Source organism: Crocodylus siamensis, chromosome 1, assembly GCF_052110815.1.
Source record: "Crocodylus siamensis isolate JL-2025a chromosome 1, ASM5211081v1, whole genome shotgun sequence".
Taxonomy (NCBI): Eukaryota; Metazoa; Chordata; order Crocodylia; family Crocodylidae; genus Crocodylus; species Crocodylus siamensis.
In genome coordinates, this window is record NC_143395.1 from 121,959,382 (window position 1) to 122,211,737 (window position 252,356).

General features: G+C 42.5%; 1 protein-coding gene across 6 annotated transcripts; it reads left to right on the forward strand.

Moving 5' to 3' along the window:
* The first annotated feature begins 47,095 nt into the window (after nucleotides 1–47,095).
* SCAF8 (SR-related CTD associated factor 8) lies at nucleotides 47,096–216,041 on the forward strand. Of its 6 annotated transcripts, none has more exons than XM_090041692.1 (22): nucleotides 47,096–47,408; nucleotides 76,257–76,340; nucleotides 81,304–81,348; nucleotides 89,818–89,979; nucleotides 91,551–91,707; nucleotides 96,260–96,390; nucleotides 100,386–100,562; nucleotides 110,361–110,440; nucleotides 112,098–112,215; nucleotides 115,840–115,971; nucleotides 116,126–116,238; nucleotides 117,291–117,484; nucleotides 123,182–123,282; nucleotides 127,414–127,527; nucleotides 129,443–129,599; nucleotides 134,006–134,136; nucleotides 134,722–134,859; nucleotides 138,432–138,576; nucleotides 139,171–139,251; nucleotides 139,725–139,946; nucleotides 142,563–144,267; nucleotides 188,901–189,651. In XM_090041692.1, the coding sequence occupies exons 1-21, from the start codon at nucleotides 47,379–47,381 to the stop codon at nucleotides 144,251–144,253; spliced, it is 4,203 nt and encodes a 1,400-aa protein (XP_089897818.1). In that variant the 5' UTR covers nucleotides 47,096–47,378; the 3' UTR covers nucleotides 144,254–144,267; nucleotides 188,901–189,651. The 6 variants fall into 6 exon arrangements, with proteins under 6 accessions (XP_089897818.1, XP_089897813.1, XP_089897807.1 ...); XM_090041687.1 differs by lacking the exon at nucleotides 188,901–189,651 and adding an exon at nucleotides 214,922–216,041 and having other exon boundaries at nucleotides 47,097–47,408; XM_090041681.1 differs by lacking the exon at nucleotides 188,901–189,651 and having other exon boundaries at nucleotides 47,097–47,408; nucleotides 142,563–144,923.
* Nucleotides 216,042–252,356: the final 36,315 nt, after the last annotated feature.

The window sequence follows — 252,356 nt, forward strand, 5'->3', positions numbered from 1 at the left end:
GAAGGCACCTGTGCCTTTCCTGAATCTATGCATTGGGTTAGACCAGATTGTCCTTGAATCGAGCAGTGCATTCTGTAAATAGGTAGGCTAAGTAGGAAGGAAGATTTCCTTTGATTTAATTAGGGGGAAAAAAGTCCATTAGAGTAATCCACATTTCAGTGGGCACATCTACCTGTGCACTTTAATGTGTATTAGCCTATTTTTAATGCAAATTAAAGCATCATAAAAAACTGCACTTTTGCTAATTCACATTAAAATAGTCTAACATACCTTTTTCTAGTACAGGGGTGGGCAATTATTTCGGGCAGAGGGCCGCCTACTGAGTTTTGTCAAGCCTTCGAGGGCCACATGACAGGCAGCCAGGGGCAGATAAATATTAATGTTCTAATTTTTTTAGGTGCCCCACGGGCAAGATAGAATGGCCAGGTGGGCCGCATTTTGCCCACCCCTATTCTAGTACCACTCCATGGCAGTACTAAATTTCACGTGCATTAGCAAAAGTGCATTAATGAACATGTAGACGTGAGCAGTGTGGAGCTTTTCATTTTAATAGTGAACAGTAACTGGATAGCGAATCCTGTGGATGAGCAAGTACAGGAAGATATGGGTCTCTGGCAGGCACAAGATGCCAAATCTAGTGGATAGCTGCTGTCATATAGTATAGAGCCCCAGCCGCCTGCGGAGGGTTTAGATTGAGAGTGTGGTCAGGGGTAGAAAGATAAGAAAGGTTTATTGACTTAAAAAAAACACAACTACACATAATAACAAGACAAACAATGACAGACAGAAGTAATTCGTGTCGTCAACTTATCAGCAGTCCCTCTGATGCCTGATACACAGCAAGCTTCTCTTTCCACAAAGTTCAGCGAGGTCAGGCGTCCTCAAGCAATGCTGTCTGAGGGGTGCCGGGAAGGATCCTGGAATGCAGTTCTTGGGCTCCTCAAGGTCCATGGGCCCACTGATCCAGACAACAGCTAACTAATCCTTTTCACAGAGCTACATCTTCCTTCTGAATGGTTTCCAGATATTTCAGTTAATTTATAGCTTCTGAAGGACACTGATAACGTACAACCACTTAGATTCCTTTTTCTTCAACTGTCCATAGACTGACTAATAGCAATACAAGCCTTGCATTCCTTTGATAAGGTAATTTTAACTGCGCCACAGGGCCTTACTACTTCTAGGCTTTGCTAAATTTACTAGGCCTTACTTTATACAAGGCCTCACTACATCTTAAACTATAATTAGGCTTTTAGCAACAACTTACAGCTTAATATCTAAACAAATACAAAAAAACACTTGGTCTAATCTTCATAGAGCCTTCAGCAAGCACTTTTATCACACAGACATACTTTTTAGCTGCCACACTCCACCACCTGCTTGCTGAAGCACTATGATAGCTACAACTGAGATGCCAAAGCCACATGTGCTACATTGGGAAATGGGGAGGGATCTATAAATTTAACATGCATAGCATGAACAGATTTACGACAACAACAGTTGAAACACCATTTAGTGGTTGCCACTAGGGCAATGCAGAATACTATGATGCTCAAGATGGTTAACCACATAGTTGAGGTGACACTTGGTGACACACGAATAGCACAGATTACGTCATACCATTTACATGGCTCAGGCACGTTGACAGCCAGACTGATGATTCACCCATCCTTTCAAGCAAGGAGAGCTAACTGAGTGCCTCGCTGTGCCTTTGCTTCAAGGCTTTGCAGCTTATTTTTTACATTATTTCAGTTTTCTAACCGTGGCATGTTTACATTTGATACCCATGAAGTGGGTATCGTGAAGTTGAGAGATATAGTTTCAGAGGAAATTGCTGGCCATTTTAGGGCAATAGTGCAGTTACTTAATTGCAGTAAAGCAACAACTCCACTTTTAGCTCCTAAGCAACACAAATTACACAGAGTCCAGGTGGTACCATTTTTATGCAGCAAACCACCTGGTCCCTCCCAACAAACACGTTGCCCTGTTGTTACATATAACACATTAGGTAACTCATATACATAGGTCATGTTAGGTGGGCTGAGAGGCCAGCCTCTCCAAAGGGTCTCTAATCCAATCAAGGTGCTACTAATTTGAACCAAGGGGGACTGTGCCATATACCATGGGTTATTGGGGGTGACTATTTTCTATATGGGGTGATGCAAATTCCAGTCCCAAAGGCATCCTCCTCCTAGCTCCATGTTTAGCAAATAAGCAGTGGTCCAGTTTCTCTCTTTTACCCCCTGCACCAGGAATGACCTTTTTTTTTTATCACAGCCTTCCCAAGTAGTAACCCAGGTACTTTGATAGGGGTATTTCTTTTTAACTGTTGCAGGCATCCCATGATGCTTTAAGCCAGGGGGCCATTCTTTATTTTTAACGTTGTTTATTTCTTGGGAAAAATGCATTTTCAATGATAACTGGACTTGTGCACAAGCAGTACTTCAAATTTGATTTTTGTTTACTTTAAAAGCAGTGTTCATCATGACCTGGGCAAGATGGGCTGTCTTTAATTCTACATCAGTTAGCAATTCGTCAGTGTGCTTTAACATTTTTTCTTTGAGCATGACTTTTCTAGTGAGTAGCCCTACCGCCTGTCGGAGATTGGCTACTCCTTCAGTGTTTTTCTGGGATTTATTCAAGTTTCATATATTCATAGCTGAGTTAAATCCGTCCCAAAGATAACCTGGAGAATCTCTTTGTCTGCGGGACTTAAGTGCACTAATGGAACGGAACATGACTGGCCATTCCCATCTGAGCAACCCTTCAGCTACTCGGGCTTCTGCTGAGCAGTTTGGAAAAGTTATTTGGACATACCATTGTTCTGGTTTGAACAACACTCGGGCAGTGAACAATGAAGCATTTAGGAAGGTTGCAATTTTAACTTGTGACCTCCACTAGGGTGTGGAGTTATACACGGGCGGTGTCGGGGCCTCTCGTGGGGGAACGGCCAGAGATAGTAGTGAACAACCTGTTTTTTTACAAGTTACATTTATCCTTCCCTCTCGCAGAGCTTGTAGCCATGCTTCACCTTCCAGAGAGCGAAAGAGCTCCTATTGTCGCTCATGGGGATGATGCTGTATTGGGTTGATGAAACAACATTGTCCTGGCAGAATCATAGCACTGATTTGCTTTAATAATCCCACTGGTATGAAAGGATGAGGATAAGTGGTAGAGAATTGCAGATACAGCCTTTTGCTGGTTGTATTAAAGTGGGTACTATTCCACCATGCCTCTGTGTAGGTATGAGTCACAAACCATGTAATAACTGTTTTGACTTGTAATGCACTCTTCCACACGGTGGGCTTCACACCACCGCTGGAGAGTGCGATCAACCATAGGAATGGGAGGGGGCAGATTCTCCTATAAACGCAGTGGCTTGAGAGGCTGAACAGATGCAGAATGCACTATTGGGGAAACAAACTCAGGGGCGTTGAGCTTAACAGGGTTCCCTTCAGGAAGTATGTAATAATGAATTCCCAAATGAGCAGAGCTACAACAATCACCTCCCCTTCCACAGTCAGCCATTCCAGCCTTCGGGTAAGAAATGAACCCAAGATAATAACTGGTGCCACAGGTGCACTGACAGTTACCACCTTGCCAGTCAACTATCCTGTTTGTTTTACTCAGAGACCAGGACTTCACTTGCTCCAGGGTGGCAGGTTTCTTCCAGTATGGATACTGCAGCTGGACCATGTGAAGGCTATCTGAGCACATTTCTGGGGGATGCTCTTCAGGGTCAGGCCACTCCTTGAGGTCTTCAGGAGCAAGTTCATTAATATCTGGGTAATAAGGAGGGTAGTAGACACACCCTACCCAGGAAACACAATAAGGCATTAATAAAAAGAGTACATTCATAACAGTCCACCACTTCATGGTGCCAGTCGATTCAGACCACTGACAGAGCAGGACTCGTCTTCAGTGGCAGGCTCAATTAGGAATGGTTATGGCTGCACTTGTGGACAAATCCAATCTGTAGGAACAAGACAACAAGGAGCTTGGCTCTCATTAGGTGAAGCTGACTTAAATACCCACCATGTATTATGCTTACCTCTGGCTAATAATGTTCCCTCTCATTTATCTCCCTGAGGATGCTTCTACTGCCTGATCTCCTGCCTGGAGCTTTCCCAGGTCACCACCTCTAGGTCGCTCTACTGCCGGCTCGTGTGGACCCGGGGGAGGGGGAAGATGAGGGCGGAGGAGACGATGACATACCAGGCCCAGCAACAGCCAGCGAGCCCAGACCAATGGTCAAAACGGAGAAACAGGTAAGCGATAGGGGACGGGGCATTGCTGAGACTAGGGGGTCAGTGGGCACAACCGCTGAAGGCCTCAAATGCCTCTACACGAATGCTCGAAGTATGGGGAAGAAGCAGGAGGAACTCGCCCTCCTCCTAGCTGTCACCAGCCCTGACATAGTAGGGATCACAGAAACGTGGTGGGACTCATCGCATGACTGGGCGGTGAGTGTCAAGGGCTATAGGCTATACAGGAAGGACAGGATAGGAAGGAAAGGTGGAGGAGTAGCACTCTACATCAAGGAGGAATATACTTCCTCGTTAATTAGCATGGGGGTAGAGGGGGGGCACTCTGAGGTGCTCTGGGTTAGAGTAAAAGGCAGTCCAGGGGAGAGAGACTTAACGGTGGGAGTCTACTATAGACCTCCCAACCAGGGAGAAGAGCTCGACCTGGAATTCTTAGGTCAGCTTACAGAGGCAGTGAGGGCTAAGGATGTGGTCATCATGGGGGACCTAAACTTCCCAGACATCTGCTGGGAGGAGCAGTCAGCCAAGTCTGATCGCTCACGTCGGTTCTTAGCCAGACTGCAGGACCTCCATCTAACCCAGGAGGTGCACAGCCCCACCAGGGGAGACGCCTTGTTGGACCTAGTGCTGGCCACGGGTGATGACCTGGTGAGGGGGCTGCGGGTGATGGGCCACCTGGGAGACAGTGATCATCGCTTGCTGGAATTCACCATCCAGCGTAAGGTGGCAAAGGGCTGCAGCAAGGCAACAGCCCTAGACTTTAGGAGGGCTGACTTCAACAAGCTAAGGAGGATAGTTGGGGAAGCGCTGAGGACCCAGAGGGGAAGGGAATCAGATGTCGAAGGTGAGTGGTTGCTCCTTAAGGAGACGATCCTCCATGCCCAAAGGGAGGTAATCCCAACAAGGGTCAAAGGGAGCAGGAGGGCACATAAACCCCCATGGCTCACTAAGAGCATCCGGGAATGTCTCCTTGCTAAAAGGGAGGCATATACCCAATGGAGAGATGGGGTCATCGCCAAGAAGGACTATGTTATAGTCGCCCGAGGATGTAGGGGGGCAGTCAGGAGGGCCAAGGCAGAGTTGGAGATAGGACTAGCTTCCCGGATTAAGGACAATAAGAAGTCCTTCTTCAAATACATAGGGGGTAAAAAGAGGGTCCCGGGTAATGTGGGGCCCCTGCAGGACACGATGGGCAACTTAGTCATCACGCCAGATGACAAAGCTAACATATTTAACGATTTCTTTGCCTCTGTCTTCCTAAGTAGGGACCAGTTCAGCCACCTCCCTGCTGGGCCCCCCTCGGGCCCCGAGAGAGACACGCCTGGGCCAAGGGTTAGCGAGGAGTTAGTTAGGGTACTTCTGGAGAAGCTGGACGTGTTCAAGTCCGCTGGTCCGGACGATCTTCACCCTAGGGTTCTACAGGAACTGGCTGAGGTCATTGCGGGACCCCTGGCACGGCTCTATGAGCACTCGTGGTGCTCTGGCGAGGTGCCGGAGGACTGGAAGAGGGCCAATGTGGTCCCTATCTTCAAAAAGGGAAAAAAAGAGGACCCGGGAAATTACAGGCCAGTTAGTCTGACCTCAATCCCGGGTAAGCTCTTTGAAAAAATTATCCTGGCACACATCCAGGAGGGCCTTGCGGGGGAATGCATGCTCAGGGGCAACCAACATGGGTTTATCAGTGGCAGGTCTTGTCAGACCAACCTGGTGGCCTTTTACGATCAGGTCACCAAATCATTAGACGCAGGGGTTGCTGTGGATGTAGTCTTTTTGGACTTCCGGAAGGCTTTCGACACTGTCTCTCACCCTGTCCTCATCAAAAAGCTGAGAGACTGTGGTGTCGATGCCCACACGGTCAAATGGGTCGCCAACTGGTTGGAGGGCCGCACCCAGAGGGTGGTAGTGGATGGGTTCTTCTCGACCTGGAAGGATGTGGGCAGTGGGGTTCCGCAGGGCTCGGTCCTCGGGCCTGCACTGTTCAACATCTTCATCAGTGACTTGGATGAGGGGGTAGAAAGCACCCTGTTCAAGTTTGCTGATGACACTAAGATGTGGGGGGATGTGGGTGCACTAGAAGGGTGCAATAGGCTACAAGCTGACCTTGACAGGTTGCAACGGTGGGCGGATGAGAATAGGATGGGGTTTAACACTGATAAGTGCAAGGTGTTGCACATGGGGAGGAAGAACCGGCACCACACTTACAGGTTGGGGAACTCTCCTCTTGCCAGCACGGAGACGGAAAAGGATCTTGGAGTCGTCATTGACTCCACGATGAACATGGGCCGGCAGTGTGGGGAGGCAGTCAAGAAGGCCAATCGTACCCTATCATGCATCCACAGATGCATCTCGAGCAGGTCCAGGGAGGTGATCCTCCCCCTCTATGCGGCACTGGTCAGGCCGCAGCTGGAGTACTGCGTCCAGTTCTGGGCGCCACACTTCAAGAGGGACGTGGACAATATGGAAAGAGTTCAGAGGAGGGCCACTCGTATGATCAGGGGTCAGCAGGGCAGGCCTTATGAGGATAGGCTACGGGACCTGAACCTGTTTAGCCTCCACAAGAGAAGGCTAAGGGGGGACCTTGTGGCCTGCTACAAACTGGTCAGGGGGGATCAGCAGGTATTGGGGGAGTCCCTGTTCCCCCGTGCTCTGCCAGGAGTGACCAGGAATAACGGTCACAAACTGGCGGAGGGTAAGTTTAGATTAGATATTAGGAGGCGCTACTTCACAGTCAGGGTGGCTAGGGCCTGGAACCAGCTTCCAGGGGAAGTGGTGCAGGCTCCGAGCCTGGGGATTTTTAAAAGGAAGTTAGATGAGCACCTTGCCGGGGTCATCTGACCCCGGTGCTCTTTCCTGCTAAGGCAGGGGGTCGGACTAGATGATCTACCTAGGTCCCTTCCGACTCTAGCTACTATGAAACTATGAAACTATGAAACTATGAAACTATAACTATGAAACCCAATCCAAAGGCTTGCTGCATGGGGCTACCTCGCAGACGGGGTCGGTTATTGGTTCAATTGATAGCTCAATCTAGGTGCAAGTCCCAGTCTTTAAGAGCTGGGCCAGTGGCTAACCACAAATTGCATTTGAGGATGCCATTGGCTTGCTCTCCCAATCTGTTATACTGCGGATGGTATGGGATGTGATAGGTCCATAACATGCTATGTTTGGCAGTCCAGTCATACACAAGATGGTTGCAGAAGTGAGTGCCATTATCACTCTGTATTTCTATAGGTGGTGGATACACAGCTAGCAAAGTTTCCATTGCTGCACAAGTGTCCTGGGCTGTAGCTCTCACTGAGGTGCGGGCGAATGCTATCTTTGTGATAACTTCTATGGCTACAAACATGTACTGTCGCAATATGTTTTTGATATTAATGGATTCTATCCATGCAGGTTTATAACATTGGATGCTTTCTGTCAAGGCTGATAATGATGGGACAGCAGCTGTTAAGGGGCCAGTATTAGCATTCAAAGCTCGAAAGTCAATAGTCAGCTGTCACCCTCCATTTGGCTTGTGCACTGGCCACACTGGATTGTTATACGGAGAGTGGGTTCTGATAATAGTTCCATCTTCCAGCTGCTGACTTATGATACATTGGATAGGTTGGGTGGCCTTGAGGGGAGTTCAGTACTGGGGTCTGTGTACTCCTTTCATGGGAGGCAGGGTTAGTGGGATCATGCTACATTGAATTACAGCTGTTATAGTGGTTTCTTCTGTTGCTTGGACCAGATGTCCTAGTCATCTGGTGTCTCTGACTCCAATTACTTGATAAGGGGTTCCTTTCTTCCCCTTTTAATTTGCAGAATCTAAAATGCAAATCTGGGCACCAGTGTCTAATAGCATATCAATTGACTTTTTACTTTTACCTAATTGAATCTGTAGGTATCCGAATTAAGGGGCCAATATTCACTTTAGATACTGGTCCCCGGCTGGCTACTGCCCCCACTGGGGGTTGGGGCGGCTGGACTCCCTACTGCCCCCATTGGGGGTTGGGCCGGCCAGACTCCCTAGGCCATGTGATCAGGCAGGGTAGAGTCTGGTGGCCCTGCAGGTACCTGGGACAATGTCGACAGTTCTGCCCTTAGGGCAGAGAATCTCTTTGGTGACACAGTTGGTGGAACAGAAGGCTTTGCTTTTGGTCTTGCTCCTTTGATACAACGTTTAGCCCTCAGCCCTCTCAAGACATTGGAGGGCAGTCTATTGCTTTGCACTTTATTGAAACAGGCAGCTAACAAGACTTTCCACAGTTTTGTTTGCGGAGTCTTTGGCCGGCCTTTTCCAGCTTTTCTCAACAATTTGGTGGGGTCAGGGGTTTATCTTTCAGTGAGGCTACTGCCATGGTCTTGGCAATTTTCATCAGCTTGGTAAGCCTTGGCTTCTGCATTTGAACTAGCTAGTTTATTACTGGCTCTTCTAGCTTGGACTTTTGCTGCTTTTGAATATTTTTAATCTTCGCATAGGTAAAGGATTGCAGCTATGCTCAGGGATTTTCTCCTTGTGGCCTTGAATAAGTTATTACCATGGGAAAAACTTGTCTGAGTTTCTCCCTTGAGGTGGGGAAAGCCTGGCTAGGTTCCTCCCTCTGGGCAGGAACATACAGAGGTGTTTCAGCACCAAGCTCATCATTAATTTTCTCTTCTCCATTAATCTTATTCCTTTGATCTTCTCAAAGTTCAACTTCTGGTTTATCTCTATACAGACACTTATGGGAGGATGGCTTCACAGCCTGTGCTAATTGCATTTCTTCTAGGGGGAAGCGGCTATGCATGCAATTATAATTTTTCCTTTCCTCCATTCTAATGTTTACAAACAGCTCTGCGCCGCTTGCACTGCCTCTCACACTGCATTGTTGGAATCTCTCACGTCTTCTAACTCCTTACTCAGCCGGGTGACCTCTTCCTGGAGCTGGGCACTCTCTTTGGCCCCTAACTGCAGGCATGTGGCCAGCAGCCATGACAGGCACCCCTTCCTGGGTTTACCCTGGGCAGCAGCAGCAAACCTAGCCCAATGAATGGGTAGAGCTCCTGGGTCATTTCAGGCAGGTCTCAATCTATCCTTATCTCACCCAGGATTCTTCATCCCCATCACCTCCTTAAGCAAAGCCACCAATAGAGTCCATGCAATTCCCTCCATTCTGACCTTTCTCTTCGGACCAGAGCCTCTCAATCCTGTTCGTGACATCAGTTTATGTCCCAGCCACCTGTGGAGGGTTTAGATTGAGAGTGTGGTCAGGGGTAGAAAGGTAAGAAAGATTTATTGACTTAAAAAAAACACAACTACACGTAATAACAAGACAAACGATGACAGACAAAAACAATTCGCGTCGGCAACTTATCGTCAGTCCCTCTGATGCCTGATACACAGCAAGCTTCTCTTTCCACAAAGTTCAGTGAGGTCAGGCGTCCTCAAGCAATGCTGTCTGAGGGGTGCCTGGAAGGATCCTGGAATGCAGTTCTTGGGCTCCTCAAGGTCCATGGGCCCACTGATCCGGGCAACAGCTAACTAATCCTTTTCACGGAGCTGCATCTTCCTTCTGAATGGTTTCCAGATATTGAAGCTAATTTATAGCTTCTGAAGGACACTGATAACATACAACCACTTAGATTCCTTTTTCTTCAACTGTCCATAGACTGACTAATAGCAATACAAGCCTTGCATTCCTTTGATAAGGTAATTTTAACTGCGCCACAGGGCCTTACTACTTCTAGGCTTTGCTAAATTTACTAGGCCTTACTTTATACAAGGCCTCACTACATCTTAAACTATAATTAGGCTTTTAGCAACAACTTATAGCTTAATATCTAAACAAATACAAAAAAACACTTGGTCTAATCTTCATAGAGCCTTCAGCAAGCACTTTTATCACACAGACATACTTTTCAGCTGCCACATATAGAAATTCATATATTACTATACCATAACTATTTTATAACATGCTTGGACCTGACTGTCACTGGGGTTTGATAGCAGTCACACATTTCTTACAATAATCATTTTTAATCCTAGCTCTGGCTTACAGGATTTATACCATTGCTGGCAAAGATGCACAGTTTGTCTTATAATAATGTAGAAGAGCCTATTGCATAGCATACATCTTAATTTTGGATGGATTCCAAAGTCAGGACAAGAACATTCAATTAATTTCCTCTTAAGTCAGATAAGTATAAAAAATTGGCTAATTGTATGTTGCCCAAATAAAGCAAAACTATGGTCATAGCAATGTTAAACCTGTTACAATATGTTGCGCTAATTAAAAAATGTATTAGCAAATAGATTGAAATCTCTTTATAACACTATTTCTTAGTGCTTTGCTATCTGTCGCTTTTTGATAATTTATAGCAGGAGCTGATAATAGGTACTTGTTTAGACAAATGAAAAAAGATTTTTTTAAAGCAATGTTTTAAAAATGATATATAAATTTATATATATATATGTATCTCAGTACTGTCTTTAATTCTCCCTAGAGGCTATGACAATTCTACAACAAATCAATAGGAGGGTAACCCAACCCTACAGACTTTCTAAGAGTAATTATGTAAATTGTCTTGACATTCATAAAAAGGGCTTAGTCCTGAGCTATTTATTTGCTATCACACCAGAGTAACAGTTAATTTTTTGGACGTCCCAATGTGTGATTTGTTGTCTTCTGCTTCTTTTTTCTTTAGTACTGAATGTGGAAAATCTGTGACATTTGAAGGTGCACACACAAATAAAGAAAGAATTAAAGGCAAAAAAATACTGGACTTTCCCCAAATATGAAGGTCACTTTATCTTCATGGAATTGGATGGATGTGGAATCAAGGGAAGCTTTCCTGTGATGGCTGAATCATTTGTTTCTTTGTTATTGCAACAGGGCTTCCTGTCAGTAAGTCAGTAGCACATTCAGGGTAGGGCTGAAAGGGCAGATCCTATTTAGCAGGGAGCCATGATTAGCCATGTAATGTCACAAGACCTTTTCCAATATAACACAGCAACAGTGTGGCAGAATAAAGCTTATCCCATTTTGAAGATGGACGGGGTGAGGTTAAAAAGCAAACCAGTGCACACCCACAAACTAGTCTCTATTTCTGCTATGAAATTTATGGTATATATGTCGAGGTTCATTCCTGCTCTTCCCCTTTTCTATCAGATAAGGAATGTTATTCAACAAACATTATTATTATTATTATTATTATTGTTAACTTTTTAAAGGCAGAGAGGGTGCAATTCACCATTTACTCAAAAAGGTTTGAGTAGTTGAACTCCATCCCAAACAAGCTGGATCTGTGGACAGGTTAAAGTTGCCCCTTCTATGGACTTACTAGTTTACTAATTTCATGTCATTAATGTCCAGCAGCTCCTTTCATGACAATCTATTCTGTGATGGTTATATAGGCTTCCTCTCTGTGGTTATGTTTTGCCTACAGAGCTAAAGGGACAACTAAGTGGCCCTTACAGGGCACATCCACATGAGATGTTTACTGCGCAGTAGGCTAATTAGCTGCACAATAAATGTCTCGGTGTCTATGTGTGCGTTCCTATTAGGTTGGAATAAAACTAATTTACTCCATAGCAGGATAGTACTTGTATTTACAAGGACTGTCCTGCTGCAGAGTAAAAAACTGCACAGCAGCACACATGTAGACATTGCTCTACCTGGCTGGGACATAAGGGTGCTTCAGTGTGGGGGTTGTTTACCAGCTAACCCTGTGCTGAAGCACCTTCATGCCCCAGCCAGCACCTCTATAGTATGTTGAGCTGGGTGGGGAGCAACAGTCCTGGGCTGGCAGGCTGACCCCCAGGGACCCCTGCCAGCCAGGGCTGCTCCAACCCAGCTCAATGTGCTCCAGAGTTTATTGCTCCTGGGCACATGTTTAAACAGCATGGCTGGGAGCAATAAACTCCAGAGTTTACTGCTTTGTATTAATTGCACATGTAGACACACCCACACTGAAGTAACCCTTTCATCAACAGTTAGTATTGACAGAAGCTTCAGTTATGAATGTTGACTACAATAGTGAAGAAGTCCTGTAGGTCCCACTTTAGAGTTAAATGGCGTTACAGAGTTAGCGTGCTAGCTGGGCATGTGCTTGCAGCTCAGATACTTCCTTAAGATTGTAGCTCTTTCCAGAGAAGGGCTCCACTCCCAGGAAGTTAATTGAGAGGCTGTATACTTTTTTTCGAGGGAAAGCAACAATGGTTTCTGGATCCAGCTATACCACCCACAAGGGGGAATCTGCTTGTATACTAGTGGTTCTCAAGCTTTTTAAAAGCACCCCTTGTTAAACTTAAGGTACCCCTTGGAAAATGTCAGTTCTTAGCTTTCAATCATTTCTTAACTAAGGAAAAATAAAAGGGCAATTATTCTGTTGCAAAGAACTTATAAAGACTACAACAGGTCAGAACGTTTTTGAAACTATGGGCACATCCAGACATGCAGGCACGTGTGGTTTGTAGCTGCTCAAACTTCTTTGTGCAACACAGGGCCAAAATTTGCTACCAGGATTTCCCAGTCGCAAAAAAAACCCCCAAAACCCTGCGCAAAAAGTGGTGCAACAAGTGTACACTGACCAGCACACACAGAGGCCAGACCATCCAGCGCAACACTCTGGCTGCCAACCAGGCCTCTGTGCTACCCGACCTATGTTCCTGCTGCTCCAGGCAGGGGCAGTCCAAGGGTAATTGGTGCCCTAGGCAAACTGGGTGCCTCGGCGCCCCCACCACTGGCAATATAGAGGAAAATAAGAAGTCTAGAATGAATTTTTACATGTACTTATTTGATATTCAAAATGAACAATAAATAATAAAAACAATTTTTTTTATTGATTTCTTCACACTTTTCATTAAAAGTTTTTCTCCCCTTACCAAACCAAAGGTCTTAGACCAAGGTGGAGCCATAGCCGGCCAGGGCTGTTATCTAGAATGATGTTCCTGTTATTTTGTTCTGCATATAATGTTGGCAACCGCCTAGTTAGCCTAATGGTTGGACCAACCCTGGCTCCAGGCCACCAAGTATGACTGCTGGGGCTAGCACTGATGTTGTGCACAGCCTCCAACTCTCCCTGACTGAAGAGCCAGGAGGAGCTGGGAAAAGGGAGTTTGCCTGTTATGGGACAATTTGTCCCACAATTAAGTGCACATGCAGGGCCATGCACTGCGGCAATTTGTGCCACTGCAAGCACATGGCCCTGAACGTCTGGACACAGTCCGCAGACTTTTATTTGAAATCTCTGGTGCAAGGAAGTGCATGCTTAACAGAGTTAATATTGCATGGCACATTCAAAAGGGTTGTGTGGCACTCTGTTTGAGAATTGCTGTTCTACATCATTTGTAAATACATGTTCTGTTGTATACTGAGCTTGTGTCCAGGGACAATGCTTTATTATGTGAAATTCTGCAACAGAAATAAGAAAAATAAGACTAGAAGGAACCTCCAGGAGGTCATTTAGTCCAACCCCCTGCATGAGGCAGGATCATCTTGTCTAAATCAGACCAGACAAATATTTGTCCAACCTGCACTTAAAAACTTCCATTGACAGAGATTCTGTAACTTCCCTAGGTAATCTGTTTCAACATTTAACCACCTTCATAGTTAGAAAGTTATTCTCCTTTGTTAATGTTTAATCCCATTACTACTTGTCCTGTCCCTCGTGAGCAGAATGCCCTGTCAATTCAAACAGCCATACATACTGTTGATCAGAAAAAACGTGAACAAAAATTCTACAAACATTCTCATTCCCACTTTATTGCAAAATTTGGGTCTCTCCCTTTTTTTAAAATCAACTAAAACACTTTGTTTCACATTTTTTCACCCATCCTGAGTGGGTCCCAATCTCCACTTGGCAGGCAGGCAGTGTCCCACCAAGTTCAGACAGCAATCCCCACCCCCTGTGATCCCCTACTGCCTACGCTGACCAGGAGCAATTTGCTTCCAGTCAATGTCTTTACATGTGGGCTTCAGCACATTAGTTTAATGAGGCAATTTCTAGTACCTGTATTTACAGGTACTAGAAAATGATGCATTAGACTAATGTACTGTGCAATAATTGCTATTCATGTGTAGACAGTGATGCTTTACTGTGCATTATATTAATCTAATGTGCAGTAACGCATCTCATGTAGACACACCCAGTGTTTCCAGGAGGTACAGTTTGTAGTTCTTTGATGAGCCTTTTTTGTGTATATAATATAGTTAAGTGTTTGTTTCATGAGGTCACAGTTCTATAGCAGACAAAAATATATATACAGACTTCTAACTATGTAATTACCAGGGTGAATGTGTCAGGTATTTTAATTCCAACTCATTTCTTCTCAGAAAGGCTGCTGGTGGCAGTCCAGTTACATTTCCCAAATGGCAAATCAAAACTATCAACAGTGAAGCTTAAAGTTCCCCTGCTGAACACAATAATTATGCTGAAGATTGAAGTCTGCAGGAGGTAAGCCTATCTTTTAAAACAGTTATTTCATGAAAGAAAGATATCTACACTCAAATTCATGTGGTGCAAAAAAGGCTTGGGAAGTAAAAGAGGTGTTTTTAAATGAGGAATAATTGAGAGGGAAATGAAAGCATAACTGGATTCCCTATGGAGAACTGTTCAGTTTAAATGCATAAACCCATAAAAAAATGCTGAACAGCTTCAGGTTTGCCTCTCCATTAGATACTGACATGATGACCTAGCATATTATTTATATGGTATATTTACAGACATAGTGAAAAAGTATCCAAAAATTCCTTTATGCCTTACTGTGTGTTCAGCTGCACACCCACTAAATGTAAGAGTTTTAGAATCAAGGGTTATGCTACATAAATTCATCCAGAGAATTAATTTACAGAGTTTTTAAATATATCAATATTAGTCTTACCTCAAGTACAATATAAAGCCAACACAGGAGCGATTTTGTAATACAAGGAGATGAGAAGTAGACTTTAAGTGTTTGGGTATGCATGTGGATAAGATGAATTGTTACCCTTTTTCACTGATCCTCTGCTTTCTGCTCTCTGCCCTACCTGCCACTGTGCTGTCTGTCCCCTCCCCAATCTATTGAATGCCACACACAAAGGCTGCCCATGCCACTTGTGGTACCCATGCCACAGGTTGACCATCCCTAAGCTAGACTGTTATCTAGCTAGCTGGGATTCCAAACTGTAAAAATGTTTTTTGAAAATCTCAGAAAGAACCCACCTGCATCTTAGAAAATCCTCCCTCTAGTTATTAATGTCCTCTGGCATTAAATGCTACCTTGTTGTCTAATCATCCAAATTTCTGAGGGTGTATACAGACATTCAAGGAGCTTAGGGGGAGGTTAGACTGAGTTAAAAATGGCTTCCCAATCTAAGGTAAATCAAGATGGCAGTGACTAGCAGAGAGGCTTGTTGGGATTGGAGGGGCAAGTGGAGTCTGTGGATGGGGGCGCTTAGAGGGATTGGGGGAGCAAACAGGGTCTACAGGACAGACTGGGGGGATCAGAAGAGCTAGCAGGGTCCACTGGAGGGATTGGATGGCTAGTGGGGTCTGTGAGGGTTGCAGGGACCAGGAGGATTTGGCGGGATCAGGTGGGAAAACAGTGTTTATAGGAGGCTTGGGTAGATTGGAGGGAGGGGGAAAACAGGGTCTGTGGGGGTATTGGTGGGGTCTGGAAGGGTTTGACAGGATCGGGGGGCTAGCTGGGTCTGTGGGGGGGGGCTTGAGGGGATAGGGAGGCTCTCTCTACTTCTCCTCCCCACCAGGAGCTTTTTTTAACCCCACAAATGATTCTGTGATTTCTATGAAATCCCCTACCCCCAAATGAACAACCCCCTGGCAAACCAAGCCCTGGGGCTATGCTGGGAACTGTACAGAAGTTCAGTTAGATCACGTTTGCCACACCCCATCTAAATGAAGCTACCTCCAAGGTACAGTTAACTTAGGGCAGGTCACTCAGTTTCAGAGAGATCTAACTTCCTGAACTTCTGTACAGTTTGCACTTAGATTGACCTAACTAGGGATCTAAGTATAAAGTAAGGTCTCCCCCTGGGTGAACTAAGTTAGATTAGGTGACCATTTTTAATATGATCTAACCTCCCCCTAATCTCCCTGAACCTGTTACTTACATAAACAACTGAACCTTGAACCTATTGAAAGACCCTTGAAAGCCATAAGCATTTTAAAATATCCTATATATAATGATTTTAGGCCATAAAGAATCATTAAAATAATCTAGTTAGATTCTCAGCATGAGAGGTCATCAGACTTCAACCAATGATATCTATATACAAACTAATAATTTGTAGTGGAACAAAAGCATATCTTTTAGGTAGCTATACAGTCTGTAAATTCTCTAGTTGATGGTGAACTGACTGCAGTCCTTGGTAAATTGATGCAGCAGTTAATTATCCTCACTGCTTAAAATGTTTTTTTTATTTTCAGGGTTGTGTCCTAGACTTGTTAGGTCAGACCAGGCCAAGTCTGCTACTGTTATGACAGTAGAAGGTACTACCTGCAGCTATTAATGCCAAGAGCTGGGTGTGGGAAATAAGGTAGCAATATCTATGATGCCAATGTCTTTGGGCAGAGGAGCACTCTAAAGCAGGTACTAGTCCTTACCCCTGGTGGAGGAAATGCCACCAAAAGGCAGTCGCCATGGCAGGGTGGACTGGGCTCTCCAGCCTTGGTTGGCAATCAGTCTAGGAGTGGAGCCCCAAAAGGCAGATGCATTGAAAATCTTCATACCTGCAGCCAAGCTGGCTCCAAATATACTGGCTTCTGCCTTTCCTTTGGAGTCAACCAGTTAGGCCAAGAGGGAGACATTGATATATGGGCAACTCAAGCATCTCCATATCAACTGCCCAGGCCATTACAGCCAAAGCTGAATGGAGAGAATAATCCATCTTTACTACTTGCATAGGCACACCGTGGGTTATAAGCTCAATGGAAATGCTGTACAGTAAATCACCATGGATCACCTTCATCAGTGGGAGGAATCAATTGTGCTTCACTGGTCAGCTACCGCCTGCCTTTCTCTGGGCAGCCCCCAGACAGTAAGGTGCTGATCTGCCATGGTCTGTCTACCTCATTTGGTGCATGGGGCTGACCAAAAGTAAAAAAGCAGATGGCAGATGAAGTATCAGGCAACAAGAAAAGAAATTTTAAAACCTTCTAGTTGGGAAGATGAAATGTAAGGACCATGTGTCCTGGCATGAATGACAATTTACAGACAATGGACAATGTACAGAAAACCACACTGATTGATCAAGAGCTTTAAAAACTTAAGAGTAACATTGCAGCCTCACAGGAGACAAGATTGGCCAACTCAAGCTCCATTCATGAGGCCTGCTACACCTTTTTCTGGCAAGGCAGGAGTGTAGAAGATACTCACTTACGCAGAGTCAGATTCTCTGTGTGCAACAGGCTGGTTAAAACCATCAAGACCCCCACTGGAACATCAGATAGCATAATCTCACTTTGACTACAGTCAACTGATGGTTTTGTTAACATCATTAGTCTATGCACCAACTTTACAGGCAAGTTCAGATGATCAAGATAACTTCTGTAAAGTTTTGCACCAAGTCTTTGAACACTTGCCATCAAATGAGAGGTTTCTCCTCCTAAGGGACTTAAATGCTTAAGAGGTGTAGATCACAACTCTTGGCCAACCTGCCTGGAACATCATGGCATCAGGAAAATTAATGAAAATGGCCAACATCTTCTCAAACTCTGCACCTTAAACCACCTGTATATCACTAGTTTGCAAGCGAAGAGTCTCAAAAAGTATCGTGGAGATACCTGCAATCTGGCCATTGGCATCAATTGGGCCTCACGATCACCAGGAGAAAAGACCTGCCCAATGTCCTACACACACACACACTTTTCACAGAGCAGATTGTGACACAAACCACTCCCTTATTGTCAGCAAACTGATACTAAAGAAGCTACATAGGGCCAAGCACAAAAGTCAAACAAGAATTAATGTACACAGCACAATAGAATAAAGCTAGTGCCTCAGCTTTCAAAGGACTTTCGAGCTAGCTATGTCTATGAAAGTAACAATTGCAAATGTTTAAGGAACTTGGAGTGGACTAAGAGCAGTCATCCAGGGAACAGCCACAGATGTATTTGGGAAAAAGAAATTGTCAAATAAGGATTGATTTGAGGCACACTTGGAAGAGTTGTTACTGCTTGTTGAGGCCAAGAATGCAGCCTACCTGAAACACAGTCAAAATCCAAAAGAAACTTCCAAAGCTAAGCTGAAGCAGGCCAGGGCAATGGTACAGAAAAAAGCCAGATGCTGTGCAAACCAGTACTGGAATGCCCTATGTCAAGAGCTACGGTTTGCTTCAGACACAGGAAACCTGCAAGTTATGTATGATGGCCTGAAGAAAGCCCTTGGCCCAACTGTCACTAAAGTCACCCCCCTCAAGTCTCAAGATGGCCAAGTAAAAATCACTGATAAGAACAAGCAGATGTCACTCTGGGTCTAATGCTACTTAGAACTTTACTCTCATGAAACAGACATTCCAGAAGAGGCACTGGATCAACTCGAAGTGTACCAGCACAGCTGAACAAAGAACCCATGGTCAAAGAACTTAGCAAGGTTCTCTAGCAAGTGGAAAAGCGCCAGGGGAGGATGGCATCACAGCTGAGGTTCTCAAGTGCGGGAAGGCTAGCCTGCTACCACATCTTCATTGATTCCTAGTGTGCTGCTGGAAGGAAGGATGTGCATGATGCTAACATCATCACTGTCTACAAGAACAAGGGAGACAAGGGTGACTGCAACAACTATAGGGGCATCTCTCTCCTTAGCATCACAGGCAAGGCCTTTCCCAGAGTCATCCTGAAACACTTGCAACCATGGGCGACTGGTGCCTCCCGAGTTTGGGGTGGCACACCAGCGAGGCACAACCGGGAGGGGGTCCCCCAGCAGCCAGCCAGTGGAGCCAATTTTAAGGGGGGGGTGGGAACAAGCACTCTCTGTGCCTCCCTACCAGCCAGAGCACTCACTGTCAGGTGGGGCACCAGTGCTCTCAGGGGGGCATGTTCCCTCCTCCCACCCCCACCCCCACCCCGTGCCCTCCCTACCTGATGCCTATGCTTGCAACAACTTGCTCACTGCATTTCCCCAGAATCAGAGTGTGGACTCAGAGGAGGGAGATCAACAGTGGACACAATATTCTCGTCACACCAAGTGCAAGAAAAATGCAGAGTGCAAAATAAACCACTGAACGTAACATTTGTTGACCTGATAAAAGCCTTTGACACTGTCAGCAGAGCAGGTTTGTCCAAGATCCTGATAAAGATTGGATGCCCCCCCAACATTACTTAGTATGATACACTCCTTCCATGAAAACATGCAAGCAGCAGTTCAGTTTGATGGATCAGCCTCTGACAGGTTGGAGATGGAGTGAAGTAAAGCAGGGTCATGTTCTAGCATCCACACTCTTTACGATCTTCTCTATGCTGCTGCATTACATTTCTGATGCCTTGGAGGAAGGAATATACCTTCACACAAAATCAGATGGCAAACTCAACAATCTATCATGTTTAAAGGCCAAGACAAAAGTGAGGCATGTGCTCATTAGAGAGCTCCTATTTGCTGATGATGCCCATGAAGAAAGCCAACTTCAAACACTTGTGAATTGCCTCTCCCATGCTTGCAGGATGCTTGCCCTTAGCATCAGCATTAGGAAGACTATGGTCCTAGGACAGCATGTGCACCAGTCACCAGCTATCAGCCTTGACAACACACGTCTTGAGGCAGTAAACCAGTTCTGCTACCTTGGATCCACAGTGAGCGACAACCCATGACTGGATGAAGAGCTAAATGTGCTGCCTCCATGCTTCATAGAAAACAGGGCTGCATTTCCAATGGTAGACAACTGCAAGGGGACAAAATAGTAGCATGATCAAAAATGGAGTTTAACAGCTGCTATGAAGTGTGATTGGTTCCCTCACCAGCCACACATATATACCTTACATGTAGGAAAAACTATTATTTAAAGGTAGCAAGTCCAGGTTATACTTTTTATTGGACAAGCCTGGAAGAAGGATGAGGAGGAGAGAAAACAGTTGTATAATACGCATGTTATAGGTGTGCTTTTTTCCCATTTGGGATCTTATATACAGCTTTCAATTAGGGGTTTTGGTAACACTAGAAAGCTTTATTTTTAAAAACCTTCAATAATTGGTTCTTTCTGGCTTTCTTATGTAAATTGAAGCTTATTCCATAGTAGGAAGAACTCTTTATTATGTGTGTGTATGGAGGAAAGGATTTATATTCTATATGTGTTATGGGATCAAACCCTTTTGTTATCTTTCCTTATATAATTGCTACATGTATCCTGCAAACCTCCACAGAAACCCTGATATTCCTTTTTTCTTCTCTTCAAATAATAGAGTGGCTCCAGGATCCTATTGCTCCCACCATTGCTCTCATGGGCCTCCAACTCCGCTCCCTCTAGGCCTGCCATGCCAGCCAGCACTGGTGGCAGCACCTCATCTAGCAGACCTGGGACAACAAGCAGTGGCTTGACAGTTTCTGAATGACCCAGGCCACCTTCTGGGACCTGCTTGACTAGCTCTGGCCTCACCTGGAGTGCCAGGACACCAGCATGCACCTGGTCCTCCCTGTCAACACCCTCCTTGCCCTGGCACAGCTAAAGCTGCACATGCCTCCCAGCCTCTGGTATTTGGACCACCTATCTGGCAGGGGCAAGGCCAACGCTGGGGAGGATGTTCTGGAGGTGTGCAGCACCCTCCAAGGCATGCTGGCAGACACCGTCCTCTGTGTCCATGACCCCCAGGCAGTGGTAGTAAGGGGGTTCCCCCAGTGTATAGGAGCCCTGGACGGGACCTGCATACTGGTCACTTGCCCACCCCACGGAGACTGCCCCTACTACAGCCACAGGGGATTCCACTCTGTGGTCCTGCAGGCCGTGGTGGACCACCAGGACACACTGGGTGCTGGACGCAGGCACCCTGCCTCCCCCACCTCATTCCCAGGGCAGGAGTGGCCAGGCTTCTGGAAGCACCTGGTGCCACAGCTCCAGGCCCCACTGCCTCTCCATCCCCCTGCAGGCCAACTGCTCTGCTGTGCTGGTACCCAGCTCACAGTGCCTGGGCTTGAAGTGTGTGGGGCTCCCTGACAACAGGGCTGAGGAGCTGACCATGCCCCTCCCAGCTGGGGGCCTCTCCAAAGAGGCACCTCAGGGCCAGCCCCCTGCCCCAGGCCATCACTGCACCCCAAGAGTTCCCCTGCTGCACATGCCCCAGGCTGTGCACATTGAGCTGTTTGTACAGGCTGAGGGATGCCTGACCCACTACGCCCTGCTGATGATGATCTTCATAGTACCCCGGGTGCACCTGCACACTTAATATGGGACCAAGAGCTACAAAGGAGCGGGGCCTAAGTCCGAGCTACCCCGCAACCTTGACCGCCACTTGAAGGGCTACCTGTGGCAGCACTACATGTACCTGCACCCTGCTACCAAGAGGACATCACCAGTGTCATCGGCACCTTCCTCAGGTGTCCTCAGGAGGCCTATGCCTACTTAGCTGTGGGGGTACAGGCTGCTCAGTAAAGTTTTGCACTGTGTCTCACCTCTCTGTGTGCTCTGGGGGGAACCCAGGGCCAAGGGAGAGCATGCAGGCCAGGCAAGGGGGGGGGGCCTGGGCAGGGGCAGGGGCCAGAGGTGGGGCTGGGGTGGAGGCTAACTCCTCATGTGGGGTTTACCATGTGGCTGGGGTTGGCAAGGCTGGCAGCTCAGCACGGTCCCCCACATTGGTGATGGCATATAGCTGCACCCAGTAGCCTGGTCCCACAGTGACAGGCATACAGGTGCCTAGCCAGGGGTCCCCCCAGGGAGAAGCTGGTGTTGCTGACAACCACTGGTGACATGGCTGGTCATTCGTTCCTCATGGTGGGGCCTGAGGTATGCGGCTGCCAAGGCAGGCACTGGCTAGTGCTTTATGAGCTGCTGGTGGACTGTGCAGCCAGGGAGCTGGGCAGGACAGGACACTGAACACCAGAGGGAGTGTCCATCCTCTGATGATGTATCACTGGAGGGGTCAGGGTGGGATAGAGGTTCAAGCAGGCCACCTATGCTGGTAAAAACTGCACAGTTGTGGCCTGGGCCCCAGGGCATCAAAATTCAGGTGAGCTGCTGCAGAAAGGGCATGGTCTTATGGGCACAGCCAGACCAATGATTGTGGTTGGTCATGGCCATCTGCTGTGACCTTGACCTTTACATGGCACTGCCATGCTGACCGGGAGTTCCTGCTCTCCTACATCCTGCTTGACAGGGCCTCATAAATGTGGATGTTCAGGTGCCTTCCCTGCTGAAATTGTTGCTGGACCTCTGCATTGCCCCAGAGCGCCATGAGGTCATCAACCTCATCCTGCTTCCAGTTGGGGCCCTGGGTGGAGAGCATAGGCATGTGCACATAGGCATGCCAGACCTGGATGGGGAGGAGGAGGCCATCGTGGGTCCTGTGCCAGCTCTCTGTGCCACCCATGCCTCTGTCATGCTGTTGCTGGCACTGGGCAACTGCCAGCAGCACCCAGCACAGGTGCACAGCACGGGACTAGCAGCTGCGTGGCAGAGACTATGCCCTGCAGCAGCTGTAGGCACAGGGCAGGCAGCTGGGAGTCTGCAGCAGGCAGGTGGCCCTGCCCCTGCTGCTAGAACCTGCCCACAGGCAGCCCTGGGGTGCTGACAGGCTGGCCAGGGGCTACAGCAGCCTGCAGCAACTGTCCTGAATCCACCTGGCCTGGAAGTAGTGCCTTGGTAGCTGCAAACTGTGCAGCACAGGACCAAGCAGCAGCACAGGTCTCCAGAAAGGCAGGCACAGCTCAGCTGTGGCCAGCCTGAGGGACACACCCTCATGCTGCCTGTGATATGTGCCCCAGGGCCTATTATCCCCAAGACCTGCCCAAGACCTATTATCCCCCCATTGAGACAGTATCCAAAGACCAGATCAAGTGCTTCAATGATTGTACCTTCTGCCAGAAAGCAACAGTAAGAACTGCTGCTGGTTGCCTAATGCCTCAGTGAGAGTGGCTAAGTATAAACAGTCAAAAAGCCTGAGGCTGAATCAATTCAGTCATTACAGGTTAGGCTAAACTGCACAGATTAAATTGAAACAGAAGTGAACAGACACCTTTGACTCAGGAAATGCAGCTATATGCCTGCAGTGGCTCAGGCCAGAAGGTGAAGGGCACTAGAGCACAGCTCTCTGGCTCTGCATTCACTTCTTCTTCCTGCTGCCCCCAAGGTCTCTGGGATTTTCGGTCCAGAATTGCAGCGGCTGGACTTTGCAGGGTTGCTCATTGCTACTTTTTCTTGCTTCCAGGTGCCTCTAGAATTTGTTGTCCACAGTTGGAGTGAGCAGTAAGTGTGAGCAGGGGAAGGGGTGTTTAACCTCCCACCCCGGCCCCAGACCCCAGCTGGGATTTGCCTGGGGGAGCGGGGAGTCCCCCCATCCTTGCAGACTGGGCTTGCCTCTGCCCCCGCATTGTCAGCCATTCCTCATTGCTCCCACTAGGGAGCAGAGGATTTGGGCTAGCCCTGCTCTCTGAAGCAGACTTCCCAGCCCAGGGCTCCAAAATGCTGGGAGACTCTGATTTAACTTGAACAAAGAAGGAGTCTGGGGCAGAAGTTCCATAAACCATTTTGACGTAAATCAGTTAAGACTGATACTACATTTAACCAGGTTAATCCTAAATCAGTTTCAACCATTTTGAAACTGGTTTATGTGCACTGATAACTTCTGATCATTTAAACCGGTTTATGTTTAACTTCTGTTCCTAGCTGGCATGTTTCTGTCAGGGTGATGTCCCTTAGCCTTTTTTCAATCAAGGGGCAACCACAAAGGCAGTGGGGGCTAGGGTTTTGAGGAGCCCTATATTCACCGTACTCTGAAGGTTGCAACATTGTAGTATTTTATAGGCGTTGTCCTGCCATGAGTAGCCCCAGCACTTTGCCACCAGACCTTCCAGTCACATACAGTTTACAGTCATAATCAGGACTTCATGTTACTTGCTAAATAAATTGAAGCAGGTGCCTAAATATTGAAAAAAATTGGGCCCTTTGACACTACAGTGATTAAATGCAATATAAATCCTCAGTATGTAGCTTTGATACTTCTTTTTCCTTTGGATGATCATGATTATCTATGTAAAGAATTTAACGAAAGTCCTGATATTGTATGGGATATAGGGAAAAGGATCTTTTTGAATCTTGAACGCACCAGGTAATTTAGCATTGCAGCCTGAAAACTGTAAAATAGCAAGCCTCAAGACTGCTGAGTTACTTGCATTTGGAAAACAAACAAAAGCATCAAATTTAACTAAAAGGTAGAGTGACTTTTCCAAGGGAAAAAGGTTTATTTCAAACTTTTGAGTTATTCAGGCTGTTTCTGCCTGTCGCCACCCCTGTCCATCTCTCCCACTAAAGTTTAAGTCGACTGGAAAGAAGCTTCTGAAATATACTTCTTACTAACTCTTTCAAAGCATCTCACTTTACCCAGGATTGAGCTCTCTTTTATTGCCTTCTTTACTAGTACAGAAACATGCAACTGTACGCTGTACAGATGTTTCACCATTTTTTATAGTGGCATTTGTCATTTTACTATTTATTACTCACCCGCCTATTCTCTACATTAAAACAAATAGTTTTCTAGCTTTTTATCCGAGTCTTGGCTGTGTGGGCTTGTGTTTTTGTTCCTATTTTGTCATTAAATATCCAGCAATTGCCTTTTTTTTTCCCTTTCCCTCTGGTTGGCCAATTTATCCTTCACTGAGATAGTATCAGGAGTAATGATTTGTTTCTGGTTTCCTTTCTTCAAAGCTAGTACCTTAATTAAAGGACTTTCAGATGAAAGACTTGCTTTAAAGCAGGACTTACTGGCAAATACAGCTGCTAGAACTGACTGATCTTATACTTAACTACCATGTACTTTTTCTACGTAGAACTTAATCATTTTGCATAATGTAACTGTATAAAGTAGGGACAAGCACACCTCAAAATGTTAACTAATGAGTTCGTTATTAATATACAAGCCCTCAGTTGTGATTTGAATACGCTCCTCATCAGAAGCAATCCCTGTCCACAACAGACTGCAAAAATAAAGAATGGAGAAAGAGTTGTCCCATTTTTAAGATGAAGGGTGGGGAACAGGAGAGAGCCAAAGCACAGAGAGACGAGGCGAAGAGCTTTCAAAGGTACAAATGGTAGGTTCAGCACCCTATTTACTTGAACCTAAATGTTCTCTGAGCCCATAAACATCTCCCCTTTTACCACATTCACAAGGTAGTGCAAGAAGTCTGAGGCAGGGCTGGGTATTGAGCTCTTCTAAATGGACAGGCCTGTTTGCTGCAGTAGGCGTCTATGCACACCCAGGATTCACCGTCTCAATTGCTTTTGTAGGACTAGAATTTAAGGCTGCAGAGGGTTAAACCTACCAAACAGCATCTCCAAACCCCATGGTCTCTCCATTCACTTCATTGGATGTAATAGTAAAATGAGACAAAATACAAGGGGAAACTCACTTAAAATGGAACTTCTCACAAATCTAATGATATTCGTCTATTTTGGAGGGGTATTTTAGCAAGAAAAATAAAATGCATGATGAAGGACACATATTAATTGATAAAATCAGTATTTTACTGGTTGAACAATTCTTTCTTTGGATATGAGGGAAGCACAAAATAAAACTGGCTTCAAAGTCTGGCTGACTAGTATTGAATACATTACTCATACATTGCACTGCAGTTCCTGGTTATTAACAATGGGCAACATTGTAGGGACCTTCTGCACAAAGGAGATAGAAGAACGTGTTTCCTACAGGTGTAACCCCCAGTTTAATATAAAGGATTGTGTGAAGGTCTACTAATTAGTAAATGTAGGGGAAAAGAAGGTGGTAGCCTGCAATCCTCTCCCTCAGGCTAGAGAAGGAAGCTAATATAGTCAGCTGTAACAAATTAATCATAGCACATGGCTGTTCTTAGGTACAGGTGCTTGTTGAGAACTTTCTAATGTGATTTCAGTTTAGTAGAGCTACGAAGGATCCTCAGAGCTTGCTCTTTTGTGCAGTATTCTGCCAACTTTCAATAGCTATCTCCCTGTAAATGTATACAGATGTTGCAGGATTTATAGGTAGTGTATTTACTTTTTCTTGTGTTTGAGTATTGTGGTACAACCTTCTCTCTTGGGAAGAAAAAAAATCTAAAGAAACTCCAAGGGGAAAAACTTATCATAAGTTTCTGATTCCCCTGTGTGCCTACTGCTTATAGGACCATGATCTGTGCCTTGCTGTTGTAAGTAAATCTAGTTAACAACTTCCCCCGTTTTTTTGTTTATAGGTCCTGGAAACTGCCCATGTATTTATCTTACATGGTAAAGATTTCTGATGTTAAAAATTTTGTTTTGTGTTGCACACACACGCAAGATGGGAAAATAACAAACTTAAGTAAAAAAAGAAAGAAATTTTAAGATTCAGACAAAGATCGTTGAGATACTAAGAGATTATGATAGAATTCCTGTTACCTGTGTATGGGCAGCTCTCCTTGTAGTGTTTTGGAATGTCATACAGCTACCACAAGGCAACAGTTGGCCTGTAATAAATCTAGTAAAACCCTAAAGCCTGTTTCAGTGCATCACAAATGTAACCTAGCATAAAAAACATAAATCATATCATTAATACATTATTTTGCCCAAAAAGGGAACTTTAAGTTTTGTTAGCACGGGAACAGTCTTTCTTTCTGTCTGGTCATAGTCAGTATTGACTTAGCATTCAGGGTTTTATGAATTCAAACTATATGTAAGAATTCTGTTTTCACTATGGAATAAATCACTAGATGTCACTGTTGTGCTTCCCATGATAAATAGCACAGTCTTTAATATGCATCTTTAGAAGCTGTTCTTCTCTTAGTACCACCTACGCAGGAGTCGCATAACATCTGGACTACTCAGAGTAAATTCTGTAAGATCCCGTTGTCCATAATATCTTTTATCTGGGCCAAATAAGCTCCTGTTTTGTTCAACAGCTCATTCATTCAGAGATTTTTATTATATTAAGTGCCTAGCTTGCAAGCCCAACTATCTCTCTGCTTGTCTTAGAGACTGGGCATCTCCCAAGGAGTGTCTTTAATTTGCAGACCATCACAAACCTCATTGAAGCTGGTGGGCATGCTTAGCTGACTGAAAGGCAGCTATCAAGGGAGCGGTTACTAAAGACATTACCAAAGAAATGTAATCTTTGTTTAGTTAGAGCTGACATAGAAAGTGACTGTGTAAATCAGGTGCAAAAAGCGAGAAGAAGCTGAGCTAAGTGGTCTGGGGGGTTTTACCCTTTGAGTGAAGGTGAATGCATGGGGGAGTTGGAATTCCAGGAGTGTTTGTTCATGAACCAAAAATAAGCAAAAAAGGCACTGGGATGGCCAGGAAAAGTATCCAGAGCAGCACTGGTAATATAGTCCTCTTCTTTAGGGTTTGGGGGTTTTATTGCTGAGCAAAGAAACTACATCTTGTTTTCTGTTGTGTTCTAATAGAGAGTGCTTTGTGTACAGCTACCTATTGGTTCATTATTAGTTTTTTCTTCATAATGGAAAGAAACAACAGAGTCCCACATTGCCTGGCCCCTTGGGCTAAAAAGTGATCGCACTTATGGGCACTTCCTAGTTTACTGATCGATTATTTGGTCTGTGGCTAGATGTCTCGGTCTAGCTTCTGACTACACTTGTTTAGGGCAGTGATTCTTAGCCAGGATGTTGTGACAATAGTATTGTTCAGCATACAAACCCCTCTACCTGATCCACAAGATAAGTTTAGAGACTTCAAATAAGAATCCATGGCCAGAATGTTTGTTTTTTACACTAATTGTTGCATTTCTAAGTTCTTAGCAATACAAGAATTGTTCTATTGATTTCTTCCCCCCGCCCCCATAAGAAATAATTGACAGCTAAGAGCTTTTAGTTAGGTGCCTTTATTTTAAAAGATTGAGAATCGTTGGCCTAGAACTTTTTTTAATATACCTCTCTTCTGCTAGTACATATGCTTTTGTACTTTTTCTGTGTGGGTGACTGAGTTCAGAGCAGGCTTTTCCCTAGCGGAGGTTATGATGAGAGCTATTTTCACCAAGAAGGTGACTTACCATTTGCTGTGTATACTCTTACTAGGGAAAAGGGGTGTTCAGGAAAACTTGAGTCATAAATAAATGCACTTCTGTGTGTCTCAGCACTCAAAAGCTAGATACAAACATTAGGGGAGGTTAGATTGCCTTAAAAATGGCCACCCAATCTAACTTAGTTTGCTCAGGTGTGGGCCTTGCACCACTTAGGTGGATCTAAGTGCAAGCTATATAGAAATTCAGGGCAGTTAGAGCAGTTTTAAAATGGCTGACCCAATCTGTTAACTCTACTTCCGAGATGCACCTAACTTAGATTGGGTTGACCATCTTTAGACCAATCTAACTGTCCCAAATTTGTGTACAGATCCGGGGCTGGGAAGTCCAGTTGCTAGCCCCAGTCTTTGGGCTGTGCTTTCTACCCCCTTCCTGGCACAGGGCTATTTTTAGGCCTCCCCCATTCTTAGGTGGACAATGCCCTCTCCTAAACTAGCCAGCACCCCCTGAGCCTGCCAAACCCCCATCATGCAAGCTGCTTCCAGTGTCACTTGCTGACATTCACTGGTACCAGGAGCCAAGGAAGTAAGTCAGGGGGGGTTCATCTGGGGGGGGAGGGGAGCTAAAAATAGCCCTTGGTCCTGGGGGACAGAGCCCACAAGCTGCCCTCCTCCCCACAGACCCTGTGAGCCCTCCTGATCCTACAAAATACTCCTGGACCTCAGTACCTCCCCTGTGGCTCCCATCTGGTCCCCCACCTGCTGCTAGCCTCCCTGATCCCTCTTGCAGGCACTACCTGCCCCCCCCCCCGACACACTTTCCCCCTCAACTTCCCCCCCCCCCCCGCAACAGATCACACCTGCCCCCCATCCCAGCTTACCTTAGATAGGGTTGCTTTTAACTTGATTTAACCTCCCCAAATGTTTGTGTGCACTCAAAGAGAAAGCTTTCATATGTACATTTCCTTTATAGAAAGTACAAACCAGTCTTAAAAATAACATAGCAATTTTGTTAGTAACTTAGATTTATGTATTTCTGAGTTGAAAGAATCTAGCTTTCTCCCATTTATGTTCATTTACTCTTTGTATGTCATTTGCCTTTGTCATATAACCATAGTATGAATACTCAGAGGAAGCACATACATATAAAATTAGTATTTTTCAGACACTGGAAAGTAAACATAAATTAATTTCTTGTCAACTTAATTACTTTTTTCATACAGTAGGAGAAAGTTCTGATACTTGGCCTCGTCTTAAAAGTGAATATATACAGTTCCTGGAATGTATGTTTGGGGGGTTTTTTAAAGCAAAACAAAAGCTATGAAACTAATCTAACTTTTTAATTTTTTTGACATGAAAGGCAACGTTTTATTTTTAAAAGTTAACAGGACATCGCTTTCAAAAAGAGGTAGTGTACACAGTACTACAGGGTAAAAAAATAGTACTGTAGCAGAATTGATTTACCCAAAGGATAAAGTATGTTGCAAGCTATTCTACATGGCAGTTTTACTGAAAGTCTACAAACAAGGTATTGGATTATGTAATAACGTGGATATCGGCATTTAATAACAATGGAATTGACCACTATTGCTCTCTAATCCCCAGCAATGTGCCTAGTTACTACTTCCTGTACAAGCAGCCAACTTGTTATTCCAGCTCTAATTTTACACAATGAATGTCAGAATCGGTTCTACCCAAGTCAGCGAACACTCCGTGCAAACCAGAAGCTTACTTGCATAAAGCTTAAAGCAGTACAAAAGCTGTATTGGTTTCAGACTTGTATAAGCTGAGTGGTGCAAACCAGTAGTATGCATGCAGCTAAATATGAAATAGCTATTTGCTGCCTCCATTGTAGGGAAGGAGTGGGGAAGCTGTACAAATACAGAGTGTTTTTTATATCTGTGAGAGACTATATCCATACTAGGAGTTGTTTGTCTGGTATGACATGGAGAGGATCCCCAACTGAAATAGGGTGGTGGTGGTTGTTGCTGTGTTCTTTCCTTATTGAATTGTATTGTATGTTCACCTGCTTTACACACAAGTTTAGATAAACTTATACTACTGCTGAGTTGAACTGTTCATGAAATACCTTGCTAAAAGGAAAGCAGGCTTTTTGTTCATGTTTCCTTCTCCATGATTGCCACTTCCTGAACCTTTTGAAAGAGAAAGCCGTGTTTGGTGTGAGAAGCATTGTGGAAGGAGTTTGGGGGAAGAGCGCATAGTGGTGGTTCAGTGGGGTGGTGTTGGCATTACCATCCTGCTACTATCAACCATCCAAGTGTTGTAAACTGGGGAAAGTTCATTAGGAACCAGTGGTGATGCATAGGACATACACGTGCACCCCTCTGAGAGCACTGGTGTACCTACTGACAGCCAGCACTCCCAGCTTAGGTGATGGGCAGGCAGGAGCGCTGGTGGGGCCCCCCCTGCAAGCACTGTCCGGGGAGTGGGGGTGTCAGGTGAAGCGCCACTGGCATGGCACTTCATAGCGCCCCCCCCCCCCCCCCCCGTCGGCAAGATCTCCCGGTTGCTGAGTGGCTGCTGGGGCACGACTCGGGTGGCACCAGTTGCCCATGTTAGGAACACTGTTGATATTGTATCCCCTCCTGTAATGCCTTTTTGAGTTTTGATTACAGATTTGAGAAGAGAGATTCTCAGAACTCTTGCATGGGCTGCTAATAAAACATGACACTTGATGAAGCAGTGTTAAAGTTAGAGCAGTCTCAATATATTTGAATCATTCTCAGCTCTTTTACACACACAACTACTGGAAAATAACAGCAGTTGCCTTTTAAAATGTTCCCCTTTTGAAAGGGTTCCCAGTGTTTGTGTGTCCGTACCCTTAGAAAGTATCAGAATCTGATAAAGCTCTTTCCAGGGAGAAAATACTAGGGCTGTGAATAGTTCTATCAGTTTAGAGATAGATTAATTATAAATGGTTTGCTAACATTGCAAAGATACTGCTACTTTAGATTTGTTATGTGCAACCACTCTGAAGACTTCTGGGGCCTAATTTAGATAACCAGAACTTTAATGTGTATACAGTTAGAATATCTTCTTATACTGATCTAACCAGGGCTAAGCAGATTGTTTTGACTGATTGATTAACTATCTCTCTTAATGATTTTCTGTAAGGAAACTGGAACTTACCTGCCTCTTCAGGCAAATGCATACACATCTGATTGTACTTGAGTACATCAGTGAAAGGATATTCTCTAAGCTATAAACTTCTGTATACTGTACTTTTTAAAATAGAAATGATATCAACATCAAAATGAATAGTCTAGAATAGAATAATAGTATATTCTGCTGTAGCTTTAAATCCATTTAAAAAATGGGTTAAATTTAAACTATATATTTATTGATGTTATCACAAGCAAAATGTAAGTTTTAAAGATTCCACTCAATACATATGCTAAACCTAGGAGAGAGTTCAACTTTCTCTTCTCCACCTCCACTTCTATGATCAAGAAGTCAACAGCAGGTGTTTTCCCTCAAAGCACAGAGGCTGCTGAAGAATGGCATAACTGGATATGCTTTAAACTAATTTCGTCAGTAGAAAGGTTTGCTACCATAGAATATATATAAAAAGAAACCAGCCTAAAATAGTACTTCTCTTTAAGTTCAAACAGATTAGTTTTATTCTTGGACTAAGAAGAAGGGAGATTCCTTTGATTTGGATCTGATTTATCAGTGTTCTTTGTAGGTGGTCTAACTAATGGGTGAACTAATAATACGCTTATGCTATGTCCATAGCATTGTAACCATATGGTCTGATGATAAAATCCAGAAATGAAAGCTTTCTTCTTGTGTGGACTTAATTAACATTGTACATAATATCCCTGGATCTTTGTCTGGCTGTTGCGATCAATCTCACGGATCAGGACAAACATGAGTTGCCTGCTACAGCCAAGCCAGGCTCTGGGGAGCTGCAGCAGGTGGCAGGTAGGCTGCAAACAGCTGTATCAGGCTTCAGAGCCCCAGCTCTGGCTCTGTACTGGTGCAACTCAGAGTGCAGGGTAAGGAAGGGGCTGGGGCAGCACAGTCCCAGCCCCTCTCCCACTTTCCACCCAGAGGTGTATAGGTATTGGCCACAGGCAACAAGGATCAGGAGCCTTAAGGCTCCCCCACAGTCTGCCCTGGGCCACCAAGTTAAGGTGTGTGTAGAGTTGTGGTGGTTTTGGCACTTTTTGCCAAAAATGTTGCCGATCCCTGTTCTAGAAGTATGCTGGCCAGGAAGGAAAGACCAAGGAAGTTGTGAGTCCACTGTTAACAAGCCGAGGGAACTCTTATCAGAAGATGCAAAGAGGGTTGAGCTACTCAACAGTTACTTTGCCTCAGTCTTCACAGAAAAAATAAGCAACAGGTAAGTAATAGGGATCAACTAGATAAGGAAGGGGGCAAGCTAAGGAGGAGAAATAAAAGAGACCATCAGAGAGTTTATGCTGGGTCTGAATGAATTCAAGTCAGTAGGGCCAAATTAACTTCATCCTAAGGTACTGAAAGAATCGGCAGAGGTGATCTTGGAGCCCTTGGCAAAGATCTTCACAAAGTTGTGGGAGATGGGTCAGGTACTAGAGAGCTGGGAAAGGGCCAATGTAGTTCTCCTCTTTAAAAAAGGCAAAAAGGAGGACCCAGGGAATTGTAGACCAGCTAGCCCACGGGTAGCCAAATATGGCCCACAAGCTGAATCCAGCCTGCCATGGGGTTTTGATCTGGCCCACAGCAGGTTCCTTGGCCCTGCCCAGCCCAGGCACCCTAACTTCTCCACATACTTTTAAAACTGTGGAGCCAAGAACTGCGCACACTACTCCAGATGAGGCTTAATCAGGGCCGAGTAGAGAGGCTCTATCACCTCCTGTGTCTTGCACCTAATGCTTCTATTGATGCACCTCAAAACTGCATTGGCTTTTGTGCAGCTGCATCACTGCAAACTGATTATTGACTATCTGGACTACAAAGCCTCCCAAGTCCTTTTCCATAGAGCTGCCATTCACTGGGGCATCCGTACCTCCTGAAGTGTAGCATCTTGCATTTGTCCACATTGAACTTCATCCTGTTAGCTCTAGCCCAACTTTTCAATCTGTCACAATCCTTTTGAATTATGCTTACATCCTCCAAAGTTTTCACAGTCTTTCCTTGTTTCATGTTGTCTGCGAAGAAGTAGCAGTCACATGCTGCTACTGTTTTCCTCCTTGCCTTTTGGACCCTCCAGTACCAACCTCTCTAACTCTCTTGTCCAAATAATCTTCCTGGTCCCAGATGCAGTGCAGCATGGATAACTGTGCATCTTCTCTTCCATGGCAGATACCAGCTTACAGTTGGTGCAAATAAAGTGTTTCTGACCCTTTGGGAGGAACATGACCATGGCACATCCCATGCAGGTCACCAATAGCTCAGTCAGACTGATCACTGTATTTAGGGTCAGGAAGGAATTTTACCCCATGGTCAGATTGGTATGGACTGTGGGGGCTTTTTGCTTTCCTTTCTAGTGGGAGATGTGACCTTCTATCTTGGGACCTCTTGAGCATATATTGACAACCCCTTATAGAAACAGGACATTTGGCTACCATGGTTCCCCTGCTTTACCGGTGGCAAGTTAGAGTGTTAGGTCTGTTTGTGTCAGGGTTGAGGGTAGTCTTATGTAGAGTTTAGATTGTGGATTGTGTAGGTTGATTTGGATAGGGATGATCCTGCCTTTGGCCTCTGAAAGTCTCTTCCAGCTGTACTTTTCTATAAAACCAATGAAATGGCATCATAGACCAGTAAGGCAAGCTATAGATCAGAAGTATACTTGACATAGCTGGTATACGTGCCTAGCACATCTACCAATCACTGCCAATTTTGCATGGACTCTTGTGAGAATCAGTCAAACACCAAATGTTCTTGCTTTGCATTTCCCCTGACTTTCTTCTTCGTCGTCTTTGTCAAAAGCATAACTAATCTAAACAACCAGCAGATTAAAAATTACCAGTCTGTGGGCAAGGAAAAAAAAATCATTTAAGGACCTCCAATACCTACACTCTTCAAAAGAACATCAACTTTTAAATAAGTCAGTTTTGTATAAACAGCTCTTCAGTTGTTAGTTCTTCACTTTTAGCTCTTCACTTCTCATCGTATATTTCCTACCAGATTCTGCCAGAGAACAAAGTGGCTGTGAACTGAGGTGTTAGACCCCAGTGACTTTCAGATTATTTTATTTTTATTATGACTATTTTATCAAGCTTGTTTGCTATGAGGACTTCCCCATGTTTACGTAAATATGTGGGTTATCCTGGTCACTACTGTTTTAGACAACCATGATATGAATAATGGACCAATGTGGTCTAATGGCTAGAAAAGGCATCACCTGCAGACCTGCTGATATCAGCAAGATAAGATAACTAGATAATGAAAGGCAAGAAGACTTCTTAGTTCAGTGGTTCTCAACCTTTTTAGAGTCCAGGCACCCCATGAAAAATGCCAGCCCTAGTAACAAAAAACAACAACAACAGATTACTAGGACTGTTCTGGATTAATTAAGATGTTCACCACCAATTATTGATGAAACAAATGGAACAGCAGGCCATGCCAGAAGTACTAAATTTGCATATACCAAAATACATGGCATCCATTCTGTATGTGAAGATATTATAGGAAAATGTATTCTGCAGTTAATAAGCTCTCTTGATTTGTGTTGTGTTAACAGTGAGAAGTATTGAAGATGGCTGAAGTAGATTCCACATGGTTCAAAAACTTGAATGTTAATTACCATGATGAAGCAGCACAGTTCTGTATTAGTGATGCAAGGGATTTTGTCCATTTATTATTTGCCTGAGGTAAGGTTTGTTGTAGTTGTATCAAATGGGTTTTATTCTGTTAATTGTATATCTTGCACTCTGAGACTTGACTTTGGCCTCCAACTAATATTTTTTTAAACCATCCTAATCTAGGGTTCTTTTAACATGAGTTCAGCATGCTTCCATTATACAGTGGGAAACTATTTAATTTAGTACTTTTCTTAATTATATAATTGAGATTTTTTTAAATGAGGAGGTATATGTAAATGAGACCATAATAAGATGACAAACTTCTCCATACTCAGGAGTGTCATACCACTTTCTTAGGCTGTTGATATTCTCCATACCTGAGAGACATTCATGTAGCTTATCTGAAGCCGTACAATTGTAGGTCAGGAGCAGTTTGTGCTGGAGGCTGTGCCAGGAATTTGGTCTAAGTAAGTTTGGGAGGGTAGGTATCAAGGTAGGCTGGCAGGTCTGCTAGGGGGGTGGGTTGGAAGGGGGTTGTCTATCTGGGGGTTAGGGAGCTAAAAATAGTCCAGTCAAAGTAGCCTACCCATACATCTCTACAGATCAGCACTTAGATGGACCTAACTCTAGCTAAGTCAATCTAAGTGACAGAACCTTCGCATAGCTTAAGAGACTAGCAACAGAAGTTCTTTTATTGCCACCAATAGTACCAATCTTGATCTTAAGTTGCAAGAAGGTGTACACAGAAGCTTATGTGAAAGTTGCACCATTATGAATGAGAGATTTGTAGAAAAGAACAGCAGATTCAGATAATTTATGGTAAAGAACTGACTGGCCTGTTTAGCAACCTGCCAGACCAGTGTAATTGAATAATCTACCAAAGTACCCTTTTCTTGCAAGAGATTCAAGTGTTTTAACAAGACTTTTTAAACAAGACCTTTTTTTTATCATCTGAATTGGGTGATTACTGTCTTTAATCAAATATATGACCCTGAGTGTAAGATGACCCCTCAATAAGTAGATTCTGTATATGAAAAATTGTATACATTTGTTATAGTTTTCCAGGTACAGAATCTAAGTATTGAAGGGTTGTCTTAAATTCCCCCCCACAGTTACAGCGGGAACCAGTGGCTGAGGGGGTCAAGTGCCTCCTTTCCCCTCTGCCCTTCCCATGTTTTATCGTCTTGTATTCAAGTAAATACGGTAATCCATCTAAGAAAATATTTTTTTAAATGTTATATAGGCACTAAATTAGCTTAAGTTTTTAGTTTGGTATGGCTGCTTCTCGGGGGGTGGGGGGGGGAAATAAATCTCCATACCTGAATATTTGGAATCCTGAGAAGGCTGACACATGTTGATAGGGTGATGATAATTTGGATTTTAGGGAGCGCTGGATTTGCAGCTGAATACCAGGCTTTAATCTGTGTCCCGGCAAAAGCTGCTGGTCACAAGGCAAGATGATATATTAAGAATAACCTTGCAAATGCTTAGGCAAGCAGTTTTCTAAATGAAGTCATAGTATTAGAACCCATTATGTAAGAAGAACAAGATGCAGCCCACCAGCTGTTGTCAGGAGATGGAACAGAAGCAAGGCCTTGGAGATGGTGCTGAAGTCGGCAATTAACCAGCAAGTGACCAAAAGAAGCTTGCACAGTTAGCAGAGGCATGTAAATGAAGGAAATGCATAGGCAATGTCATGTTAATGAACTAAACAGTAACAAAGGTGGAGCTTGAGTTAGGAGGAGAAATGGGTGGAACAGGAAAAGGGACATAAGTGGAGTGAATGTTAATGAGAATGTTAAGGTGTATAAAATGTGAAAAGAACTAATGTTCGCTACTGCTTCCTGTGTTTGCAGGCTGCGTGTCTGTGAGGGAGCTTGCCTGAAGCAGTCTCCATTTTTAATAAAGCCATTGCGAGTAATGTGTGCAAGTAGCATTTGCTCCCTGCTTGTTCTGGCTAATGAGTAACAGGATCCATAAGCAATTGGGTCATTGTCTCTTGGGTGCTGCCGGGGTCTAACACACGTGACCAAGTTTCTTGGAATAATGTGTGTGATTCTTTTGGCCCTTATTTACATGCTGAGATCAGGAGGATGTTCTCAGTTGTAACTTTTTAGTGAATGATTGTTTAGTTAAAATAGGATAGTTATGCTAGGATTGTTATAGCAAGACTGCCATCTGACCTGTGTTAAGAGTAGTCTTATTGCAGACTAACAAGTAAATGTTGTACACGAAACAGTGGTTCCTTACTTGGCTGCTGCACACCAAGTTTTCAAAACCTTTGAGACTTGCCTATAATAGGAGCATACTTACAGATTCTTTCCTGCTTTACCAATATTAGCCTGTGTAGGTGTGGCTTAGGCTGCTGACATAGTTACCAGTGCAATGTTATCTAAACCTATTGAGAGCAGTCTCAGTGACATGGTGTTACTCACATTCTAAACTAACTTTTTTCATTTAATGCTCATGTTTCAAAGTGTGTACCTCTGAGGACAGTTTCAGCCCATAAGTTGAAAGATGTTTAAATGTATTTTTTTGGTCACTTAGCAATGTGACCTCTGCAAGGTCACATTGGAAAGAGCATTTCATTGCTGCAAAATCAGGCTGTTGCATTTGGAAGAGAGTTTTCCGGTCCTAGCCTGTCAATTATCTTTTATATGGGGGAGTTATAAAATCAGCCAGCCAGGCTAGTGTTTAAAAAAAAAAAAAAAAGTGTGGTTGTAAAGTAGTTCAATTGTTTAAATATATGATTCCTTTTCCTGTATGGAGAAATGAAGCAGCATGGAAAATGTGTCAAGTGAAGTTCTGTTACTGAACAGTCTGTATAAATATTACCAGTTCTTGAGGAAAATGTTTTTGACTATGAGAAGCTAAGATGTACTGAAAAATGGAAGGTTTCCTATACATTTTTGGAATTATAAATATGGGATCTCTAAACAGTTATGTCAATGAGGCTTATGGCAGGGGGTAGAATACAGGTAGAGTGAAAATGGAGCCTGCCATCTCAACTTCCCTCAGTAGTTCAGTATGTATTGTAAAAAAATTTTTTCTTTTTTTCTTTTTTCTTTTTTTTAGTGGCTTCCTAGAAGCTGTATCATGGTTTGATTCAATACAACCTTGTGGACAAACTCTTTTTTATTTCGTTGAATGGAGGGCAGATTCCAGATACCTCAATGGTATTGCATGGCCTAAGGCTTCTTATTGCTTAACAACAGAGTTAAGATATGGCAGAAGTTAAACACATTTGGATTGGAATATGTACCACCTTCTACATGTGTTTTATATGTTAGAATGCTTTGACATTCTTTACTATTGTTGTTTGTTCTAGCAGTGCCTAAGGGCCTGTTAAAGGGGGCACTATTAGTATCATATTAAACTCCATACTAATATATAGCTCAAGGCGTTCCCTGGATGAAATGGTCTACAGTCTAAATGGATAATATGCCCATAGTATGATGGGGAAAGGTATAGAACAATCAAGGGTCATGGACAATATAGTGGTAAAAAATGTCATTGTTTCTACAGTTCAGCTTTTGGGGGGTTTAGTGGGGAGAACAAAAAAGGGAGAAAATAGTGGGGGTGGAATGTGCGGAGTTGAAAGCAAGGGAGATGGCCTAGAACTTGAACTATGTAATTAATTGTTTGGGGGCAGAGAAAGGTCACCTGAAACTGGGTAGTTCTTTGTAATTATAGAATGATGTAATCTGAGTACATTTTTTATAATGTCCATAAAAGGATGTAAAGGCCTCTTTGCATAGGCACCAACTCCATGGGTGTTCCTGCGCTCAAGCACCTACCCAAAAAAATAGTGGGCACTTAACACCCATGAGCCACAGCTGCAGGCTGCTTGCAGATGTTGGGGGGAAAACCCAAACAAACAAACAAAAACCCTCACTTTACCAGAAGAAGCAGCATGTGTGGCATCATTGAAGATCGGGCACTTTGGACAGGCTTTTGGAGCTTTTAGCTAAAGCTGATTCAATCAGCTATTAAATAAAAGTGCTAAAAAAGCCCCACTAAAGCACCCAAACTTTACAGTGCTGGTGTCAGAGCCAGGCTGAAGTAACGTGCGGTCTCTTCTGCGCATGCACAGGGCTCAGCATGAGAACGCACCAAGTTTAAATTAAAGCACCATTGTTTGTTTGGGGGGGGGGGGTTGGTTGGAGGATATTCTGTCTGCAAGCACCCACCAAGCAAAACACAAAGTTGTTTTTTATGCCTCTTTGTGCAGAAAGGATGTCCTTCCTGGGCTAGTAGCATTCTATTTTGTGAAAATGACACTTGCAACAAAGGAAGTTACCAGATAGGTTTCGCTAGGCCCATTTATGTTGATCTCTGCTCTGTTTTAGGGAAGAATGAGAACAGATGTTTTTGAATTAAAGGTGCTGCCCAGAGAAAGTAACTAGGTAAAGGCTTTCTTGAATGGAGAACTTCTTCAGCCATTGATGAACATGACTTTTTGCTGCCCTCTGCTTTCCCCCACCCCTTATTTTATTGTATTTTTGGTTTATTGTTTCTAAGTATAATCTGCAAATCTTGGACATCTCTGGCACTCTTCTAACTAAAGGATTCTTTTTTGTTTTACTTTAGATTATTTTGAAGCAATCCCTTCCCAAGATTAAAGATTATAACAAAGTGGAAAAGTGTTGCACCTGGGATGTTTGGGTATGATGTGAGGCCTCTTGCAGTGCTACAGGTAATCTATGAAGAGGCAGGAAGAGTAGCTGGCAGCTTGACCTCCTATTTTCAGACTTCCTACATGTTTAAAAACAGAATATCTATATAGTGGCTCAGCTGTGGATAGCAGTAGAGCTAAATAAATTTGCTCTCATTGCTGAGGGTAGCTTCCCACCTTTTTCTTCCCCCTCCCCCCAGGAAAAAATATGGAGGAACAGCTGGCATTGGTATGTCAAAAATAAAAGGGTAGCGGATGGACAGGCTACTGTTTTTAACTCAAGTTTGAGTAAGGTGACCTGGCTTAAGAACTGGCCACTAGACTTGCATTGATAACATCTCACCACCCCCTCTGCCCAGCGCCTTTTTAAAAATATCTTTGTCAAGCCTTAAATAATTGGTCACAGGATTTATTTTTTTGCGTGTTGCTTTTGGGTGAGGTCTCACTTTATTTTCAGATTGGGAAGGTACAAGTCCCATTCTAGCACCAAACCTACTAAGGCTGTCATGTTACATAAACTGTTCTGAAAACTGTAAAATACATAAAGCTTAAAATTATACTTTTAAATTATACTAGGATTAGTACCAAATATGAAATGAATTCGTGTAAAACCAAACATATTTTGGTTCAAATATGGGCGGTCTCCAGGCATATGAGGATGGGACAAGACATTGTCAAACAAGAAGGGGTGCAGTCAGTGTGTCTCAGTGTAGTTCTTTCCCTTTTCCTCTACATTCACTGAGCATTCATTGCTGCTGGAACTATTTTGTGCTGCTGGAATAAAGACTCTACAAAAGCAGCTGCATGGGAGTTTTGTGGCCACTTCAACAGCAGCTTTAGTACAGCTGCAAAACTAAGCTGCTTCTTCAGTGTCTTGTATTCCACCCATTTTGTGGGCAAAGGCAAATAGATGGAGGGGCGTTCTATTATCTTGTTCTTTAAACAAAACTATCCCACAAGAGGCAATACAATATTTCACTTACTTTATTATGAATTCTAGATAGTTTTCCAAATCGATATACTAGTAATGAAATAAATAATTTTCCAGCTATGATTACATTGGATTCATGTATCAAGGTCTCTAAAGTATTTTCATTTGATCTGTAATTATAATAGATTTTTCATAGGTAGAGAGGGAACAAAGCACAGGCAGATATCTTGTTCTGAAAAGCACTAAGTTACCTCCAGCAAATGTGATCACGAGGGAACCTGGTTTTCCCCAATATTTAAAAAAATAAATAAATCACAATTTCTCTGGTTTAAAAAAAAACAAACCCAAAAACCTCAACTCCGTGTTTAAAATTAACCCCCTGCAGTCCTCCCAGCCCTCCTGGAGGGGGGCCCTCAGATGCCAGGGCTATGGACCGGACTGCAGCCCCCTGCCCCTGCTCCTTCCCTGCTGTGGGCTCAGGTGGGACAGCTCCCTGCTGTCACATGCACTCCCAGCAGGCAGGGGGGACCCGCACCCCCCAGATCTGTACCTGGGGTAGGTGCAGGCTGAGGCTGCTGTCCAGGGTGGGGCTTGGGGCCACAATGAATGGCTGCAGGGCCCCAGCCAGGAACAGGACAGGACATGGGTGGCTCATTTCTGGGAGGGCTGGCTCCCTGTTGCCATGTGTGCTCTCAGGGTGCAGGGAGGACCTGCACCTCCCAGATTTGTACCCAGGGCAGGTGCAGGCTGCAGGCTTGCTCCTGACCTGCTTCCCTGCCCTGGGGCTTCCAGAGTCCGGCGGTTGTGACCCATTGCAGCTGGGGACAGCAGGGCTATGCAGATTTTCCTTGTCGGTTCTCGCCCCCTCCCTCCCCCCCGGTGACCTGTCCCCTGCTTATGCTGGTGCTTTGAGAGGTGCAGCCCCACATGCAGAAGGCGGGTCACCAGGGCAGCAGGGGGGAGGGCGAGAAGCAGTGAGGAGGTTTTTCATGCAGCCCTGCTGTTCCCAGCTGCATCAGGTCATGGGGGAGGGAAGCAGGGCAGGTTTGAACAGTGGGACCATGCACAAAACCTCCTCGCTGCCAGTCACCACTCCCCCCGCCCCTGCTGCACCAGCAATGCGCCTCCTGTGCGTAGGGCTGCAGTGAGGGCAGTAGTGCAGGGCTGTGCCCATCAAAGCACTGGCATGAGCAGGGAGTGCATCGCCATGGGGGTGGGGGGTGAGAAGTGGCAAGGGGGTTCTTTATGTGGATCCACCGCTCCCTACAGTGCCGGGGCAGAGGGGAAAGCAGGGCAGCAGGGAACAGTGGCAAGCAGCTGTGGGGCCACTGTGCCCTGCTTCTTTCTCCCGCAGCCTGGCACAGCTGGGAACAACAGGGCTGTGAAGGGATCTCCCTGTGCTGCCCCGACGATGTGCCTCCTGTGCATAGGGCTGCACTGGGGGAAGTGGCAGCAGGCACAGGAGGTGCATCGCTGGGGGGGGTTGGGGGAGAGGGCACAACGAGGAGATCCCCGTGCAGCCCCGCTTCTTCCAGTCATGCCTGTGGGGCTGCAGAGACCCTGCGGGAGGGAAGCAGAGAGGGAGCTTGAGCCTGAAGCCTGCCCCATCACAGATCTGGGGGGCATGGGAGAATGAAAGATATGGAGTGCCCAGCCAGTTGCACATGGACCTCCAGCAGCACTGTGGGCCCTTTAAGGGGCACTGAGCCTGGTCAGGCCATTTTTTAAAAATTGTTTTTAGCTCTGCTGGCAGACCACTTGCTGTCAGCCAGACACTCCACGTGGTTCACCAGCACCTCCCCGCTTCCCCGCCCCCAGCCAGCTCAGCCCCCTGCAAGCCCTATTTGCCTAACCTTATAAGGTCCAGAAGGAACGTGAGGCAAAAGTAAGCCTTGGGACTAAAAGCCTCATGCCCTACCTTTCCCCTTTTCTTCCCCTCCAGGCAGGGTTGGGAGTTTCCAGCCCCCTTTGCAATTGGCTTGTGTAGGCTGGAACTCGACCAGCCTGCAGAGCTCTTTGCAAAAGGAGAGAATCTGTGGTTTGCTCTGCTAGAAAGAAAAAATCTGCATTTTCTCCGATAAAAATGGGAAATCCATGGTTTTCTCCACTTTTTTTTTTTTCCATGCAAAACGGAAACCCAGATCCCTGGTGATCGCTGTGAAAAGAGGCCAAACAGTGACCTTTGCTTTACCATTACATGACTAAGAATTATTTGGCATGTAGATACTACAATATCAGGCACTACTTAAGTCTACCTGTCTTGATTTGGACTTGATGATCTGCTCAGGTCCCTTCCGATGCTAGAAACTATGAATACTTACACAGATACTTGTAATAAGACTCTTTGTATGCTCATTCTAAGAACTGGATTTTGTTTAAAAAATGGCATTTTTCTGCTTACCTTCAAAATCTTAGGGAGTACTCAAGCCCCATTTACAAGGAAAACACACTTCCCGCTCTCCACCTCCCCTTTCAGCTTTCATGCTGAAATATGAAAATCAAGCTGAGATCTGCCTGTCTCATCAGTATTAAACATTCTCTGGGCTGAACTGTTACATAGGTGTGAAGATAATATTTTCAAGTTCAAATAGGAATAATTGCAGGGCTCACTAAAACCTTACTGAAAAATTCTAATAAGGTGCAGGCCAGAGCTTGCCTAAGGGAAAATGGTATCCTGGGTAAATTTGTATTTCCCTGCCCTTCCCCCTTCCACAAGTTGCTGGTGCTGCTGCCCTGCCACAGAAGAGATCCATCTGATGGGCCAGGAAGCTGAGCAGGTCATCTTCCCATGACTGGGACTGCCAGCTGCAGCCCCATGGAGGCAGCAAGAACCTGCAGTGAGCAGCCAGCAAGTACTGCCAGGAAGGATCCATTGCCCTGCATCCACCACAGGACTCCTCCAGGTCCTGACTTGCAACCAACTACATGCAGGCGAGAGTCAGTCTGAGCCCTCTGCTACCCTCTGTGGGCCACAAGACCCAGCCCAGGGCTCCTTGTACGTGCTACCTCACCCTACCCTACCACACCCTGCTCCACCCAGGAGAAGTGGGTGCTATCCCACTGCTGCCCCCATGCATGGAGTCTGGGGCAGCCCCTGCCTGCCAAGCAATGCCCCAGGCCAGCACCGCTACCTTCTACTTGCGGTGCCCGTTTTTGTGTACATGTGCAGGTGACACCCACCCCCAAGGCCAGTTCTTAGTCTAATTCACTCTTCATTTTATCAGCGCTACTTCTAGTAACAGGAGCAAGTTGTGAAAACTGAGTAAACCAGCTGAGTCTAAGAATGAACATCTCTGTTGGCACAGAATGGTACTCTGAATTCAAAGAGCTGAAAAAGCTCAAGACTTCATCTTGAGTAGTGTAAGTCTCAGAATGACCTTTGATTTAAAAGAAGTCATCTCACTTGGCTCAAGGAAAAAGAATCTGGACTTCAATGAGGTGAGACGGGGCTTGTGCATGGCAAAGTACCCTTAACTGTATTGTAATTTGCTATGAAAAGATTTCTCCTGGAAGTTCTGCTTGGGCAAATAAGAACAAGCCAGAAAAAAGGATTTTTATAAAGGTTGTGTTTAACTGTTGTGACTTTAACTTGCAGCAGATGAAGTCAGATGAGGCCATACTTAATGGACTTGCGAACATCCTGAGGGACAGCCGGCAGGGGTTGGTTGTGGGTAGGTCTTGCTTCCTTTTATGATCAGGTGACCTATCACCTGGACAAGGGAGAAGAAATTGATGTCAGATCTTGACTTCAAAAAAGCCCTCAATCTGGTATCCCCGATCACCTCTTGGTGAAACTGGCCAACTGTGGCCTTGGGTCTACCATGATCCTCTGGCTTGAAAATTGGCTCTGTGGTCGGATCCTATGACCCCAGCTGAATTCCTGCCCTTTGGAAGTGGTGCTGGACTCGATCTCCCGAGGTCCCTACCAGCTGTAATGCCTATGAAATCTATGAAGTATTTTGGACAAGGAGAAGTTAGCACTTCTGTGTTGAAACACTGAATTGTGAGTGCGGGGAGTGAACCTGAAAGAGGCATCTTGAAGCATAGTATTCTCTGTGATTTAAAAAACAAACACGTAATGGTCTCTAAATATCAAATACTCACTTGCATGGAAAAGTCAATGCCTTGTGGTTCCTTAATGCTGGACTGCTCAGAGTTATAGTGTGTGTGTGTAAAACACCTTCTGTCCAATTTATTTCTAAATTTAGAATTTTACTTGTTTGATTCTTTTCCTCTTAGTTCTACAAAAAACACTTGATCCCGGTTTGTTTGGTTTTTTAATATAGCCAATTCCACCCCCTAACCCGTGCGCACACCTGTTTGACACTTCACCATTGTGTTCCACTTCTTGATTTTTTTTCAAAGTGTTTTAAAAATAGATGCTGTCAAATACCAAACGCTTTCTGTTCTCATTGCTTTTTCTTTGTGTCTGGTTAGCAAGAAGTAAGAAGGAAGGCAAGAGGAAACTGCCTAGAATTCCAGCCAGTTTTGTTTCTTGAGTTCAACCAAACTTCTGTAAGGGTTATCTACTAGGGCAAGGAAGAAACTAGCAGAGAACTAAGATTAGTCACTGTTGTCCTTCTGCCTTGCTTTCTACTGGTACTTTGGAAGCTGGCTTCCAATTTAAAATACTAACTGGGCAAAAAATTGGTTGTCACTTCTTTTCAGCAATCTGACACCCACCTCCTGCATATGAAATAAGTACCAGTTACTTTCAGCTAATGCTGAGAAACTTTTTTCCCTTCAGAAAAAGTAAAGGAAAAAAAAAAGTCAACCCTTCATCAGGTATTTCCTCTATTTTTAAAGAACTTTCACTAATTGTATGGCCTCAAGATAAAAATATTGCTCTTTGGAGGTTCAGAATAGGGAGGGGAAGGAATTCGGGGGGGGGGGGGGTGCGCGCACGTGCATGCACACAAACACCTGCTCAGCCTAAGCAACTAGTGTGAAATGCATGCTTTCCTTTTTGCTGTGCTTGATATAGCCACTAAAAACGACTCATCAGCATAGAGGAGGTAGCTCTTGGTCAAAATTCCCCTTGTCTTACAACAGTGGTATTTTGTTGTTTTCCTTCAACTGGGGTGCTTTGATCTTGTCAAGGGTGTTGCAGGTTGCCATGCAATGTTAGCACTTGGATGCAAACATAATTTGCAAGCTTAAAAAACAAAAAAAACCCCAAAAAACCGCTGGCTTTCTCTCCAAATTGCAGACAGCAGCGTTGAAAACATCCTGCCCTGTTGTGGCCTTTCGGAGCTTTTTGCAAAAAAGAATATTGCTCTTGTATCTCTTTCTTTTCCCCCTTGCAATGGCAAAACTGGGCAAAAATTAAGAGCTTTGATTTCTCTGATGAGGCGCTTAAAGTGTAACAAGGAGCACCTTGAGTTTAAAAAAAAAAAAAAAAAAAAACAACAAAAACCTGAGAGCCACTGTCCTGCGGAGTAGAGCACTCCTTCCCTTGGAAGGGGGTGGGGTAGAGAGGTAACAAGGAAATCCTGATTACTGCTACTTATTACTTTATGATGTGTTTGCTATTTAATAATATAACAATATAAATGATATTGTAAGTGATTGATTAATGTTATTACTCCATTGTTTTATTCATAATATTAACATTAAGTGATGGAAGAGTATTGATTTTATTCATAATGAATAATTAAGCCTGACTATAACCATAAATAATATTGTGTGTAATTAATCCTAAATAATAGTCATACAATTGATTTTTATTATCTATCAGTGTATTAATACTTAATTATTCATCATGAATATGATCAATAGTATTCAATTGCTTAAATAATATTCATGCTAGTAATAATATAATTAATAACCCATTAATAGTAATTAAATATATCAATAATATTCAGTTGCTTATTATTATTATTGTTATTATTATTATTGGTAGTAGTAGTATGAGTATTAATACTTAGTATCATTAATATTATTAATAGTATTCCATCGTTTAATTATTAATTTTACTAACTGATTGATCATTTAATACATTGTTTAGTTATTGATTATTTTATTAGTACTTTATTTGGTATTGTTTTAGTATTTTTATTATGTTTCATTTATTTTATCACCGTCTTGTTGCTGTTTTATTGTTTTCTTCCTTAACCAGCAGAGGGCGCTGTGGTTGGCCGCCCCGCCTCTTCAGCTCGGGCACCGAGGCGCTGTGGCCGCCGCAGCCTGAGGGAGGAGGCGGGAGCCGCGGAGCCTGCCCTGGCCGACCCGTGCAGTACTCGGCCTCCGCCGCCAGGGGAGCGCTGCCCCGCAAGCGAGTGGCCGGAAGGGAGGCAGAACGACCCTCTAGCCCGCCGCCTTAGTGCTCTCTAGGGCTGGCGCCGGCGTGCGCCACCCTCCGGCAGGGGGCGCTCTGGCCGCCGCCTCCGCTGCTCTCGGCGGCTCCTCTCCGCGCTGCGCTGCCTCGGTGTTCCGTGGCCGCCATATTGGGTCCGTGCCGCCGCCGCCGCCGCTGCGTGTTTGTTTCCCTCCATCTTCTCCTGCGGGCCGAGCGGGGGGCGGGGCAGGCGGCGGCGGCCGCAGCAGCAGCAGCAACCGGGGGGGCGCGGCCCGCGTCCGCCCGCCGCCATGGGCAGCAGGCCGGGCGGCCGCTGAGCGCACCCGCCCCGCCCGCCGGGCCCAGCGCCGCCGCCATCAGTGCACGAGAGACGCCCCTGCCGCAACATGGAGGCCGTGAAAGCCTTCAACAGCGAGGTGGGCGCTGGGGCACGGGACGGGGGGGCGCCCCGTCACCTTGAGGGTGGGGGAGGTTTCCTGCCCCACATCCTCGTCCTGCTCCTGTAGGGCTGGGGTGATGAATGGAGGAGTCGGCCTGGCCTGGCTGGGGAGGGGGTGTGTTAGGGATGTTTCTTCTCTCTCTTGGATAGGCCTTGTCTTCTGTGGGAGAGGGGGACGCGTCCTGCACTTTGGCGGAGGATGGGTGTCTGAGTGGAGCAAGGCTGGGGGGGAAGTGGTGGGTTTTCCAGTCCTGTGTTGTGGTCCCCCCCCCCTTTCCTGCTGCCACTGGTGCCTTGGCCTCTCCTCCCAAAGCACGTCCGCATGCATGCAGCACACATGTGAGCATTGCTTTATTTTTTGAGTGGGGAAAGTGTGTAAAGGTCTGGAGGGCCATCCTGCTGTGGGAAGGGACCGTTCCTGGTGTCTCCAAACCAAAAGGCCTGTTTTCTGCCAACCTTGGAGGTGGTAGGAAGGCCAGTCAAGATATTGAAGCTGCTCTTTTTCTTTTTTTTTTTTTTTTTGTCAGGATGGCATTGAACAGTGCTGGTTAAAGCATGATTTCCTGGTGTGGGTTTTTTTAAATTTACTCTTCTCCATGGCAGGAGTAAACAGTTCGGTTAAGAAGTTACATTGCCAGTGAGAAAGGAAACTTGATTTTCCTGCCATGAGGCCAACTGGGGAATGTGATTCTTTTCATATTTAAAAGGTAACCTACATGGAAAGGCAGGAAAGGTAGTTTAGTTTTTGGATATCACTATTTCTCTTACCTGTATTTGCATATGCAGATATACAGCACTAGATTTAAGTTTCATACAAGCAAATGCCTACTCTGGATACTTTAAGAAAACACTTGGATGCCTGTCTCTTGCTGGGATCATTTGACCTCTGCTGATTTCCTGTCTCTTGGGCAGGGGCTGGACCTGATGATCTTGTGAGGCCCCTTTCAGCCCTGATGTCTATGAAATATAAACTGGCTTCTCCAGTTCAGAAAAATGGATGAGGGGGGTGCCATGTCCCTTATTTCCCCCACTCCCCTCCTGCACATGAGTAAGACATCGCTTTATTTACTCCAAAGAGTATCCAGTTACCTCACTAAATAACCCTTAGGTTTGGCTTTGAGTAAAATGCCTAACATTATTAATGATACCAACCAGGACTAGAAGATAAACTATACTGTACCTTTTAAATATAGTAAATGAATAGATCTTTTGGTAGATGTGATTTTTTTATTAGACCAGCTATCATAGAAGCATTTGAATAGCTGCATCTGATTTCTATGTTTCTCTTTAAGTAATTTGAACTCTAAATGGTGGTTTTCCCCTCAGTTCAACCATTGGAGGGAAATCTCACTAGAAGTTGGCTCTCAAATTTGATTTTTTTTTTCTTTTTTTGTCAGACTGCTTATGTTTTGAGAAGTGAAGAAGAGAGTTGTCACAAGAACAGAGCAACATCCAAACATTGGTTTAGAGTCTCAAATGCAACTTGGCATGTAGAAGTAAAATCCTTTATTTTCTTATGGAAAAACACAAGCTCTTAGTTTTGCCAGCTTAATAAATACTCAAATGTGGAGGTTTTGTGCCTCCATTGGTTCTCCCTGTAGTAACAAAAATTAAATTGAGAACTCTACTGGCAAAGTAGATTGGGGAGGCTTTTTTTCCCCTCTGTTTCATCCTAGAAAAAAAATAAACTGATTTCCTTTTTATGAGTAAACTTTGTTATTGTGAGAACTCAGACTTTTTTTCTGTTCTGCATTAATCTGTGCTTTTATAGTTGAATATTGTGCAGCAGTGATAGAAAGGGTATTTAAAAAACTATTAAAGATCTGATTTTAGAATACTATATAACTGGTATCAGGTTTTGGCACCTTCAACATTAGGCAGTGACAGGCCAAACTTTCATAGCATTTTTTTCCTTCTTTCTTTCCTGTCCAGTGCCCATTCTCTCTTCCCCCCCCCCCCCCCCCCCCCCCAAAAAAAAAAAAACACCCCAAGCAAACAAAAGTGCAGGATTTGCCCTAGCTTACTGTCCTGTGGCTAAAAGTAATCTTTATAATTGCTTTTGTAGACCTATTTATGAAGACTAATAAACTCTTAAATTCTGCAACTCGGGCAGCACTCTACCCTGTAATCTAAATATTTGTGACTATTTATGAGTCGGTTGTAAACAAAAGCATAATTTTTTATGATTGTAGTAAGTTTCTAGTAATTATGATATCTTTTGGGCAAATTAATTCAAGAGATGAATTTTAACTTTGGCAGCAAATAGAGTAGGTTGAGTTTTGTAGAAAATATCAAATATTTCTCACATGTGCATTTTGAGTTCAATTCATAATTTCACAGCAGCTTACATAGCTTTGCTGGCTAAGTCCAGATGCCAGCTTTCCAAATAAATTAAAAAACTTGGGGCTACTGTTCTAATACTTCCTATTTGTATAAATCATCTCCTTCAAAGGAGAAGTCAAGTCCTAAATTGAAGCCAAAATTTAAAAGCAGCTTTTTGGCGAGTTAATTAAACAATTTTAAATTAATAGAAGGTAAGTATTTGTACCACACAAGGTCATGTATCTAGTATTGGGTAACACTGGAGTTGCTTGCGGGGAAAATTTTCATTTCAAGGCCAGTGGCTTTCGCTATGTAAATATTTACTAGAGAAGTAATGTCTACTATTGTAAAATATGGTGGTGTGGTTGGTGGTACTGATCCCATTGGTAAGTACTACAGATGGATGATAAATAGGTTGAGATTTTTTTTTAAAGCCCAAGTATTTAACTCTACATGTTTAGTCTTAATATAACAAAATGTATGTATATTTAAAATCCTGAAAATTTACCAAACTGTCTACAAAATGTTGTTTTATCATCCTATGATAAAACAATTCATTTTACTTGACAGACGAGAATTAACTTGTGTAAATGGAAAAAATAATTTGCACGGCTGCTTAATTAAGTGTTTCCACCCTACTTGCGGAATTTATATTTCCCTAGTTGACTTTATTAATGCTAATTGTGACAACTTAAAGCAAGAGTGAGCAAAACATAGCCTGTGGGCCAGATTTGGCCTGCCAGCTGATTTGGCTATGGCCCCTGGGCAGGCACCCACCAATTTGATTGGAACCAGCTTATGGCACTGCATATGGGGCTGAGCTCTGCCTGCTGCTGCCCAGAGCAGCCCATGCTGTGCTCTTGTCAGCCTCAGCACAACCAACTCAAGCACCTGCAGCTGTCTAGGTATTGCTTGGCTCTTTCTCTCCTAGGGGCTCCTCCTCTGGCATCTGCTATGCTGCCACAGGTGGGGTGGGGAGGGGGCAGGGAACTGACCGGCTTTTGCCCCAGTTCATGGGAGTGGCACAGCAAGGGCCAGAGGAGAAGGAGCCCCTGGAGGTATGGGGAGCTACAGCTGCACTAGGAGCAACCCTGTGAAAATGGTGTGCACTCCTGCCCACACCCCTGAAAAGTGCTGTACAGGTTGCCCTGAGTAAGAACAGGCAGCTTTTGGTCCATTGTGGAGTGCTGCAGGAGGGGAGGCGGGGGGGCAGGATTGCATATGTACTGCTTGGGTGAGCTCTGTTTGTGCCACTGATTCCCAGGACCTAGCATATAGGTAGGTAGCACCCCGCCTCACACGCATGCACCCCCACTGCACACGGTATACAAGACTTTATTTTGAGCTGTTATGCAATCACCTCTATACACACTACTCAAAAAGAATCCCATACATTGGGACAATTTTTTAAAATAAATTTAATATAACAGATGTTTGATTCTTTTTTTTTTAGTATACAATTTTATCTATAATTTGCTAAAAGTTACCTTCTTAAAGAATTTTGTGTTTGCAGCCCTTGACAACAACTCAAATTCATGAAGTGGTGGCCCTCCAGCCAAAATAATTGCCCACCCCTGACTTAAAGAAATGCTCTTTTGCAGGCCTCAGTTCATGAAATTTTCCTAGTACATGCAAACCTTAAAGCCAGACAAGCATTGGTTGGGGAAAAACATTTTTTTTTTTTTTTTTTGGAAGTATGCATGAAATTTTAAGTTTGCAAAGAGCAAGGCTTTTTTTTCTAGATTGCTTTTGGTTTTCATGTTCTATTGGACCAGCTGTATAGTTGGCAAACTTTTAGGCACAAAGTGACCTTCAGGTCTTTGTGCCCATAAGTTTGTCTAATGTTTCTTCCAACTGTATGTTTATATCGCCGAGAACCTCCTCAGTTGGTTTTTTTTTAATGTTTTCTGGACCGTTATGGTTACAACAACACTCAAACCCAGCTACAAGCCTGCAAAAGTATCTTGTTAGTCAAGACCTGAGATGTAGAAATGCAGTCCCAACAGCAAAGGGGGGGGCAGTTTAGGGAGAAGCTGACTTTATTATTTAAATACAAATTTGTTGAGCTTTAAAGTAGATTGATTAATTTGTAATACAGTTTCATCTCTGGCCCTATTTGTGTAGTAATATGCCCTTGGGTTTTTGTTTCCTTATTTGTTTATATATGTCTCTTTGTTGTATGCAACATAAAACAAACAAGGAGAGAGAGATAATCTGTCTTAATTTACAATTTATTCATTTAGTTTTTTCAAATTATTAGTACCATTAAGTTAATACTAAGGTGAATACATTTCTGCAGAATTGGAGTCTAACTTTTTGTACATGGGGAAAACTATGAAAATGTATAGGGCAAATTACTGCCAAATTCATAACCAATGAAAAATAGCCATTTTTTCCAGCTTATTTATATTATGTTAAACATCAAAGTTAATTTTTTGTGGAGATATTTGTGAACCTTTCATGACAATTATAAGCTATTCATTTCTTTAACTTTTATTCATTTAGACTTCCTGCCTATATCTGCAAAGTCCTGAAGAATGTGAGACCCCACTGTGTTCTATAACTAAATGTGCTCACAAACATCTCCTTACTTAAGTTGTACATGTAGAGATGTTGCTGTCGGACCTCTTTCCACAGCTTTTTAAAAAACTTTACTGGCTTTGAGTACAGCCCCGCTTCTTAACTGGGGGACAACCCAAAAGCTTGAGTGTTCATTTTGGGGAAAATCATTAAAAGTAACTGGACTCTGCCAGTCCATAAAAATTGTGCTTAATTTTAACCTACAGCCCCTCAGCCTTTGCTGTTTAGCAAGCCATAGTCTGAAATTGCCTAATGGCTAGCAGTGACAAAAACTATGGGTGGGGTGTTTCTTGTAGAGGGAATGGGATGGGACATAAAAAGAACAAAACCTGAAAATTTATAACTGATCTTGTTGGTAGTGTAACTTGTATTATGAAGGTTAACTATCAGTGATGAAATACAGGTTTAATTTTAACTGAAGACCAATTTAGAGAGGCATTATTATGGAGTGCTGTATTGTGCAGCTCAGTCTTATGGTTGCATTTGTACTGTTTTGAGGAGCCATTGTGAAAGGAACAAAGTCCATTAACTTCTGATTTAAAACTTTTTTTATTATCATTAATCTTGTGCTTGTAATAGCCTACAAGAGAGATGGTGCTCAACTTTTTGCCCTGCAGACTGGCTAAGTGGAGCAGGGCTGAATTGGTCCCCATGCTGCTTCCACGGGTCCTGCCTGCTCAATCTAGTGCACAAGGCCACACCATCTAGCACATGGGGCCAGAAATTTGGCAGTGTGGGTATAGCCACAGCTCCCACACTGCCACATTTGTGGACCCATAGGGAGCCTTGTGGACCAGATGACAGCTAGGTGGGTTTGTTTGGTTTTTTTGGGATGGGGGAGTAGTTTTTGCTTTTTATGGGTTAGACCTAGCCTACTAGCCTGGGGTGGAGTACCCCTGTATAAGAAGGAAGAAAAGAAAATCCTTAGTTTCTTTAAAATTAGTCAAGATTTCACTTTGGGCATGTCAAATGTTAAGTCAAAACCATACAAGATTACCTGGGAATGAGTGCCTGTTGTTTTATCTGTCTCAGTGTTTTTTTAGAAGGTGCTTTTTTCCAATCTTTTATGTCTTTTTGGGCTGGAATGTTTCCTGTGCTTAAACTGACTACTTCCAAAGATGAAGCTCAGAACTAATGAATTTATTTTTGCTTTTCATTGATTTTTAATAAGTGAAAAAGTAAACCTAGACCTGCATTTCAGTATATATTTAGTGGTATAGCTTAAATCACTCAAGGAGCTTTTTCACAAATGGAAGCCAAGTGATTGTAAATTAAATATTAGGACTTGTATTATTGTCTAATTAGTGCATTTTTGCAAAATATGGAAGGAAGGCGAGGCAGTAGTGTCCTGGAACAGTGAGAAACGCTATAGCTTTTGTAGGTTCCTGAGAAGGTAGTTTTTATGAAATGGTAGAATACAGAGAGCAGTTATTTGTTAAGATGTTGGCAGTAAGCCTTACTGGAGACCTCCGTCTTAGACTGCCATGGCTAGATTTGCTTACGTTTTAAGCGCATGTTGGACAGACACTTGTCTAGCATGGTTTAGATGGGGGTGATCGTCAGGAAACCTAGCTTTCCATTATAAATCTCAAATTCTCCGATTTAAAAATCCCAAAATCCATGGTTAAAATGAAATGCCCTTTGTAGCCCTCCAGTCCTGCTTGTGCCCCTGCACCCCAGCCCTGCTGGAGGGGGGCCTCCAGCTGCCAAGGCTGTGGGGCCAAGGACCCAGGTCCACAGCCCCTTGCCCCCAACAGAAAGCAGCGACTCCTACAGCATGACCTGGCTCCCCCCCCCCCCCCCCCCCCCCCCCCCCCCCCCCCCTGCTGCAGGCTCAGGTGGGGCCAGGTCCCAGTGGCAGCATGCACTCTAGGGGGACAGGAGGGACCTGTGGCCCACAGGCCTGTGGGGGAAGGGGGGGTATACACTGTGGGCTTGTGCTCCTCACCCTACTCCCCTCACCCAGGAGGCCAGGCAGTGCAGAGCTTGCAGTGACAGGCAGCTTTCATGCATGGCCCCACTGTGCCCTGCTGCACCAGTCACACGTGCTGTGTTCCAGAGGGCTGGGGGGGAGTGCAGCGTTTACGACCCTGGGTTTGCAGCGAGCCAGGCACTCTGGTCGGGAGAGGGTGGGATTGCAGTCTCCCCACTCCTGGCCCGAGTGCCTGGCCAGGTGAAAATCCCCCCCTCCTGGCCAGTGCGCCCAAGCTGGCTGGGGACTGAGGGAGTGCAGACCACCCCCCCCCCCACCAGCCGGAGTGCCTGACCAGCTATAAACCGCTGCTCCCTCAGTTAGCTTGGGCATTTCCTGGCCAGGAGTGGTGGGGTTTGCAGCTGGCAGGAGTGGTGGTGGTTTGCAGCTGGCCGAGCACTGCGGCTGGGAGTTGGGACACTGCAAATCCCCTACCAGCTGGAGTGCTCGGCCGGCTGCATACCTCCTCACAACCCCCATGCCCCACTTACCTCCAGCAAGGAGAGTGAGCCAGAAGCAGCCTCCGGTAAGTGTCAGGCCCCCACCCTTCCCCCTTTTGATTTCCCTCCTGGCAGGGTTTCCCCACTCCTTTTGCAAAAAGCTCTTGCAGGCTAGAACTCAGCCAGCTTGCAGAGATCTTTGCAACAGGGGGAAATCTGCGGGTTTCTCTGATTTTTTTAAGTGGGAAATCAGTGGTTTTCTCTGTTGGTTTCCCCCCCATGGAAAATGGAAAACCCAGATCCCTGGTGATCAACCTTGAACAGGAGGTTGGACTAAGTGACTAAGGGATCCGAATCCCTTCTAGCCCTACATTTCTATGATTCTGGCTGCATACACAGGTTCACATAATCTGGGAGAATTCTACCAAGAAAACAAACTTGTGGGAGAATTTTACCTAGAGCTTCATATGTAGACATTCAAATGCTAAATCTGAGGAGTAGAGAGCTTGCAATGCTGAGACTGTGGCTTGAGGCACGTGGAGAAGTTGTGCAAACATCTCCATGTCCTCTGGAAGTTCGTTTAGTTTGCCTGGCAACAGATGACAACAGTGCATAAGGCAGAGGTGGCAGGCTGACATGGACAGTCTGGGTCAGACAGTGTTTTCTTGCGGCATGATGTGGGAATTGTGAAGTGGATGTTTTCTGCTCTCTGCTAGAGCAGCAGAGTCTATCAAGTGACATGTTATTTCCCTTTTGAAGGGGCAGGCAGAGGGGTTCTGGAGGGTTATGACTGCTTCTCAGAAAAGTCCCCACAGCATGTACAGACATTTGTTCTCTTAAGAGAGATTCTCCTGGGAGTGGTTTTAACGCTGGTTGTTCCCATGTTGTTCTATCAGAGTGACCATTTTAATTCTGGGAGAAAAAGCCTGCATATCTGTACACTCATTGTTTTTCTCATGAGAGAGTTGTTGAATGCCTCTACCCAGAGAATGCTTCCCTGGCCATGGAAAGTAAGGAATCTCACTTTTTTTCTTCTCTTCCAATCTGCCTTGACTGAAAAGGGTGATTCTATCATTTCTGTATGTTCTCCCCCTTAGAACTCCATGGCTTCCTGTATTTCTGCCCCTTCTTGCCTTTGTATGAAGCTATACTTATAGGCCGTTTGCAGATGTGTTTAAAAAAACAATCCCCCCACGAAACCAGAAAAAATGGCACTTCTTCTTTTAAATTCTGCGCGTCCCATGCTGAGCCCATCACATGCCCAGAAGAGGCAGTGCGTTAGCTAGACCTGGCTCACCTGGTATCTGTATAGATCACGTGCTTTAGTGGGGATTTTTTGGGTGCTTTTATCTAATAGCTGATTGAATCAGCTTTAGCTAAAAGTGCCAAAAATCCCTGCTGGAGTGCTCTATCTATACAGACACTGTAGAGCTGGCTCTACAGTAATGCGTTGCTGCTTCTCATCAAGTGCACTTTTTGTTTTGTTTCTGTTGTTCTTTAACATCTGCAAGCAGCCCTGATGTCCATAGCTTTTTACCTCCTTTTTAGTAACGAGAGAGGCCTCTTTTAGGCTACTGTCCATAATGCTGTGATCTGGAAGAATGAACTGCTTATGCATTTCACTGAGACACTTGTCAGATTTAATCTCCTGGGGGTGACGGGTATGGAAGTAGCAAAATATCTCTGTTTTGCTTGTGTACTCCCAGGTGCCTCTAGAAGGAAAGGCATGATGTCCGTAGCTTCCTCTGAGGTATGTTGAAATGCATGAGAATTGGGTCAGTTTCACTCTTGCTGCCCAAAGGTTGAATACAGGCAGTCAAAAAGCCCAAGGTGGAATTGCTCCAATCTTAGCAGGTTTCTCTAAACTGTGTAGATTGAACCAATAATGATCTGAATTCAGGGTCAGTTTTTACTTGGGAAAGGCAGGGGGAGGCCTGCAATGACCCAGACTGGAAGGTGGGCTGGGGGGGAGAGCATCCCTCCCAGTCTGTCATTGTTGAGCCCAGCCAAAGTGTCCAGCACATGCCCCAACCCTCTGTCCCTCTGCAGGGGTGGGAAGGGGCCCCCACCCTGGTGCGTGCCCCTTACAGGGGAGGGGGGCTTTCCCTGGCCTATGGTCCCCCAGCCTGGGGTTGCCATGCCTTGTGGAGCTGAAGGGAATACCACCCCCTCTCCTTCTGTGGCAGCAGTGCCAGCTGTGCAGGAAGTGGGGGAGGATTCTCCTGGGCCAGTCCCACACCTGCACAACTGGGTTGTGGGGTGCTTCTCTGGGCCCGGGATCCCCTAGCCCAGGGCTGTCCTGCCTTGGGGAGTGGTGCAACCAGCACCTTGTTGCTACCACAGATTGGGGGGGGGAGGGCATTCCCCCAGGCTGGGTGTCTGCCCATCTGAACATGGAGGTGTGGTACTGGGGGGGAGTGCTGTGCCTCTGGTGTCTTCCCGTAGCCTGGGCCAGGGTCCCCAAGCTTGGGATCTAAGGAGAATATTACTCCTCCCCTGCACAGCTAGGCAGCTTGGCACCAGCACCACTGCAGGTGGGGGTGGGGAGCATTCCCCTTGGTTCCCTGGGGCAGGGCAGCCCTTGGCTTGGGGGATCCTGGGGCAGGTCATGTGCCCTCTAAGGCTAAGGTCCTCCCCTGTACTTCTATGCCTAGCTACATGGATAGGCACCTGGCCCTGGGAATGCTCTCTCCCTCCCACCTGTGGCAGTGGTGATGGGGGGAATGTTCTCATTGACTCCCTGGGTAGAGCAGACTGAGGACCAGAGGCATTGCTGTCTCGGCTCTGACCCCCTGAGTGTGGGGCCAGCTAGTCCCTTGGCTGGAGCTGTGAGATGTGAGAGGTGTTCTAGCATGCAGCTTGCCACCTTGGGTGGGGATGGGGCTTTCAGTGTGGCAGGGGGCCACAAAGCATCCTGGAATTCAGTCATTTGCCACCACTGAGAACAGTCTAGCTCCATCCTTTTTTGAACCACCTTCAGGTAGTTGAAGGTTGTTATTAAGTCCCCTCTCACTCTCTCAAGACCTAAATAAGCCCAGTTTCCTCAGTCTTTCCTCATAAGCCATGTGCCCCAGCCCGCCTAACCATTTCTGTTACCCTCTGCTGGACTCTCCAATTTGTCCATATCCTTTCTGTAGTGGGAGGCCTAAAACTGGTCACAGCCCCCAGATGTGGTCTCACCAGTGATAAACAGAGGGGAATAATCACTTCCCTTGATTGGCTGGCAATGCTTCTAATGCAGCCCAGTGTGCAGTTAGCCTTCTCTGCAACAAGGGCACACTGTTGGCTCCTATTTAGCTTATTGTCCACTATAGCCCTTGGGTCCTGTTCTGCAGAGGTTTTGCTTAACCAGTCAGTCTCCAACCTGTACTGGTGCATGGGCCTTGCATCCTTTGTACTTGTCCTTATTGAACCTCATGAGATTCCTTTTGGCCCAATTCTCCAATGTGTCTAGGTCACTCTAAATCCTAACTCTACCCTTCATCATATCTACTACTCCCCCCAGCTTGGTGTCATTTACAAACTTGCTGATGGTGCACTTTATACCATTTTCCAAATCACTAATGAAGGTATTAAACAAAACCAGCCCCAGGACTGACCCCTGGTGCACTCCACTTGATACTGGCTGCCAACTAGACAGCGAGTCATTGACTACTATTCTCTGAGCCCACTGGTCCAACTAGTTTTCTGTCTACCTTACAGTGCATTTGTCCAGCCTGTACTTTCTGTACTAGATGCAAGTTGCCATCTTGCCATACTAAGCTTTGACCTTTGGAAGTGTCCAGTTTTTCCAGTGGAGTACTACTTGCACCCTATTAATCTGTAATGACACCCTTGTCCAGACTTCTGTAATGGTTCACTATACCTACTAACTCGTACAGTATTCGCAAAAACTGTCTCAGTAATTTGCATCTTGCCAGACTTGGCTTTGAAAAAAGTGGCTTGTTGTTGTGACATCACCTTTTATGCCTTGTTTGTGTTCCTTTCTTCAGCATTATTTTTTTCCTGTATGTTTCTGCATGCTGTGGTTTGACTCTTTTGCTATTATAGGTCCTCCTGTAATCTGACATGTTTTTACAATTTCACTTCAGTGCTGAAAATGTTTAGGTACAAGATTAATATAGTCCTTAGCTGCTTGCTGTTGAATTAGTTCTTGTGTTCAGGAGGAAACACTGAATTGTTCCTTGCTGGTACTACTGACTGAAGATGAAAATGCTTTTCAAGAAGAACTAATTAAACATGGAAGAGAAGGAACAAGTAGAGAATTGCGGTATCCTTGTATTGCATCAGAATTTGTCTGTCTGCAGAAGTCTGTTCTTTGTCAATTATCCACCTTTTCTTGCTTTCATGAGGAGGTACACTTGCTAGTTTTTAAGTGTTGCCACTGTTAAAAATGTATACTCCGTGTGCATTTTCAGTTGATGTCTCCATTTTTACTTATAAAATACTTATAAAATAAGATACAGGATTTATCTTAAATTTCTTTAATGAAATAATGGGCTGTTTCTTTGTATGAATGTACTTAAAGATTAAACAAGTTTATTTTTTTTAATGAAAGATTGAATGCAGTTAAAACTACTGCAGTTGAACAGGAATTTCTAATGAAGCAATGTATTTTACTTAGTATTTCCCAAGTAAGTTTTTCCAGCTTCAGATATTTTCAGTCCATGTCATTGTGAAAAAGTTAAGATTATTGTTGGGGAGGAGTTTCCTCTTTAGGTACCACCTCTTGGCTGTTTTGCCACAAAAACAAAACAAAACCCCCAAGTAAAAAAAATTCTATTCATTTCTATCTTGCACTCCTCTTCTGTATTTGACTTCACATTTCTCTGCCTCCTTTTTTTAAGTGTTAAACACGTTAGCATAAATTGAAGAACTGTGCATTCAAAAAGCTTTGGTTTGAAATATCTTGGTTGTATTGTTATGTATTTATGTAGTTCTCATAAGACAGTTAAACTGACAGAAAATGAAATTCCCATCTCTTGACTGCATTCTTTTGTTTACAACTTTGAAGTGAAGTAAAGCAGACATACAGATCTTTTGACTTGTTGAAGTAAAGAGGAAGGAATCTGTGGTCAGTGAAAAGACATAGAGTAGTTTGATTGGGCAGACAATTTTGAAAATGATAAAGCTTATATAACATGCTAACAAAACAGTGCTGATCTTGTGTAAAGGAAATTAATTATTCTTTTTCTCCAGAACTTTAGCGGCCTAATTATATTATCTTAGTTTGATTGCCGGGTATGTAACAGAGCTGCTACTTAATGAGTAGAAATATGAGGAACAAGAAATAAAGATTGAAACTTTTAAATCTAGTTGACAAATCTGATAACTAAATAAATTCAGCTTTATTATTGGTACTTGCACCCACTAGACATCATTTTGAACTATTAGTTGATATTTTCATCTTTTTCCTAACTAGCCCCAGAAATATTCATACCCATTTATCCTGCTCTATAAAATTTTAAACTTCTAGCAGGCAACAGATGTTAGCCAAGAGACTTAAGTCAGGTACAATGTGCACATTAGAAACCAGAATCCTTGTTAGTCAGATCTTAAATGCGATATTCCTGTCTAATCAAGGGTACTTGAAGCTCCTCAACCAGTATTATCTTCTTCCAAGTAGGTGTCCACTTTTTATGTGGTGGTATTCTTCTATTTTCTTTGATTCTTGCACTTGGGTGGGGGTGGGCCTGTGTTCCTTTTCATTTTAGGACTCCTGGGTCTTGTATGGAGGTACACGTGGAATGTTGCTGCATTTTCCTGGATCGCAGTGTGTAATTGAGATAGTTGGGGTATGCCAGGACCTCTCTGAACCATGATGGAGAGTGCCACAGTGAATCATGGTATGTCTGTTGCACCTAAAACATCTCTTTACTAACTTCACACTATTAGCACCCCTGAGACATTATGGGGGCCTACCACCACTTCAAGCAATCTATGGTGCACCTGTTTTGGGGTTCACTGTAGATTAGGTGTGCCCCGCTGAGTGCATGCTTCTTCCTTATTGAGCTGTGAATGTAGGCATTACCCCAGGTTTCTTTTTTCACTTGTGTTCCAACAAATTGCACCAGTGGCTGGCCCAACCCCATTCCTCTGGATCCGCCCACACATTGGCCTGACCCCATGTGCTGTATGTATTCAGAAACTTGGCAGTGGGGGAAGGGTCGCAGTATTAAATTGTCATTCCCCCACTGCTGGATTTCTGAATGTTATGGGAGCTACACAGGCCAAATGACAAGCCTTTTTGTGTTGGCTGGGGGCTAAGCACTCCAGATTAGACTCTTTTGCCCTTGGTTTCTGGGGTGTATAGATGCCTCACCTGCTCTTGATGCCTGATCTCCTTAAGAGCTGAGGAAAGAGAACTTCCCTAATTTTGAGATCATTCCTCTTGGTTTTTCAGAATATGATAGATTACACTTTCCACTGCTAATGAAATACCTGCAATTGTCAGTAGTCCTAAAATAGTTGTCACCAAAGGCAATGAGTAAGGAATTTAAAACATCAATAAGCTTTAGCTTTCTTCTATAACAGGTTATATGACAGAAGAGTAATTGTTGAGTTTGAAAGAAGCAATGTAAAAGAAATAGAAAAAAATCTTCCTCCCTGTCCCTCTGTCTTGAAATTAGCTTTTGAGGAGAGGTGTAACTAGCTATTTTGGTGCCTAGGGCTGGGAACAGGATGTTCAGAGTAAGTCTCATTTCTCCCTGAGATGCAAGGACCTTGGCAGCTGCTGCCTGTCCCTGGAGGAGGAGGGGAGAGGGTTGCCATACTCTGGTTGCAGTATCTGCCCCTGTATGGTTTTACCAGAGGCTCTCCATACAGTGGCTTTAGCAGCCCCTGCAGTGCAAGCTCCTGGAAGTTAGCACTCTGGCACCCCTTGACAGGTTGCAACGGTGGGCGGATGAGAATAGGATGGGGTTTAACACTGATAAGTGCAAGGTGTTGCACATGGGGAGGAAGAACCGGCACCACACTTACAGGTTGGGGAACTCCCCTCTTGCCAGCACGGAGACGGAAAAGGATCTTGGAGTCGTCATTGACTCCACGATGAACATGGGCCGGCAGTGTGGGGAGGCAGTCAAGAAGGCCAACCGTACCCTGTCATGCATCCACAGATGCATCTCGAGCAGGTCCAGGGAGGTGATCCTCCCCCTCTATGCAGCACTGGTCAGGCCGCAGCTGGAGTACTGCGTCCAGTTCTGGGCGCCACACTTCAAGAGGGACGTGGACGATATGGAAAGAGTTCAGAGGAGGGCCACTCGTATGATCAGGGGTCAGCAGGGCAGGCCTTATGAGGAGAGGCTACGGGACCTGAACCTGTTTAGCCTCCACAAGAGAAGGTTAAGGGGGGACCTTGTGGCCTGCTACAAACTGGTCAGGGGGGATCAGCAGGTATTGGGGGAGTCCCTGTTCCCCCGTGCACTGCCAGGAGTGACCAGGAATAACGGTCACAAGCTGGCGGAGGGTAAGTTTAGATTAGATATTAGGAGGCGCTACTTCACAGTCAGGGCGGCTAGGGCCTGGAACCAGCTTCCAGGGGAAGTGGTGCAGGCTCCTAGCCTGGGGATTTTTAAAAGGAAGTTAGATGAGCACCTTGCCGGGGTCATCTGACCCCGGTGCTCTTTCCTGCCAAGGCAGGGGGTCGGACTAGATGATCTTCCTAGGTCCCTTCCGACTCTAGCTACTATGAAACTATGAAACCCCCTCTCAATCTGTGTCAGGTGTGGGTGTCCTCTTTGACCACTCCTAGTTGTACCGCTATCCCGTTTACTTCAAACACCAGAAGTCCTGGGTGTAGAGGTTTCCTAAGTGACCTCCCCAGTAGACATCTCTTAAATATCTTAATGCCATGTTCTCCTCCCCCTCCCCTGCCATCTTTATTTCTCTATGCAGTCCTTTGGGAAGAAGTATACTGTAGTTCATTCTTTCTACTTGGAGTTCTGGGCTTTTTCTGACCATGGTCCTTCCCTTTGGAATGCACTTACCTGTGTTTGAGGCGTCTTGTCCCTGGCTGATTGATATCAATACCAGTTTTAGGTGCACATTCCAGATATCCATTGCCTCCCTGTTCTAATAAGTATACAAGTGTCCTTTCCCAAATGCTTTCACCATGTGGGGTGTTTTTAATATCTAACCTAAGAAAAAGGAGCTCACTGCCACTCTTTTGCTTAAGATTGCAGAATACATTCAGACCAAAACCTGGAGTTCATATAGACCAGGGGTAGGCAATGTTTTTTGGCTAGAGTGCTGAAAAAACCACAATGTCTACCTTGGAAGGTGGTGAAGTGCTGACATGCTGGAACCTGGAGCAGTTGTTTGCAGCCTCCCAGCCGCCTGCTGGGACCAGCAGGGGCCCTGTGGCTAGCAGCAGCTGCTTAGAGCCTGGGCTGGCGGTGGTGTGCTGAGTAACGTGGCGTTGCATGCCATGTTTGGCACGTGTGCTGGGGGTTGCTGACCCCTGATATAGACATTAAAATGGTAAACAGTGGACCTAGCTTAATTTTAGCTAAGAAATAGATTTATTGTCATGTTTAGTATTTAAGACATGGTAACATGTCTGCATGTGGTATATGGCAGGAGTGTCAGTCATTTGGCCCTGAGGTCTTGATTGGGTCTAGGGGGACTCCTTATGGGTGGGATCAGGATGACAGGGCTTCTGACTGTGGCTACTGGACCTGCCGTTAGCAGTAGTTAGGAGTTAATGATGCTGCCACTCAATCCCCAGAGCCATGGTTGGTGGAGCTGCAGTGTCAGTGTGGCCAGCAGCCAGGGGGTGAATGTCACTGACTTTTTAGTCACCAGTTGTGACTGCAAACATTAAATTCTGTGGCAGCATTCACCTACTGGCTGTGCTGACTCTGTCGCTCTGGCAATTACAGTGATGGGTTTGAGCAGTGGCACTGTTATTGGCTCATTGCCTACTTGCACTCGCAGCAAAAAGCCGCACCCGTTGGATTCCCTTTCTTTACAGGTCATATCTGGCCTGTGGGCTGTATGTTGATGCCCCCTGATATATTATGCACCCCCAGATCACCCTGCGTGAATAGGTGTATCCATGGCATAGGTTAACAGAGTTGCCCTGATTCCATACTCAAGGAAAGAAAGCAGTGAGTAATTACAATTTTTATCTACTGGAAAAAAGATGCAAAAAAAAGCCAGTGGCTGGAAGTTTAAGCCAGGCAACCTTCAAACTGGGAGTTGGGTACAGACTCTTGACAGCAAGGGTGATTGACTGAAATTTTAAAAACCACAACTGAGAGGAAATGGTAGATTCTTCACTTCTTAATGTCTTCAAGTAAGGCTGTATATCTTTCTGGAAGATACGATTTAATGAAATACAAGTTATTAGTCTCAGTACTGGGTACTGAGTACTTTCCAAATAAAAATAAATGCCCCAGACTACATACTGTGAGATGCGTGTAAGTGGTTTTTATATGTCTATAGAATAGTGTAATATGAAATAAAAATTAAAGCATTTGAAATTAAAGGGCAAGAAAACTAAAGAGCCAAGCTGGCAGACCTGCTTGACCTCTCTTTCCCAACTGTCTTAAAGGTTGGGGAGTGGCTCACAGGCTTATTTTCTGGTCCTTTTTTATTCTACTGCCACTTCACACACCTTCATATTAATTAAAATATAACTTTTTTACATCTTGAAAAATAAAAATGGAATGTCTGATGTAAAGGTAGAATGTATACAGAAACTAGTTTCTCAGTGATTTTTTCACTCTGGGACTCTGAATTAAAATAAATGCACATCTGAAAAGGTGAAGCTGTCTAGGCTGCTCCACTTATGGTTTGTAAATGGATATGAAAGTGTTTCTGTGTTGTACCAAGGTGTGCCTTCTTCATTTAAGTCTGTATACCTGTAAGGTTTGAAACCAAGTTTTGGAAGGTGGTACTGATGTTTTACATGCTTCACCTTCCTATTGTGCCAGGTTTAAAGTAGTGTGCAACAACTAAAGAGGATCAAACTCCTTTCTCTTCACTCCAAGCTTAATAGAGGACGATCATAAAGGAAGGGGCAACTTTGGTCTTTTGTAGGCAGATCTTGACCATTCTAATAGGATGGGGTTTAACACTGATAAGTGCAAGGTGTTGCACATGGGGAGGAAGAACCGGCACCACACTTACAGGTTGGGGAACTCCCCTCTTGCCAGCACGGAGACGGAAAAGGATCTTGGAGTCATCATTGACTCCACGATGAACATGGGCCGGCAGTGTGGGGAGGCAGTCAAGAAGGCCAACCGTACCCTGTCATGCATCCACAGATGCATCTCGAGCAGGTCCAGGGAGGTGATCCTCCCCCTCTATGCAGCACTGGTCAGGCCGCAGCTGGAGTACTGCGTCCAGTTCTGGGCGCCACACTTCAAGAGGGACGTGGACAATATGGAAAGAGTTCAGAGGAGGGCCACTCGTATGATCAGGGGTCAGCAGGGCAGGCCTTATGAGGAGAGGCTACGGGACCTGAACCTGTTTAGCCTCCACAAGAGAAGGTTAAGGGGGGACCTTGTGGCCTGCTACAAACTGGTCAGGGGGGATCAGCAGGTATTGGGGGAGTCCCTGTTCCCCCGTGCGCTGCCAGGAGTGACCAGGAATAACGGTCACAAGCTGGCGGAGGGTAAGTTTAGATTAGATATTAGGAGGCGCTACTTCACAGTCAGGGCGGCTAGGGCCTGGAACCAGCTTCCAGGGGAAGTGGTGCAGGCTCCTAGCCTGGGGATTTTTAAAAGGAAGTTAGATGAGCACCTTGCCGGGGTCATCTGACCCCGGTGCTCTTTCCTGCTAAGGCAGGGGGTCGGACTAGATGATCTACCTAGGTCCCTTCCGACTCTAGCTACTATGAAACTATAATATTATGTAAGTCAGTCTGTCTGTCTATCTGTCTGTCATGTTTTATTCGCACTGTGACTGGCTGACGGAAACAACCAGTCAGAGTGCGAATACGGTGTTCGGACAGGAGGTGGTGGTGCGGCAGAGCGCCGCCATGGTAGTGGGGATGCTGCATGCCTCGCCGTCCTGCCCTTTCCCCCCTGGAGACAGTGGCAATGGAGCAGATGGAACGGGGGGTGGGCAGCCTTGGCCACCTCCCCTTGTTCCTTGGAGGTGGCAGCTGGGGGAGTGGAGTCAGGACACTGTGGGGAGGCACTGAATATGGAAGGGGAGGGCTCTACTGTAGTAGGATCTGCACCATCCTTCTTGCTGCTGGCCTTGCCCTTTTCCCCCACTACTCCCTCCTGGTGTGGGTGTTGGAGTGCAGCAGACCCAGGCCAGTGGGGTGGGCAGGTCCAGCCCCAAAGGGTGGTGGGAAGGTCAGAGGAGGGAGGAGAAGCACACAAGTCTTGGCCTGGCCCCAAAATGGAGGATATAGGTGGGACACTCCGGGCCCCGCAAGGGCAGTGAAGAGGGTGGGGAGCCAGGCCCAGCCCTTTGGCAGTATGGGGAATAGGGGGAATGACCCGCCCCCTGCTCCATGGAAGAGGCAGCAATGGCAGTGTGAGGAGGTCTGGGGTTGGGACTGCTGCAGTGAGGGGGGAACAGGGGAGTGGCCCCAGACTGCTGGGATTGGACCCAAAGCAACAGGGGGTGGTGCAGGAGAATAGGGTCAGGGCTGAATTGGGGGCTGGGGTGGATGTTGGGCTCTGTCCCTACTGGCCCCCCAGGTGTGGGTAGGGGAAGTGGCCCTGGAGTGTCAGGGGCAAGGGTGGGGCCAGTGAGCCTAATTGGGGTGGGGGCAAGGCCGATGCTTCTGGCCACAATCCCCCCAGTATTGCAGGTGGAGTGGATGTGGGAGGATGGCCTGGCCCTGGTGACAGAGCGGCCAGAGAGGAGACAGAGAGCGGGCCCAGATCTGAAGGTTGGGGGGAAGTGGGGCCCGATACAGGCTGCTGTCCCCAGCCACCCTCACCACCCTTCTCTTGTTGTTTTTGATGGGCTGTTGGCTAGTATAGTATAAAAGCACAGGTTCCATAGAATCTGAGGAGCCTGCTCCATGACTCATAAAACAAACAAAAAAATTCATTAACCTTTATCTGGGGCGGGGGTTTGGAGAAAGGGTGAATCTGGAGTTAGGGTGACTTAAAGCACACCTCCCCAGACATGGGAGTCCACAGAAATGTGGTCAACACAGCTTACTGTTGTAGAGCCTTGGGATCTCTGGGTTTTTTTGCTAGATTATAATGAAACTACAGTTTTAGTTTCTCAGATGGTTGGCCATTGCAGCAGCTTTACTCTAGAATGTCAGACAAATGAAGATACATGCACCAGAACCTCTTTTTGTTCCACGTCTTCTTGGATAAAAAGTCTAGATAAGGATTATTGCCCATTTTGTTGTCAGAGGAAACTACCATTATGCACCTGAGCTCAGTCCAGAGAAAAAAGATCAACCAGTTGTTCCTTCCTTAGGATAAGAGGAAGTTAAGCCAGAAGCGTGAGCTACAGGCAGCCTTGGAAAGGCAGCAGTAATCAGCGACCTTCTTTGTGCTAGACTGCAAATACATGACCATCCCTGGACATTTAAGGCAGCGTTTCACAACATTTGTGTGTTTATGGCCCACTGTGGCAAAGCTGGCTACTCTCACTCTTCCCCTACTTCACTGCTACTTTTTCTGATTGCTGCCACTTGTACTCTATGCTGCCATCCAGCTTTTGTATTCCCCCTAGGATTACACACCTTGTACTTCAAGAATTGTTGATTGAAATCATATTCTGAGACTTGAGAGAAAGTGATTCTAAGGAAAACGTATTTTCCATCTCTAGACTAAAACTCATCAAAAGAGACTGGAGAGTCAGCACAAAAACAGTTTTAGCATGCTGCCGGAATCTATTTTGTGTCCGTTTGGGTGACTTAGGATAATTCGGGGCATGTCTGAAATTCGGATTACATTCAGTTTTAATAGGAGTTTAGCCAGTATCTTCAGTGGAAGCAGAATCCTTCAGCTGTCGGACTTTAGGACATATTTTCTCACAACTCGGCAAGAAGAATGAAGAGCTGGACAAGGATTAAGCAGACTGTAGGCAAGTTAAGGTCAGGATGGAGTGATTTTAAAATCTATATGGATAATCTTAGATACTGATTTAAATCTGGCAGTTTGCAAATGTATTTAATTAAACTTTTATATTAACTTGTTCTATTATTTAAATATTAAGTATATTTAATGCCACCCTGAATAGTCAAACAGATGAGATTCAACAAGGGCAAGTGTAAAGTCCTGTATTTGAGATGGCATGATTTCATATGCAACTATAAAGTGGGGAATGGCTAGCTAAGGTGCAGTACTTCATACAGGGATCTCAGGGTTACAGTAGACTGGAGAATCTAACTCATCTGGTGCCATGGATCAGGTGAGGGTTTCTGGGCTAGATTGGGCTGTGCTGGAGCCAGCACACAGCCCATCTGGTGGGTGCCATATGCAGCACACTCCCTGTGCCAGGCTCTGATGTTGTGTGCATTATGAGCCCTGAAGTGTGGCCAGTGTGTGCTGCTTCCAGCATGTATGCTGGACCTAGTGCTGCCCATGACACAGGAGCCCAACACAGTGCATGCAGAATGCGGTACCCTGCTGGACTGGCCTGTCTTCTGGGCTTGGTACACCCCAATCTGGACTGGCCATAGTGCCAGCATGCAGAGCTAGCACAGGCCCCCCCACCCTGGGGGTGGCATCAGTGGTCTAGCCTGTGTGCCAGAACTGCTCTGCATACAGGGTTGGTCCAAGACGCATGGGCTAGGTCAGGGGTGGGCAAAATGTGGCCCCCGGGCTGGATGTGGCCCACCAGGCCATTCTATCTGGCCCATAGAGCCCCTACAAAATTTAGAAAGTTTATATTTATTGGCCCCTGGATGCCTGTCATGCAGCCCTTGATGCCTTGCCAAAACTCAGTAAGCGGCCCTCTGCCCTAAATAATTGCCCGCCCCTGGGCTAGGTCATATGCCTCCATGGACTGAATTTAGCTCACAGGCTGTGTTTGACATCCCTGCAGTAGACCATAAGGTGACTATGAGCCAGCAGTGCTCTTTTTGCAAAAAAGGCCAACTGTATCCTGGGCTGTATTAACAGGAGTGTCACTTGCAAATCAAGGGAAATGTTTCTTTTAGTGAGTATTGGTGAGGTCACACCTGAAGTACTGTGTCCTTTTTTGACTTCAAAAAAGTTGTGGACAGACTGGAAAGAGTCCAGTGGGGAGCAACAAAAATGATTAGAAGCCTGGGAAACATGACTTGCGAGGAAAGGCTGAAAGAACTAGGGTTATTTAGTTTGATGAAGAGATGACTGGGGTGGGGGGGTGTTGATAATGGTTTTTAAATACCTGAAGAGTGATTTAGAGAGAGGATAGGATGATGGGACAGTAACTTCAAGCTGCAGCAGAGGAAATTTAGATACTGAATGCGGTGGTTTTAAGCATTGAAATAGTCTGTACAGAGAAGTTGTGGACTCTCCATCCCTGGCAATTTTCAAGAGCAGGTTAGACAGACTTGTGGCTGGGATTGTTTAGAAAAAATAGGCTTCTGAATTGAAGATGTTCTTCACTTACGCTGTTTAAGTAAAATACAAGCTGGAATGGTACAATGATATTTTCAGTCACGGTCAAAATAGGAAATGTCCTTGGGAGAAAAAGCTATTACATTTCAAATAGAACCAAAAAACTTGCAACTTTTCCCCTCGATTTAAAATAATTTCCCCCAAATAATTCAGAAGACTCTAATTACTGTTTTCAGCCAAATATCTGGCATAAATGTGTGCACTCTAGAAAATGGGATTAGAATTTCTCTAGTCTTTGATTGAGGAAGATGTCACGCTGAGAACTTTCCAAGAACCTTTGGGCAAGAAGCTTTTTCCAAGCAGGGCGGTCTGAGCAAGATGGCAGATAACTTCTGCTGTTTAAATACTGCAGTTAAAAGATCATTGCTGGTTAGTAGCATGACAAGAATTTAGTATAAATGCAGTCAAGTACACTCATGGCTGGTTGTCACATAGTAAGAGTGCCTACATGAAGATGCTTGTAATTCAGATTGAAGGTGGCCACAGGCTATGCAGTTAGCTATCTCTTGTTTGATTTATGCTAGGCTTGTGACTTAAGTTCCTTTTTCATGGAAATTAGCACTTAAAGTTGTAATTAATTTATAAAGAATGTAAGAGAACATGTTTAAAAACAAATAAGTTTACCATATTCAACTAATCTTTGTAAAGTTGCAGTTAGTTATCATTGGGCTAGCTTCAGGTTCTGCGTAGCGTTCTCTGTAGAAGAAATTTTTTTTCCTGATCCTAAAGGTTTAGTTTGTTACTACATAGCAGTTAGTACATCAGTAAGCTACATGACTTCTTCCTTTAGAATAAAATGTGTTTGTCTTCTATAAAAGTCAGTACTCTAAGGGAAGAAGGTACTGCAAAATAATTTTTATTTGCTTAAGTGTCAAGGGCTAAGTTCAAGATCTGTATTTTCCATAAAACAGCTACAGCAAAAGCTTTGTTATCTGGCACCCATGGGGAATGTGGGGTGCCAGATAACCAAATATGCTGGTTACCTGAGAGGTGTGAACAGGTGTGTTTGCCTGTTCGGGCCACTGCCCCTCCCACCACATCCGGTGCACCGCTGCCCCTCCCTGGTGTCAGTGTGCCTGAAGGATGGAGAGGGTCCCCGCGCAGGCTGCTTTGCCCTGGGCCATGGTCCAAAGTTGGCCAAAGTGGGACGTCCGGTTTTGCCGCATAGATTGGCATGCTGGTTAATAAAGTGCCGGATAACACGGCTTTTACTGTAGATGTTAACAATAACAGTTCAGTGAAAGATGCTCTATGTGTATTTATTTGTAATGAGGCCAACTATTATAAGAAATATGTTTATTGAACTTGTTCATTGGCATAGGACAGGTTTCTTTCCTTTTGGTTCACATTGACATATTTTTAATAGCACATTATCAAAGCAAAAAAACTGTAGTATACTGAACTTCGAGTATAATTGTATGGAAAAGATAGTAGATTCAGTCTCTTGTTAGTCTGGTACCAGTTAAAAGCAGAGATTGCATGAGAGGTTCTGAAACACACAGGAAGACTTAAACACTTCCTAAATTTTGAATCACAGCAATTACTATCTACTGCTTCATAGGATATAACAGTCTATAAAAAATGGAGGTTTTGTTTTTAACTCTTTATGATTTTACTCGTAATGAACATTTGTCAAAATAACTGTTTGGACAAACCAAATTACAGTAAAAGCTGTGTTATCTGGCATCCATGGGGAATGGGGAGTGCTGGTTAATCAAATATGCCAGTTACCTGAGAAGCATCTTTGCCTGTTTGTACACTTACTAAAAAGGGGGCTGCTGGGGGTACACTTATTTAAAAAAAAGGTTGAAAACCCTTGGTTTAGGAAAATATTTTCTGTCTGCCACTAAAACAGTGCAAAGCCTTGTGCAAGGCCTATTCTAGTCTCTCTGTTGCACGCCTGCAAATTTGTCTCTAACCATATTGGTATGACTATGTAATAATTGAAATAAAACATACTTGAATATTTAATTCAGTGTGCAGTTATGCAAAGTGTCTGCACAGCATGTGTAACCACTGTCTTGAATTCCTTCCTTCTTTTCTGCACTCCACTAAACCTGCTCTCTCTAGAAGCTCAGATACTACACTTACTCAAATCTGAGTTGATGCTGAATTTAAGAAATGTCTAATAATTTAGATTCTGTGTGCACAAAATTTAGAATTTTTTATAATTTTCCGGAAATAGAACCTATGCATCAAAGGGTTGTCTTAAATTTGTGTTGCCCTCCCAACCGCTACAACAGGAAAAGCAGAGGCTGCTGTGGGTCTGACTCTGGCCTCAACCTGGGTTTTAAAGCCAGAGCTGCAGCAGTTGCCTGTCCCTCTCTGCTTTGTATGCAAATCTTGGATGAGGGGCTTTTTCCTGCCCCATGCAGATTATGGGGGAAAAAACTTTGTCTTGAATTCAAATAAATACAGTGCTTTTTGTGACCAAATTACAGGGCTTGTATTATATGCACGTTTGATCTCCTGACAACCCTGAACAGTGACTGTTTTTAAAATTAAAAAAAAAATAATACAAATTGTTCTTTATAAATGAGGTATACCTATCAAACATCTTTTCATATGTTAAAGTTAAAATTGAAATACCTGTGAGTGTGGTAAATTGATAAAATAACCTCTCAAAGTTTAATTGAGGCAAGAAATGCCACTGCACTTCTAACATTCTGGAAGTCAAACAGCTGAAGAACAAATTTATGAGAAAAAGCATCTTGGGTATTGTTACCTCTGCTATCCCTTTAGTTATTGTGTAATGCTTCCCTCTAGAAGATCACATTTTCAGTAGTCAGTTCCTTTGCCAAACTTCAGTCATTCTGACTATTTGTTTCTTGTTGGGGTTCTGTTTAGGATTGGGTGGGTTTTTTTGTGGATGGAAGTGGGGTTTCAATTGGAGTAGCTCATCTGTTTCAAAGATCCAGTTTAGGCTTAGATAAATGATTTTGTTTATGTTAAATATTTTTACAACCTCTTGGTTGAGATGCTGTAAGGTCATGTTTTAGAACAGGGACTTGAATTTTACAGCTGAGGGTGCCTTGGTTTCAAGAATCTATTACCTGTCTTGCCCATGAGCATTTTCCAAATTTTAAACTTTTAGAACAGTGGTGCTCAGCCTTTTTTTTTTTCCCAGTGAGCCAGATGTGCAGCGCTTTGTCTGTCTGCGGGCCAGATCCAGTCAGTGGCTCTAATCTGGCATTTGTGGTGGGCATGGGTGGGGGCAGCGGGCAGTCCAGCCCCACTGAGAAGGAAGGAGCATGGCCAAGCCCCAATCCAGTGGAGGGATTGGGAGTGTGGCCTGGCCCCACGGGGAAGAGAGGTGGTATTAATGGCCCCTGCTCCCATGCTGCCACATTGTGGGGCCAGGTGCCATGGCCCACAGGCCACATTTGACCCATGGGCTAGAGGTTGAGTACCCCTGCTTTAAGATATTACACATAACATAGTAAAGGTTTGTTAGAATTTGGGAGCTAAATTAGTTGAAGATTTTCTTCACTGACCACACTGGATCCCCTTTCAGCTCTTACGTGCTGGTAGGACTGCATATGTACTATCCTCACTGAGCAACGAAGAATCTAACTTGAGGTGTGAGAAGAATTTTTCATACAATTGCCCCTTTCTGCTGCTGAGGAAGGCCATCTCTTTTTGAGACTTCAGTAATTGCTGCTGATGCTGTACTTGCATGGAAGAAGGAGATGAAGCAGTTTGACTGAAATAGAGGGTGAGCAATAGGAGTAGGAAAGGGGTACGAACCTGAATAGTTGAAGGAGGTGCAGTAGCCAGGAGGTGAAGATGAGGGCGAAGGAGAAGCAGGAGGCATGGAGAGCAGAGGGAACAGAATGGGCAGGAATAGGGGCTTTGCTTGTGAAGGCAGGGGCTTGATAGGGCCACAGAAGGTGGACCAGCTAAATGGGTAGGACATCCAAGAGGCAAAGAGGGACATTGGCATGAAGATTAGGAATAGGAACTAAGAAATAATGGGTAGGAACAGAAGGGAATGGAGCAGCGTTTCCCAACTGGTGTGCTGTCAGGAATGTCCAGGTGTGCCACGGCATTTTGGGCTGGAGCCACGCCCCCGCCTGATGCTGCTGCAGACATGGGGAACGTGGGTCTGGCCCAAAATGCCGTCCAGCTGGCTATCCCCCCAGCTCTGCGTCCAGTGTGCTGCAGTGCTTTTTTATTTAGGTAAGTGTGCTGTAGGACGAAAACGGTTGGGAAACGCTGGAATAGAGACAAGCTTGGAGGGGGAGGGCAACAGAATTTGTAACTGTTAGTGGTGCCTCTCTTTTGACCGTTTAATTTAAATTTGAAATATGAGTTTGCACATTTCTTTTTGTTGTCTAGCCAAGTGCCTTTAATCTTCCAGTGAAGAATCTTTATCAGGGTTTGTACACTCATTCAGATAACCTGGGAGAACTCAGATTTGCTCTCTGGTTATTACCCAGAACCACATGTACAGACATTTGAAAGTTGAGTCCCTGAAAAGTAAACAGCTTGCGGTACTGACACTGTGCCACCAGGGGGGCACACATCCCTGTGCCCACATCTTGGTGTGCTCTGCAGTTGCCCTGGTGACAGATTGCAGCAGTGCACAGAGTAGCCCTGATTGGATTACCCAGCCTGGCCAAGTCAGCCTGCGATTTCCTGCAGTATAATGTGGGGATTGCAAAGTGGGAATGTTCAGGAGCAGTGGAGTCCAGGGACTGATACAGTCTGCTTGGGGGAGGGGAAAACCTGGGAAACTAATCTGTTCCAATAGCATGTATAGATGTTTGCTGTCCAAAGGGATGGGAGAAACTCTTCTGAGAGGGATTTAACCTTGATTGTTCCCAGGTTATTTTTCTCTTGAAATGGCCACTTTTTACCACAGGAGAAAAAGCCTGAACAGCTGTACACTCATGGTTTCTCCTGAGAGAGCAGTGACTCTGTGTAGTCTTACTACTGGGGGAGCCCAATGCTTGTATGAAGCATCAGGCTCCCCTAGTAGTAAGACTACACAGAGAAGTTTATTCCAGTACTTCAGGTGAAAGAGCACTGTGTTGTGGATATGAAGATGCAAATTTTCTTGTTTATACATGGTGAATTTTTTAAAACAAATTAGGAAATCTTTTAACATATCCAAAAATAATAGGAAATGATAAATTATTATAGTGTGATTTTTATGTTGTCATAATGATGAAGATTATTGATTCTGTGTGACTATTATATCATTAAAGACTATTATTATGTATGCATATGACAATATTGCCTGTGCAACCGTAATTGATCATCAGCATGTTATTTCCTATTCTGAGTCTTGGATTCTGTAATATTAACCACTTTTCTTCAACAGTCTGTAAGGTGCCACCCTGCCTAGCATTCCGCCATATAGCTGCTTTTTAATGTAGTAAATATTAAGGTACAGTGGCTAATTATGTAAGGAGATGGGTAATTTAAAGAGTTGGCATACATATCAGGTGACTTCCAGGTTATTATTTAAGGCAGTTGTGAAACATTTTAGTTTGGGATTCTGTATCTGGCTGTTCCACTGATGTGTTGTCATGTATGTAAAAACAGCAGACTGACTGCCTACATCTGATAGCAGTGACAGTATGGAGAAAAAAGAGGAAAGGAAATGAATTTTATAACAGTATGCTGCAAACAGCCTGAGGCTTTCTCAGCAAATAAACTGCTTTAGAGTACAGATGTCAGGCTCATTCAGTGGGGAGGGATAAATTGTATTTTTAGCTATAGACTGCCAGTCAGCTGCAAAGTTAGGATTGTATACTACTGTAGTCTCTGCAGCAAGTAGCTAATGAAATTTGTCATATTGGATCACTTCTAATAATGGCATGTACGTACAAATACAGAGGATGGAGGAATACAATCGCTATTTAGGTAGTAAATGAATTGCTGTATATGACATCATTCAAGGAAACATGATGCAGAGAATACAAGGTGGATAAAGCACCACCTGTATATTTTTTGCTCGTTGTATATGCAGTTGCTTGACTTAAATTACATGACCACATGCTTATATTAAGAACACGGCTACGTACGTAGATAACTTTTAAGTTTGATATTTTGCGGGGGGGCAAAATTTCTTAATCTTAGTCTACATCACAACATTTTACCAGCATAATTCCACTTCTGCCTACAAACATTGAGCTAATTCGTTCTCAGAATTCTTCTGTGGCAACAGAACCTTTCTTTCTCCTGCCAGAGTTACTCTTTCTGCTGAGTAGAGTTAAGGCCTCAACTGGTTGCTGTGGTCCCTTCAGCAGGGTGTTCTTTGTACACTGGTGGCACGGCTGCTTATAGGAGTTGCGCAAAACTGCCACAAGGGCCAGGGTTGACATGCTGTCTGGTGACTGAGTACAGATGCAACTTTTGGTGACCGTGGCAGGGACTAAGCATAGAAAAGAGTTAATTTTCTATCGAGATAAATGAAGACTTGTTTACATTTGAGAGCTGTGGTTTCACCTGGAGGCTTCACTGCATATTTAGAAAGTTCTAACTTGTGTTAGAAACTAAATTTTAAAGAATGTTCTCTGCAGTCAGAATTTATCCTTGGAACAAATATGTACCCTAGGAAAAGGGGTCAAGAGTTTTCCAGTCTTGTATGAAAGTACCATAATGTCTGTTAAGATTAGTATTCTGTTACCCCCCTCCCTTTCACCCAATGATTGTTGCCACTGTGTTCAGAGATATAAATATGTCCTGTGCGGTGGTGTTTGCCGGAGTCTTCTGTTTTTAACTTGACTGCCTGTAACTTTATTCAATAGACTATTGCACGGAAACTCTCTTCTTCCATTTTAGAGGCAAAATGGTGCTAAAATTTCCACGTTTATCCATGGGCTTTTAATTCAGAAGACATTTTTTTTTCTGTTTTAGTAAAGTACTTCAAATCAGATGAAAATGATAGTTCTGTCATTTATATATTATTACTACAAAAAATGTTGTTTTTCTCTCTTTACCAATTCTTCTTTTTTTTCCAGTTATACTCGCTAAATGATTACAAACCACCCATTTCCAAGGCTAAAATGACACAGATCACCAAGGCAGCAATCAAGGCTATAAAGGTAAAACTGGGCTACTATTTTTGCCCATCTCCTCTTCAACTTTTATTGCTTTTACTTGCTCATACACCTTTTCTCGCTATATATAATCTGATAACTTGCAAAATTTACAAATCACCTTTTCAATTTGTATATATTCTCACATTTATAGTTACATATAATAGTAATAAGTTTATGTAGATGTAATGGGGGTTTGCTTTAGTTGTATTACTGTGTGGGAAATAATTAGCCCTGTCTGAATGTTGGTGATTAAGATGCATTTGCAAGTGTGGCAGTTAAGATTTTTTTTTTATACTTTTTAAACAGCAAACATTTTCTTAGAGTAAGTGAAATTTGAGAAATGAGTTAAACATTTCCACATTTGAGTAAGTGTGAAAATCTGCAGTCACTTTTATATTTTTGCAGTGGAACTGAGAGTTTAAGATTGTTCAGTTGCTGCTTTTCATGGTCACAAATTTATGAAATATGTGGGGTTTTTTCTTTGGCACAATATTATTCAGTATTTCTGGGCTTTTATTTTTTATTGTAATTAAATATAAATGACATTCTAATTAAAAATGAACAGTATTGAAAAATGATGGATCAAAAGATATATCAGATTAAGCAGTTAAAGGTCTGGAAAATGAGTAAAAATAGGAAGAGGAAAGAAAGGAGGCGATACAAAAGCAAAACTGGCCCCCATGGACATGAATTTTTTTTTGACTATTTGGCAGCGAGGAAATTAGTGGTTCTTAGACTTGAAAGTAAGATAGTTTAAAAACTTTGTAGCAAATAAAGGGTTGCAGTACACTAGAAATTCTGCAGGATTTTGATGAAACGTTACCTTAATTACATGGTTAAGAATGATACCTCAGTACCATCAAATATTTAGTCCACATATCTTAAAACCTCGTACAAACCTTTTCTTCTCTTTGTATGAGCAGGAAAACCAAACAACAAAGGTGACACAATGTATTGGTAGCAGACCAAAGATTAGGGATTAGCTCAAGGGTGGGCAAAATAGGCTTGTGGGCTGGTTCTGGCCTGTCAGGCAACTTTTCATCCAGCCTGCAGGTGGGCACACACCAATTAATTTTATGCAGCCCAGCCCATGGCTGCCTATGCATTCCACATGAAGCCAAGTCTTGCTTACTCCTGCATGGGGAGCATGCTACGCTTCAGCCCTGGCTTGTGGGAGAGCCCTGGCTCCAGCCCCAGCCCTATCCGCAGCCAGTGTGCATGGTTTCCAGGTGGAGCTACTGCTGCAGCTGCTCAGGGAACTGCTAGGCTCCCCCAGCCTTCAGCGGCTACTCTTGTCCCTGCTGCAGCACTCTTTTGACAGGAGGTAAGGAAGCAGCTGCAGGTGGGGAATGTGGGAGGGAAGCTGCAGCTTGGTGGGAGCATGGGATCAATGCCAGGGCAGGTGGACAGGAGCACAGGCTGGGTTCCCCATAGCTCACAGCACTCAGCTGGGAGCTCCATGCAATGGAGCCAGCAGGTTGGCCCTGCTCCCTGCCACCATGTACAGCTCCCAGGATGTGGCTGGGAGCAGTGGTGGAGCTGGGCTGGTTCAGTCCTGCTTCCTTCTGCCCCGGTCGAGTCCTGGGAGCTGCACGTAAATTGCGGGGAGCCCTGCATGATGGAGCCAGCAGCCTGGCCCTACTACCTGCCACCACATGCAGATTCTGGGACTTGGCTAGAGCCATGCACTGCCCAGGGGGTCCACCTATCACAGGCGTGGGCAATTTAAGGCAGAGGATCACTTACCAAGTTTTGGCAAGCTGTTGAGGGCTGCGTGAGTAGCCCTACCTATTGACAGGTGCTCCACCCCCTGGTTGCCGTCTTGGGGCCAGAAGTCCTGCCCCCTAACTCCTGACCTTTGCCACCAGAAGTCCCTCCCCTTGCCCCACTGGAATTACTCCTGTCAGCAAGGGGGTCTGTAATCTCAGAACCAGAAAAATACCAAATTATATTCTAAAAATCAAACATGTAGTACAACATTCATTAATCTCATTTCAAAAAATATTTTTGTCTAGATTTACATGCATTTGTGTAATATACATGGAGGTCATAGTATAATAGCTTAAAATGAAGAGTTACTTTTGTATATTATGGGATAGGGTCAGTGGGTATAGGTTTGTGCAGTGTGGGGGAGTGTGTGTGGAATTGTTGGGAGGGGGATAGGTGCGGGGGGAGGGTGGCTGGGGAGGCTTGTGGCTTGTGTGAAGGGGGAGAGTTTGCCCACCCCCACCCCCGAACTGCAGCAGACAGAGCACCCACCAGCACTTCTGCAAGCCCAGGCTCAGCCCTTCTGGCCCCAGGGCACTGGTGTGTGCCATGTGCTCCCCCATCTGCCACTGCTGCACTTCTGCCACTTTCTCCTTCTCCCCTCCTCCCCCACTGGCCACTCCAGCATCATGTCCCAGCTGCAGCTGGGAACCACATGGTACTGGAGTGTTTGACCTGCTGGCCAGCAGGAAGACAGGGTGGGGAGTGGGGAAATAGTTCTGGCAGGTTGTGGGAAAGGGCAGCAAGCTGGTGCACAGAGTGCAGCAACAGCCAGGCAGGAGTGCGGAGCCCTCACTGGAGCTAGCACCGGAGGGGCCCAGAGCGTGGCAGCAGGAGGGTGGGGTCTGGGCTGCTAGGGGCTCTATGGAGTCGGGCTGTGCTGCTCAAGCAGGGAGAGGAGGGAGCCAGCCCAGCTCCATAGAGCCTCTGCCAGCTCAGCCCTACATTTCTGCTGCCCCGCTTTGGGCCCTGTCGGTGTTGGCCCTGATGCACCAGTGTGGACCCCACACTCCCGCCCAGCTGTCACTGCACTCTGCGCGCCTGCTTGCTGCCCCTTCCCCCACACCTGCCTGTGGGCCAGCCAGCCACTCCAGCATTGTGTGGTTCCTAGCCCCAGCACCGGGACTGCAGGTGGCAGCTCGGCTGGCTCTGAGGACTGGGACGATTTCCTGCAGTCCTTCCCTGCCTCTGTCCCTTACCTCCTTTTTAGCTGTATTTTCCCTGGTGCAGGGAGGCAGGAACAGTCCCAAGCCAGAAGCCCCTGCTAGGCAGAGCTTCCAGCTGGGGCTCAGGGTGGGTGGGGCTGGAGTGGGGTGCAGACCAGACTTGCTGCTGCAGCTGCTTAGCTCTGCCACCAGGTTCCCCTGGGTCCTACTGCCCCCGTCTCCTGTTATTTCTAACAGGCAGCCAGGGGCAGATCAGTATTAATTTTCTAAACTTTTTAGGGCCCCCGCAGGCCGGATAGAGTGGCCTCACGGGCCGGATGTGGCTCACAGGCTGTATTTTGCCCACCCCAGGCCTATTGCATGCCATGAGCACCCTGAGGCCCTACTGCTGCTGTTACTAGTGGGGGCTGTGCACTATTGGGGGAGGTGTGGGGGGGACCCAACACTTTCCCCTTGCCCCCATATACCCTTTGCTCATACTCAGCCCCCCACCCCAGCCTTGGATAGACTCCAAGAGGCTCTGAGGTCTACTAGTGAATCAAGATCCACTGATTGGTGACCAGTGGGTTAGGGTGTTAGGTCCATGTTGAGTCGGGGCTGATGGTACTCTTATGTAGTATTTAGATTATAGTTGTATAGGATGGTTTAGATAGGGATGATCCTCTCTCAGGCAGGAGGATGGACTTGATGACCCCTGGAATTCCCTTCTGGCCCTATGCCTCTGACTCTGAGACATAATACAGGGCTCACCCAAGTTTCCACACTTTCACACTTATTTTAATATGTGGCTGAGCAGGGTTGGACTCCAGGGGTGGGCAAAATACAGCCCGTGGGCTGGATATGGCCCACTAAGGGATTTTCTCTGGTCTGTGGCCAGTCCTTCATGTGGGGCAGCCTGGGCTTTGGTGCATATGGCTAGTCCCACCGCTCCTGGGTGCACAGTGGGGCTGGGATGGTGTGGCAGCTGGATTCAGCTTCCCAGCAGGTGTGGTGGCAGCAGTTCCTTTTGGCTGCTGCTGCTGGATCTGGCCTCACTGCCCAGGTATCCCGCTCTGCCTCTCACTCAGGGCTGGGGTTGCTGGCCAGAGTGAATGGGCAGGGTCTCCATGGAGACTGGCCCAGGACCCCAGGGTGCACTTGGCTGGGCAGATGAGATGGGACCACAGGCATGGGGTGAGCAGCATCTGGGATTAGGCCAAGGGGTGGTGACAGCATGGTGCTGAGGCCCAGGGTACAGCTGCAATCCCCAAATGTCTCTGCCTGTGGAAACACAGCCCCATCCCATCTACCTGGTCAAGCATGACATGCCCATGGAAGTTCTGGCCAGTCTCTGTGGAGACCCTGCCCACATGTCTGCTCCATCTGGTGCCCCCAGTTATGGGTGTGGGACAGATGGGCCCAGGCTATGTAGTAGAAATTTCTTATGCCCCCTAGCCTTTCCAGCACTAGGCCTGGCCAGCACCTTCCCCAACTCCTCTCACCCCCTTTCACACCATTAGCATCACCCTTCCCCCCCCCCCCACAACATCTCGCCAAAACTCACCAAGTGGCCCTCCATCCCAAGTAATTACCTGTTCCTGACATAAATCTATCCAGTGGCATAATGCATTCTAATTGGTGCCATGAATCTGTGGTAGCTTTTCAACGAAAATGTTTTCTGTCTATTTTTCATAAGCTTTTTCATTACTTACCTTCCCGTTCCAACTTCTGAACACAGGTTTTAAACTTAATAAAATACGGACTATTAGTAACATATTACTCTTAAATCTAACTTCCCCATTAGTGCCTTACAAAAAGTATAGTAGTTTTGGAGAAAAATTGCCGCTCTTCCATTTTTGTAAACATGACCATCTTTGACAGGTCATGTGAAGAAGAATGTTGCATTCAAGAGCTTAAATCTATCCCAGCCATGCAGTTGGTCTAATGAAAGACATCAGCATAAAAATCCTTGCCCTTCATAGTGGAGTTATACAGGTGTATAAGAACTTACATTTATTCTTCACTATAATAATGTTTCTTGTATTTTTTTTCAGTTCTACAAACATGTTGTACAGAGTGTTGAGAAATTCATTCAAAAGGTAAGTACCCTGTAGGTATTATATTACTGCATTAGTTCAATCTCTGAAGTCATATTAGACAATTTTAAGTACAGGGCAGATGCATATTTTGTACATGTTGCCTGGATTACTTGTTTTTAGTAATAAACAATTAACTACATTAATCACATAGACATTGCTGAAAAGTAAGCTCATTTTTTTTTTGCTAATGAGACGTGCGTATAAAAAATATATATTTATATCTACATCTTAAGAACTATGAAAAAAACTGGCAAGAGATGCAGATGGACTTATCATTCCTGAAAGTACTTTTACCTCTCTTATTGTTGTTTGTTGGTAAACTAACAAATTCAGACTCGTATGTTCGTTCTCATATATTTTTATATATATTAAAAAAAATTGTTTGGTCTGAATGAGAATGAAAAAATAATATTACCACTGATGTTTGAATTCGTTTCTTTGCATGTGTGTATATGAAGGTAAGTGGATGTTGTCAGCTTGAAATCCTGTTTGTTTAAACAAACAACGATAAAAAAGGTAAAAGTAGTTTCAGGTATGGTACTTCCGTCTGCATCTCTTGCCAGTTTTTTTCATAGTTCTTAAGATTAAAGGGGAGCCATTGTAATCAGATAGTTTGGTTTCATGAGTAGTCTGTTCACTCAACCATTCTTGCCTGATACCTAATTCAGTCTCAGGCCCTTGACGGACATGTGAATCACTTCACACAGCGACTGTATGGATGGATGAGCTTTATGAAATGCTGTAAAGATAGCCAAAGCTCCAAAAATATTCCTGAAAAAAAGCCTTTTTCAAGTGCTTCATTTTGAAGTACTCTGTTACAGTTGCATTATTTACAGAGCGTCATGGGGAGGTATGGGGGGAGGTGGTTCTTGGTCCTCTGGTATCCCACATTGCTCCATTCTCTCCAGCCCAGTGAGCGCTTTTTCCTGCATCCTGGTGTTACTAGGACAGGACAGCAGAAATCCCTGTGTGTCCCTCCACCTCTGGACTCCTGGTTCTGAGGTGCAGGGCCTCCAGTCTCCTGCTTGCAGGCATCTTGGGACACCCAAAGTGAGTGCCCAAGATGGCATTCATTGGGTATCTACTGCTCCTCTTGGCCTGGCACATGGAGAACAAATCCACAACCGAGCAACCGCATGTCATGACCTTGGGATGAAGAGGGTGCTGCTGTGTTCAGCAGTGGCCATTTTAAAGTGTTTTTTATGGTGGAGGAGAGCAGGAGGCTCTACAGATGTCATGCCAGTCCAGGGCCTTAATTCCATATGGTGGGTTGGGAAACTGACATGTCTGGTGGTCGCTTAACCCTGCAAGTTCATTATCTGGTTGCTGGCAGAAGTCTTACAGGTTCGACAGAGGTGAAATATGCCTTTTGAGAAGGAATAGGATTGTGCTATTGTTGGGGAACTGTGAAGATGGAGGTTTCCAAGGTATTGGGAGAACTTTGTAATGTGCAGCAGTTTTGCTTAGTAAACAGTAGACAGAAAGTTAAGCACTTGCTAGACGAATTTTTAATATAAAAATTGATTTTTTTTAAATGCCTGTCCCAGGCATTAAAATGAGGGTATTAACCAAGGTAGATATTTAAAACATGACACAAGGTCACTTAGGTTGAATTGCAGTGAGAATTTACTATATCCATTTCTCATGTCTAACTAGACTTCCTGTTTAAAAAATAAAATGCATCACCAATTTTTTCTGACTTCCACTTGTAGCCATTTTGTTTTAAAGTTTGTAGTGTAAGAACCCTGCCACACATTCAAATTAAAACTGAAATGAAACCAGCCATAAAGTTTTTAGATGTATTCAAGCACTGACTTCATAGCTGACTAGCTATTTTTATAGATGGATGGGCATTTTTGTGGTGTGCTATTTTCTTTGCATGTGTGGCCATTCTAAATTTTGTGGGATTAGCCAGTTAATCGCATGATAATTACCGTATTTACTCTAATACAAGATCAGGTTCCCCCCCCCAAGTTGAATGGGGCAAAAGCCCCCTCATCTAATAATCGCATATGAGGAAATCTCACTAAATACATTGTCTGCTATTAAACTGCTGCCGAAAGCAAGATGTGCTCAGCAGTGCCTGCTGTGAAGTTGATTGAATACACCCAACACTGAGCATGACCATAAAATGCATGGCCCATATTGGACAAACATGCTGATGGGAACATACCACAAGAATAGGTTTGTGTAGTCTAATTCATCTGAATAAAACGTATGGTAATAGCCATTAAGTACAGTCCCCCTCACTGCTGACTTTTTTTTTCAAGTGACCCACGACATGGCATACATTTTGACTTCCTCTTCACGCCTGCAGCTGAGCCATGCCTTTCTTTCGCATTTCCAATGATTTCTGTTTCTTCACCAGCCTTAAATGCCTGGCCAATGTCATGAAACAGTTTACCCAGAATCCCTCTGTCTCCCCCTCTGTCAGCCTGGTGCATATGATAAGTGTGGATCTACCCTCGCTACAGTTTTTGGAGTGTCCCAGCATTTGAGATGAGAACACCTGGTTCTTGAATGGGGGGCAAATTAGCCCATGGATCCTTTGTGGGAGGTATCTGGAATGTACACACATACTGAACTGTACTAAGCTGTGGGGTCATTGTGGCTTGAAATGCTGTTGATTGGTGGAGCCCAGCACAGTGAACTAAGTGGTAAATCACAAGCCTTTGCCTTTGGACTAATATCATGCATAGTTTGTACTATATATAAGTAGGTACTAAAGTGCTGATCAGTTTATGGAAGACCTATGTTAAAAATTACAGCAGCTTCCAGAATAGACACTATGGATCAATACTGGATGAACTAAGTGACTCAGTACTATATGCAAGTCATGTTGAATTTCAGGGTTACTGTTTTCAAATTTGTTCCTTGCTTCCATGTGCTCAAGTAGAGCAGGGCCTGACAGGAGAGGGGGAAGCAGCTACCAGGTGAAAAAGTTGGGGGGAAGCAGAGAGCAGAAGGCTGCCTGACTCCTCCAGGCTTATTTTCTGTGCTAAGCAGTGGGAGAGGGGCAAATTTAAGGCAAAGCTCCAATAATTAGATTCTATACCTGGAAAATGATAGCAAATTTATAAAGTTTCCATATATTGAAACTTATTATTGAGGGGGTCATCTTATGATCAGGGACATCTTGTACACAAATATGGTACTTTGCATGTGGGACTGGTCTAAATTTACTGCGCGGTTAACCATGTAAGTGTATAATATATAACGTGTGGCAGGGGCCTAAGATATCTTCTCTCTTTATTGTAATGTAAAATAACCTTCAGAGTTAAGGAGGTTGACTTCGTGAAGTCTCAAGACGTGTTCTCTGGGCCACCAATCACTGTTGTAATTTTTGCTGTCATTTTTCAGCATCCCTTTTAACATATAAATAGGAGAAGGGGTTAGCATTCCACTAATTTCCATGTGTCATGGGCAGAGGTAATAAAACCTTCCCGCTCCTACTGAGTGTTTCCCTTTTTATAGTTCCAAGCACTTGCTGGCTGTTCTTGCCTTGCCATTTACTCTCGTTTGCTGCTATTAACTGGTATTATACAAAGATTCTGAGGTCCTTGTCAAAGTTACTGTTTTCTAGGAAATGGAGTTCCATAACCTGTCTGCCCTATATTCTTTGTTCTTGGATGTAAGATCTTATATTTGGCTTTAATAAAAAAAATTTTTTAATTGTGCTTAGTTTATCAAGTAACTTGTCCTGTTCTGTGTCAATGACATATCTGTATTGTCACTTACTATGTCATCTGCACCTACCATGCCACCTTATTTCATATTTTCTTCTAATTTATTGATAAAGATCTTCAGTACCATTCCACTGAGAATTAAAGTCTAAATCACTCAAAATTGAAACAGTTCCTTTCAGTGATTCCCTTTTAACAGATTTATTTTGACATGTGTCACTTAGCCAGTTCTTAATTTACTTACTATGTACAGTACAGGTTTTACAGAGTCCTAGTATTTAATTCAGAATGGTTAGTTCTGCCAAGCCAAACAACTTACAGAAGTCTTAAAATTATCACATCAACAGCAACTAAATGTGTAATATGAGAAGGCCTGTTTTCAGTGAAATTGTTGCTTGACATGCATAACATTTTCATATTCAATTACTTATTAATGGAATGCCATATCAGCCACTTTGTAATTTGTTGGAATTTGTTAGACTAATGGTTTTAAATATATATATATCCAGGACATCCTATATGTCTTTTTTTTAAATACTAGCATAATCTTGGCTTTCTTTCCATTCTCTGGCTCATCCCCAGTTTCTCATTATGTAATAAAAACCTTGTTTAAATGGTCAGAGAGCTCTGCAGCCAACTCTTAAAATTCTCAGGTGGAAGATATTCATATTTGATCATTTTAAGATGCTAATTCTAAGGGATGCTGTTTAACATCCTTGTTATTTACTGTTTAAATAAAATATATCATCACTATAGGAAATTAATTCTTGGGAATAAAATATATATGTGGGGTAGCAACCACTAGGTACAGGGTACCTTGCAAACATAAAAACTGTTTTTGCTCCAAGGGAACAAGAGCCTGGGGAACTCGATACACAGCTTTTTGTCAAATACAGAAAAAATTTTCTATCTTCATTTTCAATAACGATGCAGAACAGTGTACAATCTTCATTATAATAATGTCTTTATACCAGTGATAAAATCCCTTTTGTTCTCAATATTATTTTTTAAATTTTCTTATTGACCATAATTTCAATGATCCTAGATGTTTTATTAACTAGAGTTGATTGTTATATGTTTAACTTATTTTTAATTTTAGCTTTCTTTTCATTACTGTTGCTTTGCAAAGCAGCTGTCATAGTTCCAGACCCCACAAAGAATACTGACCAAGATAAGGGTATATTTGGAGCAGAAGATGGTTAGGTTTGTGATGGTCCTTAATTTGTGGAAGAGTTTATTCCTTGGACCAGCCCCTGAGCGTTCTGCTTCCATACAGACAACTTTCATTTGTAATACCAAAATGGTATGGGAAACTAATATAGAGAATAGAGAACAGGTTCAAAATGTTTGTGGTTTGATGCTGGGAGACAGCTGGCTAAAATGAGTATATTATTTTCTTCATTGCTGCATGGATTATTGTGTGTTTTGAAGAAGGAAAGATACCTTCTCCAAATCATTGGTTATTTCAGTCAAAAGTTGGACAGTTGTTCGTAACTCTTTCACAGGCCAGGTTTAATATGAGTTTGACTAATAAATTTCATACATAGGTCTTTAGAGTGTCAGTACTGCTTGATGAGAAAATATTCTTAACTTTTAAGTTCATGGTTAAGTATATGTAGGACAGATTCCTGCTGTTAGAGAAGGTTTCCTCCATGTATACAATTTTTGTAGCAGAACAAAATAGTGATTCTTTGCAGGCTTGGTGCCAGGCATTTAAGATTGGTGAAAAATAGTTCACTTCCCTGGCTAACTCTTTGGGGTAGCTTCGGTGGAGGCTGTGATGGCTCCTCTGGCCTGCATTGTCTCCTTTTAGATACTGAAGACTTAATTCTGTTGTCTAGCTATATCAGCCTGTTTTCTACCTGTGATACTCAAGTTTCTGTTTTCCCTTTCTCTCTGTAGCGGGATGGGCAGTTATTTTGGGGGAAGGGCTGCTTCCAGAATTTTAGCATGCTATCGAGGGCCACATGGGTAGCCCCACCCCTTGACAGGTGCCCCGCCCTCTGATATCTAGTGATCAGAAGTCCAGCTTCTTAACCCCTGACCTTTGCCACTCAAAGTCCCTCCCCTTGCCTCCAGAAGTACTCCTTTCAGCAAGGGTATTTGCCATCTTGGAACCAGAAAAATATCAAATTATATATCTTCTCAACCTGGAAGGACGTGGGCAGTGGGGTTCTGCGGAGCTCGGTCCTCGGGCCTGCACTGTTCAACATCTTCATCAGCTGTTTGGACGAGGGGGTAAAAAGCACCCTGTTCAAACTTGCTGATAACACTAAGATGTGGGGGGATGTGGGCACACTAGAAGGAAGCATCAGGCTACAATCAGACCTGGACAGGTTACAAGAGTGGGCGGATGTGAATAGGATGGGCTTCAACACAGACAAGTGCAAGGTGATGCACCTGGGGAGGAACAACCGGCACCATACCTACAGGTTGGGGAACTCCCCTCTTGTCAGCACAGAGGCGGAAAAGGATCTTGGAGTCGTCATTGACTCCAAGATGAACATGGGCCGGCAGTGTGGGGAGGCAGTCAGGAAGGCCAATCGTACCTTGTCATGCATCCACAGATGCATCTCGAGCAGGTCCAAAGAGGTGATCCTCCCCCTCTGTGGCACTGGTCAGGCTGCAGCTGGAGTACTGCGTCCAGTTCTGGGCACCGCACTTCAAGAGGGATGTGGACAGCATGGAGAGGGTCCAGAGGAGGGCCACTTGCATGATCAGGGGACAGCAGGGCAGGCCCTATGAGGAGAGACTACGGGACCCAAACCTGTTTAGCCTCCAAAAGAGAAGGTTGAGGGGCAATCCAGTGGCCTGTTATAAACTAGTCAGGGGGGATCAGCAGGCATTGGGGGAGTGCACTGGCAGGAGTGACCAGGAATAACGGTCACAAGCTGGCAAAGGGCAGGTTTAGGCTAGATATCAGGAAGCACTATTTCACGGTCAGGGCGGCTAGGATCTGGAAACAACTTCTGAGAGAAGTGGTGCAGGCTCCTACCCTGGGGGTTTTTAAGAGGAGGTTGGATGAACATCTTGCTGGCGTTGTTTGGCCCCAGTATTATTTCCTGCCATGGCAGGGGGTCGGACTAGATGATCTACTTGGGTCCCTTCTGATCCTAGAAACTATGAAACTGTAAAAAGCAAACATCTACAACATTCATTAATTTCCTTTCAAAAATATTTTTGTCCTTACTTACACTCGTGCACGCGCGTGTGTGTGTGGTGTACACAGAGGTGATTACACAATGGCTTAAAATGGAGTCTTACTCTTGTATATCGAGGGGGGTGCATATAGGTTTGTGGGGGGCTGTTGTGTGGGTATGGGGTGTGGATGGGTATGGGGTCTGTGAGGGGGTGTGGGTAGGCGGTCCGCATGTATGACAGTGTGTGGGGGGGATGCATGTGTACGGTGGGGTATGCGTGTTGGACTCACCCTGTGAATGCACATGCACACACACACTCTGCCCCTGCCTGCACACACACACAGGGCCCTGTGCTCTCAGTTCTGGCAATGCAGCTGGGAGCTACATGGTGCTGGAGCAGGGCAGGGGCAAGAAGAGAGTGAAATGGCTGGAGTCAGGGTAGGACAAATGAGCTGTTCAGTTCTGAGGGCAGTGGGCATCAGTCCTACTGCCCCTAGCTCCTGTCAGCTTTGACAGGCAGCCAGGAGCAAATACATATTACTTTACCATTTTTTTAGGGGGCCCTGTGGCCTGGATAGAATGGTCTGGCAGGCCAGATCTGACCCATGGGTTGTATTTTGCCTGCCTCTGCTCTATAGGAGGATTCATAGAATCAATGAGTCAGACGGGACCTAGACAGATCATCGAGTCCGACCCCCTGCCATGGGCAGGAAGGAGCACTGGGGGTGGCAGGGGTCATAAAAACCCAGCCAGGTGCCTATCCAGTCTCCTCTTGAAGATCTCCAGGGAAGGTGAGAGCACCACCTCTCTAGGCAGCCTATTCCAGGCTCTGGCCACACTTACGGTGAAGTAGTTCTTTCTAATATCTAACCTAAACCTATCCTCCCTCAGCTTGTGGCCATTGTTCCTGGTGACTCCAAGGGGGGCCTTGGTGAACAGACTTTCCCTGAGTCCTTGCTGGTGGCCCCTGATAAAGATTTTTCTCAAGAGGTGATTTTGGAGCAGTATGCCTGACACTTGTGTGACAAAGCTGAATGTGTAGTTTAAGGAGTAGGTTAGACCAGGAATGTCAAATTCACCAGGCCCCATAGGCTAGATAAATGTCCCTGAGCCAGTTTGCAGGCAGGGGCAAGACTATGCACCAGAGCCAGTGCTTGGGTCAGTCCAGCACAGGCTCTGCATGGGTTGTCTAGGATCCAGAAGTGTAAATAACCCCTGAAATATTCCATTTAGGCATCAAGTTGCTGTCACATTGCAGGGTCCTAGAAAAGAACAACAAAAATGACTGGGATAATAGGGATTGAAATTTGAGGTACAAATTTGATTAACATCATTGGATATTCTGCATTATACATACAAGTACCTTAAACTGAAAGTTTAAACTTGGCCATATTCTTTGAGGTCTTCATAGTTCAGTGCAAATATACTAGTTATTTTATGATGATATCTTGATCCATTTATCAATTAGCATTGACCGTCATTTAGCTATCTGGGTATTGGTAGGTCAGTTTACAAAATGGTAAGTAGTGGAAAAATCTGGTTAGTTGTGAGCTGTAAATAATATTTTCTTTCATTCAACTTTTAAACTGTAGTTATGTGGTTGTTTAATTTTTCCAAATGTGTGCATCTTTAAACTTTCGTTACAGTGCAAACCAGAATACAAGGTGCCTGGCCTATATGTCATTGACTCTATTGTGCGACAGTCTCGGCATCAGTTTGGGCAAGAAAAAGATGTGTTTGCCCCAAGGTTCAGCAATAACATCATCAGCACTTTCCAGAATTTATACCGTTGTCCTGGAGATGACAAGGTATGTCTTTTTTGTTGCAGTTTCTTTTACAGGTAACACAATTAATAGAATACTAGCGAACTGCCCGTCAAGAATGTCTTGGGTGGCAGGGGAAGTTTGCTAACCCTACTGCCGCCCTCCACTCCCCGCAGCACCATTGCCACCTCCCAGGGGGAGGGGGAGTGGAGTTTGCCCCTCTGTCTCTTCCATCCCCCTCCACCAGCATCCTGTGCCGCTACCTCCAAGGAGCAGGAGGGGAGGGGCAAAGCCAGAGGTGCTGACATTGCCTCTCGTGCTGCGTCCCTGACATCATGGTGGCTCTGTGCTGCCTCCACCTCCTGTCTGTAATGCTCTTGGAGCACTCTGATTGGTTGGTTTAGCAACCACTCAGTGTGCTCCAAGAACATTATGGACAGACAGACAGATGGACTAAGCCTTTTATTATAGTAGAAACTTTTTTTAAAAAGTACAAGATTCTGCAATGATAGTTTTTGTTTATTCAAGCAGACCTCATTATAACTCTTCATTATTCCTCTTTTGGTAAGCTAGAAATGAACAGAGATGTGCCTATGCTTTAGGTTTGCAATGGTTTTTTTTTATTGAGGTACAAAAATAAGATTAGAAAGAAAACACTTATTGCAACTTAAAAAGAGCTACTTTAATTAGCACTACCATTCTCCTTCTGGAATTCTTCAAAACTTATTGTTGCACAGTCTCACGCACTGTACTAAAGAAAGTATGACAACTGTTTTTATGTTGTTACTATGTAAGTATTAACATCTCCTGGGAAATGTTTTCTTTATTAATATTTTTAGATACACAATTTCTTGAAAAAAAATGCATGAAAAATAGCCCCGTTTTTGTAGGACGTATACACAAAGTTTGATTTCATTCTATTATTTCAACAGCAAGTGTTAATTTACCTATTATTAATCTCTTTTCTCCACATTTTGGTGAGGACAGATGAAGATAGTACATAGGGATAGACAAGTTAGAGCAGTGTTAATGTTTTCTGATTACAATTTTAGAAAGTAAAGATTTCCTATTTCCTTAAGGCAGCAGTCAGCAACCTTTCCCAGCCCCTGTACAAAACACGACAAGCACAGGTCTGAGGCAGGCTGGCATTAGAATCTGGCTGCAGCCACTTTTCTCTAGGGCAGCATGCTGCTTGCTGCTTCCCCCCTTCCACTTCTCACCATCACAGCACAGGGGGAAGTACCCATTGCTGCCATCTCATCTGCCCTCTGCAGCACTGGAGGAAGTGCCTTGTTGCAAAAACCCCAGTTCTGCAGACCTATATCCAGTGGCTCCATGGGCCAGATCTAGCACATGGACCATTAGTTGTGACTCCTGCCTGAAGTTAATTTTTTCCTAATTTTGTATCAAGAATACCAATTTAAGAAACCCTTGCTTAGTTTGTTTTGCTATTTTAGTTCAGTATTTGACTTGAGTACAGAATTTCAGAAAGCCAAAGCTGAACCTTTTATAGTATATTTCTGAATGCTAATTTTTCTTCTTGGTGTCTGTAACAAACAGGAAATCAACAATGCAATTTTCTAAATATGTCTTTTGTTGCCTTTTTCTCCTTTTAGAGTAAAATTGTTAGAGTGCTGAATTTATGGCAGAAGAATAATGTATTCAAGAGTGAAATTATTCAACCTCTCTTGGATATGGCTGCAGGAATTCCTCCTCCAGTTGTGACCCCAGTCTTGCCTACTACCACAGCTGCTATGAGCAACAATACTCCAGGTAATGGAAAATGAGACACAACTTTCATAGTAAATTGGAAAGTTCTATTCAACACTCGGAGCAGATTTTTTCTCGTAAAATGTCAGCATTTTGTAACTATACGTGCTTGACATTTTTCACTAGCCTTCAGGCAAGTATTAAATCTAAATTAATTGTTTTGGAATTAATTGTTTTGACTTGTGGTAGGTAATCAGCCTCCAGTTTAGTGAAGTATCATAACTATCAGGCGGCCAGGCCTGTTCCATAGTGCCGCGTTCTTGTTTGTTGTACATAGGATTATAGATTCGTAGAGTCGGAAGGGACCTCCAGTAGGCCATCTAGTCCGACCCCCTGCCCCTGGCAGGCAAGGAAAGTCACCAACCCTGGGGTCGTGTGATCCCAGCCAGGTGCCTGTCCAGTCTCCTTGTGAAGCCCCCCAAGGATGGGGCAAGCACCCTCCTCCCTTGGAAGCCCATTCTATATTCTGGCAACCCTGACCATGAAGAACTTTCTCCAAACATCCAACCTAAACCATCTCTCTAGTGGCTTATAGCCATTGTTCCTTGTCATTCCAGGGGTGCCCTGGTGAACAAATCATTGCCTACTTCATGTTTCTCTCTCCTTATGAATTTGTATGCCACTACAAGGTCCCCTCTCAGCCTTCTCTTGGAGAGGCTGAAGAGGTTAAGGTCCCTTAAGCTTTCCTCATAGGGTCTTCCCTGCAGGCCTCTAATCAGGTGAGTGGCTCTTCTTTGGACCCTCTCCAGGTTGTCCGCATTCTATTTGAACTGCAGCATCCAGAACTTGACACAGTACTCCAGCTGCGGTCTGACCAGTGCCACATGGAAGGGGAGAATCACTTCCCTGGACCTGTTTGTGAAGCATCTATGGATGCACGACAAAGTGCGATTGGCTCTGCCAACTGCTTCATCACATTGCCAACTCGTGTTCATCCTGGAGTCAGCAGTGACTCCAAGATCTTTTTCTGCCTCAGTGAACATGAAAAGGTCGCCTCCCAGCCTGTAGGTATGATGGCAGTTCTTCCTCCCTAGATGCAGCACCTTGCACTTGTTCTTATTGAATTGCATTGTGTTGCTCTCTGCCCATTTCCCAGCCTGTCTAGGTCAGCTTGGATCTGGTTCTTCCTCTCCAGGGTGTTAGCTGCACCCCATAATTTTGTGTCATCCACGAATTTGGACAGGGTGCTTCCCACCCCCTTATCCAGATCACTGATTAAGATGTTGAACAGCCCCAGAACTGAGCCCTGAGGGACTCCACTGCCCACATCTTTCCAGGTTGACACTGACCCATCCATTACCACCCTCTGAGTGCAGCCCGTGAGCCAATTTGCTACCCAGTCTACCATGTAATCATCCAAGGCAAATCCCCCTCTGTTTGTTTATAAGGATGGTATGGGCTACCTTGTCAAAGGCCTTCTTGAAGTCCAGATAGATAACATCCACCTCAATTCCTGCATCTAAATATTTGGTGGCCTTGTTGTAAAAGGAAACTAGGTTAGTCAGGCAGGACCTGCCTGCTAAAAACCCATGTTGGTTACCTTTCCGCATCACATTAGCCAGCGAGCTCCCACAGATGTGATCCTTGATCATTTTTTCTAGGGTTTTGCCAGGGATAGAGGTAAGGCTGAGTAGTCTATAGGTCCCTAAGTCCTCCTTCCTCCCCTTCTTAAGGACTGGGATGATGTTAGCCCCCTTCCAGTCCTCCAGAACCTGGCCTGAGCACCATGAGAACTCATATAACCTTGCCAGTGGATCAGCTATGACACCCGCTAATTCCTTCATTACCTGTGAGTGGAGTCCCTCCAGTCCTGGTGATTTGAATACATTCAGTCCCCTTGTATTTAAGGGGACATTTTGGGAGTTGTCTTGTCACACTTCTGTTGTCCATGTTTCCTTCTCTGTCATTACCTGGAAAGTTTGAGGAAACCCTCCTATTCTGGGGTTTTCTGGGATATTGTTTAGAAGGGTTGGTTTTATGTTTTATTTTAATACTCTACTTGCTTTTATAAGTTTCTTTCTTCCCTTTGTTCTCTTGTTTTATAAGTTACTTTGTTCTCTTACTATAAGCTACCCTGACATTTTTTTTCAGGAAAAGCAGTATATCAATCTCATGTAAGGGTTTTATACAACTTGTTTATGTGAATTAGATCCTTCTAATAAAGTAGTGCTCAACCTTTTGATCCCTCAGGCCAGATAAGTGGTGCAGGGCCAGTCCATGGGCCAGATTGGACCCTGCATGCCAAGATCGAGGCCTGCGGTCCCATGCTGCCACCATGCTACCTCCATCTGGCCCTGCTTTCTGGGTTCAGGTCTTGTGCTGCCCCTGCACAGTTCCACATTCCTGGGTTTGGGCTCTGAGGCCCCCAGGCCTCTTCACCTTGCCCTGTGTACCAGGATCAACCCCAGGGCACCACACCACCTCTGCCTAACCTCTACATACCAGGGTCAGGCCCTGCCCATCCAACACCCAGAGCCCTTTTGGCTGGATGACAGGGCACCCGGGCCTGGATCTGGATCGTGTGCCACGGGTTGAACACCCCTGCTCTAATGTACACAAAATGTTCTGAGCCTATGCCTTCCTTAAGTAGAAAAAGGCAATGTGTAAAGTAAATTGCCTCATTTTTTTTCATTAGTTTTGTATATTGTAGCTCATACACTACAGTTCAAATGAAATATATCTTGGGTCATTTTTCCCCCCATTCCTGTTGTTTTCCATTTAATTTGTATTTTATTGCATTTAATTGCTGGGATAATTTTTTTCATGTACTAACTTTTTGAGTTCTGAATTTAATAGCCTTTTAAGATGTGGTAATTTGGATTTGCTATTGCCCAGCATTTGTTTCCACTTCCAGATTGCAGGCAGAAAAATTGCTCTGACAGCTGGAGCAGTATTCCTCAAAACTACAGCATGAAACTTTATTAGCAAGAATCCCAGCATTAGATCTCTGTATCTTTTGACTTAGACCTCTTCAAAGCAGTAGGAGGGAGATGGAGAGGGACTTCTTCATGAAACTTGACTCTGGCGGGTGTAGGTAGGAACCCCAGGTACTGTTGACAAGGCTCACACTGAGGAAGACACGAGTCTAGTAGAGATTTAGGTTAATGGACATCTACTGTTACAGTCAGCTGAGGAGTGGGTATTAGTTTTGTTTTACTTTGCAGCAGGCCAATATCTGCTTCCTTCTCTAGGGCTAGCCCTTCTCTATATTTAAAGGTGGTCATGTGTTCTTTCCTTGGGTAGACCTTTTGATTTTTGTGAATATTTTAAAATACTTAATATTTACCACTTGTATTGTTGTCTACTTCAAAGCCAGAAGGGGTTACCGGGAAGCTGTATAGTTGTCCAAGGGTGAAACCTGCCTCTACTGTGATGTTATTACTTAATGAGATTTGGTTCTACTGTTCATTAATTTCTGGTATTAGTTTGGCTCATGGTGATAAGCGACGTGCCTCTTACTAATTTTCTGTTTGTATGTTGCCTCAGGTATTCCCTGAATATTTGTTTTACTTTTCACTGCTGTATCTTTCTTAAATGCTGCTATATAAACTCTGCTCCTTAAACTGGGTCCATATATTTTATCGTGTGTGTATGGTGCCTAGTATCCTTGATCCCTGATTTTAAAAAAAAAAAAGAATAAATGATAATTACCTGGAAATAAATATAAGGAGCATTGCTATAGAATCAATATTGGTAACTGTCGTTATAAAATTTTATATTTCCCTTTCAAAGAACTAAACATAGCCAATGTTGGCATTATTAATTATGTTCCTTATTTTTCCTAATTGCATCCATTTTTTTCATGCTGCTGTGTTTAAAATAGGATTAAGGACTGTATGTAGGTCCAATGGTTCAGGGGAGCATGGTAGTGACAGTTGACCACTTTACCAGTAGTTCAAACATCTAGTCTCAGAAATCATTACCATCTAATGACAGATAATGTACTTGCATCCGGTTCAAGTTGTCTTCAGTTTCCTTAGGGAAAAAAAAGAAACTGCCGCAGAGACAGAGATGCTGTCTGATCCCAGATTACAGTGAACACGGTCACATTTTGCATTCATTGGCATCTTTGTTGGATAGGCCAACAATTAAATGAGTGGTGAACCACATTTAAGATATTCATACAGGTAGTTGTACTAATCAAAGCTTCAGAAAGTTTGCATTATTTCTAGCATTCTGAATGTTCTTTAGATAAAGGTATTGGTAGTTTCCTCTGTGGCCAGTATTTCAGCCTTCCAGAATTACTGTAGTTAGTAAAGAACATTTTTAAACTATAAATGCATGTTTAATTTTCACATTTAAGAGTTGCTATAAAGGAGTGGAAACCCCCCCCACAAGATAATTTTAGCTTCTTGTCCAAAAATTCAGTGCGCGCAGTCTCTTCATACTGTGAAATAATGCAGAATAGTCAGTGACGTTTTGATTCATGTCTTTACTTTTTGCTCATGCATCTTTACTATTGACAGCTTTTATTGCTTTATATTTTTAGTGAACCTCTAAAAAAAATGTATACATGTTAACAGTATTTAGTTGTACCTTATTTTTCACCTTGCAGGAACTCCTGTGACCCCTGTTACTCCAGCTAATGTGGTACAAAGTTTACCAGATCCTTGGATGTCTCAGATTGCTAATACAGATACACTTGCTGCAGTAGCACAAATTTTACAGAGTCCACAGGGCCAACAGGTAAATATTTTGTGGGCACTGATATTATTTCAAGCTGTATATGGTCTACGCTGTCTTTGTTTTTGCAACCTATATGGGTTTTTTTAAGTATAACTTTTGCATGTATTTTTTAATTTGTGCTCAGTGTTCCATTTACTAGGCTATTTAGAAGTGAAGTATGTTATATTTGACCAGTTAACACTTTTTGTTCTTTGTGAAATTTTCTTTGTTCAGTAAGATACCAGAAAAAGATTGATTGCAGCCCATGCAATCCATGGTATTTATAATGTTGCAGAAGGTATAAATGTTTAACCAGAAAGATTTAATGAGTGGGAGTGGTTATTTAAATGGTAGTTGAAACTTATTTCTTTGCTGAATGCCCATGGAAGTTAAAAACTGCAGTATACATAATGTGGTCATTTAACACAGACAACTGTTTAGTTCAGTTTTCATTTTTGTTTTACATTTCATCGTTAAATGTACCCCTTTATTTTCATTCATAGGGGATTCAGGAAGTACTTTGGAAATACTTTTTAACATGCCACTTGGCCTAAATTTTCAGAAATGACTGATTTTGATGCCTTAATTTCTGAATGCCCAACTAAGTAAAGTGGTCTGATGATGACAAAGAGGCTATCATTCGAAAATCTAAGCATATTAACACACCAAAGTTGAACATGGAAAAGCAGTAACTTCTTTTCAAAGTATAAATATTCATCTTTGAGTAGAAATGATTTATACCATCACTCTGGCAGTCCCCCCACTCTCTTAGTTGGCTTGCTCTGTTGGGACACCAAAAACTTCCATGCAGATTAGTGAATAGGGTCCACAAGTGTACCAGTATAACCAGCGTGCTGCCACTTGCAGGACTAAGAGTCAGTTTTTATGTGTTCAGCAAAGCAGTGCCATATACAGCTGGCCAAAAGTTGGAAGAAGGTGAATTTTTAGCCAGGTCACAATTTAGGAAAATTAGCGTATTGACCCTGGAAAGGAGGGACTGCAAGTGTGAAAAATAGGATTTGTCAATAGGAGTGGAGCGATATAGGAAGTGAGGGATGGCAGGAAGTAAGAATGAAGCAAGAGCAAGACCATAAGGAAGATGAGTGTTGGAGAAGACAGTAAAGGTAAAAGGCAATAAAGATTGTGGGTCAGCAGGTTAAAAAGGAAGGGGAAGGAAAAAAGGGGAAAGATTGAGGACAAGAAGATAACTGCAGTGCATGTAAAAGTTGTTGAGAAGGATAGGTACAATATGTGTACCAAAAAGCAGGATGAGAGAGATTCCGGATGTAGAAAGAGAAAGAACCCAGCAAGGGTACAGAGACTGATTTGAAATTAGTGTAAATGTATATAGGGAGAGAAAATTAGGTTTCCAAGATATCCTTTGGCTGTAGGGGCCTTCATTTGCTGCTGGTCCCTTTTTTCCCGCCCCTCGTCACCACCCACATATAAAAATCTAATAAAAAATTGCTTCCTTCATATTTATGATTGCATTATGTGGGTAAAAGAGGAGACTTTGTGACTTCATTATTGAATTTGCAGGTAAGCTGAGAGGTTAGACCAGTGGTTCTCAACCTTTTTGGACTCGAGGTCACCTCCATAACTTTTGTGAATTGTGTGGCACCTAATTTCAAAAATTTATTTATATATTACAGTGCCTTGCAGAGGGGCAGTGGGCGTGGGAGATCTGCCAATCAGGGAAAAACCTGAGCCTGCTTGTATCTGCTTATCTCCTCATACCTTGAGGCACCTTTCAAAATATCTAGCAGTACCCCAGGGTGCCATAACATCCTGGTTGGGAATCACTGGTATAGATCTAGAAAAAGAAGAAAGATGGGACCAAACGCTAGTATGGAGAAAGGTAGGATGGTCACCAATCGTCCAGGATTTTTCTCACTCCAGGGCTTCCTTCTCTGCTTCTCCAGTTTGATTACTTCCTACACAAAACAACACACAAGAAGGTGACCCCATGGCTTTATCTGTCAGCAAGATGAATAGAAAAAACACTTTTTCACATGAAGTATATTTCTCTAGCTGAGTGAAATTTCTCCAGGAGCAAAGCAGTGTCTAAAATGGTTCTAGGGCTGTGACAGATAAAACAGGCTCTATAAGTTGCCTGAAAGGGAGAGAAATTTCCACAGTAACAGAGGTTGTCTCCAGTGTAGTAGCAGAGAAAGCACCAGCTTGTGCATTTTTGGTGACAGTAGGAAACTAAACCAATCCACCTAACTTATGTGGATTTTCCTAATTAAAAAGGAGTCATCACTTTCAGGTTGCATGATAATCTTTGGTACTTGCCCATCTTAAAAGAGCTGGAAGCAGGATCCCAGGAACAGGTGGAACATGCACACTAAGACCATTGAAGGTTAGGTCTTAAAATAAAAAATAAAAAAGCTAAAAGAAGTGGAAACTCTGGCATTTCAAGCTGGATAAAAAGTTAGGCCAAGATAATGTTGAAGAGACTTCAAGCATGGAATTGAAATGAGACCTAGAAGGACAGATTTAGTTATTTCATTAGTGTAACATTGTCTGGAACACCGTAATCTAGATATGTCCAATTCCTTCCAGAATATCTGTTTTCAAACAAAGCTCCAGACACTTAGGAGACCAGTGTGTTACCTCATGTAGGTGGCAAAGCCCCTTTTTCTTCCAAGTCTGAAGTTAATGTAGGAGAGCCTCTTCCCACATGTATGATCCTCTTTCTTTTTCACTAAATATTTATAGTTCTTCACATAATAATGTTTTCCAGGTGTCCAGAAAACTCTTCTATCCTACGTCTTGCCTAAAAGTGTGGACTCCTATCCCTCACCCTTCCCATTATACAGCACTTTCCTTTAGAGTTTCTGTCCAAACCCTGAACCAGAAGCAGAAAAATTCAGTATGTGTTGGACACACTAGTATCTTCATAAGGTAACTATCTGAAAACTTCAGAGGAACAGAATTTCTTTCTCCATCTCCTCCCAGAGTTACAGAAGAGGTTTCGAGGCATTTTGATACGTAATGAGTGAATGCATAAGGTTCAATTTTCATCTCATTCAGAAAGTCATAGAAATGCCTAAATAGCCATTGCAGAAAAGCCCTAGACATTTGGGCTGTAGAGAGGAGGTGTTAATTGACAAGATTAAAAAATACATAAGGAATCCTAGGTAACAGATTTAAACTAGTGCATCTTCCTGTGCTGGTGTCTGCAAATACAGTCCATAGCAATTGAGTGTTTAGAGCACTTCCTTCAGGATAGTACCTTGGAAGATTTGGGGGGTCTTGTTTCCCCTGTTACCTACTTGCCTTCAGGCTCTTTCCCTTGCTTTAATCTTGAGTCTCCTATATCCTCTTCCTGGTGTATTTTCTCACTGCTATACAGAACCCAGTGCCTGTGCTGTTGAAAGCTAAATCACAAAGGCAAATTAAGTTTCCATTTACTGGCTAATTTGCTTTTTGTGGTTTGGTTGAAACAGTACAGACTCCGTGTTCCACTGAAACCCAGACTTCAACACGCAACTGGCCTTGTAGCCAAAGTAGATAGATATACCATTATGAACCTTTAATACCGATACACTGCCCCAATGTAAAATGAGACATCACCACTGTGATTTACTCTACATAAGTGTAGCTGCACTGCTACAGACTCCTGACATAAATGAGCACTTAGGAAAGTGGAATAGGCTAACAGATTTTTTTCAGGTCAGGAGGAATCTAACTGGAGAAGCAGAAGAGGGGAGTCCTAGACAGCAGGAAAATCCTGGATGGTGACTGGTCGTCATCCTACCTGTCACAGCAAGTTAGGAGGAAGAACCAAGCATCTGCACTATCTTGTCTGAGCCGCAAAAAACAAATTAGTAAGTGGGAATACAATTTGCCATAATTACACACGGATTACAGTGAAATTACAGAGCAATAGCCCCGGGTTAGCTATACTATATATGGGCAAAACCTTTTCCCATGAGAAGGGCAGAAGAGCTAGTTGAAATCTTATGTAGGTACCTACTTTGGTTAATGTGGTTTTCCTGTCTCCCTTCCAGCTTCAGCAGTTAATACAGACGCTACAAATACAACAGCAGAAACCACAACCTTCACTGCTCCAAGCACTGGATGCTGGTCTTGTTGTTCAGTTACAGGCCCTCACTGCACAACTTACAGCTGCAGCTGCTGCTGCCAACACACTTAATCCACTGGAACAGAGTGTCTCTTTTAACAAGGTAGAATTTGAGTACCAAAACTGGAGAAATACATGTGGTGTTAAACAGTGTGTGTTTGAAGTTTTCTTGTGGGTCATATCTCTGTATCTTTAGTGGTCAGTTAAGTAAAAAGTACATGATCAAGTTGGAGAGAAATGTCTTAGACTGTGTACAGTTCCAAGTACAAACGTTTTCTATCGGGTCATGCAAATGAAAATAGTTGAAGTATTTAAATCTAATTGACTTTTTCAAAAGACAGATTTAACTTCTTTTTCTATAAATATATCTAATGAGAATGTCAATTTAACTTTTAAGTTTGTTTGCATATCAGAAAATTGGGGTTGTGCCTTCCGCCTCCTCATATAAATGACATATAATCTGAAAGGTTTTTTTAAAAGAAAAATCATATTTTAGAAATTCATATTTTATGTACTACTTTTTCCAGTCAGTTCACTATGGATGAATAGAAAATTATTTTTAAGTTTTTCCATTTTACAATGGATGAATAGAGTATTAATAGGTTTATTGCATCATAAACACATAGAAAAACAACAGTGAACTAACCATAAGGTAATAGTGACTGAGTTATGTTCCTGTTCATTGGGAAGAGCTCAAATTAAAGCTAGCATTTTGATATTTAAAGCTTAGGGATGAGGCCTTTTTTTAAAGGGACAGATAATCAGATTTCCAAAGTGAGAAAATTAAAACCCTTAGACTTGTTCAGGAAAGCCAAAAGGAAGCTAATGCAGTCGAAAGACAAGGGAGAAAGAAAGATGGTGTAAACCAGTGGTGCTGAAACTGGCTTGGGGTCCAAATCTGACATATGCGGTCATGTCATCCAACCTCTGTGGATACCTGTGGATTCAGAAATTTGGTGGTAGAGGAGCACTCCTCCTGCTCCCCTGCTACCAAATTTTCTGGACACACAGGGAGCCTTTTGGGCTGAATGACACGGTTCTGTGCTGGACTTCAGTGGCACATTAACACACTACACACATCACCTGGTGTGCAGGAACAAGCTGACACATGGATTGTTTGCTGTGTCTGGATCTAGGGTGTGGGCCTGGGCTAATGTGCTGGGTTGACCTGTGAGTCAGTCCTGCCTGCTTACCCCACCTTTGGGATCTGGCCAGCGGATCACTCTCAGGTCACTCACCTGGCCAGTAGGGCAGGTCTACGTGTGTGTGTGTGTTAATGTGCATCAGCCTATTTTAATGCGCATTAATAATTGTGCTCTTTAGTTAATGTGCATCAAAATAGGCTAATGTACATTTTCCTAGTACCTCACTCACAATGGAGGACATTTTTACACATGCAAGTGCCCAGCACTGCAATACTTACAGTTGTTGTATAAGTGGTGAAATGCATGTCAGCGCTGAGAAAATGGAGGCAGCACACTTTTTTGAACTAAAACGCATCTGAGGTGCTTTAGTTCAAAAGTGCACTGCAGCCATTTTCTGTGCACTGGCGTGCATTTCACTTCTTATACAAAAGACTGCATGCGGTATCGCACACTTCGCCTCAGCTTGTGTGTGGAAGCAGTGGATTTCCAGCATGTTGCGGGACAAAGTATGTGTATAAATACCCTAGATTTACTAGATGGTAAGTTACTAAATGGTACTAGATTTAAGGCTCATTAACTAAAGTACATTAATGTGCGTGTAGACATGCCCATAGAGCTGGAATGTTGAGCACTGCTAGTGTACACGGTGACAGAGGTAGAAAATAGGAAAGTTTATAGTAGCTTTGAAGGATAGATATCAAATTTAGTACATCAAACAAGAAGCCTGGTAGAGTATAGCTTCTGAGTTCTCAGGGAGCAAAAAGGAACAATAAAAGAAACATAAGTAGGTTGTAGAAAAGCTAAATAATCTCTTTTCAACAGTCTTTGCCACGGAGAATGCTGGGGAAATATCTGTCCCAGGCCCTCTCTTTTCAGATAATTAACTGCTAAAAAACTTGGTGTATGTGGAGGTCAAGGTGCTTGGTAGTGTATAGAACATGGAGTTCACCTACACTCAAAGCACTGAAAATGAGAAAATGGGTTAGAGGGATGGATCTTCACAAAAAGAGCATACAGACTAAAGGCATATGTCACTTCTGCAGCATTGCATACTCTGGAGCTGATTAAACTTACTGAGACTGATTCAGTAACAGGGACTGCTATGACAAGTAGACACAAAGAAAACCTAAAGAATGTGCCATTGTTTGTTTCATTCCATTTGTTTGAATTTCATCATTTATCCATATGACTTCCAAATTCATTTGCTGTTAGGTACAGCTGTCTTGAATAGTGGAGGGATCCATTAAGCATGTTAGAGGAGTTGGCCCTGTGATAAGAGGCTGTGTTTATGTATCTTCAGAGACCAAATATGCCTCATTTCAGCACTTGGCTCTGTATGCAGTGGCTGTGTACATGCATTCAGATAATCTGGGATAGCAGTTTTCAACCATTTTGTACCAGGACCCATCTGTAAATATTGGCCAGTCCTGACCTGCTGCCCCCAGTCTCCAGTCCCCTGGTGTGTGGGGCAGGGGGTGGGTGTGTGGAACCTGGTAGGCCCCAAGCAGCCCCTCACAGGCTGGAGATCTGCCAGCCTGCAAAGGGAAAAGCCACAGTTTCCTATGGTTTTTTTCCTTTAAAGGAGAGTCCATTTCTAAAGTTTGTTTACGACCCTTTTTATATATTTTTGCGACCCACTTTTGGGTTGCAACCCACAGGTTGACGAACATGGATCTAGGACAACCCTCCCAGGTTTGTTTTCCTTAGAGAGAAACTGACCTGTACAGAAGTTCAGATAATGAAGCAAAGAACCTGCAGTGAGGACACTGGGCAGCAAGTTGTCCCTAGAGCAAGCTGCCCAGAAAGCTTTGCAGCCTCTTGGGGGTTTTTTTGTTTTGTTTTTTTAAAGTGAATCTAAGCGGGGATCATCAGGGTCGAGAGGTAGGGTGCTGTGCCATGCTCATACGAGTCCTCCAGCCTTTCACCTCCCCTGTGCTGTGTTAAAGCCCAGCTAAGGCTTGGCAAGACCTATTCTTGGTTGCTTCTCTGTACCCAAGTGCTGCAGGTATGGAACAAGTCAGGAGCGGAACATACCTCCTAACTGCTTCAGTGCTGGGAACAGGCTCTTCTCCCTGCTTGGCAGACACTGAAACATGCTCTTGCTCCCCCTGGACACTTGTGGTTTCTCCACAGAGAGCAGGGCCTCTCCCTGGAGAAACAGAATGTCCGTCCAAGCCCAGTGTTAGGAGTATGTATCTTATGGAACTAGTCAGTGATGTGATGATGAACGTGACTGTGGTTTCTGGGACTTAGCAAAACCTAAGTGTTGGGAAGAATCCCAAGGCAAGGGTAAAGGGACAACAATATTGCAAGTCTTTGGGGTTTGCATGGAGAATGCTCAGCATTTCAGTATAGGCCCAGAGGTAGGTAGTACTCAATTACTGTGTATGAACTACATCTGTGGTTTGTCTTAGTAAAAAGAACCAGCAAAGTAGCACTTTTAGCTTACCAGCACCACCTGTTTTTTCAGTTCAAAGCCCTGTTAACTGGCACAAGTGGGGAATGGGTCATTCCACAGTTGTGCTGGTTAACAGGGCTTTGGCTGAAAAACGGGTGTAAGTCATTCAGTTTTTACTGACTTCCTCACCCCCCCCCCCCCCCCAAAATCAGGAAATGTAAAAGTAAAAATCGGTAAAAACAAAGAATGTGGAACACTAATCATTTGTTACCATAGTATTCTGTAGGCTGTCTGTGAGTAATAGGACAGTTTGAGTGTTAGTGTGTTGAGTCTGCTCAAAAATGGCAGAGTTAAGTTTGCATTGCAGAGAGAAGGCATATGAAGTTTGTTATTCTTCATTTCCTGATTTTTTTTTTTTTTTTTTCCCTGATTTTTTTCAGAGGTTTGAGTCTAGCTGGGCACTATGTTCTGGTTGCCCCATGAAATGTTATGGGTAGTTAATTTTCTTTGCCCTTCAATATCATCTCGGCACCTTCATGTTTCATAGTCCAGCTTCCCGTCTCTAACCCCTCTTCCAACTGCCTCTGGCCTCTTGGGCCTCCCTTCACAGCCTTACTCCTTACAGTATGGCAGACATCAGCAAGGGTTCCCCAGGTTGAGGAGATGGGTAGAGGATGCAATGGTGAGATTGACATGGAGTAAGTGGGGAGCATGCTTTGAAAGGGAGCTACAAATGAGGTGTTTGGACATGGAGAGTTTTATGAAACAGCTCTTGAACCCTTTCTTCATCAGACTTGCCTTAACTGAATTCTGCTAGAATTAGCAGTATTGAGGGGAAAGACATGTTTTGAATCCTTTCTTCTTATTGGCAAGTATTGGAGAGAAGGCCCCCCGGTCTGGTAAAAACATGTATAAAAAGGAATTGTTGAAGGATGGGGATGAATATTTGTACTGAAGAGATGGGAAGTGATAGATGCATAAATGGCTTCACTTCCATCCGTCCCAGCTATGTCATTGGATGGGAAGATGCCCAGCTTTTTCCTCTTATGGTTCTTCCTTGTTAATGCTTCCAAGCTCCTAGATATCAAAGGTCCCTTTCACAATTCCCTGCTTCTATAGGGATGGTAGTAAAAAACAAAAAACAAACCCATGTTAATAGCAACCCAGTTTGTAAACAGATTAATCATCAGATTAGATTTTCAAAAGCTTTAGGTTTGGATACTTTACATTGTTGTCTAGGTATGTGTTTGACACCATTGTAGCTGTTCCAAGAGCACAGTTCTAAAGTCCACCTTGCACCTTCTTATGCTCACAAACCTGAATTGCTCCAGACACATTCTTGAGCTCTGCACTAAAAAAGTTATAAGATTGGGAAGCGTTTTGAGGAGCTCATGTTAAGGGACTTCTTGTGTCTGTTAGCTCCTTGACCAAATCATCTGAGTGGTTGAGGAGCCTGAATCATGACCACTTACTGGAACTGTTTTCCAGGTTTTCATTTTTCTTTCAGTGAAATTAGTGATATTTTCCTTGAGTTATCCTAACCCTAAATTTAAGTGGATTCGGAATTGTAGTTTTATAGAATACTTTTAAAATGAACTATTGCAGAATGCGTGCAGTGAGTAAAGAACATGTATACCATTCTGAAAACTGCTAATTAGGTTGAATTTGTGGGTATTGCTCAGGTTCAGTACCTGTTACTTTGATCTTCTGATTTCTGTGACAGCAGATTGTCTCTTTCTGTCTTGTAGGAATGAAACTAATCTTACAGCACATGTGCATGTCACATTCTTTAGTGTATCAGTTAGGCTTTCCCTGAGTTCTAAACAATTCCTTCCAAAGAAGGGCAGTGAGTCCCAGACACTACGTAACACAAGTCTTGAGCATTGAGATCAATTTGGGAATAATTTATCTTCCCAAAAACATTATACATTGCAGGTAATCTTGTAAACATGTTGTTGTTTACACTCCTCTCTTTCAGGAACCCCTTGCTCAAATAACTCCCAATTAACCTTTTTTTTTTTTTTCCTCTGCACACCTAATGCAGCTCAGCAAACTTTAAGACAGTCTTAGTGTATGCATTTTGAAGCACCTGGGATAGTACTTGGTCTTTTAAACAACAAGCAATTTCAATCTTTGCTAAGATACTATGAAAGATTTAGGTGTCAGCAAAGCAGCTGTTTTTAAAGTCTAATGAAGGGCTGTATTTAAATAGCAACATCTCTCTAAGCACCAGATGGTACTCAACCAAGAGCTGTTCACAAAATATGTGGTCCTTTGCATATTTTGCTAAAAACTCTGAAGCAAATCAGCAGGTAAGCACACTTTGCATTCATCTTTAAGGAAAGGTGATAATAGTAATTATGGTGATTAAAAACAAATTTACCTTCAGGCTCCCCATCACTCCCCACACTACTGGAATGTAAGACAGGAACAAATGTGAAGGAAAACTGTGCCTCTAGTTTACTAGAATTCAAAAGATAGTAAATGAAAAGGGAACCAATTGATATAATCTATTTGGGCTTTCATATGTTTATTAGTTAGCCATAGCCCTTTACAAGAAATTGAAATGGAAAGTAGACAGTGAGGTGAAGTCTAAATTTGCTATAATAAATTAGCAAATGTCAAAGAAAAAGCACACAGAAGATGTTAATAAAATATCTAGAGGAAGGAGTAAATGGGGAGGGAGAAAATTTGAAGTTGACACAAGATTACTGTTAAAACTTGAGGCCTCTGAGGAACTTCTGATGTACTGAACAAAACTCGGTAAATAGGCAGCTGTAAGTAAAAGGGAAAGAGGCTGTTTGACTACTGTATTTACCCAAATCCAGGACAGCTTTGAATTTTTAGGATGACCCCCTAATAATTAAATTTTATACATGAGAAAGTCAGAAATTTGTTACAGTTTTCCATGTATAAAATCTAATTATTGGAAGGTTGTTTCCCCCCCCCCCATACTGTTGTAGTGGGGCAAGCAGCAACGGGGGCAGGCGGTGGAGGAGTCAGTTGGCTGCCTCCTGCTCTCCCCCATTGGTGCTTGCTCCTGATGCCTTCCCAGCACCTGCCCCCCTACAGTCTTGTGGAAGGGGCCCCATCCTGCCCCTTGCCTTTCTACTCTCCCCTTCTTCCCCTTCCTGCTGCTTAACCTCCGTCACGGCTCTGATCCCGGCCAGCCAGTCGTGACTAAGGGTAAGTGGCAGCAGGGGAGTAGCGGAGACAGTAGTGACAGGCAGACAGAGGCAGTGTGGGGTGCAGTTAGCAAGGGATTGGGGAGGGAGGCAGCTGGTGAGAGAGAAGCAACAGCTGCTGCTTTGACTCCAACCTGGATCCTAGGGTGGGACTGCAGCAGCTGCCTGCTGCCCTGCCTTGTGCTTGAATCCAAGACAGGAGATTTGTTTCACCATGTTGAATGAGGGGGAAAGCCTCATCTTGGATTTGAGTAAATATGGTAGTTATATGCATTGCTGGGTTCCTTATTTGAGCATCATTTTAGACAGTGTAATCCAAACTACTATTCAGTGTTAACTAATGCTCACAATTGGAACAAACCCAGGCAGGTTCCTACTCAATACCAGGATTTTCACTGATTTCAAAATCAGTATCAGCAGCTGTGGCGGTTGCTATAGGGACCTCTCTGGCAAACCTTGGTCTCACATGTCCTTTTTTTAAATATGTTTATTGCTGCTCTCAAGCATATAAGGGAAGCAAAAAGAGAAATACCGAGTTGTTTTAGGTGCCAAGAGCTTTTGGTATTGTCCAAGAGAGGAAGAAGTATCACTGTCAGAGAGCAGAACTGAATAGCCTGCTTCTGAGTGTTAGGGAATCATCTAGTTCTGCTGTTGATGCTAGTCTCTGAGGCATGTCGTGGTTCTCCTCCATCAGTTACTGGCAGGGGATCTATAGTTCTGACCCTAAAGCTGTTGTCAGTCTTTTTAGACTTGAGGCACACCTTGGAAAATGCCAAGTTTTAGTTTTCACTCTCTTTTTGACCACAGAAAAATAGTGTGGCAATTCTCTTATTGCAAAGAACTTGAAGAACAGACCACAACAGGTCAGAATATTATTAATCCTAAAGATTCCTGTTTGAAATCTCTGTGTTTATCTTGTGAATCATGTTTGTACACTTAATAGTGACGTTGCAGAGCACCTTGCCACATCCTTGTATGAATCTCAACCCACCTCAGGTGTTGCAGGACCCATTGTGAATCACAGCCCTAGAGCATATTCTTAGATGCTTGAGGGTATGCTCCACTGAGGAAGACTTACAAATTCATCAGAACCTGACATTAAGGAGAAGTGGCAGCTGAGAACCCTGAACACTCTTAAATGATGGTGGTTTGTTAAAATAATGCGTTCTAAGTCAGAGGGAGCTGTTTGCAAATCAGAAAAGGTTTTCAGGTTGGTTTGGAAGTGAACAAGTCTTGTAGATCTTGGAGAACATTTAAAATAGAGCACTGTTTCTCTTAAGTTGCTAGTAAATTAAGTTGTATATTGAGGCACATTAAACCATCTACTTTGGGATGACAGTAATTTAGACTCTCAGAATTTATTCTACAGTAAATAAGATTTTGCTACAGGGGAGGTAGCTATGTTAGTTTCAAGTCAAGCAGAATGCCGGGTAGTTGCATTTTATAGACCCGGGGTTCTCAACCCTCCAGCCCACTCAGCCCTAGAATCTAGCCTGCAGGACTCCCCATGGGTCAGGAAATGTGGTGGTGGAGGAGCAGCGACAAGTAATATGGTCAACCCTCCCATACTGCTAAATTCCTACGCCCTGTGTGGCCAGATCAGGGCCAGGTCATGTCCCATTCCTCCACAGGGCCCAGTTGGGCCAAGGTGTTCTTCCACCCCCTCACATGGCCAGATCAGGCCCTGCCTCACTGCCCTGCATACCGGATCCAACCCACAGATGGGCTGAGCTCTGTTCATCCAGCCCAAGGGGGAAAAAGGTTGAGTACCACTATTATAGATTAATATAGAGATGCATAGGCTTTTGTCAAGAACAGCTTGCTTTGTCAGGTGCTATGGAAGGATCGTTCATAGGCTCTTTTGCATCTCTGAGTTTGTTTATAGAGCAATTCTGTCTTGCACTGTGCTTAAGGCCTTGCTGGTGGTTTTGCCTCTGGAATGTTTTTCTCATAGAAATCTTAAGACTTATTCCGTGGGACACTGGTCACACATTTGCATGGCGCTACCTTATTATTTCCCATGTGGAGCTAATGCTTGCTTTGAAAGAATTTAGCAAAATCCTTGATTTAAGAACTGCTGATCAGCCAGCCAGTGTAACTTCCTCGCTTGTTTTCACTGAGCATTGGACAATTGAAGAAGAGAGTAAAGCTATTTACCCAGTAACTTGTTTAAGAATCCACTTTTCTTCATATTCAGGCTGCTTACCTTTTCCTTTTCCTCTGAGTTCTTTCATGAGACTGGTGTTTAGCAGTGTAAACTGGCGATTTATAATCGTTTCAGTTGTCAGTGTTCAGTGTTTTGAGAGGACACTTTTGTGGCCCTATCGGAGGCACTGCTTTTCAGAAAGCACCCAAAGCATAGAGACACCTAGTGCAGTGCCTAATAAACAGTGTGTGGAATCTCAGCACTCCTGAGGCACCAGTTTCTGTGGCAAATACCTTTTCTTTCCAAATATTTTCTTTTTGTGGTTTTTTCCTTAACAGAGTCCATGTTGAAGGAATGTGATGCTAACGAGCTAGTTACTCTTTTCATATCTTCAGCAATAACTTTCCTCCACTGATGTCAGTATTTGGCAGTGGTCAGAGCAGTTGGTTAGTTGTCAGAGGGAGTTGTTAAACTCTTTGTGCCAACTGACTTTAATTATGTATGCTTTTCTTTAACTATGTATGCCTTTTTTTAAAACCCAAGCACAGTAGTCGTTCAGACAGTATGGGCATTTTTACACATGCAAGCACGGTAGGGCAGGTGCTTTGAAAAGTACCTGGCACTGCGTCGCTTGCTGTTGTATAAGTGGCGAAATAAGTGTCAGTGCTGAGAAAATGGCAGCAATGCTCTTTTGAACTAAAACACATAGGTGTTTTAGTTCAAAAGCGCACCACCACCATTCTCTGTATGTTCAAGCGCATTTCGCTGCTTCTACAACTGCATGCAGTGCAGTTCGCATCAGCTCCCATTGCGATTGAGTCTGCTCCAAAGTGGTGGGTCTTCAGCACATTGCATAACAAAAAAGATATGTGTATAAATGCCCTATGGAAATGTGTGCTTCTATTTGAGTTAGTGGCTAAAGCTCAAGAGTGATGGAGCTGTGGTTTTTCTTTACAATTTTATTTTTTTTAAATAAAGCGCATTATACAAAGTATGCTTGATAATGCTCAGTCTGTTTTTTTCCTAGAAGCTGATGGACAGGTTTGATTTTGGGGAAGAGTCTGAACACAGTGAAGAACCTAAAAAAGAAACACCTACTTCCCAAATGTAAGATCATCTTATAATCCTTAAGAAAAAATGCTAATGCTTGTTTTGTTTGTTTTTTTTACTTGAACTTATAGTTTGAAAAGCAGGCCAACTATATTGTTCTTCGGTTTATATACCTGTTATACTAAAGCAATAGGAACAGAGGACAAGTTGCATGAATTCAATGGGACATATATATGTTAAACATCTAAAGCAACATATCTACCATATATTGGATCCTTTTAACTCAATGACTACCATTTCAAAAGGATAGAGCGAAATTGTTTTGAAAACATTGTTCATGCAGCTTTAAGTAACTTTATTAGGGCTGTCAGTTAATTGCGATTAATGCATGCGGTTAACCCAATCATTTTTCACGTTAATTTTTTTAACACCTTAATCGTGCATGTGGTTTTGGAGTCCGCACTGGGGCTCCACTCTACTGCTGCCTCCAGACTGCCCTGTGAGGCAGTGGCGGCAGCACAGAGGACCACAGGGCAGTCCGGGCATGGGCTCCAGGTGGCTGCAGCACAGGGAGAGGGGCATGCACAGGCACAGATACGTAGCCACTGCCTGCAGGCATCCAGGAATGCAGCCTAGAGGCCTGTGGAGCAGCGCCTATCAGACAAGTCTGTGAAGGGGAATGGGTATGGGTAGGGGGCAGATTGAGGTCCCCACTGGGAGGGGAGGGCATGGGGCTGGGGTGAGTGGGGCTCGAGGGAAGGGCCAGGTTGAGAGACAGCTGCAGGCAACTTGTCCAGGTGCATGGCGGGGGGGTCTCCCACTGCTATATGTACCCCGGAGGAAGTATGGAGGGCACGTACCCCCTCATTTGTGTATGGGGCAGAGGCAGGCTGCCACTGTGGACTGGGGTGCGCTGCACCCTGCTGGCTTTGCCCCAGGAACTGCATCCTGGCTGCGCTGTGTCCCTTGCCCACCAGGAGGCACAGCATAGTGCTGTACTGCTCCCAAGGTAATGGCAACAGGGTGCAGAGTCCAGTGCACAGTGGCAGTTCGCCTCCACCCTCTGCACAGATCCGGGGGGCGTGTGCCTCCCATGCCTTCTCAGGGGTGTGCACTGTGGCAAGAGCTGTCCTGGATGAGCCACCCACAGCTCTGGCCCCAGGGCCTTGTTCACCCCTGCCTCTGCCCCACTCCCTTCCTCACTGCAGGGGCCTAAATATGCCCCACCCACCTCTTCCCTCCCCCATATGCTTGTCTGCTGGACTGTACGTGTGTGTGCACACATCTATCTACCCCTCACTCACAAGCCACAGCCCCCCCAGCCCTGCTGCTGTCTCTTACTCCTGACACAGTACCCATATTCTGCCAGGGTATGCAGGAAGCCCCTTCCCTAGGCTCCAAACCCCACATGCACCTCCCATACCTACCCCCAACCATACAAAGTACCTGCATAATTTTACGTATCTTTGAGTTTTTCTGCTCATCATTTTGAGTTTTTAGCTGTGTGCTTAAAATCGTGATTAATTGCGACTAATTTTTTTAATAGTGCAACTAATCACAATAACATTTTTTAACGTAGGGGAGTTGTATTACTAGTGTCTTCATGTATGAAATTGTAGATAAGAGTATGACATTTTTAGAATATGAACATTTGTTTAATTGGCTATTACTGAGAGGGGAAAAAAGTTAACTTTCTAAAATTATTTTATTGTAGGCCTCTAGTATCTGAATCTGTGAACAACTCACTTTTTCATCAACTAGCTGAACAGCTCCAACAGCAAAATTTAGAACATCTCCGGCAGCAACTCCTTGAGCAACAACAGCCTCAGAAGGTAACTACTCCCTCTTGTGGCTATAATATTAATTCTAATATTGTACAGTAGTAAAAATGCATACAGTGTTTCAGAACAAGAAAATATGGCTTCTTTCTAAAGCTTTCTTTTATAAATAACAAAACTGTTAACAAAGGATGATTGGAACAAGGGACCATTAATATATAAAACGATGCGTAAAATATATATAGAAGAAAAATTAGTTAGAAAACAGATACTTTAACACTGGTTTGTTGTTTATTAAGTTCAGAAAGATGATTCTTAAACTGAAATGCAGAAGTAATACCTCATTAATGAATCTATTAACAGAAATATAATTAAAAAATTCCTGTTCTTGTAGAAAGACTGCATGCTGCCATGGTACATAAAAGGAAAAAAAAACAGGATTGTTAATGCATTTTATTTAACACATGTGTCAGATTTCATCCCAGTTCAGAGAAGTAACAGAAAGCACTGAAGTGGACAGTCTGTTCTGATTAAGAAGGAGACAACCAAGTGTAGACTGCCACTACAATAGCTGGAAAGAATAGAGCAAAAGATGCTACCACTGCCGCCTTTCCCACCGTATGCCCAAAGGTGTGCATGCAGCCAGGCCAGGACTCCGGACCCCTGTGCAGCTGTTTAGGCTGTTTGCAGCAGGTGGTGGGCAAGCTGCAAACTCTGTGGTGCTGGCAGCTGCATGCATACCTTGGGGTGCATGGCAGGGAAGAAGCCTAGGGCAGTGCAACTCTGGCCCTTTCCCCACCGTGTGCCACAAGGGACATGCAGCTGCTGCCAGCCTCAGAGCTGGGCCAAGGCTCGACCTGCTGCATCAGTTGCAGCGTCGTAGCTGCCTGCCACATGAAACCCAGGCTCTGGGCAGCTGCTGCCAGCCACGGAGCGAGGGCTGTTTGCAGCAGAACTAGAAGCCTCCCTGCCAGCCACTGCAAGCAACCTGGGCTCTGTGTCTGGCAGCAGCTACCCAGAGCCCAGGCTGGGCATGGTGTGCCAAGCAAAATGGCTTCATGTTTCATGCTCTAGCATATGTGCCTGGGGTTGCCAACCCCTGGTCAACACCCTTGCGCTGAGGATTAAGAAGAAACAACTTGATCATCCTTGAAAGATTTTTTTGTGATCTTTTCAAAGGTATGGCCATATTTATTCTACTTTCCATAGCTTTATGGGGATTTGAATTTGTGACCTCGAACACAAAAGGTGGGAACAAAAATTATGTCATTAGGTTATAAACTTAATGGCTATTTATGAGAGAGCCAGACCAAATATTTCTAGTCTGGCCTTAAATGCTGAAACATTGCTGGACAGACACAATCTTCTTAACAGATTGTACATTATTAGGAAATGCCTTTTAAAATTCCAGAATGGACATAGTGACTTCCAGCCCACAGTACATTGTAAAGATTTTTTTTTATCTTGTGTTCAAGCGCTGGTGAGACAGACTAAGGAAAAGAACAGGAAAGGAGGCCAGACCGGAAAGGAAAAAAGGCAAAGGCCAGGGGAAGTGGGAGGACAAGTGAGACAGGCAGGAGGAGCGAGAAATAAGGTAGGAATTGGTAAAAGGGAGAATAGAAATTATTAGAAGATAAATAGTTTTAAAGAAAATTTAAAGAACACATAGTGTTAGGTTCAGGGGAGTAGTGGCAGCATTGGAAGACATATGTACTAAGCAGGAAATAAGGAGAATGTTATTATTATATACATGTTAGCATTCCTTTGTAAGCTAGTGCAACAGGAAAGTTATACCAATAACTGTATATACTGTTCAGAATTCTACCACAGAATAGTGGGTACTAGGTAGTATAAGGAACTAAATTTCAAGCATAGTAGAAATGTAATTAGAAGTTGCTGACATCCTCTAAATACCTGCATATTTAAAAAAAGAATGGTGGAACAGATACTAGATTCTGTATTGTCCGTGGTTTCAGTTTGGAGACATTCAAAGACATAGGCTAGAAATAGGTGTCTCCAAATGAAGCAGATCATCTGGGCCTGCGCAGCATCCCAGCACAACTAATCCACTTCACTAGACAAAATGCATGTTACCTATGGCCCCTCTTGTTGATCTTACCTGTTGATTTTGATTCCTTTTTCAATAACTAGTAACAGTTCAGATAAGTTATATAGCCATTACAAAATATGTAAGTGAAATTAAAACTTTGTTTATGTGAATGCTAAGCTTATGTTTTGCTTGGAAAATTGTCCCTTTTTTGCCACTTTTAAATTATTTTATTTATATATACCTATATAGATAGATATACATCTATCCAGTATTTTGGGTACTAGAAAGATTTATTTGTTATTTCCTTACAGAGACAGCAAATTATTATTAATGGTAACAAGTTGCTTCCCCGTCTCTCAAAAAAGTGAGATTTTATTTTGTGTCTTTTAGAAGGATTACACTATGAAGGCATTTATTTATTTTGAAGTAGCATCTTTCAGAGTTGCGTTTTAAAAATCTCTTAAGTTTTTTTCCAGTAGAGAAATCTTAGGGAAAAAGTTAAGTTTGTAGTAACTAAGCAAGGGGAGCTGTAGTACCTCATATGCCAATTAACATTCTAAAAATGCATACATATTGTTTATTAAAATGTAGTCCTACAATAAACAATATGCTCTGAAGCTAAAATTGAGTAAGTTTGTGGACAAATGTAATAGTTTCATTAGTATTAAATTATACCTGTATAATTTATTCTGATGCAACTCGGTCTGTCTGCTCCTATACAAGTATAAGTAGCACTAAACCACTCTCAATTTGTTTATTCAGGTTTCAAATTACAGTGCATTAAGTCACTTATTGGTATATGAAGACAGAGACATTATAATTAGTTTGGAACAGCTGATGCATATTGATGTTCAGCAGATTGTCCTTTACTATTTTAAAACAGTTTAAAGTTTATTGGTCCACAACATCAGTGGTTTTATAAATACTTCTTTTCTAGTAAATTAGCTCTCTAAACTTTATTTTATGAAGTAAGTTTTGTGGTATTTTTGAGTTCCAAGTATACTGTTGCATTTCTTGCAGTGAACATTCTGGCATAAAATATAGTCCAGTGCCATGCTGTCTCGCCTTCATTGTTTTGTTTTTAAATTATCACACTGGCCTAATTTTAAATTGTTGTGAGGATCTTGATTAAATTTATTGCAGTGTTAATACATTGATATTCACTTAGGTAGGATTTTGTAAAACGATTTAAATATTTATATGTATGTTTATTCATATTCTTTTTCAAGAAGAGTATATTCTCTTGGGGAATAAGTATTTAGATTGGGGGGGCATACTTTTAATGACCTAGAATAGGCAAACCCTGACTGGATATCGGTATTGAATAGTTTGGAATGAAAAATCTGTTGGTTAAGTTATCTCTGTTTTTGTAAGGAAGTCCATGAAGTATGCAGCGTGCAGTGGAGGAAAATCAAGTTGCTCTGATTTTACTTACCTGATTAGTCTTGCAAGTTTAACTATATGTTCATGTAAACTGTAAGATGAAGAATAGCAGACATTTATTATTAACTGTTATTCAAAAATTTCCTAGTAGTCATGCTTATATACGTTTTTGTGAAGCTCCTCTTTGCCAAAACATTTAGTTTAACTTGATATATTTGTTATGCAATATATTATTTGTTCTGCAGGCAAGCCCAGAGGAAAATCAGGAGGGAAATTTTGGTTCAGAGCACTCCGCATCACCATCACAAGGAAGTAGCCAACAGCAGTTTTTAGAAGTAGAAGCAAACCTGGATGACTCGATAGATATTCAGCAACAGGTAAATGCTGTCATTTATAATTAAATTACTGAAGTATAAAAAGAGAAACATGATTCAAACTACAGTTTTCTACAGGGATAAAAATGTACACATCTTAACATCAGTGTATATTTTGTGTATTTTTGTTAACATTTCTCTTTACTTCCAAACTCAGGATATGGATATAGATGAAGGACAAGATGTAGTAGAAGAGGAGATCTTTGAACAGGAAGAAAAGAAATCAGCTATTCGTTCAAGATCAAGAACACACTCAAGATCTCGTTCAAGGTTTCGTAATGAGTTTTATAGCTCAAGTACAAACAGCTTTATTCTGTTTTTAAAACATTGCGAATGTTGGTATGCTTGTAGTTGTATTGTTCTAAATTCTCTAACTTTGAATAAAGGCCTGATTTATTTTGGAAATGAATAAATAGGCTGCTGAGAGATCTGCGGGGAAATGTGCTTTACTGGAAGAAGCAGTGCCTTAGTTCATCCCAGCTCTCCAGCATCTGTATAGATCACATGCTTCAGCAGGGCTTTTTGGTGCTGTTATCTAAAGCTGATTCAATCGGCTATTAGATAAAACTGCCAAAAAAGTCCCGCTGAAGTGCCCAGTCTATACAAATGTTAGGCAAGCCAGGTCAGATTAGTGCAGTGCCTCTTCTGGACATGTTCTGGCACAGTATACATTTAAACAGTCAAAAAAAAAAATCTTAACCGGACAGCTTATTTTGCATTGATTTGGATGAATTTAATTTTCAAGTAACAAAAATAATAAACTAATTAAAAACTGGGGGGGGGGAGGGTTTAGACAACATTTTTAGCATAATACTTATTTTTCTGCCTTTAAATTTTGAGTTTCTTTATTTTAGCCTCACACTAGTCTAGTGTTTTTCATCCTTGTTAGACTCAAGGTATCCTGTGGAAAATGCCAGCTCTTAGCTTTTTTTTGACCTTAGAAAAATAATAGAGCAACTCTTACGTTACAAAAAACTCAGAAAGATAAGAAGTCTGTGCCAATGTGTTTGACCCTATGGAATCCTATTTGAAATCTCTGGTTGTATCTTGTGAATTATGTGTTGGTGTTGGAACACCTAACGGTGCTAATATAGCATGACACCCAAAGGCAACCCTGGTTGAGAACCATTGCACTAGACCTTCTATTTCTTCTCCAGACAGTAATGGCAGAAGTAGTTTTTCTTTATATCAATAAAAAAAAAAACCTACCTAATTTTCCAGACAGTTGGATAAACTTTAGGGGAAGTTCACACACTGTAAAAAACAAATAAAACTGAAATACTTTTTCCCGCTCAAAGTACTGAAACGAATTGTTTTCTTAGGTCACCAAGAAAGCGAAGGTCAAGGTCCCGGTCTGGTTCTCGAAAACGTAAACATAGAAAACGTTCACGCTCAAGATCAAGAGAGAGGAAAAGGAAGTCATCTCGGTCATACTCCAGTGAAAGAAGAGCTAGGGAAAGGGAAAAAGAGAGGCAAAAGAAAGGATTGCCTCCTATAAGGTCCAAAACACTAAGTGGTATGTAACAGCTATTTTACATTTTAATATCTTAAGAGTTACAAAAAAACTTATGGTGGCCTAGTAGATGTCTCATAAATGGGGCTACAGCAGTTTTTCTTCTGCACTGAATTTTTCATTCCTTCTAAAATGTTTATAGTTAGATTGATTTGCTTGTCAAGAGAGTGTCATGCAAATTTGAGGTCGTATGATGAGTGGATTCCTGTATGAGGATATTCTTTCTGCCCTACCCTTTGATCAGGCTTCTTGTGTTGCGTCCTGTTCCAAGGAGGTAAATGGCAGTAGAAGGCTCTTATTCATAATTTCTTCTCAACCATCTTAGGAGGAGATGGGAACATTTGTGCTTCCAGCCTACAAACCTTCCTGAGCCCTTCTTTTCTGCTGTTTATTAATACTGCTTTTTGTTTTCATTACTGAAAATGTTTGGTTTTTCCTTTTTCTCTGTGTACATACATGCACAAATGAAGATTTTTTTTTTTCTTTTGTTGGGGTGTTTGCACCTTAGGTCTTCCACAGCCCACCACTTTATTTTTTGTATCACCTGCATTACCATTCTCAGGGTTATTGCTTCCTCACTGGTTATCTCCTATACTGTCTTAATTTTTCTGCCTAGAAAAGGGAAGGGCCTCTTTTCCTTTTGCTCTTTTTGAAGTATCCTCGCAATGGTTTCATGCCTGCAGCAAATGGGCATGCCGGACTTCTGTATTGTTTAGGACAGGAGTTCACAAAACCATGTGGCCCCATGGGCTGGATAAGTGACCTGGGGCCGGTCCACTGGTTGGATTGGGCCAACAGGTCCAGGGACCTTGGACCATGCCCACCTCCCCACTAACCCCTGCTCCATCCACCACTCACTCTGGCCACTCCAGGATCCACACACTGATGTGTGGTCCTGGAGTGCTGGGGCAGGTGCTGTGTGGAGTGCAGAGCCCAGAGTGGCTGAAGCAGATGTTGCATGGGTTCCAGAGCAGCTGGAGCAGGCACCACATGTAGTATGGATCATGAACCAGCTGGAGAAAGCACAATATTATGCATGGTGCCCCTAGCAACTAATCCAGGACTGCAGTGCATGTATTGTCTGTTCCAACTGGTCTGGAACCCAGGTTACATGTAGTGTCTGTAGGCACCACATAACAGTGCTGGTCCTGCACCAGCTGGAGCAGGCACTGTGTGATGTGGTTTCCAGAGCAGCTGAAACAGGGACCATATGTGGTATGTATCCTAGGCCCTGCTTCCAGGGCTGATCTGGGTCAGTTCAGACCCTGGAGCAGCACCAGGGACCAGATAATGAGGCTCTACAAGTTGAATCTCACCTGCAGGCTGTATATTTGACACTCCTGGTACAGGGAATACCAACACTCTGCAGATGGAGGAAGAAGGAAATACAGGGAGGGCTTCCCTCACAAAATACCATTTAGCTGAAGAAAATGTGCACGAGTTTGATTGCCAGTAACCATGAATTTGTATGTCTATAGAATTCACAGCCTGTGTTATCAGGCTGGTTGTAGTTTTAAACTTTTAAGTGGTCACAAATTCTACCCTCTTGCAGCAATGAAAACAAGACCCAGGAGAACTGAATGCATTCCTGGCTCTACTAGAAACCTACTGTGTGATGCTGCGCAAATTGTGGCCACTTATTTTGGCCTTCATCTCTCTGTTTCATTTGTCCCTTCTGTGAAATAGTGGCCTTGAATCAGGTGTTAATTTCTAGTCTTTTCCAGTGAGTGGGCACAGTACAAGCATTTAGTGTGCAGCTGTCCCCTCTCCCCTGCTTTCCATGCCTTCTCCAAACCAGGATGGTCCCAGCCTGGGAAAGATATGAAGAACAGCAGTTGCTCCAGTTCCATCCCAGAGCAGTCTGGGAGGGGATTTAAGCAATGGATCCCTGGGGGGGGGACTCCGCCCCACTGCTTCATTCCCCTCCCAGATGAGACAGGGAAGTGGTGGTAAATGTACAGGCATTCATTCTTATAAAAGAGTTCCTTTCATGGGGAGATGTTCCAGGTTATCACTAAGAAGATCTTTCTCCCAGAGGATTCAAGTTTCCCCTGGAAGGTGCTGAATGGTTTTAGTTTCTACTGAAAGAGTAATTTCGTAGACATTAGGGCTGGAAGGGACCTTGGAAGATCATCGAATCCAGCCCCCTGCCCAAAGGGCAGGAAGTCAGTTGGGGTCACAGGATCCCAGCGTGATAAGCATCCCATTTGCTCTTGAAGGTGTTCAATGTAGGTGCTTGAACCACCTCCAATGTCAGGCTGTTCCAGACCTTGGGAGCTCGGACAGTAAAAAAATTCTTCCTTATGTCCAGGTCTTGTGGTAGTTTATGACCGTTTGACCTTATCATCCCTTGCGGTGCTCTGGTGAACAGACGTTCCCCCAGAGCCTGGTGGTCACCCCTGATAAACTTATAGGTGGCCATCAGATCACCCCTGAGCCTGCGCTTTTCCAGGCTGAATAGCCCCATGACTCTCAGCCTGTCATTTATAAGGTCTGTTTTCCTGACCTCTGATCATGTGCATGGCTCTCCTCTGGACTCTCTCAAGTTTCTCCACATCCTTCTTGAATTGTGGAGCCCAAAACTGGATGCAGTACTCCAGCTGCAGCCTCACCAAGACCGAGTACAAGGGGAGAATGACGTCCTGGGATTTCCTTGAGAAGCATCTGTGGATGCAAGCTAGCGTTTTAGTTGCTTTACTAGCCACAGCATCACATTGCAGGCTCATGTTCATCTTGTGGTCAGTGATGACCCCCAAGTCTCTTTCTTCTGTAGTGCTGGCTAGCATAGCACTGCCGAACCTATAAGGATGCTGCAGGTTTTTCTTCCCAAGGTGGAGAACCTTCCATTTTTCAGTGTTAAATACCATCAGGTTCTTATCCACCCATTTGCAGGTCAGCCTGGATCACCCACCTGTCTTATGTTGTGGATGCTTTGCCCCAAAATTTGGTGTCATCAGTGAACTTTGTTGTGTGGCGAACTTGGCCAGTCCGCTTCTGACTCCAATGTCTACATCATTAAAGAAGATGTTGAACAATATGGGTCCAAGGACAGAGCCTTGGGGGACCCCACTGGTCACAGAGCACCATGATGATTTGACTTCCATCAATTACTACCCTCTTGGTCCAACCACAGAGCCAATTTCCCAGCCAGCGGATCGTGGTAGACCCAAGGCCACAATTGGCCAGTTTCGCCAAGAGGTGATCGTGGCATACCAGATCAAAGGCTTTTTTGAAGCCAACATATATGACATCAATCTCTTCTCCCTTGTCCAGGTGATAGGTCACCTGGTCGTAGAAGGAAAGGAGATTGGTCGAGCAAGACCTACCCGCAACAGACCCATGCTGGCTATCCTTCAGGATGTTGGTGTCGGCCAGTCCATGAAGGATGGCCTCTTTATTAAACTTTTGTAAGATCTTCCCAGGGATAAAAGTCAGGCTGATGGACCTATAGTTAGTCGGATCCACTTTCCTCCCTTTCTTGAAGATAGAGGCACCACATTGGCCTTCTTCAGGCACTACACCAGAGCGCCAGGAGTTTTCAAAGATCCATGCCAGAGGCTGGGCTATGATGCTTGCCAGCTCTGTGAGTACCCTGGGGTGTAGATTGTTTGGACCAGCTGACTTGAAGGTATCCAGCCTCTCAAGGTGTTCCTTCACGAGGTCAGCATTAATGGAGGGCAGGGGATTTCTATCACCCAGACCTCCCTGTCCCGTAGTGGGCATGGGCGTTCCATGGGGCTGATGAAAGACCGACGCGAAGTACCCATTTAATAGGTTGGCTTTTTCCTGGGCGTCGGTTGCCTCATCTGGTTTGGCAGGGGTCCAATGTTGCTTTTCCTCCAGCTCCCCGCATATCTGAAAAAGGACTTTTTAATGTCCTTGATGCTCAAAGCTAGTTGGAGTTCAGTTGCAGCCTTGACTTCCCTGGCTTGCTCCCTGCAGGACCAGACCAGTGCAGAATAATCCTCCTTTAGAGGTGACTCCCATCCTTTGTAGGCCTTTCTTTTTAGCCTCAGGATGTCTGCTAGATCCCTGGAGAGTCAGGGGGGCTGCTGTGCCCTCTTGCTGCCTTTCCTCTGAGATGGAATAGAATTAGCTTGTGCATCAAGGATCACTCCCTTGAGGAGCAGCCGCTCTTCGTAAACTCCCTTCCCCCTGGGGTCGTGGTCCCTTAGGGCCTCACTGACAAGCCTCCTGATTCTTCTGATAGAAACATAACTCCTATAAGTAGCCAGTGATAGTGACACATTCCCCACTTCAATAGAAAAATTGTATGGATACATTTTATAATATTTGAAAGACTGAAGAATTGGTATTCTTCTGGTCATTGGAAGGATTTGGGAAAACTGGAACTTTTTCAGGTGGAAATGGGGGTGAATCCAGACTGCGGGGCTCCATACAGGTTGGATCCAGCCTGTGGCATGTGGTTCAGGGAGGTATCTGGGGTCATCAAGGGACATGGCAGCAGTGAGTCTGGAGTTGGCCAGGGATCTGCTGCTGGTGGTGGAGGGGTCCTGTGGTCGCAGTGGGTCCAGAGGAGGGATCTGGGGGCTGCAGTGGCTTCCTGCTGATGGCCAAAGCTAATGGGGCCAAAGGGACCTATATTTCATGGTAGGCCACGCCCCAGCTTCCAGATGTAGCAGCTCTGCAGGCTGTATCCAACCTATGAGCCAAATGTTTGACACTCCTGATATAAAAGATCCCAGTAATGGTGAAGGTTTGGAATTTTGTCTGAGATATAGGAATAAGTGGGAGGTTGGGCCCTGCATCTATTCTGTTCTTGTTAGGAAGATAGGATGGACAAAAACAGGAGGAGACAAGGGGCTATGGATAAATATCTGCAGGCCCAGGTTAACCTTGCCCTTCTGCTGTGTATTGAGTTTTTCCTTGGTGAACATCAAGAGGAAAGGTGGTCTTTTGGTTAAGAGAGGAAAGGGAGACTCAATATGAGAGTTTAAAAGAAAAACATACTCTTAATACTTATTGTGCTGTGGTAGTATGCGAAATTTCCTGTGCAAATAGAAATACCACTGAGTTCAGTAGCTGTGGCAAAACTATGGACTATGCCCAATACTGAATACATTTTTGTTTTAATTAAAACCACTAAGTCAACAAAGCCCAAAATAAAGTAAAATCACAGCCCAGATCCTTTGACCTGCACTTCAGGTCACCCTAAAGGTGAGTAGCTTCTGTAAAAATACCCTTTTTTGAGTCGTTCAAAATCAGTCGTTTAGTCATAATACTGTTTCATGTATGCTGCTTTCTGTTCTATAAAAAGCTTTTCATGAGATACAGATGTTGATGCATTTGCTTATTAAAGTATGCTTTCATTATTTTCTTCGTTTGTCTCTTCTGAAGCATTTTTTAAGTTACAAAAACAATTTAAAATATTTTGTCAAGGTTAGTTCATTTTTATGATTCTTCCTCAATTCCCTTTTGAGAGCAGAATCCAGGGAATTGGGGCTTCCTGAGTGTTGTTTTTGCTTCATCGCTAATTCACTATGTGACTTTAAACAAATTGTGTAGCCTCTGTGTTTGTTTACTGCACTTAACTTCTATAGACTGGGTAAAATATTTACAGTTTTCACTTCAATCTGTTAGTTTTTGCTTAATTGTTTCTCAATCGCTTTCAGATTTGTAATTTTAAAGCACTGTAGTGGAAAGAATTCTCTTTAATTTTTGTAATGTCTCTCTTGATAGTCTGCAGTACTACTCTTTGGGTTGGTCAAGTCGACAAGAAAGCTACACAGCAAGATTTAACTAATTTGTTTGAAGAATTTGGACAAATAGAGTCTATTAATGTAAGTAAGCACTGTTCAATGTCTGTTGCCTATATTAATTTAGGCCAGTTTATTCTATATGGTACACTTGGCAAATCTGTAGGCCATAAAAGCATGTAAGAAAACACACTTAAACTGAGGAGCCTGCCTTGGCACACTTGTTTTCTTTTTTTCTTTTTTAAAAATTCTAGCCATGATTTACACTTGTTTGTTTTTATTTAGCAATATTGGCAATTCAAAAGAGAAGTCATTCTGCATGGTCAAGTGGGCACTGCATGTGCAAGGTTCCCTTCACTACATCCATCAGCATGACTACTTGAAAAAGCCAATGGGAAAATTGCAAAATGTATCCCTCTCAAAATGCCACATTGTTTGGCAGTAATATCTGGTCTTGTTTTGTCTGGGAAAAGGCTGTGGTCCTTGCAACCACTGACTTTGAAATCCTCTAAAGGAACAACAAAACAAGAGGGACAGAACTGTTCGTCCTGGAAGGATATCAGACCCCTTGAAAGTCTCTCCATTAATTGGATCTGACCTAAATATATGATGTCTTGGCAAACTAAAATACTGTTCTAAACTTCCAGACCATCTCTTATAAGCCCCACTCAGAGTATCATAGAAAATTAGGCCTGGAAGGGACATTTGGGGGTCATCTATTCCAGCTTCCTGCCAGAAGCAGGATCATCCCTATGTAAACAACGCCACACAAATCCTTGTCTAACCTATTACTAAAACTATAGTCAATCTTGTCACATAGCCACAAGGTGTAGCACCTTAGCCTGCCACAGAAAAAGCACAGGGACAAGAACTGCCAGTGTTTTGCTGCTGTATGGTTTGTTAAAATACACTCAGGAGATCCAAGGAAAAGGGCTGTGCCCCCTTCTACAGAGGAAGACAAAATCCCTCAGTCCATACCAATTTTTACTTTGTGGTCGGTTCCTTTTTTACTCCAAATGTGGTGATTAGTCTGACCTTGAGTGGTGGAGGGGCAAAATCTGATAGCCAGGAAGCTATGGGTATTAGTCCCAGCAAAAGCACTGGCACACCCCCATCAAAATCTACACCCCAGGTGGCAGCCAGCACCCATTGCTTCTGAGGAAGGTGAAAAAACCTTGACATGTAGCAATAGGAGAAAAAAACCCTTCCCAGTCTGGTGTGGCAACCTGGCAACCAGCAAAACCCAGGAGCATGGGAAATACCCGTAGTAGAACAGTGGCATAGCTACTTCTAAATCATTCCTAACCAGTGCTTATCCAACCCCTTGAACACCTCCAGTGATGGAAATTCCATGACTTCCCTAGGTAGTCTGTTCCACTGCCTCTTTTCTAACGGTGAGGATATTTTTTTCAATGCACAATTTTAACCTACTTTGCTGCAACTTCAAGTCATCAGTCCATATCCTGTTCTCTGTAGCAAGAGAAAAAAGGATGTTTTACTTCTCGTTTAGGGCACCCTTTCAGATGCATGAAGACTGCTATCCTCTCCCTTCCTAAGTGCCTTTTCTGCAAGCTGAACATGCCTCTTTCCTTCAACCTCTCCTCTTATGGCTTGTTTCCCTAGTCCTCTGTCATTTTTGTCATGTGCTTCTGGACCCTCCTCTAACTTCTCTGTTCCCTTTTTAAAATGTAGAGCTCAAAACATGAAATACTCTAGAGGAGGTCAAACCAGTGCCAAGCAAAGAGACTCTGTCATCTCCTGTGCCTCCTGATGCTCCTATTGATGCAGCTCAAAACTGTATTCATCTTTTGTGCAGCTACTTTCATGCTGCAGACTTGTATTGAGTCTGATCCATCGAGACTCCCGTATTCTCCTCCATAATGCTACCATCCTGCTAGTTGTCACCCTTCTTGTATGCATGTTTTTAAATATTCTTCCTGAAAAGCTGAACCTTGCATTTGTCCATATTGAACTTTATCCTGTTAGTTCCAACCTGGCTTTCTCATTCATAAAGGTCTTTCTGAATTGTGCTTCTGCGCTCCAGTTTTGCAATCCTTCCCCATTTTGTCATCTGCAAATTTACTCAAAGACCACTGTATTCCAACATCCAAGTCATTAATGTGCTGAGCAACACTGGACCTAAGACAGACCTCTCGGGGACTCCACTTGAAACCTCCTGCCATTCTGTTGGGACTCCTAGGGCTCAAACCTGGGTTGTCCTGACTCATAGGCAGAAGCTTAAGCTGTAGTGCCACCAAGCAGCAGACTGATGGACCCAGCCCAACCAGGGTTCTCCTGTGACTATGTGACCTAGGTGAACTAATGGAAGGCACAAGCCCTTCCACTTACCATGGGCCTTGTCCTGGCAACGCTACTTGTAGCCTGGTTATTTGGCAGCTTCCTGCCTTGCTGCTGTCTTGCCTCTGCTTTAGACCTTCCTCCAGCTTTGCTCCTTTCTTGCCCTACCCATGTTTCTCCTTCTGGAGTTCTGGTATTGTAGACCCTTTGCTCCTAAACTCTTTTCCCCTACATCTGGATTGTACCTGTGGCTCTTTTCAACGTGGCTTTATTTAAAATTGCCTTTTGCTTGTAGCTATTGAGTCAGTTGTCTCTCTACCATATAGTAGTTTTTTCTAGCCCATGGTTTTTTGTTTATGAGCAGGTCACACTGGACTTTGTTGAAAGCCATGCTGAAGTCCAGATACACTATATTCACTCTGTTTCCTCTGTGTACTCAGCTAGTTATCTTGTCAAAGAAAGTTTGTCTGGCATGACTTATTCATAGTAAATCCATGCTGGCTGCTTGTGATCAGTCTTCCCTTTTCCAGATGCTTCCAAAAATGCTCCAATACTTCCTAGGTATCAAGGTCAGGGTAACCTGTCTGTAGTTCCCTGGATCCACCTTTGTGCCTTAAAAAAAGGCACTATGTTGGCCCTTCCCCAGTTCTCTGGTACCTTTATCTGTTTCCCATGACTGTAAATAGTATTGCCAAGGACTCCATGGTTTCGTCTGCCAGTTCCTTCAGTACTTTTAGGATGAGGTTTATCAGGCCCTGTTGACCTGAACTCATTCAGACTAGTCAAAAGCTTTCTGAATATTTCTTCTGTTATTTCATCCCTCAGTTTGTCTCCTTCCTTATCCAAATAATCCTTCTTACTTGTATGGTTGCAGCCTAATTTTTTTAAGTGAAGACTGAGGCAAAGTAGTTGTTGAGTAGCTCTACCTTCTTTGTATTTTCTGTTAAGAGTTTCCTCTGGCTATTTAAGAGTGGACTTGTAGCTTCCTTAGACTTATGCCAGTTGGCCAAAAAAGACAAAACATGCATCTAAATGGTTCTATCCTGTTTAAATAAAATGACAAATTTTCACGACATCCAGTGTCTGGAGTTCCATTTCACTGGGGGGGTAAAATGCACTTAAAAGAATTTGACCAATGTGTGCAGACTGCTTGAAGTGAAAATCAGTGACTAACTTGGGTATAAAAATGTTGATTATGATATAAGAGTGACTTGAATTCTGTTGCTGTTAATGTAGATCCAGTATCATGCCATGAGGTGCATATGCACCAAGAGTGGAGTCTGTTTGATAAATAAACCTCAAAAGTTCACTGTTACTGTACATATTACATTTCCATTACATTTGATGGAGCCTTCATTTTTAGTATATCTTTTGGATATTCTATTTCACATTACTTTAGTGCTAACTTAGTTTGATGTTGAGTTCTTAGTCCTTAGCAGAATCAGCACTGTTCCAGGAAAAATTGGATTTTGGTATCTTATACCTTTCTGCCAAATGAATTTGGCCTACCCCAGAACAAGGTTTAGGTCTCCCAAACTATATATATATATTTTTTTTACTTCGTGTCATTAAAGCAGTTTTATATATCCAGCTTTCTACAGCTGAATAAATATGAAGACCTGTCATCAAGATTTGGCAAATGTAATAGTCTGTTTCTCTTGTTTCGTTTTAAAATGTTTACAACTATTTGCAGTGTTGAAAAGTACTCTGAAGTTCCGTTTTTGGTTAGAAACAACTTGGAACTTAGTTACAAACACTTGTTCACTAGTGTTTTGTTGTTAGTCTGCCAAGCACAGAACCTGTTAGACTGGGTTTAATTTTTTTTCCTTAAACTTGTTATTAAAAATAATTAGAATCTGTTTAGATAGTAACCAAATCATTGGTCTCAGTTTTACAAAACGTATTGTCTCTTCATAGATGATTCCCCCCAGAGGTTGTGCATATGTCTGCATGGTTCATAGACAAGATGCATATCGTGCTCTTCAGAAACTAAGCTCTGGATCCTACAAAATTGGATCTAAAATTATTAAGGTAAGCCATTTTCATGTCTATTGACATTGTCTGTGTTCACTGTAGAAGTAATTTTATTGTGATGATTGAATTGAGAGGCAAGGATTTCTTTGGGTGGTGTCTCTTACTCGATCAGCTGAGTGGTTGGCATTGAGTTAGATGGGCTTTTAAATGGAAGAAGAATGTTTTGCATTTGAAAGCTTGTCTAACTCAATTCCATTGTGCAGTTTTCCAATAAAAGAGATTATCCAGAAGAATCCTTGTGACTCACGTAATTCCTGGACTGTAATAGCTACAACATCACTCTGACACTACCACGATTTAATCTTGTGTTCAAATTCAGTTGAATTTTTTTAATCTTGCGTATGGGTTCAAGATGTGCTACATCAAGCAGAAAAATTAAGTGAAATTTTCATGCAATCTGAATTTAAGTAGGCTGCAAGGAAGTTAGAAAATTGAAGTTACACAGTCTGGTCATTAGAGCGTAGGAGCCCTAGGTTGTGTTCTTTATTACCAGTGCTTCTGGTTTTCTCGGTTTAAAAATCGCAAACTCTCTGATTTTAAAAAACCCCAAATCTGCATTTTTTCCATGATTGAAGTGAAACACCGCTATATATCGATCAACACCACTATATATTGTGTTCAATGGATGGATTGGATGGATTAGATAGTTAGCAGTTGAACACGATGTTTTATTGATATGTTTACAATTTTAAAACAATTCGGGAAACGTACCAGTGCCTCAATCATTAAAATAAATTCTAAATGCCTATATATTTTAGCATTTGATTTTGTTTTTTATCATAGAAAATCAGAGCTCCTCCTGCCCCCTTCACTCATTAGGATGTAGGTCCAGATGTGGCTGTCCCCACCCCCCACCCCGTTGATGCTTTGTGGCACTAAGCAGCCCTGATATGCTGGTGCCCTGCCCATGCCATTGCCTCTCCCTTCCAACACACAGCCCTCCAGCTCTGCTGGTGCCCCTTACTCCCAATCCACTGCCCCCTAACCTTGCTGTTGCCCCTCATTCCTGCCCCGTAGCTCCCTGCCCTGCCCTACCCTGCCACACGGGACCCCCAGCTGGCCCTGCAGAGACTCACAAGACTCTAACAGACTTCTAAAAGCATGGGTGACCCAGCCACACAGCTCCTTGCCACCCCCAAAAGACCCCCCCCCCCAACTGTCCCTTTCATCAGCTGGAGTTCTGTGCGAGCTGGCAACAATGCCCCATACAGATGCACCCCCCTACATCACCCCCACACACACCCCATGGCCAAAGACATACCTGCATTGAGCTGCCAAGTCTGCTTCCAACACTCTGCCTGCCTGTAATTGCCAGCTGTGTGTGGCAATCACACATGGAGCCTTCTGCCTCCATTTACTCTCCTCATGCTCCACTGAGCACTAAGCATCTCCTTGTGGACTGAAGTGCTACCAGCCTGCAAAGGGAAGCCCCCTATTTTCCCTTTTAAAAAGGAAGATCTGCGCGTTTCCACAGGGAACAGAAAACCCAGGTTTCTGTTTATTATACAGAGCACGTAAGCACATGATCAACTTGAAACTAGTAGTCTCATTCAGTTCAGACCATTGAGCTTAAAAGTTAAACTCAAGTGTTGTGCTCTGTATTAAAGTCTCAGGTACTAGCTTACTCTTTGATTCTTGGTCAGAATTTAGGCCTCCACTTCCTCATCTGTGAATTAGAATGTTTGACAAACCTTTATAATTTTTCAAATGACTGCTAGTGTTATAGGCCAAGCAGATGCGTTGCTGTTTTGTTCATTTAAAAATGAACTTATTACAGTTTCAGCATTCATACTTCGGAGATGAATACTGTTCTAGCAGAGAGAATAAAGTGAATGGTCTAATGGTCTACTCCTACCCTACCATCATTAAGTAGTTGACTTGGCTACATCATCCGATTTGGTTTTTATTTCAGATTGCCTGGGCTTTGAATAAAGGGGTGAAAACAGAGTACAAACAATTCTGGGATGTGGATCTTGGAGTTTCGTATATACCTTGGGAAAAGGTAAAAGTGGATGATTTGGATGGCTTTGCTGAAGGAGGCATGATCGACCAGGAGACTGTAAACACTGGTAAGGTTACTTGCTTGCTCCTTTTTAATAATTGGAAATGGTATTTCTTTTCTGTTATCCTTACCCTTTAAGGTATTTTTTTATAAATAATCTTACTGGCTACATTTTATACACGCAAATAAAACTGAGATCAGAAACTTGTACAGGTAGTCCTTGGATTTACAACACAATGCAGTGCCATGCCGACAGCAGTTGGTTCCTAAAAACTGCATCTTAAGTCAAAACATTGCAACTCGAAACCAATTTTCTCATAAGAAACAATGTTATAAATGGGGGATTGGTTCCTGAACCAAGGCCCAATACCCTATTTTCATCAACAATACCCCAGAATTTTGTACTCGATCAACTTTAAATGAGTGATATAGCTATATTAACGTATGTATAATTGTAAATAGAAATCGTTGATTTGGAAGGGCTTCTTTGAGGTGAATTTGCTGGACTTTTTGAAAGGCTCTTGGCTGGAGTTTCCTCAGAAGTCTGGGCTGCAGGTTTTTCTGGAGTCTTGTCTGCTTTCTTAAAGAAAGTGTCCAGGGAAGTTTGGACAGATGTTCTCTAGGGAGATGAGCAATGCAGTGAACATGCTTGCTGGTGTGACATCGCATCAGGTCAGGTGTTGTAAAGTCAAGTCGAGGACTACCTGTATTGCAGTTTGAACATCTGTCACTGCAAGTAGTACTACTGTACAGTATCCACATTCAAGTATATTTTAGAAGCCTCTCCCTTTCCAAACCCTTGTTTAAATAGTTTTAAAACATCTATATTCTCCTCCAGATGCGTGGTCTAGGAATGATCCTGAGAATAAATGATCCACTAATTTCCCTGCATTTAGAACAAGACAAATCTAAGAATTAAAGATGCCAGCTTCCAGGCAGATATGCAGGAAGTAAGATTTTTCTCAAATTTCCCTTTTTGAGATTTAACGAAGCACTCTTTGGCCTAGAAATATACTTATCTGTGGTACAAAATAACAAACAAGACTGTCTATTACTAGACTGTGATTCACTCTGAGGTGTATATTTATAACGGGCAGATTATGTTGGTCCCCATATTCACATAGAATATGTTGTTGCAAGAATAATAAGATGGACGACATAAACCATTACCATATTTTCTCTTACAAACACTGCACCTTGCCCCCTGGGAATCAGCTGGGAAAAATTGGCCGGTGCATTATTTTCAAGGCAAAGGCTGGCTATGGGTCTAGAAATTTGGTAGGAAGAAGTGGAGTGGAATAGAGTGGTGGCAGCATTAATTGTCATGGCTGTGGTACAGCACCGTCTTTCCCCTGTGTCTTCCTCCGCTTGTCCTCCTCTCCTGTCATCAAATTTCCAGACCCATGGGGAACTTTGCTCACCATCATGCCATACCAGGCTGGTGCGTGGGCTTGGCCAATGGCTAGGCCCAGTACATTGATTCTGGAGGCATATGTAAGTTTGAACCCAAAATGCGAAGTCCTACACAGCACACTGGCTCCAGGGCCATGTGCTGGGTTGCACTCAGCATGTAGCTCTACGCCCTGTACTAGCACAGCTACACCAGGATCCCCATGCAGCTTCAGCTCCAGTAGTGGCCAGACTGAGCTCCCCAGCCCTGGAAACCCAGACCTCAGGTACATATCTGTTACGTAAGGTGAGATCTTTTTTCCTCCTTGGGGCCTTCCCAAAGTAGGATGCATATTATATTCAAGGTTGAGTTATGTGAGAAAATACAGTATTTGTAGCCTGTCTTGTTCTTTGAAGAAATAATAAAAAAAAAAATGAATCTCAGTTAATAGAAAATTTTAAATGCTAAAGATGGAAAAAAAAAAAAACTTGAGAAAATATTGAGAGAATATTTCACTTCTATAATGCATTACATCCTGTCCTATACTCCCAAGGTGTATTTGCATTACTTGCACAAAGAATAAGGGTCAAAATCAAGTGGCATTCCCCTTTTTTCCTTTATTGCTCACTGCTTCATTTTATCTATTTTTGTATCAACATGAATTACATTCTTTTCAAACTGGTAGAATGTGCGATCTCAATGCATGCTTTTAGCAGAAATTATAATTTATGTAAATTGTATGGTATAGCTATATTCTGTTTACTTTATTGTCTGATTTTAGCAGAAGATGTAAATAAAACTACTACTGAGATAATAACAATTAACATTTCATAAACTAGTTTTCAGTTTTCCACATATACTTGCCAAGTACCCATACAGATATTAGTTGATGCAAGATTTACAGTCTGGTTGTAGCCCTTCTGAAAAATCTGATACGCTAATTGTCATATATAAAAATAAAGGGATGAAGCAGTAATTTGGATATTCCATTGTTGTTTCAGACTCTTGGCAGAGGCTTTCAGTATTATTTGAGATTTGACTTTCCAAATTGCATATGTTGGCTTATAACCTATTATGTATCTTGGATATTGACACTGAGTTTGCAGAATCTTTCTTTATGTAATTCAGATTTGATGAAGAATGCCTTGCATTTGAAAGCTTGTCTAACTTCATCCAAAACTTGCAGTTGGCCCAATAAAAGATACCACCCAGGAGAATTCTTGCCCTCTCATACATATAACTTACAAATTCAGTTTGGCATTGAGAAGTCTATATGATATGTATGTATCTAATCTCTGCCAGAACTGTAAACTCCATTGGGAGTGAGGACTTGGTTACTTTTCTTCTGTTTTCAATGTACAGTAAGATAAAATCCACAGGATGTGACAGGGGAAATGTATATACCTGGCATGGGACTAACAGTAGAAGGTTGTTATACCTTGGTTAGCCTTTCAAATAGAGTGAAAATATGGATTTTACCAGGACAGAGCAGTTTTTTTTATGTGTTATTCTGGTGGGATGTAACTATTAAAAAAAAAAAAAAAAAAAAAAAAGTGAATCGCCTGCTTGGTAATCACTGGGGTTGATCAGGAAGTCACCTGACAGGGAAGCTGGAGCTGACTAAGGAAAAATATTTTTACCAGCTATTTTAGCTTGATCAGGAGAGTTCTGAATGCAGAGGTCAGAAAGAGACTTCGGAACTCAGAGAAGCCACCTGAAGGAGGAAAGGATTCTCAGCTCCTGTTTTGGACTCTGACCTGAGCCTAAAAAGTACTTGGGAATAATGAGGGGAGTGATGCAAGGAAATGCACACAGGTGTTTTTATTGTTCTTTATTAATCTGTGTAGGTTTTTTTTTTTTTTTTGTTAACTGAAGTGAGGAGTGAATTTGTTTTTTGAAACCCCTTACAAAATCTTTGTGCATATTTTCATAAACTGGTACGCATTCCTAAAGAGAGAAATTACATAAATCCCGAATGCCCATAAAGTTGAGCTCTGGGAAACGTGCTTAAACTAATGGGGAGTTAACTCTAGTTCTGGGAACAACTAGAGTTCTAGTTCTGCTAAGCACAACAACCTCTGGTGAGTGTTAGCTAAAGAAGCTCTACCAGGCTCATGGCAGATGTTTGATGCCAGTCTTTAGCACTGGAAATGAAATTTAGATATAAACCAATATTACAGCTTTTATCCAATACCTTGTGTTTAAAATGCTGACTTCATTTGTTTTGGGGCAGGTAGAATAATGTTTTTTGAGTATTTTCCCTTATTTCATGTCAGATTAGTCTTTTTGGAAACAACAGTATAGAAGAAGCTATTGTATTCTTTATATATCCTGAGTCATTTATAACACGACTGCTAACTTTACTTTAAGTTGATATTTTTAAAGGACTCAGATTCTTATAGGGCAGCTTTTAAATAGCATGCCCCAATATATTCTTCTTCTCCTCTTACATCCCTTTAAAAAATAAGAGATTTTACCCTGCTGCTGTTTGAGAGCCTTCTTCAGCAAGAGAAACAAGTGTTTTAGAAAACAGTAAACTAAACATAGACAACGTTTTATATTACTTTCATCTTTTGTTTTTTCTCACACTCACGCATGCACACAGACTAAGCTTTCATGGTATTGTAACTGCTCTTCATAAATCAGTGAATGAAACAAGCTTTTCAAGTTGACAGTAGATTAGAACCTGGATACTTCACAGGAGTAGGTTTCCAGCCTACTCTGAAGAAGAGGGTTTGCAGATCAGCCAGGGGGTTGCAAAGCAACAGCAAGAAGCTGTATAGAACTGCCAAGGTGCTCCAGCTGTTTGCTCAGGCTTTTATTTCAGAGGATGCCATTTTTACAGTCATCTGGACAGGACTGCTGATGAGCTCTAGCTGAGTGGAGGAGCAATGTGTTTAAAGTAGAAGCCATAGCAAACAGCTGAGCATTTTGTCCTTAATTCAGCAACCTGCTGCCAATTAAGTGGGTTGCCAACCACCCAGTTAAGTGCTCCATGTTCCACTTTCCTTCTTTAATGTATAAGCAGAAATAAAACATTAATGTTCATTTATCTAAAATACCCAAATATTTTTTTTATTTAGAATGGGAAACTGTGAGAAACTCAGAGGCTGCTAAAGAGACTGTCCAAACTACTCAGAGTGCAACTGTCGAGAAGAACACAGTCGTTACAACACAAACAGAAGTTTATACTCAACCAGTCACTATGCTACAGGTTAGTATTTGGTGTATTTGCATTTCTGGTTGTTTCACATGTCCTGCAACATTTCTTGTAGAGATGTATTTACTTGTAGTTAATTTTGATATAAAAAAATAGTATTTTAAGTCATAAATAGTATCAATAGAACACAGAGCAAATAGGTAAATTTATTTTATCTCTAAAATTAGTAAACTAATGCCCAGAATGAGAATTTATGCTTGAATTGAATATAATTGTGCATAATTGTTCTGTGAAATCTTAACATAAATGTTGCTGATATAGCAAATGTTATAAATTTGAAATTCCAATCAAATTTTTCTTAAAAAGAAATGAACAACTTACTAAAGCAATTATCTATATATATACAAAAGTGCAGTGGCCCCTTTTTGTCTGCTTTGACCACTTTTCCTTCCTTTTAGTACCCTTTTATAGTACATTGTGTTCCTATATTTTGAATATGAATTAAAGTGATTTCTCTGATATTTTGGGGAAGTATTAATACCATATTTATTTACATAACACACGCATCCTTTTCTGAAAAATCAGCCCTTCAAATTTGGGGTGTGTGTCTTAAATGGGGAGGCTGATTTTCTTTGCTAGGACTTCGCTGCATGGAGGCGTGGAAGGATGACTGCCAGCTTCCCAGTCCCTGCCAATAGGAGGGAGTGTAGTCCAAGTCCTTTCACAGCTGCACTCAGATTGGCACCAGTTTTTGGCAAGTTTTATCCTATAACAAGGGTATGTAAGGGTATGTAGTACTGAGGTGGCACATGTGCCAATATATGGGTAATGAAATGGTATGTTTAACCTTAGAATGAAGGTTAAATGTCTGAGTTATTCACTTTGATGTCCCTTAAACAGAAAATTTTTTTCACAAGAAATGTCTTTAATTCATTAGTTCAGCTATCTCACAGTTTGTTGGATTCTGTTATATTTTTAGCATATTTTTATCTTTGTTCTCTTTTACTTGCTACAATTTTACATTTCCAGTTGAGTCAAAGGCATCAAGGAAAAAAAAAATTACAGAGCACCGTCAGGTTGCCATTATTAATTGCACCAGAATATTTTTTTGCTTTATAATGAACTCATAAATGGAGCACCTTTGCAGTCTCAGTTCCCTTACAGTAGCAGATCCCTCCTTCAGTGTTAATAGGTTTGCTCTATCTCTCTTGAGTAGAATAATGTTTCTGCCAGCTGTTGTGATCCCTTTAGTAGGTTATGTAGGATGCATTTGGTGTTTTCATTGAATCTCTGTTGAGTGGAGCTCTGCAGAGCTGCCAGAATATGTGTATGTATAGGGTGGCAGTGGCACCTGCTCTCTGCTGCCAGAAGTTCTAATAGCACAGGGAGGGCTAAACTATAGGTAAAAGGTCAAAGATTTGATTTTTCTGTCCCTCTCTTTTGGCATTAGCAATCTGGACCTTACATTTGGCAGATTTTTAATGTACAGTATTTACTTAAATCTAAGATGACCCTGAATTTAAGACACCCCAATAATTAGAGAATGTGTGTATGTATGTACGTATGTATGTATATGTATATCTGTACTTTTGCTAAGTGTTGCAAAAGTATAACGCATTTATAAAATATGAAAATTTTATAAATGTGTTATACTTTTTCAGGTATAGAATCTAATTATCAGAAGTTTGTCTAAAATGTGTCCCCTTCCATTGCTACAGCAGAAAAAATAGTGGCTAGAAAGGGGGTCAGATGGCCCTTTGCCCTGTCCTGCCAATTTTTCCCCAGTAGCCCTGTCACTGCCTTTACTGTCAGACCCTACTCAGGCTCTCTTCCATCCCTGAGCATGTGGAAGTAAGGAACAAATTTGAAATGTAAGGGACCAAAAAGCACCGACTTAAAAATAAACATATCTGAAGTAATTTGCATATATGGGCATCCCTAAACTTAGTTTGTCCAGAATTGATGCATTTTACCTTTTTTTGTAAAGTGCTGTAAGCTTCAGCACAAGGTACTCCATCAATACACTTTTGAGCAGCATTTTTGTACCTGCTTATACATAGTACAAACTATGCGTGATATTAGTCCAAAGGCAAAAGGCTCGTGCTTTATAGCTCATTGATCTGGGCCCCAGAAGAGTGAACAGTATTTCAACCCATGGTGGCCCCACATTCCACTGCTCAGTAGTGTGCGTATTCCAAATTTTCCTCCCCCCATGCACGCGCGCCTACACACACACACACACACACACACACACACACACACTCTCTCTCTCTCTCTCCCTCTCTCTCTCTCTCTCTCTCTCTCTCTCTCTCTCTCTCTCTCTCTCTCTCTCTCTCTCTCTCTCTCTCTCTCTCTCTCTCTCTATCCCCCCATGTGCTAATTAGGCCACCACCCATGATTGGATCCGGGTGTTCTCATCAAGAGTCCTGATATCCTCCAAAAAAATATATATGCAGATGAAGAGTGAGGCCACCTGGTCTGGCTCCACCTTATGGAAGGTGTGACCACACTTATCACATGAAATGGCCTAAGTGTGAGCATCCCTCATCTACAAAAATGTTTGGTGATGTTTGCTAGACATTTAAGTCTGAAGAAACACAAATCATTGGGAATAAAAGGCACTGCTCAGCAGTGGAAAGTGAAGAAGTCAGAATGTATTCAGTGTAGTGGTTCCCCACGAGTTGAAAGACTTGCAGCTGAGGGGGACTGAGCAGAGTGGCCACTGCATCTTGTTGAGATGGGCTGCACTAACCTAGCCTTGTTGTAGGTTCCCAGCAGTATGTTGACGCCCAGTACATGCTGTGCATTTTACAGACATGCTCAGTGTTGGCTGCATTGCATCAATCTCATAGTTGGTTTCCATTACTGAGCACATGCTGCATGTGGAAATAGTTTTAATGATAGACAGTTATTTAAGGATGGAGGTTTTCTTGTATGCAAATGTAAGACATGGGGCTTTCCCCCATGCTTATTGGTGGGGGAGAGGAAACTGTCTTATATTTGAGTAAATACAGTAGTATGTATGTAAATTTTTTTTTTTTTAATTTCTGCACCAGCAAAACTAAGCGAGAAGTTGAAGCATCATCTTTGTTGCTGGCAAACATTGAAGTCAGTGGGATTACATGTACATAAATTTGTGTAAATGCTTGTGGATGTGCAGTCTAAATTCCAAATATAGGGGTCCTTTATCAATGTTTGTAGATTCTTCCCTATGTTATTTTGGGCAGAATTAAGCCTTATGTATCCTTTACAGAGGGGGCATGAAACTCATTTTGCCTCTGTGACTGGATCCAAACCACAGGGCTCCTCACAAGGCAGATGCAGACCCATCTTCAGAAGTGGAATGAGCAGTGTCAGGAAACTGGGGGGTTAATGCTACCATTGCTCACCCTGATACTGCCAGAACATATCCCCAACAGGGCTCTCTAATCCAGAATTCAGTGGTGGGCTCTCTCCTGCTTACCCTGCCCTCAAATTCAGATGACATGGCTCCATTTGTCATATGTATGACAAGCAAGAGAGAGAATGCAGCAAACTGTATGTTACTTAGCTGAGTCTGCAAAGATGGCATATTGAAAAACAGTTACTATGTTTGTGGACTGAGAAACACTTTGATATGAAAATCACATAGAAACAAAAATACTGGTAATATTATACTGTTTAAGACACCTTGGAAAGAAAAGCTATATTCCCAGCTGCCAACCTTGCAATTTTTCCCTGGCCACTTCTGCATTTTGGTAGAATTAGATTTCAAAGATTTCATAGACATCAGGGCTGGAAGGGACCTCGAGAGATCGAGTCCAGCCCCCTGCCCAAAGGGCAGGAAGTCAGCTGGGGTCATAGGATCCCAGCAAGATAAGCATCCAATTTACTCTTGAAGGTGTTCAATGTAGGTGCTTGAACCACGTCTGCTGGCAGACTGTTCCAGACCTTGGGAGCTCGGACAGTAAAGAAATTCTTCCTTATGTCCAGCCTGATGTATACTATATGTATACTATATACCATTTGACTTTGGTATAATTAAAAAACACAAGGAATAATTTATTGCAATATTGTTTTTTCAATTTTAATTTCTTTTTATTTCTTTTACATTGTTATTTTCAGTATTAAGTAAAAACACCTTGTAATTTACTTGAAGCTACTACAGAATTTTCATTCTGCTGCTTCAAAATCTTGTAATTTGTCGTACTTACCACGGCATACAGAGGCTTTGATTATAATTACTGCTTTCATTTAATGAGAATTGCAATCAAGTAATTATTCATCTTTCAAAGTCATTGAATAATGTAAATGTTGAAGCTTGTTTTTTTTGTTGTTGTTGTGTTTTTTTTTTCTTCCTACCAAAAAAGATCCCAGTAGCTCCAGCTGTGCCTGCTGTTAATCTAGTTCCACCAGCATTTCCCGTCTCAATGTCTGTCCCTCCTCCTGGCTATAGTTCAATTCCTCCACCACCATTCTTGCGTGCAAGTTTCAATCCTTCACAACCACCTCCTGGTAAGTTACTACATTTTATATTAACTCAGCACTCTAGATTACATGCTAGGATTTTTTCTGACTCTTAAAGTACAGGTCGTTCAACCAAGTTTAATCTTAGATTTAAAATATGAAAAAACAAAGCATTTTACATCCCCTTTTTTAAATTTGAAAAATCTTAGGATGGTTGGTTGGAACTCTTAATTTCTCCTTGGGGACTACTGATATAAAGGGCAACTTGCTAGAGGTGCTTATGCATCCTCTATACAAGAGGCATCAAACTCAACTACCTCCACTCTCTCTCTGGTTAATTCTTTCATCAGTTGCCCTCCACCACTGACATGCATCTGGGGCTCTGTATGTGGGAATTGTTGGTGGGTTCACCCTTCCTCCAGATTCCTGCTCTTTCAGGAGCTCTAGCAGCCATATCTTTGATGCCCCTGCTCTATAGCAGAGTTAGACCCCCTGGAAAGTAGTAATGTTGGCTGGTTTCCCTCCCAGTACTTATTAGTTTGTAGTGAGACATCTTTCCTGGTTTAATGCTGATTATTAGGTTCTCCTGTGACAGTTTTCAAAGAGCTAGTTGTAGTATTTTTTTTTTCTTTTGTCATATAGGTTTTATGCCACCTCCAGTCCCACCTGTTGTGCCGCCACCTGTTGTGCCGCCGCCTGTTGTTCCACCAGTAGTCCCAACATGTAAGTTGGCTTGTCAGTTTTTAGGGGTTTTGTGTTAATGTAAATCTAGCTATCTAATATACTAGTTTTTTTAACCAAGTGTACAACTTCTTGCTAACAGAAATGGGCTGATCTATGGGTTGTTGTCCAGCTGATTTACCTGTGTATTCAGAAGAGGTTTAATGGAACTTCTTAAGTAATATTCACAGATACTATATTGAATTGCTATGTTCCCAGGAGACACTGAAGACTTTTTTTTTTGAAAGAATTCTGTTATTTAGATATATTTGTGCACTTGAGGCTGAAATGTAGCACTGTTTAAGTATTTAAAATGTAATTTGAAATAATTTACACATAATTAAAATGAAAATATTTTGATTTACTATACTTTGTTTATAGTCTCTCAGTAAAGTATCTGCTACACAAAATTGACAATATAGTTTTAAAAATGCCCACTAAAGTTTTTTTTTTTTTTCCCCCCCTTTTTTCTGTAGCTTTAGTGCAGCCTCCATTACCAATTACTCAAGATACAATAAAAGATGTTCCTTTTAGTACCCTTGTTTTACCAGTTGGCACAGGTTCTAGCAATCTGGCCACACCAACGTTATCAGCTGGAAGTGGTTTTAATCCTCTTCCAAGCAGTAAACCAGAGGCAGAAGAAAAAGGATCTCATCATACTGACCTTCAGGTTTCCTCAAATGAAAATGTTAGATCTGGTAAGAAATTGTTGTCTCTACATAACTTGTCACATAAAAACTCAAATTTATAACGTTATTTTGTAAGTTGACCTTATAGGTAGAACTAGTTCTCATTATGGGATGAGCATAATTTTGAATGTGAGGCTTAGGGCAAAATCTGTATTAGCTCTGTGGATATCTCTAATTTAATTTAGGTGATGGCATACTTAATAGTTAGGCACTTGACCTCCCCCCCCTCCCTCCCATCCCCTGAAAGTGGTTTAGAGTAGGGCAATCTATGGTCTGCATGTTATGAGCTATGGATCCTTCAGGCAATGTACTGTGCAGGCCTGCTGGACAGCCGCCCCCCCCCCCCCACATCATGCAGGCCATGGACCTTCTGGCCCTTTATGCTGGTTCTGACCAGCCCTGCCCCACTCCAGTTGGACAGCCCTGGTTTAGAGAAACAGCTACACACAAGCTTCCTATATAGTTAATGGGGTGCTATTAACGGACAGTGCCAAGAGCCTAGATGCTGACCAGGGAGCCCCCTAGAGCTTCCAAATAGAAAACACAGAACCTAGCAGTATGTTTGAAGTCTTCATCTCTTAGGTTTTGGCACCTGACTCATTGTTGCATGCAGGGTGCCTCTGCTTGCAATACAGCATCCACTTCTGCTTCTAAGAGTAGATGTTCATGCTGTTGGTGGTTATAGCACAGCAGCCGGCAAAATACAGCCTGCCAGGCCATTCTGTCCGGCCTGTGGAGCCCCTAAAAAAAAATTAGTAAATTAATATTTATTTACCCCGGCTCCCTGTCGAAGCTGGCTGTAGCCAGGGGCAGTAGGACACAGAGGGGAGCCCTCAGCAGGCTTGAGCAGCCCAGCCCAGCCCCACCCTGCCCACATCCAGCCAGTTCCCTACTTTTCTGCTCCAGCACCACATGGCTGTGGCTCCTGGCTGTATCCCCAGTCCACGGAACATGGGACCACGCTGGTTGGGTGGGTGGGTGCGTGTGTGTGTCTGTAGGCACAGGGGCAGTGTGTGTGTGTGTGTGTGCGCGCGTTCGTTCGTTCGTTCGTTTGTTCATAGGATGAGTCCCACATGCACACCCCTCCATACACCTGTACCTATGCCTCCCCTTGCACTGCCATACATAAACCCTAGCTACCCTTCCCCCCCCCATACCCACCCCCCACAATATACAAGAATAAGACTTCATTTTAAGCTACTGTGCAGTCACCTCTGTGTACAGTACACAAACACATGTAAATCTGGACAAAAGCAATTTTAAATCAAATTTATGAATGTTGTAGATGATTACTTTTTACAATCTAATTTGGTATTTTTCTGGTTCTGAGGTGGCAAAACCCCTTGCTGAAAGGAGTACTTTTGGGGGCAAGGGGAGGGACTTCCGGTGGCAAAGGTCAAGCGTTAGGGGGTGGGACTTCTGGTCACAAGGTGGTGACCAGGGTGTGGGGCGGGGCTAACCATGCAGCCCCTGACAGCTTGCCAAAACTTGGTAAGCAGCCCTCCGCCCGAAATAATTGCCCACCCCTGTTATAGCACATGCCTAGGCTTATGCAAATATCATACTTACTTGCATAGAACACAAAGCTTTGTCCCCAGAATCTGACTGTGTGAGAGACAGTAAATCCTCCTGTAAACAGAGTATCCAGGAAGTGTGGCATCCCAGGAGACAATCTAGGTGAAGCAGCAGGAACTTCCTGGAGTTACACCTGTGAAGTGAGTTCTATAACCATATGGGTGCTGCTGTTGCTGCTGCCAGCCATTTCTGAATAAAGTGACCCTGACTGCTACACTTAATATTGTTGGTGTGTGTTAAGTATGCTCAGATCACACCATCTATATAACTAGGCTTGTTGGGGAACTTAAGTGGAATTTACATGCTATTCTGCCTCCTGTTTGAATTTCAAAAGAGGTGTCTAGCTGCTCAGACTAAGGTTCTTCTGTGCAGGGGTGGAAGTCGTAGTCTGCATGCATGGTAATGATGAATTTAAGCATCTAACAAGTTTTGTTGCTTGTGCAGCAGGAGTAATTTTAAATCTCTCTTTCTGTTTTAGGTATCTAAATTCCACCTAAGTTCTATCTGGTGCCTAGTTTACCAGTCTGCATCTGCCCTTAAACAGCAATAATTATCTCTTTACCATCAATTAGTTGCCATTTTCCAATAATTCATGTTACTGGAAAATGTACAAGAAATTATCCTGTACACATTTCTGTTTAAATGGGTAAATCTGAGCCAGTAGAGCCAAATAAGAGTATTTTAAGGCAGGGGGGAGTGAAAAACAAAGGTGCCAGAAAGTAGCAGCAATGTTTAGTGTAATTTTTAAAGCATTCATTCACATATTTTCTTGCAATGTCTATCTTGTAATCTTTAGTAGTGCTTGAAATTTCTTTTCACTCCCCCACTATGTAAAGATGCATAGTTTCCATGATGAAGGGCCCAGGCTTCACCACTGATTAAAATGATCTGTGGTAAGAACCCAGAACTATGACAGATTTGCATTTGTCCATTTCCAGCTTAAGTATAGGTTAGCTGAATAATGAATGGAAATTAGAGTTTGTGCTGAAAACTGTGTAGAGTTAACATTTCTGTCTACTCATAGGTTTGTTGTTGTTTGTTGCATTTCAGTCCAAAATGATGCCTCTAGCAGCTCTGGGCTTGCAGGGGGACTGCCGCCACCCAGTGTTTCCAGCAGCTCTGGGCTTGTCGGAGGACTGCCGCCACCCAGTGTTTCCAGCAGCTCTGGGCTTGTTGGAGGACTGCCACCACCCAGCATCTCCAGCAGCTCTGGGCTTGCAGGTGGAGTGCCACCACCTAGCATCTCCAGCAGCTCTGGCCTTGCTGGAGGACTGCCACCACACAGCGTCTCCAGCAGCTCTGGGCTTGCAGGAGGAGGGCCACCACCAAATGTCTCTAGTAGTTCTGGACATTTGCCAGGACCACAACCACCTATTGTCTCAAGCAGCTCTGGAGTTATGCCTGGAGTGCAGCCCCCCATTGTCTCAAGCAGCTCTGGACTACTGCCACCCAACATCTCGAGTAGCTCAGGACTTCTGGCAGGAGTACAGCCACCCAGTGTTTCAAGCAGCTCGGGGCTTATGGCAGTACCACCACCCAATGTCTCAAATAGTTCTGGACTTATGGGATTGCCACCACCAAATATTTCAAATAGTTCTGGACTTCTGGCAATGCAGCATCCCGCAGGAATTCATAACATGCCTCATTTAAATATTGGTAGTCCAAGGATGCCTGGAATGCCCCTCTTAGATATCCGTCTAGGACTTATACCCCAGTCACCGGGACCAAGATTTCCATTAATGCAACCTGGAATGCCACCACAGCGCAATATCCCTCCTCCTCCAACAATCCTTGACCCATCCCTTCATCCACCACCTAGAGGTCCTTTTCCTCCGGGGGATCTTTTTAATCAGACTGAGAGACCTTTTGGAACACCTGGGAGACAAAATATTGATCCCATTTCTAATGCAGAGAAAAGACTACCACTTGGTGGTGAGAACATTCAACAGGAAGGAGACCGAGATTATCGTTTTCCTCCAGTGGAAAACCGCGAGAATCTTAATAGGCCATCCCCAGTGGATGTCAGGGATTCTGCTGGACGACCACCAGTGGATCCAAGAGAGGGTCTAGGAAGACCTCCACTAGAGGGAAGAGAACATTTTGCAAGACCACATGCAGATATGAGAGAGAATTATGGAAGACCAGGTCTAGATGGTCTTGGTCGAAGAGAGCATTTTGGTTTCAATACAGACAAACACTGGGGACAGAGAGGAGATTATGATGAAAGAGAACATCATGCCTTTCCTATCTTTGGTGGCCCTAAAGGCTTTCATGAGGACAGGGAGAGGTTTCGGCATGTAAATTACAGGTTTGATGCTAGGAGTGGTCCCAGCTGGAACAGAGGATATGAACAAGATGCTCACAGAGATTTTGATGACCGTAGAAGACCCTGGGAAAGACAGAGGGATAGGGATGACAGAGATTTTAATTTCTGCAGAGAAGTGAATGGAAACAGATTTGGAAGAGAGAGAATGCAGAACAACTGGATCCCCCCTCCACATACAAGGGTTTTTGAATATTTTGAAGGGGCCACTTCTCAACACAAAGCTGAGAATATGACCCAGGTAAATGGTGAAAATACAGAGACAGAAAGTCAGCCACCAACTGTGCAAGTTCAGAACGATCCAGAACTTTATGAAAAACTGGCATCTTCAGGCGAGATGAACAAAGAGAAGAGTGACACAGAAGCTGATATAGAAAGTGAACCAGTGGTAGAAAGCACAGAAACTGAGGGGACATAATCATCACTCAGTAGGTAAAAGATACCTTTTGTAAAGTTGTCATCTCTCTGTAATAGATAAATGGCTGACTGGACCTTAAAAGTTCACTTTTGTCTGCCAGAATTAAGTTAATCTGATGTTCATGTTCATCTTTCACTTAAATAACTGTACAACTGACTTGTATAGACCACTGTTCTTAATTTGAACATGGTAGGTAAACGTTTTTTATTTCTCTGGTCAAACACAAACGTGTGCCCCCCAGTTGCTTTTAATTTCACAAAGATAAATAACAGCTTGTCAAATAAAGACTTCCTATGGAAGAAAATGGAAATTTTAGATACTACCATTAGGTTGGCTATGGAAATTGTTATACTTGAAACAGGTGCTGGTGTATCTTGTCCGTGTTTTAGGTTGCAGAATTTTAAAGCGTAGACAAAGCTGTGATATTTTACGTTCCTACGATTTGGCAGTAAGAAAAACCAAAAAAATAATAGTCCCAGTCATTTAAGGAGCATAATACAGAGATTAAAAGTGATTTTGTAAAGTTGACACTATAGTCTCTGTTTCCTCTAAAGTAAGTGTCTGTGATTTGTTCCTCGTACTGCAGTGGGTTAAAAAATGAAAAAAAAGTACATTTTAATGTTGGGTGCATTTTGTTTTTAGATGCCAATAAAACATATTTGTTTGATAACAGTGTTCTAGGCATTGTATTTTTTTTAAAACCTGCAAGCTATAATACCTGGAATCAGCTATGGGTACATACTTTAGCTAATTGTTGCAAAAGGTTTATATGACTCTTGTGAGACCAATGCAACAATTATGTGCTCTAGAAAGAAGCATATGCTTTTATACTGAAAATCATGCAGTCACATTAGTTTATGTATATAACATGTATGTAAATATTTGTGTAAAGTGTATGTAGATATCACTGTTTCTGTGTGTGCATGTATGTGCACTCACAGAATAATGTAGACAGTTTGATACAACTGAAATGAACGTAGGTTATAAAAATATTTTAAAAAATCTTTCACCTTCTTTAGGTAGTAAGATAAAGTTGATTTGATTGAATAAATCAAGCCTGCATATATTTTCTCACATTTGTAGTTATGTGATGCTTTTATTACTTTTAGAAGGTGGAACATGATACACTGTAATGTTTATACAGTAGGATTTTAGCTTACTTTTAAAGATGTAGCTATGCATGAAGTCAAAATTGAAGCAAATATTTGCATTGTCTTTGTTGTAATTGGTGTTCTGGAGAGATAGTGGTAGCATTTAAGTGATTTGTGGTTATTTGCTTGCAGTGAATCTCTAAAGTCCAGAATTGTTGCACGAAAAGTAAAAGCTGTTGTTGGTTTAAAAAACAAATCTACATCTTTCTAACAGAAATGAAGTGGGCTTTGTGTTTTGGTGGCTTTAATATCGAAATAGAACCTTTGAGTTAAACTGTTGAGATGAATTGGCCTCCTAGGTAAATTAGTAGCACTACTCTCTTCTGTTTCACCTGTTTTGTGTATTTTTTAAACTAGTGGTGGAAATTTGGCAATACAGCAATGAGAGCTTTTCAACTTGTCCCTTTTGCAGTACATTTTCTCTCTTGTTTCAGCAAATCTATTTCTAAATTGCACTCAAACCCAAAGCATCCTTTAACTTAGCTTTTGAGAGGGATATTTTTCTTTCTTAATAGGATGTAAGAGGAGTAGGTTACAATAAATCACTTTCCTTCTGCAGAATGGAAAATTTTTAATTCGGATAAATAAGAATTTTGTCACTTACCATTAAAGAATACTAGTTTATCAGTAGTTTGTATCATGCTTAATTTTTTTCCATCGAGATAAAGTATGATGATGTGTTTTGAGTTTTTGAATGTAGTACAGAATACATTGAATTTTAAGAGAAATTATATTTGATCATTTTTGTGATGACATGGTTCATTTTCTCAGTTCCCAGTATTTTAATTTTAGAGGCCACAAAAGCTGCCTCCTTAAATGAAAATACTCTTCCTTAAAAGCTTTTACGCATACCATACAAGCAGTAATACTGGGAATATTAGGAAACATTGAGATTCATTTGTATTTAAATAAGCAATAGTATGTACCAAACCATGTGAACATTTTGGACACCAGGTTATCTCAGCTTAGGTGGGATTTGCAACACTTAAGATAAAAGTACCTTTGTACGCAAACTGCTTTGGCATCATGGAATGCGATTGGTGTTGTGCCTCTCAGTATGACACTGGTATGCTATTTGGCTGTTAGACTTCAGGAGCTCTGTGTGTCCAAAACAACTGTATTGTTTTTTTAGTTGTTTCCTTTTATTTTTAGTTTGTTAGATCTTTGATCTTTTTAAATTAATAGTTGTAAATGAAGAGGCTATCCTCGTGGATCTGCTAAATTTCCATAATACAGGTATTTGCATAGTTTTGCTTTTCTCATTTTATTGTGTTGCAACAAGATGGCAAAGTTAATCTCCCTTGCCTTTTCTTAAGTTGAGATCTGGAGTACATCCCATTGCTTGCAACAGGATGGTACAGGGAAATTAACATTAAGATGAGAGAGGTTAAATAATTTATTTGGCAGTTCTGTAAACTAAGGTATTTATTAGTTAATTTTTAAATCTGTTATATAAATGTCTTTCAAATGTTAATAAATTGGCTACTGTGCTTAGTGCAGATGTACAGTGTACCATTACCATTTCAACAACTATACTGATTGTGTGGAATAAAAGATTATTGTATGGCAAGTAGTCTTAGCTGCATCATGTTTCTAGCTAGAACTTTTTCCTTTTTTTTTTTTTTGATTTACTAATGTCTGGTACAGAAAAATAGTATCAAGAGCAAAGTATTCAGAAACGGAGAGGATCTTAAATACCATATTTATTAGCCAATAAAGCTAGCATGTTGTAGCTGCTTAATCTTGTCACTGGAACATTTTGAGTCTTTTTGAAAGTTCACAAAAGATAATACCCTCTTACAAGAACAGAATATCTACACTTAGCATTTTGACAGGAAAGAGAGTAGCTGCAGTACAACAAGTAGAGGAGCTTAACGTGGCTTTTTTGCATTTTTATGAGCATAGAAAAAAATGTTTAGGTCCCCCCCTCCCAATCACTGTAGCCAGTTTTATAAAGAGCAGAGGTTAATTTGTGTCTACACGTAGTCATTTGAAAACCTTTAACTGCATCGGTTCAGACTTGAAAAATATTACCTTTTTAGATGCCCTATGGCATTAGTCCTGCACTGTTATCTCTCGGGGCAGACTACTGTGACCAGGCCGATTTTAATAATGCAAGGTTGTGGACTCTTATATGTTACTGTGAGGTAGCCTGAGATGGACGTAGCTGATTAAATTTGAGAGTATACAAGGATTCCATATTCCTGAAAAGATTTAGCATATTCATTTTCTTGATTTTGGGTTTCTGCTAAATCTCATTTTGCCCCAAAATTTCTGTATTTACTTCCCATTAAAGCATTTAGAAGCAAGTAACATAGTGGTAGTAACATTTGTTTTCTGATTTTAATAACGAAAGCTAGAAAAGAATATACTGGCAACCCCTGCTTAGCGCTCTTAATTGGTTCCTGAAAAACTCAGCGTTTAAGGGAAACTGAAACTATTTGATGATCCAAGATGGCGACTGCAAGTGTTTTTAATGACCAAAGATGATGACCACGAGGGTTAATAATGAAACTTGTTGAGCACTAAGTGAAAGCAGATAGTTTAAAATGAGCATTATAACGAAACAGCATTAAGTGGGAGTTGCTTGTGTGTGATTTTTGTAAGCCCAGTCAGCTTATAAAATAGGATTGTTTTTTATTTGTTTTAATAAAGGGCAAGGAGCTCTTCTGTCATCTAAATTTTTTCATCAGTCTTAGCCTCTTAGGTATACAGCAAGTACTTCTTTTTTTTTTTAAGATAAGCAATGCGTACTCTGACTTAAGTAAGAGTACATGAAAATGCACTCTATTTCTTGAATGCCTGTTTTCAGAGTAGGCGAAAGCATTATTGATGGGAGACTGGCATCTTCTGGTTTTAAATCAGATTCTTGATTATTCACCATCCATGAAACATCCTGGTTTAATTTTTTTTGCTTTTGGAGTTTGGAAATGCTTCTCACATTCATATTTGACTTTCCATCTTGTATATCTGTATTCATCTGTCTCTAGTAATATGATAGAAACCTGGTACAGTGGCAGAGAAAATGTCTTTTGGACAGAATGCCTTAAATGTAACTTGCTTTTCTGTTTAAAGAAAATCTGATGTAGAAGGCATTCTTTTACAGTGGGGTTAACTACAGTTAGCACATACACAGTATCCATCCTTTTTTTAATGCTTGATCAAATTAAATTTTGGTTATCATTTTAAAGTTCAGAAATGACATTTTACAGTGAAGAAAAGATCAAACGTTAAAAAGTTGCCGTCAACTGACATAGCAGCTGAGATCCATTAAATGAGTCTGAACTGGGTTTCTAAGAGATTACAGGGTAGTTTATTAGAATCTTTTTCAGCAGTTTTCAGAGGTTAGTATGCTACAACAAATTATTTGCCTTAATTTTTTAAAATATTTTTTCTATTCTGTATAAACCTGCAAAGTGAAAAACAGCGAAGTAGTTGAACATTACACTTTTCTGCCGTTTTTTACATGAAACTACCAAAGATTTGAAAGGGGGAAATGGATTTGTGCACTTTTTAAAGAATTAAACAAGAGAATTTGTTATACAGCTTTAAGGTTCAAGGATTTTGCTCTGAAGAGTCAAACTTTTCTGTGCAGGTTGTTGTTTAATACTGTTTGTCTGATAACTAGCCTTTTCTCTTTGTATATCTGACATAACATGGTTAATGTACTCTGAGGGTTAGTGCTGCTAATTATCCAATGATCTTGGAAGTATTTGGTTGACACTGCTAGGCAGTGAAATAGACCTTGTTTTTTATACTGAGGCATACCACTCAGGTGCCAGGTGGTGTCTTCTGTATACAGCACAGCAGTAATTAGGAATTTGTACCACTGTGGTTATACTGGTGTAGCTACAGCAATGCAAATACTTCTACTATAGATAAGCCCTTAGCCGGTAAGGTGACAAGTAGAAACAGACTTGCTAATTCAGGTATTTCACAGCATTGGGTGGGAGGCCATGCTTGAGAACTGGGGTGGAGGAGAGTCTTGTGATCAGTGCCTGAATTTTTCTCTTGGAAAATGTTTTGGGGCTTTTTTCATTAATATCAGCAAGAAATACTAAATGAGAAATTTAATTTTACAAGAGTTTAACAAGGGTGAAACCACAGTGCTGCCACGGTGAAGACGGGCCAGGCCCATGAAAGCAGCGGACTTCTGCATCTGTCTCTGATTTCCCAGTGGGTTACTACTTAGTGTGTGATCTCCTTTGCAAGAGTTGCAGTGTTGGATCCTGTATTGGTCATGTTACCATCCATTAACAAAGGGTTAGTTCCCACAAAATACTGAGTGCCTCCTGGAATGTGAAGATTGATGCCAAAATGAATTGTTTTCAGTTATTGTAACAATGCTCACTGTCATCATTTCATTCTAAAAGCCCATTGACAGTGCCTTGTAACCTCAAAGTAAGCATTATCGTTTAGGATATCACTTTTTTTAATGTTGAGGTATGTTCATCCAGTTTCTACTTCAGAAAATTATTTCAGATTCTGTCTTTCTATTCAAACTGAAACAGTTTTTAGTTGAAAACGTCCAGGAATGCAGCATAGCTGCCTCCTGCTACAATGTGAACACAAAGGTTCCTTACAATAACTAAGTAAACTAATACAACTCAGTGAGTCATACCTAAATGCATTTTAATGGTTTTCACTTTGAATTTCTATTAGAATTGTTGGGATCTAGTAAAAGATAAGACTAATGGTATATTCTCAGATCTCCATTGATAAAGCATTTTAATGATTTAATAATATTTGTCAACATAAACTAGAGGGTTCTAGCATAACCCTTTATTAGTGATTCCTAGACAAATCTACCAGTAAATTCAGCTGCTTTATTTGTATTTGGTATATACTAAATATGGAAAAGAACCCCATAATTAGTTCAGTGTTTTGGTTGAGATTTTACTTTTACAAAATTTTGTGAAATTCAGAATTAAGGTTCTGCTGCATCCCAAATTTCAAAACATTATATTTCACTATGTTGCGCTTGGGACTTTTATTATATGATCACAAAACATTTTCTGAAACAATCCAGTTTATTACAAATAATATATGGAACAAATTTGTGTTAAATGTTAATAAAAGATAAAATAGTTGAACAGTGCATTTTAATGAATCTCCATGCAAACAGTATAATAGAGTCCATATATTGTGAAGAAACTATAATTTATTATTCCGATTGGAGGAGAACAAATACAGCCTCAAATATTACATAAATACTTTTTTTCAATTTCCTTCACTTTTAAGAAAAATCAGTGCATACATTTTGGTGACATATTCCATGAAAAACTATTTTCCATGTTTAGTGTTACATTGAATATCTGCACTGATTTTTTTTTTTTTTTTTTTCCCCCTCTAAATGTTTTTCCTAAAAAAATAAAGACATTTCAGCTTAAAAGGTAGTTGCTTTGTGAAAATACTAGCTCCCAAAACCAGAGATTTCAGATGTCAGTATCATCCCCATTTATTTCTGTAATAACATGAAGAAACTTAAAAACATTTTTACAAGAATTAATCTTTTAGATTTGTGAACAAAACAGAGCTCCAACTGAAAGAATGAAGAATACATTGTTTGTGAGGAATCTATGCATCCAAAACCAGAAGGTTTCTTTTTTTAGATTCTCCAGCTCAAGTGCTGACCAGGCTCATGGCTCTAAGTACAATTTATTGCATCTTTATTCACCTCTTTTCTGAGTATATTTAAACTTAATATAAGCTACGGTGTGGAAGGCAAAATGAAAAATGTATTTAGGAGTGAAAAAGCCTTTTTTTCAAAATTGCCTAAACCACCAATCTGAATTTTTATTACTAAGGATGGTCCACTCAATTCAGAGGCAAATATGCAAAGTTTTTACATCTCTCTCTCTCTCTCTTTCTATTGTACTAATCTTCCATTATACATAGCAGCTTCTTAGTTTAGTTTCTATTCAACAAGATAGTACTAGCATAGAATACAAGTCTGCAAAACAATTCTGAAAGTTCCAGTTCTCAGTAAATTCTTCAGATTCTAGATGTAAATCCTGTTATTGCCTGCTGCTTACAAGTGTGCTGGTTAATCTCTAGTTTCTCAAAAAAATTCTACTTTATCGCAGAATGTCAATATTTCTGCCAGAGTTTGTGGAACATTTGAATAAGCATCTATGTAAAGATGCTCCCGGTGAACTATCCCATTTATTTTAATGGACTGTTAAGTTTGGAACCTAAAAGCTGATACTTTAATGCCACATGTGGACAAGGACATATGTTCATTTGAAGCAGTTTGAAAAGGGGCAGCAGCTGTTGTGCTGTAAGGGCTATGTGTGCACAACTGGCACTAGAAATGTAACAAAACCATTCCAGCTTGCTTCATTCAGGTTTAAAGTTTGGGCATTTAGCTTACTTGTAACCCTCCACACAAAGCAGTTAAGAGTATAACAACTTCTGAGTGCGTCAGAGTAACAGTTTCCCTCCTATTCTGAAACTGCTCCAAATGAATGCTTCTCTTTACTCTTTAGTTAATGTCAGTCTTCAACTGCCTTTGACTGCACTCAGTCTTTCACTGCTTCCCCGTGTATCAAAAGAACTACTTGCCCTGCTCCTGCAACCAGATACCAGCTCCATTAGCTGCCACCTCCCCTCCTCCCCAATACATTTCTGTTATACCGTTAGATATTGGAAACGACAAAAAGTGGAAACTTGGTCATCTTATTAAGGAAGATTTTAAAAGTAGTGCATGGGCATCCAGGGAGAAAATCAAGAAGACTAAGGGACAGTTTGAGATGCAGTTGGAAAGGGATGTAAAAGACCATAAAAAAGGGATTCTGCAATTATACTGGAAGTAAAAGGAAGGCTAAAGAAAGCGTAGGTCCCATACTGAACTATAGTTAGAGGTGATACAAGAAGGCTGAAGCGTTTAATGCCTTTTTACGCTATTCTTCATGAATAAAGTCAGCTACCAAATGACAAGTACTGTTGGCAGCAAAGATAGGAAAATAAAGAGCCTACCTTAGTGAAAGAACAGGCTAAGGATTCCTTAGAGAAGATGGATGCTTTTAGATTGGCAGAGCCAGGTGGGATGCACCCTATGTACTATAGAAATTGGCTGAGGTAATTTCAGATCTGTTGGCTATCATCTGAGAATTTTTGGAGGTTAAGCAAGGTCCCAAATGACTGGAAAAATGTAAATATGGTACCTGTCTTTAAGAATAGTACAGGAATGGCATATTTTAAAAACAGTACTTTGTAAAGGGCTCGAAGGATAGCAATCAATGATGCACTGTTGAGTTGACAGCCAGTATCAAGTGGTGTGTCCACGGGGTCGGTCCTGGGGACAGTTCTGTTCAACATCTTCATCAACAATCTGGAAGACAGGATGGAGTGCACCCTCATCAGGGTTGCTAAACAGCAGCTCCGCAGAAAAAGACTGTGGGGGTTATAGTAGCCAGTAAGCTGAATATGAGCCAACAGTGTGCCCTTGTGAAGAAGGCTAATGGCATATTGAGCTGCATTAGTAGGAGCATTCCCAGCAGATCAAGGGAAGTGATTATTACCCTCTTATTTGGCACTGGTGAGGCCACATCTGGAGTACTATGCCCAGTTTTGGGGCCCCCCACTTCAGGAAGGATGTGAATACATTGGAGAGAGTCCAGCGGAGGGCAGCCAAAACGGTTAGGGGGCTGGGGCACCTGGCTTGTGAAGCAAGACTGAGAGAAGTGGGCTTATATAGTCTGGAGAACAGAAAACTGAGGGGAGATTTAGTAGCAGCCTTCAGTTACTGAAAATGGGGTTTGAAAGAGGATGGAGGCAGACTGTTCTTGGTGGTGGCACATAACAGAACAAGGAACAATGGTCTCAAGTTGCAATAAGGGAAATTTAGGTTAGTTATTAGGAAAAACTTTCTCACCAGCAGAGTAGTAAAGCGCTAAAATAAGTTACCCAGGGAGGCTGTGGAGTCCCCATCCTTGAAAGATTTTAAGATGAGGTGAGATGATAAGAGTTGGGTCTGGGATCATAAAGTTGGGGCTGGTCCTGCTCTGAGAACTAGGTGACCTCCTGAGGTCTCTTCCAACCCTGATTGTCTATGATGCACTCTCTCATCTTTTTTTCTCCCAAAATTATACTGGGGTAGGTATTGCATTACTGTCCAGTAGAGGCTAACCTGCATGCTGCTTTTGACGGTGTGCTTCATGATATTTTTTATTTCCTTATCTCCTGCTGAAAAGGTGATTTCTTCTGGCAAGATAATTGACCATGTTGAGAGAGTTCTACCTTTTGGTCTGACCAAATTAGTTTTAATAGTTGTCCACCTTAAAATGTCTAAACTTCACAAAATAAAGTTGTAAGTGTATTCTATTGGCTCTTTATCCTTGGAATCACTGTGAGGAATAAGTGAGAGAAATTGAAATGCATCATTTTATGAAAGAATGTTCTCTCTGATAAGTTTATAGGAAGATGATGATGATGAGCAACAAAAATACTTTTTAAATCAATGATGTTTAAAATTATATTAAAGTTTTTGTATAACATAAAAATTATACAGTGTATCACTTCAGTGAAAATATATATTTACTTCAGCCCAGGAAGGAATAACAACCTCATGAAGTTTAATTGCTGGGTCCTCGAAAGTTCCATGGTGATCCGGTTAAAGCAAAGAAGTAGGAGTCTGACCTGGGTACTGCTAATACAACATAATTCTTGTGTGCCTATTTCCTGGTAGTGCTCGTATCAAAAATAGGTTCTAAACTGGGGCTTTCGGACTTAAGATTATTAGGCACCAGATATTTTAAGTTTTTTATTTTGGGGTGCTACAGTCAGGCTCTTCATATTACAAAGTTGGAATCCAAAGAAGAGCAGCATGCATATTAGAAGTCACGTTTAACAATATGAGTTCTAACCTTCCTAACTCAGTATATCTATCCATGAAGGGGAGGGGGGAAAGGTGGAAGAGAGAACCTATTTTTTCAAAATACTACTCTTGGAAAGTATATTGAGATCCTTGAGTAGAAAGAGCAGTAGACATGCCAACTAGTTATAGTACTGTTCCTCTTCCCCCACCCACCCACTGTTTGCTTTATTTTATAAATGTTACTTAAATGTGCAATTTTTCCCTCCTCTTAATATCCTGAAGCAATGGTTTTCAGCCTGTGGTCTGTGGACCCCTGGAGGTATGCAGACTAAGGGGCCTATGAGAGATGGCCATGATCAATCAAAAGTATGTGAATACCTACATTTACAATTCATAGGGGTCTACACCAACATTCAAAATTTCCAGAGGGGTCTGCACTTCCATTTGAATTTTTTTAGGGGTCCACAAATGAAAAAAGATTGAAAACCACTGTCCTAAATTCAAGTTCTGTCCTTTCTGATGCAAGCATCACCACTAAACTATATTCTTCCTTTCTTTAAATATTGGTTGTGTACCAAAGGTGTAGTGATCTATTACTTTACCAGCTCTGGTGGCACCCATTGTCTTAATTTTATACAAACTATCCAAATTAGAATAGTGAGTTATTTGAACACTTCTGCAGCTAATTTATAAAATGTTTCTACTCATTAGGGTTTATCTACACTATGGAAATTAAGACCCCTATTTCATCACCAGTTCAGCTTTATCAGAAATCTAATGGAGATTGCAAGGATGGACAGGAATTGGACTGTGGTGTTAATGATGTTAGATGTATAGCCTTGCCTATCCAGAAAGGCTCAAGGTGGCTTATGCAATACCAGAATTCTGTCACTTCTAAGCAATCATTGTGGAGCAACCTGGGTATGAATTAGAGATTCCTTCCAAGGAGGTACCAAGTTTGGATTCCCTTTCCTAGGTTTTCATTTCCAGGACAAGACCAAGAATGAACTTCCAAAACCGGAACCGTGTCTGACCAAAACTAAAGGGTCATCTACTTTGTGGAGAACTAAAACATGGATGTCAGAAATATGTTGTCTGCCAGCATCTGTGTCTTTTCCATACTTGTACAGCCAGTTTCCCTTTTGACCGTGGTTGGTGATTACTTCAATAATAATACTACTTCCTACTCACCCTCACTGTTGTATGTCCTTTAGTCTCTCTCAGATGTCTTTGGCATCCTTTCTTGAAAAGATTTTCTTGTTGTCTAATAATAAATGTGAAATGTTTGGCTTTTTTTCTTTTAATACACTACCTCTAATAGAATTTAAAATACTTGCCCAGTTTCCATTGGTACTGGCTGTTCAACCTAGTTCCTGGTCACTGATCACAATGTAATTCTTATGTTTTCAGCCTGTCAGTGAAAATGTTTTGCACTTTTAAGGGTTCAGAATACTAAATAATTCCCTTAAAATAGTGACATCCTCCTGTGCTCTTGTCTTTTCCTTATTCTAGTCCACTGAAGTATGAATTTATGCTGAGTGCTATCATTGTTTCCTTCCTTTGATTGACTATTATAAGTGAAATAGCCTTTGTCCATCCGGCGAGTCAGGCTTGGAATAATTCTAAACCAAGTAGCCAAATATTTTGGAGTCATGCAACATCTAGATCTGTTTACAAGTAAAAGAAAAAAAATGGCCCTGAAGCTAACACCACTTAATCCACTTTTTCTTCTTCTTTTAATATTTATATTTCCTTTCTGTCACCACATAACCTCTTCTGCAGTCTCAACTCTAATAGAATCAGTTAAATGCAGTTGTGGGGTGGAAGAAGGGCCTACACATACTGTCATCGGTAGAGGATGCTAACTCTTAGCAAAGCAAGAATCTCTTCTCAATGCAAATTACATAAAACACTTTCATGTGGCACTTGAGTTCTCTGCTGAAGATGGTTATAGTTCTAACAACATAACATTTGTGATCCTGGCAACATAAGACTCATTGTAAGAGATGTACACTAGTTTGCTATTTTAATAATGCATTAGTCAGAATATTCATGTCTAAAAATGAAGTATAATTAAATATTCAATATTAATTTAACCGGAAGCTAACGAATAATCTGAATCTGATGTGCAGACATCCAGTGTTGCATAGAAAGTTGTTTTTCCTGAATGTACCCAGTAAGCTAATAAAGGTACAGTCCTGCCGTACAATCCTGATTCTTTTCAGACTTAGCTTCCCAACCATGTGGAAATGGTTTGCAAAGTAGCCAGGGATAGATATGACTGCAGCAAATACTGAGTTTTCTCACATACATCTTTTCCTCAAAAATTAGCCCCCCAAAATTGAGCACTTGTTTTAAGTTGGGAAACTTTTTTTTTTACCGAAAAAGAAGCACACCTGAAAACACTGCATGCCATGCAGCTGCCAAGATGGCAGTCCTATGTTAACCCCCTCAACTGTAGCTCTTAGCTGAGTACTATAAGCAGTACTTGTGCCTGAAGCAGTAAATGAGCTGCTGGTAGTATCTTGATGAGTCTTGTGATGTAGCAGCAACCTTTTACTGACAGAAACTTATAGAAAGAGCCACTTACAGTAAAGAACTAAGATATTTGCTATTGCCATTGCAAGGGAATGGGGTCTAATGTTGTGGGATGCAAAGTAAATCCTTCTGGAAACAGAGAGTATCCAGGAGGTATGGCATCCCAGGAGACAGTGTGGGTAAGGCAGCTGGCATGTCATGATGCCACGCTTCCTGGACACTGTTTCCAGGAAAATATTTGTTTACAATTTACCTTCCAAGAAAAATACTGTGAGATTTATTTTAGGGTGTGTTGTATGTAACAAAATACTGTAATTGAGCAGGATTGCAGAGGTGCAACAGCTGTTTCCTGAGGCTTTTATTTGGAAGGGTAGCAGTTCTCAGATCAGTTGTTCTTGCTTGCAACTGTATTCCTGCTCATCAGAGAAGCAGCCCTCTTTGAAGTAAAAGCCTTCACAATCAGCAGGGAGTCTGTCTTAATTCAGCACCCACTGCAACATACTGGGTTGCAAACCATCTTGATACAGAAAATTCAGGTTCTGGTTTTTTGGGGTTTTTTTAGAGTAGAACCATAGTTTAATCACTCAGCACTGGAATTGGAAACAGTAATAAGAGGAAATGTGTAATGTGGCATGTTTCTTCTCAAGCTATACCTAGTCCTTGACAGTTTCATACATTCTGGGCATGTCTGTATATACTACTCATGCAATTGAATAAACTCTGGCACAGTTCACCCTGGAGTTTATGTTCCTGAGCACCATCCTTACATGTGTGCCTGGGACTACAGTATGTTGAGCTGGGTTGGAGCAACCCCAGTGGTCAGGGGGCTAGCCTGCCAGCCCAGGGCTGCTCCACTTTTGCTCAGTGTGCTGTGGAGGGGCTGGCTGAGCCATTGTGGGGCTAGCTGCTAGGCAGCCCCTCCACTGAAGCACCCTCAGGTTCCAGCCAGCCCTGTCAGCATGTACACGTGCATTGCAGTGCGCTGAATAGCACTGCTGCAGAATAGTACCTGTGTTTACAAATACTAACCTTATGATGGTGTTTGTTAGTTTACTGCGGCCTAATAGGGTCACGTGTGTAGATGCTGAGACTTTACTGTGGAGCTAATTCGGCAGTCAGTGTTGTGTGTAGATGTGCCCTTTATGGAGCAGTTAAAGCTTTATGTGAAAGTATGGTGAGTTATACAAGGATACAGTAACTTTGTATCTGCTGTATGTAACATGCTCCCTGACATAATTTACGCTGCAAATTGCCAGTAGGGCAGTGTTAATATTTACTCCTTTGCTTGATTGTAAAGCTAACGTAGGAGAAGTACACAATGCGCAGTGTGTTCAACTAATGGTAGAACTGATAAGAAATTGCAGTAGAAGAGCTTCAAACGAAATTAGGAAATTCTGGTAGGCAAGGGAGTGATAGAGATCCCTGGCACACAATCTTGGTCATATTTAACTATTGTCATATTGCATTCCAAGATTTCATGACCCTGTGAGGATATCATTGTATATTGTGGAGGCTCTAAGATTTCATACTTCATTATTGCTCCTGCTGACTTAGAGATTCAGGCACCAGTGTACCAGCACACAACTCTGCTAATATCTCCCATAGCTGACTCCAAAGAAAACCCAAGATACACGCCCAGATAACATGGGCCCCTTCCCCATTGGTTGACCATCTGTCCTAGTTGGAAATATGGGACATCTGGGATATTGCCCCCTCTCCCTTCCCTATTCCCTCTCAAGTCAGCAACAGCTGGTAGGGAGAGGCAAAGGCAGAGGGGCATGCTGTGACAGGCACACAGGGCAGCCACAGTGCCTGCCTGGCCACCTTCTTGCAGCACTGCACTGCTTACCTTCCCGGCCACACTCTGCCTCACACCTGGGACACTCATTTTAATCTGCACCTCACAGCAGGGACCAGCCTCCGAAATCCAAGACTGTCCTGGAAAAATTTGGACAGATGGTCGCCCTACCATAGAGGATGACCTCAGTGGCTCCTGCACTGACTTCCACCCTGACAGATTCTTGCTACTGTCTTCTCCTGGTTGTGGGGGGGGAGTTGTCACAGTTTCACACATTTTGCTGCCTCACCACCAGCATCACTGTCTCTTCAGCTAACTTGTATTTCTCCTGCATAACTAAGCAACTTCAGGATGCCTTCAGAACCAGTATTATTGTCAGCCTTATTGCTTAAGGATTAGCAATATTCCTGGTCTTGCCCATAGTTACAACAGCAGACCTGGCTTTGGATGTGGGTCTCTTTGCACCGCTGATGCAAGTTGGCTCATCCGAGTCTGCATCTGGTTCCAGGTCTGAGCATGGTTCAGCTCACTCAGCACATAGGTGCAGTTGAACAATCCAGTGATTAGAAGATCCTCCAGATGCCTTAAAAGACCTCTCCTGCATTCTGACCCCATCACTGTAGGGTGCAGTGCAGTGGGGCCCCTTCTTTCCCTTTTGCTGCGAACAGATAGAAGTATCAGGTTTTCTTCTCTTCAGCTTGAATTTCAGTGATTCCTGAAGGTTATTGCCAATTCTCCCCTGGATTGAGAGGGTTCTTCAGATCCACAGCTGAGACTGAGTGACTTCCAAGGAACTAATCCATTGTCCATTTCTTTCACTAGATAAGGCATTTCTGTCATCAGACTAAATTATGATTTCCAATGTTTTCAGGACTGGATATGGTGTGCAGCCCAGACCTTTAAGATTGTGACTAGAGGAAGTCTGAGACTGCCCACCAGCTTGTTTATGTATTTCAGCACTTTGCCCTACTAATGTAGCCTTGCTTATCAAAGAGGTATGCATGAACATTCCCAGCATGGTCAAGACGACTACTGCATCTTGCCCTGCAACTTAGGGAAGAGTAGACAAAAAGTATTAAGTTCCCCTGGGGGTGGGTTAATATTTTTATACCTACTTAGCGCCCTCCTTTTTCGGTGGTGCCTGCAGCAACTTCAAAGACCAGGCAACAGTTCTCTACCCATAAAACAAAAAAGCTTATTGACATTAGTTGAAAGTTGTTTCCATCCCCTAGTTCTGAATAGAGGGATCATTAGCCATGTTAGGCTGAAGCCAGGCAGAAGGTAGGATAAGATGGCAGTTGAGAGATTATCCTCTTCAAAGAGGCTTGAGCTTTCATACACAACAGCCTGTTTGTCAGAGGTTATCATGCTAGCATCTGTCCTGTCCTACTTTCTGCCTGGTTCTGAATAGCTGATTACAAGCTCATTTAGCCTCCTATGACTTCCATATGTACAAGTACATTGCCAGTGTAACAAACTCTTTATGAGAAATATCCAAGGAAGCCCTGTTAACATGTATGTTTCTGAAATGCACAATAGCTAAAACATTCCTACAAATGGTTCTGGATGTAGCATTTGATGGCCACAACTTGTTCATGAGATGTCTTTCATGGATGCAGGGTTCTGGGTTTCCCAAAGAAGTGCAGGGTACCATGCAGGATTTAATAATATTTTCAGTATGAAAACAGACAAGACACTTCACAAGACACCAAAGCCATTTTAGGTTCCTTGAGGATTTACTTCCCAGCTCTCCAAAAGAGGTATTCTTGATATTGAGCCAGGCCTGTCTCTTCCTCCCCTCCTCTTTCTCCTGCATCTAGCCTATGCAATCTACTATGGAAGGAATTAAGTTCTGTAGAAGGAAGCAGTCTTTGACCACACAATCTGTCTTCTACCTTCTATTAATAGTTATTACAAGATCTGGAAGATATTTTTCCATCCCCCAGAGTAGCTGTTCCTCTGTCCCATCTCTTCAGCAATGATCTGGCTCATGATTTGCCAGCATGGGTCAAAATTACAGTGTATAGTGGGTGATAGATACAAGTGCATATGGTTGTATGATCTGACTGCAGCTCACTCCCTTATGCCACCTGCAGAATTCACTCTTTTCAGGGTTCTTTCTCACAAGATTTTGCTTTGGTTAAAGATTACCCTTTGCTTACACTAAGAGGTTCCTTTGCACCTCGGTGGAAGAGGTTATACAATGATTATTTTCTGTCCCAATTCCGAACTCCTGAAGAAAGACTCAGTTTTATAGAAACTACTTTGAATGATGTGACACCAGATAAATTCCACTGACCCTGCTGGTCATCACACCTTTATGAGAGTTAGAACCTCTTTTCTCCCTGGTCATGTACCTGCCTATACTATTGTGACACTGCTGGTCATCCTTCACCTGGAGGCATGTAGTCCTGACTGCAAGATGGCTAGTCTGTGAAAATGACCTCTGACACAGTCATGACAATACCACTAAGGTGGTGGAAAAACCTGTCCCTTATTGTGAGAGGCTACTCTTCCTCCCCTTACAACACTGACTGTCGTGATCCTTATCCTGACATAGAGCTGTGTAAAGACTCAGGCACAGGTTGCCTAAACATTGCAGGATGTGGAATTCCATACTATTGTGTTAGAAATCAAAGCAGAATGGAGAACATAAGTGTTTCATAAGCCACACACGAGTGTTGTTATAAGAGACAATCCATGGTGATTGTGGCAGACCTGTGTTGATCTAGATTAGGGGTGTGAGATACTTTGGCCCTACAGCTTGGATCAGAACCAAGGGGCTTCTTGCGAATTGGATTTGAACCCAGCTTCAGTGGGGAGCTATAGCAGCTTTAACCCCTGCAGCTGCACGGTTTTGGCTGGGGTTAACACCACCATTTCTTATCCCACCATCACTGAAATGAGTTTCCAGCAGGGATCTATACCTGCCATTTTGATGGCAGAGCTCCTTGTATGATGCCATCCTTATTTTGCAGTCAGGAATGCTCCTGTCTGCAACTGATTCTGTAGGTACTCTGCAGGGCAAGACAGAATAGGGCCCCAGTGATCATGTTGGTCTCTGTATGACTGGGACAGTTCTAGTAGCAGGACCTTCTGCTGATAACTGTGAGTTGCTGACCTCTGGCCTAGGGTACTTCAAGACTTTGGACCTAGTCTCAGACTTTCTGATCCAAGACAAAGGGAGGTACTTTATCCAGGTCCACATGCACTGTATGTCATAGCTCAGATGCTGGATTGCCCTCAAAAATAGAGAAGAAGTGCTCTTCCCCCATCAAAGATACCTATTTTTACAACAGAAAGGACTAAACTGGTGCACTTAACCTAAATGGTATAGGTTCTCAGGATGGTTCTGGGAAAGGAACATCTCCAGTGATGATTCCTTTATTTTTTCTATGCCAGAATATTTACTAGATCTTATGGTCATGTCCATCAAGTCAGTTAAGGATCCCGTTTATGCCATTTCAGCCTGGTTTTGTCCCTTTGAGGCTTGTATGTGTGTTCTCACCCAGAAGTTTTGAAATTCCTCAAATGGCCTGTTGAAAGCATTTTCCCCAGTAAAATACTCCAGCCTATTATGGGACTTAAATTTGATTCTCATATGTCTGATATGAGAGGTTGCCCTTTGACATGCTGGCAGTGTGCTCATTGCTCCATCACTTTATCACGGGTGGGCAAAATGCGACCTGCGGGCTGGATGCGGCCTGCCAAGCCATTCTATCCGGCCCGCAGGGCCCCTAAAATGTTTAGAAAATTAATATTAATCTGCCTTGGGCTGCCTGTCGTACAGCCCTTGATGGCTTGCCAAAACTCAGTAAGCAGCCCTCCACCCAAAATAATTGCCCGCCCCTGCTTTATCAGAACAGCTTTCCTGGTGGCTATGATGTTGATAATTAGGCAGGATGATATCCAAGCCCATAAAGCAGGTCCTCTGTATATTACCATTTATCTAGATAAAATACCTCTGAGGACACATTGCAAGTTCCTGCCAAAACTAGTCACTGAATTTCAACTCCGACAATAGATTCACTTGCTGATATTGTCCAAAACTCATTCCTTTATATCTGAATTGTTATACATACTAGGGCTGTGTGAAACAGCACCATTTTGTTTCAACTTCTGTTTTGATGAGACAGTATTTCATTTCGAGTTTTGTTTAATTTCAAAACCGCTCTTCTGTTTCATTTCAGCAAAACAGTTTCTCTGCTTCGACATTTTGCCCATAGGCTATAATGGGGAACCATAAAACTGCCTATAACTTTGTCATTTAGTGGCTGATTTGGATGAAACTTGCAGGGATGGTAGCCCCTGCTGAGGGCATGAAGTCTCCCAAGTTTCAAAGAGATAAGTCCAGGGGTTTCTAGGAAACTGCACCTCATGCTGCTGACAAGTAGAATTTGTGTCACAAGTGTGTGAAGGCACAGCGGGGTGAAAAGTGCAGGCATAGTAGCCCCTTCTGAGGTCACAAAGCCTTTCAAGTTTCAAGGAGAGGTGCACCTCAGGCTGAGGTGAGAAACTGTACCTCAGGCTGCTGACAAGCAAAACTTGTGACATGGGTGACACTGTTAAGGCACAGCAGGGTGAAAAGTGCAAGGATGGTAGCCTCTGCTGAGGCCATGAAGCCTGCCAGCTTTCAAGGAGATAGGTGCAGGGATTTCTGGGAAACTGCACCTTAGGTTGCTGGCAAGCATAACTCGTGACATAGGTGACGGAAAGAAGGGCAGTTCAAATGGGGCTTCCTTTTATGCTGTTTTTCCATCCCTCCCCAGAGCACTGGGATTGGAAGAGATCTCAGGGAAGGATGACAGTCACTGATCAGCTACACATGTCAATATCAGAGCAGTTCTTCCCCCTCCCTCTTCTTACTTTCTGGTTCCCTGCAGGCAAGCCCAACTTAAGTTTCAAAACTTGAAACATTTTGAAACTTGCGAAAGTTTGTTTCAAGGCTGTTTCGAAGCCTTCTGTTTCATTTCGATTTTGCTGTTTTGAGGTTGAAACAAAACACCTGGCAAAACTTTGCGTAGCCCTAATACATACTCAGTGTGAAAAGAGCTTTTACCTTCTGTTTGGATGGGACTAAGTCTTAAAAGTCCATATTTTTGTCTCCGTAGTTTACAGATCCAAAGATTCAGCAATATCAACAAAGAGATTTTTCCCAGTGGGTATCTATGTCTATCTGTGCAAAGATGGAACTGCTTTATATAGTCAGTTCTAAACCCAAGTGACTCCAGTAGCCACCTGGAGCTACATTCCTACCTTCACTAAATTCTATGTAATTGTAGAAATGTCCACAGCAGATTCTGCATTTGTGGTCTCAACATCAGTTGGCCTCTGGTAGGGGTCAGAAATGTTTTTCTTTTTGGGACTGGCAGGTGGGCACCAGTTCCTGACAGCCCAGAATCACAGAGAGTAGGACTGGAAGAGACCTCCCAAGGTCATCTAGTCCAACCCCCTGCCTGAGGCAGGATCATCCATATACAAGCTATCCTATACAAATCCATTGTCTAACCCATTAGCAAAACTACAAGGTTAATTCTGAGAACCACACGCCATAACATCCTAACCTGCCACAGGTAAAGCAGGGGGACTCTGGTGGCCAGTGTCCTGCTCCTAGGAAGGTTGTTGTAATATGCTTGAGATATCCAAGGAGGAAGGCCTCCACCAGTTTTCCCTGCTGCTGGGCTGTGGCACAAAGCAAAGAGAGCGCCCCCTGCATCAAAGCCCTGAGCACCCAACTTCAGCGTGGCACAGCGCAAGGAGAGACCCCCACTGCTGTCAAAGTCTACATAAGGTGCAGCTTTTGGAGCCAAATTCAGTCTCCACAGGTCATAGGTGGCTGATCTCTGGTCTAGGGTACTCCCAAGACCCACCTCCACACATGTGGGGACTGTTTTGGAAGCACTTACAGTGAGGATGTGCATATGGACAGTCACTCTAAGGAAAAAGATGAGTTATTTAACTGGAGTTCTTCAAGTTATGTTGTCCTTGTGCGCATTACAGTCTGCCCCTCATTCCTCTTTCTTCTGGGTTACAAGCATCATAAGACTGCAGTTGAGGGGAAGATGAGCAGGCAGATGCCCCTATCCCATCAGCATACAGTCAGAAAGGGGATGGGTTATGGCAAAAAGTTTATCAAGCTCAGTGCTGTTGTGCCTGTGCACCTACAGTGAGGATGTTCATATAAGTAACATCTCAAAGAAGTCTGGTTACTGATAGCTTCTTTTTATTTAGTTTTATAATGATAAGTATTCCTTTCAAATTTTAAGTGATTCCACAATGAACATGTATTTTTGATGAGTAAAGTCTAGTAAAGCTGCATAAACTTTTCTTTTGAAAGTTACAACTTTTGTGGCCCAAATGGGTTTTAGTGCCCCATTAGTTTACATTTACAGAATCTCATCTTCTATGTATGAATTTATCCTCTATAATCTTTTCCTAAGAAACATTGTTCTTTCTGTTGTTAGGAAACAGCTGTCATGAATTTGAGACTTAGCTTTCTATTCTTCCTTTATCTGGGTTAGCATTTTACAGCTCTGTGCTTTAGAGCAGTATATATTAGTTAAACAGAATAAGGTTTGAGCTCTGTGAGCAACGTGCCATAAGATATCATTATGAGCTTTTGGAACGGTTTATGAGCTGTGAAATTAAAAGATTTATGAGGAATGTAAGAATAGTCTTTAGTTTTATGTATATTGCACCCACTTTTTATTAAGTTTATGGTAGAAAACTAGCTTATAAAATGTGGCTTCTTCACAGGAACACTGCAGACTGCCATGTACATGATTAGTATTGTCAATTTTCCTTCATTTTTTGAGTTTTCAAGCTGCAGTGGTTCTGGGCATGATATGTACTCCTTCAATTATTAAGATTTCAGGGGAAGCTTATTATGAGATGGAGAAAAATAAAATGCAAAGTATATTTGACTTCTGTGAAGGAAAAAGCACTTTAAAAAAAAGCAGGGACGGCCTAAAGCCTCATTTGTTTCTATGACTTTTTGGTAGAATCACAAATAAAAAGGAAAACTTGTTAGATTAATGTAAAACTTCACTAGAATTTGGTGATAGAATTTGGTGATAGTTTTTTCTTTTCTTCCCAGTTAGTGAGAAAACACGCAGTTTACTTTTTAGTGAGAAATGCATTCACTGATTGTCATCTGAAACAATCAAGTAGTTCTTAAGATCAGCTAAACGAATTAAAAATAAGAAAATGGTAACAACAATAGAAGACATTTATTTTCCAGTTTTAACAAAAAGTTGGTAGAATGTCAGTACATTTCAGCAAATACTCAGAAGCAGCATCAGAATACTGGTAAAAAGAAATTTTATATTGTATACTTTAAAGAACAGAAACTGCCAACTAATCTTAATTTTTTAATTTCCCAGCTTTTTCCATATTTCATTTCAAACATGAAAATAAAATGTTCCTCCAGACTTTTGCTCCTTTTACTTCTGGCAATGTTTTCTTATTTGAACTTGAAACTAATGTTAATTCCCTGGCAGTTTTAATGAGTTTCATTTAAACCCCTGACACACATGGAAAACTTGGTTACTTCCTGATGTGGAACCAGCAGAGGGAGCACAAAACATTTTTTTGCCTTAGAGCCACATGAGCCATGGCTATGGTATGATGTTTGTTCACAATGCAGTGGGTATTTAATCAACTGATTTAATGCAGAATTCTGCTCACTATCTTTTTTAAAGCTCTTTACATTTTAGATCCAATATCACAAGAATCTGAAAGGAATTACATAATTGTTGAACTCCCTCTCCCTTCAGTGTTCTCTTTTAAAATAAAACTGCTCTTCTAGGAATGTACTGCATATAGGATAACGCAAATGCTCCTAATATGTAAAGCCCTGCTGAAATCACTGGGGACTGCAGGAGCTTATGTGCTAGAGGGCCAGGCCTCTAGCACATGATTTAGCTAATCATTAAAATAATGGTTGAATCTTAATACCTTGTCCCTTAGACATCTAATGGGAACCATAATAGTGAGGGCATATGTTTTAAATTATTTCCCTCGTTCTCAATAATTATACCTGATAAAACACTGTTTACCATTCCATAGCCAATAGCAACAGTTCAGACACTAGAAATACCTTTTTTTATTATATCTTTCATTTTCACCATTAGTTTTCTTCTCCAATATCAAACTTGTGTGAAAGAACAGTTGTATAGTTTTTTTAAAGTCATTGGCTAACGGGCTGGCCGAACAAGTGAGGCCATGTAATGAATAAAGTGGCTGTTTGATCAAGAATGTCTGTGGTATTAAGTTGTTATACTATGCACATCATCTCAGACTACTAGAACAGTCACTTTTTCTTGCAATTATTACTTTTGTGCCCTAATTCAACAATTTCATCAATTGTTTAGATTTCCACTTTGTTTTCATTACTTAGATTACAGTAATTTGGCAAATGTTCTGTATTTTGATTCATTATCCTGTCATGACTTCTCATTTTAATAGATTGCTTCTACTGCTCTATTTTGAACCCTTCTGAAATACAGTTTTGAAATACATAGACAATTGGATGGAAATATAACATTTTAAGCAAGAATGGAGAAACAGTTTATGGTGGTTGGATTTCTGTAGCTATTTCAAGGGTTGTGATAGGAATTCTCTGACTGACAGCTGGATCCAGTCAGAAAAAAATACAGTCAAAATGGACTATTTCACTTTAAGGTTCTTTGGTGTTTGGGGTTCTGTTGTTGTTTTTAGATTCTGTTTTATTTTGTTTTGTTTTTTCCACTTTAAAAACTGTTTTTCAGAGACTCAGGCTATAACACTTAAGATAGCACTCAAGAAATTTGAAGATTGTTCTGTGAATTTGGCATGATTAGCACTATACAAGTTAATTATCATGAATATAACATTCGAAGAAAGAATTCATATTACAATGCTAATATAAACTACATCAGTTTTCTCAGACAAGAACTGCCTAAAGATGGCAGATTGAGACTGAGGGAGAATAGCAGTAATTTAGGTTAGATTACATTACAATTGAGTAATTGTTGCAAAAAGGAACATTATAGCCTAGAAAATTCAGACTCAAGAAAATCTTCATCTGTTTAAGGTGTGAAATTGCATAATTAGAGTACTCAGTCTCAATCTCAAAATATACAGATAAGGAAAGACTAAATTGATTTCTAAAGAGTGACGTATCTTTATCACAGGAGTATGGTGATTGCATAATGTCATAATGAGAGAGTTAAGATAGTTTTTTTTTGTTCCAAACAAAACACTTTTGTACTTCTTTTTAAGTATACCCTTGCTCATAATTTCCTGGATTTCTAATGCTTATTATTGGAATAATGGCACTATTGTATCATACTGTAAATTACCAATGCATATTTTTATTTGAACTCAGTTTTCAGTTGTGATCTGAAAATTTCCCCTTTTTTAGCTGTTCAACATGTCATACAATCATAATTAAAAAGAAACCTAAAAAAGTAAGATTATGTGCTATTTGAAACGTTTTTTGTTTTAAATTCTAGAGCTAGCTAGAGTCATATTTTGGCTGTTTGTATGATTCTGAGAATATGCAAATATGGGAGTATACTAGCCAGTTAAATTGCTATGTTGCATCACTAATATAGCAGAAAGCAGCTAGAGTGTATTCTCCAAATTCCCTTTGCTGTCTTCCTACCTTCACATTTTCTTGTATATGCACATGTGCACGCACACACAGGTCCTGTGCATCTCCTCCAGCTTCCTTACACTTCCCTGCAAAAAGCACTCTGGCTTTACTTCGCTTCTTTTATGAATATCCCTGTAACACCTTTTCTAGCTTTCACACATTGTTTTTTCCCTTCTTTTTTCCCACTTTATTCTGCATACACATGGAAATCTTCAGCTGTACACATTCTTGCTGTTTCCCCTCCCCCCATACCTTCCCTGTTGAGTACTTAAAGATAAACATTCATACTTTGCCACTAATGCTAAAAAAAACTACAGAGTTGTGCTTTGGTAAGTGATATGACGTTTGAACAGTAAAAATTATTTAGGACCACTATAATTTGGCGGTAACCCCATTTAAAATTTTTTTTAACTCTTAACTGAATAACTTGTGCCTTTTTCAGATGGCTTATTCTGTATCAAAGAGTAAATGCTGTAATCTTGGAGATAATGCCCTGTATAACTCACATTTTAAATAACTGCATTACTGCCTTAGTTTGAAAATAAGATTTTTTTTATTTAAGTGGAGTTGCATCTGGCAACTCTGTAACATTCACATTGTCCCTCCACATTCAGATTGAACTGAATTTAACATCTCTTTTCTGAAAAATTCAGTAGTAGGCTTTTGAAAGTGCAATGCCTGTGAATATACCAGCGGTTCTCAAACTTTTTGGTATCAAAGCACCCCTCACTGGATTTGAAACACCCCTGCATAACTTTGGTGAATTGAATGGCACCCAATTTCAAAAAATAATTTATATATTATAGTGCTTACCTCCTTACACAGGAGCTAGGCAGTAAGAGTTGGGGCTCATCCAGGCAGAGACAAGCCTGAACCTTGCATATCTGCTTAGCTTAATAATCATTATCTCTTTCACACCTCACTTATCTTCTCCCACCTTGCAGACACCCTTCAAAGCATCTGGTAGCACCCTACCATTCTCTGCCACTGTGGTTAAGAATCACTGAGGTAGCTATTCTTTGTTTTAATCGAGGTTCACTTTCATCATCCTGTACTACAAGCAAAAACTTTTCATTCCACACTATGCTTATAGTTCATAAGCCAAATTCATGTTATACTGGGAATGCAGTTGGTGCCATGTAGCTAAAAGCTTTAAAAGAAACCTGCCAAATTATTACTTGGGAGAAAATATTTCATTTCTTTTAGGCTTTCATTTCTTTGGTTCTTCAACCTATATAGCATCCCAAGGTGGCAGTATGCCAGATAACTCTTTCTGTGTTACATGACTTCTCCCGTGCCTCTCCAAGATGAGTCTGTGGGAAGGAGAGCTTAAATCAGACTCTTTGTATGTACTGCCTTGTTTAAATGGGCTAGATAGTTTGGTGTTCATATAGTGCCAATAGTGCGATATTTATTTTTCATACATTTATAAAGAGACAGTTCCTGCATCAAAGAATTTCCAGATGTCTAAAAATTATGTTATGCTTATAAGGTTTTTGTCTTAATAGAGAGTGGGCATATCTACACGGATGTTTACCGCACAGTTGACTAATTAACTGTAGAGTAAATGTCTCAGTGTCTGCATGTGCACCCCTGTTAGGGTGCAGAAAACTAATAAATTCAGGGTAGTAATACTTGAAAATACAAGTAGTACCCTGCTGCAGAGTTTTTTTGTGTGCAGCAGCATGCATGTAGATGCTGACCGGCTGGCTGGCACAAGGGCTGAGCAGCTGTTGGCAATGAGCCTGGTCAGAGCAGCAGGCTGACCCCCCCTGGCCCTCCTGCCAGGTAGGGATGCTGAGACCTGGCTCAGTGTGCTGCAGTCTGGGCACACATGCAGATGCGCACCCGGAAGCAATAAAATGCAGAACAATAAGCTCTGCAGTTTATTGCTGCCCCCTAATGGCATGTGTAAATGCACCCAATAATTTCTACAGAATTACCTGGAATATGCATTGAAATATAATGCCTGATTTCAAAAGTTAGCTTCAAAGGCCAACATTATTGGTGTCTGTTAATAGTCACCTTTTTATCTTGAGATATCTGCAAAATTTTCAGGGCAAAAAAGGATGAGTGCTTTTAAAGGGGCAAGTGCTTCTGTGAGATTGTCTTTGTCTTTGAGAGACCTAATCTGTTGAAATGAGGTTTGGACCCGTAGTGTTGCTGTCTGTGCTAATTTGCCAGCTGTAAATGTGGCTTCAGTCTTGAGTTATTTTTAACAACTTGGAACTTAATTTTTTAATAATACAAAATCAAATTTTGAAAATTCATTGTTGTACTTGATAAATCATAAACTCCATCCTGCCATCATTTTTAATATTCTAAAAATAAACTCAAAGTCCAAACATTACCAGTATTTTCATGCTAACATTTGGCTTGATTGTTCATTGATTTGCACTTAGAGTATAGATTAGAGTATAGATTCTAGTATCGGAAGGGACCTTAGTGGGCCATCTAGTCCGACCTGCTGCGCCTGGCAGGCAAGAAAAGGGTCACCAAACCTGGATCTTTAGATCTTTTTTCAACACCTCTGTTTCAGAATCTTTTTTCCCCTCCAACAGTTACTGTTCTGCTTAGTGCAGGGGATGCTGATTGCAGTGGAAAGACTAATATTTTCAGCCTGTTGAATGCTAAAGAAGAAATCTCAAACTCTGGTCTTGCAAAGAAGAAATTGATTTTTAAATATATATGCACTTAAAAATGTACGGGTACATGTATGCCTGTTGTTATTTTAGATCATGATTAATTTCTAAAATTTTACAGTTCACCTCTAAAAGTCAAATCTATGTAGAAAAGCTTACCTAGGCAGTAATAGGTAAAGATGTATAGTGAACAGTAATGACCACGTAGTAGCTTAGATCTGAATATCGTAAATGAGCAATAAGCCTTTATAAAATTCCTAAATGGGGGATATACCACAGCATGTCTTTAGGATGAACCACTAAGAGCATAAAAGTGTGACATTTAGATGCCAGTTTAAGTTTAGTCCAAAGTAAACCTGTAATAGTGGCCAACACGAATGGAATTAATTATAAGGTGTGTCTGTCACTCCTACAATAGAAACCATGGAAATGTGCTTCATAGTGTGAAGGCTGGTTATTTTTTATATTTTTAGCAGTGAGTCTTGTCGCACCCCTAATGCTGCTGTACCCTTGAACTGCGAGCCTGGGTCGACACGACCGGCTTGGCACAAGGAGGGATTTATGACCGGACAGGTGAGATTAACGGCAGGAGTCAGATGATTTAAAGCGTAGTGGTTACACAAAAAGTTTATTTTACTTAGGCTACTGATGGTTTGCAACCTAGGCAGAGGAGTTGATTTATTCAGTTACAGCATGCAGATATCATGTTAACCAGCAATTACAGGGTGGATAATAACCTTGCTTGTTACAGATTTCAAGTGATTCACATAAGCCGTTGCAGTCTGCAGACTACCGAGAGCTCTTGATAAGAAAAATAAAGACAGAGATAGACGGGCTGGCAAGACGGGGGGTATGCCAGAAAGATTCGTAGGCGGAGAGATAATATTTGTTGTGCACAATCTGTTCTTCTTGAGTGTATACGCAGTTCTTTGCTTTGGGCGGAAGTTCTTTCAAAGTTATATTTGGCAAAGTGACCAATTATTACATGCTAGGCATGAATAATTAACGAGTTGGCACTTATGCTCTCTTTGTTTGCCCAAGTTTCAGAAAAAAAAAAGCGGGGGTGTTATTTTTACTTGGGTGGTACTGGTCCTGTTTGGTCACAGGAAGGCGAGCACAGCACATTATTTAATTTTACAACTTCACTAAAGTAGTTTCATTTTTATCTGGTCACCATGAGTACCGATATCTTTTTTTGACGTTACGGTACCAAGCTGAAATTTGTTCAAGGTTAGTGTCTCTCTCGTGTGGGAACTTAAATGATTTGAAATGAGGCACAGACAGGGGTGTGTATATGCAGCACTGTTAGTATAGAGGGATAAATTACAATTACAGAGTTTGTTGTGTTAGCTTCTGACCTTTTGTCATCTGACCTTTTGCCATCAGCATCTGAAATCAAAGATTTTGATCTTTGACAAGTCTGAGATCCTAGATTTAGACTTTTACTCCACTTCCAAGTTGAAAGTGTTTGTATATTGTTGGGCAGGTCTATTTTACAAGCCATTATTTGAAAGTGGAAAATGAAATGTGATGCAGGTTCTGTTATCTGGGATGGTGCAGGCAGAGATGTTCCTGGTTGATCAGGTGTCCCCCGATCAGATCTATTTCAGATCTTTCTTTTTATTATTCCATTATTTTTGCAGAGGATTTGACAATGACTGGATCAGAAAGTATTTGTCCAGTCTGTTTGTCAAATAATTCTATAAAACAAGCAACCATTGCTTGGGGCATAAAAGCAAGTTGCAAAGCAGTCTTTTATGCATTTGCAGGGAATAAAATTCACAAGTTAGTGAAATATTACCACTTTAGGTATACATTGTTTAGGTGACACAAAAACATTTTCTTACATGCACTTTTTCCTCAAAAATGAGTCCCCCAAAAACTGGGAGGCATGTTTTAGGTGGGGAAATTGGAGTCACCGTGCATGCTTTGCAATTGCTAAGGTGGCTGCTGCTTGTGTCTGCTCAGCAAACTGAAGACATGGAGACTTTTTTTAACCCTTTCACAGTTGTAGCTATTGCTGAGCACTGTTGTTTGTGCCTGAAGTAGTAGGTAAGATTTTGGTAATATCTTGATGGGGCTTATGGTTTGGAAACAACACTTGAGAGAGAGATAGGAGCTTATGTAAAGAACTACTTGCAATAATGATCTAATGGTCTAGCTACTTCCATTTGTAATACTCTGGGGCCATACCTTGTGCGATACAAAATAAGTCTTCCTGGGAACAGGAAGTATGGCACTGCAGGACGCAATTTGCCAAACCAGGAAGTTCATTATGCCACACTTCCTAGGCATTTTGCAATGCCAGGAGGACTTACTCTAAATCTACGCCATACAGTTGGGTGTCAGCATTGAAAAATCTTCTTTTTCCACATCTGCTTCTAAAAAACATGGTGTGTTTTATATGGGAGTGTTATAAGTGAGAAAATACGGTAGATACAAAAAACATGTAGAGAACCACTGAAATTCTCTCTCTGCTTTATGTGTTAAATTCATACTTTAAAATATAAAGTTAAATTTTAACAGTTACTATTTCACTTTTTTAATTATTTCAGAATTCTTGGAATAATCCTATAGTTCTAATTCACAGTTACTCAAGTTTATTTTACAGTTTAAGTGTCTGAAACCATTGCAAAGCTATAAAATTACTTACAAGAAAGAACTACATCTGATAAAGTTACTCTGTATATTAGAAATATCAGTAAGGAAATTAGTTGTCACAACCTTATCAAGAGAAAACAGGAGTCAGCAGTTTGTGGGTCTGTTTCTTTGTTATTCTAGTAAGTTGTACATAAGTGATGCAAAGAATACCTTCCACGTAGGTTGGCAAGTCAGTCAATTGACTGGTCAAATATTGTCAATTGACCATTGAATTGACTGAATGTTTTTGACTGGTCAAAGATTATAGCAGTTTAAAAAAAAAACACCAAACCCCTACATTTTTTGTACAGCTACTCCTCACTTAACGTCATGGTTACGTTCTTGAAAAATGCAACTTTAAGCAAAATGATGTTAAGCTAATCTAATTTCCCCATAAGAATTAATGTAAATAGAGGGGGTTAGGTTCCAGGGAATTTTTTTTCACCAGACAAAAGACATTACGTACATATACAGTAAACGTTTTAAATGATTTTAAACAAACAATTTAATACAAGTATAAGTTTTAAATCATTTATACAATCACAGTGAAGTCAAAATGTTCAGGGAATACTTTTACCAACACAATGTAGACAACAATGGCTGCCACACTGAAGTGGGAGCATTGCTTGGCCTACGTCACAAAGTAGTTTCCTACTAGCAGGCAGCAGCCAAACAACATTATAACCGAACGTTGCTCGACTTTAAATGAGTATGGTCTCTAATAGATCAGTGACATAATAATGGAACAGTGTTAACTGGAACAGTGTTAAGTGAGAAGTTACTGTAGCTTTCTTGACAGAAATATGATTTTTGTTTTTGACACACTTAATGGAAAATTTGTGCTTTTTCTCTCTATTATTTGAACTCCCCTCTTGTCAGCACGGAGGCGGAAAGGGATCTGGGGGTCATCATTGACTCCAAGATGAACATGGGCCGGCAGTGTGGGGAGGCAGTTAGGAAGGCCAACCACACCTTGGCATGTATCCACAGATGCATCTCGAGCAGGTCCAAGGAGGTGATCCTCCCCCTCTATGCGGCACTGGTCAGGCCACAGCTGGAGTACTGCGTCCAATTCTGGGCACCGCACTTCAAGAGGGATGTCGACAGCATGGAGAGGGTCCAGAGGAGGGCCACTCGTATGATCAGGGGACAGCAGGGCAGGCCCTATGAGGACAGGCTGCGGGACCTGAACCTGTTCAGCCTCCAAAAGAGAAGGCTGAGGGGGGATCTTGTGGCCTGTTATAAACTAGTCAGGAGGGATCAGCAGGCACTGGGGAAGTCCCTGTTCCCCCGAGCACCGCCAGGAGTGACCAGGAATAACGGTCACAAGCTGGCAGAGGGTAGGTTTAGGTTAGATATCAGGAGGCGCTACTTCACGGTCAGGGCGGCTAGGGTCTGGAACCAGCTTCCAAGAGAAGTGGTGCAGGTTCCCACCCTGGGGGTGTTTAAGAGGAGGTTAGATGAACATCTTGCTGGGGTCATTTGACCCCAGTATTCTTTCCTGCCATGGCAGGGGGTCGGACTAGATGATCTGCTCAGGTCCCTTCCGACCCTACAAACTATGAAACTATGAACATATGTTTTACAATTTTTGGCCAATATTTGACAGGTCAATTGACAACTTAATTTGAATGGTCAAATACCCAACCCTGCTTCCACCTAGCATTACCCAAAAGCTGTAATGTTATCTTTTTGCACTGGACCTAGCAGAAACTATTCTATTTGGCTTCTTGAATTGCCATTGCCCGTATACATCTGTTACCTGTATTTTGTACTTCTTTAAATAGGAGACATCATAGAACACAAGCGAGTGATTTTCTCATAGATACCAACTCGTTCCATCTCCTGTCAAGTTGCTGTACCACTGTCCTGTCTTGCACCTGGCTGACATGGCTGGCCTCTGTTCTTCTTCCTGTAGTGGAAGTAGAAGACAAGTTTCTCAGCCTCAGATTTTTCACCCAAGAAAGGGTAATGATCCTAGAAGCTGTAGGGAGCCCCTCTTGAAACAGAAATGTATCAAGGGCAATCCCAGTTGCTCTGTGAAATTCTCACCAATTTTCTCTCTCTCTCTGATGCACTAGACACACACACACACACACACGAGAGAGAGGTAAAGTAGAGAAAATGAATAATGAGGGAAGAAACAGAAGAGCAAAAGGAACAGTGACAGGAATTTAAAAAATAGTAGGAATTTGAACAGTTGCAAGTAATTAAATGCAAATACTGAATTATTATTCGTGAAAGGAAGATTTCTCTGCTTTTGATGGACTTTGTCATTTTTAAATTGTGCTCATGCTTTCCTGCCAGGGAAAAGGTTTAACTCTGGTTTGATAAAGAGCAATATACAAACAAATGCATTAGATTGCACCAAACCAAACGTACAGTATTTTTTAAGATATTGTCTGGAGGAGGACAGCTTGGAAATGACAATATTAGCACACTCACACACACAGTAACCTAGCGATTCTCAGTGAGGATACCATGGCACTGGGGGTATGCTTTGAGCTCCTTTTAAGGGTGCCACAAGGGTGCAGCTCAATATTAGCACAGTCAGGTATGTGAAAACCTACACGATTCACAAGATCAACCCAGAATTTCCAACAGGAACCCATAGTGTCAAATACATTCTGCAACAGAAGAATTGCTTTGTTATTTTGCTGTAGTCAAGGCAAGAGTGAAAGCAAAGAACTGACATATCCTGAGTCTAAACGAGTTCAGAACCACTACATTAACCTCTTCATCCAGAGTTAGCAAAGAGAATTGGATAGATCCCTGTTTTTTCCGGGTGTGACTATGTTCCCGTGATAACTTAGGTCAAATGTTTAAGAATGTGTGTAAGCAATTGCTTCCCAACTACTGGTGGCTACTGTTTTAGCATCTTTCATATATTCTTAAATGCAAAGGTGCCAAACCATATGTCCCATGGGCTGGATCTGGCTTACAGAGCTTCTGGATCTTGCCCACAGGCTACCTATGGGCCACCAGGATTTGGGGAGTGTGGCCCAAGGGAGTGGCCTGCAACAGAATCAAAGGCCCTTGGGCCCCAATGGACATGGGGATTTGTGATGGGAAGGCAAGCAAGGGCTTACACAGCCCTGGGCATCCTCTGACCAATTTGCCCTTTGCTACCACCCCGGCTTCAGCTCCTCAGCTGCCAGTGCTTGTGCCTCCACTGCCACATGCTCTGTGCCACACCCAAAACTACTGCCTTAGCATGAAACACAGTAGGAGTAGCTGCTCCACCTCTGGCATGGGGATTATTGCAGGAGTGGAGCCAGGGCCACATGCACTGGGTGACAACTGGAGCTGCCATTGCTACTGCCCTAAGAGGAATTTTGTCTAAGATAATACATATAGCATTACCAAACGAAAAGGTTATTTTCTATGTAAAACGAAAGAAAATCTGATTCTGCCTATAGCCCTATGCTTCCTGGAATCTTACTAGACCTTTAAGTTGTAAATGTTTTTCATAATGCTGACTGAATACACTGGTCAGGGGCTTGAACCGGTTCCTCTCCTTCCTTTTCATAGCCCGTTATAATCATCTAAATATCGTCAAGACTGATTACAAAACAACTTCCTCTATTTAAGATTACTGAAAAGGATATAGTTTCAGACTTTGCTAGAGGGCAATTCTAAGCTAAGTTAAAAGCAGAGTGATTCATTATACTACTGTTTTAATAACCCAGAAGCTTTGATAAATTGCTAAATAAGTCCTAAGCGACAAATACTATTCTTATTGTTTATAAATGCAAGATAAAGGAAGCTCTCTTGTTCTTGAAACACATTTAAAGAAAATAATTCCTTACACATGACTCATGACATAAGTATGCCAAAGGAAAGCCTTCCCTCCCTGCAACAAATAATTCCAGAATCATAGATGAATAGGACTGAAATGGACCCTGAGAGATGATCTGATCCAGAGATGATCTAATCTAATTCCCAAACTGTGATATGTGTAGGGGTACACAAGACATCTGGGGATATGCAAGACAGCTCGGAGGGAGGTACCCTGCAAAACCTGGATAATGGCAAATTTAGTTTTCCTTATAATAATTATTGGCTTTTAAGGGCTTAAGATGTAAAACATGCTGAGAGGGGTATAGGCTGGTAGGGTATGCGGGCAGCTGGTAAAGCTGGAAGAGGACACAAAATAACAAAAAGCTTGGGAACCTCTGATCTAATCCAACCCCCTGCTCAAGGCAGGATCATTCTTGTCTAAACCACCCAGACAAATGTTTATTTAACCTGCTCTTCAAAACTTCCAGTGACAGGGATTCCACAGCTTCCCTAAGTAATAATCTGTTTCAGTGTTTTAAGAACTCTAATGGTTAGAAATTTATTCCTAATATCTAACCTAAATCTCTCATGTTGCAATTTTAGCCTGTTACTTCTTGTCCTGCCCTCAGTGGGCACAGAGAACAATTGATCAGTGTTCGGTTTATAACAACCCATTTTGACTAATGTAAGAATATAGTTCTTTCCACGTTTCTATCTTGAGACTATTTATCAGGTTTAACAAGGTCATTTGCAGTCCTAATTCTGTTCTCTAAATTACCTTCTATCACAACCATGTTAGAGTAATCTACAGATTCACAAAGTGTATTCTTAATTCTATCTTCCAAGTCATTAAGGGAGATACTGGGCGTGTCTACATGTACTATTAATACGCAGCAATAAACTCCAGTGCATATTGCACCAGAGTTTATTGCTCCCAAGCACGCCATTTGAATGTATACTTGGGACTGCAGCATGTGGAACCAAGTCGGAGCAGCCCCAGCTGGTAGGGGGCCGGGGGAGGAGTGCCAGCCTGCCGGGCCAGGGCTGCTCCAACCCAGCTTAACTACTCCAGAGAGGCTGCAGGGGCACGAGGGTGCTCCAGTACAGGGCTAGTCAGCAGGCAGCCCCTGCACTGAAATACCCTTGTGCCCCATCCAGCCTTGTCAGCGTCTACACTTTCATTGCTGTGCATGAAAAAATTCCACAGCAGGATAGTACTTATATTTACAAGTACTAACCTGCTGCAGAATCTGTTAGTTACCTGCGGCCTAATAGACCTGCACGTGTAGAGGCCGAGCTATTTACTGTGGAACTAATTAAGCAATCCCGCAGTAAATGTCTTGTGTAGACACACTCGCTGAATGGTACTAGACCCTGAATAGATCCCTGAGGGAGCCCTTCTTGATACATATTTCCATTTTGATATTGAGCCATGATCCCTATTCTTTGAGTATATTTTTCCAACAGCTACCTTATAGGAGTTTTATCTAGACCAGGATTAGCAAACATAATAGCCTGCAAGCTGGATCTGGCCTACAGAGCTACTCAATCCAGCCCAACAGCCTGCTAGTGAGTCACTGGAAGTTGAAGGGGGAAGCATGGCCTGCCACAGAATCCAGGACCCCTGGGCCCCAGTTAACGTGGCCACTGGCATCAGAAATGCAAGTTGTCCCCCAGATGCTTTGCCTGTTGCAACTGCTGCAGCCCTGACTCCTTGACTGCTGGCTGTGTCATCACCACATGCTGGAGATGCTACCCACAGTCTTCTTGCCAGAGCTAGAGCTGCCACTGCAGCATGGAACACATACCAGGTATAGCTCTGGCACCAGCCACATGGTGGTAGATAGAGCTGCACTGCATGCCCTGTGCTCAGGCTGGAGCTACCACTGCCGCATGCCCCAGGTGGGAATCAAAGTTGCTGCTGCTGCATGTCCCAGGATGAATCTGGCCCACAAGGAGTCCCAGGATCTAGATCTATCCTGGGACCCAAGGTGACTTTGACACCTTTGTTCTAGACCTTGTTTTCTTAACTTATATATGGAGGTGTGAGATACAATGTCAGAAGCCTTACTAAATTCAAGGTTTATCACATCCACTGCTCTTGCCAAAGCCTGTAACCTTATCACAGAAGGAAATTGGATTGATAATGGATGATTTGCTCTTAACCCATCTCAGCTATTACTTATCACTTTGTTAATTTCCAAGTGCTCAGAATCACTTATTTAATGACGTGTCAAAGTAGATTGATGGGTCTGTAATTCCCTGGATCTTCCTTGTTCTCTTTGTTAAAGATGGGTGTTTATTTGCCCAATTCCAGCCTTTTAGGATGTCACCTGAGTTCCATGAGTTCTTAAAGATAATAGTCAATGACTGCAATTATACCAATCAGTTCCTTGAGTAATCCAAATTGAATTTCACCAGGCCATGCTGATTTCAAAACACTCACCTAATCTAAGTAATCTCTCACCTGTTCTTCTCCCTGCTCTTCAGCCTCCTGTCCTTGCTAACTGTGATTGTTTTCTGAGATTTGACCTTTCCTGTGAAGACTCGAGTAAAAAGACATAAAGCCATTCAGCATTCTCTTTGTCATTTGTTATTAACTTCCCTTCCACATTTAGTAAGGTAGGAACCTAAGTACCACCATACTGGGTCAGACCAGTGATCCATCTAGTCCAGTATCCTGTCTCTGAGCGGAGGTTGGCAACCCCCAAGATGCATGCCAGAGCATGGCATTTGAAGGTATTTTGCTTGGCACATGCACCTTGGGGTGGACAGCGGGGAATGGGCTGGGACTGCCCTGTTATAACAAGAATCAGGCCCCTCATAGTTACCCGTTCTCTGCCCAGAGGTGCATGTACACTCACTACCAGCAACAAGCCAAGCCAGGGCTCTGCAGGCCCCAGTAAAGCTGCTTTCAGCCTCTTAGCACCTGCCACAAGCAGCCTGGGATCCTGAGGTGGGCAGCAGAGGCCTCCCCCAGAGTCTGGGCCAGCTACGGCAGGTGGCTGAAAGGCTGTAAGCAGCTGGACCAGGGTCTTCGGAGCTTTGACCTGGCTTCCACCTGGTGCACGCACACATGGGGCCAGCAGCAGGGGAACCACAAGGGGCCCAATTCTTGTTGTGGCAGCACAGCCCTGGTGCTTTCCTGCTGTCTACCCTGAGGTACATGTGCACCTGCTGCCAGGAACAAGCTGGGCTGGGGCTCCACAGACCCCAATGCAGCCGCTTGCTGCCTCCCAACCACCTGCCACAGCCTACCCAGCCTCTGGGCCAGCCCCTGCTAGCTGCCATGGAGCCTGGGCTGCTTAGCCCAGCTTGTTGCTGGTGGCGGGTGCATACGTCCTCAGGGCAGACAGCAGGGAAGGGGCCCAGACTGCACCGCCACAACAAAGATCAGGCCCTCCACAGCTCCCCCACCATTTGCCCCTGACATGCCAACATGTTCCAGGTAGAGGTTTCAGCTGTTTTTGGCACTGCCCAAAAATGTTGCCAACCCCTGTTTTAGAGGGAGAACACTGAACTGGATATATCTAGAGCAGGGGTGATGAATTATTTCACCTGGAGGGCCACTTAACAATTTTTGGTCAGCTATCAAGGGCCACAAGGGTAGCCCCACCCCTTGACAGATGCCCTGTCCCCTGGTTGTCATCTTGGGACCAGAAGTCCCTCTCCTAACCCCTGACCTTTGCCACCTGAAGTCCCTCCCTTTGCCCTGGAAGTAATCCTTTTGGGAGGTGCAGGGGGGTTGCCAGAAAAAAAATACCAAATCATATACTAAAAAATCAAACATCTACTTCAACATATTTTATGTCAAAAAATGTTTTTGTCCAATAAATGTGTTTACATAATGTATATAGATGTGATTGCATAATAGCTCAAAATACAGTCTTACTCTTGTATATTATGTGTACGGAGGTAAGGGTGCGTGGGGGGGATGGCTGGGGGAGTGTGGTTGTGGTGGGGGGCGTGTGGGAGAGTTTGTGTGTATGTGTTGGTGTGGGGGGGGCTGTGGGAAGGTGTGGGGGGGGGCGTGTCAATCCTCAGAGTCCCCAAAATGCGAGTCACCAGAGCTGCATGTGGTGGCAGGGATTGGGGCCAGCCCTGTCCATCCCCATAGCACACAGCACGCGTGCTCCTGCAGCGTGCGGAGCCAGCCTGGCCTCGCCCCATAGCACACAACTCCCCATGTTCCCAGCCCCCTTTCTCGCAACAGAAGTCCCTGACCCCCAGCCCAGTGGGGCCCTTAACTGAATTTCCACTCTTGCAGGGAGGTAGGGATGGGAAAGCCAGGCAAAAGCTTCTGCATCTTGTCTCTAGCACCCCCTACCTTGAGGTTGGGGTTGGGTCAGGCCAGGCTGTGGGGGAGGGAGGAGCCACCCCTCCTGCATGGAAACACTGGCTTTCAGAGGGGAAGCCAAGAGCTAGGACCTGTGATAATTGTTTCAGCTTGCGGAGGGGCCCTGCAAGCCCGATGGAATTGCTGGCGAGCTAGATCCAGCCCATGGGCCATATTTTGCCCACCCCTGATCTAGAGTGATTTATCTCCTATTCATTACCTTTTCTGGCATCCACCATTATTGGTTTAGAGATGCCAAAGGAAATATCTCCAACTATTCTGTTCAGTGCCAGATTATATGATGAGGCCCTAGGCTATATCCAGTTTCAGAGGCCCCATGTGATAAAAATAATCCACGAAAATGGATTTTCATGAAATTTTAAGATGAATTATTGTTATATCTGCACAAATTTATGAACTCAATATGAATAATAACTGTGGAGCCATATATATGTATTGTTTGTCATATTAGAAAGAAAATGTCTAGTTTTGTTTTCTTATTTAGTGGCCTCATGTATTGTAAGGCCCTAAGCTGTAGGTTATATAGTTTAAGCCTAAATCCAGCACAGATTCTGTTCAAAGTGTGTACATTTCTCTTGGTCTTCCTTTTCTGATGCACTTGTAGAATGCTTATCTGTTGCTTTTATGTGCCTTGCTAACATATTCAATTCAAATTCATAAAGTATTGTCATCAGATACCTAGTTAGAAGTTACTACCAGTGCTTAAAACTGGGACCATAATTTTTACCGTAGTTAATACATTCCATTAGTGATTCCAAAGTGTAGTGTTAACCCCTCAGTATCATTTCTGAACGCCATGATATAAATATAAGGGCTTGCTCAGTTCAGAAAAGGAAAAAATTATCAATTTTCTGATTCTTATAACAGCTTTTTTAAAAAATCAACAACTCAGATGTTATACTTTCCTCATATGTGGAGTGGTGTGACTAGGGCAGGGTGACCACAGTAGCCAACTCAGATGCCAACTTGGTTGGAGAGTGGGAATGGCTGTGGTTGCATTGGTAGTGTGGCAACAACTGGCAGTCACTACTGCTGCCTAAGTCAACAAGGGCATCAAAGTGTAACAGTGCCCCAGCCGCATAATTACATTTCTGCAAATGTGTGCACTGAACTTGCATAGTAGCTTTAATAGAAAAGATGGCATTGCATGAATACCAAAATTATGTTGCACCAACTAGATGTCTGAAGCTTACCGGATACTGTAAACACATCCCTACCTAAAATGTTCCATGTTCTTTACCTCTATGAATCCATCATTTTTCCAGAAACTTGGAGAAATGTTGTATATGAAAGGCAGAGTAGAGAAAAAATTCAGTGTTTTAAAAATAGTTATTAAAATTTAAATACATTTAAAAATAACCCTTTTTAATAATAGAAAGTATCTTTCAACATCAGAAGTCAGCTCCAGCTATAAATATTACAGTATTATATACTTTATTAAATATATATTATTTTTATTTTTCACCATTAAGAAAATGTTAGTACTTTTTAAAATGCAAGAAAACTTGCCATAATGAATTTTGGTTTCAGTTCAATGAGGAGGTGCAGAGGGAAGAGTTTCTTCACTTGGACAAGTTGGAATTAGCTAAAGATAGAAAACATGCTTTGGTAAATTTATTTCTCCTTACATCTCCAGCATGTTTTCAAGTTTTGTTTAAATATTTAAAGAGGAATTTGTGAATTTTTCATTGAAGTTTTTTTATTTTTAATTGAAATCTTATTTTAATCCAAAAGTAAAGAAACTTGGATCATAAGTAAAAATTATTATCTAGTAAGTAAAGTGCATATCATGCATTTTTTCTAATAGAATGTAAAAAATTAATCTAAATGCAAATAAATTTGTATATGCAAGAGCATTCTAGTGGTTAGGGAAAGGAAGTACTATTATCAGTGCAAAGGCTATATTTAATTGCAAGTCAACATGTTTTAGCAGTTATACCAAATGACAGAAATAAATCAACCAACCATCCCCTACTGCCTCCCCTGTCCTCTGCCCCTCAACCATTTCTTTTCCCATTGCAGTGGTGGCGGGGATGGGACGAATGTAAGACAGCCCTCCAATAATTAGATTCTAGACATGGAAAATTATAACAAATTTATCATTTGTTTTATAATTTATCTTGGATTCGGGTAAATACAAAACTTCAGGGTTCTAAAGTAGGATTTATAATTTTCTTTTTAAACAGCCTAAGCCAAGATGTCAAGCTTTTCCAGCTCCCTGAACTGGATAAGGACTTTGGGGTTCTTCGTGGGCCAGATTCAGACCCACCTTCATCAGCTGGGAGAGTAGATTCAGGGACCTGTGGGGGCTAATGCAGCCATTACTTACCCCTTGCTTCCAACGTGTGTTCCAAGCAGGGATCCATACCCCAGATTTCAGTGGCAGGCCCCACTCACCCAGCCCCAAATTCACAGCCTCCCTAGGGCAAAGTGAAACAGATCATAGGGCTATAAGTTTGACACTCCTGCTGTAAGCAGTATAAGTTTGGTGTCTGTTCTGTTAACAGGTATCAATGTACCACTAGGTTAACATATTGCATATTAGAAGTCACTCATTTCTTGGGGAAGGAGAAGAGGACAAGCTCACAGACTGAATTTTTCTTGGGGAATGCTCAATTATTTTTTTCTAACCAGATTTAGCCATGGATGTACATTCAGTGAAAATTGTTTACATGACAAGTCTTTCTGTTCAGTCCTCTTGATGGCACCTTTTGTGGCAAGAAAAATATAATTTTCCATGAATTCATAACTCTAAAATAGCAAAAGAAGAGACTATCAGCCACCTACAAACCCACTACTGTTTTCTAGGAGGGAAGAGGATGTTTAATAAGACCTCAGAAAAGTGATGTTTTCTGAAGACACTTTTTTCACTCCTTGGCCCTAGGGAAATCTTGCTTCAAAAAGAGATTTTTCCTTCTTTCTCACTGCCACAACTCTGTCTGACATATCAAGCTCCTGAACTGTCTTCAGTTCTCACTAGCACTCTCATCTTGAAAGATTCCTTTCAGAAGCAGCTGTGTAATTACAAATTCTAGTCAAGAAACCTAGAAACTCTGCTGGAAACTTGTCAGATCCTACAAAAAAAAAGATTGTCCTTCCCATTCTGTTTTGCCCAGCTACCACTTCCTTTTAAAAATAACTTGTAACATTCCATTGTTCTCAAGACGCCCTGAAGAAATAAGTCTATCATTGAACACAAAAGAACAAATTAAACACAAAAAATCCCAACTGCTGGCCTTATCTCTCAGTAGTGCCTGCTGTTTGGTTAACACGTGGAATGTAAGATTTGAGGCACAATGACTATATGTGCTACAAGATGGCCTTATATAACATGTTTACTAATTCTGGAGATAGTCTGTATAAAAACACTGATCCAAGGAACTGCTTTCCATCAGCAAAAGTAGCTTGGCTTGTAAGATCTGTAAGGTGTGTAATTTGGATTCAGTGTACTTAAGAGTTTCACTAGTGAAAAAGACAGTGCATAAAGTTCCATGTATGAAATACCCAGGGCGCGTCTCAGCAGTAAACTGCAGAGCTTATCGCTTCAGCGTTTATTGCTGCTGTGCATGTCTTCACGTGTACCTGGAATCACAGCATGTTGACCCAGAGCAAACAGCCCCAGCTGGCAGGGGCCCCAGGGGTTCAGCCTGTCAGCCTACGACTGCTCCCTCTTGCTCAACATGCTGTGGAGGGGCTCACTGGAGCACAAGGGTGTTTTAGTGTGGGGCTAGCTGGCTGGCAGGCCCCACACTGAAGCATCCTTGTGCCCCAGCCAGCTAGGGCAGCATCTACATGTGCACTGCTATGGAGTTTTTTTACTCTGCAGCAGGATAGTACTTGTATTACTTGAATAGTACTAAATATAAGCACTGTCCTGCTACGGAGTAAATTAGTTTACTCCAGCCTAAATGGGGCTCACATGTAGATACCAAGACTTTTACTGTGCAGCTAATTAGTCTACTGCGGAGTACACATCTTGTGTAGACGCGCCCCAGGTGTACAGGAATACATCCAGGATGTCTTACAGAGTGCCCCCCTCTTCCCTGCTCACTCCCCACCACCACTGTCCCTGCAGAAATCACTTGATGTGAAAAGGAAAATATAGAGCATTGTTCTTACATCAAATTCTTCTAAGATAGAATTATAGATGTTAGAGTCCTAATAGGGGGGTTTCAATTCCCAACTTCATGTGTTGTATTCCTAATTATAATACAAAATGGGAGGGCACCACGTTTTACGTGGCCACTTTCAGATTAATGTCATCATAACGTCATCTAAAGTAAGACTTACAAGATATGGCTAAAATTAGAACTTCTTAAGAGGTAATCAGTTAAAGTTTGTAAAGTATTCTGAAATTTGGTAAGGAATGTCACTTTATTACTACTGCTATGTATTATTTCAAAAATATATAAGTATGCAAGAAAGTTAGAAGTTGTAATGTGTTTTACATTAATACCAAGAGGCATCAAATAAGGTCAGGGTTTTGTTATTCTAGATACTGTTCATACATATAGTAAAAGGCGGTTCCTGCTCTAAAGATGTAATAGTGCAGAGAAACAAGACTTGGTAGGGGAAAGAGTGACTAGCACAAGGTCACACAGCAGGTGAGTAGATGAGCTGGATTTAACACCTCAGTCTCTACTATGCTGCTTTTCACATTGAGTGCACTTGGTTAGATACCACAAAGAAAGTTTTTATTCTATAGTAGGAAAAATGTATGAGTATAAAAATAGTTGTGTAGGAGAGAAACCTGGCAGTGAGACTTACGGGATCACTTTCAGTGAATTATTCAAAATTAGACTAGATAGGCCACAATTAGACATGGGGAAAATCACTAAATCACTTTTTCCCATGTTACAAGGGGGTGAACTAGGTGACTTGTGAGAAGTTGCTGCCAGCCCAAATTATTCTGTAATCATACAATAGCTATGAAGTATTGTTTTTCTTTCATCTTTTATGCCACTTGAAGAGGTGGCTTTGCAGCCATATTTATCCTGTCAACATTTATAAATCTCTTTTTGCGCAACAAACCATTAAAAATAAAAAGCTGCACACCATTTCAGCAATTATTAAAAAACAAACAAACCTGGAAAACAACTTTCTTTCCAGCAAGAGGCATGACTTTCTTTGACTCCTTTCCAGCAAGAAGTATGACTTAGTACTGGTGCAAGTACAAGAGGGCAGTTTTCTGAAACCTAACCTAGGCTGCGAGTTTGAATTCTTCTGTTGCCCAGGAAAATCACAGAACACAGTCTGTTGTGGTACCTGTTTGTAAAACTGGGATAAAAATATGTAGGTCTCAATTTTGAACTTGCTTTGTGAAGATTAATTACAGTAGTCAACAATTTAATATCACTTTAACAGTGAAGAACTTTAAATATTTGCTAAGGGCAGAATTCTGTTTCCCTTTCTAGCTGTGTAGGTGGAGTTTTCGGAACTTGTATGCAGGTTGCAGTTCTGTTGCCCCTGGAGTGCACAGTAGGCTATGCACTACGTGGCTACAACCAGGGCTTAGATGCTTGAGGAGGGCCCTCCTGGCCAGACGTGTACTAACACCTGTTTGCATGTACCTGAGTATAGGTCTATATTTATATATAGACTATACCTGAGTACAGTATAATCTATATTATAGGCTTATGCCTGAGTATAAGTCCTATATTTTAGCCCCAGTAGCTGAATAATTAAGGCACTTCCCAGGAAGTAGAAGACCCAGGTTATAGGCCTTTTTGGCCAAGGCTGGGTTTAAACCTATAGCTTGCTGACTTCCCAACAGTGAACAGTGCCCTATCTACCACACGACAATATCCAGCCCTTATCCTGTACAAGTGGAGAGCAGTGCAGCAATGAAGTTTCTGCCTGGTTGGGCACAAGAGCCCAAAGTAGAATCCAGGGCCCTACTTCCACCTAGGGCAGAAACCATCTCACTAAACAACCCATCCTTTAATTTGTTTCTCTTCTATCTGAGCCTATGTATTTCCCTCTCTTGCCTACCCAAGTGAGCAGATTCAAAAGGAGTGCTAGGTGATGACTGACTTGTGATGTGCTTATTTGAACGCTGTGCTGGAAAGTCAGAAGGATGGATGATTAAACCCTTTCTATACAAGGGGAACCTAAAACCTGAGTCTCCTGCTTCCTGTACAGATAACCTAATGATTCAGTTACTGGGGCTAAAACATGGGACAGTCCTGGTTAGTGCATAACTAGCTGTACATGCTAACTTAATGTGCACATGCTTACACATCCATATTGTAGGATAAGGGTCAAACCAGCACCAGTAATGTTGTTTTTGCAGAACGAAACTACATATGAGGAAAGTGGAAAGGAAAGAAGCAGAGTAAAACTGCAGAACCAAACACGCTGAAATTTGCACACTGAGGATACAAGAAACTGTGAAAAGATGGCCTGTATATGTCACACCCAGTGATACCCTTTTAATTGTTGTATAACACTTACGCTATGATGACACATGCCTTAAATTTTTCTGAAGCATCTTACACTAAAAAGAGGCTGATCGGCCTCTCTCATCATTTCAGTGCTGCTTTTATCATCTTATCTTTACCTATGGTATCGTAAAACTTAGAATCAGGGTCACAGTTCAGAAAAGCGCTCACGCATGTGGAGCAAGCAGAATTACTTACAAACAGTTAAGCATGTGTTTTAAGGTTTTGCATAAAATCAGGGCCTATATACAAAAGGAAAGAATGAATAAGGTTATTTATAGGGAAACAGTAAACAAAATTATATAAACAAAAAAATAATCTAGTAAAGCATAGTGATAGACTCCAACAAAGGGAAACTGAGAAACCAAAATTCATCTTGGAAAAAATGATGCTGGTATGGGTTATCAATTTTTGAAAAGGTTTAACCTTTTTTAATGTTCCTACTCTTTACATATTTGTATTGTTTTGTTCCGTTCATGGCTCTCTTTCTCCTTTTGGATTTGACCCCCATCACATCGTGGAGCAAGGCAAATCCCTCCTGGTTCAGTCTGGTCACAGTGATTTTGATTGAAATTCTAGCAGAATATGCAGTTATGACAAAAAGAAGGGATTGGATTCAGTAGTCTGTGGGGCCCCTTCCAGTTTTATGAAAAACTTAATGCAATTGGGTCATTTTTTCCAGAACTTTGTTTTGGAAGAATACTGGAGGAAAGTTCCACCACTCTTCAGAACAAACTGACATTTTATTTCCAAAAATGTTTTTAATATGTATATTAAAATATTAAACTAAAAACAAATCATTTCAATTGCTCCCAAATGAATATTTTTTGTTGTTGTTCTTCTCAGAGAAGTTCATCATTTCCAGTTTCACTCCAAGAAAGCAACATTTCAAAATCTGAAAATCCCTGAAACAGAGCTTCAACCCTCTGCACAGCTCCAGTCATGGTTCTTCCAAACATCACTTCTTTAGGCTTTCCTTCCTCCTGTCCCCTTCCCCCCAGGCCCAAGAACAATTTACATGAAAATTGCTCCTTTCTTTTTAATGGAAGGATATGTCAGGCTGCTAGCACTATGAGATATCACTTCACCTTTAGTCTGTAATCAGATTTCCACCCAAGAACCATGATACTTTCTAGCTGACTTGATACTTACCTGAGGTCCATGTGGCTTTGGACACAAGCTTCCAATTTTTTCTGTTCACTTAAGTTTTTTACCAAGTTCTTGTGACCCTATGTGTATTTAACCATATTTTATTATCTCATAATAAGCCTGGGTATTGTATCTTTTTCCAGCCAGGTGTAATGAAGTTTTAATTACCTCCTAGTCTTAGTGATCTTTCTGATTTCTGTCTGGTTTTGTCCAACAAGATGACTCCATACTTCCCTTTAACGGAGGCTAAAATCCACTGCATTTTTTTAATCCCAATTGGGCAATCACAACTTAGATTGTCATATCTATACCTCATAATTTCTTTCTTCAACTGCTTTCATTTTATGTTAACTTTGAAACTGTATTGCTGAACTCTGTACAAATAACGCGGGATACCATTTGTATGAAAGATACCATACAAAATAAAGCTGTATTGTAGTTGCCTCCACAATTCTGTGTGTCATCACAATAAAAATGCACTACTAATGTCAATATAGAAATCTTTGTTTTTGCAGACTATAAAAATGCTACCATTTTCTGTTCTCTTGGGAAACCTTTGTTTCAGTATAGGAAGCAAATGTTTCTGCTATTTTGGCTTTAAATTGGTTTATTGTATTATACTCACAGAAGGTAAACAGTTATAAGAACCAGCTCTCTGGTATACAATAAAGCAATAGATTTCAGTCCTCCACCATACACAAGTTCTCCATCTACTTGCATTTGATTTTTCACTTTATCTTCCCTTTTAATAAGGCTCAGAGAAGCTAAATCACTAGTTTGTAAAGTCAAAATTTGCTGCACTGGATAGAGTGCATATCCCATAAATTTGTACCTGTTGGCCTTAAATATTTGGCAGCTCATATAAAGTGGTTCTTTAGGTAGCAAGCGTTAAAATACCTGCTTATTTTATGTATGCATATATAAACACATGCATGTGCATGTGCTCACACATGCACACACTCTTTTGTGCATGTTGTTCCCCACCCCCCCACACACTTCTCAGAGTATTTATCTCTCTCCTCTGCTCTTCAATTTGTCTGTGAAACTTCTAGTTATGTGCCCCTGTAGCTATGCTCTATGGCCCTGATTTACACAAAGCACTTAGGTCCATTTCTAGCATGTAGCCTAAACAGGTACTTAACTTTAAGCACACACTTTGCAGAACAGGATAATTTGCTAAATTAGAACCAATTAGTGAAATCTTCTGGACAAACTTGCTCAAAGTCAATCTCACTTTACTTACCATTTTAGCTTCCTCAAGTTAAGTGCCTACATGTTTGTCTGTATAATACAGGAAATAGAGCACACTTTCTGCTGTCTGAATTTCCATTCCTCTGTCTTTGTTTTGTAGAAATAGGTCAGAGGAAAATACTGTTTAAATCGCCATATAGTCATTCCTCTTGAGTGCTTATTTCCTTCCCATTGTCATTTGGTTAGGATGACCTAACCTTAGGGTTATCTCTTAGCACATGTCTCTCTCCTTCCAAGCTAGATATTTTATACCTAAGGTGGGAAGCACCCAGTTCTACTTTTTATTTAAGGGATGTTTCTCTCACATTTAACTGTGTTGGCAATTACATTTTCAGCAAGTCAACTGAATCCATGATTTCTATCCTTGATTGCACCCCTTGGATATCATCTCCTACATTGGCTACACTGGTCTGGAGTCAGAATCAATGGTCCAATGTTAAGACATGTAACTAGATCTCAGAAGACTTGGGTTCAAGTTTTGGCTCTGCCATAGATACTAGCTGTAACATTGAAAAAAATACTAAAGCCTCAATTCTCCATCCATAAAATAGGAATGATGTTATCTCCTTTCTCCCATCCTTTGTTTTCTTTATGTAAACTATAAACTCTTTAGGGTACAGACTATTTCATAGACATCAGGGCTGGAAGGGACCTCGGGAGATCATCATTTCTTACCATATTTGCTCATATCTCACTTGAACCTTTTCCCTGAAAATTGACCATGCAAAATTGGGGGTCTGTTTTAAGCAAAGAAGCTAATTTCTGCACTGGAAAGGAAGCATGGGGACACTGGAATGGCTTCCAGGGGCCGTGCTGCTTATTTTCCCAGTTGTCTAGAGGAGGGATGGAGTCTGCTGCTCAGCTGTCCCCACAGCTCACACTGTAACCCCATCACAGCTGCTGCTGAATTGGCTTAGCCAAAAGCTTCTGCCAATATGGCAGCATCTGTGACAGGATTAAAGCTTGAGCTGTGGTGTTTATAAAGAGAAGGGCTAATTCTGAAGAGTAGACTGTCTCTACTCCATGCAGCCTGAGTTCAGCCATGACACGGAAGAAATCATTTTTCCCCTTTATTCTACCTTCCTAGAACAAGGTATGTGTCTTATTTGTTGGGTGTGCGGTATGCAAAGACATGTAGAGTTATGTGCATAACAAGAATTTCCGTGAGATTTTCCACACACGGTTTCTACATGCACTGGTTGGAGACTTTCACCCTGAACTTCTTTGAAGTAGGAGAATGTGACACAAAATAGAAGCATGCTGGCTCAGGCAATTATAAAACAAATAGGGCTGAAATGGACTTCAGAAGGTTATTTAATTCAGCCCATTTGTCAAAGCAGAATCATCCCAGACAAGTATTTGTCTAACCTGCATTTAAACATTTCCAACGATGGAGATTTTGCAACCTACTTAGGTAGCCTGTTCCAGTGCTTAATCACCCTTACTTTAGAAAGTCCTTTCTGACATCAAACCAAATGTTCCCTGTTACGGTTTTAAGCCATTGATCACCATCTTTTTTGATACCCCTTTTGTATTTGAAGACTGCTATAAACCCCCCACCCCATTCAGTCATCTCTTCTGTAGACTAACAGTCTCATTTCTTTTAATCTTTCCTCATATATCATGTTTTCTAAGCAATAATTTTGTCAGTATCTTCCGAGGTCTCTCCAGTTTCTCCATCATCTTCTGTGAAATGTGCCCAAAATGAGAGAGAATGCTCTGGAAGAGGAAAGGCCTTAGTCACTTTTCAGGACTTGCATGACAACCCTACCTAACACATTCAGTTAGCTTTATTCCATTTTTTTCACAGTGTTCAGCTTGCTATCCACTATAAAATGTTGTTCCCATTTTGAATTTGTGCATTTGATTCTTGCTTAAGCACAGTACTTTGGACTTGTCTTTATTGAATTTTAACCTATACAAGCTTTGTCTAACTGGGTCTTAAAAACCTCCAACGATGGAGAGTCCACCAGTTCTCTGGGTAATCTGCTCCAGTGTTTTACTACCCTCCTTAGGAAGAATTTTCTTACTTATCTGTAACCTAAACTTCCCTTGCTGTAACTTGAGACAGTTGTTCCTTGTTCTGTCATCTGCCACCACTGAGAACAATCTAGCTCCATGCTCTTTCGAACCATGCGTCAGGTAATTGAAGGCTGCTATTAATTCACCTCTTAGCCTCCTCTTCTCTAGACTAAATAAGCCCAGTTCCCTCAGTTTTTCCTCAGACGTCATGTCTCCCAGCCCTCTCACCATTTTTATTGCCCTCTGCTGGACTCTCTCCACTTTGTCCACATCCTTTGTGTAGTGGGGGGGCCCAAAACTGAACACAGTACTCCAGATGTTGGCTCACCAGTGCAGAGTAAAGGGAAATAATCACTTCCTTTGACCTGCTGGCAACACTTCTACCAATGCAGCCCAGTATGCTGTTAGCGTTCTTTACAACAAGGGCACACTGCTGGATCATACTCAGCTTATTGTCCACTGTAACCCCCAGGTCCTTTTCTGCAGAGCTGCTACCCAGCCAGTCAACCCCCAGCCTGTACTGGTGCATGAGATTGTTCCATCCGAAGTGCAGGCCTTTGCACTTGTCCTTGTTGAACTTTATAAGAATGCTACATCTATATCAGTGGTGCTCAGTATTTGGGCCCCATGGACTAGATGACTGGCGCAGAGCTGGTCTTCAGGCTGGATCCAACCCTGCATGCTAGAATCATGCCTTGCACTGCCTCCCCTGGCCCGGCACAGCCAGATCTGGCCTTGCATGCCAAGATGAAGGCTTGGCACCCCGCAACTGCCCCTACTAGGCTCACATTCTGGGATCAGGTCCCACCTGCTTCTGTCTACCATAATTGGGCACTCATGCTGCCGTGCATGTCCAGTCTAGCATGCAAGGCAATCTGGCTCACAGGGCTACCCACAGGCCCAGAAATTTGGCAACAGGGAATCGGCCACCCCACCACCACATTTTCAGACCCATGGGGAGCCCTGCAGGCTTGACACGGTTCTGGGGACTGAATCTGGCCACAGGCTGGAGGTTAAGCAGCATCCCAGATCTAAATTATACAAGTCTACTCCTTAAGATAGCTTAGTGTTGAAGACAATTTTGTAGTTGTAAAACACAAAGTGAGTATTTTAAAGAACATTAGATGACCAATTAGTTAACATTTTCCACTGCACTTGAAAAGAATGTATAACAGTGGTAGTTTGTCCTAGAAAAATTGCCACTAGTATTATTTTAGCTATTTAAAAAAAAATGGTCTACTGCCTTCTTGATGTGGGAATCATAAAACACTCAGAGCTAAATTTTAAAATAAAGGCACCAAATCTTATATTTAGGTATTCATATAAGCATTTAAGTACCTTAATATCTGTTTGATAAAGCAAAGTGTTGAGGTGAACATTAGCATGTAGGATATGCACATCCTATTTAGTTGCCTGTCTTTTGAAATTAGATTTAATGTCTTTACATTATAACCCATGGCTATTCAGAAGTCATGCTGGAAAGCTTGTACTCATTGAAGTAGTTTAAATGCTGTTTTAATTTATATTATGATCTGATTACCCAAGGAATTCATGTCAGTTTGTCTGACAGATAAATGGAAGAATCAGCACCTAAAGATTGACAGGAACAATTTAATTGTAGTGCTCTGTGGACTGGATGTTCCCATTGTGAGCTTGACAGAAGGACAGGTTTTCATTTATTAAACAGTATGCTATCAACTCTAGATAGCTCAACATGCTAAATCGAATTGGGATTCTGATGGAGAATTGTTTTATTTCTAAACAAAGATTATTACAAGTTTTAAAAGATGGTCAGAAAGCTCTTGCTCCAAATCATCTTTAGCCTTGAACCATGTGTAAAATAGTTTAATAAGTAATGGATTCACTACCTCTTGCCTTAAAATCAAGATTTGACTCTTTTCTGAAAGATTTGTTTTAGCAACGCAAGTTATTGGGATTAATATAGGGGTATCTGGTTTAAATTATATGGCCTATGTTATACAGAAATCCAGACGGGATGAGCTAATGGTCACTTTTTGTCTTAAAATATATTGCTTTATATAATGTACTGATTGACCAGCTTACACATACAGATAAAAGTTAATTTTTATAATAAAAAAAAAGTTTCCCTTCAGAGGACCTAAATCCTTAAACAAAACAGCTGAACCATAAACAGGGCCTATTAGAAAACCCATCAATCAACAGGTTGTGCCATTCTGATTTTCTAACTTCATAGTTGCAGCCATCTATTTAGGAAATACAGCTAATTAAAACTTCTTGAAGACTCTGTAGGATGAAGCAACCAATAAGTCTTGATTCCCCATTCCCCAATAGGGATAGATGTCCTATACCAGTGGTTTTCATACTTTTTTGCTGCATACCCCTTTACCAACAAAATATTGCTGTTCTTACTTGTGATACCCAGTGCATCTTTGCCAACACCAGCTCCAGTGCATAGCAGTTTTGTTACTCAGTACACACTGACCAATCAGAAACTCCACCACCAGTACTAAAATTTAGGCACATATTTAGGCACCTTAACAAAGTGCCACATACCCCTCGGGGTATGTGTAACCAATAGTGGAAACCACTGCCCTAGGCAAATACACATCCTGTTCAGCAAACAACTGAAAATTCCCAGTGACGGAATAACCCCCCATTAGGGGGCAGTTATGGGAGGCAGAGTCTCAGCAGCTGTCAGGAGAAAGGCTTCTATTTCTATTTACCTGAAACCCCATTTGGACCCTTGTTTTAAGCAGAAGTATCTGAAGAATGAGGTGCAAGGAGAAGAACCCCAATTTTTGTTTCCATGCTTCATTCGGAAGTAAGAGACATTCCTATGGACACAGTCGTCTACTCCCCACTGAGCAAGAGCATCAAATAAACATGCTGAAGCTGTTTTCCCATACTTATAAATAGACTCTATTTACCCTCTCCAAAATTCCCCAGGGCCCTATGAAACACTCCAGATCGCTATATCACTAGAGCCAATTGCCCTTGTAGTCTCTTATTTCTTCCTGTTCATGGTACCTTGCCACCATACCTTGCTACCTTATTCCCCTGGCCATGGGCTCTGACATCCTTCCTAATATTCAGTTCATTTTTCTTTGGCAAAAGTTGCCAATATTTAAGTTTCTGGCTATATAATCCACATATTTTTTCCAGATCCTGGGATTCTCCTAGGCCAGTAGCTTACATTAAAGCCATGCCTCTGGCTGTCTGCCCCACATTTATACCTTCCCTTTCTCTCTTTCAAGCCTACTCGGTTCATTGATTTCCCTCTCAAAAGACTAGGATAGTCTAAGTCCACCTGCTATAGTTCTTGGTTCACCTATCTCTACCGGACCAATGAAGAGAGGTGGAATTGTTCTGGGTGGAGTGAAAGATAGCGTGACTTGGTTTGAATGAGTGTGTGCATGTAGAATGAATGAGTGTCCTATGTGGAGAGCATTGAGCAAATGAATGGAAAAAAGCATGGTGTGGAAAATAAGACAGTATGTCAGTAAATGCAGTCAGTCTGCAGTTTCTTCCTTTGTGCAAGTCATGAAGTCTTCATCTCTCTAATTACTTCTAATCTCATATTCTTAGCTTTGCCCATTGTTGCTACATTCTCTGGTAAGTTGTGGGCTGAGTGCAGTTTTTGAGAATAGACTATGGAATTTGGGAAAGCAACAGTTACAGTTTGGATACTGGCAAGTACAGTAAGGTACTGTAAGGTACCCTAACCTTGCACGTAATTTCACTGTATACAATATATTGAATTTTGATGAAGTTAAATGGGAATTGTCCTCCTCACCATGAATTTAACTTGGTATAACTCTATATATCCCAGTTCTGTACGGTATAGAGATACCTCAACAAGCCCTAAACTAACTCCAATATCCAGACGCCTTGATAGCTGAAAAGCAAGGTAGATTAGCCTGCTCAGATTCCTGTGCTACCATATCTAGACTGCCTTTGATACTCCAGCTAATTCTAAATGAGGTACTGTAAGTATTCCCACAGTGCACTCCTTTGTGCATTGTTGACATTTTCTTATTTCTAACATATTTCAAGGACCTTTTCTTACAGAGTTGTACGTCCCTTGCTAGTTGTAACTTATTCTGTGCCTTGGGCTCTGATTTTATCCCAACATGTTTAATCTATCCTTTTATACTTAGTAATGTACATTTGTTTCCATTTTTTTTACAATTCTTTTTTTATTTAAAGGCCATTCAATAATTCCTGATGAAGACACATTACTACCTTAAAATACTACCTCTGTCTCCTTTGCATTGTGATAATTGTCTGTACCCTCAATATTGTTCTTTTTAGAAGCTGTCTGCTCACCTGAAACCTTTCCCCCAACAATTTATTTTCCTGGAACCTTATCTACAACTACCATCAGTTTCTTGAAGTCTGCTTTTTGAAGTCCACTCTTAGCATTTGGCTGCTTTTACTCTGCCCTTCCCTTGGAATCACAAACATTATCATTTTATGATCACTTTAACCCAAATTGCTTTCTGCCTTCAGCTTCTCAACCAGTTTCTTCTTATTAAATCAAAATCAAATCTAAAACAATGCCCCCAAGTTACTTCCATCACCTTCTGAAGAAAATTAGTATCCTCAACACATCCCAAAAATTGTTGAATAATCTGTATCTTGCCATTTTGCTTTTTCAACAAAAAATCAAATATATTTCTTTTGTTGAAAATGTTAGGGACTTTTAACATGATGAGAAGAGAGATGGGCAACTGCACTTTAGCCCCACCCATCTTACCAGTTATTAAATACTCCTTCTGCTTTTAACCTGGTCTGACCTGACTCAGTGTGCTACAGTCCTGGGTGCACATGTAAAGTGGCACCTGGGAGCGATACATTCTAGCATAATATACACCAGAGTTTATTGTTATGAATTAATTGCATGTGTAGACATACCCAAGAAGAGGCAAACAGAACTAATATTATATATATATATTCCTGGACCAGAGAGTGGAGCTGGCTCCTTCCCATTATGGACAGCATTCGGGGCGATTTAAGTTCCGATGCATTATATTTCTATGACAGCAATGCAGCACCATTGTGTCCCCTTGGTTAGTTAACTCAGTTTTCCTCCGACAAGTCCATAGTTCTAAGAGAAAAAAGAGACATTAAACTTGAGGGGGAGACTTGTTTGTTTTCTGATTAGCGGATACATCCCTGAATGTACACAAAAATCTCTGAGGGTATTTGGTACCTGAGTGGTTGTTATACTGAAACAGATTGTTAGTACCCACTTTGAGAGAGAGGGCTGGATTACAACTTGGATAAGATCCAGATTCAAGTTCAAACTTAGACACGGGACCAGATTTGACAGAAGGTCCCTATAATGGGTCAAACGTAAACCCTGTTTGTATATTGTTTGTAACTTCAGGAAAACACGCAACTGGTTCCACATTTTGCTGCTTGGGCACATCTCTACTTAGAATGGTTGAAAACTGATGTCTCAATGGATGTCAAATAGCAACATTTTATTTAAAGTGAGTTCTGGAGAATGCTCTTCTCCAAAGTGCTATCAGTGTTATTTCAGTAGCTTTATGGGAAACAACAGCATTTTTCTTTTCCTGGTGAGGCACCATATCCTGGCAGTATTTTAAGATAATTGTTTTGGATCCAATTTTAATTCAAACTGATAGGTTAAGTATCATGACTATTATATAATGCCTGTAATTCAAGAGTCTAAGAATAAAACAAGGTTTTGGTTATATTCTGAGGTGTTTCCAAAGAATGAATAACTATGATTAAGTGAACAGGCCATTAGCTATCAACATTACTCTGCTCAAAAACAGCTGAAACAGCATTTCCTTAGTGGTAAAAATACTTGGCAGCAATGCATATGCAAAGAATAAAGTTTACAAATGACATTTTTGGAAAGTCCTTTATGTTCTTAAAAGTCTCCAAGGAAATTCTATTTAAAGGTATCAGACTGAATTTTACTAGGCTGCAACTATTCAGGAAACTAGTCACTTTAACTTTATGGTTAAAGTGACTATTATTGTAGTCTCAGTCTTATGCCTGCATAAGTAATCATTCAATAATTAAAAGAATTGTGGCCATTAGTTTGAATAGATGGCAGCTTCTTACTCAGTGGATCAGCTCTGTGTGAGCTGCTCTTGTTCAGGTCTGCTTACTTAATGGACTAAGATAAATTATTGCTACTCTATGTGGAGGCATATACAGCCACAGAAGAATGAGATCAAACAGAAAGTAGGGCAGGGTGGCATCTTAGAGACTAACTGGTTCAAAGAAGCATGTCCTTTCTTAGGCAAAAACCTACTAGAACAGTGATTATCAACCAGGGTGCCATGCCATCCTGGGGTGCTTTGAGATCCTTTCAAGGGTGACACAGGGTGCCACCCAATGTTAGGTGTATAAACATGATTCACAAGATAAACCCAGAGAATTCAAATATATACAGTGTCAAAAAATTCTGACCTGTCATAGTCTTTCTGAGTTTTTTACAACGGAGAAGTTGCTCTATTACAGTGATTCTCAGCCAGAGTGCAGTGCCCTAAGATCCTTTTAAGGGAGTTGCAAACATGTGAACATGATTCAGAAGATAAACTCACAGATTTCAAATAGGAATCCATAATATCAAAAATTTTCAGTGTCATATGCATAGTATCAAATGACCTGTTCTGGTCTTTCTGAGTTCTTTGCAACAAAAGATTGTTCTTGTATTTTTCCATAGTTAAGAAATGCATGAAAACTAAGAACTGCCATTTTCTGACGGGTACCCTTAGTCTAACAAGGGATGTCTCAAGTCTAAAAAGGTTGAGAACCACTGTATTAGAATCTGATGAAGTAGATTATTGCATAAGAAAGTTCATGCTTCTCTGAACCAGTTAATCTCCTTCCCTACCTACTGCCTGACTTAAAACTAACATGGTTAACCACCTCGTCTCAGAAGAATGAGGTATGTCCTGGTTTGTGTGGCAATAATAAAATTGCTAATTACATTCTAATTGCAGGGGCCTTGCATTGGTGATGTGAAGCAAAGAGTGAACACAACCTGACTTTTGTACTTTTACAAGGAGGCATAGGACAATGTGGGACTCAGGAAATTCCGGTGCCCTGTGCCTCCATGCTTCATGAGAAGGCATGGGTCAGCAGTGGGCCTGACATGGAGGTACAGGGTGCTGCAGATTCTCTGGGTCCCACACCCCCCTGAACATCCTTGCTGGGACCTATGCCAACCCATGACTCCATGTGAAGCATGGGTTAGCATGGACCCAATGCGGGTCCTGGCATGGGGTGCTGCGGATTTCCCCTATCCCATGCCTCCATTCCAGGACCTGCGCGAGCTTTCCCCACTTATGGAGATTGACCCATGGAGGTCCCAGGGCAGATCTCCATAAGTAGTGAACCCCAACTTTCTTTGCTTACACAGAGGTGCCCTGAGATTTCCTGGAGTATGTCTGCAAATTAGGATAGCCAGGCAGGTGCTTCTGGGAATCAGGCTGCCCAATCCTGTATGGGAATTCCTGGAATGCTTATGATGGGTCCCTCAAGCCCCTGAAGCACCTTCCTGGGGTGGCTGGAGAGTGCGAGCATCTCCGGGTTGCACACACCCTTTCACCACAGGGCAAGTAGACATAATAAAGTGGCACTATTTTATACTATCTTTTGTCGTGGCCATTGATGTGGCGCAAAACAGGGTAGAAATGACTATTTGCTTGCTAATTGTGCTGTCAGAAAATTTTATGGTGGCACAAATGCAACCTCAGGCAACATCTGTTTCTACCCTGGGTGAGTTCACAGCACTGACAAGTAGAAAAAAAATGAGAATAGACATTTGCTAGCGATTGCTAGCTTCTCTCTTTAAGGAGCATCTCTCAAGCAAATGACTACAAGGCTCATCCTCAAGAATCAGCCTCTCTTCCTGGCATTCTCACAAATGATCAAGGTCTCTTTAATCTTTCTTTATTAAAAATGGATTCTATTCGAGATGTAACAGACTTTCTTCAAATAAAATCCCAGCCTTCTTCAGCCATCTTACAAAGCTATAGTTAGGTGTGGCAGGATTCAGTTTTTATCAGTAAACATCAGTTTCACCTCATACAGACTGGCAAAAAATATTTCTATCAACAGTCAAAATGTATAGAAAGAACATGTAAGAAAAATGATGGCGGATGGAGTGTGATGACAGGGGGAGCAGTCCTACAGAATCATGTGACTGGAGTTTGGACTGCAACTCTCAGAAACCCCAGGAGACTGGGAACAAAGGAAGAAGTGACAAAATGGAAAAGGAAGCTGTCAGTCCTACAGTAGTTACGTTTGTCTCAGTGGGTGGTTAAACTGCACTATAATAATAGTATACCGTCAGTAATTTGTCTGTCTCCCACACCCCTAAATTCACGCAACCCTGAAAATGTAAATTGATAAATGCTTAAAAATAAAAATTAATATTATTTATCAAAATTATTAAAAAAAATAAAAATCTAATTCTTCCAAGCCTAGCTATAGTTCAGTTCCCATTTTACCTTTGTAGGGAATATTCCTTTGTAGGGCATATTCCTTAGGGCAGAAAATTACCAGAATGAAGTGAGAGGCAGATGTAATGTGTGAAGAAAAGTTTTCAAACCGTTTTTGCTACTGGTTATTGAAATCATAATATAATTTGAAACAGACTATTTTCTAAAGTTTGTTTGTCTCCACCAGTTCAAATGACTTGACTGTGTCTTCACACTTTTCATAATGTTATACATCTGAAAATCTTGTGCCAAATACAGTTGAAGCAAATTGTAATTAAACAAGATGTTAAAGATTTGTATTGTAAATAGATGTTATACGTGCTACAGCAAGTTATTACTGATCAGCTATTTGCATCTTAGAATAGAACAATTCTTCTAATGCTGACAGTTAATAGATATCTCTCTTGTGTATAGTACAGCCATTGGACCAACATTCTAGCTGTAGTTGTGTGGGCATGCAATAGAAAAGTGATTGTCTCTTCACAATGACAGTTTCTATCACAGCTTCATTGATTTTCATAGATTTTCAGGATTGGAAGGGACCTCAGCAGATCATCAATTCCTTCACCCTGCCCTGGGCAGGAAAGAGAGCTGGGGTCTGATGAGAGCTGGGGTCAGTCTAAATCTGCTCTCCATCAGTTTGTAGCCATTGTTTCTAGTTATTCTAAGGGGCACCTAGGTAAACAGAGTATCTCCTATTCCTTGCACCCCCCTCTGACAAATTTGTAGACTGCCACCAAATCCCCTCTCAGCCTTCTCTTACGGAGGCTGAAGAGACCAGGTCCCTCAACTTCTTCTCATAAGACCTATCCTGCAGGTCCCTAATCCAAAGGAGTGGCCCTCTTCCGCACCCTCTCAAGGTCATCCACATCCCTCTTGCAGTGCCCAAAACTGAATGCAGTACTCCAGCTGCAGCATTACCAGTGCCGCATAGAGGGGAAGTATTACCTCCCTAGACCTGTACATGATGCACCTATTAATGCATGATAGAATGTGGTTAGTTCTATTGATCATTTTGTCACATTGTCGACGTGTTCATCTTTGAATCAACTTTCTGAATCAGCTTCATTATAAGGCTTTCTTTGATTTTCCTCCTAACTAAAAAAATGTAAATATTTTCAGAAAGTTAGGTCTACGTTAGGCAAACTTGAGCCACAAGGGCTATTATTACACGTTCTGGGGAGGCGGGCCGCAACACTTTAATTAGAGTGGATCCAGCAGTTGCTCTAATTAAAGCGCTGCCATATCTCATGTATCAGCACCCCCTGTTTAAAAATGGCAGTGGGGGCGCTTGAACTAGAGCTTGTTCGACAAGTGCCACTGCCATAATTTTTAAGTGCGGGATACTAATATACAAGACGTGATTAATCAAGTCTGTTTCAAAACTCCAGCGTGTTTGAGAAGCCTCACTGCTCATGTTTAGGCACCAAAAAGTTTAAATGGCTCTTTAAAAAAAATATTTATAAAGTGTCTGTTTTTTCTCTATATTCCTCTGTGTTCCCAAAAACGGTAACATGAATCCATAAATTTAAACTTACGGAAATTTTTACGTTAGTTCAGGCAAAAGGCAATTTTCAAATGCAGCAGTATTTAAGTGATTGATGTTATTTAAAAAAAAACAACCCTCAATTCTCTGTGAGTGAAACTGATGGAGAAAAAAATATGGCGATTTTAATGCGTTGAGCATAACTAACCTGACCTGTACCTAAAAAAAGACATTTAAGTCATCTTACAAAACTATATGTGAATCCAAAGTCTTGTGAAATAATTAATACTCCTGTCTTTCCCACCAAAATACGTTCTTGGTCTTGGAGAAATGTGCCAAAGACCAATTTATAGATGAGGTGACAGAAGAATACCATTTGCAAAATCGATCAAAAGTGCATAGAAAACTTGTAGGTGAGTGAATGCAGAACCCTGATTTCCTCATCACTTTTTATTATTAATATAGACTCAATTAGATTTTAGTTGATCTTTATTGGGAAAGCCATAAAATGTTATCTTTTCCTTTACAAAGAGCCAAAACTCTTAATAGGAATGAATTTTAACAGACTGCATTGACTAGTTAGCATAGTTAACACCTGCAGGAATCTCTATAGATCTAACAGGAAGGGGCCATGTCTACACGAGATGCTTACCAAGCAGTAGCTCATTACTACTGTGCAATAGCTCATTACAGCTGCGCAGTAGCATTACCAGGCACAAACCATGATGTGACACTATTGTGTAGTAATAATGCGATACTGTGCTGTAAGCGGCACTAGGCAACCATGCTGGGACGCTACTGCACAGTCGTTTACTACTTGGTTGTGCAAGTACTAAATGACTGCGCAGTAACAACTGCACAGTGGGCATCTCGTGTAGACATGCCCAGTCACTGTGAAACCCTGGTAGGTTTTGGATCCAATCCATTTTAGTCTCAGAGGCACCTAAATGGGATGTAGGTAGATATTTGGTGCCTGAGGCCAGACCCCAAAAGAGTAGGCACAACAGTGCTGTGTACTGGCTTGCCTAAAATTTAGGACATATATTGCTTCTCGGCCTCTTGAAGGCTCAGATCGAAAACATTTACTATTCATTCACGCTGTGTCTTCGTACCTTGAATGAAGACACTTAAGTGTGTTTTGGTAAGGATTCTGCAGGGGGATGTATAGGTCAGCCAGTAAGAAGTACAGAAGCTCCTGTCCTGGAGTTAGGCAGCAGTGATGCAGTTCTTGGAAACCTTGACTTGTGCACTACTGGTAGGAAGGGAATCAGTGACCTAAACACCCATATAGATATAGGTGTATAAATTCACTTCTCACTGAATTAGGCATAAGTTTATGTACTATGACTAATATTTGTGTGGTCTGAATACCTCTGGCAATGACAGCAGTGCACAGTGCCAGTCCTTGATTTTTCATCTAATTACTGAGGAAGGTTTTAACCCATTGTTTACATTCTGTGTGTAGATTCCCCTTTTGGAAAAATAAAGTGGCCAGTTCTGAGTTATCTCTTACCAAAGTTAGTTGCTTTAATATATACAAATACAGACAAGCGCACATGCATACATATACAACACCAAGTTGGATAGAGTCGCTAGGATCCAGAATAATCTGGAAAACCGGTCTGAAATCAATTGGATGAAATTCAACAAGGACAAGTAGAGTTTTTGCATTTGGGCCAAACTTGCATGCACAAATACAGACTGCAGAACGACGGTCTAGGTTGCAGTGCTGCAGAAAAAAACCTTACGGGTTGTGCCAACAGAGTATGCTTTTGTCACAAAAAAGCCAATATATTACTGGGCTGTATTAATAGGTGTTTCACTTCCAGATCAAGTGAAGTGTTTCTGCTCTATTTGGCACTGGTAGGGCTTCACCTCGAGGACTGTATCCAGTTTTGGGCTCCACACTTCAAGAAAGATGTGAACAACTTTGAAACAGTCCAGCAGAGAGTAATGAAAAAGATTAGAGACCTGGGTAATATAATTTATGATGATAAGATGAAAGAACTAGGATTATTTTGTCTAGAGAATAGAAAACTGAGTGGGAAGATTTGATTTCAGTTTACAGTTACCTAAAGGGTGACGGAGGATGCAGATAGACCAATCTGTGCAGCCACAGGGGACAGGACAAGGACAATTTAAGAATTGGCTTAAATAGCAGCACTCTTGTATTTTATGATTGTAGTCAAACCTACTGTTCTATGATTTTCTGAAAATACATGGATGTTGCTAAGGCTGTAAACCATCTTTTGGTGTAAGGTAGTCATTTAATTAAACTTCACTTTCTCTGTTCAAGTGCTTCTGAAATGTACAGTATGTCATTGGTGAAGACCTTGTAGACACAAGCTGTCTTCAGGGTCTTCCCACAAACAATTAACTAGCAGAAACGGTGTCTACAGTCATAAACTGTGACCATGACAGGATAGAGGCCCCTTGGTGGCCTCACAACTCCTGCCCTGCTATGGCTCTCTGGGTACTCTCCCTCTTTTGCCCTCTCGCTTACTACACCTTTCTGGCATTCTCTTACTGGGAGAAAAGGTGGTCACCTAGGGTCCCAGAGTGAGCCCTTTTCCATTACCAGTCGGTGGGTTCTTCCTGACCCCACTAATCCCTGTCCTGCCCTCAAACACTAGGGAGCTCTTCCAGCCTGCCCATGCCCCTAGGGCACTAACCACTTTAAGGGCTAATTCCATGGCCTCCAAACTTCCCTACAGCTACATCCATGCCTTGCAGGTGTTAACAGTCATCACTTGGATGGGTCACCTTTGCCACAAGCCAATGCCAGGCCACTTCTGGCCTCTACTCCCCTGTTGGGGCCTTGGCCTTCCCAGCCTCCACCCCTTTCCTCTGGCTGTGCCCTTTGGCTAGGCCCAATGCCCCAGACCTGGCTTCTGGGCCTCAGCTGCAGTCTTGCCCTTTTGGGCTGTTCGCCCTCTTGGGCTTTGGGCCCTTGGCCTGGCCCTCACTCCTCTCAGGTTCTGGCCTTAGCCCTCCCAGCTGCAGGCCATCTCTATCTCCCTTCTAGCTTAGGCTTTGTCCCTCTCAGTTGCTGCCTGCCCATGCTGTAAGCCCTGCAGGGTCCCTCAGGTAGCTCATCCTGTTTCTGTAAGCATTTCTTCTTGCCACTAGCATAGCCAGACTCCCTGCTCTGGCTCAGGTCCTGGGCTTATATGTAGGGGCCTACCAAAGCACCATTTTGCTGTTGCCCACGAAATCCAGGGATGCCCACCCAGGAGGGGAAGGCAACGACTGATGGAGCAGCAGACAGGATGGTAGCTGCCCCTTCTCCCTCTCCCCCCAAGGCCCCTCCACCAATCAGTGCTGAGGGGCAGGGCTGGACAAAGGTCCAAGTATTCTAGATGGCAGCTGCCCTCTCATCCCTCCTCTTCCCCCCTGCCACCCAGGACCTCTCTGCCAATCAGCACTGAGGGAAAAGGCTGCCAGGAAATGCCCACAAAATGGGCTCTTTGTGCCAAGATAAAGCCATGAAAATGGCTTTGTCTCACAACCAGTTAAAAAGGTCCCTACTGAGATGCCTCTTAAGCCCTTGCCCCTTCCGGTCAGGTTGTTTCATAGATTTCATAGATTTCATAGACATCAGGGCTGGAAGGGACCTCGGGAAATCATCGAGTCCAGCCCCCTGCCCAAAGGGCAGGAAGTCAGCTGGGGTCATAGGATCCCAGCAAGATAAGCATCCAATTTACTCTTGAAGGTGTTCAATGTAGGTGCTTGAACCACCTCCGCTGGCAGACTGTTCCAGACCTTGGGGGCTCGGACAGTAAAGAAATTCTTCCTTTTGTCCAGCCTGAAACGGTCTTGCAGGAGTTTGTGACCGTTCGACCTAGTCATCCCTTGGGGTGCTCTGGTGAACAAACGTTCCCCCAGATCCTGGTGGTCACCCCTGATAAACTTATAGGTGGCCATCAGATCACCCCTGAGCCTATGCTTTTCCAGGCTAAAGAGTCCCATGCCTCTCAGCCTATCATCGTAAGATCTGTTTTCCTGACCTCTGATCATGCGCGTGGCTCTCCTCTGGACTCTCTCAAGCTTCTCCACATCCTTTTTGAATTGTGGAGCCCAAAACTGGACGCAGTACTCCAGCTGCGGCCTCACCAAGGCCGAGTACAAGGGGAGAATGACGTCCCGGGATTTGCTCAAGAAGCATCTATGGATGCAAGCCAGCGTTTTGGTCACTTTACTAGCCACAGCATCGCATTGCAGGCTCATGTTCATCTTGTGGTCAATGATGACCCCCAAGTCTCTTTCTTCTGTAGTGCTATCCAACGTAGCACTGCCGAGCCTATAAGGATGCTGCAGGTTTTTCCTCCCAAGGTGGAGAACCTTGCATTTTTCGGTGTTAAACACCATCAGGTTCTCGTCCTCCCATTTGCTGAGTTTGTCCAAGTCAGCCTGGATCACCTGCCTATCTTCTGGCGTGGATGCTTTGCCCCAAAGTTTGGTGTCATCGGTGAACTTGGCCAGTCCACTCCTGACTCCAACGTCCACATCATTAATGTTAATGTTGAACAGTATGGGTCCAAGGACAGAGCCTTGAGGGACCCCACTGGTCACAGGGCACCATGATGAGTGACTGCCATCAATTACAACCCTCTGGGTCCGACCACGGAGCCAATTTCCCAGCCAGCGGATCCTGGTGGAGCCAAGGCCACAACTGGGCAGTTTGGCCAAGAGGTGATCATGGGATACCAGATCAAAAGCTTTTCTGAAGTCAAGATATATGACATCAATCTCTTCTCCCTGGTCCAGGTGATAGGTTACCTGGTCATAGAAGGAAATGAGATTGGTCAAACAAGACCTACCCGCAACAAACCCGTGCTGGCTGTCCCTTAGAATGTTAGCCTGGGCCAGTCCCTCAAGGATGGCCTCCTTAATAAACTTTTCTAAGATCTTCCCCAGGATAGAAGTCAGGCTCATGGGCCTGTAGTTAGCCAGATCCACTCTCCTCCCTTTCTTGAAGATCAGCACCACATTGGCCTTCTTCCAGTCTTCAGGCACTACGCCAGAGCGCCAGGAGTTTTCAAAGATCCACGCCAGGGGCTGAGCTATGACGCTCGCCAGCTCCTTGAGTACCCTGGGGTTTCCCAGTCCCCTGCAGGGTTTTCCACTTAGGCTTGATGGCTGGCCTGCAGAGCATTTTATGGATGTTGGGCCTGCTGCCCAAGGAAGGGTCTGCCCTGTTGTGCTATTCCCTTGCAGCCAGCTCATCAGGGAAGTGGTTCCCTCCACCTAGGGAACTCTCTGCTCTGCTTTCCCTTTAAGAGACATACATGTTGACAACACAAAGGCCCTGGACACATGTATTTGATGCCCTTCGAAGGGCAAACAGAGAAATGTACACACCCTCCAAAAATAGGCAAAGCACTCAAAAATAATCCTGGATGAAACAGTGACTAGTTGAGGTGCTTTGAGTTACATCTGTGTACTCTATAAAGTGCAACAAGTGGTTGCTTGGATCTCTGGTATCCCACACTACTCTGGCTGGTCCACTGAAAGCAAAATTCAAACCTTGTCTCCAGCTCAGGAAAACTCATTTGTTGTGACAAACCTACAAGGAGTAGGTACCTTGAAAATGCAAACAGGAACTCCTCCCAGTTTGGAAAGAAGTGCAGGCACAAGTGCTCTGGCAAACAGAAGAAAAACTTATAACGCATAAAGTTATTCAAGCAGGTCTGATGGTAGACTTGGCTACAACAGTCAATGAAAGAAGTTAAAAAGGCAGTGAGGGATATTCATAGGTGTTAGCAAAAATTCATATGTGCAGTTATCAAAATTTCGCTATTAATGTGGAATCAGGTATCCTGTGGGTTGGGCAAAGTTTTGTTATGAATATGGAAGAAATGATCCTATCCTATAAAGACTTTCCTAAACACAAAATGGGAAAGAAACATAGAGCTTTTGTTGTATATTGCTGCGTGGAAAGCTAGAATATTCCTTCCAGTTAGATTTCATGCTGCAAACATACTAAAACATCCTGTTGTTAGTTGCTGAGTGAAATCCTTTTAGTTCCATAGTAATTTATATACAAAATATGCATACTATATATAAAAATAACAAGTACCTAAATCTGTCAAGGAAGTACACTTTTCTTTCGGTTGGATAATATTTAAATTAAAGCAGAAATGTGTTGTCACTTACCAGTTGAAATGGATTGATATTTTGTGTATAACGCTACTAAAATATTCTTAAGTTATCCAACTAAAATAATAATCACCCAGAAAGAACTAGCCATAAACAATTTGCCTTAGGGTTGTCAGAAATACATTTGGAATACTGACTTGGATGCTAGCTTTGTTAGGCCATATGAAAACTACAGGAGCAGCTCCTTACAAACTTCTAATTAATATTAAATTTCTATTTCCTTAACAGTACTATCCTAAATGGCCTTTATGATTACTTTATTGGTTTACTTCTAAAAATTACGTTAAAGCAAATGGAATGAGTTGTGTGAAAGTTTCCTTTTTTGTTTGCCTGTATTAACAGCATGTCCACATATATCTCTCAACATACCCCTCTTTCGACAAAAACCAGCAGAAACTTGTATCATTATGTAGGTATTTGATCAGTATGGGATCATTTTTTTTTTTAAATGCATTTTTTTTTCAGAACTAGCTCTCTTTCTTTAACATAGCTGCCCAAATGAAGCAATTCCCTGCTATTCTTCAACTGGTATCTGCAAGGCCCTGCTCCTCTTCTGCTTCCTTTCTTTTTCTCCTAAGGGAAAGGCAAAATCCTTACATACTCCATACATACTTGTGGGGGAGAGAGGAATTTAACTGCTGGTTATATAATAAAGCATTTTTTCCATAAACTTCTTCTATGGGATCTTGTCAGTGGCTGAGCACAGAGGATGGTGGAAATAACTGTTATGTGTCATCTTTTAGGCCCCACACTTCCACATTCTCTAGAGCAGGAGTGTCAAAGATATGGCCTGCATGCTGGATCCATCCCACAGAGCCCTGTTGCCTGGCTCACAGTGTTGCTCCTGGGTCTGAGTTACCCCCATGTGGCACACACTGGACCCAGCCCTGCATGTGGTACCTGGAACATGGGCTGCCCATGGTGCCCACTCCAGGATATACACTACCAGTGGCGCTTGCCCTGGCTGATCCAGTACTGTGCTGCACACAACACCTCCCCCTCAACCAAAGGCGCAGGCATTGGCAAGTCATGGAGCAGCTTGGAAAAGGTGCTGTGCAGCACAGGCCTCAGACCAGCAAGGAGGAAGGGAAGGCATTGTAGCATGGATCCTAGAGCAGATGCCTCATGTACTAGATCCAAAATGGTAAGAGCAGGGAGGGACTCCATGAGCCCAGTGTAACCTGTGGACCAGCCTTGCACCATTCACGCAGCCTGCAGGACCAGATGAGTTTGACACCCTTGCTCTAGAGAGTACCTAGGCACCTACATTTCGTCAAATTGGATCGATCACTCTTCAAAAGCACCAAAATAAGTACCTACTACATCACAGTTTCTTGATTTTTGTGGAAACCACAAAAAACAGCAATCTCTGTGATTGCTGTAGTAACTGGCATTGGCTGCAATTTCCCAGGAAATCAAAAAAAATCCTGAATCAAAATAAAATGCTGGCTCCCCAGTGGAAGTGAGCAGTCATCGCTGCTGCTACAGCCTGGCCTTGCAGCCCATCTTGGAGGGGAAGGCAGGGTGGCCTGCCAGTCAGCACCAAGGGACAGGGCCAAATGAATGGCAGCCAGCAGTCAAGATGGTGGCCACCTCCTAGTTCCTCCCCAGGGCCTCTCTGCCAATCGGTGTCGAGGAGCAAGACCTCTGCAAAATGACCATGAATTCAGCACTTCGGGCTGTGACCAACCTGCAAAAATTGCTTTGTCACACCTCAAATTAGGTAGATTCCTACACATAAGTCTCCTAATGGCTGTATAGGGATCCTAGGCACCTAAACCCAGTCAAACAGAATTATTGTCCTAGACTAGGCTGAGATTTTAGGCATTTGGATGTCTAAATGCAGGTACCTTCAAAAGCAAACTGGAAATAGCCTTTTGTTTTTAACAGTATAAATGCATTGAAAAAACACTTCTTGGAGCACCTTGTTCCAAAATAACTGTCAGAGGCAATGTTTGTTATATCGCACTATTTAATTGCAACAAATGATCTGGCACCTTTAGCTCAGATCTGGCTGCACAAATAGAAGCTAAAGTTTGTTGATAATTTGGAGAGGAAGTTTTCAAGCAAGCTGAAAAAGAGAGTTTCGAACCTGAAGATAATCTGTATGAAGCTTATCCTGTTTATTAAATTCCAGATGGCTTACTGTAGATATAAAGAGATTTATATAGGACTGTCTGCCCAGCAAGGTGCCAAAACAGTTTTTGACTCCCAGGCTTCAAATGACTAACTCAGTAATAAAACAACTGGATTTCCTATAGGTTGGTGTCAGAGACCATAGATAGTTTAAAATTTGTGGATGATATTTACTTAGAGCACAAATAAGGTCAGTAAGAAGTTAATTAAAATTTTCTCTTGAATGCTCCCGTGTCAGCCGAGCAACTTACAACATCTTAAAGAAAATCTATAGGGTGAAAGATTCAGCTTTTAATGCTGTTCCTAGCTACTGGGGTGTAGGATGTACAGGAACAAAACAGCAGCTGAAATTTCATTCCTTGTCTGCAGTGTAGATGCCATTCACAGAACGTGTGCTTGAAGTCACTCAGTAGCAAAACATATTTAAAAGCATGAAGATATTGGCTACTGTTGTGACACCAGGCAGGCTTTCACATGTGCTGAGTTACCTACCTTTGCATTACTCATTTTTTAAGTGTTGTTGCCACACTTCCAGATCTAAATCTGCTCTGTGTTTGATTGTATTTGTTCAGTCGTAGAAATTCACTGTTCAGTATGGCTGAACATACCCTACAACAGGGGTGGGCAAAATGCGGCCCGGGGGCCAGATGCAGCCCACCAGGCCATTCTGTCGACCCCCCAGAAATTTAGAAAATTTATCTGCCCTGGGTTGCCTATCATGGTTTGTGCCTGCCGATGGATGCTACGTTGCCATAGTGTGTTACTATTGCTACATAGCATCTTGTGTAGACGTGCCCACTGTGAATCTAATGGTGTATCACTTCTGCTTACCAGGCTAAATGAAATGATTGGTTAGCTGAAGATAGGTAATGTCTAGTTTTTACTGCAGATTCCAACGGCCTCCAATTTCCCCAAATCTAGAGCATCCTGAATACAATATAAGGGTGAGGGCAAAATTAAGAATTGAAACATTTCAGGTCTTTCAGCTGTACAAATGTACATGCCCTTTGAAACTTTCCAAAAGTAGCTGATGTGCTCTGAAATAGTGCTTTTTGAAATTAGGTACTATTCTGAAGCATTTTAGTTCCTGATACATGCTGGGTAGCCAGTGTGCAGGCTGAGTGACAGCCTACCAAACTACAACCACAGGTCCCACGCCTTAGTCTCAGATGCTTCTGCTCTTGGAGGCATGCCACTGATGCCAGTCATCTTGCCCTAGTTCTGTCTACCTCTGATATATTAAAGGGGGAGTGGAGAACTAGAGGAAATTGTATCTGGAGAGTGAAAATTCCAGTGGCTGTGAGCCAGAGAGCAGCATCCACCACTCTCATATCCCTGCTGTCCATTGTAGCACCCTTGAAATGTTCCAGCAGGGAGGTGCTGCGTTGGCTGTATCTACATTCTCAGGTTCAAACAATTCCTTTTCCAAACATTTCCAAGCTAGTTTCATTTGGAAACATTTAAAAAATTACTTCTGGCTGCACCTTAATACATCATTGTTAGGATACTTTGTCTCCTCTGTACCTCAAGATGAGAGAGAGATGAATGGAAGGGCTCTATGCAGTTATTTCAACCTGATGGCTTTTTCAGATAGCATTGAAACCAGTGGTTCTCATCCTTTTTAGGCTCCAGCAGGCACCTATTTCAGCTCTAAGCTTTCACTCAGTTTTTACTACAGAAAGATAATAGAGCAATTCTTCTGTTGAAAAGAACTCAGAAAGACCACCACAGGTCAGAATGTTTTTGACATTGTGGACTCCTACTTGAAATCTCTTTTGTAAGTCATGTGTAGGTGTTTGCATATGTAACAGGTCTATTGTACAGTCCCCTGCAGCGCTCTTAAAAGGATCATGTGGCATCCCAGGGTGCTGCAGCACCTTAGTTAAGCATCAGTGATATGAACACTACATTTTATGTGAAAATGTTGAACAAAGGTTTGCTAAGGAACCTAAATTTGGTAGGGAGACAAATCTGTGCTTGTCTTGTATGTAGAACTGGCCTACAATTCCACAAAGATTTCCTTGAAAGGGTCTGCTCAGTAGATCCAGTTGGCTTTGAACAGTCAAGGTGGGTCCTCATGTGCAGGGGCACACGCTTGTAGAGGCACAAATAGCAGCAGCAACAATTTGTGCCACTGCTTTGTGCCCCATCACATTCCCCTGCACTTGCACTTGGGCGCACAGCAAATTGTCCAAGTTAGGGGGCCAGCCCCCGTGTACCTGGTGGCCTGGTGGCATGCTGGAGCAGCAGTCGGCATGGAGGCCTGTCCAGCAGCCACAGCATTGCTTTGGATGGTCTGGCCTCTATTTGTGCCAGCACATGCTTGTTTTGTGTGCATTGCGCCACTTTTTGTTCTGGCACTTTTTTTTGGTAATGAGTTTTCACTTTTCTCATGTGTGGTTTGTGGTGCCACAAAACGGTTTATTGCACCACAAACTGCATGCCCCTGCACGTGAGGACCTGCCCTCAGAGTTTAGTGCTTTCCCAGTGAAGCCCTGAAAGGCATGGCCTCTTGCCTTTGCTGCAGTACAAATAATACATAATAATTATGATAATACAATGGAATATAGATTTATGTCTTGTAAGGGTACACATAACTGATTTTTTGCCAAAAGGAATAAGGGAGTAACAGTTTATTTAAATATGGAAGGTTTTATTGAGCAAGACTCCATTTTAGGAAGCAACGGATAGATTTATTTTATCTCAAATCAAGTAACTTTACATATTTATGCAATACCTCGCACCCATTCCAAAAGTAGTTATACAGATGTAAAACCATTTAAGTATAGTGAAATTTGCTTGTTCCTAAAAACAACGTTTCCTACACTGTGCTTTATTTTTCAAAAAACACTTTAAAGGTATCAATGTGTATTAACTGTTTTATTTTAATAAAGCGATACAGTAAAAGCCTTTAAACTGCTCTTATGTTGTCATACTAATGGCAGAAAAGGAAATGATAAAAACAGTAATTATTCCAAAAGGAGGCCGTTTGGATATCTACAGTAATGCTATAAAAGAATGCAGCAAAATAACATGCATCAGTTATTTGCCTTAATTGCATAAATTTTGTGTATTTATTATATTTCAAAAGTCCTTCTCTAACCTTGTTCATGTCAGTAGTGGCTGAGTGTCATTACTACCTGATGGCTCTAAAATGTGCTCTATGAAATAAGTATGTGGATGTAGTCAGGTTCCCAGCATGCAGCTATTCATAACTATTCATCATCACTGTTGAGATTAGGTGCTACCTAGCATTCTCAGTAGGTGCCAGTAATAGAGTGGATATGGAGACTGATACACTTTCTCAAATGCACAATTTGCTCTTCCATCATAAAGCAGAGACTCATTCTAAGGGTGGGAAACCACTCATTGTCACTGATTCCTTTGTTGATAAGTACAAAGGGTTGCACTCCTGAGGAATGAAATATTTTACCTTTGTAGGTGGTCAGAATAGCTCCTTCTGGCCTTAAACTCTTGTTACCCTTGAAGTACAGTTTATAAAGGCTTACTTGATATTGAATAGATACTTTAACTATGTAATACAAATGGGTAGTACAGTAAACTGGTTAATTTGCCAGTTCCCTAGTAGTGCTTTTCCCTAATTAACCACTCCTGGTAACGTAACATCATGGAATAATTTACCATTATTTTTATTCTCCTTAGAGCAGCAAGTTAACTAGAGTTTACTGTGTTTTATGGTTATAAGCCAAGATTGTCTAAGTAATTGACTGATCTGTTAGACTCTTTAAAAATCTAAAGCTGTAAATTAGACATGAATCACTTAGTAATCCTTTATAAACTATTTAACTGTATGTGCGGAAATCTGTGGAGTTATGAGTCCGGTATTTTTGCCATCAACAAATTCACTTTAGAAGATTTGTTCTCTACAGAAAGAACACTTTATAAATATTTTTACAGATTATAAATGATTGAACAAAACAAGAGAATAAAACACTAGAGCTGTGACTGAATTCAATCTTGGATAGTATTTTAGGGGCCGTACAGGATACAACCTATTTCTTCCTTACAAGCATGAGGTTGAGCAAGAAATTGAAAACTGCAACTGAGATCCCTGATATTTGTGACAGAATTGGTATTGAGTGACATCATTTCTCATTTTCAGGATTTTTAAAAAAATTAGAAACACACTCCAATGACCAGTGATGACTAGTTATTGTTCCTTTTGTCAACAGGCAATATGAAGGAAGTTGTGGCAGCTTACCATGTCCCGGGCCCTGCAGAGTTAAATGAGAAGTGCTCCAATGTTCTAATGTGCATCACACCGGATCTTGTTTCTGAACTGTTAGAAGGAACCCATCGTTACATGTTGAGAAGGCTCTGTGCACCAATACACTGTTTCTGATAGAACCCAGGGATGGCAAATTTACATACCAGTATTACCTGTCTGGAGCAGGGTTAATTTTATAAATTAAAACCATAAACTCTATGAGTTTCTAGATCTTATTTGTGCTTTTGAGGATGATCTGCTCAGATGAACAGTTTTGCATCCACCGGAGAGACAGGCTCTTCTGCTGGACCAGAAGATGACATTGGATTGTAAATTGTAGCTAACTCCATTTGTAGCATCCTCTAGTGCAAGTAATTGAAGGACAGATTGCAGGAAAATCCTTCAGGGAATAAGCCTTGTTTTGTTTTGATCTACAAATTTAATTTTCTTTCCTTTTTTTTTTAAAGATAACCTCTTTTACTTAACACTCACTCCTCGTGCAGTCTTTGTACAGCTCTTGTCTGGTGACTGTATTCCAGAGATGTTGGATTATTTATGAGACACCTGAACATTCTTGGAGATGTGATGAACCCTAAATTGCCCATTTCATTAAAATTAGAGAAAGTTCCTGACTAGGCCCCTCCAATTGCTTTCTTTTAACGTTCAAAAAAAGTTTGAGCGAGGAATGGTGATGAAATAGAAAATTACGTTGTTTTCAGTTTTCACAAATTCACTTAGCAGAAAAGTTCTTTCTAATAATCAGTGGAAGGGGTACTACTTGCTCTTTCTAATTTCCCAAATGAAAGATCTGCACATAGGGGTCACACGTATTGACTTAGTCTGCTAAATAGCTATAGAAAAGAAGAAACACAAAGATGCCCCACTGTGTGAAAAAGACATTTTTTATCATTCCTCTATTTATTTTTGCTCTATCAAAAATTAAAGTGCCAGTTATTTGGAATGCTGTAGTCTGTGGTCTCTTGAAATTTGATTAGTGAGAACCTTTCAGCAAGATCATTCCCATTATGGTGTAACTGCATGGTGACTGCAGCTTTGAACCTGTATAATAAAGATCTAAATGCAAAGTTCTGTTTCTGATCATTTTTCTCTCATTTTTAAATTGCCTTGAAATATTTGGAGTCATGGCAAGTGTTAGGGAGAGGATGTGAAAGGAAATTGTTGGAGAAGAAAATGTTTGTGCATGTTGGGCCTGACATCATCCTTTTTACTAGGTCAAAGTAAGAACCTAGTGGTATAAATTGTTACCAGACTAGCAGATCAGCGTTTTACATGTACTTTGAACTGATGTGAATGACTGCAAAAGGCACGTTACTGCAAAGAATCAGCCCTTCACGGTTGAGACCTGGGCTTCCGCAGTACTACATTTCTCTGTTACAAGCATCTGATTTCTGTTAATTAGTGAAGTTAGAAAGGTGGAACAAGAGCTTTTAAATAGGCTTTGATCTGCCAGACCTATGAGTGCCTGATAATTTTACATACTAGTTGGTTTAAAGAATTAAGAGACTAATTAGATATAGATTCTTTTCCCCTATTTTTTTACTTCATTAAAATAAAACCCCGAACCACCAAAAAATTAAAGTAAAAAAAAACCAGAGTTCAAGTAATATCAAGCTCGTGTCGCCAAGTACACCAAATTGCATTGCAGAATCCACATTGCTTGGTAGCGCTAGCTCAGTGATGTTGCACATATGTTGCCTCATCTCTTATTAATGCTGATGTATAATGTATTGCAGCATGTCTGAGATAATGTTGACAAAGCAACCTCAGTCTTTGGTATTTCCTCAACCTTCAATCTACAGAAATTAATAAAAAAAACCCTTATATTTACCTATGTGGCAGCAGTGGCTGTGATCCTTTGAATGTAAGAAAATAAAATCTCTTATTAAAAAAACCTGTTCTTTCTATTCCCATTCTCCTCTAGATCAAACTTTAAGGGGAGAAGAGGGTATGAATGGAAATTGTACACTGTTAATAGTATCAGTATCATAAAAACATTCTGTGTATAGGCAACAATCTAAATATAACTGAGATGTGAAAGTTTTGGTACTAAATAGGTGGGCAACTAGAAGCATCAGAATTTGAATTTGAATGTCAAAATGTAGATGTGGCAGAACCCAGGTCATTTGTTCTGCCATGTAACGTGCTGTAAGTCTGACTGTTTTATTACTAGTGGTTTTTCTAAAGAAAAGATGTATAACCGTGGCCCCATCTGTTGAAGGAATGATTAAAAAAAAACAAGAAATCCCATGGCACTCTAATAAGGGCAGAGGTTGGCGCTTTTTGTTCCCTGGATGAATCCCCTTTTCAGAAGCTTCCACTCCCTCTGCCTCAGCATCTGGACAGGCCCTCCTTTGTAAGTGTGCATGAATATTTAAAGGTCTACCCCACATCCCCCTCTTCAGTCACTTTCAAAGGAAGTTTCAAAAGTCATTGTTCTCTGGAGACTCCACATTCTGATGCACGATAGCAGCAGCTTTATAAACAGCACTGGTTGACTTTGACACGTTGAATCAATTCAATATTTACACAATTAGAACAAATACTTAATGTGGATTATGCTTAGCAGGCAGTATTGCATTCTTGGATTGAACTGTAGTATGAAGTTCACATTCAAATGTGATGGTCTTAAGTCAGTTTCTTTGCAGACAATAATGTATCTAAAGAATAAGAACATCTGTTTCAGTATAATTTTAGTTCAGACCTGGAAAAGGGGATATATAGACCACTCTTTTATCCAGGGTTGTTTGGGAATTAGGCTTTTTGTACTCACAGAAAGGCTAGACTCTTCAGATCGCAGCTGGGGCTTTGGTGGCAAAATATAGGAATGTTTCCACTGCAGCTGACTACAGCAAACCTCATGTTTGGAGGGAGTTCTGTTCCCCCTACCAGTTGCTTAGGCTTCAAGGATACCATCTAATTCCACAAAAATGTATCTTGCTTTAGACTGAAATGCATTAAAACTCACTCATGTTTTAAATGTAGGTATTTGAGTGAATGACATTGTTAGAGAAACGCCAAGAAGCATTTTATAATGGTCTGTGAAACACTCATTTATTAACTGGTTGCAATATAAGGAAGGAATCCAAAGATTACAAGAAAAAAATGATTATGTATTTTTACTTTTTCAAATTTCTGTTGAAATTTCCACCCAAGTATTTCAAAATGCTTTAAAACATTAAATAACAAAACCTGACTGAATCCCCATAAGGTAGGGATGGGGTAGTTTTGTCATTGTCAAAGCATGGGTAGGTAAACTGAGACACATGAAAGCTAAGTAACTTCTTTAATTTCTTACAGCAAGGAAGTGTCATGAGGTGAGATTCAAGCCCCTGATAGGCCTATGCTCAAAAAAAGCCAGAGAAAACAAGTTTGAAACAAAAAACACAATACGAAGCAGAACATGCATAAAAAGACCCAATGCTAGACAGTTGCCTTCACACCATAGCTTTGTTTCCCACTTTTGCATTTTCTTTGCTAAAGTGCAGTCCTAATGGCTTGACCTCATCTCCTCCAAGCAACCTATCCCTTTCCCATCTTCCAAAAAATGATGTGTTCTGCTCTTCACTGACATAACTATTTCCTCCTAGTAGTTTTCATCTCTTGCTATTGTACACCTCCTGGCCAACTGCTAAGAAGTCCTCAGACTTCTTCCTTTCAGCGCTGCCTGAACTGTCCTTTTTAACCAATTAAATGTGGCCAGTTGACCACCCCCACTTTTAAGCCCCCCACTCATAGAGTCAAAGGTAGTTGAAGGTGGAGAGCACTGCCAGCCTGAAGGGCAGGGGGAAGAATATTGGCTGGGAATAATATTCTTGTGTTAGAATATGCACAAGAACCCCGCTTCCCTTACATCTTCCAGGTGCTTGGGTTCAGGAGAAATCAAGTATCTTCCTGGGTGACATTACTTGATTTCCAAGACCTTGTTACTCCTTTTCTCCAGTTCAGAATTAAAAGTCTGAGCAATGGACACAATGCCTAGAAAAATTCCCCAGTATTTAAAGGATTTCCCATGTGAGAGTTTAGCTAAAAGAGAGGGAAAGTAGTCTCATTTTAGTCTCATTTTAACAACACTGCAACATTTTAACTGGAGGATCCACTGTTTATTCCATTTTTCTGTTCATGGCCAGAACAGACAATATTTCTGCTTCCATGGATATTTAAAAAAAAACCTTCCCAACCTTTTCTGTAACTTAATATTAGTGTCAGCAGCAAAATAAGCAAGAACTAACATTTGCACATCTAAAAAAATGTTGTTATTATCTTCTGGCCCATGGGAAATAGTTACACTGGCATATTCTGTGCTATTTTTTAAATGACAGTATTTGCATTTAAATATACAGGAAGACTGTTCTTGCTGACTCCCAGATCTACACTCTTCCTAATGGTAAATCAATTATCTGCAGAGATAGCTGCTCAGAGAGCAGGGATACAATGATTAATTCATGATCCCATAAAGAACATTATCGGATTAAATAATCTTAAAAGCACTGTAGGAAAAACAAAACTTTTGCTATCTATTACCCATGTGGACAGATCACCCATTATAATAAAATTCAATGGCTGAAAACTGAAACAAGGAAAATTCAGACCACAGTTATGGTACAAATTTTGATCATAAACGTAATCAGCAATTAGAATGACCTTTTACAACACTGGTCCCCAACCTTGCAGCCCCACAGGATCAGTCCATAGGTCAGTATCCACACTAGTCCAGTCCAACACACTGGGCTGATCCTGCATGTCTGACCCCATGCACCTGAATCTAGGCATGTGCCAGCCCAGTCCTGGGCACTGGATTCATCTGTGCGTTGGTGCAATCCAGTGTACTGAATCATAGTATTTGGCCCACAGGGTTCCCCACGGATCCAGAAATTTGGCAGCAGGGGAGCAGCAATTAATGCTGCCACCACTCCCCCATTACCAAATTTCCAGAACCCTGGGGAGACCCCTGGGCTAGATGACATAGCTTTGCAGGCTAGATCTGGCCCATGGGCCAGGGGTTGTACACCCCTGTACAACAAGCTAGGAAGCATTTGCCATCATTTGAAATCCTTAGATCCAAAATGGATAGCTGTCTAACTAGCCGGACGCTTTGGGCTTGATGCAGGAATCATTTGTTGAAGGCAGAACCTGTAATACTTAGGGGACTGGAACGGATTCTTCAGCTAAAGGTGTGTGGTCTACATCACCCATTTCCTTCCACAAAATGCTCCAAACTAGGGAAATACCATATAAACAGGTTCAGTGTGAAGGTCCTTATTTTCAGGTAGCTTGATTACTTAGTTCTGCAAAAGATGTTTTGCTTTAATAAAATATTCAAGGCCTAAATTCAGTTCCACATCCTTGCCACTCAGAAGTAACTACAGTGAAGCCAGTGGAGTAAAACCAGCCAAAGCACATTCTAAATCAGACCCTCATCCTCTGAACCAGTACTGCAAGTACCTGCTTTCACTCTGATTTCTGCACAGCTTAGCATGGTAGGACTTCCTCTTCTCTCTTGAATGTTTCTCCCAATACTTTTATTATCAGTTTCAATCAAATGGATGTTATTGATTAAACTATGGAACCACGTTGAGCACGACATACTCTGTATTGCATGGATTTTGCATTATAATGAGTGGAGGGCAAAATAACATCTGGAATGAAAAAGCAAAGATAAAGGACTTTTGCTTACAAGTAAAGTAAACCAGGGAGCCTAAGAGCTTTAAAAAGGACGGCTTCATATAACATCCTTTTAGTTTCAGCGTTCTCCAATGATGAATGTATTAGCATTAGAATTAGACAGTTCTCAGATCCTGTGTGACTGTATGTAGGCTTTGAATGAGATTTTGCAGGGTGTTAAATGCCTCCTTTAAAGTGCTAAACACCTTGACTTTCATTAGCATAAATAGGAATTGTGGCCCTCAGAACCCTGTAGACATAGGCCCTTTGTAGAACCTGATCCAGAACTTATATATATATAAGCTCATTGTCAATAGCTAATGTAAGCTTCTTTACAGAGCTAGGCCTACAGAAAAGGGTCTTAGCATAAATGGGAATGGACCACACCATTTTTTTAAAGATGGTGACTGTGACTGCTAGGAAAGGAGAAAATCGGTTTCTCTATGTTTTCAGTGTACATATTTTTATTTGTGTGGATCTTTCCACAGTAACAGGAGTGAGAAAAACGTTTTCTTTAAATAGGAAAATATTATGGTGAGACCAGAAAATCTTTGGCAGGAGGATTCAGGATCAGGTGTTGTAACTGAAACTAAATTTAATGCATGTTTTTAAAGTGACCATGTGTCAAACTGAGAGGGAACCTTTGAAGTTACATTATTGTTTTTCCTTACTTTGTAGCACATTTGATATTATACATTCTGTCACAGAGCAGAGCTGTATTTTCTTGCTTATTAAATTAATCTCCAAACTAAAGCTCATTTCATTCATACTGTTGGCCTTCTGAAGGGAATGTGACAGTAGTGAATTCATCACTGCTTTTCCTGTCTCCAGTCCCACAGCCAGATCAGATACAAATGTCATTTACTAAACACTACAGTTTATTTTAAATAATCAAGAAAAGCTTAGTCCTTGCTTTTTTATTTATTTCTGTTTCTGGTTTTTTTGTTTTTTAATTTGGATCCAACTAGTTTCTTCTAATAGTGAGGGCCCTTCTCTATCCCTAGGGATGCTGGTTGGAGATGTAAGAGAGAATGAAACACACGTAACAGATGTTTAGCACGTTGCTCAGTGCACTCCTGAAAAAAACTGTGATTTTACTTTGACTAAAGCAGTGTCAGAAACCATACATATATGAATTTCCCTTCAGTACCTGGAATCTTGTTGTATAAAATTGTTTAATTGCCTATTCTTGTGTTGGTGTGACAGTAAGTCACTGGGCCTACACAGGGCTTGCATACACTGGGAATTGACATTGCTTTGCAATAGCTATTGTGTGTTAACTAATCTGAAGTAAATTCCTGGGCCCACTGAGGTCAATGGCACAGGTCTCAATGACTTCATTGGAGGCTGGATTTGACATATAGTGTGTTGTCTTGGAATGCACTCCTCTGTTTAAAAGCACATCAAAGTAACATGGTTAACCTCATATGTTTTTAAAGACAACAACTTTTATCTACATGGAGTTCTACCGCAATTAATTGCATATTTGTTAAAATATATTGTTTAACATGTTAAGTCTCTAAGTCATGCCCCAGGGTAGGCCCAGAAATATAGGACACGTTGCCCTATGATGATGTAGCAATCACATGCGTCTACATGTGATCACCGTCTGTATCACTGCAGCAGCGTACTCCCTGGGTATTGTGTGCCGCTATGGCAATGTAGTGGGGAAAATTTAACCATGCACCACACACACAGTGCAGTAACCACCCATACTGTGCTGTGCTTTAGTACTTCCTTCTGGAAAAGGAAGTACTAAAGCACGGCGCTGTAGCAGTGTCACCATACAGCCACGTGTAGATGTGCCCCTAGAATCACTGAGTCCAGTCCCTAGCTCTGTTAGCTAGACAGGCCTTATAAATCCTGTCCTGTTCATTAATTTGTTAAATTCTTCTCCCAGTGAAGTCAATAGGACGAGGCTGTGCCCTCGACAACAACTGAACCCAAAATAACCGAATAAGAACACGGTGGAAATGCAGAGTAGTACAGTTGCTGGTCCTGAGACGTTTGATTCTGGCAGTGATAAATTTGTGGTAGACAATTTTTCATGGGTTCCATATAGTCAACTAATGCAATTTTGGCTACCAATTACTTGAAACTTATTAATCTTCCAGTAAAAGTCAACAAGGACCAATAGAAACTAATGAAGGTCAGCTAAAAAATGGAACCTATGCAAACTACCAAGAGGAACGGTAGGATTTTTAGTGAGATTTATTGCCTTTCAGTCTCTAAAAAAATGTTCTTCAGGGGATTAAACCAAAATAGCATATCTGCAATGGTTGGCCGTCTATAAATCCTTCCATTCTTGCTCTGATTCTTTTTGTATGTAGGTGAGCTTCAAACCATGGTCTGAGTTGCTGCCAGGCAATGAAGGCAAAGTGAATACACAGTTCTGTTCTATGCAGCACTCTTCTGAGCATTGCTTGATCCTGGTAATTGCTTGATGCAGGCTTGTGGCAACCCTGTGTACCTCCTTTCAGCATTATTGACTATATCCATGCCAATCTGAAGGTAAGAGCACTGCTCCATGGCTGGCGGCCTTTGATCTTGTGACATGCACTCCCTAAAAACCATCTGCCATGGTCCAGGGTAGTTTGGGAAGGAATAGCTGAGGTTTGAGCTCCAAGGGCAAAGCAAAGAATTTTAGACAACTACTGAATCTAAGAAGTCTGGACAAGGTTAACTTTGGATTTTTACTAAATAGAGCCTTGTAATAAAGTTTACTTTGGTCTTATGTTTTCTGGACATAATTAAGTTATTGGGAAGTTAAAATATGCTGAATGTCAAATACATCCTTTCCTTTTCCAAGGCCTTTTCCAAAACCATTGCTTCCAGGCTCACTCTGCAAAGTCCAATCATTCTGAGCTTTTAAACCAAGCTGTATTCTTCTGAGCATCCAGTCTGTGCACCCCAATTTAATTTTTGCTTTGAAGCATTTTTTTTTTAGGTATCTCACACACAATTCAAATCTGAGTTTCTCTGAGCTTCATGTAGTTTTGGACAGAACCCTTCATTTTAATTGATCCAATAACAATTTCTGTGCCAGTTGCACATCTCCTCTGTACCTCCCAGAGGACATTACTAAGTAGTTTCCACCTCTCCTCTTTGTAGGGAAAAAAGAGTGGGAGACCACAGAGTCTTCCCTCTCTGGTTGTAACCCACATGTAAGTCAGAATTTGCAATCAGAGCTCTTGTACTTAAGACGGCATTTCTTCCTAGCACTTCAGAAAGGAGAGCACGTTGCACGAGCCTAAAAGTCCTAGAAACATAAAAATATAACAGCTTTGGGTCCTTGCTGCTGGAGAGTGCAGCTGTGTAGTTTCTTAGGCAGCATTCATGGGGTGCTATGATCAAAGTGAAGGGTTGCCTTTATTTCTGTTCATTACTGTAAATCAAGGGCATTACTATCTTTCAAAAAGTAAAGCCCAAGGTGTAGTCTTTCCATTTATAGTAATTCTCCTGTTCCAGAGTTAAATCTATCAAATCCATTACATTCTGACATAACCAGGAATATTCAATGCATCTGTTCAGGGAGAGCCTACTGAATTCAAAGCATGGAGGATCTAGAAGCTACAACCTCAGTGAAAAGCAGGTCTAAAAACAGGGCCAGTGACAAAGATGGATGAAAGCACTTTGAACTATCATTGCAGATCTGTTGGAAGTGTTGCTTCTTGAAGGTGTCTAGTCAGCCATGGTAGGTCTATTGGTAGCACATAATCCAGTGCAACGTGTGACATATGGGATTCTTGCACACTAAGTTAGGAATCCTATGAAAAATTATATATGCAAAGGGACTCTTCATCTGGTGCAACTGGTTAGCAAGTAGTTTTCAGCTGAAACTGCAGGTGATTGGAACTGCAGCTTATCTCTGCCATCCAGCATGCCCTACAGTGATACTGACTTCCAAGGGGCTTGATCCTTCATCAGTGTACAATGGCCATCTTCATCAGAACAGAGCATGCCAGGGGTCCAGTAGTGCCTTGAATGTCCAGGAAAGATCTTTTTAGGGCTGAGTAGCATGCCTCAAGCAGAGACGGCCCCAGAAAACTTGGGCCAAAAGCTCCTTGATCTATTTTTTACCTCCTAGCTAAAAATGAACCACTTTAAAATTGGCTTCTTGAAATGTAAAGAAATGTGAATCTGAATGTTAAATGGTTTTGAGGAAGCTAGTGATCCTAAAAAGGTAGCCAACACTGACAGAGAATTGGAAAAACTTGACAGTGATGTAGCTGCTCCCTCAACCTACCGCAACCATGGAAGAAGGGTAAACACTTCCCAAACATGCTGTCTTTACTATATAACTAATGTCAAATGGAAGATCAAAGTACCTGAGAAAGAAACATGTCTAACAACAGTTCTTCAACAAGAGATGCATCCTTTGGCATGGTTGCCTGCATCAGATGCACGATGACATATTCCAAAGTAATTCCTGTGCGTAGAACCCGTGGATGCTTCAAGTCTAGTGGCCAAGTATGATTCAGGTTTTGCAAAAAAGCCTTCCAACATCAGCATTTTAAGCTGTTAGCAATGGTTCTTGCTAGTGGACTATGTTGCAATGAGGAGGCAGGGAGACAGAAGAAAAGTGGTTGAGAAAAAGGGGAGTCAAGAAAGCCAAGAGGCTCAGCTATCCACAAGTGCTATTAATACTTCGGCTTCATCCTCTGGTCCTGTAGCAAAGACTTTCACTCCAGAATTGGATTTTACATCCCATTGTAGTGATGAGTGTGGTACATATCCAAACCTGAACTGGTCTGGTGCTTACATCGGCGGCAGCAGCCTGCTGAGATGTATAGAGGCCATGTACTGTGGCTAAATGGAATTACATTTTCAACATACTAGTTTAGCTTTAGGCATGGCAAAAACATTTTATTCCACTTATTTTGGAGTCATGGACAAAAAAATCTGCAAAAGAATTTTCCTTCAATGCACAAACTAGAGGTAAAACAAAATTTTGGCCTGCCTCCTTAGAACTTTCTCTTGCCTCATAAAAATAGTATGGTGTACTATGTTCCATTCAACCATTTTTGTCCTTTCAGGAACAAAATTACTTAGCATCTGTTTATTTGCCTGTGTTTTCCATGTTTTTCTTTGGTGACAGTTTTCTACATTTGTGGAGAAAATGGAGATATCCAACACTGGTTTGAAAACCAAACCTGTTATTGCCATGTAACGATTTGTAGCCAAATTTGGACCTTTTGATACCGGCAATAGTTCCATTAAAAGCTAGGTCTATTCCATAGTTTAGCTCTTAGCCTTCTGTAGTCACTTATCCTGTGACTCCTGAAGTTGATTGTTGAAATCCCATGCTGAAATCCCAGTTGATTGCTAAATCCCACACTGAAGTCAGCCAGCAAACTAAGTTTTCTGTGATTTCTTTGTAACTACCACTAGAGGGCACTCCTCCCAAACGTTACTGTTTATTTTGTTGACTTAGCATTGAAAAGTATATATTATTGTCAAACATTTTACTTGAACACAAATTCATACTGAATAAACATAATAGATTAAAATATGAAATATGTAAAAATTAAATAAAAAACTTATCCCAAAATAATATTAGTACAGAGAAAAATAACAGCTTTCTATGCTACACAATTCTTTTTCTCAGTCATTTTTGTCATTCTACAAACTTGTAATAATCAGATCATTTATCTATTGACAGGAAGTAGAATACTTAAACATTTAAAAATAGTTTTAAGTTCAACCTAAGCATTACTTCATGTAAAAAGACACTTTTAAAGGGACTGCCTGGACTTTAAAACTTTTTTAAAAATCATGTGTCTGAAACATTTAGAAAATGGAACCTTTCACTATTACAAATTAAAGAGCTTAAAGGGAAAAAAAAGTACATTTCAATTTTTTCAGTCTATTTCTTGACGTGCTGATAACATTTGAGCACTGGCAGTTTCAATTTTAACTGAAAAGTCAAAAAAATCAGTTCTCTCACTTTTGTGTGGACCTCTCATACAGCCCCGGGGAAAAGAAAAAAGAACGCTTTTTAACAATTAAACAAAAACCTTGATTTAATTCTGGATCTCTATTTTTAAGCTCAACCTATCATTATTCCATGAGCTTTTACAGATTTTGCTTCAAAGATCATTGCTTGTTTTACTACACAGCACATTTTTACATTCCTCAGGGCTTATCTGCAACTATGCCTAGCTCTTGGGCCACTCTTCTTCTCTGCTAAAAGTAAACATCCGTATGTGTGTCCTTGGCACTGGAGTTATGTCTTTAAAAATTAGCTAAAAGATAATATGGATAATATGCCTCCAATAAAGTCACAGTATCTGGGAAAGTAGTGTAGGCATACTTTGCCTGGACAAAGAGAGTGCATCTACACATGAATAAACTGTGAACCCTATTGCTCTGGAGTTAACTGCTGAGACATTTACTGTGGAGCTAATTAGCTCTGCAGTAAATGTCTTGTGTAGATGTGCACACTGAGCTCTACACTACCTTGGCTAGGCTACTACAGGTTCCCCAGCAAACTTCTTTAAAGATATCTCCAGTAACTTTCCACTGCAATGTTGTGAGAAGGATCTGGTACAAGTGGCATCAGCTTTACTGATTTTAGTGGAACTGCAGCCAGTGTAAAAAGGTCAAATTTAGCCAAAGATCTTTACATGCCAAGACAGGGACCCAGCTTAAAAAAGAAAGCTGAAGTAACTGTAGTGGGCAGATTCAGTTTTTAAGAGAGGACTAACATAAAACAAAATATGCTGGCCTGTCAGCCCTCTGAGATACCACAAAGCTATGCAGTTTTTGTGCAGTACAAGAAAAAATATTTATGCAGCATTCAGTAATGAGCTAAGAAAATACCAGTGAACATCTCAAGTTGAGCAACTATGAATGTTTGCAGGGAATTTCTAATTACTACTCTCTAATGGTACAGAGACAAAGAATGGAGACACCTGTGGTGCATCCCCACAAGTGTGCATGTGCTGTTTGCAGTGCCTCAAAGGCATTTGAGGCTCTGCAAAACATATGTGGCACATGTACACCCATTCACCACACTGCTAATTTGCAGCTCAGCAGGTTTCTTTCGATGCCAGGAGATCCAGGTGTCAAAAAAACCCCACAGATAAAAAAAGCAGTGCAGCACACGTGGCAGCAGTGTGCACTGTCAAAAACCAGAGCCTGGCTGGCTGGAGCCATGCTTTGGCTTCCAGCTGGTTCTGAGTGGCTGGCTCAGCACTGCTGCTGCCCTGGGAGGTCCCCAGCACCCCAGGTAAGGCTGCTGGGGCCTGGCTCCAGCCTCCTCTACTCCTTCTGGGTCCCTTTGCCACACACCTGAGTGCATGTGCAGGGGAGTGCCCGGGGACAAATAACAGCAGCACAAATATGTCCTGTAGAAAATGTGCAGGAGTCCTGCACATGCATGCTCGTAGGGATGCACCCTGGAGAGCAAACCACATGCACAAAGTATTTACATCAGAAAGGAGAAAAGAAATACTCAGAATCCAAAATAAAAAAATAAACTACAACTAGAGCCACCACAGTATGACACCACCTCATACCATTCTTGTTCACTGTAAAGCACAAATCTGGGAACATGAAAAGAAGAGGAAGACCAAAGTCTAAAACTACATGTGAATTGTGAAATCAAATGCTATACTTGGTTAGGCAGAGATCAAAGGGCATGAATCCCCGGCATAGCAGTTAGCTACTTGTCTGCACCTTCCAGCAAGGAAAGATAGATTGAAATAACAGACCATCCAATTTAATTCTGGCAGAGGATGAGAGGGAGATGGAAAGAGAGATCTATTATAGTCCCGCCAATGATGAAGAATAGAAGAGAATGCGGAGACCTATTTCTCCATGAAAGCTCTTTTTGTCCCATTTAGAAATGCTCTACCTTCAAGGTCAACCCTGAGAGACCCAGAAAACATCAAGCTTCTCATATAAGTTCCACTAGAGAATGAAAACCTTGTTGGTGCATAGGTGGCAATTAGCAGGATGTTCACTGTTGTTCATGTAAAAGACCATTTGCGCAAATATGTTCTTTCTTCCATTCATTCAGCAACTCTGCTTACTTTTCTTTGTGCTCACAAGGGTTTAGCATGTGATTTCCATGACACCAGGCCACATACTGAGTGAGACATTTTTGGACCGGGAGTATTTTTGTTCTTCACTTAGTAAGAGAAAGAGATATTGAGAGAAAAATCAGTGAGGACGGAAGCTGTTTAACTGTTCCCTTTTCTGTTCCCGTGCCCTCTCATTCATCACTCTTGGGCTTTTTCCTTCCTACTATTGCTGTACTCCCTTTTCATCCTTCTACACCATCTTCTTCAATTTCCTCCTCCTCTACATTTTGCAGGTATGTGCATGAGAACGCTTTAATTTAACTTGCTTTCTGCTTGCTCTAATAATACCTTCTTTCCATCCCCAAACTGACGACCACAAGGATTCTGTTTTCCCCCCATGACCAGTAAGGTGATGACTGGACTCCAGGCTTTTCAGAGTCTCAGGATCTGTGGATCATGTCAGAGGAATTACATCAGAAATAACTTGTGCAGATAGAGATGATCAGGCCCCAAGTGTGAACTCTGGTTGGGAAGTGAGCTTCATCTCACAAAAGCTTGTGCTGTAAGATAGATAGATAGGGTCTGGGTTAAATTAAAAGTTAACATTTTTTGTGAAAATCATTAAATTAAGTGATTTTCACAAAAAATACAATTTGCAATGAAATGCCATGATATGGCCGCTTGCTGAGGAACTCCCCAGCAAGCAGCCATCTCGTGGCATTTTGTTGCTACGAGATGGCTGTTGCAGGCAAAAGCCTAGCAGACCAAGGGAGGGGGGAAGGGGTCGCAGTAGGGACAGGGAGAGGAGAGAGCTTGGGGATGGGTCGGAAAGGGGCTGTTTGCTCCTCTGGGTGGGAAAACTGAGTTGAAGACATGGCTGGTGGCCTCTGAGGACTGCCTTGGCAGATGGCCCTGGCACCAAGATAGGGAGGGGATGTTGGGTCTGTGATTCATAGATGCTGGGGTCAGAAGGGACCTCAACAGATCATCGAGTCGGACCCCCTGCCTAGGTAGGAAAGAGTGCTGGGGTCAGGTGACCCCAGCCAGATGCCTGTCCAGCCTTCTCTTATATACCCCCAAGGTAGGGGAGCATCACCTCCCTTGGAAGCCCATTCCAAATTTTGGCCACCCTTACTGCGGCTCTATATATGTACATGTATACACACATTTAGGTTAGTCTATAAAGTACCCTGTAGGGGTGCTTTTACGGCAAGAGAAAAACTTGATGTACAGTTCACTCTCCTCAATGAAAGCATATCCTTTGTGTACTGCGTAACCAGCTCCGTGCAGATTCCTGTGTGCTGCGTTGGAGGAAGAGGGTTGGGCAGGCTGAGGTGAGGGTCACCACTAATGGCTTCACAACTATACAGATTCACCATCCATATCCCTTACCACCATGAAGGGGGAATACAATAGGCTACTGTAGCCCGGTTACTTACAAGTACAGTGGGAGCGAGATTTACCCTTATTGTATGTAAAGTTTGTCTTTACAACCATGCATATGGTTTGTGTACTTTGGCAAGCTGGCCAATGCACTGCACTAAACTGTTCAGCCTGATTTGAATTTTTTAAAACCTTGCATTGCCAGAAAATATTTTCAAGTCTATTGTCTCTCTGTTCATTATAAGCTGCAATGCAAGAGGGGCCCCTTACAAAAAAGAAGAAAAGAGTTACACATCTCGTGGACAGATACAGTTTTTACACAGAAAAACAAAATACTTCAAAGAATGTTACATACTCACAAAGTCAGGCCAACTGTTTTTTTTTAATGCAGCCATATAGCTCTGAGGATGCCAAATTCTACAGATATCAAATTGTATACATATGGTAAATTTTTTCATACTATTCAACATTGCCTCAATGTGATTTTAATTTGGTACAGATTGGAAAGTTGGAAAAAGAAACCAGAAATAGATATTTCAGAGACAAATAGAAACCCTCTGATAACTGTCATTGCTCAGGGTTAAAACATATGCAAATGTCTTCAAAACCACTGTTAGTGAATCACTTCTGGAATGTGTTGATTTGTTTAACTCATCTGGAATTGTGACGTGACTCATCTTCAACCTGGAGACAGTACTAACTGCTTGAATAGAAAATGTCAGTCTAAACAGGGATTTTCGAAAAAAAACCCAAAACAAGGATTGCTTAAATTGTGGACTCAGGGTCTGATTCCCCATGGCTCTGCAAAGCGATTGCAAAACATGGGCAGTACGATTCAGTGACTTTTGTGCACTCAGTTGCTCTGGTGCAGACGAGCTCCTTAAGGTACAGTCTTGCTGAACTGGGCTGCTAACTTTAATATTTACAGTTAGTTTTTAACACCTGGCTCTTTTGTCCTTATACTCATCACACATAATCTACAGAAGTGTTTAGAACTCAATATAATTAATTCACTGATGACACAGTCTCCAAAAACAGTTACATGTTACTCAAAATGCCTATTTATTAATTGAGGATTCTGCAAGTTTTACTTCTGATTCATATGGGAAAAAGAGAGTCTGACCATCTGAGTCACCCAACATTTAGATTCTTAACAAAATATACAATGTGATCTGATGCATGACTAATGCATTTGTGTCTTTAAGAATCTGTTGATACTAATGAATGTTCCATGTGCATATCTTGGGAGAAAAGACACTTCAAAGTATACTGGTTCATTCATTTTAAGTTGTATGTAGTGACTTACTTTTTTACAGATCTAAAAAGTATTTAATGTGCTGTAAGATTTAAAATTATATCTCAAAACCTATTGCAGGAAGGCTCTTTTAAAACATCCCTACTAGTGACACTAACTGCGTCTACATGAGATGCTGATTGCGCAGTTGTTATTGTGCAGTCATTTAGTACTTGCATACCCAAGTGTTAAATGAATGTGCAGTAACCAGCGTTACTGCACAGTAGCATCCCTGGTGATGCTGACTGCGCAGTAGCTTGTTACTACATCATGGTTTGTGCCATTCAACGCAACTGTTCAGTAGTAATGAGGTACTGCTCTGTAAGCGTCTCATGTAGATGTGGCCACTTAATATATTTTCTATCTGTTGGATAGTTATGACCACAGTATTTGGTTCACAGAGATTTTGTCCACTTTCAACGCCCGTGACTATAATACCACTCCTAGATAGAGCCAGTTGAACTGTTCAGTACATTTATTACAACGTTTTTCTCTTCTTCGGTTAGCAAATCATTTGTGAATTTAATTTTTCTTTCTTCAAATGTATTCATTATTTGTTTAGCCTGGCTCAAAAACCTCCAAGGATTGAGATTCCACAGCCTCTCTGAGTAACCCGTTCCAGTGAGAAAGTTTTTCCTAATATCTAAGGTAAATTTCCCTTGCTGCTACTTGAGACCATTGCACCTTGTTCTGTCATCTGCCACCACCAAGAACAGTCTAGCTCCATCCTCTTTGCAACCCCCCTTCAGGTAGTTGAAGGCTGCTATTAAATCCCCTCTCATCCTTCTCTTCTCCAGATTCAATAAGCCCAGTTGCCTCGGCCTCTCCTTATAAGCCGGGGCCCCAGCCCCCTAACCGTTTTCATTGCCTTCTGCTGGACAATCTCCAATTTGTCCACATCCTTTATAGTAGGGGTGGATGGAGGGGATCCAAAACTGGACATAGTCCTCCAGATGTGGTCCCACCAGTGCCAAATAGAGGGAAAGAATAACTTCCCTCAATCTTCTGGCAACGCTCCTACAAATGCAGCTCCTACTACCTTTAGCCTTCTTGGCAACAAGGGCACACTGTTGGGTTACTGTAACCCCCAGGTTATTTTTTGCAGAACTGCTGCCCAGCCAGTCAGTCTCCAGCCCATACCAGCGCGTGGGGTTGTTCCGTCCTAAATGCAAGACATAATCATGATATAAAGAAATTATTGGATTTGACTGTTGGTCATCTATGAGAAATTAACTAATGATCTAAATCAAGTTTGCAGTAGACAGGTGTCTATGGCACGTAAATAGGAGTCTACCCAACTTGAGGAGGCAGCCAGGCCATTTCACAGGCAGATCACAGGGCTGGCTACCATTTTCAAGGGATTATCATGGCCATGGCCACCCATGCTTCTGATTGGCCTCACCCCTCACAGCGGATTGGCTGCAAGGGCTGTCAGCCATACAGCCCCAACCCTCATCACTGATTGGTTGGGAGGGCTGTCCATCATGCCCCTCCCCTCCCACTGCCAATTGGTGGAGAGTGGTGGGGCCGCATGACAGGCAGCTGTCTCAGGCAATCAGTGGTAAAGGATGGGGTTGGCAGCCATCTTGGACTCCCCCATGTGCTGACAACGCATAGCAGGTGCACGTGCACCCCCTGAGTGTGGCAGTGCCCCCACTACGAAAAGACGGTCAGTGCTTGCCACCCCACCACCGACACCGCCGGCAGCATCTGCAGGAGCTCCCACCACTGCCATGCCCCCACAGGTGCCGGGGGCACACGTCATTCATGCCCCTATATGCCGGCAGCCTCCCCTCCCACCCTCCAGGCTGCGTGGCCAGGCTGCCGCGCCATGAGGATGGTTGGCTCCCTCTGGGGAGGCAGCATTTTTTTTCAGCAAGTTTTCCTTTTCTTTTTTTAAACAGATTCATAGACCTTGCCTGCTTTCATGTGCTATGCTGGATTTCATGTTTTCTTCAAAATCCGCAGTCATGATTTCAGTAGGTCCCTACACACAAATCATCTCCAAGAATGACAGAATTCGAACACCAGGCTCGGATGAGCGAGCCAAGGCACTTTAACTAGCTGTCACCCATGCAGATAATATTCTGAGGCAACGATGAAGCATATTAGTGCATCAATTTTGGGGGAGCCTGTACTATTTCTACACCTGCTATATACACATTTTGTAAATAAAGGGAAAGCTTTGACTCCAAATGTCACCTTTTAGTAGAACGAAGATCTCCCCAGTATGGGGCACAGAAATCCTTTTCCTTCTGTACTCTGTTCTTATCAATATTCAGCTTCATTGCAGCAAGGTTAGATGATTGCCTTCTCATTTCTCAGGAACAGTAGGAATGTTTTAACAGTGTGGCAATTTTAGTTGCTGTAGATTGGTTACTTTTGCTTGGAAAATGCTGGTAGACATGCATGCTGCCTTGTAATGTATTCAACCACAATATAGCACAATTATCAAACACTGGCTTTTGATTACTGTAGATTTCTCCTCTAATGGTAACATTTGTGGTATTCTCTAGTCAGTGGTATTTCTAAACTACCTCTGGTATTGTTGGCACATTATAACGCTGCTAAGTCTCACAGCAGACAAGAGGGAACTGGTGGTTTTGCAGACTCCCCAAGGATTAGGAGCCATTCCTGGGAGGTCAAGCTGTTGAACCTAATTAAAAGGAAGACATGTTGATTTAGAAGCAGAACAGACAGCCTTATGTTTCAGAGGAGCACCAGGATGCTTAGTCATTTGGAAGCCAGCTACAGACCTGTGGTCTGGATTCAGACCTGGGCATACTGCAGGCACTGACTGGGAACAGGTTTTTCTCTATGCTAATAAATAGAAGGGAAATGCATCTGTTTACCTCTGGTAAGAAATGGATGTTTGTTGTGTTTTCATAAGTAATCTCTCCAAAGGCAAATAGATGCCCAATGGGCTTGCCCTGTCTTTCTATAAGCCTTCATTCTTGCAGAGGGTGTTTTTCATTTTCCTTTAAACTGCCTCCACCTAAAATATCCCTGGAAGCAAACAAATAGAAGGGGATAAACACTTGTAGTCAGGGGAGGAGGAGAGAATATAGTGACAGGAGCAGTAAAAGTCCTGAAGGTGCCTGACATATTTCTGAATTTAATTTCTAACGGAAAAATGCCATGGAACCTGAAAAAGGGAAAAGTTTTGTGTTTGTTTGAGCTCTGAGTCAGGGATCAGCCCAGAGACATAACACGGCAGCTCCACACCCAAGGTAGTGGCCAGGCATGGAGAAATAGCACCTCCTGTCCAGCTGGTGTGGCCAGCCACCAGCTGTAGCAATGGTTATTTTTGTGTCCCCCACCCAGCAATGATGGGGGGCTGATGCCCTGCTCAACCCCCTTCAGTTATACTACTGGTTCAGCCATTCTCAGACACCCCAGGTTCTTTGTTTTTCTGAATGTGGTACACCTGATGTTCGACACCTTTGCCACTTCTGGTGAAAAAATTGCCTGTGTACAGCTTTAACTCTAATATTTGATATTTGTTTGGGGGTAGTTGGTGCTTATAGAAATCCAGGATTGAATGACATCAGGGCCTCTCCCCAGGGCTTGCGGTATCAGTGTAGTCTGTCTCAGTCTTCCTCTTATCCTCAGTGGCTGAGAGGGGACTTCAGCTTCTATAAACATTTGTGCCTTAGTATTTACTGAGACTACCAACCAGGATGCCGGGTAAGATCTAGGTAAGACATTTCTAGGATTCCTGCTACTTTATGTAAGGAGGTACTCAGGCTCTCCAGTACTCAGAACCCAGCTATAGGTTGTCAGAAGCTAATTGTCTCCCTGGCTGGGAGGCTGGGAGCCAGCAGGAACTGAGACCAGCTAATGAGGGAGAAGCCACAAAGACTGTTTAAAAACTCCAGGAGGGGGCAGGTTAGAGTACTGGGGGAAGAAGCACAGAGCCACAGTTTGTCTTAAGGTCTGAAAGAAGACAGCATGGTTAAGTTTTGTTTGTTTGCTTGCTTGTTCATTTTGCGGTGGGGACAAGGTTGTCTATGTAAAATAACTGGTTTGAAACCGTGAAGCCAGAGTCAACTACCCTTATTAGAAAATGGGGTAAGTGATCCACTTTACAACTTGATTATCTCTTCTGGGCTAAAACCCCCTCACTTAAAACAGATCACCTAAGCAATCATTACTTAGCAGCTTCCAATCAATACAGATCATATCATCACTGGAATAAAATTAACATGATTATAATGCCTGAGATGCATTCACCTGCTCCTCTACCAGTGTTCTATAGGCCATGACCAGCAATACTCCTTTGCTGTCTACACTGGGAAGACTGAGCAATCCCTATGTGAAAGAAGGAGGAAACACCAATCTGACATCAAGTCCAAAAAGCATAAAAGGCCGTATGGAACACTTTAACTTTCCTGAACAGTCCATTGCTGACCTCAGAGTTGCTTTTCTTATGCAGTGAAACTTTAAAACCTGATTTGAATGTGAAATGGTGGAACAAGAAATCTTCCACAGACTGGATTGTGTTAAATATGGTCTAGACAGGGACTATAAATTCTTACACCGTTACCTGGACTAGCTTTTGTGACACATTTGTCCCTATGGGTTTATTACATGTCAGCACTGCCCTGCTTTCCCCTCTCCACTTTCTCTGTCCCTTCCCTGCTTTTTATATTCACATTACTCTTTCTATTTGATAGCCTATTCTGTGCATGTCCTTTCATAGTATCTGATGAAGCAAGTTCCAGCTCATTAAAGTTTGTGTATCTCTGATTTAGTTATTCTATAAAGTGCACCTCTTCCTTGCCTTCTAGCAGTTTTCAGTGACCTGAGCTGGATTTCAAACAGCCACCTAGATGTGATGGCCATTTTATATCCCAGTGGGTGTACCTACATGAGACATTTACTGTGGAATTGCCTAATTAGCCCCACAGTAAACGTCTCAGCATTTACATGTGCAGTAGGATGGAGTAAACTAACTCTGCTATAGGCTAGTACTTGTAAACACAAGTAGTATCCTACAGCAGAGTTTTTCATTCTGCAGCAATGCAAGTATAGATACTGACGTGGCTGGCTGGGGCACAACGGTGCTTCAGTGTGGAGGCTGCCTGCTAGCTAGCCCTCATGCACCCTCATGCACTAAAGTATCCAGCCAGTCCTTCTGCAGCATATGGAGCTAGGTCAGAGCAGCTCCAGGCTGGCAGGCTGACCACCGCAGGGCCCATGTCAGCCAGGGCTTCTCTGATCTGGTTCAATGTTCTGTAGTCCTGGGCATATGTTCAAATGTGGCACCCAGAAGCAATAAACTCCAAGGCATATTGCATTTTGCACTGAAGTTAATTGCTGCACATTACTTGCACATGTAGATGCACCTAGTAATACACAGAGGTGCAGCCTCTGCTTTACCCAGCTAGGGCTGAGTAGCTGGACATTTTAGAAAGCTGTCTCCCTGATCTGGGCAAATGGCCAAAAGGGAGTGTTTTCTTTACAAATAGGCCTAAATGTGTCTGTTGTATATAGTTTAGACTTTTCTGTATCCCTAGAGAGGCATTGCTCTGTATTGTAATTTGTGAATTTAGAAAAATGGTTTCCTCGTTGGACTTTTTAGTACATGATTCATTCATAGTACCCAGGAATCTGAGTCTGTTCTGACACAGATAAAGGGGGGGCAAGAGGCTAATGGAAAAACAGGTCTTTTATTGGTCTAATTTTAAAAAGCAGAGTGAAATGTGCTGCCAATGCTAAGAAATTATATACGTGTCATTATGCCAGCAAGCTGACGCATCAGCATTGATTCATGTGGAATATCTGTGTGACAGCTTTCAGAATAATACATCAAATTGTGGGCTCATGCAAATGCCTTTGAAAAAGCCTATTAAATTTCCTACTCAGTTGCTCCTGCCTATTTATACAATCTATAAGATAGGACCACTGTGATTTCCAAAGAAAGAGGAAAAAAAAGAAGCCAGGTTGCATTTAAAACAGCACTATCCAACATACTAAAAGTATCTTGAGAAAGAGGTAGATGAGAATTTCTATCCATAATTTTTTTACATTTTATGTTGACAAGATGCACTGATGATCTATAACTAGGCCATTTTTAAACATGCATTCAGAAGAATCCAATTCTATGTTTTAGGGTACATGCACATCCAAAAAACAGATTTTTTGTAGACTTTACAGCATATATTAAAGTTGGAAAACAAGTGTCATTTGCAAATTAAGGGAAGTGATTCTTCTGCTCTATTCAGCACTGATGAGACTTCACCTGAAATTATGTCCAGTTTTGAGCCCCATATTTCAAGAAGGATGTGGACAGTTTGGAAGGAGTCCAGCTCAGAGCAACAAATGTGATTAGGGGCCTGGGAAGCGAGACCTATGAAGAAAGGCTGAAAGAACTAGGGTTATTTAGTCTGGAGAAAAGAAGACATAAAGGGGATTTTATAAGTTTTCAGATACTGGAATGGTGATTACAGAGAGGATGGCCATGCGCTTTTTTCTGTGGCCTTAGGGAATAGGACTAAGAGCAGTAGCCTCAAGCTTCAGCAGGGGAGATTTAGGTTGGAGATTAGGAGGAACTTTCTAACAAATGGTGGTGAAGCATTGGAACAGGCTACCTGGGGAAATTGTGAAACTCCATCCTTGAAAGTTTTCAAGAGCAGGTTAGACAGACACTAGGAGGGGATGGTTTAGTCAAGGACAATCCTGCCTTGAGCAGAGAGCTGGACTAGATGACCTTCAGAAGTCCCTTGCAGCAGTACTTTCCCATGATCCTAAGAGGGATAAGATCCATTTATGTATTTGCTAATGCCATTGCTCTTTGTGGCAGGGTTTCTAGACAAAAGCACCTTGTGCAAGGAGAAGGGGAGCTTCTCATTACTGCAGCACCTTGCCCTCACTTCTACAAGGTGAGGAGAAGCATTATCAGGTGTGTATAATCTCATTGTTATGGCTCCCACCAGCAGCCAAAACAAGTGCATCTCATTATTTCCCACTCAGAAGACACAAAGGGCCAAGAGCCTCTCTGAAGAGGGAACAAAGTTGTCCTATAAATGGAACCTGAGGGAACAAACACCTTCAGAGGAGTTATGGTCAAGTTCGTATTGTCCCAAATGAAGTGTGGTCTTGCTCAAGGCCTGTTTTAAGTTGAGTCACTGATGGAGAAGATTAAAAGCATCCTCCAAAAGAAAGGAGTCTGCTATACAAGACCCTATCTTGTGCACGTTGCACTTGTTTGTTGGAAAAAAGCTTTAACTGCCAAAAAATCAGAGCATTAGTTTTGTAATGATGTCAGCTGCAAATGGCTTGTAGTTTACTGATGGTGTAAATATTCAGGAAAATGATGGTTACCTCCTTTTTAAGGCACTTTGTCTACTCTTGAAATAATTAATAATAATAATATAGTATTAATACTCATTATTAAGCCAGGATCCTTAAAGCCAAACTTTATCATCTTTCCAGTTTTTTTCTAGCCCCTTGTTTAAAGGCCCTATCCTTCCTTATCCACTAATTTGCACTAATTGAGGATGCGACCCATAAAATATAAGAGGTAATACATGACTCTTAGCATTTGTAGATTTTTAAAACTGGAGCCACCAGGATAATAAGTTTTATGTAATTCTATGCTCTGTGAAATATTTGGGACAGCTATTCCATTCATGTGTACTCTGGTCGCAGTGCTACCAGGAGAACTAGTGTCAGTAATACCAGTTTGCCTTTACAGCTGTACTTTTGTGCTACTGCTATTATAAAGTCAGTATATTATAGTACACAATGTAGAAGCAATGACGTGCAGAAGTGTGTGATTAAATTGTACCTATTATGAACTTTTGGTTTTTACCTGCCTGCTGCCTACTAATCCATCTCTGCTGGGACTATGGGCCTTGTTATACTGTAATTTTGGGCAACTCCTGGAGCTCTTAACACTTGGATTGTCCACATGTTAACACCAGGGGCAGGATTATCTCTGTGCTACCCAACTACTATTACACTTAAGGTGCAGCCACTCTAGGCTACACCTTTGTATAAACACCCCACCTGCTTCCCATCTCCTGTTGGCCCTGATGAATGATGCTATGTACTGCCCCTGCACCCTCCCCAGTACCCCAGATCACTTTTCACTATGTCCTTTCCTCCCCACTTGTGGCGCTATCTGTTCTGGAGGAGCAGAAACAGAAGTATTAACCTGCCTGCTCTATCACCATTGATACTGCTCTCTGGGTGGGCTCAGCCCTTGATAAGAGCAGCAGCACCAGCTGAGCAGGTAGGGTAACTTTTCTCTGCCTGCTTCCCTAGGACAGAGAGCCAAGCAGCTACAAGTAGGCAGGGTGGGAGGTGCAAGGGGAACCCCAAAAGACGGGGGGGGAGGATCCCCAAGGCAACCAGGAGTAAGAAGAGTAGGGAAAGGGAATCTTACCTTTCAGTCCTCTAGGCCCCTGATGGCCTGAATGTGTGATTACTCCAGACTCAAACTAGTGCTAACACTGATCAACATTTATGTGGCTCACACTGTAAGGTGTAACAAGGCCCTCTTTCTTACAAGGTTGTGCCTCTCTGAACCAGTTAGTCTCTAAGGTACTACCCCGTCCTGTCTTCTGTCTGATTTCAAACTAACATGGCTAACCACCTCTACTCCAAATGTTGCATCACATCAGGGAACCTCCATTTAAAAAAGGCAAGATTTTTTTCTTTCTTTGCTCCTTCTCCTTCACCTTGACAAAATTTATATAACATGCCATCACATATGAATCTGTGATTATGGGATTCATAGTGGAATATTAGATAGGTCTTAGAGCCTTTTAGAGCTAGGTCATCAGTGTGAATAAAAGTAGGTCACTACTGACTGAAAATAGGCTATTTGATTATTACGTGGGATCAGATGGGTGTGTCTATCCACTACCTATTGGACAGGTTTCTACAGCATTGCACTGTAACATTACAACTGACATTGATTGCTGTCCCCTTTGGCGCTCTCCACAGAGACGTCAAGTACTGAATGGACATCGAGACAAAACTACCCTGTCACACTGGAAATAGCATATCCAGGTCAGGGCTGAGGCATATTGGTAGTGAAGCATGCAGAGAGGTTGAAGTGTATACCGAGTTCATGGAGAAATAGGACTTCCATTAGTGGATCTTCCAGCATGACACATTTCATCAGCACTGCAGTTTGAAAATAAACATCAAACAAATAGTTTCATCCTATTATGTCAGAACAAATTATACACTCTGGGTGTGATTCTCACTCCATTTCACCCATTTTATGCTAGTGTAGTTCCATTAATTTCAGGTGAATTACCCCCTCACAAAACCAAGGTGATTTTGCAAAGAAGCAGGGCTGCATCCCTGAAAGAAATTATTACAAAATCTCAAGACTTTGCTGTGTTATTAAGAGGTGTGTTTCTGATTGTAGGCTGGCTGTGTAAAATTAAGGACTTGTGCACCTTGGTCATTCATGTTGAGAGGAACTGAAAAGATGTAGCCACTGTTCCCACTTGGATTTGTTAGTATATCCATTAGCAATTAATAGATCTATCATTCATGCATTTGTCTAGCCCTTTTTTGAATCTGGCTATGCTATCGGCCTCCGCTACTTCCTGTGGCAATGAATTCTACAAATTAACCACACAGAATCATAGAAAGTTAGGGTTAGTAGGGACCTCAGGAGGTCACTTAGTCCAACCCCCTGCTCGAAGCAGGACCATTCCTACCTAGAACATCCCAGCCAAAGCTTTTTCTAGCCAAGTCTTAAAAACCTCCAAAGATGGAGAGTCCACAGCCTCTCTGGGTAACCTGTTCCTGTGTTTTACTACCCTCCTAGTGAGAAAACATTTCCTAATATCCAACCTGAACTTCCCTTGCTGCAACTTGAGACTGTTGTTCTGCCAGAAACTTAAAATGCGTAAAAAAGTATTTTCTTGTTAGCTTTTAACCAGTTTCCTACTCATTTCAGTGGATGCCCCCTAATCTTAATATTATGGGACTCGGTGAATAACAGTACCCTAGTCACTTGGTCCACATCCTTCCAGATTTTATAGACATCTATTGTATTTCCCTCACAGTCAGCCTTCTCCTTTCTAAACTGAAGCGTTGCCTTCTTAGTCTCTCCTGGTATGTCAAGTGCCTGTTATCATTTTGGTTGCCCTTTTCTGTAACTTTTCAAATTTTACTAAAAACTTTTTGAGATGTGGAGACCAAACGGCACACAGTATTTGAGATGTGCATAGTGTCATCATGGATTTGCATAGTGTCATCATGTTTTTCTTCATTTTGTTTCCAATTCCTTTCTTAATGCTGCCCCATATTTTATTGGCTTTTTTGGTCACTGCTGCACATTGAGCTGATGTTTTTAGTGACCTACTTACAAGGTCTCTTTCTTGACTCCTAACACCTAGTTCAGAACCCAGCATTGTGTATATATAGAAAGCAGCAGAGATTTTTCTATTAAGTGGCTATAGGTGTCCAAAGACAAAGAGTATCCCGGGGTTTTTAGGTCATGTTGAATAACAAGTAAGTCTTCTTGGTTTTGCTTTTTTTTAAAACTTGTCCCTGCTGATCTAAAAACAATTAAACCAAAAACAATAGTTTGTCCTAGTTTTCTAGATATCTGCAGGCTGGTCAGCTAAAAGAACCTGTAGCCAGCTGAGCTGGTAAATCGCTGACCGCAAGCTGAGTGAATAGACATAGATTCATAGATGCTAGGGTCGGAAGGGACCTCAATAGATCATCGAGTCCGACCCCCTGCATAAGCAGGAAAGAGTGCTGGGCCTACATTACCCCAGCTAGATACACATCCAACCTTCTCTTGAATACCCCCAGGGTAGGGGAGAGCACCACCTCCCTTGGGAGCCCGTTCCAGACCTTGGCCACTCGAACTGTGAAGAAGTTCCTCCTAATATCCAATCTAAATCTGCTCTCCTCTAGCTTGTGGCCATTATTTCTTGTAACCCCCGGGGGCGCCTTGGTGAATAAATACTCACCAATTCCCTTCTGTGCCCCCCTGACGAACTTATAGGCAGCCACCAGGTCGCCTCTCAACCTTCTCTTGCGGAGGCTGAAAAGGTCCAGTTTCTCTAATCTCTCCTCGTAGGGCTTGGCCTGCAGGCCCTTAACCATACGAGTGGCCCTTCTCTGGACCCTCTCCAGGTTATCCGCATCCTTCTTGAAGTGCGGCGCCCAGAATTGCACGCAGTACTCCAGCTGCGGTCTGACCAGCGCCCGATAGAGGGGAAGTATCACCTCCTTGGACCTATTTGTCATGCATCTGCTGATGCACGATAAAGTGCCATTGGCTTTTCTGATGGTTTCGTCACACTGCCGACTCATGTTCATCTTGGAGTCCACTAGGACTCCAAGATCCCTTTCCAATTCCGTGCCACCCAGCAGGTCATTTCCTAGGCTGTAGGTGTGCTGGACATTTTTCCTCCCTAGATGCAGCACTTTGCATTTCTCCTTGTTGAACTGCATTCTGTTGTTTTCTGCCCACTTGTCTAACCTGTCCAGGTCTGCTTGCAGCTGTTCCCTGCCCTCCGGTGTGTCCACTTCGCCCCATAGCTTAGTGTCATCTGCAAACTTGGACAGAGTACATTTCACCCCCTCGTCCAAGTCGCTGATGAAGACATTAAAGAGTATCGGTCCAAGCACTGAGCCCTGCGGGACCCCACTGCCCACACTCTTCCAGGTCGAAACCGACCCATCCACCACAACTCTCTGGGTGCGACCCTCCAGCCAATTCTCCACCCACCGGACTGTGCAGTCATCCAAGTCACAGCCCCTTAACTTGTTCACCAGTATGGGGTGGGATACCGTGTCAAAGGCCTTCCTGAAGTCCAAGTATACGACATCCACCCCTCCTCCTGCGTCGAGGCGTTTTGTGACCTGGTCATAAAAAGAGACTAGATTGGTCAGGCACGATCTACCTGCCACGAACCCGTGCTGGTTTCCCCTCAGCATAATTTGTCCTGCCGGGCTCTCACAAATGTGAGCCTTGATGATTTTCTCAAAGATTTTGCCAAGGATGGAGGTGAGACTGACTGGCCTATAGTTACCCGGGTCCTCCTTCCTCCCCTTCTTGAAAATGGGAACCACATTGGCCCTTTTCCAGTCCTCCGGGACTTGACCCGTGCGCCACGAGCGTTCAAATATTCCCGCCAGTGGCTCTGCAATGATGTCGGCCAGTGCCTTCAGTACCCTCGGATGGAGCTCATCTGGGCCTGCCGACTTAAAGGCATCCAGTTCCTCCAAGTGACCCTGCACCACCTCAGGGTCCACGCATGGAAGTCTGGTGCCTTGCTGCTGCCTCCCTACACTCCCAGTGAGAGACTTGTCGTGCCTCTCGCTTAGGAACACTGAGGCGAAGAACTCGTTGAGGAGTTCAGCCTTGTCGCCTCTGTCCGTCACCAATTGTTTCTGCCCATTTAGCAGGGGTCCTATTCCTCCCTGGGCCTTCCTTTTACTCCCTATATATCTAAAAAACAATTTCTTATTGTCTTTTACTTGGGTTGCCATCCTCAGCTCCATGGTAGCTTTGGCCTGTCTAACTGCCTCCCTACAAGCACGAGCAGAAGAGGTATATTCCTCTTTGGTGATCTCTCCCTGTTTCCACTTTTTATGTGCTCCCCTTTTGGCCCTTAGTCTGCCCTGGATTTCTCTGGTCAGCCAGGGAAGCCTCCTGGCCCCTTTCCCTCTTTTACCTCGCACGGGGATCATCTCGCTTTGTGCTCGAAGGATAGCTTCCTTAAGGCACAGCCACCCTTCTTGGGCTCCCATCATTTCAAAACTACTACTCTGCAGTGCATCCTTCACTAATCGCCTGAGTTCGCTGAAATCAGCTTTCCTAAAGTCCAGCACGTTCACCCTACTAGTTACCTTACCCACTCGACGCCTTATGTTGAATTGTACTTTTAGGTGATCACTGTCCCCCAGATGGCTACTGATCTGTAGGTCCCCTACTATGTCATCCCCCATTGCCAATACCAGATCCAGTAAGGCATTCCCCCTAGTGGGACCATGTACCTCCTGCGTCAGGTGGAGGTCCTGTACACAGGTTAGAAACCTGCGTGAGCGGTGGGACTTTGCTGTCTGTGTCTCCCAGCAGATGTCCGGGTAGTTTAGGTCCCCCATGACCACCGCCTCTTTAGCTTTTATGGTCTCCGAGAGTTGCCTCAGGAGCCCCAAATCTATTTCTTCCCCTTGATGTGGGGGTCTGTAGCAGACCCCTACCACCAAATCCTTTTCTCCTTGCCCCCCATGTAGCCTAACCCACAGTCCTTCTACTTCCTCATCCTTTGATTCTGTCTTGATGAGGGTTGATGTATATTGCTCCTTAACATAGAGCGCAACCCCTCCCCCCCTTTTCCCCACTCTGTCCTTTCTGTACAATCTATAGCCCTCAATATGTACCGCCCAGTCGTGGGATGGATCCCACCAGGTTTCCGTCAGCCCCACTAAGTCGTAGTCGTTTAGTGCAACCAGGAGCGCTAGTTCATCCTGCTTGTTCCCCATGCTCCTAGCATTAGTATATAGGCACTTGAGCCCTGTGACTGGTGCTTTTGCTACCCCCTCGCTCCAAGTCCTAAAGGGCTTTTTGTCTCTAACCTTCCCGTTCCTTACCTGTGCCGTATTGCTGTCCACCCCCTGTCTTTCACGTTCCCAAAGCTCTCTTTCTTCAGGCTGGGCTGTCCTTGTGGGTGCCACCTGGTTTGGTGGTCCACAGCCTCCCCCACCCTCATCTTCCCCTCCCCCCGACGAGCCTAGTTTAAAGCCCGCCGGAGGAGATCCGCCAACCTGGAAGAAAACACACGCTTACCTTTGGGGGACAGGTGAAGCCCATCCCAGCTGAGCATGTCCCTCGTTGTAATGTGTGGGTCATTGTCCAGGAAGCCGAAGCCTGCCTCGAGACACCACTGCCGAAGCCGCCAGTTGGTCTCTCGGATGCAGTTCTCATGCCGTCTTCCGCGTCCGTTCACTGGTAGGATGGAAGAGAATACCACCTGTGCACCAAATTCCCTCAGCACGCCGCCCAGAGCCTGGTAGTCCGCCATCAGGTGATCGGGGGTTCTCCTGGCCGCATCATTAGTACCCACATGGACAAGGACATCTCAAGGACCACCTCCCATCTAGCTTGTCACATGCTGCAGTCTGCTCTCTTCCTTTCTGTAAGCCATTCCTCTGTTCAAATCAGTTTGAATGTAAACAAAGTATAACCTGAGGGGGCATAAACCCATGTCCATTCATTGAGACAGACAAGGTACACTGGCTATGTTTCATTTTTCCTATCTGGACAAAAAATAGGTCATGTTTAAAACAGGCAGATTTTTAACCAATTCATTTTTAAGTATTGGTTTAATATCCTTCAAAATGTGCTCACTGAAGTTGATCAAGAAGATTTGCTACTTCCCAATGTGAGTAGTTCATTGCTGGATTCTCTTACTTTTTTATGAATTAGCTACTGGCCTTTTGGGTACCTGTAGACATGCAGGATGCCTGCTCCAATGCATTGTAATCAGAGCAGACTTGATTAATTAAGTCTTCTGGAGCATGCTAATTAGCACATTTCAGCAGCCTCAGCACCTTGTGTATTCAGTGTCCTCATGCTTCAAAATGGTGGTGGGAGTAACTTTAAAGCTCATTAAACAAGCTTTAAAGCACCCCCACTGTCATTTTGAAGCACACTGAGATGCTGAATACACGAGACACCATTGGGCACTTTAATTAGAGCAGCCCCTGAGAGCCTTTCTAATTAAAGCACCCCTTCACACACACCCCCACACACATCCCCGGAGCACTTGTAAAGATTCCCTTTGGGAATCTCCAGTGTTGTCAAAAATAGCAATTCATGTTCATGCGTCTAAATGTATTTTAAAATACTGAAGTAACTAAGCATAGCTGGTTGGGATAGTCTTGATTTATATCCTGGAAATAAGTATTTTCAGGCATCTTAAATGAAAAGCAAAGTAGGTATGTCTTGGCATATCGGTGGGCACATCTACATGAGATGCTGATACTACTGCACAGCAGTGTCTTGTGGCAAAAACCATGACATGACGCTACTGTGCAGTAGTGTCGCAAAAAAGTTCACCACTGCAACAGTAACTCAGTTACTGCACAGTAGCTACATACTACTGTGCAGTAGCATTGCATGGCAAAAACTGTGATGCAATACTACTGCACAGTAGGCTACTATGCAATAGTGTCACAAAAAAGGCATTCGCCGGTATACTGCACAGGAACTGACCGCAGTACCGCTGTGCAGTAGTGTCTCGTGTAGGTGTGGACAGTGGCACTGTATATGAGTGAGCTCATACAAACTGTTCTCTGTGTGTTTATAACTACCATTTATTTCAAATGAAGGATTTCAGAGCACTTCGAGTTTAGCTTCAAAAATTCACTGTCAGGGAGGTATTTTTAACCTCATTATACTGAGGCTGAGGAATAAAGATGGTAATGACCAGTGCAAAACTGGTGTTGATTAATAGATTCATAGATTGTTAGGGGCTGGAAGGGACCTCGCAGATCATCAGGTCCAGTCCCCCTGTACTAGGCAGGAAGACAATTGGGGTCAAGTGACCTCAGCAAGGTGACTGTCTACTCTCCTCTTGAAAATCTTCAGGGTAGGTGATTGCAATGCCTCTGGAGGGAGTTTATTCCATAGCCTGGACACCCTGACTGTGAAGGAATTTTTCTGGTGTTAAGCCTGAAGCAGCCTTCCAGGAGTTTGTATCCATTGGTCCTGGTCTTCCCCAGGAGTGCCCTAGTGAACAGTTGTTCACTGAGCTTCTGATGTACTCCTCTGATATAGCGTAAGCCGCTATCAAGCCTTCCTCAACCTTCTGTCCTTTAAGCTAAAGAGGCCAAGGTCCCTCAGCCTTTCCTCATATGGCTTGTCTTGCAAGTCCCTGATCATATGGGTGGCTCTTTTCTGGACCGTCTCAAATTTTTCCACATCCTTATTAAAGTGTGGCAACCAGAACTGGCATGCAGCACCCATGCAAACAGGTATAAAATACAGGTCTCTTGACTCTCAATTCTGTGCTGAAGTCATCTTTCCACTTGCTGCAAACCCAAGTGCTATTAAATTTGAAAACATCGTGACTGACTATAGCAGACATACATCCATCTTAAGGCTCATAGCAGTTATTGGAGTATAACCAAATCCAGAAAAAGGAGATGATGATAGTATTTCTTTTAACTAAGCCAAGGTATATTTCCTCAGGTTCCAACAGAAAATGTGCAGTAAATTGGCCAAGTTATTCTCACACTCTAGCTGCTGAAGGCACCACAACTGATGATGCATATAAAGAGTATTCTGTTGATACATTTGGAACATGAGTATTTCACAGGAAAAGTGCAAGTGTGACTCTGAGTCACATCTCTCTCACATTGCGTTTCTATATATGCTTCCGCACCATTAGCTAATGCTCTAGGCAGAACATCCTATGATTAGTCATCCATTTCAGACTAATTGCAGTGTCAAAATAAGTTTTCTACCACTTACAGTGAAAGCACAGAACTTAAATGAGCTAGTCTCAATAATGAGACTAGCCAACCTGGTGGCCTTTTACGATCAGATCACCAGATCATTAGATGCAGGGGTAGCAGTGGACATAGTCTTCCTGGACTTCCGGAAGGCTTTCAACACTGTCTCTCACCCCGTTCTCATTAAGAAACTGGGGGGCTGTGGTGTAGACACCCACACAGTCAAATGGGTTGCCAACTGGCTGGTGGGCCACACCCAGAGGGTGGTAGTGGATGGGTCCTTCTCAACCTGGAAGGACGTGGGCAGTGGGGTCCCCCAGGGCTCGGTCCTCGGGCCCGCACTGTTCAACATCTTCATCAGTGATTTGGACGAGGGGGTAAAAAGCACCCTGTTCAGATTTGCTGATGACACTAAGATGTGGGGGGATGTGGGCACACTGGAAGGATGTAACGGGCTACAATCAGACCTAGACAGGTTACAAGGGTGGGCGGACGAGAATAGGATGGGCTTCAACACAGACAAGTGTAAGGTGATGCACCTCGGGAGGAACAACCGGCACCATACCTACAGGTTGGGGAACTCCCCTCTTGTCAGCACAGAGGCAGAAAGGGATCTGGGGGTCATCATTGACTCCCAGATGAACATGGGCCGGCAGTGTGGGGAGGCAGTTAGGAAGGCCAACCGCACCTTGCCGTGCATCCACAGATGCATCTCGAGCAGGTCCAAAGAGGTGATCCTCCCCCTCTATGTGGCACTGGTCAGGCCGCAACTGGAGTACTGTGTCCAGTTCTGGGTGCCGCACTTCAAGAGGGATGTCGACAGCATGGAGAGGGTCCAGAGGAGGGCCACTTGTATGATCAGAGGACAACAGGGCAGGCCCTATGAGGACAGGCTGCGGGACCTGAACCTGTTCAGCCTCCAAAGAGAAGGCTGAGGGGGGATCTAGTGGCCTGTTATAAACTAGTCAGAGAGGACCAGCAGGCACTGGGGAAGTCCCTGTTCCCCCGAGCACCGCCAGGAGTGACCAGGAATAACGGTCACAAGCTGGCAGAGGATAGGTTTAGGTTAGATATCAGGAGGCGCTACTTCACAGTCAGGGCGGCTAGGGTCTGGAACCAGCTTCCAAGAGAAGTGGTGCAGGCTCCCACCCTGGGGGTGTTTAAGAGGAGGTTAGATGAACATCTTGCTGGGGTCGTTTGACCCCAGTAATCTTTCCTGCCATGGCAGGGGGTCGAACTAAATGATCTGCTTAGGTCCCTTCCGACCCTAGAAACTATGAAACTATGAGATTTCAGGAGAAACACAAAAACATGGAAAAGTGTGCAGGAATATATCAGGAGGTAAATTAAATTAGGAAAACATTTCAATTATAAACCAAGCTGGTTTCTCAAAACTCTCCTTTTTCTTACCCAGTGCTGTTTATTTTCCAATTATCTTTGTATACTGGATATTTAGTACTAAAATAACTAAAATAAAGCTTCCTAGTAAACAGTGCTGTGTTTGTGGCCCATGAACATACAGGACAGCAGCCATAATGCACATTTTAAATCAACTAGATCAGTATTTTCAGGAGAGCAACAAGAGGTAAATTGGCATGTGTGAAGCTGAACTCCCATTTGTACTGAAGGAAGTTGAACATTCGAACTCCGCGAGAGAAGAGTACATATTCTTAAGTACTGGAGCAGGGGAGAAGGCAGGCAAACTGAAAGTCAAGGAAGAGGAACTTTAGACAAAATATTTGAAAAACCCTGCACTTCCTGGCTGAAGCATGGGCAAAGCAGCAGAATTTGGCCAATCCCTACAGTCTCTGCAAAGGGAAAAAATAAGCAGTAATCCTATACACACCCACGCATGCAAGCATGCTCTTCCACCACTTAGTCATTCATCAGCACTCTACTGGTGTAGAGCTGTCTTTCCTACCATTATGATTAGGGAGGTCTTCAATCTCAAGAAACATGGGTGCCCAAGAATAGTGGCCTGCTCTGGCATGTGCATCCTGGGAAGCTTCAGTAGAATTTCTTGCTGGGTAAGGCAGAATTGCAAGCAGTCTTCCAGCTGAACACAGCCCTTCCGCAGCTCTCCATACCCTGCAGGACAGGACGTTGCCCAGACAAAGCAATGATCCTGCTCCCACAGAAGTCAGTGGAGGTTGTGACTTGAATGGGGACAAGATCATAACTGTACATTCACATATTCTTCCATGTACAAAATGCTCCCTAATTCCTATACTGCAATGACAGAGTTTTCTGTGATACGTGCAGTGATCACGCACCTCAGTTCTGAGTGAAAGGGTAAATGCATTTCATGTTGATTTCAAAGTGAGCTGCACCCACTTAAGCCAAAGCTGCATGTGTCCTAAATTTCAGGAAATCTTTTTTTCCCTTGACAGTTCGGTCTGCAAATAGAATTCTAGCACCATGCCACATAAAGACTACTGTTTGCTTGATTGTAATCAGGGCCATTCAGGCTGGAGGCTGACTGGCAAACACAGCATTATTATAAGCATTCTAGATATTATTTATTCTTTAAGCTGAACTAACACTTCCTGAACTGAATTTAAACATGCACTCAGTTCATACAAGACTCAAATCTCTGAGCAAACCACCATTTAGGGGAACATTGGCCAGATTCTACTCATATTTAGGGTAGACACAGATGTAGCAGTTTTACTAGTATTAAACTATACCAGTATAAACTATTCCAGTGTAATGGCTATGTTTCTTTATTCCTGTGCTATTATGTGTGGAGCTAAAGCAGTATAATTCTTAACCTTTTCATTATATATATCAGCATAGGAACAGACGGACATAAACAGTTGCACTGGAGTACCAAGCCCCCTTTTCTGTTTGAAAGACGTTTTCAGTTACATCTGTCCACAGCCTTAGTCTGATGTTGATTTGGATTTCTTTCGCTGAACTTAATGTCATAATTCGTATAGCAGAATTTGGTCCCATGGATTTTATATCTTTCCCCAGAGGAAAAGTGCTTCTTAGAGAAAATAGGGCTCCCAGCAAACAGAAACAGATATTGGGGTCTCACATTCATTTCTTACTTCACAGCATCTGCTGCCACTTACATTTTATATCTGCAGGAACACAGAGGCCTTTCAGAGGCTTCTGGAGGCAAAGCTCATCAATCCTTATTGTTCTCCATTAAAGACTTTACAGTCAAAGTTCCAGCTCAGGATTTTGGTTTGGTTTAGAAAAGCCAGAGCATAGTTATCATTACTAACTGCTGCAGCCTATTTAATGTTTCACTAAATATTGTTAATTTGTGGGGAAATAGTATAGAACTACAGGAGCAATGGTCTCAAATTACAGCAAGGGAGGTTTAAGTTGGTTATTAGGAAAATCTTTCTCACTAGGAGGGTAGTGAACCACTAGAACAAGTTACCTAGAGAGGTGGTGGAAGCTCCATCCTTGGAGGTTTTTGAGGCCTGGCTAAACAAAGCTTTGGCTGGAATGATCTAGTTTGGGATGGTCCTGCTCAGAGCAGAGGGTTGGACTAAATGACCTCCTGAGGTTGGTTATAGCCAGGCTTTAAGGGACCTAATAAGAAAAACGTGGTTCAATATTTGATGCTATATGCTCTCAAGGAAGTCTGAAGCTTACAATAGCATACAATGCCATACATACTGATTGATGAGAAGGTTATTCAGCTATTAAATTTATGTCACAGGAACTTTATTATCCAAAATGAGTTTGAATCAAACCCCTTGAACTATGGGAAAGTTTGGAACTGGACCAGACCTTTGCAACTCAGGCCACTCTGGAGAGTTTTAAGTTTTTTAAGAAGAACTGTGGCTTTTCAAGTAAGCCTAAGTTGTCACACTGAATATTAACATTTTCCTTTAGTCAAAACTTGACACATCTAGACAGTGAATCAAGCTGCCTCATTCACAGATGGTGAGGTGGTGACCCAAGTGTACACTGTTGGCTGGAGTTCCACAAGAGAATTAGTTTGAAACAAAGGAAACCGAACAATAGTCAGACATTATGGATTTCTTTCTGGGTTTCCCTGCTAACGTTCACCAGTTTTAGTCATGAATACAGATTCTGTGGCATGAAAACAAATTGAGAAATAAGAAACAAAAACTTGCTCGCTGTGCTTTGTGGCTTACAGCTCTGGATTTCTATTGTTGTTATTGTAGTACTGCTTATAATCATTATTGCTACTCAGTTTATTGCTCCCAGGAAGTTCGTGGGCATGTGTTTTACCACAGCACACTGAACTGGGTCACAGCAGCCCTGGCTGGCAGAGGGCCCAAGGGGTCAGCCTGCTAGCCTGGGGCTGCTCCCCCTGGCTCAACCTGTTGCAGAGGGGCTGGCTGGGGCACAAAGGTGCTTCAGTGCAGGGCTAGCAGGCAGGCAGTCCCCTCACTTGAAGCCCCCTTATTCCCCAGCCAGCCGGCTCAGCATCTAGACGTGCATTGCTGAAGGGTAGGACTTGTATTACCCTGCTGAGGAGTTTATTGGTTTTGTGTGCCCTGATAGGGGCACACATTTAGACACTGAGATGTTTACTGCTCAGTTAAATAGTCAGTTCTTCAGTAAATGTCTCG

Bases quoted from the DNA above. Each gene is read 5' to 3' on its own strand.
- SCAF8 (XM_090041692.1), top strand. From the start codon at position 47,379: ATGGAGGCCGTGAAAGCCTTCAACAGCGAG. The intron at 100,563-110,360 runs GTAGAATTTGAG...TTTTTTTCCTAG, and splicing joins AGAGTGTCTCTTTTAACAAG to AAGCTGATGGACAGGTTTGA. The intron at 138,577-139,170 runs GTAAGTTACTAC...TTTGTCATATAG, and splicing joins TCCTTCACAACCACCTCCTG to GTTTTATGCCACCTCCAGTC.